Genomic DNA, 243,793 nt, shown 5'->3' with positions numbered 1-243,793 from the left:
TCCTTTCATTCTCGAATGTCTCTTCTGAATGCCTCTCCAATTTATCAACATCTTTCCTGAACTGTAGACACCAGAACTAGAGACAGGATTCCAGCTGTGGTTCCATCAGTGCCAAATAAAGAGGTAAAATAATCTTTTAACCTTCTCTTTGATGAAGATTGAGCTCCTTAAGTCTTGCTCTATTGGCCCTGTTCTTCAGGCATCCTTGTAGCTCTTTGCTGAAGCCTCTCCAACTCTGCCTCCAATGATATAGCCAGCTTGTTAACTCCTGCACGCCTGTTATCTTTTTCCCTTCCAAGGCCAATGGAACACCCAAGTTTATTGATTTACACAAACATAACAGCTACCATGGGGAATACAAATGAAGACATTCCATTTGAGAAACAGACTTTTCTACCTCTTGGGCTGAACTTCATCCGTACTCACGAGTTTTAGTAGCAGAATGCATTATTATTGTTACCTCTTTGTGTTGTGGTTGCATCTGGGAGTCCCTGTCATGGACTGCAACTCCATTGTGCTAGGTGCTGTACAGACATGGAACAAAAAGTCTGTCTTGTTCTCTTCCACTGAGTCAGGAAATTACATTAAGATGGAAAGAAACAGGCTGCGATAATAAAATCACTGGATGAATTTTGCAAAAATGAGTTTATTGCTTCACAATCATACCCGCAAGTTTATTTGTTTTTATTGACAATCAGAATAAAGTCTTTTTCCTCATTAAATACCCTAGAGGACACAGAAAGTCATGAGGGCTACAGTTATGGCCCTGTGAGGAATTCCTAGCTCAGATGGCAGCGAGTCCACTCCAGGGAGGGAAGATGCTTCATCAGCCAGGATTTTGTTTAGACGTCACTAGAAGACAAAAACAGGAGAAGAGTTAATGAGCCTCCTTCAGGACTGGGAAGATGTCTCAGTAAGATTCCTTTGCAATTAATTCATAGATTTTAAGGCCAGAGGGGACCATTAGGTCATCTAGTCAGCACGAGCCAGAGAATTTCAACCACTCTTTCCTGCAATGTAGAAAGAACTACACTAGGGTGCAATGTAAGGGGATGCTTTCACGATCAGTAGCTTGTGACTGGACTGCAGCGTATCTTTTAGATGGCTAGTCCATTGAGATATAAAGACTAGCAAGTGATGGAGAATCTACCTCACCCCTGGGTCAGATGCTCCAATGGTTAATTATTTTCTCTCTGGAAAAAGTTGCATCTTATTTCTGATCTGAACCTTTCTAACACCATCTTCCAGACACTGGGACCTGCTCTGCCTTTGTCTGCTAGATTAAGAAGCCCTCTGCAATCAGAAATCTCCTCCCCATGGAGGTATCTATAGGCCATCATAGAAAGATCAGAGGAAAGGGCAGCATCTGCAGAGCCACTCACCACCCGGAGAAGTCTCTGGCCTTCCAGGCATCGATAACCTCAGTGATGTTCCCCGCGACCCCCCCACTGGGCAGCTGCAGGTCGTCGGAGACGTCACCGTTGAAGTTCCCGCAGGATGCGCATAGCTTGTTAGCCAGGCTCTCGCTGACTATCACTGTCACTTCCCCACTGGGGCTGAACAGAACCTGCACCCCCACGGCCTGGACCACGGCCACGCCGCCCTGAGACTCACGCACAGACACAGCATCAGAGATCTTCACTGGGAGCGGCACTGGGCGCCCGTTCACCTGGAACACACAGACGTAGATCAGAGGAGAACTGGGAAACGTGGGGATGAATGGCAGGACCTGATCTACAGTCCACAGGCCCATTACATGGCAACAAGATCTAGAGTCTTGGGGCCACAGTAACTGGCAATAGACTTAGACTGAGAGGTGCAGAAAACACTATGACTGATGGAGGAGCCAATCAATAAGCAGTGCTCTGGAGAGCAAATTGTTCCATTTCTCTCAATACCCAATGAAGGTGCAGTAATTTGCATAGGCAACTTGACTGGCAAACGTCCCTCCTGCCTTCAGCGTTATTGACCTGTGAGCAATCGTGTCTCTTAGTGGGAAAAGTCAAGAACTCTGGAGACTTTATGAAAATGATTTAATTCCCTCCTTTGAATATTTGGTGAATTCGCTTATTTGAATAAATGACCGCAGCCAATCAAGAGAGAGAAAAGGTGGGTGAGGTGATATCTTTTATTGCACCAACTACTCTTGGTGGAAGGGACAAGCTTTCAAACTACACAGAGTTCTTCTTCACGAGGGTGTAGCTTGCAAGCTTGTTTCTTCCACCAACAGATGTTGGTCCAATACAAATTATCACCTCATCCACCTTGTCTCTCTAATATCCTGGGACCAACACACCTATAACAACACTGCAAACAACTGTTCAGGTTACCGAGTTCTGAATGTGACATCATAACACTGCCTCTGATTCCTCCCTCAATCCCCTGGGGGCAATCTCCCCCAATGGAGAGGGTCCCCCAGGATGGGGTGGTCTTTCCCCCAATGATCAGGTACCCCAATGAAAGGCGGGATCTCTCCCAGGGACCCTACTGAGTCACAGAGACCCTTCCTAAAACAGTTCCCTGCCTCTCCTCCAACATCAGAGGTGGGACACAGAAGGGGTGAGGAGTGGCTGGGAGTCAGGACTCCTGGACTGCAGCCCCACCTCTGGGAGGGGAGTGGGCTCTAGTGGTTTAGAACAGGAGGAAGTCAGGACTCCTGGGTTCTAATTCAGTCTTTGCTATTGAATAATTGTTAATCCATAACTCACATCATCCCCTACAGCCTCTATCATAGAATCATAGAATATCAGGATTGGAAGGGACCTCAGAAGGTCATCTAGTCCAACCCCCGGCTCAAATCAGGACCAATTCCCAACTAAATCATCCCAGCCAGGGCTTTGTCAAGCTGAGTCTTAAAAACCTCTAAGGAAGGAGATTCCACCACCTCCCTAGGTAACCCATTGCAGTGCTTCACCACCCTCCTAGTGAAAAAGTTTTTCCTAATATCCAACCTAAATCTCCCCACTGAAACTTGAGACCATTACTCCTTGTTCTGTCATCAGGTACCACTGAGAACAATCTAGATCCATCCTCTTTGGAACCCCCTTTCAGGTAGTTGAAAGCAGCTATTAAATCCCCGCTCATTCTTCTCTTCTGCAGACTAAACAATCCCAGTTCCCTCAGCCTCTCCTCATCAGTCATGTGCTCCAGCCTCCTAATCATTTTTGTTGCCCTCCGCTGGACTCTTTCCAGTTTTTCCACATCCTTCTTGTAGTGTGGGGCCCAAAACTGGACACACTACTCCAGATGAGGACTCACCAATGTCGAATAGAGGGGAATGATCATGTCCCTCGATCTGCTGGCAATGCCCCTACTTATACAGCCCAAAATGCCATTAGCCTTCTTGGCAACAAGGGCAGACTGTTGACTCACATCCAGCTTCTCATCCACTGTAACTCCTAGGTCCTTTTCTGCAGAACTGCTTCCTAGCCATTCGGTCTCTAGTCTGTAACAGATTCTTCCATCCTAAGTGCACTTGTCCTTGTTGAACCTCATCAGGTTTCTTTTGGCCCAGTCCTCTAATTTGTCTAGGTCCTCTGTATCCTATCCCTACCCTCCAGCGTATCTACCACTCCTCTCAGTTTAGTGTCATCTGCAAACTTGCTGAGAGTGCAGTCCACGCCATCCTCCAGATCATTAATGAAGATATTGAACAAAACTGGCCCCAGGACCACGTCCTGTCAACACAGGGGGATCATGAAGCTGAATTAATTGATCTTTGAAATGCCCAGGTCAGCCTTTGACTCAGGCTGTTCTAATGTGGCCCCCTCTTACCCAGGTCTCCTTGTTCCTTTTCACAGCTATGAAAGCATCTTGGAAGAAAATGTAGGCGGTTGTCCCAGCCATCAGTGCCCGAACGCCACATGCCCTGATGTCCACCACCACCCTGAACCAGGAGGAGGCGCTGTCATTGCAGAGAGAGGCCAGCTCGTAAGCTCCACTGCGGAGATCTCCTCCAGAGGCGCCATCGAAGGAGGTGAGCTGGGCTCCGGGGAGCAGTGTGCACCGGCCTTCCTGTTTCACACACCCACGCACTCCATTCTGGAGCGCACAGATCTCTTTGTTGGGGCAGCTGTGTGGCTCACAGACAAGCCTGCCTGAGGCCTGGCAGGTGCACTTCTCAGAGCAAGCACCGGAGATGATGCTCTCCCCAGCCTGCAGGAAAATTCCCAAACAACTTTGTTACAGAAAAGCAGCAGGAGAAAATTCCCAGGATGGGATCAACTCAAAGCTCCCTTTGATTATTTAAATTACAGTAGCCTGCCAAGGACAGGGTCCCATTGCGCTGGGTGCTGTACAAATAAATAGTGAGAGACAGTCCCTGCCCCAAAAGGTATGTCTACTGCAGAGTTATCTCGAGAGATCTTTCTTTCTCTGGGGTAGGAATGAGACCAGGAGGAATGGGAGTGAGCAACCTGACTGGTCTGAAGATGGAGCATGATAAGTTTAGGAAATTCCTAGACAGGAAAGGACCTGTCCCATTCCCCATCCTCCAAGCCAGCCACTTACCCTAACTGGGGATCAGGATTAGACCTGCAGCCCCCTAGAGGGGAAAGGCAACATGTCCCTTTCCCTACCCCCCTAAGCCAGCCAGTGTCTCATTCTGGGCTGGATCAGACCCAGCGCCCTCTAGTGGGGAAAGGCTCCATATCCCATTTTCCATCCAATGCCATGGTTTTCCTGTGATGAATTCCTAGCGCATGGCATAGTTTCATTTCCACATGCAAGGATCACACACGGTAGGTGTTTGGATGCTCATCTAACCCAATGTCACTGACAGTAGTGGAAGTCACATGGGTAACTGAAGGCAGGACATAGCTGTAGGTTTTATGTGTTGCTGCACTGAAGGGCACAGACACCCAGTCACTGTAACTCCCAGTGGGAAGCTGGTACAATCCCACACCTACAAGGGCATCCAATGCCAAATGACAGCATCGAGTATGACAGCCGACTCATATCCCAGCACCCACCTTGATGTAGCGTCCGTCACGCACGCAGCCGCATCTGTCCGTGGACGTGCACGTTTCCCCATTGAATGCGTAGCCCGCATCACACTGGCAGCCTTCAAAGCATTTTGCAGTGCATTGGGCAGGGGTGGACAAACCAGCACAGGTGAAATCACAGGATCTAGTGCACAGCTCATAGTGGCTATTGGTTGGGCAGGTGAAAGCTGGAGAGACAGAAGTAAATGATAATGAGGGATGAAAAACTGATTCCACCACGGACATAATTCTTAGAGAATAACAGAGCTAGGCAAAATGTTTAGGTGAGACAGAATTTTTGCTGAAAAATGCATTTTTCATTTGGGTCAAATTCAATGAATATTTTCAGCTGGAAAAAGCATATTGGGTTTTTCTAATAAATAGTTAACATGGGTTGGTTTTTTTTCAACTTTTCATTTCAAAATTGAATTTTGTCTCTAAATTTGGCCAATTAAAAACAAAATCACACACACACACACACACACACACACACACACACACACACACACACACACACACACACACACACACACACACACACACACACACACAAGCCATACCAAAATGGTGGAGTTGAAACAAAAAATTTGGCCAAAAAATTGTTTCAAGTCAACCCAAAATGTTTCAGTCAATTCAAAATTATTCACTTTCATCAAGTTTTCCAGTTAAAAGAAAACATTAGAAAAAAATGGTTTCAGTTCCAGGCAACCCAGGTTTTTGAGAGGGATTGTCCAGCTCAGGCGTTGAACAAAAGAATCTGTGAGTTGCTGCCTTGTGGTGATTGTTTGTTCTCTGGCTGAGTTGAAATAGAAACAGAAGGATTTTTATTTAATTTTCATTTTCAGGGTACTTTAAAGAAATCAGATTAAAATTCTAAAAGTTGTTTCAAATAAAAAAAAAATCAGATAGTTTCAGTTTTTCCAGATTTTTTTTTCAACCAAAAGAATTCAGCAAATTTGACAGAAATTCTCCAAACCTTTCAGTCAATCTAAATATGCATTTTTGGTGGAAAAAGAAGATTTATGTGAAAAATGTGATCGCGATGTGATAGTTTATATTTTCTGGTTTAGATCTCATTTCACCACTGGTAGAGTCATTTTTCTGAGTGCACACTGGAGGCTGGGTTTATATACTGTCTGGTACGCTGTCCATCACCCCTAATGGCACAGCCCCTCTAGCCCAGCGAGGGAGTACTGGGGCAAGCATTGGCTCACATGGTGGTGTGCTTTCTGTTAAATCATCCGCACGGCAGCACTTCCTAGCACTGCTCTAGGGCACTGGGGTCAGCACAGGCTCGAGAGGAGACTGTCTAGTACTGAGGCTATGTCTGCACTAGAGCAGCTACAGCGGCACAGCTACAGCCCTGCAGCTATACTCCATCCCACCTCCTGCAGCCTGCAACCAACCAGCTACCAACCCCTCATAACTGGTTTAGCTTGGAGATCTGACAAGCAGAGAGATTGTGATCAGGGCCGGCTTTAGGCCTATCCCACCAATTCCCCCAAATCAGGCCCCGCGTCTAAGAGGGCCCCGCGCCCAGTGAGAATCTCTTCCTTGGCTAGAGCCGCTTTTTTAATTTTTACTCAGCCAGCGGCACTCCGGGTCTTCAGCGGCATTTCGACAGTGGGTCCTTCAGTGCCACCGAAGACCTGGAGCAAGTGAAGGACCTGCCGCCGAAGTGGCGCTGAAGACTCGGAGCACTGCCTGGTGAGTACAAGCCCCATGTGGTTTTTTACATAGGTTTTGGGTTTTTTTAAGTCATCCCTGCCGAGGCCTCGCTGAAACTATTCGAATTGGGCTCCGCACTTCCTAAAGCCGGCCCTGATTGTGATACCACATCACTAGCTGCAAATACAGCTGAAGATAAGAGCAGGCTGTACATTGTTCTGTAAACTTACGGCAGAAGGAGGCTGTTCTCCAGGCACTGACTGTGGCTCCAGCTGCCTGGCACGCGGCAGTGTAGGCCTGGACACTCTGGCAGAGGATTTCTCTTGCTCCATTGGCAGCACACATGTCATAGAGACAATGGTTGAAATACTCGGTAGGGCTGACCAGCGAGTGACAGTATTTAAAGGGACCTGATGTCGCTCTGATCAACCCACAGGAGCTATCGACCTTGTATGGCGCTGTTTTAGCTGCATCACAGACCGGGCATCTTTCCCCACAGCCATTGGAGCATGTGGCACCATCAATGGGCACCTTCCAGGAGGCCCCAAACTCATCCGCGTTTTGGGCGCTCCTCCCACTGGGCAGCAGGAAGTCGTCGTTCTTGTCACCGTTGAAGTTGCCGCACAAGCCGCACACGTGTCCCTTGTAGGAGCTGGGGATGGAGACTAGGACATAATAGGAGGTGTCGTAAAGGACTTTGAGGCCAGAGGCAGACTGGACAATGATGTTGTTCCCCTCCTGGTTGATCTGAAGTTTCCCATCGTGCATAGCCAGTGGGAGAGTGTAGAGCTCCTCGTCCACCTGTGCCAATGAGAGGGAAATTCACCTGTCACTTGTGCGGACTCAGCAGCTGTGTCCTGGTTACTTACTTACTTACTTATACACACACACACACACACACACACACACACACACACACACACACACATACACCACTCTAGGCTACAATGAGAATAATCTCAAACGGGGACTTACCGTGACTTTCCACTTCCTTCCCCTCTCCATGGTGATGGTGTAACCATGAACGGAGACCACCACCAGCCGTGCCACTGACACTTGCCCATTACCGTAGCTCTCATTTTCTACCACCACGGAGAAGTTTGCCAGCCCAGCGTCACTGCTGCAGACTCTGGCTAAGCTGTAAGTGCAAGTGCCTTGGAAATCAAAGGCCCGTCCGTCAAAGGTCAGATAATGAGGGTCACCAGACGCTACACATTTGCCCCAGCCCACGGCGTGGCAGCCTAGGATTCCATTCTCCACCCTGCACTGCTCATTGGCTCTGCAAGAGGCCTCCCGGCACTTGATGACCCCGTTGTCTTGGCAACGGCACCGTTCCTGGCAGGAGGCACTGGTGTAGAACTCCTCTCCCTTCCTGTAGTACCTGCCCTGGTGCACACAGCCGCACTGCGCGATGGGGACGCACCGGTCTCCACTCAGGAGGAATCCGGCGTCGCAGAAACAACCTTCAGCACAGGGAGCGTCACAGCCATCCGGTGCTGAGAGGCCATGGCAAGTGGCAGGACAGCCGCTCCCACAAAGCTCGTAGTGGGAGTTACGGGGGCAGGTGGGGCCTGCAGGAGAAGATCAGAGAGAACATGCAAATAGGGATGAGAGAAGAAGAAATGCAAAGGTAAGCTGAAAGAAATCTCTCTCTATTCATATCACTTACAATAGGATTGTTCTGGGGGGTTCGGAGCCAGGAGTCCTGGGTTCTATTCCTAGCTCTGGGAGGAGGGCTGGGGGCTAGGAGTCAGGACTCCTGGGCTGTATCCCAGATGTGGAAGGGCAGTCAGGTCTAGAGGGTTAAAGCAGTGCAGACAAGGGCCAGAGTTCCTGAGTTTTCTTTCTGACACTTCGCAGGGCGTTTGGTCTAGTGGTATGAGCTGCAGACAAAGGGACGTGTTCAAGTTGCATTCCAAATTCTGGCAGTGGGCTGCTGTGTATTGTTTAGTGATGGAGGACTGGGAGCCAATACGCCTGGGTTCTGCCACTGGATTCTCATGCGACTCTGAGCAAATCACTTTAGTTCTCTCTGCCTCCGTTTTCCTGCACCCTGATAGGAAGGATGAACTGTGTTTGCAAAGTGTTTCCAACCCCCTGGGAGAAAGCTGCTGGCAAGGGGACAGGATTACGTTACTACAGAATAAAGTTAAAGCAGAGACCAGGAGGTGACCCTTACTATCAGTGACACTGGAGGAAAACTACTGCAAGATGATAGCTCTATAGGGCCAGTGATACATGATGGCTGAGCCATTCTGAGCCCACCCTCTAGAAAGCGCTGCACATGCACACTATGCACACAAAGAGAAGTCAATTAGCAGTACTTACTGCAGAATAAGGCTGATCTCCACTGCCCTATCTGGATGCCCCTGGCTTGGCAGGCTGTCACGTAGGCACTGATCGCGCTGCAGAGAGCATCACGGTGACCCTTGTACTGGCATGCGTCAAAGACACAGTCGTCGAAGAAGGAGGCTGGGTTGATGATCTCATGGCACTCTCTGAATGGCCCGTCCCCTCTGGTGATGACCCCACAGTACCGATCTCCCTTGTAGGGTTGTCTCTGAGCCTCACTGCAGACTGGGCAGTCCGTGGTGCAACTGGGCAAGCATCCAGGGACTTCCCCCACCTTCCAGCTCTCTGCGAACTGGACGGCGTTCGCTGCCCGGCTCCCATTCCTCATGGTCAGGTCGTCACTGGCAGTTTGGTTGTTGTCACCACACAGTCCGCAGAGGGCGCTGGCGTAGGTGTTGGGCACAGTGACCCGGACCAGGCTGCTCCCGTCGAAGGTCACCGTCAGAGCGAAGGCGGTCTTGATGAGGACTTGGGCTCCACTGACATAGGCCTGTAGTTTCTCCTCATGGTAGAAAGGCAGGTCCATGAAGACTTCATCCACCTGGAACAGATGTGGCAAGACCAGGGCTTAATTTTGAATGAACACTGCCAGGAGGAGGCAGAGCACGGGGACACAGGACTTGTGGATTCTATACCCAGCTCTGAGATAGTAATGATGTCTACAGGGGTAGAAGAGGGAGGGCTGGGAATCAGGACTCCTATGTTCTATTCGTGGTTCTTCAAGGGCAGTGAAATAGGTGAGATCAAGGGGGCTGGGAGTCAGGACTCTTGGGTTATACTCCTAGTTCTGGGAGGCGAGATGAATCTAGTGCTGAGAGCAGTGTAGGACAGGTCCACAAAGATGCTATCCATCTGGATCAGATGTGTCAGCGATGGTCAAGGTCTGAATTCCCAGTTACACTAAGACACTTTCACACCCCTTGACGGAGTAAATGCAATTTACTCCAACTCTACACTGTCAGAGCAGTGTAAAAGGCGTTAGTGCAACAGAATTCGGGGTCAAAGATCTTAGTGGAGGAAGCTTTTAGGGATGTTATTTAACAGGGCCAGCTGGTGTCAATCAAACATTGAAGTTAATGAGGCCAGATCCCCAGCTAAATGAATGAGTCAGCTGAATGTGCAGCAGTTACACTGGCATAATGGCACTTACTGGGGAGAGAAAATCCTGCCGTATATATTCACAAAGAGGCACTTAGTTACTTCCCACACACCCACCACCAGCTCAGTGTACAATGGATGCAGATCTCATTTCTGAAAGGGGGAGAGAAATCAGGGGCAATGTATCCACAGCAAGAGTTCAGAGTAGCAGCCGTGTTAGTCTGTATCCACAAAAGAACAAGAGTACATTGGCCAAACCGGACAGACTCTATGCAAAGGAATAAATGGACACAAATCTGACATCAGGAATCATAACATTCAAAAACCAGTAGGAGAACACTTCAACCTCTCTGGTCACTCAGTAACAGACTGAAAGGTGGCAATTTTGCAATAGAAAAGCTTTAAAAACAGACTCCAATGAGAAACTGCTGGACTTAAATTAGTATGCAAATTAGATACCATCAATTTAGACTTAAATAGAGACTGGGAATGCCTGAGCAATTACACATATTGAATCTATTTCCCCATGTTAAGTATCATCACACCTTCTTGTCAAACTGTCTGAAATGGACTATCTTGATTATCACTACAAAATTTTTTCTCTTAATTAATTACCCTCTTAGAGTTGGTAGGGCAACTCCCACCTTTTCATGTTCTCTGTATGTGTATATATATTTTGTTACTATATGTTCCATTCTATGCATCTGATGAAGTGGGCTGTAGCCCACAAAATCTTATGCTCAAATAAATTTGTTAGTCTCCAAGGTGCCACAAGTACTCCTGTTCTTTATCAACAGGAAGAGTTCCTGCTCACAGCTCCCTGAGTAGTCCTGTGGCTCTCCATCCCTACCTTGATCTTGCGGGGATATTGCTGGCTGACAGTGATGTTTCTGCCGTACACCTCCAAGGTCACCGCTTTGGTGTAGGACACGGCCTTGCTGCCACGGTTGTTATTCTCCACCTTGATATTGAACGGAGTGAGTGTAGGGTCCTCGGAGCAGACCCCAGCCAGCTGGTAGATGCAGGTGCCCATGAAATCGTACTTTTTCCCATCAAAGGTGGTGTAATGAGGGTCCCCGGAGGCCGTGCAGGTGGAGTAGCTAATTGGGTAGCAGTCACGGACCCCGTTGATCACGGCACATCTCTCGCTAGCCTTGCAGCTGGTCTCCTGGCAAACCACCAGGCCAAGGCTGGGGTCACACCTGCACCGAGAGCGGCAGTTCTCATCGGCCCAGAAATTCTCACTGGGTTTGTAGTAGCGGTCGTTGTAGTCACAGCCACAGCTCCCCAAGGGGACACACTGGCCGGCACTCAGGATGTAACCGTTGTCACACTGGCAGGTCTCCACGCAGGGCTCCTGGCAGGAGGAGTTGGCAATTTGGTCGGAGCAGCTGGCTGGGCAGGCGTTCCCACAGGCATCATAGTGGCTGTTCTCAGGGCAGATTGGGACTGGGAGGGAGTCAAAGGGGGGGGATTTAACAACACAGGAAATGAACTACAAACACCTGCTTAGATGCAGCAAGAGACAGAGACAAACTCTAATGTGCAATCAGCGTCCTCTATATCACAGGCCCGATGTACAAGCAGCCACACTAAGGCCACTTCTGGAGCACAGCACGGGGAACAACCCAGTTAGGGAAGGGTGTTTGCTAGCTGGGAGAGCAGGGAAATGCTCTCTTCTTATAGAAAATCAAAGAAGTTCTGCAAAGTGTATGCAGAGCAGACTAGCCCTCACTTGTCAAGGCCTCCTCTGGAAGCCCCACCCACGCCAGATGGCCTAGGTCTCAGCACAGGCACCCTGGAAGTGGAAAGGCTAAGGAGATCCTACTGGCGTGTGCACCTATATTTCCAGGTAGTATTTCAGATGGGTCTCATCTTTCCATCGCTTTCTGATTCATCCCTCTCCTCCATCCTGTCCACCCACCAAAGCCATCCCTCTCTTCCGATCATCAGTTACATCCCTCTTACACAATGTTGACCACCCCTTATTTGAAGTGAGGAAGTGAGATTTTCTTTACGTTAGATTGTAATTAAATTTTCATTGCCTCCATCTAATTGATGTGTACATCCAGGAGTATCTATAGCTGTCTAATCTATAACCTAATCCATTTAATTATCCACCCATCTCAGCATCTAATCTACCAATCTTTACCTCTAATTGACTTTATCTTCCCATGCACCTAATCCATCTACCCATCCATTAAAGCTCTTTCTCTCTCTATCCATTTTATTCACTTATCCTCAATTGAATCTATTTAATCTCCCAATGCATCTAATCCATCCTCTTAACAATATATAGAGTCTCTCTCTTTTTCTAATCTAATCTAGGAAAGCCATGTGTCCATCTACTCTCAATCTAGCTAGTCTATTATAGGGATTCCTCAGGCCCATATCTCCATGGCGTCTGGTTGCCAAGGTGCAGTACAGAGGCTTGATGTCTGTCCTGATGCTCAGCCCACTGGCCATCTCCCCAAGCAGCAGAGTAAGTCTCGTCTAACTGCTGCTTTTGTCAATAAAGAAACCAAAGCACAGAGCTCACCACAGCCGGATGGTGTCCTCCAGTCATAGACGGTGATGCCCTGTTTCTTGCAGATGGCTGCGTAGGCCTCCAGTGCCTGGCACAGGATGTTCTTGGCTCCTCCGTTCAGACACACATCATAGATGCAGCTGTCAAAAATGTCCTTAGGTTTCACTTTGGAGTGACACTCTCTGAAGGGCCCTCCTGGTGCTTTGCTGATCAAACCACAGTATTCGTCGCCCCCATAGATCTTCTGCTTGCTCTCATCACATGTTGGGCAATTCCCTTTGCAAACATCCCAACAGAAGGGGTCCTGGTCTTTGACTTTCCAGCTCCTGGCCCATTCCACAATGGAGGAGACTCTGGTACCGTTGGGTGACGTCATGTCATCTCCACGGTTTTGGTTGAAGTTCCCACATAGGCCGCCCATGGCCCCATAATAGCTGCTGGGGAGGGTGATGATCAGGTGCCAATTCCAGTCATACGACACCTGCAGACCAAAGTCTGTCTGCAGGATAGCATTGAGACCACTCTGGTAGAGCTTGATTTTACCGTCTTCAAGGGTCACCGGCAAGCTGGTGGTCACGTCATTGATCTAGAGATAGGAGGAAAACACCAATGGTTATTTCTCTTTTCATCTCACCTATTACAAGAGTTCTGCTCCTCTGGGACAATAAAGATTAGAAAGCCCAGAATTAAGCACTTGAGTCCTCAGGGATAAAATGTTCTTTGTCCAGGGATCTGGCTGTGGAATGAATTCCCAGTGCAGATTAGATAAATTCAGAGTCTCACCAACCTTAGGAAATGCTGGAAGACCCTCCCCTTTAATAAAGCTTCTCCACCATAACGACAATGATACTCACAGATTGAAACTCGCCTAATTCACCACAAAATCCTACATCAAGCAGAGATTTCTCTACCCCCAAAAAAAGAGAAAAGACAGAAGCGCCATGGATTTGAGCAGGGACTTTACTCTTGCCAAAATATGTTATGTAGAGGATGGTTGGATAGTATGGCAGTACAAAACCAAAGAGAGAGAGACAGATTAGATAGATAGATAGATAGATATCTATGGGGATGGGTGGATGGATAGATGGAGAAAATGCAGATGTGTCCGGTGATAGATTGAGAAATGGATTGATGTGTATGGGGTGGATGGAGAGAAAGAGAGATGTGTGTGGGGACAAACAGAGGGAGGGATAGATGTGTATCCTGACAGATGGATAGACAGATTTGTCATGGGATTGATGCATATGTATGGGGATAGATAGATAGATAGATAGATAAATGTGTATGGGCATGGGAGTAGTGATAGGGAGATATTTTTATTCTAAATGTAACCTTTCTGATCATTTTTGCACTTTTTACTCACTCTGATTTTCCCAACTTCCCTCTTGTGGATGGAGATGTTGTACCCGTAGACGGAGATGTTGGTCAGGCGCACGTAGGAGACAGCCTGGTTGCCACCCCTGTTGTCGTTCTTCTCATCGATGGTGAAGGGCACCAGGGTGGGGTCGGTCCCGCAGTACTTGGCCAAGGTGTAGGTGCAGGTGCCCTGGAAGTTGAAGCTCAGCCCGTCGAAAGTGTGATAGTGCGGGTCCCCCCAGCCCCAGCAGGTTCCAATGAAGTTGGGAACACACATTGCACGGCCGTTCTCGATCTTGCACGTCTCCTTGGCCCGACATGTCAGGTCTTTGCAGGGATCTGAAAGGAGACAAATCCCAGCAGTCCATGAGTGAGGGCTAGGGGGCAGGGGAGCTCAGTTCAGCACAGGCCCAGTTACCCACCAGAACCCGCTGACCCACCAAAGCCATTCGGAAGATGGGCCATCCAGAGAGGAGTCAATGAGAGACAATTTCCTACAGGCCAGAGACCAAGTCCACATATCTCGGCTCACTGGATGATGAAGAAGAAATTTCTTCGGCTTCCGTAGAAGCTCTGCCCGAGTGAGATTAAGTAGCTAGTGTAAGGACCTCAACATTTGACCAAAGTGGCAGGCCTGGAGGATACTTTTCTTTACCTCTTGACGGTGACGCGCCTTGTCCAAAGCCCAGGAGAGAATCAATGACTTGATTTGACATATCCTGCCTCCCAGCCCATCAGCTCCAACCCAGAGAACCTACTATGTAACCTGGGAGGAGCAGGGGTAGAGCAGTGAATAGAACCCAGGTGTTCTGGATCACAGACCCCTGCTCTAACCACTAGACTCCACTCTCTTCCTAGATCTAAGGATGGAAACTCTACTCTGTGCCCGCTCCTCAACTGTTCTGACTCCATTGAGTCTGCTCTAGTGACTCTGTCTCTACGTTCACCTCTCCTCTTGTTTAACTTTTGCACTCTCTTTCACCTATGTTGATGCATTGCATGACTCCATCTCTAATCTGACAGGTTTCATCACTGGAGCAGCTGTGAGCTTCACAGGTCATCCCTTGGGCAGGAGTGCAGGTGCAGTTTTGCTGGCACTTGTTGGTCAGAACCATCTCATTAGGCTGTTTGACAAAAGAGAAAATAACACAATGTAGCCTGGGGAAATGTAGTTTTTCAGTGCAGAGATGTTCAGTTACGTGGAGGCCATATCTGGAACTAGAATGGAGCATCTTATCTCCCAGCCCACGCCTGCTCTACTCCACTCGGCACCACTGCCTTCCCAGAGCTGGGGAGAGACCAGAGGAGTCGTGACTCCCAGCTCCCTGCTCTAACCACTAGACTCCACTGCCCTTCCAGACACATGGGTCATGGAACCAGCCTTGCGCCATTAGTGCCTTCTGCCTTTCTACAGAGATTCATCCATTGCCATTGGTAAGAGACAACGGTCTGATCCAACATGGCCGATGAGAGCAGGGCGTGGAGGAAGCGAACGAATAGGAGTTAATACCCCAGCAGGGGGCGGTACCTTGTAATATAGCCCCATGTTGAAGCACCCACAGCTCTGCAGAGGCACGCAGCCCTGGCCGTCGAAGAGGAAGCCATCGTCGCACTGGCAGCCTTCGGCGCAGGTGTCTGGGCACTTCCTGGCGTCGGTGATCCTGGCACATGTAGTGGTACAGAGGTCGGCGCACAGCTCGTAGTGACCGTTGTCCGGGCAGCGCAGAGCTAAAGCAGAGAGAGAAGTAATTGATGGCTGGAGGGATCTCACCCCACAGCTTAGAGGGACAGACATGAAGGAGAGGAGAATCTAACTGGGACGAGAGGAGCAGGTCTCCTTTATAACGGAACAAGAAGTTGTTGGTTCCCACCCAAAGGAGTCTCTGAAGAAGCCCAGAGGCCTGGTATGAGATACCTAGAATTGCTGTCCCCGCCCCCCCAAGGGAGGCGGAGCGACTGGGACAGGCCCTTGTGCTACACTAGCATCATGGCACTTACGGCAGAAGGAGGCGCTCCTCCAGGGCTGGATGGTGACCCGGGCCTCTTGGCAGGCTGTCACGTAGCTGTAGATGCTCTGGCACAGGACCTGGGAATCTCCGTTGCCCAGGCACAGATCATACAGGCAGTTGTTGAAATACACAGTGGGGCTGACCGTGCTGTGGCAGGCAGCAAAAGGGCCATCTGGGGCCGTGAGCAGACCACAGTACTTGCGCTGTTTGAAGAAGTCCCTCTTTCTCTCCTTGCAGACCGGGCAGCTGTTCCCGGCGCATCCGTCCTCACAGGCCGCTCCCGGGATTGGGACTTTCCAGGCGGAACCGAACGCTGCCACATTAGGGGCCGCCCTGCCATCGGGGAGCAGGAACTCATCGTCCCGACGCCCGTTGTAGTTCCCACACAGGCCGCATGTCTGGCCCTGGTAGTTCCCTGGGACGGTGACTCTGGCGTGGTAAAGCAGGTCGTAGCTGACGGTGAGGCCAAAGTCCGTTTGCACCAGCACGTTCCCGCCGTGCTGATATGCTTGGAGCTGCCCATCGGCCACGACCACAGGGAGGTTGTGAGACACCCCGTCCACCTGGAAGAGACAGAGCATTCCCTGTGAGCCGCGGGAGTGGATGCTGTAGGGGTGGCCCATGGGCACAAGACAAGGTTTCAGTGACACCTGGGCAAATCTGTAGTGACTCCACTGAACTCAATTAAGTTATGGCCATTTCTGCTCTCACTGAGCCCAAGGCAAATCCAGGGTCACCTCGTTCAGTGCAATGGCATCAGGGCCCGATTCTGATCTCAGTTCCCTGGGCTTACTCTGCAATCACCCTCTGAGCACAATGAGCTGAGGGCTGGATTCCGATCTCACTTGTCCCATAGAAAACCCAGAGCGATTCTGCTTTCTTCAGCGGGACGCCTGTGGATTGGCACTGGTGCCAATAAGGTCAGGATCAGATCCTGGGTATTTGACCCCTCCTGCCTACATGCTCCTAATGAGTGACCCAGGAGACAAGTGCCCCTTGGATTGGCACGTCGGTGGGGCTGCCCCTTTGCAGGGTTCAGCCCCTCGGGATCATCTTGAGCAGGACTTACCATGACGAGCCCCTTCCTGTTCTGCAGCAGGGTGAGCGTGAGCCCGTAGACCTCCACAGACACCAGCTTGGTGACAGACACCTTGCCGTTGCCCCAGGGCTTGTTCTCCACCTTCACGGAGAAGGACGTCAGGTTCCCGGCATCAGCGCAGGTCTTGGCCAGGATGTAGGTGCAGGTGCCTTGGAAATCGAAGGCGACTCCATCGAAGGAGAGGTAGTGGGGGTCCCCGGCAGCAGAACACGTTGCCGATACGACAGGGTGGCATTTCCGGACGCCATCCACCACTTTGCACTGCTCATTCGCTGCACACGAGGTCTCCCAACACTGCACCCCCCCATTGTCTTTGCACTGGCACTTCTCCCGGCAGGAAGCCTTGGTGTAGAACACCTCTCCCTTCCTGTAGTACCTGCCCTGGTGCACACAGCCGCACTGCGCAACGGGGACGCACCGGTCTCCGCTCAGGAGGAACCCGGCATTGCAGAAACACCCTTCAGAACAGGGGGCGTTGCAGCCGTCCGGCGCCGAGAGGCTGTGGCAGGTGGCAGGGCAGCCATTCCCACAGAGCTCGTAGTGGGAGTTACTGGGGCAGGTGGTGCCTGCAGGAGAAGATAAGAGGGAACATACAGATGGGGGTGAGAGAAAGCTTCTTAAATTAAGGTACAACCAGAAGAAAAGGTGCAGGTATCACTTACAAGATAGTGTTGTTCGGGGGAATTGGGAGCCTAAACTCCTGCTTCTAGTCATGGTTCAGGGTGGGAAGTGGGGTCTACTAGGTTAGAGTGGGGAGGGCTGGGAGCCAGGACTGCTGGGCTCTATCATTGGCTCTGGGGTGTGAAAGTGGCATCTAGTGGTTAAAAGCAGGGGAGACTGGAACTCAGGACTGATGAGCTCCAGTCCTTTCTGTGAGCAGCCAAAGGGATCTAGCCAATCAGAGCTGGAGGTCTTGCAATCAGGTTTCCTCAGTGCATTGCCAGCTCTGGGAAGGGATTAGGATCTAGCAGCTTAGCCACAGAAGGGCTGGGAGCCAGGACTCTGGGGTTTTCTTTCTGACTCTTGGAGGGACGTTTGGTCTAGTGGTTACAGCTGCAGACAAGGGGTCGCGTTTCAAATTGAGTCCCAAATTCTGGAGTGGGCTGCTGTGTAGTGTTTAGTGATGGAGGACTGGGAGTCAGGATAGCTGGGTTCTGCCATTGGCTTCCCCTGTGACTCTGAGAAACCTGCTTTAGTTCTTTCTGTGTCCGTTTTCCTGACCCTGATGGGAAGGACGACTAGTGTTTGCAAAGTATTTCCAACCCCTGGGAGGCAGGTGCCAGCAAGGGGACGGAATTACATTGCTACAGCATGAAGTTGAAGCAAAGCTCAGTAGGTGATCTTCATGGTTGGCTACACTGCTGCAAGATGATAGGTGTATAAGGCCAGAGACACACAGCAGAGCCGTTCTGAGCCCCCTGCAGAGGGTGCAGCAAAGGCAGACTAGCCAGTCCTTAAAGTAGATTCTAGAGGTGACACTTACTGCAGAATGAGGTTGACCTCCACTGCCTTATCTGGATGCCCTTGGCCTGGCAGGCCGTCACGTAGGCGCTGATCGCGCTGCAGAGAGCATCCCGGTGACCCTTGTACTGGCAGGTATCAAAGACGCAGTCGTCGAAGAAGGGAGCTGGGTCGATGACCTCATGGCACTCTCGGAATGGCCCGTTCCCTCTAGTGATGACCCCACAGTACCGCTCTCCCTTATAGGGTTGTCTCTGAGCCTCACTGCAGACTGGGCAGTCCTTGGTGCAACTGGGCAAGCATCCAGGGACCTCCCCCACCTTCCAGCTCTCAGCGAACTGGACGGCGTTCGCCGCACGGCTCCCATTCCTCATGGTCAGGTCGTCACTGGCAGTTTGGTTGTTGTCACCACACAGTCCGCAGAGGGCGTTGGCGTAGGTGCTGGGCACAGTGACCCGGACCAGGCTGCTCCCGTCGAAGGTCACCGTCAGAGCGAAGGCGGTCTTGATGCGGACTTGGGCTCCACTGACATAAGCCTGTAGCTTGTCCTCATGATAGAAAGGCAGGGCCACAAATACACCGTCCACCTGGAACAGACACGGCAGGGCCCAGGGTTAATTTTGAATGAATACTGCAGGCAGAAGGTGGGGACCCAGGACTCCTGGATTCTGTCCCTGGCTCGGAGAGAGGAGCGGAAGGGAGGGAAAGGGAAAGAAGGGGGTGGGACCTAACATCTTAGAGCAGGGGAGGCTGGGAGCCAGGACTCCTGGGTTCTAGCCTCAGTTCTGTGAGAGGAGTGGGGTCTGGAGGCTTAGAGTAGTGGGGGATGGGAATCAGGATTTCTGGGTCCTATCCTCAACTCTGGGACGGCAGTGGTTGGAGCACGGGGGCTGGGAGCCAAGACTCCTGAGGTCTATCCCCAGCTCTAATTGGGGAGTGGGGCCTAGCAATGAGAGTAGCTTTGCAAGACATGTTCACAAAGATTGTGTACATCTGGTTGGGATGGTCTGAATTGCCAGTTACACTAAGGCCTGTCTGCACTAGTAAATTAAGTCAGTATCACTATCGCTCCGGGCTGTGGAAACTCCACCCCTCTGACCGATGCAGTTAAACTGACCTAACTCCTGGTGTAGACATTGCTAGCTCAACGAGAGAATTCTCCTGTCAACCTAGCTAGTGCCTCTTGTGGGGGTGGCTTGCCTACATCAATGGGAGAACTCCTGCCACTGGCATTGGTAGCATCTTCACTGAAGCACTACAGTGCTGCAGCTACCACAGTTCTGTTGTGCCATATTAGTGGTTGATTTGTGAGCAGCCCTAAGACTCTCTCACATCCCTTGGGCAGTGTAAATACAATTGACTCCAACTCTCTGCTGTCAGATACCTGGAAAAAGCCTTTGTGCAACAGAAGTCAGGGTCAAGTACTTTGGTGGAGGAAGCTTTTAGGGCTGTTGATTCCTTTGGAGTCAATGGGCCAGATTCCCAGCTGGTGTGAATTATTCGATTCCCTGGGGAGGGACTCGGACCCGATCCCCAGCTAAACGAGTGAGGCTACTGAATGCACAGCAGTTACACTGGCATAACGGCACTTATCGGGAGGAGAAAATCCTGCTGTCCATATTCACAAAGGGGCACTTAGTTACTCCCCCTACACCCACCGCCAGCTCAGTGTACAATGGACGCAGGTCTCATTTCTGCAAGGGGGAGAGAAATCAGGGGCAATGTGTAAACAGGAAGAGTTCCTGCTCACAGCTCCCTGAGTAGTCCTGTGGCTCTCCGTCCCTACCTTGATCTTGCGGGGATATTGCTGGCTGACAGTGATGTTTCTGCCGTACACCTCCAAGGTCACCGCTTTGGTGTAGGACACGGCCTTGCTGCCACGGTTGTTATTCTCCACCTTGACGTTGAACGGGGTGAGCGTGGGGTCCTCGGAGCAGACCCCAGCCAACTGGTAGATGCAGGTGCCCATGAAATCGTACTTTTTCCCATCAAAGGTGGTGTAGTGAGGGTCCCCGGACGCCGTGCAGGTGGAGTAGCTAATTGGGTGGCAGTCACGGACCCCGTTGATCACGGCACATCTCTCGCTAGCCTTGCAGCTGGTCTCCTGGCAAACCACCAGGTTGAGGCTGGGGTCACACCTGCACCGAGAGTGGCAGTTCTCATCGGCCCAGAACTCCTCACTGGGTTTGTAGTAGCGGCCATTGTAGTCACAGCCACAGCTCCCCACGGAGACACACTGGCCGGCACTCAGGACGTAACCGTTGTCACACTGGCAGGTCTCCACGCAGGGCTCCTGGCAGGAGGAGTTGGCAATTTGGTCGGAGCAGCTGGCTGGGCAGGCGTTCCCACAGGCCTCGTAGTGGCTGTTCTCAGGGCAGATTGGGACTGGGAGGGAGTCAAAGAGGGGGGATTTAACAACACAGGAAATGAACTACAAACACCTGCTTAGATGCAGCAAGAGACAGAGACAAACTCTAATGTGCAATCAGCGTCCTCTATATCACAGGCCCGATGTACAAGCAGCCACACTAAGGCCACTTCTGGAGCACAGCACGGGGAACAACCCAGTTAGGGAAGGGTGTTTGCTAGCTGGGAGAGCAGGGAAATGCTCTCTTCTTATAGAAAATCAAAGAAGATCTGCAAAGTGTATGCAGAGCAGACTAGCCCTCACTTGTCAAGGCCTCCTCTGGAAGCCCCACCCACGCCAGATGGCCTAGGTCTCAGCACAGGCACCCTGGAAGTGGAAAGGCTAAGGAGATCCTACTGGCGTGTGCACCTATATTTCCAGGTAGTATTTCAGATGGGTCTCATCTTTCCATCGCTTTCTGATTCATCCCTCTCTTCCATCCAGTCCACCCACCAAAGCCATCCCTCTCTTCCGATCATCAGTTACATCCCTCTTACACAATGTTGACCACCCCTTATTTGAAGTGAGGAAGTGAGATTTTCTTTACTTTAGATTGTAATTAAATTTTCATTGCCTCCATCTAATTGATGTGTATATCCAGGAGTATCTATAGCTGTCTAATCTATAACCTAATCCATTTAATTATCCACCCATCTCAGCATCTAATCTACCAGTCTTTACCTCTAATTGACTTTATCTCTCCATGCACCTAATCCATCTACCCATCCATTAAAGCTCTTTCTCTCTCTATCCATTTTATTCACTTATCCTCAATTGAATCTATTTAATTTCCCAATGCATCTAATCCATCCTCTTAACAATATATTGAGTCTCTCTCTTTTTCTAATCTAATCTAGGAAAGCCATGTGTCCATCCACTCTCAATCTAGCTAGTCTATTATAGGGATTCCCCAGGCCCATATCTCCATGGCGTCTGGTTGCCAAGGTGCAGTACAGAGGCCTGATGTCCGTCCTGATGCTCAGCCCACTGGCCATCTCCCCAAGCAGCTGAGTAAGTCTCGTCTAACTGCTGCTTTTGTCAATAAAGAAACCAAAGCACAGAGCTCACCACAGCCGGATGGCGTCCTCCAGTCATAGACAGTGATGCCCTGTTTCTTGCAGATGGCTGCGTAGGCCTCCAGCACCTGGCACAGGATGTTCTTGGCTCCTCCGTTCAGACACACATCATAGATGCAGCTGTCAAAAATGTCCTCAGGGTTCACTTTGGAGTGACACTCTCTGAAGGGCCCTCCTGGTGCTTTGCTGATCAAACCACAGTATTCGTCGCCCCTATAGATCATCTGCTTGCTCTCATCACACGTTGGGCAATTCCCTTTGCAAACATCCCAACAGAAGGGGTCCTGGTCTTTGACTTTCCAGCTCCTGGCCCATTCCACAATGGAGGAGACTCTGGTACCATTGGGTGATGTCATGTCATCTCCACGGTTTTGGTTGAAGTTCCCACATAGGCCGCCCATGGCCCCATAATAGCTGCTGGGGAGGGTGATGATCAGGTGCCAATTCCAGTCATACGACACCTGCAGACCAAAGTCTGTCTGCAGGATAGCATTGAGACCGCTCTGGTAGAGCTTGATTTTACCGTCTTCAAGGGTCACTGGCAAGCTGGTGGTCACGTCATTGATCTAGAGATAGGAGGAAAACACCAATGGTTATTTCTCTTTTCATCTCACCTATTACAAGAGTTCTGCTTCTCTGGGACAATAAAGATTAGAAAGCCCAGAATTAAGCACTTGAGTCCTCAGGGATAAAATGTTCTTTGTCCAGGGATCTGGCTGTGGAATGAATTCCCAGTGCAGATTAGATCAATCCAAAGTCTCACCAACCTTAGGAAAAGCTGGAAGACCCTCCCCTTTAATAAAGGTTCTCCACCATAACGACAATGATACTCACAGATTGAAACTCGCCTAATTCACCACAAAATCCTACATCAAGCAGCGATTTCTCTACCCCCAAAAGAGAAGAAAAGACAGAAGCGCCATGGATTTGAGCAGGGACTTTACTCTTGCCAAAATATGTTATGTAGAGGATGGTTGGATACTATGGTGATGGGCGGCAGTACAAAACCAAAGAGAGAGAGACAGATTAGATAAATAGATAGATATCTATGGGGATGGGTGGATGGATAGATGGAGAAAATGCAGATGTGTCTGGTGATAGATTGAGAAACGGATTGATGTGTATGGGGTGGATGGAGAGAAAGAGAGATGTGTGTGGGGACAAACACAGGGAGGGATAGATGTGTATCCTGACAGATGGATAGGCAGATTGGTCTTGGGATTGATGCATATGTATGGAGAAGGAAAGATAGATAGATAGATAGATAGATGTATATGGGCATGGGAGTAGAGATAGGGAGATATTTTTATTCTAAATGTAACCTTTCTGATCATTTTTGCACTTTTTACTCACTCTGATTTTCCCAACTTCCCTCTTGTGGATGGAGATGTTGTACCCGTAGACGGAGATGTTGGTCAGGCGCACGTAGGAGACAGCCTGGTTGCCACCCCTGTTGTCGTTCTTCTCATCGATGGTGAAGGGCACCAGGGTGGGGTCGGTCCCGCAGTACTTGGCCAAGGTGTAGGTGCAGGTGCCCTGGAAGTTGAAGCTCAGCCCGTCGAAAGTGTGATAGTGCGGGTCCCCCCAGCCCCAGCAGGTTCCAATGAAGTTGGGAACACACATTGCACGGCCGTTCTCGATCTTGCACGTCTCCTTGGCCCGACATGTCAGGTCCTTGCAGGGATCTGAAAGGAGACAAATCCCAGCAGTCCATGAGTGAGGGCTAGGGGGCAGGGGAGCTCAGTTCAGCACAGGCCCAGTTACCCACCAGAACCCGCTGACCCACCAAAGCCATTCGGAAGATGGGCCATCCAGAGAGGAGTCAATGAGAGACAATTTCCTACAGGCCAGAGACCAAGTCCACATATCTCGGCTCACTGGATGATGAAGAAGAAATTTCTTCGGCTTCCGTAGAAGCTCTGCCCGAGTGAGATTAAGTAGCTAGTGTAAGGACCTCAACATTTGACCAAAGTGGCAGGCCTGGAGGATACTTTTCTTTACCTCTTGACGGTGACGCGCCTTGTCCAAAGCCCAGGAGAGAATCAATGACTTGATTTGACATATCCTGCCTCCCAGCCCATCAGCTCCAACCCAGAGAACCTACTATGTAACCTGGGAGGAGCAGGGGTAGAGCAGTGAATAGAACCCAGGTGTTCTGGATCACAGACCCCTGCTCTAACCACTAGACTCCACTCTCTTCCTAGATCTAAGGATGGAAACTCTACTCTGTGCCCGCTCCTCAACTGTTCTGACTCCATTGAGTCTGCTCTAGTGACTCTGTCTCTACGTTCACCTCTCCTCTTGTTTAACTTTTGCACTCTCTTTCACCTATGTTGATGCATTGCATGACTCCATCTCTAATCTGACAGGTTTCATCACTGGAGCAGCTGTGAGCTTCACAGGTCATCCCTTGGGCAGGAGTGCAGGTGCAGTTTTGCTGGCACTTGTTGGTCAGAACCATCTCATTAGGCTGTTTGACAAAAGAGAAAATAACACAATGTAGCCTGGGGAAATGTAGTTTTTCAGTGCAGAGATGTTCAGTTACGTGGAGGCCATATCTGGAACTAGAATGGAGCATCTTATCTCCCAGCCCACGCCTGCTCTACTCCACTCGGCACCACTGCCTTCCCAGAGCTGGGGAGAGACCAGAGGAGTCGTGACTCCCAGCTCCCTGCTCTAACCACTAGACTCCACTGCCCTTCCAGACACATGGGTCATGGAACCAGCCTTGCGCCATTAGTGCCTTTTGCCTTTCTACAGAGATTCATCCATTGCCATTGGTAAGAGACAACGGTCTGATCCAACATGGCCGATGAGAGCAGGGCGTGGAGGAAGCGAACGAATAAGAGTTAATACCCCAGCAGGGGGCGGTACCTTGTAATATAGCCCCATGTTGAAGCACCCACAGCTCTGCAGAGGCACGCAGCCCTGGCCGTCGAAGAGGAAGCCATCGTCGCACTGGCAGCCTTCGGCGCAGGTGTCTGGGCACTTCCTGGCGTCGGTGATCCTGGCACATGTAGTGGTACAGAGGTCGGCGCACAGCTCGTAGTGACCGTTGTCCGGGCAGCGCAGAGCTAAAGCAGAGAGAGAAGTAATTGATGGCTGGAGGGATCTCACCCCACAGCTTAGAGGGACAGACATGAAGGAGAGGAGAATCTAACTGGGACGAGAGGAGCAGGTCTCCTTTATAACGGAACAAGAAGTTGTTGGTTCCCACCCAAAGGAGTCTCTGAAGAAGCCCAGAGGCCTGGTATGAGATACCTAGAATTGCTGTCCCCGCCCCCCCAAGGGAGGCGGAGTGACTGGGACAGGCCCTTGTGCTACACTAGCATCATGGCACTTACGGCAGAAGGAGGCGCTCCTCCAGGGCTGGATGGTGACCCGGGCCTCTTGGCAGGCTGTCACGTAGCTGTAGATGCTCTGGCACAGGACCTGGGAATCTCCGTTGCCCAGGCACAGATCATACAGGCAGTTGTTGAAATACACAGTGGGGCTGACCGTGCTGTGGCATGCAGCAAAAGGGCCATCTGGGGCCGTGAGCAGACCACAGTACTTGCGCTGTTTGAAGAAGTCCCTCTTTCTCTCCTTGCAGACCGGGCAGCTGTTCCCGGCGCATCCGTCCTCACAGGCCGCTCCCGGGATTGGGACTTTCCAGGCGGAACCGAACGCTGCCACATTAGGGGCCGCCCTGCCATCGGGGAGCAGGAACTCATCGTCCCGACGCCCGTTGTAGTTCCCACACAGGCCGCATGTCTGGCCCTGGTAGTTCCCTGGGACGGTGACTCTGGCGTGGTAAAGCAGGTCGTAGCTGACGGTGAGGCCAAAGTCCGTTTGCACCAGCACGTTCCCGCCGTGCTGATATGCTTGGAGCTGCCCATCGGCCACGACCACAGGGAGGTTGTGAGACACCCCGTCCACCTGGAAGAGACAGAGCATTCCCTGTGAGCCGCGGGAGTGGATGCTGTAGGGGTGGCCCATGGGCACAAGACAAGGTTTCAGTGACACCTGGGCAAATCTGTAGTGACTCCACTGAACTCAATTAAGTTATGGCCATTTCTGCTCTCACTGAGCCCAAGGCAAATCCAGGGTCACCTCGTTCAGTGCAATGGCATCAGGGCCCGATTCTGATCTCAGTTCCCTGGGCTTACTCTGCAATCACCCACTGAGCACAATGAGCTGAGGGCTGGATTCCGATCTCACTTGTCCCATAGAAAACCCAGAGCGATTCTGCTTTCTTCAGCGGGACGCCTGTGGATTGGCACTGGTGCCAATAAGGTCAGGATCAGATCCTGGGTATTTGACCCCTCCTGCCTACATGCTCCTAATGAGTGACCCAGGAGACAAGTGCCCCTTGGATTGGCACGTCGGTGGGGCTGCCCCTTTGCAGGGTTCAGCCCCTCGGGATCATCTTGAGCAGGACTTACCATGACGAGCCCCTTCCTGTTCTGCAGCAGGGTGAGCGTGAGCCCGTAGACCTCCACAGACACCAGCTTGGTGACAGACACCTTGCCGTTGCCCCAGGGCTTGTTCTCCACCTTCACGGAGAAGGACGTCAGGTTCCCGGCATCAGCGCAGGTCTTGGCCAGGATGTAGGTGCAGGTGCCTTGGAAATCGAAGGCGACTCCATCGAAGGAGAGGTAGTGGGGGTCCCCGGCAGCAGAACACGTTGCCGATACGACAGGGTGGCATTTCCGGACGCCATCCACCACTTTGCACTGCTCATTCGCTGCACACGAGGTCTCCCAACACTGCACCCCCCCATTGTCTTTGCACTGGCACTTCTCCCGGCAGGAAGCCTTGGTGTAGAACACCTCTCCCTTCCTGTAGTACCTGCCCTGGTGCACACAGCCGCACTGCGCAACGGGGACGCACCGGTCTCCGCTCAGGAGGAACCCGGCATTGCAGAAACACCCTTCAGAACAGGGGGCGTTGCAGCCGTCCGGCGCCGAGAGGCTGTGGCAGGTGGCAGGGCAGCCATTCCCACAGAGCTCGTAGTGGGAGTTACTGGGGCAGGTGGTGCCTGCAGGAGAAGATAAGAGGGAACATACAGATGGGGGTGAGAGAAAGCTTCTTAAATTAAGGTACAACCAGAAGAAAAGGTGCAGGTATCACTTACAAGATAGTGTTGTTCGGGGGAATTGGGAGCCTAAACTCCTGCTTCTAGTCATGGTTCAGGGTGGGAAGTGGGGTCTACTAGGTTAGAGTGGGGAGGGCTGGGAGCCAGGACTGCTGGGCTCTATCATTGGCTCTGGGGTGTGAAAGTGGCATCTAGTGGTTAAAAGCAGGGGAGACTGGAACTCAGGACTGATGAGCTCCAGTCCTTTCTGTGAGCAGCCAAAGGGATCTAGCCAATCAGAGCTGGAGGTCTTGCAATCAGGTTTCCTCAGTGCATTGCCAGCTCTGGGAAGGGATTAGGATCTAGCAGCTTAGCCACAGAAGGGCTGGGAGCCAGGACTCTGGGGTTTTCTTTCTGACTCTTGGAGGGACGTTTGGTCTAGTGGTTACAGCTGCAGACAAGGGGTCGCGTTTCAAATTGAGTCCCAAATTCTGGAGTGGGCTGCTGTGTAGTGTTTAGTGATGGAGGACTGGGAGTCAGGATAGCTGGGTTCTGCCATTGGCTTCCCCTGTGACTCTGAGAAACCTGCTTTAGTTCTTTCTGTGTCCGTTTTCCTGACCCTGATGGGAAGGACGACTAGTGTTTGCAAAGTATTTCCAACCCCTGGGAGGCAGGTGCCAGCAAGGGGACGGAATTACATTGCTACAGCATGAAGTTGAAGCAAAGCTCAGTAGGTGATCTTCATGGTTGGCTACACTGCTGCAAGATGATAGGTGTATAAGGCCAGAGACACACAGCAGAGCCGTTCTGAGCCCCCTGCAGAGGGTGCAGCAAAGGCAGACTAGCCAGTCCTTAAAGTAGATTCTAGAGGTGACACTTACTGCAGAATGAGGTTGACCTCCACTGCCTTATCTGGATGCCCTTGGCCTGGCAGGCCGTCACGTAGGCGCTGATCGCGCTGCAGAGAGCATCCCGGTGACCCTTGTACTGGCAGGTATCAAAGACACAGTCGTCGAAGAAGGGAGCTGGGTCGATGACCTCATGGCACTCTCGGAATGGCCCGTTCCCTCTAGTGATGACCCCACAGTACCGCTCTCCCTTATAGGGTTGTCTCTGAGCCTCACTGCAGACTGGGCAGTCCTTGGTGCAACTGGGCAAGCATCCAGGGACCTCCCCCACCTTCCAGCTCTCAGCGAACTGGACGGCGTTCGCCGCACGGCTCCCATTCCTCATGGTCAGGTCGTCACTGGCAGTTTGGTTGTTGTCACCACACAGTCCGCAGAGGGCGTTGGTGTAGGTGCTGGGCACAGTGACCCGGACCAGGCTGCTCCCGTCGAAGGTCACCGTCAGAGCGAAGGCGGTCTTGATGCGGACTTGGGCTCCACTGACATAAGCCTGTAGCTTGTCCTCATGATAGAAAGGCAGGGCCACAAATACACCGTCCACCTGGAACAGACACGGCAGGGCCCAGGGTTAATTTTGAATGAATACTGCAGGCAGAAGGTGGGGACCCAGGACTCCTGGATTCTGTCCCTGGCTCGGAGAGAGGAGCGGAAGGGAGGGAAAGGGAAAGAAGGGGGTGGGACCTAACATCTTAGAGCAGGGGAGGCTGGGAGCCAGGACTCCTGGGTTCTAGCCTCAGTTCTGTGAGAGGAGTGGGGTCTGGAGGCTTAGAGTAGTGGGGGATGGGAATCAGGATTTCTGGGTCCTATCCTCAACTCTGAGACGGCAGTGGTTGGAGCACGGGGGCTGGGAGCCAAGACTCCTGAGGTCTATCCCCAGCTCTAATTGGGGAGTGGGGCCTAGCAATGAGAGTAGCTTTGCAAGACATGTTCACAAAGATTGTGTACATCTGGTTGGGATGGTCTGAATTGCCAGTTACACTAAGGCCTGTCTGCACTAGTAAATTAAGTCAGTATCACTATCGCTCCGGGCTGTGGAAACTCCACCCCTCTGACCGATGCAGTTAAACTGACCTAACTCCTGGTGTAGACATTGCTAGCTCAACGAGAGAATTCTCCTGTCAACCTAGCTAGTGCCTCTTGTGGGGGTGGCTTGCCTACATCAATGGGAGAACTCCTGCCACTGGCATTGGTAGCATCTTCACTGAAGCACTACAGTGCTGCAGCTACCACAGTTCTGTTGTGCCATATTAGTGGTTGATTTGTGAGCAGCCCTAAGACTCTCTCACATCCCTTGGGCAGTGTAAATACAATTGACTCCAACTCTCTGCTGTCAGATACCTGGAAAAAGCCTTTGTGCAACAGAAGTCAGGGTCAAGTACTTTGGTGGAGGAAGCTTTTAGGGCTGTTGATTCCTTTGGAGTCAATGGGCCAGATTCCCAGCTGGTGTGAATTATTCGATTCCCTGGGGAGGGACTCGGACCCGATCCCCAGCTAAACGAGTGAGGCTACTGAATGCACAGCAGTTACACTGGCATAACGGCACTTATCGGGAGGAGAAAATCCTGCTGTCCATATTCACAAAGGGGCACTTAGTTACTCCCCCTACACCCACCGCCAGCTCAGTGTACAATGGACGCAGGTCTCATTTCTGCAAGGGGGAGAGAAATCAGGGGCAATGTGTAAACAGGAAGAGTTCCTGCTCACAGCTCCCTGAGTAGTCCTGTGGCTCTCCGTCCCTACCTTGATCTTGCGGGGATATTGCTGGCTGACAGTGATGTTTCTGCCGTACACCTCCAAGGTCACCGCTTTGGTGTAGGACACGGCCTTGCTGCCACGGTTGTTATTCTCCACCTTGACGTTGAACGGGGTGAGCGTGGGGTCCTCGGAGCAGACCCCAGCCAACTGGTAGATGCAGGTGCCCATGAAATCGTACTTTTTTCCCATCAAAGGTGGTGTAGTGAGGGTCCCCGGACGCCGTGCAGGTGGAGTAGCTAATTGGGTGGCAGTCACGGACCCCGTTGATCACGGCACATCTCTCGCTAGCCTTGCAGCTGGTCTCCTGGCAAACCACCAGGTTGAGGCTGGGGTCACACCTGCACCGAGAGTGGCAGTTCTCATCGGCCCAGAACTCCTCACTGGGTTTGTAGTAGCGGCCATTGTAGTCACAGCCACAGCTCCCCACGGAGACACACTGGCCGGCACTCAGGACGTAACCGTTGTCACACTGGCAGGTCTCCACGCAGGGCTCCTGGCAGGAGGAGTTGGCAATTTGGTCGGAGCAGCTGGCTGGGCAGGCGTTCCCACAGGCCTCGTAGTGGCTGTTCTCAGGGCAGATTGGGACTGGGAGGGAGTCAAAGAGGGGGGGATTTAACAACACAGGAAATGAACTACAAACACCTGCTTAGATGCAGCAAGAGACAGAGACAAACTCTAATGTGCAATCAGCGTCCTCTATATCACAGGCCCGATGTACAAGCAGCCACACTAAGGCCACTTCTGGAGCACAGCACGGGGAACAACCCAGTTAGGGAAGGGTGTTTGCTAGCTGGGAGAGCAGGGAAATGCTCTCTTCTTATAGAAAATCAAAGAAGATCTGCAAAGTGTATGCAGAGCAGACTAGCCCTCACTTGTCAAGGCCTCCTCTGGAAGCCCCACCCACGCCAGATGGCCTAGGTCTCAGCACAGGCACCCTGGAAGTGGAAAGGCTAAGGAGATCCTACTGGCGTGTGCACCTATATTTCCAGGTAGTATTTCAGATGGGTCTCATCTTTCCATCGCTTTCTGATTCATCCCTCTCTTCCATCCAGTCCACCCACCAAAGCCATCCCTCTCTTCCGATCATCAGTTACATCCCTCTTACACAATGTTGACCACCCCTTATTTGAAGTGAGGAAGTGAGATTTTCTTTACTTTAGATTGTAATTAAATTTTCATTGCCTCCATCTAATTGATGTGTATATCCAGGAGTATCTATAGCTGTCTAATCTATAACCTAATCCATTTAATTATCCACCCATCTCAGCATCTAATCTACCAGTCTTTACCTCTAATTGACTTTATCTCTCCATGCACCTAATCCATCTACCCATCCATTAAAGCTCTTTCTCTCTCTATCCATTTTATTCACTTATCCTCAATTGAATCTATTTAATTTCCCAATGCATCTAATCCATCCTCTTAACAATATATTGAGTCTCTCTCTTTTTCTAATCTAATCTAGGAAAGCCATGTGTCCATCCACTCTCAATCTAGCTAGTCTATTATAGGGATTCCCCAGGCCCATATCTCCATGGCGTCTGGTTGCCAAGGTGCAGTACAGAGGCCTGATGTCCGTCCTGATGCTCAGCCCACTGGCCATCTCCCCAAGCAGCTGAGTAAGTCTCGTCTAACTGCTGCTTTTGTCAATAAAGAAACCAAAGCACAGAGCTCACCACAGCCGGATGGCGTCCTCCAGTCATAGACAGTGATGCCCTGTTTCTTGCAGATGGCTGCGTAGGCCTCCAGCAGCCTGGCACAGGATGTTCTTGGCTCCTCCGTTCAGACACACATCATAGATGCAGCTGTCAAAAATGTCCTCAGGGTTCACTTTGGAGTGACACTCTCTGAAGGGCCCTCCTGGTGCTTTGCTGATCAAACCACAGTATTCGTCGCCCCTATAGATCATCTGCTTGCTCTCATCACACGTTGGGCAATTCCCTTTGCAAACATCCCAACAGAAGGGGTCCTGGTCTTTGACTTTCCAGCTCCTGGCCCATTCCACAATGGAGGAGACTCTGGTACCATTGGGTGATGTCATGTCATCTCCACGGTTTTGGTTGAAGTTCCCACATAGGCCGCCCATGGCCCCATAATAGCTGCTGGGGAGGGTGATGATCAGGTGCCAATTCCAGTCATACGACACCTGCAGACCAAAGTCTGTCTGCAGGATAGCATTGAGACCGCTCTGGTAGAGCTTGATTTTACCGTCTTCAAGGGTCACTGGCAAGCTGGTGGTCACGTCATTGATCTAGAGATAGGAGGAAAACACCAATGGTTATTTCTCTTTTCATCTCACCTATTACAAGAGTTCTGCTTCTCTGGGACAATAAAGATTAGAAAGCCCAGAATTAAGCACTTGAGTCCTCAGGGATAAAATGTTCTTTGTCCAGGGATCTGGCTGTGGAATGAATTCCCAGTGCAGATTAGATCAATCCAAAGTCTCACCAACCTTAGGAAAAGCTGGAAGACCCTCCCCTTTAATAAAGGTTCTCCACCATAACGACAATGATACTCACAGATTGAAACTCGCCTAATTCACCACAAAATCCTACATCAAGCAGCGATTTCTCTACCCCCAAAAGAGAAGAAAAGACAGAAGCGCCATGGATTTGAGCAGGGACTTTACTCTTGCCAAAATATGTTATGTAGAGGATGGTTGGATACTATGGTGATGGGCGGCAGTACAAAACCAAAGAGAGAGAGACAGATTAGATAAATAGATAGATATCTATGGGGATGGGTGGATGGATAGATGGAGAAAATGCAGATGTGTCTGGTGATAGATTGAGAAACGGATTGATGTGTATGGGGTGGATGGAGAGAAAGAGACATGTGTGTGGGGACAAACACAGGGAGGGATAGATGTGTATCCTGACAGATGGATAGGCAGATTGGTCTTGGGATTGATGCATATGTATGGAGAAGGAAAGATAGATAGATAGATAGATAGATGTATATGGGCATGGGAGTAGAGATAGGGAGATATTTTTATTCTAAATGTAACCTTTCTGATCATTTTTGCACTTTTTACTCACTCTGATTTTCCCAACTTCCCTCTTGTGGATGGAGATGTTGTACCCGTAGACGGAGATGTTGGTCAGGCGCACGTAGGAGACAGCCTGGTTGCCACCCCTGTTGTCGTTCTTCTCATCGATGGTGAAGGGCACCAGGGTGGGGTCGGTCCCGCAGTACTTGGCCAAGGTGTAGGTGCAGGTGCCCTGGAAGTTGAAGCTCAGCCCGTCGAAAGTGTGATAGTGCGGGTCCCCCCAGCCCCAGCAGGTTCCAATGAAGTTGGGAACACACATTGCACGGCCGTTCTCGATCTTGCACGTCTCCTTGGCCCGACATGTCAGGTCCTTGCAGGGATCTGAAAGGAGACAAATCCCAGCAGTCCATGAGTGAGGGCTAGGGGGCAGGGGAGCTCAGTTCAGCACAGGCCCAGTTACCCACCAGAACCCGCTGACCCACCAAAGCCATTCGGAAGATGGGCCATCCAGAGAGGAGTCAATGAGAGACAATTTCCTACAGGCCAGAGACCAAGTCCACATATCTCGGCTCACTGGATGATGAAGAAGAAATTTCTTCGGCTTCCGTAGAAGCTCTGCCCGAGTGAGATTAAGTAGCTAGTGTAAGGACCTCAACATTTGACCAAAGTGGCAGGCCTGGAGGATACTTTTCTTTACCTCTTGACGGTGACGCGCCTTGTCCAAAGCCCAGGAGAGAATCAATGACTTGATTTGACATATCCTGCCTCCCAGCCCATCAGCTCCAACCCAGAGAACCTACTATGTAACCTGGGAGGAGCAGGGGTAGAGCAGTGAATAGAACCCAGGTGTTCTGGATCACAGACCCCTGCTCTAACCACTAGACTCCACTCTCTTCCTAGATCTAAGGATGGAAACTCTACTCTGTGCCCGCTCCTCAACTGTTCTGACTCCATTGAGTCTGCTCTAGTGACTCTGTCTCTACGTTCACCTCTCCTCTTGTTTAACTTTTGCACTCTCTTTCACCTATGTTGATGCATTGCATGACTCCATCTCTAATCTGACAGGTTTCATCACTGGAGCAGCTGTGAGCTTCACAGGTCATCCCTTGGGCAGGAGTGCAGGTGCAGTTTTGCTGGCACTTGTTGGTCAGAACCATCTCATTAGGCTGTTTGACAAAAGAGAAAATAACACAATGTAGCCTGGGGAAATGTAGTTTTTCAGTGCAGAGATGTTCAGTTACGTGGAGGCCATATCTGGAACTAGAATGGAGCATCTTATCTCCCAGCCCACGCCTGCTCTACTCCACTCGGCACCACTGCCTTCCCAGAGCTGGGGAGAGACCAGAGGAGTCGTGACTCCCAGCTCCCTGCTCTAACCACTAGACTCCACTGCCCTTCCAGACACATGGGTCATGGAACCAGCCTTGCGCCATTAGTGCCTTTTGCCTTTCTACAGAGATTCATCCATTGCCATTGGTAAGAGACAACGGTCTGATCCAACATGGCCGATGAGAGCAGGGCGTGGAGGAAGCGAACGAATAAGAGTTAATACCCCAGCAGGGGGCGGTACCTTGTAATATAGCCCCATGTTGAAGCACCCACAGCTCTGCAGAGGCACGCAGCCCTGGCCGTCGAAGAGGAAGCCATCGTCGCACTGGCAGCCTTCGGCGCAGGTGTCTGGGCACTTCCTGGCGTCGGTGATCCTGGCACATGTAGTGGTACAGAGGTCGGCGCACAGCTCGTAGTGACCGTTGTCCGGGCAGCGCAGAGCTAAAGCAGAGAGAGAAGTAATTGATGGCTGGAGGGATCTCACCCCACAGCTTAGAGGGACAGACATGAAGGAGAGGAGAATCTAACTGGGACGAGAGGAGCAGGTCTCCTTTATAACGGAACAAGAAGTTGTTGGTTCCCACCCAAAGGAGTCTCTGAAGAAGCCCAGAGGCCTGGTATGAGATACCTAGAATTGCTGTCCCCGCCCCCCCAAGGGAGGCGGAGTGACTGGGACAGGCCCTTGTGCTACACTAGCATCATGGCACTTACGGCAGAAGGAGGCGCTCCTCCAGGGCTGGATGGTGACCCGGGCCTCTTGGCAGGCTGTCACGTAGCTGTAGATGCTCTGGCACAGGACCTGGGAATCTCCGTTGCCCAGGCACAGATCATACAGGCAGTTGTTGAAATACACAGTGGGGCTGACCGTGCTGTGGCATGCAGCAAAAGGGCCATCTGGGGCCGTGAGCAGACCACAGTACTTGCGCTGTTTGAAGAAGTCCCTCTTTCTCTCCTTGCAGACCGGGCAGCTGTTCCCGGCGCATCCGTCCTCACAGGCCGCTCCCGGGATTGGGACTTTCCAGGCGGAACCGAACGCTGCCACATTAGGGGCCGCCCTGCCATCGGGGAGCAGGAACTCATCGTCCCGACGCCCGTTGTAGTTCCCACACAGGCCGCATGTCTGGCCCTGGTAGTTCCCTGGGACGGTGACTCTGGCGTGGTAAAGCAGGTCGTAGCTGACGGTGAGGCCAAAGTCCGTTTGCACCAGCACGTTCCCGCCGTGCTGATATGCTTGGAGCTGCCCATCGGCCACGACCACAGGGAGGTTGTGAGACACCCCGTCCACCTGGAAGAGACAGAGCATTCCCTGTGAGCCGCGGGAGTGGATGCTGTAGGGGTGGCCCATGGGCACAAGACAAGGTTTCAGTGACACCTGGGCAAATCTGTAGTGACTCCACTGAACTCAATTAAGTTATGGCCATTTCTGCTCTCACTGAGCCCAAGGCAAATCCAGGGTCACCTCGTTCAGTGCAATGGCATCAGGGCCCGATTCTGATCTCAGTTCCCTGGGCTTACTCTGCAATCACCCACTGAGCACAATGAGCTGAGGGCTGGATTCCGATCTCACTTGTCCCATAGAAAACCCAGAGCGATTCTGCTTTCTTCAGCGGGACGCCTGTGGATTGGCACTGGTGCCAATAAGGTCAGGATCAGATCCTGGGTATTTGACCCCTCCTGCCTACATGCTCCTAATGAGTGACCCAGGAGACAAGTGCCCCTTGGATTGGCACGTCGGTGGGGCTGCCCCTTTGCAGGGTTCAGCCCCTCGGGATCATCTTGAGCAGGACTTACCATGACGAGCCCCTTCCTGTTCTGCAGCAGGGTGAGCGTGAGCCCGTAGACCTCCACAGACACCAGCTTGGTGACAGACACCTTGCCGTTGCCCCAGGGCTTGTTCTCCACCTTCACGGAGAAGGACGTCAGGTTCCCGGCATCAGCGCAGGTCTTGGCCAGGATGTAGGTGCAGGTGCCTTGGAAATCGAAGGCGACTCCATCGAAGGAGAGGTAGTGGGGGTCCCCGGCAGCAGAACACGTTGCCGATACGACAGGGTGGCATTTCCGGACGCCATCCACCACTTTGCACTGCTCATTCGCTGCACACGAGGTCTCCCAACACTGCACCCCCCCATTGTCTTTGCACTGGCACTTCTCCCGGCAGGAAGCCTTGGTGTAGAACACCTCTCCCTTCCTGTAGTACCTGCCCTGGTGCACACAGCCGCACTGCGCAACGGGGACGCACCGGTCTCCGCTCAGGAGGAACCCGGCATTGCAGAAACACCCTTCAGAACAGGGGGCGTTGCAGCCGTCCGGCGCCGAGAGGCTGTGGCAGGTGGCAGGGCAGCCATTCCCACAGAGCTCGTAGTGGGAGTTACTGGGGCAGGTGGTGCCTGCAGGAGAAGATAAGAGGGAACATACAGATGGGGGTGAGAGAAAGCTTCTTAAATTAAGGTACAACCAGAAGAAAAGGTGCAGGTATCACTTACAAGATAGTGTTGTTCGGGGGAATTGGGAGCCTAAACTCCTGCTTCTAGTCATGGTTCAGGGTGGGAAGTGGGGTCTACTAGGTTAGAGTGGGGAGGGCTGGGAGCCAGGACTGCTGGGCTCTATCATTGGCTCTGGGGTGTGAAAGTGGCATCTAGTGGTTAAAAGCAGGGGAGACTGGAACTCAGGACTGATGAGCTCCAGTCCTTTCTGTGAGCAGCCAAAGGGATCTAGCCAATCAGAGCTGGAGGTCTTGCAATCAGGTTTCCTCAGTGCATTGCCAGCTCTGGGAAGGGATTAGGATCTAGCAGCTTAGCCACAGAAGGGCTGGGAGCCAGGACTCTGGGGTTTTCTTTCTGACTCTTGGAGGGACGTTTGGTCTAGTGGTTACAGCTGCAGACAAGGGGTCGCGTTTCAAATTGAGTCCCAAATTCTGGAGTGGGCTGCTGTGTATTGTTTAGTGATGGAGGACTGGGAGTCAGGATAGCTGGGTTCTGCCATTGGCTTCCCCTGTGACTCTGAGAAACCTGCTTTAGTTCTTTCTGTGTCCGTTTTCCTGACCCTGATGGGAAGGACGACTAGTGTTTGCAAAGTATTTCCAACCCCTGGGAGGCAGGTGCCAGCAAGGGGACGGAATTACATTGCTACAGCATGAAGTTGAAGCAAAGCTCAGTAGGTGATCTTCATGGTTGGCTACACTGCTGCAAGATGATAGGTGTATAAGGCCAGAGACACACAGCAGAGCCGTTCTGAGCCCCCTGCAGAGGGTGCAGCAAAGGCAGACTAGCCAGTCCTTAAAGTAGATTCTAGAGGTGACACTTACTGCAGAATGAGGTTGACCTCCACTGCCTTATCTGGATGCCCTTGGCCTGGCAGGCCGTCACGTAGGCGCTGATCGCGCTGCAGAGAGCATCCCGGTGACCCTTGTACTGGCAGGTATCAAAGACGCAGTCGTCGAAGAAGGGAGCTGGGTCGATGACCTCATGGCACTCTCGGAATGGCCCGTTCCCTCTAGTGATGACCCCACAGTACCGCTCTCCCTTATAGGGTTGTCTCTGAGCCTCACTGCAGACTGGGCAGTCCTTGGTGCAACTGGGCAAGCATCCAGGGACCTCCCCCACCTTCCAGCTCTCAGCGAACTGGACGGCGTTCGCCGCACGGCTCCCATTCCTCATGGTCAGGTCGTCACTGGCAGTTTGGTTGTTGTCACCACACAGTCCGCAGAGGGCGTTGGCGTAGGTGCTGGGCACAGTGACCCGGACCAGGCTGCTCCCGTCGAAGGTCACCGTCAGAGCGAAGGCGGTCTTGATGCGGACTTGGGCTCCACTGACATAAGCCTGTAGCTTGTCCTCATGATAGAAAGGCAGGGACCACAAATACACCGTCCACCTGGAACAGACACGGCAGGGCCCAGGGTTAATTTTGAATGAATACTGCAGGCAGAAGGTGGGGACCCAGGACTCCTGGATTCTGTCCCTGGCTCGGAGAGAGGAGCGGAAGGGAGGGAAAGGGAAAGAAGGGGGTGGGACCTAACATCTTAGAGCAGGGGAGGCTGGGAGCCAGGACTCCTGGGTTCTAGCCTCAGTTCTGTGAGAGGAGTGGGGTCTGGAGGCTTAGAGTAGTGGGGGATGGGAATCAGGATTTCTGGGTCCTATCCTCAACTCTGGGACAGCAGTGGTTGGAGCACGGGGGCTGGGAGCCAAGACTCCTGAGGTCTATCCCCAGCTCTAATTGGGGAGTGGGGCCTAGCAATGAGAGTAGCTTTGCAAGACATGTTCACAAAGATTGTGTACATCTGGTTGGGATGGTCTGAATTGCCAGTTACACTAAGGCCTGTCTGCACTAGTAAATTAAGTCAGTATCACTATCGCTCCGGGCTGTGGAAACTCCACCCCTCTGACTGATGCAGTTAAACTGACCTAACTCCTGGTGTAGACATTGCTAGCTCAACGAGAGAATTCTCCTGTCAACCTAGCTACTGCCTCTTGTGGGGGTGGCTTGCCTACATCAATGGGAGAACTCCTGCCACTGGCATTGGGAGCATCTTCACTGAAGCACTACAGTGCTGCAGCTACCACAGTTCTGTTGTGCCATATTAGTGGTTGATTTGTGAGCAGCCCTAAGACTCTCTCACATCCCTTGGGCAGTGTAAATACAATTGACTCCAACTCTCTGCTGTCAGATACCTGGAAAAAGCCTTTGTGCAACAGAAGTCAGGGTCAAGTACTTTGGTGGAGGAAGCTTTTAGGGCTGTTGATTCCTTTGGAGTCAATGGGCCAGATTCCCAGCTGGTGTGAATTATTCGATTCCCTGGGGAGGGACTCGGACCCGATCCCCAGCTAAACGAGTGAGGCTACTGAATGCACAGCAGTTACACTGGCATAACGGCACTTATCGGGAGGAGAAAATCCTGCTGTCCATATTCACAAAGGGGCACTTAGTTACTCCCCCTACACCCACCGCCAGCTCAGTGTACAATGGACGCAGGTCTCATTTCTGCAAGGGGGAGAGAAATCAGGGGCAATGTGTAAACAGGAAGAGTTCCTGCTCACAGCTCCCTGAGTAGTCCTGTGGCTCTCCGTCCCTACCTTGATCTTGCGGGGATATTGCTGGCTGACAGTGATGTTTCTGCCGTACACCTCCAAGGTCACCGCTTTGGTGTAGGACACGGCCTTGCTGCCACGGTTGTTATTCTCCACCTTGACGTTGAACGGGGTGAGCGTGGGGTCCTCGGAGCAGACCCCAGCCAACTGGTAGATGCAGGTGCCCATGAAATCGTACTTTTTCCCATCAAAGGTGGTGTAGTGAGGGTCCCCGGACGCCGTGCAGGTGGAGTAGCTAATTGGGTGGCAGTCACGGACCCCGTTGATCACGGCACATCTCTCGCTAGCCTTGCAGCTGGTCTCCTGGCAAACCACCAGGTTGAGGCTGGGGTCACACCTGCACCGAGAGTGGCAGTTCTCATCGGCCCAGAACTCCTCACTGGGTTTGTAGTAGCGGCCATTGTAGTCACAGCCACAGCTCCCCACGGAGACACACTGGCCGGCACTCAGGACGTAACCGTTGTCACACTGGCAGGTCTCCACGCAGGGCTCCTGGCAGGAGGAGTTGGCAATTTGGTCGGAGCAGCTGGCTGGGCAGGCGTTCCCACAGGCCTCGTAGTGGCTGTTCTCAGGGCAGATTGGGACTGGGAGGGAGTCAAAGAGGGGGGGATTTAACAACACAGGAAATGAACTACAAACACCTGCTTAGATGCAGCAAGAGACAGAGACAAACTCTAATGTGCAATCAGCGTCCTCTATATCACAGGCCCGATGTACAAGCAGCCACACTAAGGCCACTTCTGGAGCACAGCACGGGGAACAACCCAGTTAGGGAAGGGTGTTTGCTAGCTGGGAGAGCAGGGAAATGCTCTCTTCTTATAGAAAATCAAAGAAGATCTGCAAAGTGTATGCAGAGCAGACTAGCCCTCACTTGTCAAGGCCTCCTCTGGAAGCCCCACCCACGCCAGATGGCCTAGGTCTCAGCACAGGCACCCTGGAAGTGGAAAGGCTAAGGAGATCCTACTGGCGTGTGCACCTATATTTCCAGGTAGTATTTCAGATGGGTCTCATCTTTCCATCGCTTTCTGATTCATCCCTCTCTTCCATCCAGTCCACCCACCAAAGCCATCCCTCTCTTCCGATCATCAGTTACATCCCTCTTACACAATGTTGACCACCCCTTATTTGAAGTGAGGAAGTGAGATTTTCTTTACTTTAGATTGTAATTAAATTTTCATTGCCTCCATCTAATTGATGTGTATATCCAGGAGTATCTATAGCTGTCTAATCTATAACCTAATCCATTTAATTATCCACCCATCTCAGCATCTAATCTACCAGTCTTTACCTCTAATTGACTTTATCTCTCCATGCACCTAATCCATCTACCCATCCATTAAAGCTCTTTCTCTCTCTATCCATTTTATTCACTTATCCTCAATTGAATCTATTTAATTTCCCAATGCATCTAATCCATCCTCTTAACAATATATTGAGTCTCTCTCTTTTTCTAATCTAATCTAGGAAAGCCATGTGTCCATCCACTCTCAATCTAGCTAGTCTATTATAGGGATTCCCCAGGCCCATATCTCCATGGCGTCTGGTTGCCAAGGTGCAGTACAGAGGCCTGATGTCCGTCCTGATGCTCAGCCCACTGGCCATCTCCCCAAGCAGCTGAGTAAGTCTCGTCTAACTGCTGCTTTTGTCAATAAAGAAACCAAAGCACAGAGCTCACCACAGCCGGATGGCGTCCTCCAGTCATAGACAGTGATGCCCTGTTTCTTGCAGATGGCTGCGTAGGCCTCCAGCGCCTGGCACAGGATGTTCTTGGCTCCTCCGTTCAGACACACATCATAGATGCAGCTGTCAAAAATGTCCTCAGGGTTCACTTTGGAGTGACACTCTCTGAAGGGCCCTCCTGGTGCTTTGCTGATCAAACCACAGTATTCGTCGCCCCTATAGATCATCTGCTTGCTCTCATCACACGTTGGGCAATTCCCTTTGCAAACATCCCAACAGAAGGGGTCCTGGTCTTTGACTTTCCAGCTCCTGGCCCATTCCACAATGGAGGAGACTCTGGTACCATTGGGTGATGTCATGTCATCTCCACGGTTTTGGTTGAAGTTCCCACATAGGCCGCCCATGGCCCCATAATAGCTGCTGGGGAGGGTGATGATCAGGTGCCAATTCCAGTCATACGACACCTGCAGACCAAAGTCTGTCTGCAGGATAGCATTGAGACCGCTCTGGTAGAGCTTGATTTTACCGTCTTCAAGGATCACTGGCAAGCTGGTGGTCACGTCATTGATCTAGAGATAGGAGGAAAACACCAATGGTTATTTCTCTTTTCATCTCACCTATTACAAGAGTTCTGCTTCTCTGGGACAATAAAGATTAGAAAGCCCAGAATTAAGCACTTGAGTCCTCAGGGATAAAATGTTCTTTGTCCAGGGATCTGGCTGTGGAATGAATTCCCAGTGCAGATTAGATCAATCCAAAGTCTCAGCAACCTTAGGAAAAGCTGGAAGACCCTCCCCTTTAATAAAGGTTCTCCACCATAACGACAATGATACTCACAGATTGAAACTCGCCTAATTCACCACAAAATCCTACATCAAGCAGCGATTTCTCTACCCCCAAAAGAGAAGAAAAGACAGAAGCGCCATGGATTTGAGCAGGGACTTTACTCTTGCCAAAATATGTTATGTAGAGGATGGTTGGATACTATGGTGATGGGCGGCAGTACAAAACCAAAGAGAGAGAGACAGATTAGATAAATAGATAGATATCTATGGGGATGGGTGGATGGATAGATGGAGAAAATGCAGATGTGTCTGGTGATAGATTGAGAAACGGATTGATGTGTATGGGGTGGATGGAGAGAAAGAGAGATGTGTGTGGGGACAAACACAGGGAGGGATAGATGTGTATCCTGACAGATGGATAGGCAGATTGGTCTTGGGATTGATGCATATGTATGGAGAAGGAAAGATAGATAGATAGATAGATAGATGTATATGGGCATGGGAGTAGAGATAGGGAGATATTTTTATTCTAAATGTAACCTTTCTGATCATTTTTGCACTTTTTACTCACTCTGATTTTCCCAACTTCCCTCTTGTGGATGGAGATGTTGTACCCGTAGACGGAGATGTTGGTCAGGCGCACGTAGGAGACAGCCTGGTTGCCACCCCTGTTGTCGTTCTTCTCATCGATGGTGAAGGGCACCAGGGTGGGGTCGGTCCCGCAGTACTTGGCCAAGGTGTAGGTGCAGGTGCCCTGGAAGTTGAAGCTCAGCCCGTCGAAAGTGTGATAGTGCGGGTCCCCCCAGCCCCAGCAGGTTCCAATGAAGTTGGGAACACACATTGCACGGCCGTTCTCGATCTTGCACGTCTCCTTGGCCCGACATGTCAGGTCTTTGCAGGGATCTGAAAGGAGACAAATCCCAGCAGTCCATGAGTGAGGGCTAGGGGGCAGGGGAGCTCAGTTCAGCACAGGCCCAGTTACCCACCAGAACCCGCTGACCCACCAAAGCCATTCGGAAGATGGGCCATCCAGAGAGGAGTCAATGAGAGACAATTTCCTACAGGCCAGAGACCAAGTCCACATATCTCGGCTCACTGGATGATGAAGAAGAAATTTCTTCGGCTTCCGTAGAAGCTCTGCCCGAGTGAGATTAAGTAGCTAGTGTAAGGACCTCAACATTTGACCAAAGTGGCAGGCCTGGAGGATACTTTTCTTTACCTCTTGACGGTGACGCGCCTTGTCCAAAGCCCAGGAGAGAATCAATGACTTGATTTGACATATCCTGCCTCCCAGCCCATCAGCTCCAACCCAGAGAACCTACTATGTAACCTGGGAGGAGCAGGGGTAGAGCAGTGAATAGAACCCAGGTGTTCTGGATCACAGACCCGTGCTCTAACCACTAGACTCCACTCTCTTCCTAGATCTAAGGATGGAAACTCTACTCTGTGCCCGCTCCTCAACTGTTCTGACTCCATTGAGTCTGCTCTAGTGACTCTGTCTCTACGTTCACCTCTCCTCTTGTTTAACTTTTGCACTCTCTTTCACCTATGTTGATGCATTGCATGACTCCATCTCTAATCTGACAGGTTTCATCACTGGAGCAGCTGTGAGCTTCACAGGTCATCCCTTGGGCAGGAGTGCAGGTGCAGTTTTGCTGGCACTTGTTGGTCAGAACCATCTCATTAGGCTGTTTGACAAAAGAGAAAATAACACAATGTAGCCTGGGGAAATGTAGTTTTTCAGTGCAGAGATGTTCAGTTACGTGGAGGCCATATCTGGAACTAGAATGGAGCATCTTATCTCCCAGCCCACGCCTGCTCTACTCCACTCGGCACCACTGCCTTCCCAGAGCTGGGGAGAGACCAGAGGAGTCGTGACTCCCAGCTCCCTGCTCTAACCACTAGACTCCACTGCCCTTCCAGACACATGGGTCATGGAACCAGCCTTGCGCCATTAGTGCCTTTTGCCTTTCTACAGAGATTCATCCATTGCCATTGGTAAGAGACAACGGTCTGATCCAACATGGCCGATGAGAGCAGGGCGTGGAGGAAGCGAACGAATAAGAGTTAATACCCCAGCAGGGGGCGGTACCTTGTAATATAGCCCCATGTTGAAGCACCCACAGCTCTGCAGAGGCACGCAGCCCTGGCCGTCGAAGAGGAAGCCATCGTCGCACTGGCAGCCTTCGGCGCAGGTGTCTGGGCACTTCCTGGCGTCGGTGATCCTGGCACATGTAGTGGTACAGAGGTCGGCGCACAGCTCGTAGTGACCGTTGTCCGGGCAGCGCAGAGCTAAAGCAGAGAGAGAAGTAATTGATGGCTGGAGGGATCTCACCCCACAGCTTAGAGGGACAGACATGAAGGAGAGGAGAATCTAACTGGGACGAGAGGAGCAGGTCTCCTTTATAACGGAACAATGAAGTTGTTGGTTCCCACCCAAAGGAGTCTCTGAAGAAGCCCAGAGGCCTGGTATGAGATACCTAGAATTGCTGTCCCCGCCCCCCCAAGGGAGGCGGAGTGACTGGGACAGGCCCTTGTGCTACACTAGCATCATGGCACTTACGGCAGAAGGAGGCGCTCCTCCAGGGCTGGATGGTGACCCGGGCCTCTTGGCAGGCTGTCACGTAGCTGTAGATGCTCTGGCACAGGACCTGGGAATCTCCGTTGCCCAGGCACAGATCATACAGGCAGTTGTTGAAATACACAGTGGGGCTGACCGTGCTGTGGCATGCAGCAAAAGGGCCATCTGGGGCCGTGAGCAGACCACAGTACTTGCGCTGTTTGAAGAAGTCCCTCTTTCTCTCCTTGCAGACCGGGCAGCTGTTCCCGGCGCATCCGTCCTCACAGGCCGCTCCCGGGATTGGGACTTTCCAGGCGGAACCGAACGCTGCCACATTAGGGGCCGCCCTGCCATCGGGGAGCAGGAACTCATCGTCCCGACGCCCGTTGTAGTTCCCACACAGGCCGCATGTCTGGCCCTGGTAGTTCCCTGGGACGGTGACTCTGGCGTGGTAAAGCAGGTCGTAGCTGACGGTGAGGCCAAAGTCCGTTTGCACCAGCACGTTCCCGCCGTGCTGATATGCTTGGAGCTGCCCATCGGCCACGACCACAGGGAGGTTGTGAGACACCCCGTCCACCTGGAAGAGACAGAGCATTCCCTGTGAGCCGCGGGAGTGGATGCTGTAGGGGTGGCCCATGGGCACAAGACAAGGTTTCAGTGACACCTGGGCAAATCTGTAGTGACTCCACTGAACTCAATTAAGTTATGGCCATTTCTGCTCTCACTGAGCCCAAGGCAAATCCAGGGTCACCTCGTTCAGTGCAATGGCATCAGGGCCCGATTCTGATCTCAGTTCCCTGGGCTTACTCTGCAATCACCCACTGAGCACAATGAGCTGAGGGCTGGATTCCGATCTCACTTGTCCCATAGAAAACCCAGAGCGATTCTGCTTTCTTCAGCGGGACGCCTGTGGATTGGCACTGGTGCCAATAAGGTCAGGATCAGATCCTGGGTATTTGACCCCTCCTGCCTACATGCTCCTAATGAGTGACCCAGGAGACAAGTGCCCCTTGGATTGGCACGTCGGTGGGGCTGCCCCTTTGCAGGGTTCAGCCCCTCGGGATCATCTTGAGCAGGACTTACCATGACGAGCCCCTTCCTGTTCTGCAGCAGGGTGAGCGTGAGCCCGTAGACCTCCACAGACACCAGCTTGGTGACAGACACCTTGCCGTTGCCCCAGGGCTTGTTCTCCACCTTCACGGAGAAGGACGTCAGGTTCCCGGCATCAGCGCAGGTCTTGGCCAGGATGTAGGTGCAGGTGCCTTGGAAATCGAAGGCGACTCCATCGAAGGAGAGGTAGTGGGGGTCCCCGGCAGCAGAACACGTTGCCGATACGACAGGGTGGCATTTCCGGACGCCATCCACCACTTTGCACTGCTCATTCGCTGCACACGAGGTCTCCCAACACTGCACCCCCCCATTGTCTTTGCACTGGCACTTCTCCCGGCAGGAAGCCTTGGTGTAGAACACCTCTCCCTTCCTGTAGTACCTGCCCTGGTGCACACAGCCGCACTGCGCAACGGGGACGCACCGGTCTCCGCTCAGGAGGAACCCGGCATTGCAGAAACACCCTTCAGAACAGGGGGCGTTGCAGCCGTCCGGCGCCGAGAGGCTGTGGCAGGTGGCAGGGCAGCCATTCCCACAGAGCTCGTAGTGGGAGTTACTGGGGCAGGTGGTGCCTGCAGGAGAAGATAAGAGGGAACATACAGATGGGGGTGAGAGAAAGCTTCTTAAATTAAGGTACAACCAGAAGAAAAGGTGCAGGTATCACTTACAAGATAGTGTTGTTCGGGGGAATTGGGAGCCTAAACTCCTGCTTCTAGTCATGGTTCAGGGTGGGAAGTGGGGTCTACTAGGTTAGAGTGGGGAGGGCTGGGAGCCAGGACTGCTGGGCTCTATCATGGGCTTTGGGGAGGGAAAGTGGCATCTAGTGGTTAAAAGCAGGGGAGACTGGAACTCAGGACTGATGAGCTCCAGTCCTTTCTGTGAGCAGCCAAAGGGATCTAGCCAATCAGAGCTGGAGGTCTTGCAATCAGGTTTCCTCAGTGCATTGCCAGCTCTGGGAAGGGATTAGGATCTAGCAGCTTAGCCACAGAAGGGCTGGGAGCCAGGACTCTGGGGTTTTCTTTCTGACTCTTGGAGGGACGTTTGGTCTAGTGGTTACAGCTGCAGACAAGGGGTCGCGTTTCAAATTGAGTCCCAAATTCTGGAGTGGGCTGCTGTGTATTGTTTAGTGATGGAGGACTGGGAGTCAGGATAGCTGGGTTCTGCCATTGGCTTCCCCTGTGACTCTGAGAAACCTGCTTTAGTTCTTTCTGTGTCCGTTTTCCTGACCCTGATGGGAAGGACGACTAGTGTTTGCAAAGTATTTCCAACCCCTGGGAGGCAGGTGCCAGCAAGGGGACGGAATTACATTGCTACAGCATGAAGTTGAAGCAAAGCTCAGTAGGTGATCTTCATGGTTGGCTACACTGCTGCAAGATGATAGGTGTATAAGGCCAGAGACACACAGCAGAGCCGTTCTGAGCCCCCTGCAGAGGGTGCAGCAAAGGCAGACTAGCCAGTCCTTAAAGTAGATTCTAGAGGTGACACTTACTGCAGAATGAGGTTGACCTCCACTGCCTTATCTGGATGCCCTTGGCCTGGCAGGCCGTCACGTAGGCGCTGATCGCGCTGCAGAGAGCATCCCGGTGACCCTTGTACTGGCAGGTATCAAAGACGCAGTCGTCGAAGAAGGGAGCTGGGTCGATGACCTCATGGCACTCTCGGAATGGCCCGTTCCCTCTAGTGATGACCCCACAGTACCGCTCTCCCTTATAGGGTTGTCTCTGAGCCTCACTGCAGACTGGGCAGTCCTTGGTGCAACTGGGCAAGCATCCAGGGACCTCCCCCACCTTCCAGCTCTCAGCGAACTGGACGGCGTTCGCCGCACGGCTCCCATTCCTCATGGTCAGGTCGTCACTGGCAGTTTGGTTGTTGTCACCACACAGTCCGCAGAGGGCGTTGGCGTAGGTGCTGGGCACAGTGACCCGGACCAGGCTGCTCCCGTCGAAGGTCACCGTCAGAGCGAAGGCGGTCTTGATGCGGACTTGGGCTCCACTGACATAAGCCTGTAGCTTGTCCTCATGATAGAAAGGCAGGACCACAAATACACCGTCCACCTGGAACAGACACGGCAGGGCCCAGGGTTAATTTTGAATGAATACTGCAGGCAGAAGGTGTGGACCCAGGACTCCTGGATTCTGTCCCTGGCTCGGAGAGAGGAGCGGAAGGGAGGGAAAGGGAAAGAAGGGGGTGGGACCTAACATCTTAGAGCAGGGGAGGCTGGGAGCCAGGACTCCTGGGTTCTAGCCTCAGTTCTGTGAGAGGAGTGGGGTCTGGAGGCTTAGAGTAGTGGGGGATGGGAATCAGGATTTCTGGGTCCTATCCTCAACTCTGGGACAGCAGTGGTTGGAGCACGGGGGCTGGGAGCCAAGACTCCTGAGGTCTATCCCCAGCTCTAATTGGGGAGTGGGGCCTAGCAATGAGAGTAACTTTGCAAGACATGTTCACAAAGATTATGTACATCTGGTTGGGATGGTCTGAATTGCCAGTTACACTAAGGCCTGTCTGCACTAGTAAATTAAGTCAGTATCACTATCGCTCCGGGCTGTGGAAACTCCACCCCTCTGACCGATGCAGTTAAACTGACCTAACTCCTGGTGTAGACATTGCTAGCTCAACGAGAGAATTCTCCTGTCAACCTAGCTACTGCCTCTTGTGGGGGTGGCTTGCCTACATCAATGGGAGAACTCCTGCCACTGGCATTGGGAGCATCTTCACTGAAGCACTACAGTGCTGCAGCTACCACAGTTCTGTTGTGCCGTATTAGTGGTTGATTTGTGAGCAGCCCTAAGACTCTCTCACATCCCTTGGGCAGTGTAAATACAATTGACTCCAACTCTCTGCTGTCAGATACCTGGAAAAAGCCTTTGTGCAACAGAAGTCAGGGTCAAGTACTTTGGTGGAGGAAGCTTTTAGGGCTGTTGATTCCTTTGGAGTCAATGGGCCAGATTCCCAGCTGGTGTGAATTATTCGATTCCCTGGGGAGGGACTCGGACCCGATCCCCAGCTAAACGAGTGAGGCTACTGAATGCACAGCAGTTACACTGGCATAACGGCACTTATCGGGAGGAGAAAATCCTGCTGTCCATATTCACAAAGGGGCACTTAGTTACTCCCCCTACACCCACCGCCAGCTCAGTGTACAATGGACGCAGGTCTCATTTCTGCAAGGGGGAGAGAAATCAGGGGCAATGTGTAAACAGGAAGAGTTCCTGCTCACAGCTCCCTGAGTAGTCCTGTGGCTCTCCGTCCCTACCTTGATCTTGCGGGGATATTGCTGGCTGACAGTGATGTTTCTGCCGTACACCTCCAAGGTCACCGCTTTGGTGTAGGACACGGCCTTGCTGCCACGGTTGTTATTCTCCACCTTGACGTTGAACGGGGTGAGCGTGGGGTCCTCGGAGCAGACCCCAGCCAACTGGTAGATGCAGGTGCCCATGAAATCGTACTTTTTCCCATCAAAGGTGGTGTAGTGAGGGTCCCCGGACGCCGTGCAGGTGGAGTAGCTAATTGGGTAGCAGTCACGGACCCCGTTGATCACGGCACATCTCTCGCTAGCCTTGCAGCTGGTCTCCTGGCAAACCACCAGGTTGAGGCTGGGGTCACACCTGCACCGAGAGTGGCAGTTCTCATCGGCCCAGAACTCCTCACTGGGTTTGTAGTAGCGGCCATTGTAGTCACAGCCACAGCTCCCCACGGAGACACACTGGCCGGCACTCAGGACGTAACCGTTGTCACACTGGCAGGTCTCCACGCAGGGCTCCTGGCAGGAGGAGTTGGCAATTTGGTCGGAGCAGCTGGCTGGGCAGGCGTTCCCACAGGCCTCGTAGTGGCTGTTCTCAGGGCAGATTGGGACTGGGAGGGAGTCAAAGAGGGGGGGATTTAACAACACAGGAAATGAACTACAAACACCTGCTTAGATGCAGCAAGAGACAGAGACAAACTCTAATGTGCAATCAGCGTCCTCTATATCACAGGCCCGATGTACAAGCAGCCACACTAAGGCCACTTCTGGAGCACAGCACGGGGAACAACCCAGTTAGGGAAGGGTGTTTGCTAGCTGGGAGAGCAGGGAAATGCTCTCTTCTTATAGAAAATCAAAGAAGATCTGCAAAGTGTATGCAGAGCAGACTAGCCCTCACTTGTCAAGGCCTCCTCTGGAAGCCCCACCCACGCCAGATGGCCTAGGTCTCAGCACAGGCACCCTGGAAGTGGAAAGGCTAAGGAGATCCTACTGGCGTGTGCACCTATATTTCCAGGTAGTATTTCAGATGGGTCTCATCTTTCCATCGCTTTCTGATTCATCCCTCTCTTCCATCCAGTCCACCCACCAAAGCCATCCCTCTCTTCCGATCATCAGTTACATCCCTCTTACACAATGTTGACCACCCCTTATTTGAAGTGAGGAAGTGAGATTTTCTTTACTTTAGATTGTAATTAAATTTTCATTGCCTCCATCTAATTGATGTGTATATCCAGGAGTATCTATAGCTGTCTAATCTATAACCTAATCCATTTAATTATCCACCCATCTCAGCATCTAATCTACCAGTCTTTACCTCTAATTGACTTTATCTCCCCATGCACCTAATCCATCTACCCATCCATTAAAGCTCTTTCTCTCTCTATCCATTTTATTCACTTATCCTCAATTGAATCTATTTAATTTCCCAATGCATCTAATCCATCCTCTTAACAATATATTGAGTCTCTCTCTTTTTCTAATCTAATCTAGGAAAGCCATGTGTCCATCCACTCTCAATCTAGCTAGTCTATTATAGGGATTCCCCAGGCCCATATCTCCATGGCGTCTGGTTGCCAAGGTGCAGTACAGAGGCCTGATGTCCGTCCTGATGCTCAGCCCACTGGCCATCTCCCCAAGCAGCTGAGTAAGTCTCGTCTAACTGCTGCTTTTGTCAATAAAGAAACCAAAGCACAGAGCTCACCACAGCCGGATGGCGTCCTCCAGTCATAGACAGTGATGCCCTGTTTCTTGCAGATGGCTGCGTAGGCCTCCAGCGCCTGGCACAGGATGTTCTTGGCTCCTCCGTTCAGACACACATCATAGATGCAGCTGTCAAAAATGTCCTCAGGGTTCACTTTGGAGTGACACTCTCTGAAGGGCCCTCCTGGTGCTTTGCTGATCAAACCACAGTATTCGTCGCCCCTATAGATCATCTGCTTGCTCTCATCACACGTTGGGCAATTCCCTTTGCAAACATCCCAACAGAAGGGGTCCTGGTCTTTGACTTTCCAGCTCCTGGCCCATTCCACAATGGAGGAGACTCTGGTACCGTTGGGTGATGTCATGTCATCTCCACGGTTTTGGTTGAAGTTCCCACATAGGCCGCCCATGGCCCCATAATAGCTGCTGGGGAGGGTGATGATCAGGTGCCAATTCCAGTCATACGACACCTGCAGACCAAAGTCTGTCTGCAGGATAGCATTGAGACCGCTCTGGTAGAGCTTGATTTTACCGTCTTCAAGGGTCACTGGCAAGCTGGTGGTCACGTCATTGATCTAGAGATAGGAGGAAAACACCAATGGTTATTTCTCTTTTCATCTCACCTATTACAAGAGTTCTGCTCCTCTGGGACAATAAAGATTAGAAAGCCCAGAATTAAGCACTTGAGTCCTCAGGGATAAAATGTTCTTTGTCCAGGAATCTGGCTGTGGAATGAATTCCCAGTGCAGATTAGATCAATCCAGAGTCTCACCAACCTTAGGAAATGCTGGAAGACCCTCCCCTTTAATAAAGCTTCTGCACCATAACGACAATGATACTCACAGCTTGAAACTCGCCTAATTCACCACAAAATCCTACATCAAGCAGCGATTTCTCTACCCCCAAAAGAGAAGAAAAGACAGAAGCGCCATGGATTTGAGCAGGGACTTTACTCTTGCCAAAATATGTTATGTAGAGGATGGTTGGATACTATGGTGATGGGCGGCAGTACAAAACCAAAGAGAGAGAGACAGATTAGATAGATAGATAGATATCTATGGGGATGGGTGGATGGATAGATGGAGAAAATGCAGATGTGTCTGGTGATAGATTGAGAAACGGATTGATGTGTATGGGGTGGATGGAGAGAAAGAGACATGTGTGTGGGGACAAACACAGGGAGGGATAGATGTGTATCCTGACAGATGGATAGGCAGATTGGTCTTGGGATTGATGCATATGTATGGGGAAGGATAGATAGATAGATAGATAGATAGATAGATAGATAGATAGATAGATAGATAGATAGATAGATGTATATGGGCATGGGAGTAGAGATAGGGAGATATTTTTATTCTAAATGTAACCTTTCTGATCATTTTTGCACTTTTTACTCACTCTGATTTTCCCAACTTCCCTCTTGTGGATGGAGATGTTGTACCCGTAGACGGAGATGTTGGTTAGGCGCACGTAGGAGACAGCCTGATTGCCACCCCTGTTGTCGTTCTTCTCATCGATGGTGAAGGGCACCAGGGTGGGGTCGGTCCCGCAATACTTGGCCAAGGTGTAGGTGCAGGTGCCCTGGAAGTTGAAGCTCAGCCCGTCGAAAGTGTGATAGTGCGGGTCCCCCCAGCCCCAGCAGGTTCCAATGAAGTTGGGAACACACATTGCACGGCCGTTCTCGATCTTGCACGTCTCCTTGGCCCGACATGTCAGGTCTTTGCAGGGATCTGAAAGGAGACAAATCCCAGAAGTCCATGAGTGAGGGCTAGGGGGCAGGGGAGCTCAGTTCAGCACAGGCCCAGTTACCCACCAGAACCCGCTGACCCACCAAAGCCATTCGGAAGATGGGCCATCCAGAGAGGAGTCAATGAGAGACAATTTCCTACAGGCCAGAGACCAAGTCCACATATCTCGGCTCACTGGATGATGAAGAAGAAATTTCTTCGGCTTCCGTAGAAGCTCTGCCCGAGTGAGATTAAGTAAATAGCTAGTGTAAGGACCTCAACATTTGACCAAAGTGGCAGGCCTGGAGGATACTTTTCTTTACCTCTTGACGGTGACGCGCCTTGTCCAAAGCCCAGGAGAGAATCAATGACTTGATTTGACATATCCTGCCTCCCAGCCCATCAGCTCCAACCCAGAGAACCTACTATGTAACCTGGGAGGGGCAGGGGTAGAGCAGTGAATAGAACCCAGGTGTTCTGGATCACAGACCCCTGCTCTAACCACTAGACTCCACTCTCTTCCTAGATCTAAGGACGGAAACTCTACTCTGTGCCTGCTCCTCAACTGTTCTGACTCCATTGAGTCTGCTCTAATTACTCTCTGTCTCTGCATTCACTTCTCCTCTTGTTTAACCCTTGCACTCTCTTTCACCTATGTTGATGCATTGCATGACTCCATCTCTGATCTGACAGGTTTCATCACTGGCACAGCTGTGAGCTTCACAGGTCACCCCTTGGGCAGGAATGCAGGTGCAGTTTTGCTGGCACTTGTTGGTCAGAACCATCTCATTAGGCTGTTTGACAAAAGAGAAAATAACACAATGTAGCCTGGGGAAATGTAGTTTTTCAGTGCAGAGATGTTCAGTTACGTGGAGGCCATATCTGGAACTAGAATGGAGCGTCTTATCTCCCAGCCCGCGCCTGCTCTACTCCACTAGGCACCACTGCCTTCCCAGAGCTGGGGAAAGACCAGAGGAGTCGTGACTCCCAGCTCCCTGCTCTAACCACTAGACTCCACTGCCCTTCCAGACACACGGGTCATGGAACCAGCCTTGCGCCTTTAGTGCCTTTCGCCTTTCTACAGAGATTCATCTATTGCCATTGGCAAGTGAGAACAGTCTGATCCAACATGGCCGATGAGAGCAGGGTGTGGTGGAAGCGAACGAATAGGAGTTAATACCCCAGCAGGGGGTGGTACCTTATAATATAGCCCCTTGTTGAAGCACCCACAGCTCTGCAGAGGCACGCAGCCCCGGCCGTCGAAGAGGAAGCCATCGTCGCACTGGCAGCCTTCGGCGCAGGTGTCTGGGCACTTCCTGGTGTCAGTGATCCTGGCACAGGTGGTGGTGCAGAGGTCCGCGCACAGCTCGTAGTGACCATTGGCTGGGCAGCGCAGAGCTAAAGCAGAGAGAGAAGTAATTGATGGCTGGAGGGATCTCACCCCACAGCTTAGAGGGACAGACATGAAGGAGAGGAGAATCTAACTGGGACGAGAGGAGCAGGTCACCTTTATAACGGAACAAGAAGTTGTTGGTTCCCACCCAAAGGAGTCTCTGAAGAAGCCCAGAGGCCTGGTATGAGATACCTAGAATTGCTGTCCCCACCCCCCCAAGGGAGGCGGAACGACTGGGACAGGCCCTTGTGCTACACTAGCATCATGGCACTTACGGCAGAAGGAGGCGCTCCTCCAGGGCTGGATGGTGACCTTGCCCTCTTGGCAGGCTGTCACATAGCTGTAGATGCTCTGGCACAGGACCTGAGAGTCTCCGTTGCCCAAGCACAGATCATACAGGCAGTTGTTGAAATACACAGTGGGGCTGACCGTGCTGTGGCAGGCGGCGAAGGGGCCATCTGGGGCCGTGAGCAGACCACAGTAGATGCGCTGTTTGAAGAAGTCCCTCTTTGTCTCCTTGCAGACTGGGCAGCTGTTTCCGGCGCAACCGTCCTCACAGGCCGCTCCCGGGATTGGGACTTTCCAGGCGGAACCGAACGCTGCCACGTTAAGGGCTGCCCTGCCATCGGGGAGCAGGAATTCGTCGTCCCGACGCCTGTTGTAGTTCCCGCACAGGCCGCATGTCTGGCCCTGGTAGTTCCCTGGGACGGTGACTCTGGCATGGTAAAGCAGGTCGTAGCTGACGGTGAGGCCAAAGTCCGTTTGCACCAGCACGTTCCCGCCGTGCTGATATGCTTGGAGCTGCCCATCGGCCACGACCACAGGGAGGTTGTGAGACACCCCGTCCACCTGGAAGAGACAGACCATTGCCTGTGAGCCGCGGGATTGGATGCTTTAGGGGTGGCCCATGGGCACAAGACAGGGTTTCAGTGACACCTGGGCAAATCTGTAGTGACTCCACTGAACTCAATTAAGTTATGGCCATTTCTGCTCTCACTGAGCCCAAGGCAAATCCAGGGTCACCTCGTTCAGTGCAATGGCATCAGGGCCCTATTCTGATCTCTGTTCCCTGGGCTTACTCTGCAATCACCCTCTGAGCACAATGAGCTGAGGGCTGGATTCCGATCTCACTTGTCCCATAGAAAACCCAGAGCAATTCTGCTTTCTTCTGCGGGACGCCTGTGGATTGGCACTGGTGCCAATAAGGTCAGGATCAGATCCTGGGTATTTGACCCCTCCTGCCTACATGCTCCTTATGAGTGACCCAGGAGGCAAGTGCCCCTTGGATTGGCACATCGGTGGGGCTGCCCCGTTGCAGGGTTCAGCCCCATGGGAACATGTTGAGTAGGACTTACCATGACGAGCCCCTTCCTGTTTTGCAGCAGGGTGAGCGTGAGCCCGTAGACCTCCACAGACACCAGCTTGGTGACAGACACCTTGCCGTTGCCCCAGGGCTTGTTTTCCACCTTCACGGCAAATGATGTCAGGTTCCCGGTGTTGGTGCAGCTCTTGGCCAGGATGTAGGTGCAGGTGCCTTGGAAATCGAAGGCGACCCCATCGAAGGAGAGGTAGTGGGGGTCCCCGGCAGCAGAACATGTTGCGGATCCGACAGGCTGACATTTCCGGATGCCATTCACCAGCTTGCACTCCTCATTAGGGCGGCAGGACAACCCCTTACACAACACGTCTCCACTGGCCTGGCACACACATTGCTCCTGACACGTTGGGTAGAAAGTCTCCCCAGCCTTATAATAAAATCCCAGGTAGACACATCCACATTGGGATATAGGGACGCACTCATCACCGCTGAGCACAAAGCCCTCATCACACACGCAGCCTTCCCAGCGCTGGGCCGAGCACTGAACTGGTGCGTAGAGGCTGCTGCAGGTCAACTGGCAGCCCCGGGCACAGACCTCGTAGTGGCTGTTTTGGGCACAGGAGGGACCTGCCATTTAAACAACAAGACGTTAGCATCCCATAAAAGAAAACTAGATGGATTCTGAACTATGTAACAATGTAAGGGCTGGAGAAGGGAGCCTGATGACAGCCCTGGAGAATGGAGTCTCTTAGGTGCAGTATAGAAAGCCGCCAGGAAAACTTCCGTCATATTGTGCCTTGCCAGTACGTCATTGTTGGACCCCTTTTCAGAGAGTTCAGTCTCCATGGTCTGTTCACCTCTTGACCCCTTCTGACATTGGCAACTCAGGAGTATTTAGTTCCAGTTATTACCATGAGCTCTGTGACAGGCTCATTTGTCCAGTAAGGACCTGCATGAGATTCACATGCTCATGAAATACAGGCCCTATATCCCATTCCCTGGACAACCCACACTGAGTCAACTTCTCCCCCCCCCAGGCAGTGGGAATTTGCATCCTTCAAGTGACAGGCCCTGAATTCCAATTCCCTGCCCCTGAGCCAGTCAGTTCCCATCTTGGTGTCAGATTAGAGCTTGTGCCCCCTAGGGGAAAATCCCCATATCCTCTCACATGCCCACCCTGAGCTGGCCAGTCCTCCAACTCTAGGGCTGGATCAGAGCCCGCACCCCCTAGGGCAGAAACATCTTATATCCCCTTCCCTGAACACCAACCAACTTGTCTTTCCCTTGAGCAAACACCCTCTTTTCTTTCCCTCGTGCATTAACTTTCATCCCAGAAGCTGGTCCCAAGCTGCTTCCACTTACTGCAGAAGGAGTTGGTCCTCCAGGCATAGATAGTCACCCCAGCAGCATGGCAGGCTGTGGCATAGCTGGTGATAAGCTGGCATATCACAGCTTGTTGGCCTTTGAAGAAGCAATAGTCGTACACGCAGTCTTGGAAGTAGCCCTCGGGGTCGACTTTGCTGTGACACTCTCGGAAGGGGCCGCTCTTGTCTAGGAGGATCCCACACTCCCCATTCATTCCTCTTTGGCGTCTCTCAACAGCCTCTAGATCTGAGCACTCGTCCTTGGTAATCTCCACGCAGCCGGGGATATCTTTCACCTTCCAGCTCTGCCCAAAGACTGTTGGGTTTGGGGCCAATGTGCCGCCCCTCGTGGTCAACTCATCACTCTTGTCCCCATTGAAGTTCCCACAGAGACCGCACACGGCCCCAGCATAGGTGCTTGGAGCAGTGACAGTGATCCGGCCCTGCCAGTCAAAGGCGACGGTGAGACCGAAGTCAGTCTGGACCACTGCTGCCTGCCCCCTCCGGTATATAGAGATCTTGCTGTTGTTGGTGCTATATGGTAGGTTGATCAGCACGCTGTTCACCTGGGATCAATGCCAAGGGATCAGTGAGAATGGTCTGACACTGAGCAAGCAACTCTGAACCTGCAGAACCCTGTCCCTAAATAACTTTACAGGTAGAGCTGGTTGAAATCAAAACCCAAATGGTGAATTTTGATTTCATTTTCATTCTCTTCATTTTTTATTTTCCTTTTTAAAAAACATTTTTAAACTATTTTTCAGTTTCCCATTTGCAGGTTAAGTAGTTTTTGAAAATGAATTTTTATTGATTCCAAAACCAAACATTTTCAATTTGGGAACGTTTTTGAGTCATAAAAAAATCCTACCCATTTTTTTGTTCATGGTGACTCATTAAAATTGCCGATACAAACCTCCCAAATGAACCCAATGCACAATGACTGATGACTGGAGACAGACTGCAGAGAGAGGGGTACAAAGACAAAATGCCAAAGAAAGAAAGAAAATTATAGCAACTAAACACAAAAGGAAAAAAATACATAAGAAGAGTGACAAATGAACACAAAAAAGGAAGAAAGCTAATGAATCTGAGGAGAAATAACTTGCATTTAGAGCTAGTTGGGATTCTCCATCAGAATGATTTCTGCAGCAGAAAATGCAGTTTTTCTGAACATTTGAAATTTACTACCAGAGAAATTTGATTTTGCTGGAAATTTTCTATTTTCCTGACAGGAAAATTAAAATGAAATATTCACTTTGGGTCAATTCAACCTGAACTGGAATATTTCATTTTTTAACTGCACCACAATGTTTCATTTTCAGTCAGTTAAAAAGAAATAAAGCCTCTTTTCCCTATGGCACATTGCTTTATGGGAGTTGTAGTTCCAGTCCCCATTGTCACCAACGGGCTGGGCAGCTCCCTGTAAAAAATTTCTAAAACTTGGAGCATCATGGGTATCACATGACTCTGGTTGTATTATGGGAGATATAGTTCCCCAGGAGAAAATGGTGTCAGGAACTACAGCTCCCATCAGGCAATAGGGAAATGTGATTTAATCTTGCAATGTGGGTAAAGAAGCTGGATCGGAACATTCCTGGTTGAGTTGCTTGAAATATTTCATTCACTTGAACATATTAAAATGTAATATTTTGACATTTCAACTTTTTACCCCATTTTGGGATGAAAACAAAATTTGGAAAGATCTAAACTTCCTGTGAGGTTCACAGTCCACATTTCACTCAGCTCCACTTGCCATGTGGACATACACGGAGAAGCCTTATTTGTATAGCAACAATGTGGAAAGTAAGATTCGGCTGATTATCTACATAAAATTACATCTGAGTTGGAGGAACTGAGAAAGAGGCACAAGCAAATGTGGATGCAATTCCAGGCAGTTCCAAAGTAGAGGTTGCTGAATAATGGGTTTTTCGGATCGCTGGCATGTCTGTGTGTACACACATATATATTGAGTGAAACTAGACTTGTCATCTGACCCAAAACAAAATGTTTTGGTTGAATTTTTAGCATTTTTTGTGTTTTGGATAGTTTTGAAAATAAAGCAAATTTTCAATTAAAAGTCATTTCAAACTGATTTTTTTTAAATGTCAAAATAGAACATTTGATTCTTTTGGATTTTTTTTAAGGGTTTCATTCAAATTGAAACAATGTGATGAAACGAACACAAATTTTCCACATATTTTGGTGTCGCTGAACCTGCATTATTTTTTAACCAAAAAAGGTTTTGTGTGAAAACTGTCAGCCAGCTAAAGTCCAGTTTTGCATCAGAATTTTCAGCATATTAAGAGAACTGCCTAAGTGTGCTGAAAAGGTGGTTCAATTAAACATCTAGGCACAGAGTCCTGGAGAAAGGAAAGGAAAAAGAAAAGAAAAGGTAAAATGAGCGAGCTCAGGAGAGAGGAAAAGAATGATGATTGACCACAGGAAAGAAAGAAAGGTTCGGTGGCTAAACATGGCAAAGGAAGACAGATCTGTTGACTGACCAGGAAAGGGCAGAAAGGTTTGATAAACTCACCATGACTCTGCCGGGGTTTTCCCTGCTGATCACAACGTCAACCTCATAGACTTTGACCTGCACAACTTTGGTGAAGGACACGACTTGGCTGCCCCGATGGTCGTTCTGAACTAGGACCTGGAAATCCACCAGGTCCTGGCTTTTGATGCACAGCCCGGCGAACTGATACAGGCAGGTTCCCTGGAAGTCAAACTTCTTCCCATCAAAGCTGATGTAGTGAGGATCCCCCGAAGCTGAGCAGGTTCCGTAGCTGCTGGGATAGCAGTTCTGGATGCCATTCTCTACCCGGCACTGCTCCCCAGTCCTGCACCCTGAGGCCTGGCAGCTCACTTGCCTGGTTTGGGGGTCACAGAGGCACCGTCTGGTGCAGGTTCTGTCCCCCCAGAATTGCTCTCCAAGAGCATATAGATGCCCGTTGAACTTGCACCCACAGCTGGCTTTGGGGATGCATTTTCCAGCATCCAGCACGAAGCCCTCATTGCACTGGCAGGTCTCCACGCAGGGTAAGGAGCAGTTGTTAGGGGCCACTTGGTCATTGCAGGTGGCAGGACACGCGGGGCCACAGAGCTGGTACCGGCTATTCTCCGGGCAGGGCAGAGCTGTCAGAAGAACAGGACACTGGAAATATTGCTCCTCTGTAGCATTAAACAGTTTGGCACAGGTCTAAGGAAGCCCAGCTGGAAATTCTGCATAATAGCAGCCCCTAATGATACTCCTGAACCTACAGTGAGCTGTGACCCATAAAACTAGAGATATTGCAGCCCCCATCACCTTCAGTCCATGGCTTTGTCAGTCTAGCTTTAAATGACTGAAGCAATGAGGCTCCCACCCGTCCTAAGTCAGTAGGCTGATAGACCTCACCATTAGGACATTTTTTCCGTGCTCCATCTTGTCCCATTACTGATAGATATACCCACTGGTACTACCATGAACTGGGACTAACATAAACATTTTCCTTACCCACTTCCTCACCTCAGATCAACTTAGAGGGTTGTCTCGTCCACCACTTATGCCTAGTCCACATGAGAAAGGGTATGATGGAATAGTAATACCGCAAACTCCCCTAGTGGGGATACAACTTATACCAGCAAAAGAGTCCTTATGCTGACAGAGCTCACACCATTTCCCCAGGTGAATTAAACTATGATGGGAAAAGGACTTTGCTGGGTCCTGTGTTCAGCTTTGGTCACCCATGTTGAAGAAAGATCAAATCAGAGTGGGGTAGATGCAGAGAAGGGCTAGTAGGATGCTATAGGGAATGGAGGGCTATTTTAAGAGAGTAGACTAAAAGAGCTTCACTTATTTAACCTAGCAAAGAAGGGGATGTGATTTCTCTCCATAAATACATTGAGAGGAATATCAAGGAGGGAAAAGAGATGTTTAAACGAAAGGAAAACATTGGCACAAGAACAAAGGAAGCTAAACTGACCATGAGTCATGAAACAGGTTTGCAATAGGAGCAGTTGAGGAAAGAACTTCATGATTTGAGGAGAGAGCCTGATAAAATTCTGAACGGGATTGTATGACAGGATGCATACTGGAGGGACTGGATGCAGTGACCCAGGAGGTCCCTTCCAGTACTGTGTTCTTATGTTTGCCAGTATAATTGTGTCAACACTAGGGTTGTTTGCTGGTATAAAACTGTCACACAGAATCACAGCCCTAACTGCCATTCTTATGATGGCAAATGTTTCTAGCCTAGAGATGGCTTGAGTCATCAGTTAGCTAAGCTATGCACAATGTTTCCTTCTTAGTCAGTCCCCCCATCTCTTTAATTATTTGCATTGGCCATTTTTCAAATTCCCCCAACAGCCAAGGTTGAGGCGGGAACCTCTGCTGAAGTCAAAGAAGTCATGCCAAGTTCCACCAGAGATGGAACTGTCTCATTATTGTTAGTTATAGGTGCCTAACAAGTGTTAAAAGAAGACAGAGCTATTCAACAGAAGCCAACGGGGGACCACTGAGGTGTGATACAGAGAGATCAATTCTCATTATGATGTTCCAAAGGCACTTAAACATTTATCTGTGCAGTCCTACCACATCTATGATATCTCAGAGCCTCCATAATGCTTACATTCAGTTCTACAAATCTCTTTAGGCCTCTTGAGGACCTGTTCCCATTCACATTTCACCGTTAACTTCAAACTCTGATACTAAAACCTGCTGCCTTTAGTATAAGCCAGCATTTGCCTGGGATGATTAGGGGTGAACTAGATGACCTCCTGAGGTTTCTTCTAACCCTAATCTTCTATGATTCTATGATCTCTTTGTCACCCTGAGTATACTCACAGCACCCTGTGGGTGTCCTCCAGTCGGAGATGGCCACCCCGTCTCTCCGGCAGGCATCAGCGTAGCTTGCCAGTGCCTGGCACAGCATCTCCTTGAGGCCGTTGTTCATGCACAGATCGTACACACAGTTGTCCAGGTAGATTTTGGGGTCAATCATGGAGTGGCATCGGCTGAAGAGGCCACCCGCCTCTTTGGTGATCCAACCACAGAAGGGCTCAGCTTTGTACCTGCCAACCAGCTCTGGGGAGCAGCTCTTACACTCCCCGTGGCAGTCGTCCCAGCAGAACCTGTCCCCGTCCTCCACCTTCCAGCTCCTCCCGAACTCCACGGGGCTAGCAGCCAGCGTCCCGGCTGGGGTGGCAAAGTCATCTCTGGCATCCCCATTGTAGTTGCCACATAGGCCGCACACACTCTCCCAGAAGCTGCTGGAGATCTTCACCACCAGGGAGCTGCCCCAGTTGTAGGAGACCCTCAGGGAGAAGTCAGTATCAATGACCACAGAGCCCCCACTCTGATACACCCTCAGCTTCCCCTCGAGCACAGAGATGGGGAGGCGGGAGCGCTGGTCATTCACCTAGAAATTGAGCCACAAGAAACTGTCGTTGTTTTGGATGCATTACCCAGAGGAATCTGGCACAGTGAGGGACAGAGGCTGCTATGTGCCACTGATAAATAATAAATAATGATAAGTTGAGATTTGCAAGGTTAGCTAGGGGATTTAGCCACACAACTCCTACTAATTGCAGCGTAGTTATATACCCAAATCAGCCTTGGAAATCTCAGCCACAGATTTTTCTATACAAAGCCACCATTAGCTTGACATGCTCTGCTGAAGACAGAGGTAGAGAGTTACATGAGCAACTTGGGGTGTGGGGGGGAGGATTCCAGAGCTGGGATAGTAGAGCTATGTGTATGTGGGGACTGGACGGGGCAGCCTAGGGCTCGGATAGTTGTGGGGAGATGGTGGGTCTTGACTGATGGTCACCAGCAGATCTATAAAAGCAGCAAAGAATCCTGTGGCACCTTATAGACTAACAAACGTTTTGGAGCATGAGCTTTTGTGGGTGAATACCCACTTTGTCGGATACATGCATCCCTCTGATACTTAGCAGATCTACGTGTATGTGGGGAGCCCTGGGCTGGACTTGCAAGGGAACTGTCAGACTGAGAGGAACTGGCAGAGCTGGGTGTGAGGTGATCCCAGGTCAGGATTAAGGGGCATTGGCAGAGGTGAGGGGGAAGGGGGGAGCCCAGGGCTGGAATAGCAGGGGGCTGTGGGTTAGGATTAAGGGGCATTGGCAGAGGTGAGGTGAAAGGGGGGAGCCCAGGGCTGGAATAGCAGGGGGCTGTGGGTTAGGATTAAGGGGCATTGGCAGAGGTGAGGTGAAAGGGGGGAGCCCAGGGCTGGAATAGCAGGGGGCTGTGGGTTAGGATTAAGGGTCACTGACAGAGTTGAAGGAAGAGGAGGAACCCAGGGCTGGAATAGCAAGCGAGCTGTTGTTCAAATCTGAAGTAAAACTCTGTCGTAAAACTTTCCAGCAGCTGCCATATGTGACTTTATGTTAGTATCAGCAAATCTACCCTTAAAACATAAGCAGAAAACAAAGTATCAGAATTTATTCACATTGCGCTCTTACCCTCACAAACCCAGTCTCATATCTGACCACTGAGACAGTGACATTATAGACTTCAACCGTCACATAACCAACATAGGAAACACGCGTGTTGCCCCTGTTGTCGTTCTTGGCCTTGACACTGAATGACGGGAGAGTTGAGTCTGAGCCACAGGTCTTGGCGATGGTGTAGGTGCAGGTGCCCATGAAGTCGAAATTCCGCCCATCGAAGGTGTGATAATGTGGGTCTCCCTGAGCCCAGCAGGTGGATTCTGACTCAGCCACACACTCCGGGCGGCCATCTACAATCTGACACGTCTCTTTCTTCCTGCACTGAACAGTGCTGCAGGACAGGGTCGGGTTACCTAGAAAGATTCAACCGGCCAGTTATACAAGAACTCACTTATACCATGTGGCAGGCATTGAAACAATCTGTTTGTTTGCTGTGCATTTTTCAGCCACTAGCAGTCTCAGTGCAGGATGAGGGGGGCGGTAAACAAAGGTGACAAAGCTTGATTTCAAGCTGTGTGCAGTCTCTTTGTGTATATATGTTGCCATATCCCATTCTGTGGAGGATTGGGGGAGGGAGGATGGCTTTTATTTACACCCAAAATTAACTTACTCTGTGCACAAACGCCTGATGAGCCATATCCACTGTGATCGTTCCCTCCAAAGCTCAGCAGACCAAAGGGAGAGGTTGGGTGCTGTATGGAAAGGGCACTAATCCCTGTGCCGAAGCTGTACTCTCCCCAAGAATACTCCGTGCCGGGGATCTGCCTCCACTGGACATTTCCTATGGCTCTCTGATCAGAGATGATCCTGCCGGACTCTGAGCTCTTGACTACAATCAGCACATGGTTCTCAAACTCCTTCACTCCGTCAATGTGGTAGGATTGGCAGTAGTTTGTGACGGGTGGGATGTTGATGAGGAACGGGTCATACGTGGATTTCCCATTTTTAGCACCAGTGAAGAAGAGAAGAACCTGGATGCCAGCGCTAGCAGAGATGTAAAGTGGGTGAGAGACTCGGACTTCAAATTCAAAAACCTGCCCAGCCAATATGTTGCGGGAAGCTCGTGTGGGCCCTGACTGATAGTCAATGCGAGTGTTTTGGGAGGCGACGATGTACGCAATGTCATACTTGTTCTGGAAGGACAGAGGAGGGATGATGTATGTGCTGCCCCAGCTGGAGACAGGCAGGAGCTGCTCGACAGCATGATCACAAGCGGTGTTTTTTTCAGCACAGCTGTGCCCAGTCAAGACGGCCACATGTTCCCGAGACTCGATCTTGGTGCCAGATAAATCCACAGAGCTTTGCAGTTGCAAGGCTTGGTAGGGAGCGAGGGTAACAGTGAGTTTACGCCCAGCACCATAGATCGACCTTTTGAAAATTACAGCCCCTTTCAAATAAATATTAACTGTAGTGGGAGCCTGCCCTGCTACGACAGCAAACTCTTTGTAGCTTCCTAAATGGAAACCAGGTGGACTTACAATGTAATATACAGTACCCAACTTCTCAGTGGGATACACTACAGTGGTAGCAATGGAATTGGGCTTTGAGTTAACAGACAGGACAGAAATGTCTTTGTCAGCCTGAATCAGGACGGTGTTATCAAACATTTTGCTCCCAAACATCTCTACCGAGGCTGGGATCTGCACGGTCACCGTCTGTCCTTCTCCAACAGGCATCACTCTTCGTAACATACCCTTGTTCACCGTCACAGTAACCGTAGTGGAGGCATGGTAACCAGTGATGAACAGCTTGCAATCTGCTCTGATGCTTTCGACATGGTTTTGCATGAAGACCGTAATGAATTCTTTCCCACGGAAACTTGCTCTGCAAAGACCTGAAAGTAACAGATTGTGGGTTAAGAAAGAGGATCAGAAACCCCACACCAAATCACAGCTGGGAAAAGAACCCAAGTGTCCCAACTTCCAGATTCACTGCTCTAACCAAGAGCTACTAGTCACCCACCCATGTAGGGAATAGAATGCTGGAGTCCTGACTCCTAAGCTGTCTTAGTTCAACCCAAAACCCCACTTTCCTTCCGGACTTAAAAATAGAAACCAGGAGTCCTGACTTCCAGACCCCACTGCTCTAACCGTTAGACTGGCATTGTCCTCCCGGAGAAGGGAGAACATGCAAAAGAAGACCTATCATGAAGAAACCAAATATGAGGAAGAATGACTTAATAACAGTAGGAAATAAGGTATGAAGAAGAAGCTTAAATGCGAAAAAGACCAGACATGAAGAAAGCAAATCAACCGTCGCAGAGATCTCTGAACTTGAAAAACAAGGACAACTTCATATGAATACAAAGAAAAAGACTACACACAAAGAAGTGCCACCAAACACAGGGACAAGGAAGTCCAAAGGTGAGGAAGACGGAAAACAGAGAAGATGAGAACCAACATGAAGAACAGTAACTCCGCACTTAACGTTGTAGTTATGTTCCTGAAAAATGCAACTTTAAGTGAATCGATGTTAAACGAATCCAATTTTCCCATAAATTGGGGGGTTAGGTTCCAAGCAAATTTTTGAGGGACAGACAAAAGGCATTGTATACTGTACAGTACTGTACTGTGGTGGGGAGGTGCTCCTATCTTACCCCTGGGGCTCAGGGCTGGGGGTGCAGGGTCTGGCAGGGAGTTAGGGTGCGGGAGGGTGCTCAGGGTGGAGTGTAGGGTCTGGGAGGGAGTTAGGGTGTGGGAGGGCACTCGGGGTGGGATGCAGGGACTGGGCGGGAGTTAGGGTGCGGGAAGGTGCTCAGGGTGGGGTGCAGGGTCTGGGAGGGAGTTAGGGAGCGGGAGGGCACTCAGGGTGGGGTGCAGGGTCTGGGAGCGAGTTAGGGTGCAGGAGGGTGCTCAGGGTGGGGTGCAGGGTCTGGGAGGGAGTTAGGGTGCGGGAGGGTGCTCAGGGTGGGGTACAGGGTCTGGGAGGGAGTTAGGGTGCGGGAGGGCGCTCAGGGTGGGGTGCAGGGTCTAGGAGGGAGTTAGGGTGCGGGAGGGCGCTCAGGGTGGGGTGCAGGGTCTGGGAGCGAGTTAGGATGCAGGAGGGTGCTCAGGGTGGGGTGCAGGGTCTGGGAGGGAGTTAGGGTGTGGGAGGGCGCTCAGGGTGGAGTGAAGGGTCTGGAAGGGAGTTAGGGTGCGGGAGGGCGCTCAGGGTGGAGTGCAGGGGCTGGCAGGGAGTTAGAGTGCGGGAGGGCGCTCAGGGTGGGGTGCAGGGTCTGGGAGGGAGTTAGGGAGCGGGAGGGCACTCAGGGTGGGGTGCAGGGTCTGGGAGCGAGTTAGGGTGCAGGAGGGTGCTCAGGGTGGGGTGCAGGGTCTGGGAGGGAGTTAGGGTGCGGGAGGGCGCTCAGGGTGTGGTGCAGGGCCTGGCAGGGAGTTAGGGTGCGGGAGGGCGCTAAGGGTGGGGGTGCAGAAGAAGGTTCAGGACTGGGGCAGGCAGGAGGTGCAGAGCACTTACCTGGGGCAGCTCCTGTTTGGTGCAGGGGGTGTGCAGGTGGCTCTGCACAGCGCGGCACTATCCCCATGGCCATGATTCTGGGAGCTGCGATTCTGGGAGCTGCTTCTCCGCCCCTCGGCAGGCAGGGCCCCCTGAATGCAGGCGCTTTCGGGGCTGCAGGGCCGTGGGCTAAGGGATCCCTGGGGCCCTGGCCTGCAGCTCTAAAGCCCCTTTCGGAATGCGGCCCTGCGAGCACAGGCCAGAGGACTCAGGAGGAAGAAGGGCAGCCGCGCAGCCAGTGGCCACAGAGAAGCAGCTCTTTCCCTTTCAAAGCCGGCCAGAGAGAAGCCCCTGCTCCTCCTGAGTCCTCTTGCCCGTGCTCGCAGGGCCACATTCTGAAAGGGGCTTTAGAGCTGCAGGCCAGGGCCTCAGGGCCCCCTTAGCCCAGGGCCCTGCAGCCCCTAAAGCCCCTGCGTTCTGGATGGCCCTGCCTGCCGGTGGGGGAAAGGGGGCAGGGCTCGGAGGCAGCTTCCCAGCTTGCTCCCTCCCTCCCAAAAAATCCTAAATACCACCAAACAGCTGGGGGAAGCGCTAGGAGGGAGGGAGGAAGGGAGGAGGCGGAGAAGAGGAACTTGTGCAGTGCTCCCTTGTAAAGTCAGCCAAAAACACATTATAAGGGAGCGTTAGACAACTTTAAATGAGTATGTTCCCTAATGGAGCAGCGACGTCACTTTGAAACAACGTTAAGCGAGAGGATGGTAACTGAGGAGTTACTGAAACTTGAAAATGACGGAGAAGAATGACTGAGCACAAGTGAGAGAAAAGATTGAACAAAAAGAAGCCAGAACAAGATGAAGAGTGAGTATAAAGAAATCCAGATGTGTAGAAGATTGAGCATGAAGAGGCCAGAACAAGAAGAATGAGCATGAAGAAATGCAGACTTGAAGATTGGCCATGACGACAATTGAACACGAAGAATGAGCATGAAGAAATACAAATTTGTAGAATATTCAGTACAAAGAACAAGAGAGAAAAAGACTGAGTATGAAGACAGAACAAGATGAAGAATGAGTATGAAAAAATCCAGACTTGAAGATTGAGAAAGAACAAAAAAGCATTAAGAATTCCAAACAAAGAAGAAAGTCTAATTAAAATAGAATGAATGAAGAAGACCAAACAGAGAGATAACTGAGCACAAAGAAAGCTAAAAAAAATAAGATGAAAAAAATCAAAGAAAAAAATGAAAAACCAACAGGTTGTTTACAGTTTCTGTTTAAATTTTTCAAAATCCAAAATTTTCAAGGCGGGGGGAAAATCCATCAGTTTCACAAAAGTTATTTTAAAAAGGCCATTTAAAATGAGAATTCTTTCCATTTAAAAAACCTGAAACCAGCTTGACTGTTAAACCTTCTGAAGACACCTGTACAGCTTTGACTGCTACTCAGGGGCAGTATAGTATAGTGGCTAAAGCTGACACTTGGTCCCATAAGACATGGGTTCTGTTCACAGGTCTGACACTGGTTTGCTGGGTGACTGTAGGCAAAGCATTTCCCCTTTTGTCATAAACAGATAGTTAAGGGTTAATAGAACAGGAATACTTCATGTCTCTTTTGACTGTAAAGGGTTAACAAGTTCAGTGAGCCGGGCTGTCACCTGACCAGAGGACCAATCAGGAGACAGGATACTTTCAAAACTTGAGGGAGAGAAGTTTTTGTGTGTGCTGTTAATTTTTGGTTGTTGTTCTCTCTGTGCTCTGAGTGACCAGACGTGCAACCAGGTTTCTCTCCAATCTCTCCGATACAGGCTCTTATGTGCTCAGAATAGTGAGTACTAGGTAGATAAAGCGAGTTAGGCTTATGTTTGTTTTCTTTATTTGCAAATGTGTATCTGGCTGGAAGGAGTTCAAATTTGTATTTTGCTGAAAGGATTTTAATTTGTACTTGTATACTTAGGCTGGGAGGGTATTCCCAGTGCCTATAGCTGAAAGACCCTGTAACATATTCCATCTTAAATTTACAAAGATAATTTTTACTGTTTTTTCTTTCTTTAATTCAAAGCTTTTCTTGTTTAAGAACCTGATTTTTTTTTATTCTAGTGAGACCCCATGGGGACTGGGTCTGGATCCACCAGGGAATTGGTGGGGAGAAAGGAGGGAAGGAGGAGGGAAAGGTTAAATTTCTCTCTGTGTTAGGATTACTTTCTCTCTCAGGGACAGTCTGGGAGGGGGAAAGAGAAGGAAGGGGGGAAGGTGAATTTTCCTCTCTGTTTTAAGATTCAAGGAGTTTGAATCACACAGTGATCTTCCAGGGTAACCCAGGTAGGGGAAGTCTGGGAGAGGCAATGGTGAGGGAAAAGGTTTACTTTCCTTGTGTTAAGACCGAGAGGGACTGGGTCTTGGGGGTCCCCGGGCGAGGTTTTGGGGGGATCAGAGTGTACCAGGCAATGGAATTCCTGGTTGGTGGCAGCGCTACAAGTCCAAAGCTGGTAATTGAGCATAGAGGAATTCATGCTGGTACCCCGTCTTTTGGACGCTAAGGTTCAACGTGGAGAATTATACCATGACACCTTTCTATGCCTTAATTTCTCCATCTGTAAAATGGGGATAATGACCTGCTTTGTACAGCAGTTTGACATCTACTGATGATAAGGCCTGGGTAGGAAATGATATTCTTCCCATGAGAATTTTCAATATTTCTAAATTTTTTCCCATTCCAGATTTGAATTAAAAGTGGAAATGCTGAAAATTTTTGTAAACTGAAACACTGACTTTCTTTCCGTTTGGATTAATTGAAATGTTTTGATTTGATAATTTCAAAATACTTTGTTCCAATTTTGATCTCTTTTTTTACATAGTTTTAGAATAAATTAATTTACATTTCAAAACAAAAAGTCATTTTGAAATGAAAGAAACAGATTTTTTGTTGTGAAATTGTTGAAACAGGATGTGGAGTGGCAGATGTGGGGCTAGCGGTGGGGTACGGCATTTGGTAATGGGCATTTTGATGGGTCAGGGATACCCTGTGAGCTCAGCAAAGTCTGGTGGCACTTTGCACAGACCTGAGCACTTTGCTTTCAGTCAGGGTCTTTAGCAAGAGATTCTGCAGTATAAAGATAAGGCCTTTCTCTGCAACCATAATGTAAGGCCTAAAGCCTACGGCTTTCATCTGCAGCCAGATTAAAAGAGCAGCCAAGCAGCATCCATTAGCTAAGGAGCAGGAAGTCACCTCCTCACATTCCATCTAAATTACATTAAAGAAATGTAGTATCAGGCTGTTAAGAAGGAGGCCCCATCCTAATGGCACCCACTGTCACCAGGTAAAAAACAGATCTTAAGATGGCTAAAGAAAAGTTAGTTTGATAGTGTCACAACCCAGTGGCCCCCTCCCTCGGGGTCCCCTAGGGAGGCAGATCAGCACTGTATGTTGCTAACACTGTTGCAAGCATTGCAAGGCCTTTTTGGGAAGCGTTAAAGGGTTAAAGGTATGAATGCAGAACAAAAAGTTTCTTTACAGGTGACAAAAGGCCGGAGGGGGAGGAAAGGAGAAAAGAACAGGGTTAACTTGATGTTCCAGCTACACCCAAAGATAAGGCACTGACTCCAGTCCAAGGCCATTGCACACTCTCTGTTACCTGCCAAGGAAGGAAGGGGGGGAGTCCACTCCCCACCCCCACCCCCTGACCAGCCGGAAGAAATGAGAGTGGCTGAACAAATTGCAGGGGCCGCAAAAAAAGTAAAACAACAAGGGAAAAATAACCATCTCACAGCTGCCGGTGTGTTTTCGCTGAGAAGGCCACAGAAAGCCAGTTTGGACTGGTACAAAGAGCACCAGGAACAGAGGACCCTGAACAAAAACACCTCCAAAAGAACCCAGGACTTAAAAACCCTCCTGAGAGCCAAAGCAAATCGGACATCATAGTGGACCCCAAACAACCTGGGCCAAGGACAAGAACTCCCATCCACCCTTCCCCCCACCCCTTTCTTCTTATGTTACACCCAGTCTTGGCCAGCCTTGGGTAGTGCGGGTGTGAGTATGAAAGTGGGTTAGGGCTTGCGGCACTAACGCTTTCTTCCTTCCTCTGAGTGACGTGTGGAACACACACACCCCAGCATTCTCCGCTGTTATCTTATTAATAATGCTTTAAAACTTAGACACTTGGTATGTTTCGTCATCTCCTCCCCCGAGAATTGCGAAGCGGGGGAGCCCTGCGAAGTGCACCAACTGTTTTGCCCTTGGTATTTCATGTTGGCTCTGACACTATTGATTTTACATGTTAAAAATTGTATAATTAAAGGTAAGCCCCACCCTCAGTTGTAGCATGACTGAGAACCAGAGGGGGGTTAGCATTTCTCTCTCCACCCTGGTCAGCGAGGGTAGGGTGCAGGTGGGTCTACCCCTAGTCGTAGCAGTGGAAGGAGAACTTAGAAATTCTCACATACACGCTCAGTTGTAGTGTAACTAAGTATAAAAAAAGAACTTAAAGTTTCTCGCTCTGCCCAGGACGGGTTTTAAATTTGGTATATGGACCATGGTGGTAGAGAAGACCGAGTAATACGGAGGAAACCTAAGTGTCTCTCCCTTTGGCCCAGGGAGGTGAGCATTGTACGCTCTGGTGCCGTTCGGTGTGGGCAGTGTAAAATCTCAAGTAATTAAAAGACCTTCAAAGACACACACCCCTTCTTACATTACACCCAGGCTTGGCCAGCCTCGGGTAATGTGGGTATGAGTATAAAAATGGGTTAGGGATTGAGACACTAACACTTTCTTCCTTCCTCTGAGTGATGTGGGGAACACACAGACCCCAGCATTCTCCACTGTTATTTTACTAATAAAGCTTTAAAACTTAGACACTTGGTATGTTTTGTCATCTCCTCCCCCCAACAATTCTGTGGCCTCAGCCTGATCACCTAACACCTTGGCCAGATTGGTAACAGAAATCTGTCACGATAGCATCCTGTCTGTCAAGAAATCACTTATCAATAGCTGTGGTTGTGAAATCTTCATTTCTTTATTGTTTTGTCATTATGGTCCCCACTTCCCTATTGTTTATCTGTATGGTCTCTGTCTGGTTTTTTAATTGTTTCTGTCTGTTACATAATTGATTTTGCTAGGTGTAAATTAATTAAGGTGGTGGGATAGGATTGATTAGAGAATTTTGTTACGCTATGTTAGGAGTGTTTAGTACAATTTTAGTATCATGTTTGGTTAAGGTACAGCTAAAAAGGACTCAAGTTTCACTATATAAACTTGGGTCCAAAAGGAAGTTATTTGGGAACCAACTCCAGGACACAACCCCAAAGATCAGAGCTGCCAGACCGCAACACTCTGCCACTGACACCGGGCAGAAACTCGAGTCCCCCAGATGGACCTGATTCTGACAGGCCTTGAAGAAAAGTTCATCTGTCTTATTGGGAGTTGTGTGTAGTGTGTACGTTCTGGTTTTGGTGATTGTTAATAAATAGAGGTTGTGTAGGATATTACTGTGTGAGGCTCTTTCACTGGTTAAAGACCCCATAAACCTGCTAAAAATTAAGCCCTGAGTCCAAAGAGAAAGGGTGTTTGCTCTGAGTTCACAAAGAAAGGGTGTTTGCTCTGAGCCCATGGAGGAGTAGAGTCCAGAGCCCATGGAGTGGTAAAGTTAGGTGTTTTTTGCCAGGAGCCCTAGGAACTGGGAAAGGGTGGGGGGTGCCTAAATTAAGAGAGTTACGTCTTCAGCCCTAGGAACTGGGTAAAAGTGGGTGCCCTTGAGTGTGTGGGTAACAACAGGAGGGACCAAAACCTCCTAAGTCACGATACATCTATGAGAGCCAGTCGCATTGTTAGTGTCTCTCAAAACCGAAAAAACAGTCCAAAACACACACTATCGTCTTAATTTAAAAAAAAAACCCATGATTTGGGGGCTCATGAGCAGGGGGTTGGACTAGCTGACCTCCTGAGGTCCCTTCCAATCCTAATCTTCTATGATCCTAACCCTCTCTTTGTTAAACTAAATAAATTGAGCTCCGTGAGTCTATCACTAGGAAAGAAGCTTTCCAATCCTTTAATCATTCTTGTGGGTCTTCTCTGAACCTTCTCCAGCTGGTCAACATCCTTCTTGAATTGTGGACTCTAGACCTGGACATGGCAGCAGTCATACCAGAGCCAAATGCAGAGGTAATATAACCTCCCTACTCCTATTGGATAGTCTCCTGTTTAAAGTATGTGACTACATGGATATAATGAAGAGACTTGAATCAGATCACTCTAGAGTTGCTGGGACCAACACCCTGTTCTGTTGCAGCCTACTATGACATTCTGCCAACTAGACCATACCATATGGCAGGCCCTGCAGCTGCACCAGCTCATTAGTCCGGACTCCCTAATAAGTGAGCAAGGCTGTCAGATGGCCCACCCTGCCTGGCTGGCTGAGGAAGCTAGCAGCCCCCTGGCTGCTCCCAGTGCACATGCCCGTGGACTCTCTGCCTCACTGTGCTTGTCTCTTTCCAAGCCCTACTCCTGCTTTGCTCCTCCATGGCTCCAGCCCAGATCCTGCTCTGCACCCAGTCTTGATGCAGTTCTGTCTCAGCCTCGCTCCTGCCTTTCCTGGTAATCTGGTTCCGATCTTCAGTTCTTATTCCTGAATCTGACTTTGTCTCAACCCTTGGCTCTGACATTTGGGCTCTGACTGCAGTTCTGACCTTTTGCTCTGATTCTGTCTTGACCCTTGGTTCTAGCATGCAGACTCTGTCTCTGGTTCTGACATTGGTCCTGATTCTGTGTCTTGACTCTTGGTTCTGGCATTGGGATTCTGACCTCGGTTTTGACCTTCAGCCCTGGTTCTGGCTCCCTCGACCACTGGTTCTCACACTCAGACTCGGACCACTAGGCCTGACTGCCTATGATCTGGTCTTCTGACACCACACCACCTGACCTTCATTCTATTGGCATATTGTCTGACCACTAAGTGGCAGTAAAGCTGAAGTACTAGACTGTAAATTCTTGTTCTGAGTACAGTGTAATGGATATATAGACCAGATATGCCTGGAATGATTAATAACTAATGATTCCTTCTGGCCCTCAACCATTAGAAAACCTCTTCACCTCTGTTATCCCAAAATAGGATCCATCCATGAAGACAGTAAGAAAATGCTTCACATCATGTGAGACACTTTGTCTAAGAACCCACGGATCAGCCAAGGTTGAGCATTCCCTTCCCCAGCTATAGAAATTAAATTTGGCAGAGGGATAGCTCAGTGGTTTGAGTATTGGCCTGCTAATTGGCCAAGATAGTGAATTCAGTCCTTGAGGGGGCCATTTAGGGATCTGGGGCCAAAATTGGTACTTGGTCCTGCAAGTGAAGGCAGAGGGCTGGACTCGATGACTTTTCGGGGTCCCTTCCAGTTCTATGAGCTAGGATAGGTATATCTCCATATATTAAAATGGCTGAATTAGAATATTGTTAATCACCTAGGCAAGAATCTCTTATAATTTGCATAAGTATAAACCTCTGTCTCCCTCCCAACCTAGCTAAAAAACTCTAAGTTATTAAAGAAGAGTCAGACCCTGATTTCCTGCGCAAAGTGGCCCATTGCACATTGAGAGGATCAAGAAGAGGTGGGTGGAGAAGCTGCAAGTTAAACAAACTAGAAATGTGGCTTAAGGCTGAAAGGTCCAATTGAGTGAACTGTTACCCCAAGAAATCCAAGCCACGTGTTTTCACCCCAAATTATAACCTATACATTGTTTTCTTCTAAACCAAATATATTGTGAATAATCTGTTTTTCACCCTAAATTAGAATCTGCACGTTTGTTTGCTTTGTGAATCAGACCTGCATCCTGCTATATGTGGAACACACATCTCATGTTCTGTTGTAAGTCCTAATGCCCAGTATAATCAAAGACTGTGTGGAGTGTGTTCTCCAAATCGAGAAGATTATAAGGATTTTGTTGGTTTCCATTGTAAGTAACTGTTGCACGCTGGAAGTAATAGGAATTGTCTGGCACAAAGACAATGGTAAAATATAAACCAGGGTATAACTGTGGTATATTAACAGAGATTGCTTGAAAGGAGAGGATCCCAACTGATTGAAGGGGACAATTATGAAATACCATCATTGAAATGAATCAAACTTAAAAAGCCTCCAATCAGAAAAGGATTGAAGACATTTGCTGTTCACTATCGCCATTTATGGGATACCAATGGAAGCCAGAGGGAAAGAGCTGCACCCACATGGCACCTGTCCAATAGGACTTAGAGGGTGGCCTCCTCCAATGAGCCCTGAAACAACGTTCTATAAACTGGGGTCACCAGGTGTTCAGGAGGGTGAGTTACTGAACCCAACACAAGAAGCTCCAGAATTTTAAGTGCGACCTACGCCTGGACCAGCTATGTGGAAAGGACACTCCCCCATCCCAGGGCTAAGAGGATAACAAGTAGCAGTGAGATTTCATTTCATAGATTGTATTTCCCCTTCTATTCTTTAATATAAATAACTGTAGGTTATCTCAGGGCCGCCCCGGGGAGTAAGTGGGGGAGCAAGTGGGGCAATATCCCCGAGGCCCTGGGCCCCACAGGGGCCCCTACATGAATATAGTATTCTATAGTATTGCGACTTTTTTGATGGAAGGGGCCCCTGAAATTGCTTTGCCCCAGGCCCCCTGAATCCTCTGGGTGGCCCTGGATTATCTTGCTGAGTCTGCACTCTCTCATGAGACCTCAGTAACCGTATTTTAGATTTTTAACTTCTTTATAAGTCCAAGCAAATTGCCCCAAGAGAGAATTGCTTTAAGAAATTGCTTTTAATATTCTAAACTTGTCCTTTTTGCACCAATGTAGGCAAAGAGAAGTGATCACACTCTTCAAAGTGCTTTGGAGACAAGGGAGCCCTGGGCAGTGTGATAAATGTGTTAGGCACTAAAGAATTGAGAACTGTTGATCATAAGTAAATGGAATCAGAAATCTTGGTCATTTGCATTGTTCTTTGCTATAACTGCTGAGCCTCAACTCCAGATAATTGCCTGCAAGACTGTATTGTGTGTGTAATATGTACAATTGGTTGTGTCTACGTTGGAGTAGTGAATGATTATATCAATGTGGCTCTGGGTGTATTAATAAACAGTTGGTTAAAAATAATTAACTAATTAGGGAAATACGGTCCTGATTTGAGAAATCAGGATTTGAGTAACTCTGTTCAAGTTAAAAGTTGACCTGAAAAGAACCCAGCATTAAACTAGTAATCTAATGCTCCCTAGATCAGTGTTTTTCAAACAGTGGGTCTGTGGTGCACCCCAGCTGCATCCTTACCAGGAGCTGCCGGAGGTAAGGCCATGCCCCAACCCCACACCCTAATCCCTGGCCCTAGCCCTGAGCCCCCCCCAAAACCCAGAGCCCCTCCTGTACTCCAAACCCCTCATCCCCAGTCCCAGCCCAGAGTCCTGACCCCCTCCCGCACCCCAACTGTCTGCCCCAGCCCGGAGTCCCTCCAAACCTGGAACCCCTTCCTGCACCCCAAACTCCTCATCCTGGCCCCAGCCCAGAGCCCTGATCCCCTCCTGCACCCCAACCTCCTGCCTCAGCCCAGAGCCTCCTCCCACATCCTGAACCCCTCATTCCTGGCCCCACCCCACAGCCCTCACCCCAACCCTCTGCCCCAGCCCAGAGCCCCTCCCACACCCAAACTCCTCATCCCCAGCTCTGTTGGGTCGCAGGCATCAACAATTTTCTTCGACTAGGTTCCCAGAAAAAAAGTTTGAAAACCACCGCCCTAGACTCAATAGAAAGGGTTTATCCTATTGGATCCTGTTATAGATTGGCAAACCTACTTTGTTCGATATCAGCTTTAAAATCTAACTGGCACCCTGGCAAATTCATCAGTTCAACCCCTTTCACACCTACAATGGCCATGGCTCTATCCACCCCTCTTGTATTATTAATATTTATCATTTTGCTACTGATGTAAAACCCACAGACATATCTCCACTGCCACAATGATCAACACCCCCCATAACACACATTTCAAGATCCATGGATTCTACACATGCCTGTTTCAACATGTGGGGTACTCCATCCAGTGCACTAAATGCCCCAGTAACAACTCTGTGGATGAAACCAGACAATCACTACATTCTTGAATGAACTCGTACAGGAAAATGGTCAAAGACAAAAACAACTTTACCTGTGGGTGAACCCTTTTCACAAAGCGATCACTCTGTATGTGACCTATCAGTCCTCATCCTGAAAGGAAACCTGCACAGTGCATTCAAAAGACCAGCCTGCAAGCTTAAATTCATAACCCTGCTAGACACTAAAAATCATGGCCTAAACAGAGACACTGGATTTCAACAATCTGTAACCCACTTTAACCCAGTGGTTCTCAAACTTTTGTACTGGCGACCCCTCTCAGGGTATGGCAACACTTGAAACTTCAAAGCGCTATGTGATTAGGCGAGTGGGCGGGCAGTGGCGGGGGGGGGGACAGGTGAGCTGGCAGTGGGGGAAGGGGTCTGAGGAGGCGAGCTGTGAGTCGGTGGCTGACCTGTTCTACTGATCTGGTCTGGCTCCCATCCCCTCGCCAAGGGGTGCAGCTGTCTGGAGGTGCTGCCTTCCACCCCTTCCTCAGTCACACCTCATTCATTCAGCAGGGGGGAAGATCTTATTCTACTTCTAACAAAAAGACATTTTTCTTTTACCTTAATTATACCACCTTCGGGGCACACTATAACATATTACCAAGGTTAAATACCGCTGTTTTGGCGGGGCAGCACTGGGGAAGGAAGGTTTGTTTCCACGGGATGGGTGGTGCTGGGGGAGAGGGTATTTCAGGGGGGCTGGGCAGCACTGGGGGGGGAGTTTTTCAGGGGGGCTTGGTGGTGCTGGGGGGGTGTTGTGTTTTGGGGGGGCTTGGTGGCGCTGGGGAGCATCGGTGGGGTCGGGGGGGTTCAGCCCTCAGCTGTTTTCTTTGGAGTAATATGGCCCTCGTCGCTTTACGAGTTGTGCAGGCCTGATCTATGAGGCTGGGAGCACCTTTCCGAGATCTGAAGGAGAGCTCTGTGTGGCTCAAAAGCTTGTGTCTCTCCCACCAGCAGAATTTGGTCCAATAAAAGATATTATCTCCCCTACCTTATCTCGCTAATGTCCTGGGACCAACAAGGCTACAACAGCCCTCCCTTACATCTGTTCAGTTATCAGTTAACCCATCTCCCACTGATGTCAACATGCCAAATGGCTGAGTGCTCAATACCCCTGATTTCAGCTCATGCTTTAGCTACAAGGAGCCCAAACCCAGAGGCTCCTTGAGTTCAATAGGAATGTGTCCAAATCAGATCGTTGAGTGGGTCAAGAGACAGAAGTTACTGCTGTGCTGAAAGCAGAGTCTATTGTTAGGCTGGGAAGGGTTATCTTTTATTGGTAAATGTCCTTGTCACCATACACGCAACACTGCCAAAAACAGTCATTCCTACGTGACTAATCAAAATGCTGCTTGAGAACTTTACTAGCGTTTGATTGCACTCTATTTACTTCGTATATTTTGACGTGTGAAGTAGACAATTGGAGTTTTAACCATTATACAGCTTTCACACTTTGAATCTGAACCTCTACTGTCATTCATAATTAGTGTCTGAGCCCCCACGCAATGTTAGACATTCCCCATGATTACCTGCAACTGTGAAAATAAAAGTGAAAAAATGCTTAAAAATCAATATTAATATTACCTCCCTACCATGCTGACCACAACTGTTTCCTTTTTCTCCCCTGTCTGTCTGATCCCCTCTGTTCTCTTATACTCAGGCTGTCAGCTCTTTGGGGTGGGGACCATCTCTTTGCTCTGTTGTTTGTACAGCATCTGGTGCTGTGGAGTCATGGTCTAGGACTGGGGCACCACGGTGCTACCGTAACACCTCATAAAGATCAATAATAATTTATCAGGAGTTGGGACAAAATTTTCAAATCTGCATACCTAAAGTTAGACCCCTAAATAGAACTGGTCCAAACTTAGAAATTTCATTCCATGGGTAATTCTGAGATTTCAAGATTTCCTTTTGTCCCAAATCAGACAGAAACACTGATTTTTTTCCCCTGAAAATGAAATTTCATCTTGAGTCAACTGAAACATTTTGATAAAACTGAAATGTTTCATTTTGATTTTGAATGCTTTTATTTTGTGAAAAAGTATAATAGACAATAAAATACATTTTGCAGTGAAAAACTGTTTTGAAATGAAAAATGAGAAACATTTCATTCTGAAAACATGCACCTGTTCCATTTTGACATCATCGAAATCACAGAGTCACAGACTTTAAGGCCAGAAGGGGGCACCAAATTACTTAGCTGGCCTCCTGAACGTCACAGGACACCAAAACTATTAAGAAGCCTCACACCAAACCCAACAACCAGAATGAGACCCAAGAATAGTGTGGAAGAAAAAGGTCCAGGTAGAGACCGTTGAATCGCAGAAGTCAACGAATGGCTATGCAGGTGGTGGAGAGAAGTCTTTGGATTCTTCGACCATGGGATGGTGTTCCAAGACAGAGGAGTGCTAGGCAGAGATGGGCTCCACCTAATGAAGAGAGAGAAGCGCATCTTCGCAAGCAGACTGGCTAACCTAGGGAGGAGGGCTTTAAACTAGGTTCACCGGGGGAAGGAGACCAAAGCCCTGAGGTAGGTGGAGGAAATGGGATACCAGGAGGAAGCACGAGAAGGAGAGTGCAAAAGGGGAGGACTCCTGCCTCATAGTGAGAAAGCAGGACTATTAGCAAGTTATCTTAAATGCCTATTGTGACAGACCCAAACCAGTGGGGTACAGGAGTCTGGTAGAGGGCAAATATACTGGTCACTGGATGAGTAGTTTTCTGTTCCCTGAGTGACCAGAGCAGGGGCTGCACTAGAGTAATCAGGAACCTGCTGGAACCAATTAAGGCAGACAGGCTGATTAGAACACCTGCAGCCAATCAAGGCAGACTAATCAGGGCACCTGGGTTTAAACAGGAGTTCACTCCAGTCGGGCTAGCAGCGGGGGAGGGAGCCAGAGGAGAGGACGTGCGTGTGAGGAGCTGGGAGCAAGAGGCACAAGGAGCTGAGAGAGAGAGTGTGCTGCTGGAGGGCTACGGCGTACAAGTGTTATCAGACACCAGGAGGAAGGTCCTGTGGTGAGGATAAAGAAGGTGTTTGGAAGAGGCCATGGGGAAGTAGCCCAGGGAGTTGTAGCTGTCATGCAGCTGTTACAGGAGGCACTCTAGACAGCTGCAGTGCACAGGGCCCTGGGCTGGAACCCGGAATAGAGGGCGGGCCTGGGCTCCCCCCAAACCTCCCAACTCCTGATCAGACACAGGAGGAGTCAACCCAGACTGTGAGGAAGATCAATGAGGTGAGCAAATCTGCCAATAAGCGCAGGACCCACCAAGGTAGAGGAGGAACTTTGTCACACTATATACAAATGCAAGAAGCCTGGGGAACAAGCAGGGAGAACTGGAAGTCCTGGCACAGTCAAGGAATTATGATGTAATTGGAATAACAGAGACTTGGTGGGATAACTCACCTGACTGGAGTACTATCATGGATGGATATAAACTGTTCAGAAAGGACAGGCAGGGCAGAAAAGGTGGAGGAGTTGCATTTTATGTAAGAGAACACTATGACTGCTCAGAGTATGAAACTGCAGAAAAAGCTGAGAGTCTATGGATTAAGTTTAGAAGTGTGAGCGATTTTGACTTCCTCAGGGAAGTGATGGGCAGGATCCACTGAGAGAATAACATGAGGGGGAGAGGAGTCCAGGAGAGCTGGCTGTATTTTAGAGAATCCTTATTAAGGTTTCAGGAACAAACCATCCCGATGTGTAGAACAAATAGTAAATATGGCAGGCAACCAGCTTGGCTTAACAGCGAAATCCTTGCTGATCTTAGACACAAAAAAGAAGCTTACAAGAAGTGGATGCTTGGACAAATGACCAGGAAGGAGTATAAAAATATTGCTCAGGCACACAGGAGTGAAATCAGGAAGGTCAAATCACACTTGGAGTTGCAGCTAGCAAGGGATGTTAAGAGTAACAAGAAGGGTACTTTAGCAACAAGGTGGTCAAGGAAAGAGTGGGCCCCTTACTGAATGAGGGAGGCAACCTAGTGACAGAGGATGTGGAAAAAGCTAATGTACTCAATGATTTTTTTGCCTGTCTTCACGAACAAGGTCAGCTCCCAGACTGCTGCACTGGGCAGCACAGCATGGGGAGGAGGTGACAAGCCCTCTGTGGAGAAAGAAGTGGTTCGGGACTATTTAGAAAAGCTGGACTAGCACAAGTCCATGGGGCCGGATGCGCTGCATCCAAGGGTGCTAAAGGAGTTGGTGAATGTGATTGCAGAGTCATTGGCCATTATCTTTGAAAACTCATGGGGATCGGGGGAGGTCTTGGATGACTGGAAGAAGGCTAATGTAGAGCCCATCTTTTAAAAAGGGAAGGAGGATCCAGGGAACTACAGACCAGTCAGCCTCACCTCAGTCCCTGGAAAAATCATGGAGCAGGTCCTCAAGAAATCAATTCTGAAGCACTTAGAGGAGAGGAAAGTGATCAGGAACAGTCAGCATGGATTCAGCAAGGGCAAGTCATGCCTAACTAACCTAATTGCCTTCTGTGAGGAGATAACTGGCTTTGTGGATGAGGGGAAAGCAGTGGATGTGTTGTTATTCCTTGACTTTAGCAAAGCTTTTGATACGGTCTCCCACAGTATTCTTGCCAGCAAGTTAAAGAAGTATGGGCTGGATGAATGGACTATAAGGTGGATAGAAAGCTGGGTAGATCGTCGGGCTCAACAGGCAGTGATCAATGACACCATGTCTAGTTGGCAGCCGGTATCAAGCGGAGTGCCACAAGGGTCGGTCCTGGAGCCAGTTTTGTTCAATAGCTTCATTAATGATCTGAAGGATGACATGGACTGCACCCTCAGCAAGTTTGCAGATGACACTAAACTGACAGGAATGGTAGATACGCTGGAGGGTAGGGATAGGATACAGAGGGGCCTAGACAAATTAGAGGACTGGGCCAAAAGAAACCTGATGAGGTTCAACAAGGACAAGTGCAGAGTCCTGTACTTAGGATGGAAAATCCCATGCACTGCTACAGACTAGGGACTGAGTGGCTAGGCAGCAGTTCTGCAGAAAAGGATCTAGGGGTTATAGTGGACGAGAAGCTGGATATGAGTCCACAGTGTGCCCTTGTTGCCAAGAAGGCTAACAGCATTTTGGGCTGTATAAGTAGGAGCATTGCCAGCAGATGGAGGGATGTGATCATTCCCCTCTATTCAACATTGGTGAGGCCTCATCTGGAGTACTGTGTCCAGTTTTGAGCCTCACACTACAAGAAGGATGTGGAAAAATTGGAAAGAGACTAATGGAGGGCAACAAAAATGATTAGGGGGCTAGAGCACATGACTTATGAGGAGATGCTGAGAGAACTGGGATTGTTTAGTCTGCAGAAGAGAAGAATGGTTTTTAAGGCCCGGCTTGACAAAGTCCTAGCTGGGAACATTTAGTTGGGGATTGGTCCTGCTTAAAGCAGAGGGTTGGACTAGATGACCTCCTGAGGTCACTTCCAACCCTGATATTCTATGATTCTATTGCAACCCACAGGAGAATAAACTATTATCTGCCACAGGCAGAGGAGAGGAGGGACTGAGGACCACCAGGCCCAAGGCTCCTGCAATGGCAGGGAAATTATTAAATTAATATATGCAGGTAATCCCGGCAAGTGACCTGCACACACACGCTGCAGAGGAAGGTGAAAACCCTCCAATGTTCCTGCCAAACTGATGTGGGGAGGGGAAAATTCCCTCTCACAGTGCCTGTGGCCATGGGAGGTGGCTGAATCACGGGCTCAGGGAGGCTAGCCCCTGGCCCAGCTCACCCCTTCCACCTGAGGCCTGGCCCCTGCCAAAGCCCAGAGGCCTGTGCTCCTCTGCGGCTGCCAGGCCCACACCTCAGCCCTGGGCTGCCCAAGCACCTCCAGCCCTGGAGCACAGAGTGATGCATGGCCTCCTGCTCCAGTCCCAGAGCACACACCACTCCCCCAGCGCCAGGCAGACCCAGCCACCCCAAGTCCCAGCTGCCCTAGCTCCAGCCCCAGCTCAGCAGGCTTCCCGGAAGAGGAGGTGCCCAGGTTGAAACTCTGAACATGAGACTCGGGAACACAAAACATAAATGAAAACTGAGCCCCTTCCCCCCATCTTTATGAACAACCCTGGTGCAGAATCCCACTCATAAATCTCTGCAGCTCTCTCTGAAAACTCACAGCTTCATTTCAATTTTTTCTGAAACAATTATATTGAAATTGACACATTCCTGCAGAAAATTCCACAAAGCTGCATTTTCTGACAGAAAATGTTCAATGGGGAAATTACTGAGTAGCTCTATTCTTAGTTCCATATTTAGGCATTTAGGGAGGAATGTTCAACAGCGTCTAAGTGATTAAGGAGCGCCAGTCCCCCAAGCTTAACCAGCGTAAGTATCCCACCCCAGATGCATAACTTCAGACACCCAGGGTTCAAAACTTTGCCGTGGTATTTTGATCCTTACCGCACAGAAGCACCAGCCAGGCGCAGAGCAGCAGCGTCCCCTTCTTTGCCATTGCTGGAAAACGAGGGGAAATGTGTCAGATTAATGCAGAAAGAAGGCAGGGCTATCAGTGTCTGAGGACACTAGTGGGGATCAGCTGCCAAATTTACCACCTCCTTCACCTGAGAAATGGGGACAGAATGGCCTACCTGGGAGGCAGGTATATATTCTCTCTATGGGGAAAGTGAGGCACAGAGAGTTGAAGTGACATGAACAAAGTTGCAGAGTTAGTGATACAACTGGGGATAGAACCCAGGACTCCTGACTCCCTGTCCCCTCCTGCCCTCACCACTAGACCCCACTCCCCTCCCAAAACTGGAGATAGAACCAAGAGTCCTCACTCCTAACCATTCCTGCTCTAAACCCCACACCCCTCCTGAGTTAATGCAAGAGAAAAATTGGAAACAAAGAAACATTAGATGTATTGCGTCCAAAATCCAGCTCTCACACAAAGCAAAGAACCACATATGACAGGTAACCATCCATTTATCTATCTGAGAGAAACAAGTTGGGTGAGGTAATATCTCTTATTAGAACAACTTCTGTCGGTGAAAGAGTCAAGCTTCCCAGCTACACAACCTGAAGAAGGGCTCTGTGGAGGACTTGTCCCTTCCGCCAACAGGTGTTGGTCAAATAAAAGACCCACCTTGTCTCTCTAATATCCTGGGACCAACATGCCTACAACAACCCTGTAAACAATATCTATCTAATCTATCTATCTATCTATCCCCATACAAATTGTCTATCTATCCATCCCTGTTTGCATCCCTCTGTCTAACTAGTTAGCTATCCCACCCCATCTATCCAGCTATAGCATTTTTAATGTTCCTATCGCTCTGTGATCTAAGCAGTTTTGCCTCAATAGGGAAAGGACAAGATTGTGCTCACCTGCCCCATGCACCTGGCTAGCCCAGTGCCTGAGCATACTGGTGCTATATAGCCGGGAACGCCTTGGGGAAGTAGCCAATGTTCCACAGTGACACCCATGGGTGGGGTGGGGGCAAGCAGTAAGTGTCAGATTTAATCACAACTTCCTGAATGAGAAACTTGTTCATACATTATACAAGCCTATAATGCTGATCTATATTTACCTATCTATCCCCATACACACCCATATCATTGTACTGGAAAGAATAACAGCTACCTCGCTGTGTGCCATAGGCTCTTCACTACTACATCTAATGGTGATTCTCCAACATGAGTTAAGGTATTAGGAACATGAACAAGAGAAGTAAATGGTGCAGCCATCCGAAGACCTCAAGGAGGCACCTGCATCCTTGGCTGCGTTGTTCAACGCTGTTGAATGCATGTGATGTTGTGCTACAAATTCCTGCCATTTGATCATGTTAGACCTTTCTCTGCTAGGCTGAAGAGGCCATTACTAAATATTTGCTTCCCTTGTAGATACTCATAGACTAATCAAGTCACCCCTTAACCCTGTCTTTGTTAAGCTAAATAGAGTGATCTCCTTGGGTCCGTCACTATAAGGCAAGGTTTCTAATCCTTTAACCCTTCTCATGGCTATTCTCTGAACTCTCTCCAATGAACGTCCTTCTGGAATTGTGGGCACCAGATCTGGACACAGGCATGCAGCAGCAGTCACACTGGTGCCAAATACAGAGGTAAAATAACCTCTCTGTTCCTACTCGAGATTGCCCAGTTTTGCATCGCAGGATCACAATAAGTGATTTATTCTGTAATTCTTATTTCCTGTAACCTAAACCATGTGGTCCTTTCCTCAAGGAGAAGGTGGGCGGAGTGAGAACTAGATCTATTGCTGTATCTCAATATACCCCATCTATCTAGCTATAGAATCATAGAATACCAGGGTTGGAAGAGACCTCAGGAGGTATCTAGTCCAACCCCCTGATCAAAGCAGGACCAACACCGACTAAATCATCCCAGCCAGGGCTTTGTCAAGCTGGGCCTTAAAAACCTCTAAGGATGGAGATTCCACCACCTCCCTAGGTAACCCATTTCAGTGCTTCACTACCCTCCTAGTGAAAAAGTTTTTCCTAATTTCCAACCTAAACCTCCCCCATTGCAACTTGAGACCATTACTCCTTGTTCTGTCATTTCCAACCACTGAGAACAGCCGAGCTCCATCCTCTATGGAACCTCCCTTCAGGTAGTTGAAAGCTGCTATCAAATCCCACCTCTCTTCTCTTCTGCAGACTAAACAAGTCCAGTTCCATCAGCCTCTCCTCACAACTCATGTGCTCCATCCCCCTAATTATTTTTGTTGTCCTCCGCTGGACTCTCCCCAATTTGTCCACATCCTTTCTGTAGTGTGGGGCCCAAAACTGGACACAGTACTCCAGATGAAGCCTATCTATCTAATCTATCTTCCTATCTATTGTGCCAATTTCCGTAGTGCTTGACAAAGAGTTTATTCTACATAATTATTCAATTTTCCTGTTAATGGAGACAGGTTTCAGAGTGGTAGCTGTGTTAGTCTGTATCAGCAAAAAGAATGAGGCGTACTTATGGCACCTTAGAGACTAATAAATTTATTTGGGCATAAGCTTTCATGGGCTAGAAGTGCGTTTTAGCCCACAAAAGCTTATACCAAAATACATTTGTTAGTTTCTAAGGTGCCACAAGTTCTCCTCATTTTTTCCTGTTAATGGAGTTAGTCCTGATTTGCACTTGGGCCTGATCAGAACCAATCCCATTTTCTGACTTTTTATAAGGGTTATATGGCATTCCTTTTCAAATCAGAACCAGAGTATCTCTGTGTACTGATGCTGTGTCTACAGAACCTCTGAGCCAACCCAGCCCCATGGCAGTAAAAGCCCATGTATGCCAAGCAATCTGAAATGATTGCTAATTGGGGCCATAAACAAAGTGAGGTGTGGCCAGCTCTTCACATGCAAAGGCTGTAGGTGATGGAGCATCTCATCTGGAAATCCCTTCCAGTAGCTTTCTGCCTGCTAGCTGGGCAAACAAGAGGGGAATTTTAACAAGGCAGCTGGGCTGGGGTTACAAGGCAACAGGGGAATGGGTCATCTGAGAGCTTGTACTAGCGATGACTCATGTACACTGCTGGGGCATAGGTGTCAGCACTGGCTCCGAGGGGAACATGCCCCCTGCCTTGTTCCCCGCAGCAAAGAGTCTCCTAGTCCCAAGCTGGGGCATTAGAATCAGCACGGATTAGAAGGGGAATGCACCCCCTTCTAAGTCACCATCTCACTTCCTACAACACAGAACCCCTTGATGCCATGCTGGGGCATTGGGGTGAACACCTGCTCTGTCGGGAGAGCATCCATCCTATGTTCCCTACAGCTCAGTGCACCCTAAAGCCAGGCTGTGATCAGTCAGATAGAAGACAATCATAGTTTGTGTCCACTCCAGCATGTCTTACCCCAGCTGATTGCTCGTGGAGGTTTATGATCCATTCCACTAATCAGTGTAGTGCTGGCAGACCAGGTACCCGTTCATGCCAAGGACTCCATGCCTCACTTGACCACTCAGAGCAAGTCTACACTTAAAACCCTGCTCTGATGCAGCTGCACCGCTGTAGCTCTTTAATGAAAATGAACACATAGAGCTCTCCCATTGACGCGGTTAGTCCACCTCCCCGAGAAGCGGTAGCTATGTTGGCGGAAGAAGCTCTCTCGCCGACATAGCACTATCTACACACAGGGAGGGGGTTAGGTCACTATAACTATGGCACTGCAGCTTACATCGACCTAACCATGTAAGTGTCTACACCAAAATTTCACTCCAGCCGATGTAACTCACCCACTGTGCCAACTTAATAACTCCAACTCCATGAGAGGCATTGAGTTCAGGTTGACATAGTTAGGTCAATCCAGTGTCAATGCAGACACTGTGTTACTTACATCGACTTTAGTGGCCTCCAGGAGATGTCCCACAATGCCCCACCTTGACCACCTTGGTCACAGTTTTGAACTCTGCTGCCCAGAGGCCAGGTACACAGATACATGCCCCTCCCCTTTAAAGCCCTGTGAATTTTTGAGATTCAGTTCCTGGTTGCCCAGTGTGGAGAGCGCATGTAACAACTCTTGAGCACATGTAACAACTCCTACGGTTGGAGCGCAGCTGGGACTGCACAGCTTCCTCCCCCCAAACACTGATGAGGTCCAGCAACTCGCCATTGCTCCATGCTGGGGCTCGTTTGGCGCGTGGAGGCATGGTCGTCTGGAAAGATTCACTGATTGCACTCCACACCTGGCTGAGCAAACAGGAAGGGGATTTTTAAAATTCCCGGGGCATTTAAAGGGCGGGTCACCTGAGGCCAGGGCAATAGAGTTCAAACTGATGAGCAGAGTGGCTGAACAGGCATTCTGGGATACCTCCGAATACCTCTGGAGGCCAATAACAGCGCTTTTGATGGCCACACTGGTGGAGCAGCACTGCATCACCAGTGCTGCAGTCATTATTCTGCAGGCCGAGGTGGAGTACAGCCAGCGCTGTAGCCAGGGAGATACAGCGCTGTATGTGCCTTGCAAGTGTGGACGGTGAGTGAGTTACAGCGCTGTAAGGCCACCACCAGTGCTGCAACTCTCCAGTGTAGCCAAGCCCTGATGCAAAGAATTCATTCAGCTTCTCTGCCTTGTCTTCCTTGAGTGCTCCTTTAGTATCTCAATCATTCAATGGCCCCCACGGATTGTTTGGCAGGCTTCCTGCTTCTGATGTACTTAACAATTTTTGGCAGTTAGTTTTTGGGTCGTTTGTTAGCTGTTCTTCAAATTCTTTTTTGGCCTGGCTAATTATAGTTTTACACTTGACTTGCCAGAGTTTACGCTCCTTTCTATTTTTCCTCAGTAGGATTTGACTTCCAATTTTTAAAGGGTGTCTTTTTGCCTCTAACATTCTGTTGTTTAGCCATAGTGGCATTTTTTGGTCCTCTTACTATTTCTTTTTTAATTGGAGGGATACATTGACTTTGAGCCTCCATTATGGAGTTTTAAAAAAAACATCCATGCAGCTTGCAGGCATTTCACTCTTGTGACTGTTCCTTTTAATTTCCATTTATAGCTTCCTCATTTTTGTGTAGTTCTCCTTTTTGAAGTTAAATGCTACTGTGGTGGCTTTCTTTGGTATTGTTCTCCCCACAAGGATGTTAAATTTAATTATATTATGGTTGCTATTACTGAGCAGTTCACCTATATTCACCACTTGGACCAGATCCTGTGTGCTACTGAAAACTAAATCAAGAATTGCCTTTTCCCTTGTGGGTTCCAGGCCTAGCTGCTTCAAGAAGCAGCCATTAATAGTTAATTTGTGCTTTGTGGCTTTTAACTTTCAGCTATTAGAGCTCATTCTGCCTTTGTTTGCTAGATCCAAGAGCCCTCTATTCTCTGCTTCCTACTTAGAACAGAGCTGGGTGAAACTTTTCCGATAAAGCTTTTTTCAGTGAAAAATTCAGATTTGGCAACACTGCCATGTTTTGCAAATTTGTGTGGTTTCGCTGAATTGTTCATGTTGGAAAAAAAGAAAAACCTCCCAACATCTCAACATTTTGTGTTCACAATTTCTAAATGAAACATTCTGATCTTTTGGGTTAAAAATGACTTTTTAGTTCAAAATATCCTTGAAATGTAGATATATTTTTAAAAAATAAACAATGTTAAGAAACTCAATTTTTTTTTAATTTCTCATAATTTACAGCAAAAATGAAAAAAAAAATTGCTCTGCTCTAGTTTACAGCTGCTAGTCAAGACATTTCTTAGATTCATAGATTCCAAGGCGTCAAGGACCATTGTGACAATGAAGTCTGACCTCCTCTAACAGAGCCCAAGGATCTTCCCCAAAATAATTCCTGGAGCAGATCTGTTAGAAAAACATCCAATCTTGATTTAAAAATTGCCAGTGATGGAAAATCCACTGTGACCCTTGATAAATTGTTCCAATGGCTAATTACTCTCACTATTAAAACTTATTTCCAGTATAAAATTGTCTAGCTTCAGCTTCATGGTATTGGATGGTGTTGGACCTTTCTCTGCTAGATCGAAGAGCCCATTATTTAACATTTGTTCCCCATGTAGGTACTGTGACAAAGTTCCTCCTCTGCCTTGGTGGGTCCTGCGCTTATTGGCAGATTTGCTCACCTCAGAGATCTTCCCCTCTGGTGGAACCCACAGTCTGGGTCAACTTCTCCTGTGTCTGATCAGGAGTTGGGAGGTTTGGGGGGAGCCCAGGCCCGCCCTCTACTCCGGGTTCCAGCCCAGGGCCCTGTGGATTGCAGCTGTCTACAGTGCCTCCTGTAACAGCTGCATGATAGCTATAACTCCCTGGGTTACTCCCCCCATAGCCTCCTCCAAACACCTTCTTTATCCTCACCACAGGACCTTCCTCCTGGTGTCTGATAACGCTTTTACTCCTTAGTTCTCCAGCAGCACACCCTCTCACTCTCAGCTCCTTGCACCCCTTGCTCCCAGCTCCTCACATGCACATTAAAAACTGAAGTGAGCTCCTTTTTAAACCCAGGTGCCCTGATAAGCCTGCCTTGATTGGCTGCAGGTGTTCTAATCAGCCTGTCTGCCTTAATTGGTTCCAGCAGGTTCCTGATTACTCTAGTACAGCCCCTGCTCTGGTCACTCAGGGAGCAGAAAACTACTCATCCAGTGACCAGTATATTTGCCCTCTACCAGACTCCTGTACTCCACTGGTCCAGGTCTGTCACAGTACTTTTAGACTTGGATCAAATCACCCTTTAATCTTCTCTTTGTTCTACTAAATAGACAGCTGCTGGAATCTCTCATTATAAAAGCGTGTTTTCTATTCCTTTCATTCTCAAATGTCTCTTCTGAACGCCTCTCCAATTTATCAACATCCTTCTTGAACTGTAGACACCAGAACTGGAGACAGGATTCCAGCTGTGGTTCCATCAGTGCCACATAAAGAGGTAAAATAATCTCTTAACATTTTTTATGAAGACTGAGCTCCTTAAATCTTGCTTTATTGGCCCTGTTCTTCAGGCATCCTTGTATCTTTTTGCTGAAGCCTCTCCAACTCTGCCCCCAATGATGTAGCCAGCTTGTTGACTCCCGCACACCTGTTATCTTTTTCCCCCCAAAGCCAATGTAACACAAACACAGACACAGCAGCTACCGTGGGGAATACAACTCAGGACCGTCTATTCGAGAGACACGGACTTCTCTAACTCGTGGGATAAAGCTTCATCCTTACTAACAAGTTTTAGTAGCAGGATGCACTATTATTATTGTTAACTATTTGTATGGTGATTTCACTCTATTGTGCTCAGCACTGTACAGACACGGAACCAAAAGACTGTCGTGTTCTCTTCCTCTGAGTCAGGAAATTACCTTAAGATAGAAAGAAACAGGCTGCTATAATAAAATCATTGGATGACATTTGCAAAAATGAGTTTATTGCTTCACAATCATATCTGCAGGTTTATTTGTTTTTACTGACAATCAGAACAAAGTCTTTTTCCTCATTAAATATCCTAGAGGACACAGAAAGTCACGAGGGCTACAGTTATGGCCCTATGAGCAATTCCTAGCTAAAATGGCAGCGGGGTTCACTCCAGGGAGGGAAGATACTTCAGCAGCCAGGATTTTGTTTAGACGTCACTAAAAGACAAAAACAGGAGAGGAGTTAGTCAGCCTCCTTCAGGACTAGGAAGATGTCTCAGTAAGATTCCTTTGCAATTGAGTCATAGATTTTAAGGCCAGAAGGGACCAGATCATCTAGTCAGCACAAGCTAGGGAATTTCAACCACTTTCCTCCCCAGGGAGGTACCTATAGACCATTATAGAAAGATCATGGAAAGGGCAGCATCTGCAGAGCCACTCACCACCCAGAGAAGTCTCTTGCCTTCCAGTAATCGATAACCTCAGCAATGTTTCCTGCGACCTTCCCGCTGGGCAACTGCAGATCATCGGAGACATCGCCATTGAAGTTCCCGCAAGACGCGCACAGCTTGTTAGCCAGGCTCTTGCTGACTCTCACCGTCACCCCCCCACTGGGGCTAAACAGAACCTGCATTCCCGAGGCCTGGACCACGGCCACGCCGCCCTGAGACCTGCTCACAGACACGGCTTCAGAGACGTTCGCCGGCAGCTGCAGCAGGCGCCCGTTCACCTGGAACACACAGTCATAAGTCACAGGAGAACTGGGGAATGTGGAGGTGAATGAAATAGAAGGCCAGGAGCTGAAATAGAGTCCATAGGCCACATTATATGGCAACAGGATCTAGACTCTATAGAACCCATCATAAGGCTATGAGTCCATGGGCCCCAGTACCAGGTAATGGGATCTAGAGTCTATGAGTCACAATAAAAAGCAATGCGGTCTAGTGACCATGGGCCCCATTATATGGCAATGGGGACTAGAGCGTATGGGGCACGACAAAAGCCAATAGTCTTAGACTGAGAGGTGCAGAAAACACTATGACTTACTGAGAAGCCAATCAATAAACAGTGCTCTGGAGAGCAAATTGTTCCAATCTGTCAATACCCAATCAAGGTGCACTGATTTGCATAGGCAACTTGATTGGCTAAAGTCCTGATTTCAGTGTTATTGATCTCTGAGCAACAGTGTTTCTTAGTGCAAAAAGAACTGTAGAGATTTTATGCAATTGTTTAATACCTTAATTTACATATTTGATTAATGATACCTGCACTTATTTGCATCAATGACTGCAGGCAATCAAGAGAGAGACAAGGTGGGTGAGCTCATATCTTTTATGGGATCAACTTCTGTTGGTAGCAGCACAAGCTTTCAAGCTACACAGAACTCTTCTTCAGGCGTGTACAGCTTGCAAGCTCCTTCCTTCCACCGACAGATGTTGGTACAACACAAGATATCTCACCTCACCAATGGACAGGCCCCCCCATGAAGAGGGGGGTCTTTTCCCCAATGGACAGGTGCCCCAGTGAAAGGAGAGATCTCTCCCAGGGAACCTAGTGGGTCAGAGAGACCCTTCCTAGAGCAGTTCCCTGCCTCTCCTCCAACTTTCAAGGTGGGACACAGCAGGGGTGAGGGAGGCTGGGAGTCAGGACTCCTGGATTGCAGCCCCAGCTCTGGGAAGGGAGTGGGCTCTAGTGGGTTAGAACAGGGGGAAGTCAGGACTCCTGGGTTCTAGTTCAGTCTTTGCTACTGAATAATTGTTCATCAATAACTCATGTCATCCCCCCGCCCCAGCCTGTACACCATGTCCTGTCAACACCGGGGGTTCATGTGGCTGAATGAATTGAGCTTTGAGATGCCCAGATCAGCCCTAGTGAAGAGGATCAACATCACTGTAATTTCTAGTCTTTTCATCATTTCAGTGGCAGCTGAATGAACTTTCTGCCCCTTCGACTCAGGCTGTTCTAACGTGGCCCCCTCTTACCCAGGTCTCCTTGTTCCTTTTCACAGCTATGAAAGCATCTCGGAAGAAAATGTAGACGGTTGTCCCAGCCATTGTTGCCCCGTCACTGCATGCCCTGATGTCCACCACCACCCTAAACCAGGAGGGGGCGCTGTTGTTGCAGAGAGAGACCAGCTCGTAAGCTCCACTGTGGAGATCTCCTCCAGAGGCGCCGTCGAAGGAGGTGAGCTGGGCTCCGGGGAGCAGTGTGCACCGGCCTTCCTGCTTCACACAGCCACGCACTCCATCCTGGAGCGCACAGATTTCTTCGTTGGAGCAGCTGTGTGGCTCACAGACAAGCCCGCCTGAGGCCTGGCAGGTGCACTTCTCGGAGCAAGCACCGGAGATGATGCTCTCCCCAGCCTACAGGGAAATTCCCAAACAACTTTGTTACGGAAAAGCAGCAGGAGAAAATTCCCAGGATGGGATCAACTCAAAGCTCCCTTTGATTATTTAAATTACAGTAGCCTGCCAAGGTCAGGGTCCCATTGCGCTGGGTGCTGTATGTATAAATAGTGAGAGAAAGTCCCTGCCCCAAAAGGTATGTCTTTACTGCAGAGTTATCTCAAGAGATATTTCTTTCTCTGGGGTAGCCTAGCCCAGGTCTGAGCAGTCACACCGCAAACCCCTACCCCAATTACTCTGTCCCCCTTGGTGTTGAGCTCCACCGTGTGTGCTGCTGGGACTTCTGGGGGCATATCCCGTGGTGCTTTCTGCTGCAATAAATGTGGGAATTTTGGTAATATTTTATCAGGTCTGTGTGCACCTCACTTTCCTCGGCGCTTTGTACTGTATAAAGGGAAGGAGTGAGGTGTTGGTCTCATGCAACCACCTGGTTGGAGGCCAGAGTCATTAACAAATGGAATAAAGTCTAGGCTCGTGAAAGGAGGGTCTGGAAGAGACAATGGGAACCCAATGGAAACCTGCACTGACCAACTACCAAAGACGGGAATTTAGCTGCAAGGAAGCAGAGCAAAGGCCCTGAGCTGGAGAATGAAGGGGAAAGGTGCCAGGTGGCTGAGTGAAGAGCTTAGCTCACAGGGGCTCTCTCCTGGGATGGAGACAAAAGGACAGAGCCAAAGAAAGGAAGTGACATGGTTCCTCCGGCAGCATGACTGAAGGGAGCCCAGCCGTTAGCCAGTCTGAACTCTGCTGTGACCTTTGCTTCTCTGTGCTAACCCAAGGTAGGAACAAAACTCCCACAGGAGTCCGGGCTTGGCTGGACTCGTTGCAGGGAGCCATGGAGAGACAAAGGATCACTGGTGCCCAAAGGGCCAGTTGTGGACTCACGGGGCCATAGACCTGCCCCTGTGGAGCTGTGTGGGTCCTTGGGGCCCGGCACACTAAAAGGGTCACCCCAAGGGACTAGTTACAAGCTGGCACATAGACCAGTCCCTCTGAGTCCATGACATTGGAATTCTTCCCCAGTGAATTGTGGCACAGGAGGGCTATCAGTGATTTAGCCTGTGTCTTCATGGCAAAGTGCCTGTTACTACCCTGAGAGTGAACAGCACCCAAGGTCCAACCACACCCCCACTCCACTCCCACCCCACCCCCACCCCGGATGGGCTGGCCAACCTGGGCTGAAAGAACCACTGAACTCGAGTGAGAACATCAGAATGGCCATAGTGGGTCAGACCAATGTCCATCTAGCCCAATATTCTGTCTCTGGCAGTGACCAGTGCCAGATTCTGGAGAGAGAATGAACAGAACAGGGCAATGAGTCCGTGATCCATCCCCTGTCATCCACTCCCAGCTTCTGGCAGTCAGAAGGTTGGAGACAACCCGGAGCATGGGGTTAAAACCCTGAAAATCTTGGCAAATAGCTGTTGGTGGCCCTATCCTCCTTGAATTTATCTAATTCTCTGTTGAACTCAGGTATAGTTTTGGCCTTCACAACATCTTCTGGCAATGACTTCAACAGGTTGCCTGTGTGTGGTGTGAAGTGCTTCCTGACTGGGTTCAAGATGGAGCATGATAAGTTTAGGAAATTCCTAGACAGGAAAGGACCTGTCCCTTCCCCATCCTCCAAGCCAGCCACTTACCCTAACCGGGGTCAGGGTTAGACCTGCAGCCCCCTAGAGGGGAAAGGCAACATGTCCCTTTCCCTACCCCCCTAAGCCAGCCTGTGTCTCGTTCTGGGCTGGATCAACCCAGCGCCCTCTAGTGAGGAAAGGCTCCATATCCCATTTTCCACCCAGTCCCCTGGTTTTCCTGTGATGAATCCCTAGCGCATGGCAGTTTCATTTCCACATGCAAGGATCACACAGGGCAGGTGTTTGGATGTTCACCTAACCCACTGCCACAGACTGCAGCGGAAGTCACATGGGTGACTGAAGGCAGGACCTAGCTGTAGGTTTTATGTGTCTCTGCACTGAAGGGCACAGACACCCAGTCGCTGTAACTCCCAGTGGGAAGCTGGGACAGTCCCACACCTACAAGTACATGCGATGCAGGATGACAGCTGATTCCTATCCCAGCACCCACCTTGATGTAGCGTCCGTCACGCACGCAGCCGCATCCTTCCATGGACGTGCACGTTTCCCCATTGAATGCGTAGCCGGCGTCACACTGGCAGCCTTCAAAGCATTTTTCAGTGCATTGGGCAGGGGAGAACAAGCCAGCACATGTGAAATCGCAGGATCTAGTGCACAGCTCGTAGTGGCTGTTAGCCGGGCAGGTGAAAGCTGGAGAGACAGAAGTGAATGAGAAACAGATGAAAAACGGAGGCTGTGTCTGCACTACAGCAGCTACAGCGGCACAGCTACAGCACTGCAGCTATTCTGCTGTAGCACCCTGGTGTAAATGCTTCCTACATCAGCTGAAGGGGCTCTCCCATCCATGTAGTTAATCTACCTCTTTGAGATACGATAGCTGGGTCAATGGAAGAATTCTTCCATCAACACAGCTGTGTTTACAGTGGAGTTAGGTCAACCTAGCTATGTCACACAGGGTGTGTAATTTTCACAGCCCTGAGCGATGTGGCTAGGTCAATCTAATTTTTAGGTGTAGTGTAGACTAGGCCTACCTCAGCCATCCCACCCCCTGCAGCATGCTCCCAACCAGCTACTCACTTCTCCCAAAGGTATCTGACAAGAAGAGAGATTGTGATACCACATCACTAGCTGCAAATACAGCTGAAGATAAGAGCAGGCTGTAGATTGTTCTGTAAACTTACGGCAGAAGGAGGCTGTTCTCCAGGCACTGACTGTGGCTCCAGCTGCCTGGCACGCGGCAGTGTAGGCCTGGACACTCTGGCAGAGGATTTCTCTTGCTCCATTGGCAGCACACATGTCATAGAGACAATGGTTGAAATACTCGGTAGGGCTGACCAGTGAGTGACAGTATTTAAAGGGACCTGATGTCGCTCTGATCAACCCACAGGAGCTATCGACCTTGTATGGCGCTGTTTTAGCTGCATCACAGACCGGGCATCTTTCCCCACAGCCATTGGAGCATGTGGCACCATCAATGGGCACCTTCCAGGAGGCCCCAAACTCATCCACGTTCTGGGCGCTCTTTCCACTGGGCAGCAGGAAGTCGTCGTTCTTGTCACCGTTGAAGTTGCCGCACAAGCCGCACACGTGTCCCTTGTAGGAGCTAGGGATGGAGACTAGGACATAATAGGAGGTGTCGTAAAGGACTTTGAGGCCAGAGGCAGACTGGACAATGATGTTGTTCCCCTCCTGGTTGATCTGAAGTTTCCCGTCGTTCATAGCCAGCGGGAGAGTGTAGAGCTCCCCGTCCACCTGTGCCAATGAGAGGGAAATTCATCTATCACTAGTGGGGACTCAGCAGCTGCGTCCTGGTTACAACACACAGTGTTAGTCCCTCTAGGCTAGTGGTTCTCAACCAGGGGTACGGAGAGGTCTTCCACCGGGTACATTAACTTATCTAGATATTCGCCTAGTTTTACAACAGCCTAGATAAAAAAGCACTAGTGAAGTCAGTATAACCTACAACTTCAGACAGACAATGACTTGTTTATATTGCTCTCTATACTATACACTGAAATGTACAGATGATATTTACATTCCAAATTATTTATTTTATAATTTTACGGTAAAAATGGGAGAGATTTTTCAGTACTAGTGTGTCCGTGACATTTTTGTATTTTTATGTCTGAGTTTGCACGCTAGTAGTTCTTAAGTGAGTGAAACCTGGGGGTACACAAGACAAATCAGACTCCTGAAAGTGGTACAGTAGTCTGGAAAGGCTGGGAGCCACTGCTCTAGGCTACAATGAGAATAATGTCAAACAGGGACTTACCATGACTTTCCACTTCCTTCCCCTCTCCATGGTGATGGTGTAACAATGAACGGAGACCACCACCAGCCGTGCCACTGACACTTGCCCATTACCATAGCTCTCATTTTCTACCATCACAGAGAAATTTGCCAGCCCAGCGTCACTGCTGCAGACTCTGGCTAAGCTGTAAGTGCAAGTGCCCTGGAAATCAAAGGCCCGTCCGTCAAAGGTCAGATAATGAGGGTCACCAGACGCTACACATTTGCCGCAGCCCACGGCGTGGCAGCCTAGGATTCCATTCTTCACCCTGCACTGCTCGTTGGCTCTGCAGGAGGCCTCCCGGCACTCGACGACCCCGTTGTCTTGGCACCGGCACCGTTCCTGGCAGGAGGTGCTGGTGTAGAACTCCTCTCCCTTCCTGTAGTACCTGCCCTGGTGCACACAGCCGCACTGCGCGATGGGGACGCACCGGTCTCCACTCAGGAGGAACCCGGCATCACAGAAACAACCTTCAGCACAGGGAGTGTCGCACCCATTTGGCGCCGAGAGGCTGTGGCAGGTGGCAGGGCAGCCGCTCCCACAGAGCTCGTAGTGGGAGTTACGAGGGCAGGTGGCACCTGCAGGAGAATATCAGAGCGAACGTGCAGATAGGGATGAGAGAAAGAAGAAATGCAAAGGTAAGTTGAAGGAAATCTCTCTCAATTCACATCACTTAGAATAGGATTGTTCTGGTGGGGTTGGGAGCCAGGACTCCTGGGTTCTATTCCTAGCTCTGGGAGGGGAGTGGGGTCTAGTAGTTAGAGCAGGGAGGCTGGGAGTCAGGTCTCCTGGGTTGTATCCTAGATGTGAAAGGGCGGTCAAGGCTAGAGGGTTAAAGCAGTGTGGACTGGGAGTCAGGTCTCCTAGGTTGTATCCCAGATGTGAAAGGGTGGTCAGGTCTAGAGGGTTAAAGCAGTGTGGGCTTGGAGTCAGGACACATGGCTGGGCCATTCTGAGCCCACCCTGTAGAGGGTGCTGCACATGCACACATAAAACAAAGTCAATTAGCAACACTCACTGCAGAATGAGGCCGATCTCCACTGCCCTGTCTGGATGCCCCTGGCCTGGCAGGCTGTCACATAGGCACTGATTGCACTGCAGAGAGCATCACGGTGACCCTTGTACTGGCAGGTATCAAAGACACAGTCGTCGAAGAAGGGGGCTGGGTCGATGACTTCATGGCACTCTCTGAACGGCCCGTCCCCTCTGGTGATGACCCCACAGTACCCATCTCCCGTGTAGGGTTGTCTCTGAGCCTCACTGCAGACTGAGCAGTCCTTGGTACAACTGGGCAAGCATCCAGGGACCTCCCCCACCTTCCAGCTCTCTGCGAACTGGACGGCGTTCGCCGCCCGGCTCCCATCCCTCATGGTCAGGTCGTCACTGGCAGTTTGGTTGTTGTTGCCGCAGAGGCCGCAGAGGGCGTTGTTGTAGGTGTTGGGCACAGTGACCCGGACCAGGCTGCTCCCGTCGAAGGTCACTCTCAGGTCAAAGGCGGTCTTGATGACAATGTGGGATCCACTGACATAGGCCTGTAGCTTCTCCTCATGGTAGAATGGCAGGTTCATGAAGACTCCATCCACCTGGAACAGATGTGGCAGGACCGGGGCTTAATTTTGAATGAACACTGCAAGCAGACAGTGGGGATCCAGAACTCCTGGGTTCTATTCCTGGATCTGCAAGGGGTGTGGGGTCTAGTCTTGAGAGAATATAGAAGGATAAAATCATAGGAAGGGACCTCAGGAGGTATGTAGTCCAACCCCCTGCTCAAAGCAGAACCAATCCGCAGATAGATTTTTGCCCCAGATCCCTAAATGGCCCCCTCAAGGACTGAACTCTCAACCCTGAGCTATCACTCCCCCAGTCCACAAAGATGCTATCCATGTAGAAAAGACGTGTCAGGAGTGGTCAAGGTCTGAATTCCCAGTTACACTAAGTCCCTTTCACACCTCTTGGGCAGTATAAGTGCAATTTATTTCAACTTTGGCTGGCAGAGCAGCGTAAAGGACCTTAGCACAACAGAAATCAGTGTCAAGCATCTTAGCAGAGGAAGTTTTTAGGGCTGTTGATTCCCCTGGAGTCAATGGGGCCAGATAGCAAAGTGGCATGAATCGGCCATAGCTCCACCGGAGTCAATTGGGCCCAATCCCCAGCTAAATGAGTAAGTTGCTTGAGTGCAGAGGAGTTACAATGGCATAACTGCACTTACAGGGAGGAGAAAATGATCCATTATATATTCACAAAGGAGCATTCAGTTACTTCCCATACACTCACCAGTTCAGTGTACAATGGACACAAGACGTGGTTCTACAGTGGTGACTGAAATCAGGGGCAACTTATCAACAGGAAGAGTTCCTGCTCACAGCTCCCTGAGTAGTCCTGTGGCTCTCTGTTCCTACCTTGATCTTGCGGGGATATTGCTGGCTGACAGTGATGTTTCTGCCATACACCTCCAAGGTCACCGTTTTGGTGTAGGACACGGCCTTGCTGCCACGGTTGTTATTCTCCACCTTGATGTTGAACGGGGTGAGCGTGGGGTCCTTGGAGCAGACCCCAGCCAGCTGGTAGATGCAGGTGCCCATGAAATCATACTTTTTCCCATCAAAGGTGGTGTAGTGAGGGTCCCCGGAGGCCATGCACGTGGAGTAGCTGATTGCGTGGCAGTCACGGACCCCGTTGATCACGGCGCATCTCTCGCTGGCCTTGCAGCTGGTCTCCTGGCAAACCACCATGCCCAGGCTGGGATCACACCTGCACCGAGAGCGGCAATTCTCATCGGCCCAGAACTCCTCACTGGGTTTGTAGTAGCGGCCATTGTAGTCACAGCCACAGCTCCCCACGGGGACACATTGGCCGGCACTCAGGACGTAACCGTTGTCACACTGGCAGGTCTCCACGCAGGGCTCCCGGCAGGAGGAAGGAGCAGTTCGGTCAGAGCAACTGGCTGGGCAGGCGTTCCCACAGGCCTCGTAGTGGCTGTTCTCTGGGCAGGGCAGGACTGGGAGGAGGTCAAAGAGGGGGAGATTTAACATCATAGGAAATGAACTGAAAACACCTTCTTAGATGCAGCAAGAGCCAGAGATAAATTCTAATGTGCAATCAGCGTCCTCTATATCACAGGCCCGATGTACAAGCAGCCACACTAAGGCCACCTCAGAAGCCCAGCACAGGGATCAGCCCAGTTAGGGAAGGGTGTTTGCTAGCTGGAAGAGCAGGGAAATATTCTCTGCTTATAGAAAACCCAAGAAGATCTGCAATGTGCACCCAGAGCAGATAAGATCTCACTTGTCAAGGCCTCATCTGGAAGCCCCACCCATGCCAGATGGCCTAGGACCCAGCACCTGTGCCACTGAAGTCGAGCGGTTAAGTAGATCCTGTATTTCCAGGTAGTATTTGGATGGATCTCACCTTTCCATCTCTTTCTGATTCATCCCCCTCTTCCATCCAATCCACCCACCAAATCCATCCCTCTCTTCTCTTCCTCAGTTACGTCCCTCTCACACAATATTGACGACCCCTTATTTGATGTCATTCATTTTCATAACCTCCTTACATTTACTGGTAAGAGGAAAAAATATATTGATGAATACAATGATCCAGCTACATAACTGGAATGTGGATGTGTTTCCAAAGGTTGGCCAAGCATACTTGACCTTGAAGCGTTAGGCTGCACAGGGAGAGGAGAAAGTGAGATTGTCTTTACTTTTGATTGTAATAAAATGCTCAATGCCTCCCAACACCCCTTAATTGTCTTTTGCGACTTCTGCTGAGGGATAGGGGGGTGTCGTTACTCATTGGTTGAGGAACACTTCTCTAAAGCATTCAATCCATCCATTAAAATAAATCCATTTACCTAACCCAGCCATATAATCCAATAAATCAGTAAATCCACTGCATCAGAGACTATCTGCCTATCTTAGGTAATTATATAGCACACATTGCTATACTCTCTGAGCAGCTCACGATATGTAATATATTTACCCTCCCTCCGCCTTGTGAGAGAGAGCGGTACTGTTATCTCCATTGTACACACGGAAACAGAAGTGACTTGTCAAAAGTCACACAGGAAGCAGCTGGAAGAACAGGGATTGGAATCATGGTCTTCTAAGCACAGGCTACAGTTACAAAGTCTAATACCAGAAGGCACCATTGTGATCATCTACAGGCTAGAGAACATTCCCCAAATAAACCCAACAGCAAATCTGTTAAAAAAAATCCAACCTTGATTTAAAAATTGTCAGTGATGGTGCATCCACCATGCACCTTATCAAATTGTTCCAATGGTCAATTACTCTCACTGTTAAAAATTTACTCCTTATTTCCGGTCTGAATTTGTCTAGCTTCACCTTCCAGCTATCAGGGTGTGTTATAACTTCATCTCCTAGACTGAAGTGCCCATTATTAAATATTAGTTCCCCATTTAGATACTTATAGACTGTAAAAGATGGCTACTCACCTTTGTAACTGTTGTTCTTCAAGATGTGTTGCTCATATCCATTCCAGTTAGGTGTGCGCGCGCACCGCGTGCACGTTCGTCGGAGATTTTTACCCTAGCAACACTCGGTGGGCTGGCAGGGCGCCCCCTGGAGTGGGGCCGCTATGGTGCCGGATATATACCCCAGCCGGCCCCTCAGCTCCTCAGTTCCTTCTTGCCGGCTACTCCGACAGTGGGGAAGGAGGGCGGGTTTGGAATGGATATGAGCAACACATCTCGAAGAACAACAGTTACAAAGGTGAGTAACCGTCTTTTCTTCTTCGAGTGCTTGCTCATATCTATTCCAGTTAGGTGATTCCGAAGCCTTACCTAGGCGGTGGGGTCGGAGCGAGACATTGCGGAATGTAAGACCACTGAGGCAAAGGCGGCATCATCTCTGGACTGCTGGACCAATGCGTAGTGTGATACAAAGGTGTGGATGGAAAACCACGTAGCCGCACGACATATTTCCTGGATGGGAACATGGGCCAGGAAAGCGGCAGATGAGGCTTGAGCCAGAGTAGAGTGGGCGGTGAGATGGCCAATTAGAATGTGGGCCAAGTCGTAGCATGCCCGGATACAGGACATCACCCAAGATGAGATCCGTTGGGAAGAGATTGGCATGCCCTTCACGCGCTCTGCGACCGCTACGAATAGCTGAGGTGAACGTCTGAAAGGTTTGGTCCTCTGGATGTAAAAGGCGAGGGCCCGGCGGACATCCAGGGTATGCAGCTGTTGTTCCCGGTGCGATGAGTGCGGCTTCGGGAAAAAGACTGGTAGAAAGATGTCTTGATTAATGTGGAAAGCAGAGACCACCTTAGGGAGGAATGCCGGGTGCGGTCGCAGCTGTACCTTGTCCTTGTGGAATACCGTATACAGAGGATCCACCATCAAAGCGCAAAGTTCCGATACTCGTCTAGCCGAGGTGATAGCGACGAGGAATGCTGTCTTCCAGGAGAGGTACAGCAGTGAGCATGTGGCTAAAGGCTCAAAGGGGGGGCTCATGAGCCTAGCTAATATGAGGTTGAGATCCCATGTAGGGGATGGGCGCTTGATCTGAGGGTAGAGCCGCTCCAAGCCCTTGAGGAATCTGGAAACTATGGGGTGAGAGAAGATTGAACTGCCAGTTTCCCCAGGATAGAAGGTGGAAATAGCTGCAAGATGCACCCTTATAAAAGAGATCGTCAGGCCCTGCTCCTTGAGGGACCATAAGTAGTCCAAGATAATGGGGACTGATACACCTTCGGGAATAAAGTCATGCTGGGCGCACCAGTGGGAGAAGCGCTTCCACTTGGCGAGATATATTGCCCGTGTGGAAGGCTTTCTGCTTCCCAGTAGCACCTCTTGCACAGAGGTGGAACAACGTAATTCAGATTGGTTCAACCAGACAGCAGCCATGCTGTCAGATGGAGGGACTGCAGGTCCAGGTGGTGAAGCCTGCTGAAGTCCTGCGTTATGAGGTCCGGGCAGAGTGGCAGAGGTATTGGGTCTGCCAGAGAAAGGTCGAGCAGCAGGGTGTACCAGTGCTGTCTCGGCCATGCCGGAGCGATCAGTATTAGCTGGGCTCTGTCCCTGCGGAGTTTGAGTAGAACTCTGTGGATGAGGGGAAAAGGTGGGAAGGCATAAAATAGGTGACCTTTCCAGGGAATTAGGAACGCGTCCGAGAGGGAGTGTGGGGAGCAACCCTGCAGGACGCAGAACACCTGGCATTTCCTGTTCTCTCGGGAGGCAAAGAGGTCTATCTGGGGAAAGCCCCACTTCCGGAATACAGAATGGAGAATGTCCGGACGGATGGACCACTCGTGGGACAGGAAGGACCTGCTCAGGTGATCCACGAGAGAGTTCCGGACTCCCGGGAGAAAGGAGGCTACCAGGTCTATTGAGTGGGCTATGCAGAAGTCCCACAGTTGCATCGCCTCTTGACAAATACATGGCCATTGTGTTGTCTGTGAACACTGCAACACAACAGCCCTGTAGATGACGCTGGAAGGCTTGGCACACCAGTCGGACCGCTCTTAGTTAGTGGACATTGACGTGAAGCGCCAATTCCCGAGAGGACAAAAGGCCTTGAGTGCGAAGGTGCCCTAGGTGAGCACCCCAGCCGAGAGATGAGGCGTTCATTGTTAGGGACGCGGAGGACTGCAGTGGATGGAACGGTCGACCCGTACACACTAGGGATAGCATCAGCCGCCAGTCGAGGGAGCCAAGAATGCTCGATGGAACTGTGAGTATCATGTCTATGGCGTCCCTGCGCGGACAATAGATTGAGGCGAGCCAAGTTTGAAGAGGACGCATGCACAGTCTGGCGTGCTTTGTGAAGAAAGTGCACACAGCCATGTGACCAAGGAGGCCAAGGCAAGTGCAGGCAGAGGTTGTTGGGAAGCTTTGTAGTCTTTGTACAAGGGAGACTATAGCCTGAAACCGAGGCGGAGGCAAGCTGGCTGTTGCAAGATTGGAGTCCAGCGTGGCCCCTATGAATTCTATTCCCTGCGTAGGCACCAAAGTGGATTTTTCCAAATTGATTATCAGGCCTAGACGGGTGAATAGGTCCTTGATGACGCTCACATGAGCGGTGACCTGTGCCTCGGAGGTCCCTCAAATAAGCCAGTCGTCGATGTATGGAAAGACATGTATTCGACAATGGCGGAGGGAGGCGGCGACTACAGCCATACACTTCATGAATACCTGAGGGGCCGAGGAGAGGCCAAAGGGAAGGACCGTAAACTGGTAATGTTGACGATTCACCACAAAGCGTAGATACCGTCTGTGCGGGGGGTAAATAGCGATGTGGAAATATGCGTCCCTCATGTCGAGAGCGGTGTACCAATCTCCGGGATCCAGGGAAGGGATGATGGTTCCCAGGGATACCACACGGAACTTGAACTTTTTCATGAATTTGTTCAGTCCTCGCAGGTCCAGGATAGGCCGGAGGCCCCCTTTTGCCTTGGGGATTAGGAAATATCTGGAATAGAACCCCTTGCCTCTTAACTCCTCCAGAACCTCCTCTATAGCTCCCATTGCAAGGAGCCTCAAAACCTCTGGCAGAAGGAGTTGCTCGTGAGAGGGATCCCTGAAAAGGGACGAGGAAGAGGGTTGGGAGGGGGGGTTTGAAATAAACTGAAGACGGTATCTAAACTCCACCGTGCGTAGGACCCAACGGTCCGAGGTTAGTTGGGACCACGCAGGGAGAAATGGGGCAAGGCAGTTGTAGAACTGAAAAGGATCCTGGGAGGCCATTGGTACACTGCTCTCGGGGGCACCCTCCAAAGTTTGGTTTTGGTCCCACTGGTGGCTTGGTGGGACCCGAATTGTTACCCCCTTGAGGCCCAGGCAGGGCTGGCGCTACCATTTAGGCAGCCTAGGCAATCGCCTAGGGCGCCAGAATAAATGGTGGGCGCTATTTTGCCGGAGGGGGCGGCAGGCGGCTCCGGTGGAGCTGCCGCAGTGGTGCCTGTGGAGGATCCGGTGCTCCGCGGCTCCGGTGGAGCTGCCACAGTCGTGCCTACGGACGGTCGGCTGCTCGCGCAGCTCCGGTGGACCGCCCGCAGGCATCACTGAGGCAGCTCCACCGAAGCCATGGAGCACCAGACCCTCCGCAGGCACCACTGCGGCAGCTCCAGCGGAGCCGTGGGACCAGCGCGCGGGGCAGCGAAATTGCCGTCCGCCTAGGGCACTCAAACCCCTAGCGCCAGTCCTGGGCCAGACTAACGTCTGCGATTGGTACGACCTCGCCTTCTGGTGAAGTCTTGCCTTGGCCGAAGCGGGGGGTAGAGGCGCTGAGTTTGGGGCCGCAAAGACCGTCTTTGAGTTTGTGGCGTATGCATTCCCAGCGAATGCATAATTACGCAATTGCGTTTTAAACTCTGTAGCCTAGGGTCCATCTTCTGCGAGAACAGGCCCTGGCCATCAAAAGGTAAGTCTTGTATAGTCTGCTGAAGTTCAGGTGGCAAGCCTGACTCTTGCAGCCATGATATATGTCCGCATGGCGATTCCAGAGGCGACCGTTCTAGCTGTCGAATTGGCGGCATCCAGCGAGGCCTGGAGGGAGGTCTGCGCACCTTTCTTCCCTTCCTCCAGGAGTGCTGAGAATTCCTGGCGGGAGTCCTGCGGGACGAGCTCTGTAAACTTCCCTACCACCTCCCAGGTGTTATAGCTGTAGCTACTCAGGAGGGCTTCTTGGTTCGCCACCCTGAGTTGGAGGCCTCCCGCAGAATAGATTTTTCTTCCTAATAGATCCATTCGCCTGGCCTCCCTTGATTTAGGTGCAGGGGCTTGCTGGCCATGGCACTCCCGTTCATGGACAGACCGTACAACCAATGAACAGGGAGGGAGGTGTACATAAAGGTACTCATACCCTTTGGAGGGCACCATGTATTTCCATTCGACCCCTCTGGCTGTGGGAGGTATGGAGGCCGGGGATTGCCAGGTGGTATCCACTCTAGCCTGGATCGAACAAATGAAGGGGAGGGCCACCCTAGTTGGTGTCTCCGCCAACAGTATACTGATTACCGGGTCCTCCACCTCAGGAACTTCCTCTATGGGTAAGTTGATATTAAGGGCGACATGCCGCAAAAGGTCCTTGTGTGACCTGAGGTCGATTGGAGGTGGTCCCGATGTTGACGTCCCCGCCACTGCTTCATCCGGGGAGGAGGAGGATGAAACCCTGGGGACAAGCAGGTTCTGGACTGAACCCTGATCCTGAGGTATGTCTGGAGCCAGTAGATCTTGTGGGTCCGGTATGTGGGCAAGAGAGTCCTCTGTACCAGCTGGGAGAGGTCTGCTAACGGTGGCCTCTGGCGCTCGGGTTTGGAAGGGCCGGAGCGTGATGATATAGGGGGTTCACCCTGGGCTTGGTGATAAGCCCAAGTTGTCCAAAAGGACCACTGATGAGGTCCTTGGTCCCGGCCAAGGGTTCCTTGGGTGAACCTGTTGTGAGTATCCGAATATCCATAGGATGCACTGTCTGCATGGGAGGAGGTAGATGGATGATGAGAAGGCCACGGAGGGGCGGAGACCGTTTGATGCGGGTCCCTGCGTTCACTCGATCTGTCCCCACGCGGTGCCGGAGAACGGTACCGGGAGTGGTATCGGTGCCGGGAATGAGACCGGGACCTGCGACCGGCGCGGTGCCGGGAGGTTGACTGGTGCCTTGAATCGCCGTGCCGAGATCGGCTGCGAGAGGTACGGTGCCGCAAGTGGTGTCGGGACCTAGGGCGGTGCCGAGAGTATCTGGTCGGCGACCGGGACCTCGAACGGTGCCGCGAGTATGACCAGTACTTCGATGGGGAGCGGTACCGGCACTGAGAGCGGCACCGGGACCAGGATCGATGACGGGACCGAGAGTGCCTGTGGGACCTGGATCGGGACCGGCGACATTCAGTGGTACTGGGCGAAGATGGTCTTATGAGGGCCGGCTTGCCTATTGACTGAAGAACCCGCACCGGTGGTGCCGGGGGTTGAGGCAGCTCAGGCTCCGTCAAGGCAATCAAGTCCTGTGCTGTGGAGAACATCTCTGGAATGGAGGGCACGATATGCTCAACCACATCGCGTTCTGGGGAGCTGGTAGGCACCGGACTCGATGGCTCTTGTGAGGCCGGAATCAATGGTGCGGAGGACGTCGGTGCCAAGGCAGTTGTCAGTGCCGGGCGGTCCGACTTAGCTAAGCGCTCAGACTGCGGCGTAGATACAGTAGCCACAGGAGGCTTGTGCTTCTTGCTCCTTGGTGAGAGAGAGCAGTGCCGGGCAGGAGCTTGGGCTGGTAATGGCTGATGTCGAGGAGCCTTCACTGTCGGCGCACGCTCCGGTGCAGAAGAGGCACTTGTTCCCAGTGCCGCAGGCGGTGCCAAAGACGGAGGAGTCAGTGCTGCCTCCATCAAGAGTTGCTTCAGGCGAATGTCCCGCTCTTTTTTAGTCCGGGGCTTGAAAGCCTTACAGATGCGGCACTTGTCCGTGAGATGGGATTCACCCAAACACTTGAGACAGGAGTTGTGAGGGTCTCCTGTGGGCATCGGCCTATGACAGGCCGAGCACGGTTTGAAGCCCGGTGAACCGGGCATGGGTCCTGGTACCGGGTGAGGGGAAGGGGCTAACCCCTGATCCCTCTTAACTATATACAATAAGTACTACAGAACTAATAACTAAACACTAACTATACTTGTAGGAAATCGAACTATATACACAATATAATAGAAACGAGCGAATCGCTAGGGAGGTGGAGGTCAGCTAAGCTGCGCTCCACTGTTCCAACGACCGATATGGCGCCATAGCGGCGCCACTCCAGGGCGTGCCCTGCCGGCCCACCGAGTGTTGCTAGGGTAAAAATCTCTGACGAACGTGCACGCGACGCGCGCACACCTCACTGGAATGGATATGAGCAAGCACTCGAAGAAGAATCAATTCAACCCTTAGCCATTGTTAAGCTTAATCAGTGGCACTCTTTGAGTCTCTCACTATAAAGCACTATAAATGATCTTTTAATCATTCTCCTAGCTCTTCTCTGACCCTCTCCAATTTATCATCTTTCTTGAACTGTGGGCACCAGAACTGGACACAGGAGTCCAGTAGCAATCACACCAATGCCAAATCTAGAGGTGAAATTACTTCTCTGCTCCCACTCACGATTCCCTGCTTTTTGTATCCTGGGGTTGCATTAGTTCTTCTGGTCACAGCGTCACACTGGGAGCTCATGTTCAGCTGATTATCCACTGTGACCCCCAAATCTTTTCGACCGTCACTGCTTCCCAGGATCAAGTACTCCTCCTGTAAGTCTGGCCTACATTTTTTGTTCCTAGATTTACATATTTACATTTAGCTGTATTAAAACTTGTATAATTTGCTTGCACCGAGTTTGCCAAGCAATCCAGATTGCTCTGAATCGGTGACTTGTCCTCTTCTTTATTTACCACTCCCCCAAGTTTTGTGTCATCTGCAAACTTGATCAGTGATGATTTGATGTTTTCTGCTGGGCAGGGGCGTGCATAGGAATTTAGATTCCAGCATTTTTGGAGGGGCAAGTTCTGTGCCCCTGCTGGGGTCCCAGGGACAGAGGAACTGTCAGCTCCTGTCGGGGTTCCAGCACTGGAGGATAGCATGCTCACCCTGCCAGGACCCTATGCCTGGAGGAGCTCGCGTGCTGACCCTGCCAGGGCCCGGAGGCTGGAGGGGCTTGCGCTCTTCCTGCTGTGGCCCCCAAGAATCCAAGGAGCTCTGTGCCCTCTGCCAATTATTGGGGGGCCCATGCCCCTGGTTGCCCTCCCTTTTGCACCCTCCTGCATCTAGGTCATTGATAAAATGGTAATTAGCAATCCCTCTGGAAACACACCTGCTCAGGAGTGTTTCCTCTAATTTTTCCCACCATATGTGGAATGCATCACCTCCACATTGGTGCACACAACAAAATTCATGTTGCGGGGGTGGGCCCGAGGGGTTTGGAGTGTGGGAGGGGCCTCAGAGCTGGGGCAGAGGGTTGGGGTGTGGGGAGTGATAGCTCTGGCTGGGATGAGGGCTCTAGAGTGGGGCTGAGGATGAGGAGATTGGGGTTTGGGAGGGGGCTCAGTGCTGGGGCAGAGGTTTGGGTTGTAGGGGGATGAGGGCTCTGGCTGGGGGTGCAGGCTCTAGGGTGGAGCTGGGATTGAGGGGATTGGGGTACAGGAGGGGGCTCAGGGCTGGGGTTTGGGTGTGGGGGGATGAGGGCTCTGCCTGGGGGTGAGGGCTCTGGAGTGGGGCCAGGGATGAGGGGTTTGGGGTGCAGGCTGCCCCAGGGCTGCAGTGGGGATAGAGGACTTCCCCAAGCCCTCTCTCATTGCAGCAGCTCAGGGTCAAGTTAGAGGCGCCTCTCCCCAGCCATGGCAGCTTCAGTGGGGCTGAGCCAGGCTGGACGGGGGGAGGGGCACCTCTCCCCGCCTGTGTGGCCGTTGCTAGCCTACTTTGCGGCCGTGCGGCTGCGCAGCTTACAGGGAACTTAGCTGCTCAGGGATGATTCCTTAACCATGCTCCAACCAGCTTGTCCATGCTGATTCCTGCCTTGAGTGTGGAGGACCGGACTAGATGACCTCTCAAGGTCCCTTCCAGTTGTATGATTTTATGCAATTATCTAATAGTGCTGGCTGAAAAAGCTTGAAAAAAATTTTTTTCCATCAGACAATGTCAAAATTTAAATTTTCTGTCGGAAATTTAAAAAGAAATGGCAGAATTCTTGTGGTCCATAATGGGGCAGGGAGAGACCATGGTGCATCATGAGAGATGGACAGGGAGCAATGCCCATAAGAGAGAATCAGAGTACAAGGAGTCCAGAACTACAGCTCCCATGTGGTTGCTCAGGCAGGTGCAGAGATTAATGTTGATGTGAAATAAAATGTTTCCTTTCAGAACCCCAGTCTGAAATGTTCAATTTGAGAATATCATAATGTTTGTTTCTCTCTAAATATTTCATTTGGACATTTTTTGATTTAATTTTTTTCAGAACATCAATGTTTTGACATTTTGGACCCATTTGGGGACAAATGGATATATTAAAACATCAGAATTTCCCATGGGATGGAAATTCACCTTACTGATGAGTCAGTCATTTTCTGTCTCTCATGCCTCCATCTAATGTGTATACCTGATGTTTACATCCATGAGTGTGTACACCACACATCTGATGTGTACATCCATGAGTATCTATATCTGTCTCATCTGGAACCTAATCCATTTAATTTATCCATCCATCTGTCTAATGTCTAATCTATCAATCTTTACCTCTAATCGATTTAATCTCCCTGTGCATCAAATCCACCCATCCAGCCATTAAATCAATTTAATCTCCCTAGCCATGCAATCTATCTATTCCTCCCTACAATATACTGAGTCTTTCTCTTTCTCTGATCTAATCTACCAAACCCATGTGTCTATCCATTGTCAATCTATCTAGTCTGTTCTCGGGATTTCTAATGCACTATCCCCATAGTGCCTAGTTGCCAAGGTGCAGTATCTAAGATTATCTGCCTGATGCTAAGCCCCCTCAACATCTCCTCAAGCAGTAGAGTAAGTAGATTGGCTTGTCTTATTGCTGCTTTTGTCAGTAAAGAAACCAAAGCACAGAGCTCACCACAGCCGGATGGTGTCCTCCAGTCATAGACGGTGATGCCCTGTTTCTTGCAGATGGCTGCGTAGGCCTCCAGCGCCTGGCACAGGATGTTCTTGGCTCCCCCGTTCAGACACACATCATAGATGCAGCTGTCAAAAATGTCCTCCGGGCTCACTTTGGGGTGACACTCTCTGAAGGGCCCTCCTGGTGCTTTGCTGATCAAACCACAATATTCGTTGCCCCCATAGGTCTCCTTCTTGCTCTCATCGCACGTTGGGCATTTCCCTTTGCAAACATCCCAGCAGAAAGGGTCCTGGTCTTTGACTTTCCAGCCCTTGGCCCATTCCACGATGGAGGAGACTCTGGTGCCATTGGGTGACATCATGTCATCTCCACTGTTTTGGTTGAAATCCCCACAAAGGCCGCACATGGCCCCATAATAGCTGCTGGGGAGGGTGATGATCAGGTGCCAATTCCAGTCATACGATACCTGCAGACCAAAGTCTGTCTGCAGGATAGCATTGAGACCGCTCTGGTAGAGCTTGATTTTACCATCTTCAAGGGTCACCGGCAAGCTGGTGGTCACGTCATTGATCTAGAGATAGGAGGAAAAAACCAATGGTTATTTCTCTTTTCATCTCACCTATTATAAGAGTTCTGCTCCTCTGGTCCTTTTTGTATGAATGGAACAAAAAAGATTTTGCCATTCTCCAAAATATATTTGGTATCTATCTATCTATATATGCATGAGGATGGAGAGAAAAAGAGATGTCTGTGGGGGATAGACAGAGTGATGGATAGATGTGTATGGGGATGGATAGATAACGAGCTTTGTACAGAGATGGAAGGGAGGATGGATACACAGGTATGAGAATAGATAGATAGATATGTAGGAGGATGGAAGGGGAGATAGATTCAAAGATAGATATATTTGGGGGTGTGGATCAGGAGATGTGTTTATTCCAATCATTTTTGCATTTTCTACTCACTCTGATTTTCCCAACTTCGTTCTTGTAGATAGCAATGTTGTACCCGTAGACGTAGATGTTGGTCAGGCGCACGTAGGAGACAGCCTGATTACCCCCCCTGTTGTCATTCTTCTCATTGATGGTGAAGGGCACCAGGGTGGGGTCAGTCCCACAGTACTTGGCAATGGTGTAGGTGCAGGTGCCCTGGAAGTCAAAGTTCAGCCCATCAAAGGTGTGATAGTGCGGGTCCCCCCAGCCCCAGCAGGTTCCAGTGTAGCTGGGAACACACGTTGCACGGCCGTTCTCAATCTTGCATGTCTCCTTGGTCCGGCACTTCAGAACTTTGCAAGGATCTGAAAGGGAAGAAATCCCAGGAGTCCATGAGTGAGAGCTAGATGCCAGGCAAGCTTGGTTCAGCATAGGCTCAGTTATTGTCTGGAACCAACTGGCCCACCAAAGTCATTCAGAAGAGGGGCCAACCAGAGAACAGTCAATGACAGACAGTTTGCTACAGATGAGAGACCTAGACTATATGTCCCTGCTCAGTGATTGATGAGGAAGAAATTCCCTTGGCTTCTGTAGAATCATGGAATCAGATGGTTAGAAGGGACTGAAAGGGTCATGTAGTCTAACCTCCTGCTAAGATGCAGGATTGAAGCTCTGCCTGAGTAGGATTAAGTAAATAGATAGAGAAAGGACCTCAACATTGGACCTAAAAGGCAGGAACAGAGGAGACTTTTATTTACCTCTTGACTGTCAAGTCCCTGATCCAAAAGCCAAGGATAAAATCCATTACTTGATTTCACATCTCTTGCCTCCCAGCCCCCCATCTCCTACCCTTATAACTCATTAGATCCCACTCCCCTCCTAGAACTAGGGATAAAGCCCAGGAGAATTGGCTCCTAGCCCCCCTGCTCTAACCACTTGACCCCACTCCCCTCCTAGATCTAAGGATAGAAACTCTACTCTGGGCGAGACCCTCAGCTGTTGTGACTCGACTGAGTCTGCTCCAATGTCCAGTTCTACAATCATCTCTCTTCTTCTTTCACTCACTCTCTTTTACCTTTGTTGATACATTGCATGACTCCATCTCTGATCTCACAGGTTTCATCACTGGCACAGCTGTGGGCCTCGCAGGTGAATCCTTGGGCAGGAATGCAGGTGCAGCTTTGCTGGCACTTCTTCTTCAGGACCGTGTTGTTGGGCTGTTTGAAAAAGGGAGAACTAATACAATGTAACCCAGACAAACATAGTTTTACAGTGAGGAAGTTTTCAGTTATATGTAGCCCATGTATGGGTACAGAAATCGCATCTCTTGTCTCCCAGCCTCCCTAACTCACTAGATCTCACTCTTCTCCTAGAGCCAGGAACAGAACCCAGGAGTCCTGGCTCCCCACCCCCCCATTGCTCTTTTCTTTACCTCTTGACTGTCAAGTCCCTGATCCAAATGCCAATGATAAAATCCCTGACTTGATTCGACAGAAACCCCATTCTCCTTGAGAGCTGGCTATAGAACCCAGGAGTCCGGGGTCCCTGCCCCCTTTTGCTCTAAACTACTAGGCCCTACTCTCCTCCCAGAGTAAGGGATAGAAGCTATTAGTTATCATTCCCAGCCACCCTGCTCTAATCCACTAGACCCAACTCCACTTTCAGAGCCAGGGATCATGGAAAGAGAATTGTACCATTAGTGTCGTTTGCCTTTCTATAGAGATTTATGTATTGGCCATTAGCAATTGACAACGGTCTGATCCAACATGGCCAATAAGAGCAGGGCGTGGAGGAAGCGAACAGATAGGAGTTAATACCCCAGCAGGGGGCGGTACCTTGTAATATAGCCCCATGTTGAAGCACCCACAGCTCTGCAGAGGCACACAGCCCTGGCCGTCGAAGAGGAAGCCATCGTCGCACTGGCAGCCTTCGGCGCAGGTGTCTGGGCACTTCCTGGCGTCGGTGATCCTGGCACAGGTAGTGGTGCAGAGGTCCGCGCACAGCTCGTAGTGACCGTTGGCCGGGCAGCGCAGAGCTAAAGCAGAGAGAGAAGTAATTGATGGCTGGAGGGATCTCACCCCACAGCTTAGAGGGACAGACATGAAGGAGAGGAGAATCTAACTGGGACGAGAGGAGCAGGTCTCCTTTGTAACGGAACAAGAAGTTGTTGGTCCCACCTAAAGGAGTCTCTGAAGAAGCCCAGAGGCCTGGAATGAGATACCTAGAATTGCTGTCCCCGCCCCCCCAAGGGAGGCGGAGCGACTGGGACAGGCCCTTGTGCTACACTAGCATCATGGCACTTACGGCAGAAGGAGGCGCTCCTCCAGGGCTGGATGGTGACCCGGGCCTCTTGGCAGGCTGTCACGTAGCTGTGGATGCTCTGGCACAGGACCTGGGAGTCTCCGTTGCCCAGGCACAGATCATACAGGCAGTTGTTGAAATACACAGTGGGGCTGACCGCGCTGTGGCAGGCGGCGAAGGGGCCATCGGAGGCCGTGAGCAGACCACAGTACTTGCGCTGTTTGAAGAAGTCCCTCTTTCTCTCCTTGCAGACCGGGCAGCTGTTCCCGGCGCAACCGTCCTCACAAGCCACCCCCGGGATCGGGACTTTCCAGGCAGAACCGAATGCTGCCATGTTAGGGGCCGCCCTGCCATCAGGGAGCAGGAACTCATCGTCCCGACGCCCGTTGTAGTTTCCGCACAGGCCGCACATCTGGCCCTGGTAGTTCCCTGGGATGGTGACTCTGGCATGGTAAACCAGGTCAAAGCTCACGGTGAGGCCGAAGTCCGTTTGCACCAGCACGTTCCCGCCATGCTGATATGCTTGGAGCTGCCCATCGGCCACAACCACAGGAAGGTTGTGGGACACCCCGTCTACCTGGAAGAGACAGAGCATTCCCTGTGAGCCAGGAGAGTGGATGCTGTAGGGGTGGGTTATGGGCACAAGACAGGGTCTCGGTAACACCTGGGCAAATCTGTAGTGACTCCACTGAACTCAGTTAAGTTAGGGCCAGATTCTCATTTCACTGATCCCAAGGTAAAACCACAGTCACTTCTTTCAGTGTAACAGGGGCAGGTCTGGATCCTGATCTCAGTTCCCTGAGGTTAATCTGCAATCATCCACTCACTGCAATGGGGTGAGGACTGGATTCTGGTGTCACTTGTACCATTCAAAATCCATAGTCCACTTTTTTCAGTGTGAGGCTTCTGGATGTACACTGGTGTCAATGAGGTCAGGATCACACACTCAGTCTTTGACCCCAGTTGGGGTCTCCCCAGAGAGTTAATTCTAATGACTGACCTGTGAGACAAGTGTCTCTTGCATTGCCACATCACTGGGGCTGCCCCTTGGCTGGTTTCAAACCCATGGGATCACCATGAGCAGGACTTACCATGACAAGCCCCTTCTTGTTCTGCAACAGGGTGAGTGTGAGCCCATAGACCTCCACGGATACCAGCTTAGTGACAGACACCTTGCCATTGCCCCAGGGCACATTCTCCACCTTCACGGCAAAGGACGTCAGGTTCCCGGTGTTGGTGCAGGTCTTGGCCAGGATGTAGGTGCAGGTGCCTTGGAAATCGAAGGCAACTCCATCGAAGGAGAGGTAGTGGGGGTCTCCGGCTGCGGAGCATGTTGCAGATCCGACAGGCTGGCATTTCCGGACACCATTCATCAACTTGCACTCCTCATTAGGGCGGCAGGACAACCCCTTACACAACACGTCTCCGCTGGCCTGGCACACACATTGCTCCTGGCACGTTGGGTGGAAAGTCTCCCCAGCCTTATAATAAAATCCCAGGTAGCCACATCCACATTGGGATATAGGGACGCACTCATCACCGCTGAGCACAAAGCCCTCATCACACACGCAGCCTTCCCAGCACTGGGACGAGCACTGAACTGGGGTGTAGAGGCTGCTGCAGGTCGACTGGCAGCCCCGGGCACAGACCTCGTAGTGGCTGTTTTGGGCACAGGAGAGACCTGCCATTGAAACAACAAGACGTTAGCATCCCATGAAAGAGAACTAGATGGATTCTGAACTATGTAACAATGTAAGGGCTGGAGAAGGGCACCTGATGACAGCCCTGGACAACGGAGTCTGTTGCATGCAGTATGGGAAGCTGCTGGGCAAACTTCCATCATATTATGCCTTGCCAGTATGTTGTTGTTGGACCCCTTGTCAGAGGAGAGTTCAGTATCCATGGTCCATTCAGCTTTTGACCTCTTCTGACACTGGCAACTCAGGGGTATTTAGTTCCAGTTATTACCGTGAGCTCTGTGACAGACTCATTTGTCCAATAAGGACCTGCATGAGATTCACATGCTCATGAAATACAGGCCCCATATCCCATTCCCTGGACAACCCACACTGGGTCAACTTCTCACCCCCAGGCAGGGCCTGGAATTTGAATTTGCACCCTCCAGGCGACAGGCCCTGAATTCCAATTCCCTGCGCCTGAGCCAGTTATTTCCCGTGTCTTGGGGTCAGATCAGAGCTGGTGCCCCCTAGAGGGGAAAAGCCCCATATCATCTCCCATGCTCACCCTGAGCTGGCCAGTCCCCCAACCCTGGGGCTGGATCAGAGCCCGCACCCCCTAGGGCAGAAACATCTTATATCCCCTTCCCTGAACACCAACCAACTTGTCTTTCCCTTGAGCAAACACCCTCTTTTCTTTCCCTCGTGCATTAACTTTCATCCCAGAAGCTGGTCCCAAGCTGCTTCCACTTACTGCAGAAGGAGTTGGTCCTCCAGGCATAGATAGTCACCCCAGCAGCATGGCAGGCTGTGGCATAGCTGGTGATAAGCTGGCATATCACAGCTTGTTGGCCTTTGAAGAAGCAATAGTCGTACACGCAGTCTTGGAAGTAGCCGTCGGGGTCGACTTTGCTGTGACACTCTCGGAAGGGGCCGCTCTTGTCTAGGAGGATCCCACACTCCCCATTCATTCCTCTTTGGCGTCTCTCAACAGCCTCTAGATCTGAGCACTCATCCTTGGCAACCTCCACGCAGCCGGGGATATCTTTCACCTTCCAGCTCTGCCCAAAGACCGTTGGGTTTGGGGCCAATGTGCCGCCCCTCATGGTCAACTCATCACCCTTGTCCCCGTTGAAGTTCCCACAGAGACCGCACACGGCCCCCGCGTAGGTGCTTGGAGCAGTGACAGTGATCCGGCCCTGCCAGTCAAAGGCGACGGTGAGACCGAAGTCAGTCTGGACCACTGCTTCCTGTCCCCTCCGGTATATGGAGATCTTGCTGTTGTTGGTGCTATATGGTAGGTTGATCAGCACGCTGTTCACCTGGGATCAATGCCATGGGATCAGTGAGAACGGTTTGACACTAAGCAAGCAACTCTGAACCTGCAGAACCCTGTCCCTAAATAACTTTACAGGTAGAGCTGGTTGAAAACAAAACCCAAATGGTGAATTTTGATTTCATTTTCATTCTCTTCATTTTTTATTTTCCTTTTTTAAAAAACTCTTTTTAACCATGTTTTTAACTATGTTTCCTTTTGGAGGTTAAGTAGGTTTTGAAAATGAAATTTTATTGATTCCAGAACCAAACATTTTCAATTTGGGAACGTTTTTGACTTCTAAAAAATTCCCACCATTTTGTCATCAGAGTGACTGATTAAAATTGCCAATACAAACCTCCTCCCAAACGAAGCGCAATGCACAATCACCAATGACTGGAGACAGAAGAAGAGATAGAGGTACAATGACAAAATGCCAAAGAAAGAAAGTTATGGCAACTAAACACAAAAAGAGAAGAAACAGAGAAAGGCTGACAAACATAGAAAAGGAAGAAAGCTAATGAATCTGAGGACAAATAACTTGCAAAAGCTGGTCAGAATTCTCCATCAGAATGATTTTTGCAGCAGAAAATGCCGTCAGAAAATTTTGATTTCCTGAAAAAAAAATCTATTTTCCTGACAAGAAAACCAAAATGAAATATTCATTTTGGGTCAATTCGATCTGAACTGGAATATTTCATTTTTAACTGCCTCACAATGTTTCATTTTGAGTCAGTTAAAAAAAAATTAAGCTCCTTTTTCCCATGGCACATTGCCTTATGGGAGCTGTAGTTCTAGTTCCCATTCTCTCCTATAGGCTGGACTCCCTGGAGGACAACAGCTCCCTGTGATAGATTTCCACTGTTTGGAGCATCATGGATATCACATGACTCTGGTTGTATTATGGGAGATATAGTCCCCCAGGAGAAAATGGTGTCAAGAATTAGAGCTCCCATAAGGCAATAGGGAAGTATGATTTAGTCTTGAAATGTTGCTGAAATAGCTGGATCAGAACATTCCTGTTTGAGTTGCTTGAAGTGTTTCATTCACTTGAACATATTAAAATGTAATATTTTGACATTTCAACTTTTTACCCCATTTTGGGATGAAAACACAATTTGGAAAGATCTAAGTTTCCTGTGAAGTTCACAGTCCACATTTCACTCAGCTCCGCTTGCCATGCGGACATACATGGAGAAGCCTTATTAATATAGCAGCAATGCGGAAAGTAAGGTTCAGCTGATTATCTACATGAAATTACATCTGAGCTGGGGAAACTGAGCAGGATTGCCAAATGTCCCATTTTCAACCGGATAGTCCAGTCGAAAAGTGGACATGCCGGCCACCTGTGGGAGCAGTGTGGAGCCAGGGCAGGCAGGAGGCCTGCCTTAGCCTTGCTGGGCCACCAACCTGGAGCCACCTGAGGTAAGCGCCTCCTGGCTGGAAAGCACATCCTGAACCCCCTGCCCCAGGTCTGAACCCCCTCCTGCACCCTAACTCCCTCCCAGACCCTGCACACCAACCACCTGCCCCAGGTCAGAACCCTCTCCCACACCCAAACACCCTCCTAGAGCCCGCACCTCCTCCTACCCACTAATGCCCTACCCCAGCCCTGAGCCCCATCCTGCATTCCAAACCCCTCATCCCCAGCCCCACCCCACAGCCAACACCCCCAACCGGAGCCCTCAGCCCCTCCCGCACCCCAATCCCCTGCCTCAACCCAGAGCCCACTCCTGCACCCTGAACCCCTCATTTCTGGTCCTACCCCAGAACCCTCACCCCTAGCTGGAGCCCTCGCCCCTTCCCGCACCCCTACCCCCTGCCCCAGCCCAGTGAAAGTGAGTGAGGGTAGGGGAGAGCAAGTGATGGAGGGAGGGGGGCTGCAGTGATTGGGGGCAGGGCCTCAGAGAAGGGGCAAGGCAGGTCTCAGGGAAGGAGCAGGACAGGGGGCGGGCAAGGGTGTTCAGTTTTTTGCAATTACAAAATTGGTAGCCCAATTGGAAGGGCTCGAGTGGACAAGGAAGGGGGCTGCTGGGCAGGCAGCGCAGAGGGAGGTGGAAGGCTGCCGTGCAGGAGGGCTGCCTCCTAGTTCATTGGGGCTGCTCCTGGGTGGCTACAGTGCTCTTCTGACCTGGACTACCAGGCAGCTCGCTGGGGGTGGGATTGCAAGTCCGCTGGGGCTGCTCACCCTAGAGTTCAAGGGGGAGAGCAGTGAGTGATGCGGGAGCGGGGAAAGAGGAGCGAATCGGGGACGGGGCCTTGGGGGGAAGAGATGGGGAAGAGCGTCCAGTTTTCAGAAATAAGAAGATTGGCAACCCTAGAACTGAGAGAGAAACAGATGTGGGTCATGTCCTAGCTGGATGCAGCTCCAGACAACTCCAAATTATAGCTGGGAGAATAACAGGTTTTTCAGTTTGCTGGCAATTCCAAAACCAAAAAACAAACAAACAAACAAACAAACAAAAATCACATCGAACCAAAATGAAAGGTTCCAAAATTTTCAGTGAATGAAATATTTGGGGGAGGGGAACTAAACTTTCCATTTGACTCAAAAGAAAATATTTTGGTTGAATTTCAAGCACGTCTTGTGTTTAATTTTATTTCTAAAACTGTCATAAAGGAAAATTTGAAATTAAGAGTAATTTTGAACTGAATTTTTGTTTTAAAATGTCAGAATGGAACATTTGATTGGGTTTTTTGTTAAGGTTCTTTCCAATTGAAACAATTTGGTGAAACTGACACAATCTCAAAGTGTTTTCGTTTCGCCAAACCTGCACTTTTTACCAAAAAAGTTTTGGTATGAAAACCGTTAGCCACCTCAAGTCCAAAATATACATCGGAAATTTCAGTGTATGTTGAAAATGTGGTTGAATTAAACATCTAATCACAGTGTCCTGGGTAAAAGAAAACGTAAATTGAGTGAACTCAGGAAAGAAGAAAAGAATGACGACTGACCACAGGAAAAAAAGAAAGGTTCGTGGCTAAACATGGCAAAGGAAGACAGGTCTGATGACTGACCAGGAAAGGGCAGAAAGGTTTGATAAACTCACCACGACTCTGCCGGGATTTTCCCTGCTGATAACAATGTCAACCTCATAGACTTTGACCTGCACAACTTTGGTGAAGGACACGACTTGGCTGCCCCGATGGTCGTTCTGAACTAGGACCTGGAAATCCACCAGGTCCTGGCTTTTGATGCACAGCCCGGCGAACTGATACAGGCAGGTGCCCTGGAAATCAAACTTCTTCCCGTCAAAGCTGATGTAGTGAGGATCCCCCGAAGCTGAGCAGGTTCCGTAGCTGCTGGGATAGCAGTTCTGGATGCCATTCTCTACCTGGCACTGCTCCCCAGTCCTGCACCCTGAGGCCTGGCAGCTCACTTGCCTGGTTTGGGGGTCACAGAGGCACCGTCTGGTGCAGGTGCAGTCCCCCCAGAATTGCTCTCCAAGATCATACAGATGCCCCTGGAACTTGCACCCACATCCAGCCTTGGGAATGCATTTCCCAGCGTCCAACACGAAGCCCTCGTTGCACTGGCAGGTCTCCACGCAGGGTGAGGAGCAGTTGTTAGGGGCTGCTTGGTCATTGCAGGTGGCAGGACATGCAGAGCCACAAGCCTTATACTGGCTATTCTCCGGGCAGGGCAGAGCTGTCAAAGGAACAGGACACTGAGATCTCTGGGAATATTGCTCCCCTGTAGCATTAAACAGTTTGGCACTGGTCTGAGGAGCCCAGCTGGAAATTCTGCATCATAGCAGCCTCTAATGATACTCCTGAACCTACAGTGAGCTCTGACCCATAGAACTAGAGATGTCATAGCCTCTATCACCTTCAGTCCATGGCTTTGTCCAGTTTACCTTTAAAAGAATGAAGTAATGGGGCTCCCACCCATCCACTAGAGAAGATAATTCTATAGGCTGATAGACTTCATCGTTTTCCCTTTGCTCCATCTTGTCCCATTACTGTTAGATATACCCACTGGGAGTATTTCCCCTAACCACTTCCTCCCTCCTCACATCCTCTGATCAGGTTGTCTCATCCACTGCTTATACCTAGTCTACATGAGAAAGGGTATGCTAGTATACCTATACTAGCAGACTCCCCTAGTCGGGATACTGCTTATACCAGCAAAAGAGTTTTTATGCTGATATAGCTCATACCATTTCCCCAAATGAATTAAGCTATAATGGCAAAAGGTCTTTGCTGGGTCCTGTGTCCAGCTGTGGTCACCCATGTTGAAGAAAGATCTAATCAGACTGGGGTAGATGCAGAGAAGGGCTAGTAGGATGCTATGGGGAATGGAGGACCTGTTTTAAGAGAGTAGACTAAAAGAGCTTCGCTTATTTAACATAGCAAAGGAGAGGATTAGGTGCTGACTCCGTGGGTGCTCCAGGGCTGGAGTATCCAGGGGAAAAAAACAGTGGGTGCTCAGCACCCACTGGCAGCCCCATCGATCAGCTCCTGCCCCTCCACTCAGTGCCTCCCACCCGCCGGTGATCAGCTCTTCAGATGCATGCAGGAGGTGCTGTGGAGGAGGGGGAGAAACAGGGCAGACAGAGGCAGGGCAGGGTGGAGGTTTGGGGGAAGGGGTGGAGTGGGGGCAGGGTCTGGGGTAGAGAGGGGGTTCAAGAACCCCCGGAGAACTCAGAAAGTCGATGCCTATGATGTGATTGCTCTCCATAAATACATCGAGGGAGAAAAGGTATTTTAACGAAAGGACAACATTGACACAAGAACAAAGGAGACTAAACTGGCCATGAGTCAGTTTACACTTGAAATTAGAAGGTTTCTTAACATCAGAGCAGAGTGAAGTTCTGGAACAGATTTTCAATAGGAGCAATTGGGTAAAGGACCTACCTAATTTGAAGTTGGAGCTTGATAAAATCATGAATGGGATTGTATGATGGGATGGCTGCAACAGGAGGGACTGAAAGCAATGATCCAGTCCTACGTTTGCCAGTATAATTGCGTCGACACTTGGTTTTTTTGCCACTATAAAAATGTCACAAAGAATCACAGTCCTAACTGCCATTATTATACTGGCAAATGTTTCAGGCATAGACCTGGCCTAAGTCATCAGTTAGCCAAGCTATGCACAGGCACACCTTTGACTGTTTCCTTTTTATTCAGTCCCCCCACTTCTTTACATTATTTGCATTAGCCATTTTTCACATTCCCCCAACAGCCAAGGGTGAGGCCAGAACCTCTGCTGAAATCAAAGAAATCATGCCGATTTCCACCAGGGAAGGAACTGTCTCATTATCATTAGTTTATAGGTACCTAACAAACAGCACAAGTATTAAAAGAAGACAGAGATTCAAAAGAAGCCAACTGGGGACCACTGAGGTTTGATACAGAGAGATCAATTCTCATTTTGATTTTCCAAAGCCACTTAAACATCTATCTGTGCAGTCCTACCATATCCATGATATCTCAGAGTCTCTATGATATTTACACTCAGTTTTACGAATCACTTTAGATCTCTTGGGGGACCTGTTCCCATTTTGCCATTGTCTTCAAACTCTGCTACTAAAACCTCCTGCCTTAAGGTCATGCTGGGTATACTCACAGCACCCTGTGGGTGTCCTCCAATCAGAGATGGCAACCCCCTCTCTCCGGCAGGCATCGGCGTAGCTCATCAGTGCCTGGCACAGCATCTCCTTCAGGCCGTCGTTCATGCACAAGTCATAGACGCAGTTGTCCAGGTAGATTTTGGGATCAATCACGGAGTGGCACTGGCTGAAGGGGCCACTCGCTTCTCTGGTGATCCAGCCGCAGAAGGGCTCAGCTTTGTACCTGCCGACCAGCTCTGGGGAGCAGCTCTTGCACGCCCCATGGCAGTCGTCCCAGCAGAACCTGTCCCCATCCTCCACCTTCCAGCTCTTCCCGAACTCCACGGGGCTAGCAGCCAGCGCCCCCGTGGGGGTGGCAAAGTCATCGCCAGGTTCCCCATTGTAGTTGCCACACAGGCCACACATGCTCTCAGAGAAGCTGCTGGAGATCTTCACCACCAGGTAGCTGTTCCAGTCATAGGAGACCCTCAGGGAGAAGTCAGTCTCAATGACCACAGAACCTCCACTCTGATACACCTTCAGCTTCCCCTCAAGCAGGGAGATGGGAAGGCGGGAGCGCTGGGCGTTCACCTGGGAAGGGAACCACAAGATGCAGACATTGTTTTGGGTGCATTACCCAAAGGAATCTGGCACAATGAAGTACTTTCTGGCCCTGCACTGAGGCTGCTATGTGCCACTGCAGTACAAATAATAAATAATAATAGGTTGAGATTTGCAAGCTTAGCTAGGGGATTTAGCCACGCAACTCCCATTAATTGCAATGTGGTTACATACCCAAGTCACACAGATTTTTCAATATAAAGCCACCATGTAGCTTGTCATGCTCTGCTGAAGACAGAGGTAGAGAGTTACATGAGCAGAATTGTGAGAGGGAGGGGATCCCAGAGCTGGAATAGTAAAGCCTGCCTTGTGCAGGAGGTCAGACTAGATGATCATATTGGTCTCTTCTGACCTATGGGTCTATGAGTCTATGTGCGGCTGTGGGGGTAGCCTAGGGCTGGGATAGTGGGGTGGGGGTGGAGAGACTGTGGGGCTGGATTGATGATCACCAGCAGATCTGTGTGTATATAGGGAGCCTAGAGCTGGAGTTGCTGGGGAACTGTGAGTTGAGATAAAGAGGCACTGGCACTGCTTTGTGTGAGGAGAGCCCAGAGCTGGATTAGCAGCGGGCTGTGGGTCAGGACTGAGGGGCATTGGCACAGATGAAGGGGAAGGAGGGGAAGGGGAAGTAGAGATGAAGGGGAAGGGAGGCTGGAATAGCAGTGAGTCGTTGTTCAGATCTGAAGTAGAAATGTGAATCTCTGTAGTAAAACTTTCCAGCAGCTGCCTCTAGCAAATGCGATTTTATGCTAGCATCACCAAATCTACCCTTAAAACATAAGCAGAAAACAAAGTATCAGAATTTATTCACATTGCGCTCTTACCCTCACAAACCCAGTCTCATATCTGGCCACTGAGACAGTGACATTATAGACTTCAACCGTCACATAACCAACATAGGAAACACGCGTGTTGCCCCTGTTGTCGTTCTTGGCCTTGACACTGAATGACGGGAGAGTTGAGTCTGAGCCACAGGCCTTGGCGATGGTGTAGGTGCAGGTGCCCATGAAGTCGAAATTCCGCCCATCGAAGGTGTGATAATGTGGGTCTCCCTGAGCCCAGCAGGTGGATTCTGACTCAGCCACACACTCCAGGCGGCCATCTACAATCTGACACGTCTCTTTCTTCCTGCATTGAACAGTGCTGCAGGACAGGGTTGGGTTACCTAGAAAGAGTCAACTGGCCAGTTATACAAGAACTCACTTATGCCATGTAGTGGCAGGCACTGAAACAATCTGTTTGTTTGCTGTGCATTTTTCAGCCACTAGCAGTCTCAGTGCAGGATGAGGGGGGCGGTAAACAAAGGTGACAAAGCTTGATTTCAAGCTGTGTGCAGTCTCTTTGTGTATATGTGTTGCCATATCCCATTCTATGGAGGATTGGGGGAGGGAGGGTGGCTTTTACTTACACCCAAAATTGACTTACTGTGTGCACAAACGCCTGATGAGCCATATCCACCGTGATCGTTCCCTCCAAAGCTCAGCAGACCGAAGGGAGAGGTCGGGTGCTGTATGGAAAGGGCACTAATCCCTATGCCGAAGCTGTACTCTCCCCAAGAATACTCCGTGCCGGGGATCTGCCTCCACTGGACATTTTCTATGGCTCTCTGATCAGAGATGATCCTGCCTGACTCTGAGCTCTTGACTACGATCACCACATGGCTCTCAAAATTCTTCACTCCATCAATGTGGTAGGATTGGCAGTAGTTTGTGACGGGTGGGATGTTGATGAGGAACGGGTCATATGTGGATTTCCCATTTTTAGCACCAGTGAAGAAGAGAAGAACCTGGATGCCAGCGCTAGCAGAGATGTAAAGTGGTTGAGAGACTCGGACTTCAAGCTGAACAACCCGCCCAGCCAATATGTTGCGGGAAGCTCGTGTGGGCCCTGACTGATAGTCAATGCGAGTGTTTTGGGAGGCGACGATGTACGCAATGTCATACTTGTTCTGGAAGGACAGAGGAGGGATGATGTATGTGCTGCCCCAGCTGGAGACAGGCAGGAGCTGCTCGACAGCCTGATCACAAGCGGTGTTTTGGACAGCACAGCTGTGCCCAGTCAAGACGGCCACATGTTCCCGAGACTTGATCTTGGTGCCAGATAAATCTGCAGAGCTTTGCAGTTGCAAGGCTTGGTAGGGGGCGAGGGTAACAGTGAGTTTACGCCCAGAACCATAGATCCGCCGTTGGAAAATTACAGCCCCTTTCAAATAAATATCAACTGTAGTGGGAGCCTGCCCTGCTACGACAGCAAACTCTTTGTAGGTGCCTCCATATATGCCAGGGGGAGTTACAACATAATATGCAGTACCCAGCTTCTCAATGGGATACACTAGAGTGGTAGCAATGGAATTGGGCTTTGAGTTAACAGACAGGACAGAGATGTCTTTGTCAGCCTGAATCAGGATGGTTCTATCAAACATTTTGCTCCCAAACATCTCTACCGAGGCTGGGATCTGCACGGTCACCGTCTGTCCTTCTCCAACAGGCGTCACTCGTTGGAACATACCCTTGTTCACCGTCACAGTAACCGTAGTGGAGGCATGGTAACCAGTGATGAACAGTTTGCAATCTGTGCTGACACTTTTGACATGGTTTTGCATGAAGACCGTAATGAATTCTTTCCCACGGAAACTTGCTCTGCAAAGACCTGAAAGTAACAGATTGTGGGTTAAGAAAGAGGATCAGAAACCCCACACCAAATCACAGCTGGGAAAAGAACCCCAGTGTCCCAACTTCCAGATTCACTGCTCTAACCAAGAGCTACTAGTCACCCACCCACGTAGGGAATAGAACGCTGGAGTCCTGATTCCTAGGCCCTCTTAGTTCATCCCTGAACCCAACTTTCCTTCCATGATTTAAAAATAGATATGAGAAGTCCTGATTCCCAGACACTTCTGCTTTAACCATTAGACTATCACTCTCCTGCTGGAGAACAGAGAACATGCAGAAGAAGACTATCATGAAGAAGAGCAAATACAAGGACCTAATAAAAGTGAAGAAAAATAAGAAGGTTAAATGTGAAAAATATGAAGAAAGCAAATCAACCACTGCAGAGATGCCTGAATTTGAAAAACAAGAAACACTGAATATGAACACAACGAAGAAGACTACGGAGAAGTTCCAGAAAACCAAGAAGATGAGAACCAAACATGAAGAAACTCAAAGCTGATGGAGAAGAATGACTGAGCGTTAATGAGAGAAAAGATTGAGCAAGAAGAAGCTAGAACAAGATGAAAAGTGAGTGTAATGCTGACAGACATTGGTGGGTGGGGATCAAATGCGGACCTCTAGAGGTTAGTGCATGAGCCTCTAAAGCATAAGCTAAAAGCCAACTGGCTGTTAGCTAAGGCTGCAGAGCACTCATTTTATCTCTCTCTCTAAAGGGTCTCAGTGCCACTAGATGGGACAGAACATCGCACCCAGGAGGTGTGTGGGTTACATGAGCACAAAGAAATCCCAAAGTGAAGAAAACTTGAGCATGAAGACAGAACAGGAATGAGCGTGAAGAAATCTCAATTTGAAGAAGAATGCTGAACACAAAGACAGAAGAAGAATGAGCATGAAGAAATCCAGACTTAAATAATACTGAAGAAAAGAACACAGCAGAAGAAGATTGAACATCAAGAAGATGGAACAGTATGAAGGAGAAACATGAAGAAAACCAAACTTGAAGAAAAAGACTGAGAATAAAGGGGACAGAAGAAGAATGAGCATGAAAAAATCCAAACTTGAAGAAGATTGAGAAAGGGGAACAAAAAGTATTAAGAATTTGAATCAAAGAAGAAAACCAAATAAAAAAGCAATGAATTACCATCAATAAGAAGAGGAAGAACAAGACCAAACATAGACATGACTGAGCACAAGAAGGCTAAAAAGGGAGATGAAAAATAATCAAAAAAGAAAAAAATAGAAAAACCAACAGGCCCCATTTTTGTTTATTGTTTCTATTTACATTTTTCAATAAACAAAAAAGTCAACCCATCAGTTTTGCAAAAGTTATTTTTAAAAGGCCATTTTTAATAAGAATCCTTTTAATTTAAAAAACCTTAAGCCAGCTTGACTATTTAACCGTCTGAAGATGCCTGTGCAGCTTTGCCTGGTGCTTAGGGGCAGTGTAGTATTGTGGCTAAAACTGGGCACTGGGATTCATAAGATATGGGTCCTGTTCACAGGTCTGACCTTGGCTTGCTTGGTGACTGTAAGCAAAGTACTTCCCCTTTCTGTGCCTTAATTTCCACAAGTGTAAAATGGGAATCATGATAATGACCTGCTTTGTAAAGCACTTTGATGATGAGGACTGGATAGGAAGTGATTTTCCCACTGAGAATTTTCAATATTTCTAAATTTTTTCCCATTCGAAATGGGAATGAAATGTGGAATGCTGAAAATTTTTGCAAACCAAAACTCTGAATGTTTTCTCCGTTTGAATCAACTGAAACATTTTGAAATGATAATTTCAAAACACTTCGTTCCAATTTTGATCTTTTTTTCACATAGTTTTAGAATAAGTAAATTTACAGGTCAAAAGAAAGATTTTTTTTGTTGTGAAATTGTCAAAACAGGATGTGGGTTGGCAGAGGTGGGGCAAGCGGAGCAGTACAACGTTTGGTAATGGGCATTTTGAGGGGTCAGGGAGAATCTGTGAGCTCAGTACAGTCTGGCAGAACTTTATATAGATCTGAGCGCTTTGCTTTCAGTCGGGGTCTTTAGCAAGAGGTTCTGCAGCAGGGTCAAAACCCCGTATGTCATTGTACATCTATGAGAACCAGCAGCATTAGCAGTGTCTCTCACATACACACAGAGAGTGAGGGGTTCAAAAATGAAAAGACAGTCCAAAGCACACTCTATTATCTTCGTTTTAAAAAAATCTCATTTTTGGGATTCCCTCCGAGACCTTTTCTACTTGGCTTATCCAGAACACCTTGTCCAGTTCTTCAGAACACGTCATCCAGTTCTCTGGGATACAAAGCACTCAGTTTGATTCTGGATTTCGTTACTCAAGTTCCTTTATTTGGCAAAACTATCCTGAGTTGATCAGACTCAAGTTGTACGGGATGGGTATAGAGGATACCACAGATGAGAAACTTACTTACCTGTGCAGTAACTGAGGTTCTTCCAGATGCACGTTCCTATGGGTACTCCACTGTGGTAGCACCTCCTGCACCTAGGATCAGAGATGTTCAGTAGCAGTGCCCGTTGGGCCGCACATGCGCTCCTCCCCATCTTGTGCTGTGAGTGGTGTCTATATAACACTGTGCTGTTCTCAGTTCCGTCTGTATCACAGCATCCATATTTGAACTATGAAGCAGCGGGGAGGAGGGCAGGTAATGAAGCACCCAAAGGGACACACATCTTGAAGAACTTCAGTTACTGCACGGGGTGAATAACTTTCTTTTCTTCTTTGAGTGGCGTCCCTATGGGTACTTGTAATGGTGTGATCACCCGGCTCCTCCCCTGAAGGGCTTAAAACAGCCCTGGAAAGGGCTGCGGCTGGGGAGAAGCTAGGCTGATTGGGGGAAGCAGTCACAGGTGAGGCCATGCCCCAATCAGGCCATGGCTGGCTCTATAAGAGGTCTGAGGGCCAGAGACTAGGAGAGTCTCTCTCTAGCTGTCTGAGAGAGAAGGACCTGGCTGCCTGGGACCTGAGGTGGAGCAGTGCTGGGGAAGGGCAGAGGGACCTGGGGAGCTCCAGCCAGGAAAATCCCCAGCCTGCAAGCCTTGTTAAAAGGGCTAAATAGGTGCTGGGGCTGCAGAGGGGCAGTCCAGAGATAAGCAGAGGCAGCTCGTCCAACCCTGCTTGCCGATGATGAGTCATTAACAGACTGCCATCTGCCCTAGTGAGCAGGGGCTAAATGGAGACTGGCAATAGCCATTGAGGCAAGGTGGGGATAGGGGGTTGAGGGTTTCCCTGGGAGGGGAGACTCAGAGTGAGGGGGTACTGCAGTGGGCAGAAACCCTGATGTAACGGGCATCAGGGTCTGGGAGGGACACAGCAGCCAATGGCAGGCAAGGCATTAGCCAGCAGAGGGCGCTCCAGAGCTGGAAAAGAGCTAGTTCCCTGGACAACCAGCAGGAGGCACCATGCCGGTAAGTCTTTGCCCTGCCACAGTGCTTTACTCTAGGTGACTTTGTGACCAGGACTGCTAAGGGAGTTTTGCAAGGGAGTTCTCCAGGTGAAAGAGGAACAAATAAAGCCCCCTTGGGATAAGTGGCTGTCTATAGTGTGTGTTTGTGTTTGGGGGTTACTTGCTGTGTTCTGAGCTTGTGTTTGGCTGTCTGTTTGTTTGGTTGTTTGAAGAACCCTGTGCTGTGGCTGGCAGCTGGAAGCTGTGAGCTTCAAAGTAAGGTTTGAAAGCTAGAAGCCTCTGTTAACTGGCTGAGCCTTAGCCAGTGAGCGGGGCTATCACAAAGGCCAGGGCTTTATAAAGTAGTGAGCAAGTGACCAGGGGCTACTAACAGGAAGTTTCGCGAGGGAAGGGAAGTGGGAAGGGGGCACTTGCTATTCTTTAAAACCTGTAAACTAAACTACATTCAAAACATCTTGGTTTAAACAAAACCCTTTCATTAACTAGGTAGTGCAGAAGACAATGCAGGCAGAAGCCCAGCAGCAAAATGGGGGCTATCCAGTTCATTGCACTGAGTGCAGCATGTATGATTACCTGCCCTCTGGGCGGGTGGCATATGTGTGCATTCGGTGCAAGGAGCTCCTGGCCCTCAGAGACCGCGTATGGGCTTTGGAGGCCAGGGTGGCGGATAGGTTAGATAAATGTCTATCAGGGATGGTCTAGACAGTATTTGGTCCTGCCATGAGGGCAGGGGACTGGACTCGATGACCTCTCGAGGTCCCTTCCAGTCCTAGAGTCTATGAGTCTATGAGTCTATAACTGGAGGAGCTAAGGGAGGCAGAGAGGTATGTTAATGAGGCTTTCCGGGACACTGTAGAATTGTCCCACCTCTGCTCAGACAGCCCCTGCGCTGTTGAGGAGGATGAAAGGCCCAGGGAAGCAGAGCAGTCAATGGGAGCAGAGGGAAACCTTCCCATAGTTGGGACCCTCCTTCCAGATGGTGCTGGGGTTGCCTCTTGCACTGAGGTTACCTCTCCGGGGGAGGGAACTCTAGTCACTAAGAAAAGGCAAGTGTTAGTAATGGGAGACTCGATCATTAGAAATATAGATACCTGGGTTTGTGATGACTGGGAGAACCGTATGGTGACTTGCCTGCTTGGTGTGATGGTTGCGGATCTCTCGAGGCATCTGGACAGACTTACGTGTAGTGCTGGGGAGGAGCTTGTGGTCATGGTACATATAGGTACCAATGACATAGGGAAGGGCAGGACAGATGTCCTGGAGGCCAAATTTAGGCTGCTAGGGAAGACACTGAAATCCAGAACCTCTATGGTGGCATTCTCAGAAATGCTCCCAGTTCCACGCGCAGGGCCAGGCAGGCAGGCAGAGCTTCAGAGTCTCAATGTGTGGATGAGACGATGGTGTAGAGAGGAGGGGTTTAGATTCTTTAGGAACTGGGGAAACTTTTGGGATGGGGGGAGCCTATACAGGAGAGATGGGCTCCACCTAAACCAAAGTGGAACCAGACTTCTGGCACTAAACATTAAAAAGGCTGTAGAGCAGTTTTTAAACTAGGAGATGGGGGAAAGCCGACTGCTGCAGAGGAGCACGTGGCTCGGAAAGAGACTTCTCTTAGAGGAGAGTCTATTGATAGAGATTCTCTAGGTTATAGTCATAAGCAGAGCATGGAAGAGGATCATGTAAGGGCCAGATCAAACGAGAAACTTTCACAGAAAGAATCGGACATATCAGAAAAGGGCAGACAAATAAACAGGGACAAGTTTTTAAAGTGCTTGTACACAAATGCTAGAAGTCTAAGTAATAAGATGGGTGAACTAGAGTGCCTTGTGATAGAGAAGGCTATTGATATAATAGACATCACAGAAACCTGGTGGACTGAGGACAATCAATGGAACACAATCATTCCAGGGTACAAAATATATTGGAAGGACAGAACAGGTCGCGCGGGAGGGAGTGGCACTATATGTCAAAGAAAATGTAGATTCAAATGAAGTAAAAATCTTAAGTGATTCCACATGTTCCATGGAATCTCTATGGATAGTAATTCCATGCTCTAATAAGAATATAACATTTGGGATCTATTATCGACCACCTGACCGGGACAGTGATAGTGACGCTGAAATGCTATGGGAAATTAGAGAGGCTATCAAAATAAAGAACTCAATAATAGTGGGGGATTTCAATTATCCCCATATTGACTGGGAACATGTCACCTCAGGACAAAATGCAGAGACAAAATTTCTCGATACTTTAAATGACTGCCTCCTGGAGTAGCTGGTACAGGAACCCACAGGGGGAGAGGCAGCTTTCAATTTAGTTCTGAGTGGAGTGCAGGATCTGGTCCAAGAGGTAACTATAACAGGACCGCTTGGAAATAGTGACCATAATATAACATTTAACATCTCTCTGGTGGGAAGAACATCTCAACAGCCCAACACTGTGGCATTTAATTTAAAAAAGGGGAGCTGTGCAAAAATGAGGGGGTTAGGTAAACAGAAATTAAAAGGTACAGTGACTAGAGTGAAATCCCTGCAAGCTGCATGGGCGCTTTTTAAAGACTCCATAATAGATGCCTAACTTAAATGTATACCCCAAATTAAGAAACACAGTAGAAGAGCTAAAAAAGAGCCACTGTGGCTTAACAACCATGTAAAAGAAGCAGTGAGAGATAAAAAGGCATCTTTTAAAAAGTGGACATCAAATCCTAGTGAGGTAAATAGAAAAGAGCATAAACACTACCAAATTAAGTGTAAAAATGTAATAAGAAATGCCAAAAAGGAGTTTGAAGAACAGTTAGCCAAAAACTCCAAAGGTAATAACACAGTGTTTTTTAAGTCTATCAGAAGCAGGAAGCCTGCTAAACAACCAGTGGGGCCCCTGGATGATCGAGATACAAAAGGAGCACTTAAAGACGATGAAGTCGTTGCGGAGAAACTAAATGAATTCTTTGCTTCAGTCTTCCCGGCTGAGGATGTTAGGGAGATTCTCAGACCTGAGCTGTCCTTTGTAGGTGACAAATCTGAGGGACTGTCACAGATTGAAGTGTCACTAGAGGAGGTTTTGGAATTAATTGATAAACTTAACATTGACAAGACACCGGGACCAGATGGCATTCACCCAAGGGTTCTGAAAGAACTCAAAGGTGAAGTTGTGGAACTATTAACTAGGGTTTGTAGCCTGTCTGTAGACGTGCGCTTCATCGCTCGTGGTACTAATTAGCTGAAGACCACTCTTTCAAATACCAGTGCCCTTTTATTTCCTGTCTTTTCCCACCACCACCTTATTCAGCTATATACCGTTCAGTATCAGTCAGGTATCCCTTGGGGAACAGCGTGCTCTTCCAGCTAGCTGGGAGCAACAGGCCCTCTCTCCTCACTTTCCTGTTCCTCCCCTCCTACTTCCTTCCTGCTAGCTTTATAGGCCTTTCCCCATCACGCTCACAGGTGTCTCTCCTTCAGGGCTTTAATCAGCCACAGCCCGTCAGCTCCAACTCTTCCCCTTACTGGGAGCTGACCTAGCAGGCTCTGCGCTAATAGGGGCTGAGTCAGTGCCTTTTGGCCAGCACCCTGTTACACACACACACCCGTTAAGAACGGCAACCCCGGACCACCTTCGGCCTCTCGGTCCCTCGGCCCTTCCGCCACTCCCCCAAGAGAGAGTACTCCGGGTGGGGCTCTCCCCAGCCATTACCTCGGGCGGTCTCTTCATCCCCCTCGTACAGAAGGAGCACATATCAGGGAGAGGTGGGTCCCTCATCTCTGCCTCTGCTCGTAGGTTGTCACACCAGTCGCATTGTGGCAGGCCCCCTATCCCCAGCTCCCCCTGTGTGTCTGGCTGGGGTTCGGGGGTTATTTCGGCTTCTGGTGGGACCTCCCGCTACTCAGTTTCCCCTGGTTCTCCTTGTGGCTTGGGGCCTTCCTGCCCCACTGATGGGGTCAGCGTGCCTCCCACCTCAGGGTGGGACCTCCTGTGCCTCAGTTTCCCCCATTCATCCCAGTATATCTGGGGCTTTCTCCGCAGAGAGCGGGATCAAGGGGTGTTCCCCTGTGCACCTTCCTTCTCCAGGGGCGTCCAGACCGACTAGCTCCCCCATATATGCTTCCTGCGGGTCTCACCACTCTGGGCTTTGCAGTCTAGGAGTTTTTTCTCCGTTCCCAGGACTAGGCCCATCCTCCTACCCTGGGGTTCTCATTCTCTGGGGATCCACCCCTCTTCTTGGGGTACCCCACTGTTTCGTGCCTGGTAGTGGGGCCCAGTCCCGGCCTAACACTACCGGACATAGTAGTTTCTCCAGGACCCCTACCCACTTCCATCTGAAGTAGCCCTTTGCTTCTAGGGGTACCTTGGCTACCAGGCAGGACTTCTTGTTCCCATGTATGCATCTGAGGGCCATCCTTGCCCCTGGAATGAGCCAATGTGGTTTGACCAGTGCCTTTTGCACCAGCATGCAATTCGAAATGGTGTCGACCACGCTGTTTGAGGTTTCCGCCCCACCTTCACGGGCACAGTGGACACCCCCAACCCCCGCTTCCGTCCCACCTGTTCAGTCCAAGCACAAAAGTCCGCCAAGCCACACTCCTTGTCCAGGCAGTCTTGCTTATTGTGCCCCGGCTTCCCACAACGCCAGCACGTTAGGCAGGCGGGCCTCTTGGGTGTGCCTTGGGGCTCCCCTTTCTTCTCCTTGCCTCTCCCGGGGAAAGAATCCCCAGGCTTCTGCCCCAGTTCTCTGTCTTTCCGTTGCCGATCTTCCCTCCAGTGTCCCTCGGCCTCTATATACTCCTCGGTTATACTGCCTCTTTGACGGTGCCTGGCTGGTGTCTTCTCACCCAGGTGTGCACCGTCTCCGGGAGGCTTTGCAAAAACTGCTCCAGTATCAGGGAGTCCTTTATCTCCTCCAGGGTACGCGTGTCAGGCCTCAACCAGCGTGTGGCCCAGTCCCTTAACCTCTGGGTGAATGCCGGTGGTCGCACAGCAGACGTCCACTGGGCCGACCGGAGCTTCTGCCTGTACCTTTCTGCCGATAAGCCTACCCAGTCCAAAATGGATGCTCTCACGGCCTCATAGTTCTGGGCAGCTTCCTCCCCGAAAGCCATATAGGGCCGCTTGCGCCTCACCAGTCAAATAAGGGGCTAGTCGGAGGGCCCAGGTTGCCCTGTCCCATCCGGACCCCGCAGCTTCTCTCTCAAAAGTTCCCAGGAAGGAGTCCGGGTCATCTGCCGGGCTCATTTTACAAAGTCCCCAGCCCAGCAGCCGGGCACCCTCCCCTGTCCCAGGACTCACCAGCCGTTGCAGGAGCTACCCATGGACATTGCTTTGCTCCTGGATGAAGTCCTGAAGGCTTTTCTGTTGCTTGGCCTCCCAGACCCAAGCGGCGTGTCTTTCTGCTTGGTGTGCCTGCTGGAAAATCTGCAGGGCTTGCTGGGTCTGTTTCTGCTGCTCTACGAGGTATTTCAGGGTCTCCTCCATCGCCAGGCCACCAACCATGCTCCTTGGCTTCAGATCCCGGACAAGCCCCCACGTGTAGATGTATGCTTCATCACTCGTAGTACAAATGAGCTGGAGACCACTCTTTCAAACACCAGTGCCCTTTTATTTCCTGTCTTTTCCCACCACCACCTTATACAGCTATATACTGTTCAGTATCAGTCAGGTAGCCCCTTGGGAAACAGCTTGCTCTTCCAGCTCGCTGGGAGCAACAGGCCCTCGCTCCTCACTTTCCTGTTCCTCCCCTCCTGCTTCCTTCCTGCTAGCTTTATAGGCCTTCCCCCATCACGCTCACAGGTGTCTCTCCTTCAGGGCTTTAATCAGCCACAGCCCGTCAGCTCCAACCTCTTCCCCTTACTGGGAGCTGACCTAGCAGGCTCTGCACTAATAGGGGCTGAGTCAGTGCCTTTTGGCCAGCACCCTGTTACACTGTCCTTTAAATTGGCTTCTGTACCCAATGACTGGAAGATAGCTAAAGTAACGCCTCTAGAGGTGATCCTGGCAATTACAGACTGGTAAGTCTAATGTCAGTACTGGGCAAATTAGTTGAAACAATAATAAAGAATAAAATCATCAGACACATAGAAGAACATAAATTGTTGGGCAAAAGTCAACATGGTTTCTGTAAAGGGAAATCATGTCTTACTAATCTATTAGAGTTCTTTGTAGGGGTCAACAAACATGTGGTCAAGGGGGATCCAGTGGACATAGTGTACTTGGATTTCCAGAAAGCCTTTGACAAGGTCCCTCATCAAAGGCTCTTACATAAATTAAGCTGTCATGGGATAAGAGGGAAGGTCCTTTCATGGATTGAGAACTGGTTAAAAGATTGGGAACAAAGGGTAGGAATAAATGGTAAATTTTCAGAATGGAGAAGGGTAACTAGTGGTGTTCCCCAAGGGTCAGTCCTTGGACCAGTCCTATTCAACTTATTCATAAATGATCTGGAGAAAGAGGTAAACAGTGAGGTGGCAAAGTTTGCAGACAATACTAAACTGCTCAAGATAGTTAAGACCAAAGCAGACTGTGAGATCTCACAAAAAGATCTCACAAAACTAAGTGACTGGACAACAAAATGGCAAATGAAATTTAATGTAGATAAATGTAAAGTAATGCACATTGGAAAAAATAACCCCAACTATACATACAATATGATGGGGACTAATTTAGCTACAATAAATCAGGAAAAAGATCTTGGAGTCATTGTGGATAGTTCTCTGAAGACGTCCACACAGTGCGCAGAGGCAGTCAAAAAAGCAAACAGGATGTTAGGAATCATTAAAAAGGGGATAGAGAATAAGACAGAAAATTTATTATTTCCCTTATATAAATCGATGAGACGCCCACATCTTGAATACTGTGTACAGGTGTGGTCTGCTCATCTCAAAAAAGATATACTGGCACTAGAAAAGGTTCAGAGAAGGGCAACTAAAATGGTTAGGAGTTTGGAACGGGTCCCATATGAAGAGAGATTAAAGAGGCTAGGACTTTTCAGCTTGGAAAAGAGGAGCCTAACGGGGGATATGATAGAGGTATATAAAACCATGAGTGATTGGAGAAAGTGGATAAGGAAAAGTTATTTACTTATTCCCATAATACAAGAACTAGGGGTCACCAAATGAAATTAATAGGCAGCAGGTTTAAAACAAATAAAAGGAAGAAGTTCTTCATGCAGCGCACAGTCAATCTGTGGAACTCCTTGCCTGAGGAGGTTGTGAAGGCTAGGACTATACAGGGTTTAAAAGAGAACTAGATAAATTCATGGACGTTAAATCCATTAACGGCTATTACCCAGGATGGTAAGGAATGGTGTCGCTAGCCTCAGAGGGTGGAGGTGGATGGCAGGAGAGAGATCACTTGATCATTGCCTGTTAGGTTCACTCCCTCTGGGGCACCTGGCACTGGCCACTGTCGGTAGATAGGATACTGGGCTAGATGGACCTTTGGTCTGACCCAGTACGGCTGTTCTTATGTTCTTAGTAGTGCCCTTAGATTGAAGGCTATGGCTTCATGGTGACATCTACTAAGGCAGATAGGACAGTGTGTCCTAGCCAGGCATCTGATGCCACATCATGGGTAATTGCATAGTGTTGGCTAAAAGTATCCGAGCATGCCCAAGTGGCCACTTGGCAAATGTCAGTAATCGGCATGTTGTTCAGAAAGGTGATCAAACTGGAGAGAGAGTGAATAGAATGCGTTCGAGTTCCAGGTGGGGGTGACAGCTTACATCATCGGTATATTGGTGGTAAAGATTGGTGCACTCTGGGATCATTTTAGAGAGAGATTATTTGGATATGACTGATCCTTTTGATCTTTCTGCAACAGAGAGGAATAAGTGTGGTGATTGTCTGAAAGATTTCGCCCTGTGAATGTAAAAGGCTAATGCTCATCTGACATCCTACATGTGCACCGTGACTTCATGTTGGTTGCCATGTGGCTTGAGGAAGAAAGAAGGAAGGTGGATAGGTTGGTTTAGGTGCCTCTTGGGTAAGGATTTTGTCTGTGGTGGTAACATGACCTTGTCTATATAAAAGATTGTGTGTGGAGAGTATGTCATGAGAGCACCTGTCTCTTCTACCCGTCGGGCAGATGGGATTGCTATGAGGAACGCTATGTTCATGGATAGGTGGATGTAGGAGTATGTTGCTATGGGCTCAAATGGAGGGTCTATGGGACAGCACAGAGCTAGGCTGGGATCCCAAGGTAGGATAGGGTTCTGTATTTGAGGGCAAAGGTTTTGAAGGTCCTTAAGGAACCTTTTTTTGTCATTGGGTGGGTAAATATCTTGGGATGGAATGCAATGATGGCGGTGAGGTGTACACATATGGAAATGATGGATAGTCCTGATTTTTAAGTTCTAGGATGCAATTTAGAATAAATGGTAAAGGAACGTTCGTTGCCAAGACACGTTTGCCATCGTACCAAGTCTGAAATCTTTTCCATTTATAGAGGTAAGTATGATGAGTTGCCTCACGGCTGCTATTTAAAAAAATCTCTATCGCCTCTCCTGAACCATGAGGGGGCCATGCTTTCAGATGGAGAAGTTCCAGACTGGGGTGGAGGATTTGGCCTGAGTCCTGTGAGAGGAGGTATGGTGTCAAGTGTAGAGTGATTGGTGGACAGAGCCAGCTTGCCCGGAGACGGTGCTGTACACAGAGGCACCGGGGCCTTGGCATGTAGCTGAGGGGATGCCAATGCCGTCATGGCAATAAGGTCCCTCACTGCCGCAAAGGTGTCCGGCGTAGATGGCAGCTGGACTTCTATCATGCTGCGGGTTGGGCAGTCCAGCGGTGCCAGACTCAATGGCTCAACTCTCAGGGTCAGAGTCAGTGGTGCCAGGGCCATAGCCTTTGCTCCTGGGCACACCCCTCTGGGACGTGCCCCCATGGGCAGCTCCAAGAAAGCTGATCTCTGCGAAGGCGAGCTGCCCATTTCTGGCTTCCAGTGCCACTTCTGACCAGGAGAGCAAGAGTGGTGCCGGGCCGATGTCACCGGTTGTGGTGCTGGGGAGTGTCAGTCCCATGTTTCTTGGTCAGAGTCCCAACACAGTGCAGCCCTGGCTGCTGCCGCCAGGGCACTGCACACCAAGGTGCTCAGTGCTGGGTCTTGCCGTGCCGCAGGAGGCTGAGGGCTAAGACCTCCCTCCCTGAGGAGCTGCTTTAATAGAAAGTCCTGCTTCTTTTTAGTCCGAGTACGAAATCCTTTGCAGATCCTACATATCTCAGCTTGATGAGCCTCCCCCAGACACTTCAGGCAAGAGTCATGGAGATCCCCCGTTGGCATGGGCTTAGAGCAGAAACTGAAGGGCTTGAATCCCGGAGCTTTGGGCATGAACCCGAGAAGAAGAATCGGGGTGGAGAGGAAAGACTCCCCAACCTAACTAACACTAAGTAAAAACCAAACTAAGAACTATAACTAACTAACTAACTATTAACTATAATGCTAGGGAGAGTGGCGAGCAAGTGAAGCAAGACTCCGCAGTTCCAACGACCATCACGGGCGGTAAGAAGGAACTGAGGAAGAGCCGGGTCAGCTGGGGTATATATCAAGTGCCATGAAGGCGCCACTCCAGGGGGCTCCACAGATGACCCGTCAGGCGTTGCTAGGGTGAAAATTTCCGATGGTCATGAACACGCGCACACCCTAATTGGAATCGATATGAGCAAGCACTCGAAGAAGAAGTAAGGATACCAAATCTGTCATGGCCATGTTGGGGCTATGAGAATGACTCTGGGTTGATCCACCTGTATCTTGTGAAGTATTTTGAACAATGGGGAAATTGTTGAAAAGCATTTTGTAGGGGTGCCTTCCATGTGATGAGAAAGGCCTCCCCTCAAGATCTGTGGCCTAATCCCACTCTTGAGCAGAACTGTGGACATTTGACGTTGTTGGGTGTGGCAAAGAGATCTATGTTCGGGACCCCCTGCAGTGGAATATATATTGTAGGGCTGTTGTGTCTAATTCCCACTCATGGTCTTGTGAGTATCTCATGCTCAATGTGTCTGCTGTGGTCTTCTGATGTCCAGGTAGGTACATGGCCAAGATGTTGATGTCATGTTGGATACACTAGTTCCACAATTTCAGCGCTTCTGAGCACAGGGATTGTGACCTGGCTCCTCTTTGTCTGTTGATGTAGAACATGCCAGTGATGTCCATAATTATTCTTACAGTTGTTTGATCAGTGATAGGAAGTGTCAGCACACATTGCAGACTGCATGCAGCTCTAAAACGTTGATGTGCAACATGGACTCTGAGTGGTCATCAAACTGATGGTCCACTGAAGATGGTTGGAGCATCTGGATCAGATGTAGGCATCTCAGGACCTTGACCAAAACTTCAAAACTGTGGTTTGGAGGTGGATGTATGAGGCACAGCAGGTTGTGTTGGTGTCTGTCTGTGCTTGGGAGGGGACCTCTGTCATCGATGTTGCGGGTCATACTGCCACTGAGGTGTGAAGTGTGGAGGTTAGGACCTAGGGTACACTGGTATCTACCCTGTCTTTTCTTCAGCACTGGTGAGTGAGTGGAGCGTCGCTCTAGAATCTTTTAAGGTATGCAGGGATTCAGCTGTGCACTTGACAAAGAGTGTAGGCCCTTCAAAGGGGAGATTCTCAACAGTGGTCTGCACCTCTTTGGGAAACCTGGAGAGGAGAAGCCATGATGCTCATCTCATAACCACTGATGTTGCAATGGAGTGGACAGCCGTGTCTGTGGAGTCCAAAGAGGCTTGCAGTGCTGTACGGACTAGGAGTTCTCCCTCCATGATCAGTGCCTGGAACTGTTCCCTTTTGTCCTCTGGGTGGTGTTGACAAAAGTCTTGGCATTTCCAATAGTTTATATGATTATATTTTGGCCTCATAATTATCAGTGTGGAACTGGAGTATAGCTGGCAAGTAGGCTTTCCAACCTAAGAGGTTGAGGCTTTTCCAGTCGCTGTCATAAGGGGATATTATAGAGTGGTGTTGCCACCACCTCTCTTGTCCCACATTGACCACCAGGGAGTCTGGAGTAGGATGGGAGAAAAAAAACTCCATGTCTTTAGTGGGGACATAGTATTTCTCGTTCGCTTGCTTGCAGGTGGATGATATTGAGGCTATAGTCTGCCAGATTACCAAGGTCTCATTGACTGACAGTGCTATTTTGGCAGATGTAGAGGCTTGCAGGATATCGGGCAACTTGTGTTGTTGCTCTCTGACTTCCTCCACAGGGATCTAGAGAGACTTCACCATCCTACAGAACAGTTCTTGAAAATGTCTGCAGATGTTGGAGGTGGTGGCATGATGGCCTCATCAGAGGAAGATGAGGAGAAGTGGGTTGGTGCTGTCACATATTCCTCAGTTTCTTCCTCCTGTTCCACTATCATTTCTTGTTCCATATCAGACAGTCTAGAGACTGATGAGGATGGAGATCATCTTTGTGTCTGCCTCTGCTCCATGGTTAGTTTGGGAAAATGTGACCCACTGTACTCCAAAGCAATACCCTGGTACCCCCATATTTACCCTAGTGATATGATTATGATATGCTTTGTACAAAGTATGCCTTGTGAGGCATCATTCTAAAAGTCAACATTAATATCTTGTTGGATTGTACATGCTCTCATTGTATGTGAAGTTATGAAGTTTTGCTCTGTGTGTGTTACTGAAATATGTTGTGAAGTTGGAAACACCCATAACCAGGCTTTCAGGTACAATGGAGAAGCCAGACAGCACTGATGGCCCATTAAGGGGAGTCCACACGACCAAGGACTATCACGGGATCTATATACAATGAAGACTTCTCAGAGGGAGCACATAGACAATGGACCCTGCTTGACTCATGTCATAGCAAAAGATTTATAAAAGAGAGGAAGCAACATCATCATTTGTCCTCACTCCCATCACAACTGAACCCCTGGAAACACATCTGGAGAACAAAGACTGAACTGGGGAGGTGGTCCCAGACTGGAAAGGAGAATCCCAGCTTGCGTATGAAGGAACTACACCATCAGGGTGAGACACTGCTTGATTTAAATCCTGTCTAGTTTATAGAACGCAGATTGTGATTCTACTTTTATTTCTGCTCAGGACTCAGTCCCAGACTAAAGGTGGTTGAGACGGAACTGAGGGCGGTTGGACCGCACAATGCTATACAGACACCGCTAACAGCGCGGAGTGCATGTGTGGCCCAACAGGCACTGCTACTGTCCAATCCCAGGTGCAGGAGGCACTACTGCACCTACAGTGGTGCACTCATAGGGGTCACTACCTGAAGAAGAACCAAAGTTACATAGCAAACCTCTTCCTTTATATATATTTACATATTACATTGCATTTGCTATCCATTGCACCACACGTTTTTGGACTGGCTCTGTTACTTTGCAGGAACCAATCCCTGACCGTGTGCTCTGTCCATGTGCTGTTCACATGGATCCTGATCTTCACATTCCAGATTTACTTTATCCATAGTTCCTAGCATCAGGGTGTCACTGATTATTTTAGCTACCACAGACATCCTGATGCCAGCATATTGTTTGAGAAATCCCTATTTACAGCTTAACTTTCCATTCACCTTTCCAATTATGCCCACTAAGAAATGTGGTGAATTACTTATATCAAGCCAAGCCTACACTCATGATTTTGGGGCTAATATAATCATTTGTGAAGTCAGAGTTGACTCATGATTTTTGAACTTTGGGGATTGGAGTTACTGAATATGTCACAGGTCCTCCTGACTCCAGACAATACAGCTGATCAGAAAACAGGATTTCTGTTCTGCAGGAAATTCTGACCTTTTGGGTGGAGTGGGGAGGTGGGGGGAAGTAATTCCAATTAATTTCCTGTGAAATGAAAATTCCAAAACAATTCAGTTTGGGACCATTTTGAAACATTTTGATTTGATAATGTGGAACTATGTCATTTAAATATGGTAAAAATATTTCATTTTGACTTTATCTTTTTTATTTATTTTGTTTTGACTTTCATATTCGTTATTTCTAAGGCCAGACAGGACCACTGATCATCTAGTCTGACCTCTTGCATAAGAGAGGTCATAGAACTTCCCCACAATAATTCCTCTTTGAACTCGAACAGACTTTTTAGAAAGACATCTGATCTTGATCTAAAAATTGCCAGTGATGGAGAATCCACCATTACCCTTCATAAGTTGTTCCAGTAGTTAATTACATTCACTGTTAAACATGTATTCCTGATTTACAGTCTGAATGCGTCTAGTTTCAACTTCCAGTCATTAGATATTGTTAGAGCTTTGCTAGATTGAAGAACCCATTATGAAATATTTCTTCCCCATGTAGGTACTTATAGACCAGGGGTAGCCATACTTACTGATCTTCTGAGTTGCACATGATAATCTTGAGAAGTTCAAGAGCCGGGCTCGCCTGCTAGGGCTTGGGGCTTCTGCCCTGTGCAGGGTGGTGGTGCTAGAGACTAGGGGCTTCAGCCCCATGGGAGGCACCTGCCATGGAGAAGAAGCCCCTAAATACCCCCCCAAAAAACTGAGCAGAAGCCCCTACCCCCACCACCCCACCTCAGGGAAGAATCCCTGAGATTCCCATCCCCCTCAGTCTGGTTGGCAGAGAATGTGAAGGCATGAGGGGCTCCACAAGCCACACTTTGGTTTGGCCACTCCTCTTATATACTATGATCAAGTCACCCCATTTCACTCTCCACCATCCCAGCACTAAGACGGTAAGAAGAAGCAGTGGTCTCAGAGGTTGTGTTTCCCCTTCTATTCTTTAATATAAATAACTGTAGGTTAACTTGCTGAGTCTACACTCTCTCCTGAGTAAGGCTGCGATTTAGTCCAGGAGGTCACAGAACGCATGGCATCCATGACTTCCAAAGACCTCCGTGACTCCTGCCAGTGCCAGCAGGGAACTGCAGGGTGCCCTTCCATCTGTGGAGTCAAGCAGACCACCTGCAGCTCCTGGCCACCATGGACAGCAGTGAGGACCCCCTCAGCTCCCAGCCACCATGGGCTTCCGTGAATTTTTCATTATTGCCCATGAGCTGGCCATGACGTTTACTAAAAATATCTGTGACAAAATCTTAGCCTTACTCATGAGACCTCAAGTAGCCATGATGTTTAGCCACTCTAATGGGAGCCATTTATCCCCATGGAGAATGGGAAATAATCAATTTCCCCTTCCCCATCATGGACCAGCCAATTCTACACACTGGTACAGAACTGTGATTCATCCCACTTCTGCCGTTTGGAACGTTGTCCCAGGGGCAGGACACCTGGCCCTATCCTTCTAGGCAAATTGTTTGCACATGATACCAAAATAGTGGGAAGGCTACATACACACACACACCATACAGCATAGTTACCTCAGGGTCAGTCACAGCACAGGCCTTATGCCTATGTAACCCATTGGTGAGTGTGTTCTAGGAGGATCTCTGAGTTAAGGAGCTTTAGTGCAAGCTGTAGCTGTATCTCCACTCACTTCTAAAGACCAGTGGTTCAGTCCCCTATATGTCAGTTATAGGGGTGTCTATCTCACAATGCTGTCCATGTGCCGAATAATTAAGTACTTCAGGCCCATACTGTAACTATCTAGCCCAGGCCTGTGCTACTTGTAAATTGGTGAGGGCCATATTACACCAAAGAAAACAACTGAGGGCTGGACCCCCCCCCCCCCCCGCACCACCCAGCCCCCTGGAAATACTACCCCCCCAGCACTGCCCGCCCCATGGAAATACTCCCCCCCCAGCGCTGCCCCACCAAAACAGCGGTATTGAACCTTGGTAATATGTTATAGTGGGCCCCTAAGGTAGTATAATTAAGGTAAAAGAAAAATGTCATTTTGCTAGAAGTAGAATAAGATCTTCCCCCAATTGTGTAATCAATTGCCCTGTTGAATGAATGAGGTGTGAATGAGGAAGGTGTGGAAGGCAGCACCTCCAGACAGCTGCACTCCTTGGAGAGGGGATGGGAGCCAGACCTGATCAGCAGAACAGGTCAGCCACCGACTCCTCGCTCGCCTCCTCAGCCATCCACCCCCTCTGGCTCCCCTCCTCATCCCCCACCACTGCCCACCCGCCTTTTCAGCCCCCCTCCCTCACCCACCGCTTGCCTACTCACCCCCGCGGGCCGCACAATGAGCCCACCTACTCACCGCCCGTGGGCTGCACAGTGACCCCACCTACTCACCCCCCGCGGGCCACACAGTGAGCCCACATGGGCCACACGTTATGCAGGCCTGATCTAGCCCAAACCCAGAGGCTCCTAACAGTGAGCTCTTGAGTTCAACAAGAATATTTTCAAATAAGAAGTCTCAGGGTGCAAAAGACATGGGAATAGTTAGGCTACCAGTGTGTTAAAACCAGTCTACAGTTAGGCTTGGGAGGATTATATTTTGATTGGTAAATGTCACTATACATGCACATACTGACAAAAAAAATTCCATTGATAGTAACTAAAATGCACAGATAGCAACATAAGAAAAATGCTGCTTGAGAACTTATTAGAGTTAGATTTCAGGCTATTTATTTTGTATATTTTGACATGGGATGTTGACAATTTGTGTTTCAGCCGTTATAAAGCTTTAGCTGCAACTGTAGTACACCTAATAAACAGCAAAATAATGTACAGCACCTGGCACATTCAGGCCCTGATCTATGACTGGGGTGCTGAGATGCTGCCATAATAGACCTAGTATATAGCCATAATAATGTACGGAGCCTGGCACAGAGAGGTCCTGATCCATGACTGGGGCTCCTAGGTTCTACTGTAATTCACCTAATGAATAGCAGCAATAATTTATCAGGAGCTGGGACAAAAAATTAAAATCTGCATGCCTAAAGTTAGACCCTTAAATAGAACTGGTCCAAACTTGGAAATTTCATTCCATGGGAAATTGTGAGATTTTAAGATTTCTTTTTGTCTCAAATCGGAAAGAAACATTGATTTCCCACCCCCCACCCCCAATGATATTTTATCTTGAGCCAATCAAAACACTTTGATAAAACTGAAATGTTTTATTTTGGTTTTGAATACTTTTATTTTGTGAAAAAGTATAATAGACAAGAAAATACATTTCAAAGTGAAAAGCTGTTTTGAAATGAAATGAAAAATCAAAAACATTTCATTTTGAAAACATGCAAATATTCCATTTTGACATCATCAAAATCATAGAGTCATAGAGTTTAGGGCCAGAAGGGAGCACCAGATTACCTAGCTGGCCTCCTGTACATCAGAGGCCACAAAAATCACCAAGAACTTGCACACTAAACCTGTCAACTGAAATGAGACCAAAGTATTACAACACACAGGAAAATAAACTATTATATGCCAAGGCAGATGAGAGGAGGGACTGAGGACTTCCAGTGCCCAAGGCCCCTGCAATGGCAGGGAAATGATTAAATTAAACTAGGTCTGTCAATTAATCGCAGTTAACTCACGCAATTAACTCAAAAAAATTAATCACAATTTAAAAAATTAACCACAATCGCAGTTTTAAATCGCACTGTTGAATCTGTTGTAAATGTAAACAGACTTGTTTGTCTTAGCAATTGGCTGAGCAAGAAGTAAGACGGAGTGGATCTGTAGGCCCTAAATTTGTACATTGTTTTGTTTTTGAGTGCAGTTATGCAACAACAAAAATCGACATTTGTAAATTGTACTTTCACAATAAAGAGATCACACTACAGTACTTGTGTGAGGTGAATTGAAAAATACTGTTTCTTTTGTTTATCTTTTTACGTTGTAAATATTTGCCTTGTACACTTGTATCCTGTGCTGTAACTGAAATCAATATATTTGAAAAATATCGCAAAATATTTATAATAAATTTCAGTTGGTATTCTATTATTGTTTAACAGTGTGATTAAAACTGTGATTAATCGCAATTAATTTATTTAAACACGTGATTAATTGCAATTAATTTTTTTAATCATTTGTTAGCCCTAACTTAAATATACCCAGATAATCCCAGCAAGTGACCTTCACCACCCACTGCAGAGGAAGGCAGAAACCCTCCAATGTCCATGCCAATCTGATCTGGGAGAAAATTCCTTCCTACTCCATCTATGGTGATCAGTTCAATCCTGAGCCATATGAGTAAGACCTAGCCATCAACTCCCTGGAAGAGAGAATACTTGGTGCCACCTCAGAGCCCTGGCTCACCCTGGCCAATGTCTCATCTACAGTTGTGGCAGTCCCGGATGCTTCAGAGGAACAAGATTAAAAAACCCTCCCAGAATACATAGGAGCAGGAGGTGGGGATGTGGAGGGATTCCCTTCCTGACCACTGATGGCGGCCGGCTGAACCCTGAACATAAGCCTTAAGAACATAAGACAGAAACCGGAAGTTAGCCCCAGGCTTTTAGGCCCTACAACCCATTGTACAATCCCACGCAGACATTTCTCCTACTCTCTCTGAAAACTAATTAACTCGCTGCTTTGCTTCAATTTTTTTTCTGAAACAATTGCATTGAAATTGACACAGAATATTCCACAAAGCCACAGTTTTCGACAGAAAACGTTCAATGGGGAAATTACCGGGTAGCTCTCATCTTAGATCCATATTTAGGCACTTAGGGCGGAATGTTTAACAGTGTCTAAGTGATTAAGGAGCGCCAGCCCCCCGAGCTTAACAAGTGTAAGTATCCCATCCCTAGGTGCATAACTTCAGACACCCAGGGTTGAAAACTTTGCCCTGGTATTTTGATCCTTACTCACCACACAGAAGCACCAGCCAGGTGCAGAGCAACAGTGTCCCCTTCATTGCCACTGCTGGAAAATAAGGAAGCGAAACGTGTCAGATTAATGCAGAAAGAAGGCAGGGCTATCAGTGTCTGAGGACACTAAGGGGGATCAGATGCCAAATTTATCCCCTCCCTCAACTGGGAAATGAGGACAAAGTGTCCTGCCTGGGAGGTAGTTCAATATTATTCTCTCCATGGGGAAAATGAGGCACAGAGAGTTGAAGTGACGTGAACGAAGTTGCAGACTCAATGACACAGCTGGGGATAGAACCTGGGAGTCCCGACACCCTGCTCCCTCCTGCTCTCACCACTAGACCCCACTCCCCTCCCAGAGCTGGGGACAGAACCCAGGAATCCCGACTCCCAGCCGTTCCTGCTCTAAACCCCAAAACCTTCCTGAATAAATACAAGAGAAGAATTTGAAACAAAGCAGCATTAGATGTTTTGCATTCAAAATCACATAAAGCAGAGGACCACATATGGCAGGTATCTGTCCATCTATCTGTCTGAGAGAAACATGCTGAGTGAGGTAATATCCTTTACTTGACCAACTTCTGTGGGTGAGTCAAGCTTTCAAGCTACACAGACCTGAAGAAGAGCTCTGCATAGCTCCAAAGGTTGTCCCTTCCACCAACAGAAGTTGGTCCAATAAAAGTTATTTCTGTACCCATCTTGTCTCTGTAATATCTTGGGACTAACATGCCTACTACAACTCTGTAAACAATATGTATCTTTCTATCCCCAAATACACCCCTCTATCTATCCCTAGTCACATCTCTCCATCTATCTATTTCCATACACGTGCATTGATCTATCCCCATACACACCCCTCTATCTAATCTAATCTATCTGTCTATTCATCCCCATTCACACACCTCTATCTACCTATCTATCCATCCCCGCTGGATCTATCTAGCTATATTTGTAGTGCTCCTATCACTCTGTGATCTAAGCAGCTTTGCCTCAACAGGGAAAGGAGAAGATTGTACTCACCAGCCCCATGCACTTGACTAGCCTACTGCCTGTACACACAGGTGTTATATAGCAGGGAACACCTTGGAGAAGCAGCCAGTGTTCTATGGTGACACCCATACATGGGGGCGGGGGGCGGAAGCAGTAAGTGCCAAATTAGATCAGAGCTTGCTGAATGAAAGAAAATTGTTCACACATTATACATGATTATATATTCCTTATTTATTTTAATTTAATTATATATTAAATATGAGTCAATAGTATAACACTTGCAAAAAAAAAAAGCAAACATCATTCGGGGATGTATTAGCAGGAGTATTGTAAGCAAGACATGAGAGGTAATTCTTGCACTCTACTTGGCACTGATAAGGCCTCAGCTGGAGTATTGTGTCCAGTTCTGGGTACCACATTTCAGGAAAGATGTGGACAAACTGGAGAAAGTCCAGAGGAGAACAACCAAAATGTTTAAAGATCTAGAAAACATGACCTATGAGGAAAGATTGAAAAAAATGAGTTTGTTTAGTCTGGAGAAGAGGAGACTGAGAGGGGACATGATGTAGTATATAAGAGGTTGTTACAAGGAGAAGGGCAGAAAATTGTTCTCCTTAACCACTGAGGATAGGACAAGAAGCAGTCGCCTCAAATTGCAGCAAGGGAGGTTTAGGTTGGACATTAGGAAAAGCTTCCTAACTGTCAGGGTCGTTAAGCACCGGAACAAACTGCCTAGGGAGGCTGTGGAATCTCGATTATTGTAGGTTTTTAAGAGCAGGTTAAACAAACATCTGTCAGGAATGGTCTCGTTATTACATAGTCCTTCCTTGAGTGCAAAGAACTGGAATAGATGACCTACTGAGGCCCCTTCCAGTCCTACACTTCTATGATTATACAATCCTATAATGCTGATCTATATTTATCTGTCTATCCCCATACACGCCGATCTATCTGTACTGAAAAGAATCACAGCTGCCCTGCTGTGTGCCACAAGCTCTACACTGCTAAAGCTAATGGTGATCCTCCAGCATGAGTTAAAGGTATCTGGACCTTGACCACAAGAAGTAAACAGTGCAGCCTTCCAAAGACCTCTAGGAGGCACCTGTATCCTTGGATGTGCTGTTCAATCCATTTCAATGCATGCAATGTTGAGCTTCAACTTCCAGACATTAAATCATGTTAGACCTTTCTCTGCCAGATGAAAGAGCTCATTATTAAATATTTTTCCCCTTGGAGGTACTTATAAACTATAATCAAGTCACCCCATAAGCGTCTCTGTGTTAAGCTAAATAGAGTGAACTCCTTAAATCTATCACTATAAGACAGGTTTTCTAATCCTTCGGTCATTCTTGTGGCTCTTCTCAGAACCCTCTCCAAATTATCAATATCCTTCTGGAATTGCGGGCACCAGAACTGTACACAGTATCCCAACAGCAGTCGCACCAGTGCCAGATACAGAAGTAAAATAACCTTTCTGCTCCTATTCGAGAGTGCCCTGTTTCTGCATTGCAGGATCAAAATAAGTGATTTATTTTGTAATTCTTATTTCCTGTGACCTAAACCATATGGTCCTTTCTTCAAGGGGAAGGTGGACTGAGAACTAGATCGATCTAATCTATCTATCTATCTATCATGCCCATGTACATACTGATCTGACAAAATGTTTATTCTGCAAATGTATTCAATTTTCCTATTATTACTCCTGATTTACACCACAGTGAGTGAGAGGGGAATTGGCCCCATTGACTCCAGTGGACTTACTCCTGATTTACACCAGGGTGAATGAGAGGGAAATGGTGCCATTGACCCCAGTGGAGTTACTCCTGATTTACACTGATGTGAGCAAGGGGGGAATTGGCCCCAGTGACCCCAGCAAAGTTACTCCTAATGTACACCTAGGCCTGATCAGAACCAGGCCCATTTTTTTACTTTTTATAAGGGTTATATGGAATCTCTCTTCAGATATGAACAAGAGTGTCTCTGTGTACTGATGCTGTGTCTACAGAGCCTGTGAGCCAGCTCAGCACTTGAGGCAGTAAACGCCCAGGTAGGCCAAGCAATCTGAAGCAGTTGCTTTCTGTGGAATTGGGGCCATAAATGCATTAGGGTGTAGGCCAGCTTGGCACATGCAAAAGGTCTGAGTGATGGAGCATACTATTTGGAAAGCCCTTCATGTAGCTTACTTCCTTCTAGCTGAGCAAATAAGAGGGAAATGTTAAATCAGTCAGCTGGGCTGTGGTTACTAAATAACAGGAATGTGTGATTTCCTCAGAAACTATGAGTCAGCTAACAGCTTGTGTTAGTGATGACTCACACACACTGCTGGGGTATGGGGCTCTCAGCACAGGCTAGGAGGGGAAGATGCTCGCTGCTGAGTCTCCCCACCTTGCTTTCTGCAGCACAGCACTCCCTAGCCCAGGGATGGGCAACCTTTGGCACGCTGCCCACTAGGGAAAGCCGCTGGTGGGCCGGGACGGTTTGTTTACCTGCAGTGTCCGCAGGTTTGTCCGATCGCAGCTCCCACTGGCTGTGGTTCACCGTCCCAGGCCAATGGGAGCTGCGGGAAGGGGTGGCCAGCACATCCCTCAGCCCATGTCACTTCTCACAGCCCCCCATTGGCCTGGGATGGCAAACTGCAGCCAGTGGAAGCTGTGATCAGCTGAACCTGCAGACGCTTCAGATAAACAAACCGTCCTGGCCCACCAGCAGCTTTCCCTGGTGGGCAGCATGCCAAAGGTTGCCAAACCCTGTCCTAGTCCCAAACTAGGGCATTAAAATCAGCATTGATTTTGAAAGGAATGTGCACCCTACTAATCCCCCAACCCACTTCCTTCAGCACTGTGACCCCGATACTGCACTGGGGTATTAGAGTCAGCAAAAACTGCATGGAGAGAATGCCTTCTACTAAGCCCTCCCCGCGCTCCCCAAAGCACAGCTTCCCCTAATCCCCAAATGGGAAAATAGAGTCAGCATGGATTATGAGGGGAATGCTCCCCCTACTAAACCACCAACATAATTCCTGCAGCACAGCACCCCCACTGCCATGCTGCGTCATTGGGGTCAGCACTTACTCTGTCGGGAGAGCATCCCTCCCATGATCCCTACAGCTCAGTGCACCCTAAAGCCAGGCTGTGATCAGTCAGATAGAAGACAATCACCATTTGTGTCCACTCCAGCACGTCTTGCCCCAGCTGATTGCTCGTGGAGGTTTATGATCCATCCACTAACCAGTGTGGCGCTGGGAGACCAGGTGCCCGCTCATGCCAAGGTCCCCATGCCTCACTTGAACACTGCCAAATACATGGCTGGAATCAGCCTGGCTCACCTGCGCGTGGGTATTAGAGTTATAAAAATGTGCTTAATGTTTAGACTTTATTGAATGCTTCTAAATTGCTGCCTGCTTGTATTCTGGAGAGCAAGGTTTCCTAGGAATAAGCAAGCGATCCCCAGTGCTTAGCCTGGGATAGCCCTAAAGGACATACAGAGCTTGCTTGTTATAGAAGCTTCTATTTCCTTTGGAAATTTAGGACTGTAACTCATTTGCATAGGTATGTTTGCCTGATTTGATCCTGTAAATAACTCTCTTCTTTCCTTTTCTTTTTAAATAAACCTAACCTATTCATAGTTTATTATAGGATTATCTACAAGCATTATCTTTGGTGTGAGATCTGAGGTGTGATTAACCTGGGGTAAATGGTCCTTTGGGAGTGGCAGTAACTGAATATTGCTGTGATTCTTGGTGGAAGAGACCATCTATCACAAAGGTAGGCTCATTGGGGGTGGGGGGTGAAATAGAAGGACTCTCTGTGGCCTGGTCTACACTATGACTTTAGGTCAAATTTAGCAGTGTTACCGCGATTTAAGCCAGGACCCATCCACACGACAAAGCCCTTTTTTTAAAGGGCTCTTTAAATTGTTTTCTTTACTCCACCTATGACGAGGGGATTAGTGCTGAAATCGGCTTTGCCGGGTCGAATTAGGGGTAATGTGGAGGCACTTCAACAGTATTGGCCTGCGGGAGCTATCCCAGAGTGCTCCATTGTCAGTGCTCTGGACAGCGTTCTCAACCCAGATGCACTGGCCAGGTAGACAGGAAAAGGCACACGAACTTTAGAATCTCATTTCCTGTTTGGCCAGCGTGGCAAGATTCAGGTGAGTGCAGATCTCATCAGCCCAGGTAACCATGATGGAGTCCCAGGATCGCAAAAGAGCTCTAGCATGGACCGAATGGGACGTATGGGATCTGCTCACCATATGGGGAGACGAATCCGTGCTTGCTGAACTCCGTTCCAGTAAATGAAATGCCAAAACACTAGAAAAAGTCTCAAAGGACATGAAGGTCAGAGGCCATAACAGGGACGCACAGCAGTGCCAAGTGAAAATTAAGGAGTTAAGGCAAGCCTGGCACAAAACCAAAGAGGCAAACAGATGGTCCGAGGCAGAGCCACAGACATGCTGCTTCTACACTGAGCTGCATGCCATGCTAGGGGGTGCAGCCACCAGTATCTCTACTCTGTGCTTTGATAGAGGGGAGGGATAGCTCAGTGGTTTGAGCATTGGCCTTCTAAATCCAGAGTTGTGAGTTCAATCCTTAAGGGGGCCATTTAAGGAACTGGGGTAAAAAATCTGTTTGGGGATTGGTCTAGCTTTGAGCAGTGGGTTAGTCTAGATGACCTACTGAGGTCCCTTCCAACCCTAATATTCTATGATTACATCAATGGAGAATCACACAAGGAATCAGGGGATGATGACGAAGAGATTGAAGATAGCTCACAGCAAGAAAGCGGAGAAACCAGTTTCCCCAACAGCCCAAGATATATTTCTCACCCTGGATCTGGAGCCAGTAACCCTTGAACCCACCAAAGGCATGCTCCTGGACCCTGTCGGTGGAGAAGGGCCCTCTAGTGAGTGTACCTTTGTAAATATTACACATGGTTTAAAGGCTTGCTGACAGAAGGCAAGAGTCAATGCTCCAACTGCTGGAGCATCAAACTGATATGCTCCCAGCATATGGTTGAGCTGCAGGAAAGGCAGCAAGAGCACAGACCTCTGCTACAACCCCTGTGTAACCAACCGCCCTCCTCCCCAAGTTCCATAGCCTCCTCACCCAAGAACACAGTGGGGAGGCCTCCGGCCATCATTTCCAATTTAACTAATAATTCCCCATGTGGAACCATATCAAATGCCTTACTGAAATCGAGGTAAATTAGATCCACTGTTTCCTTTGTCTAAAAAATCTGTTTCCTTCTCAAAGAAGGAGATCAGGTTGGTTTGGCACAACCTACCTTTTGTAAAACCATGTTGTATTTTGTCCCAATTACCATTGACCTCAATTCTTAACTACTTTCTCCTTCAAAATTTTTTCCAAGACCTTACATACTACAGATGTCAAGCTAACAGGCCTACAGTTACTCGGATCACTCTTTTCCCCTTTCTTAAATATAGGAACTATGTTAGCAATTCTCCAGTCGTACAGTACAACCCCTGAGTTCACTGATTCATTAAAAATTCTTGCTAATGGGCTTGCAATTTCATGTGCCACTTCCTTTAATATTCTTGGATGAAGATCATCTGGGCCCTCTGATTTTGTCCCATTAAAACATTCAAGTTTGGCTTCTACCTCAGATGTGGTAATATCTACCTCCATATCCCCATTCCCATTTGTCATCCTACCATTATCCCTAAGCTCCTCATTAAAGACTGAGGCAAAGTATTTGTTTAGATATTGGGCCATGCCTAGATTATCCTTAACCTCCATTCCATCCTCAGTGTTTAGTGGTCCCACTTCTTCTTTCTTTGTTTTCTTCTTATTTATATGGCTATAGAACCTTTTACTATTGGTTTTAATTCCCTTTGCAAGGTCCAACTCTGTGTGGCTTTTGGCCTTTCTCACTTTATCTCTACATGATCTGACCTCAATAAGGTAGCTTTCTTTGCTAATCCTTCCCATCTTCCACTTCTTGTAGGCTTTCTTCCTTTTCTTAATCACCTCTCTGAGATGCTTGCTCATCCAGCTTGGTCTACAACTCCTGCCTTTGATTTTTTTTCCCCTTTCTTGGGATGCAGACTTCTGATAGTTTCTGCAACTTTGACTTGAAGTAATTCCAGGCCTCCTCTGCCTTTAGATCCACAAGTTCTTCAGTCCAATCCACTTCTCTAACTAATTTCCTTAATTCTTTAAAGTTAGCCCTTTTGAAATAAAAAACTCTAGTCCCAGATCTACTTTTGTTTATCCTTCAATCTAGTTTGAACTGAATTAGCTCATGATCACTCAAACCAAGGTTGTCCTCTACAACCATTTCTTCTATGAGGTCCTGACTACTCATCAAAACCAAATCTAAAATGGCATCCCCTCTTGTTGGTTCTTCAACTACTTGGTGAAGAAATCTGTCAGCTATCACATTCAGAAAAATCTGAGCCCTATTATTATTACTAGCACTTGTCCTCCAGTCTGTATCTGGGAAGTCAAAGTCTCTCATAATCACACAATCCCCATTAGTGTTTACAGATATTGTGGAGCGCACAGCAAGCAGTAATAACAATGGGAATATTGGTTTCGCTGAGGTCTGTCTGAATCAGTAAACTGCGCTAGCACGCTTTTAAACATCCAAATGCACGTTCTACTACCATTCTGCACTTGCTCAGCCTATAGTTGAACAGCTCCTGACCACTGTCCAGGCTACCTGTGTATGGCTTCATGAGCCATGGCACTAAGGGGTAGGCTGGGTCCCCAAGGATAACTATGGGCATTTGAACATCCTCAATGGTTATTTTCTGGTCTGGGAAGAAAGTCCCTTCCTGCAGCTTTTGAAACAGACCAGAGTTCCTGAAGACGCGAGCGTCATGTACCTTTCCCGGCCATCCCACGTTGATGTTGGTGAAACATCCCTTGTGATCCACCAGTGCTTGCAGCAGCATTGAAAAGTACCTCTTTCGGTTTATGTACTTGCTGGATTGGTGCTCCAGTGCCAAGATAGGGATATGGGTTCCATCTATCGCCCCACCACAGTTAAGGAATCCCATTGCAGCAAAGCCACCAACTATGACCTGCACATTTCCCAGAATCACTACCCTTGATATCAGCAGATCTTTTGTTTCATGGGCTGCTTGGATCACAGCAGCCCCCACAGTAGATTTTCCCACTCCAAATTGATGCCTGACTGACCAGTAGCTGTCTGGCATTGCAAGCTTCCACAGGCTATCGCCACTCGCTTCTCAACTGTGAGGGCTGCTCTCATCTTGGTATTCTGGTGCTTCAGGGCAGGAGAAAGCAAGTCACACAGTTCCATGAAAGTGCCCTTACGCATGCGAAAGTTTCGCAGCCACTAGGAATCGTCCCAGACCTGCAACACTATGCGGTCCCACCAGTCGGTGATTGTTTCCCGGGCTCAGAATCGGTGTTCCACAGCATGAACCTGCCCCATTAACACCATGATGTGCACATTGCCTGGCCCGTACTTTGTGAGAAGTCTATGTCCATGTCTATGTCCTCATCAGTCTCGTCAGCGCGCTGCCGTCGCCTCCCCGCCTGGTTTTGCTTTGGCAGGTTCTGGTTCTGCATATGCTCCAGGATATTGTGCGTGGTGTTTACCGTGCTCATAATTGCCGCGGTGATCTGAGTGGGCTCCATGATCCCAGTGCTATGGCGTCTGGGCTGAAAAAAGGATCGAAACGATAGTCTCCTCTGACGGAGGGAGGGGCAACTGACAACATGGCTTACGGGGAATTACAGTCCACAAAGGGGGTGGCTTTGCATCAAGAAGAAACACAAACAACTGTCACACACAGAATGGCCCCCTCAAGGATCAAACTCAAAACCCTGGGTTTAGCAGGCTGTTGATTTCACGGAAGTGGGAGGAAGCAAATGAATACAAACCAAATCAGGTCTATTTCTTGTTTTGATCCACTCCATCTATCTTTTACATCTTTAGGGTGATAGCAGATGGTGCAGTTTGATTGCTAGCCATCGTCAGCTCCTGGGTCCTCGGCAAAAGATACTGCCTTATGACTGCTAGCCATTGTCATCTCCTGGGTTCTCGGCAGAAGGAGTCTGCCCAGGCACTTGACTGACCTCACCAAGGTCGGTTAAAAGAGCACCCAGGAATATGACGAAGATGGCTACCGGTAGTAATGCACCATCTGCTGCCAAAAGGCAAGGAGCTTCTGCTGTGTAGCAATGCAGACCCACCTCTGCCATTTGCCCAGGAGAGTTACGGTGATGGTCAGCTGTGCGGGTTCCATGCTTGCCGTGGTATGGCATCTGCACAGGTAAGCTAGGAAAAAAGGCACAAAACCATTGTCTTCCATTGCTTTCATGGAGGGAGAGAGGGAGAGTGGGGGCTTGATGACATTTACCCAGAACCACCCGTGACACTGTTTTTGCCCCATCAGGCATTAGCATCTGAAGTCAGAATCCCAATGGGAAGTGGAGACTGCGAGAACTGTGGGATAGCTACTCACAGCTACCCACAGTGCAATGCTCCAGAAGTCGATGCTAGCCTCGGTACTGTGGATGCAGTCCGCCAACTTAATGCACTTGGAACATTTTTTGTGGGGACACACACAGCCGACTGTATAAAAATGATTTTTAAAAACTGATTTCTATAAATTCGACCTAATTATGTAGTGTAGATATACCCTGTGACATTATGGTTAGGCTGGTATAGTGCCTGAGGAGTTTACATTAGATAATTGGTTGGTGAAATCTAAGAATGGAATTCACAGCCAATTTGGGGTTTGTGCTGTGCTTCCCAGCAGTCTGCCCTGAGGTTGGTACTCATGCTCTTGAGTCACTTGAGGCAGCTTGACACTGACACAGTTGATAGGATTCACATACCACATCTCTGTGGAGTTTATAGATCATAACCCCAGGGCTGTCAAAGTTTAAACTTGATATGGAGGCTAAAGGTTAAATAATAGATCCAATGAGTGAATCACAGTCAGATGATGATCTTGGGAGAAAAGACCTTGAAGATTTATGTTTGGAGAGGGGAATATCCTTTAAAAGGAAAACCCCAGATCAGAAGCTGAGAGCTCGGCTCATCAGTTTTGACCGGGCATCCAAGGAACCGGTTGCCCTAGCCACTGCAGAGGAGAACACCAGAGTGGAACTGGCCCAATTGCAGCACCTGAGAGCCCAGGAAGAATGCCAGCACTGGAGACTGGTAGCTGAATTGTGGATCAGGGAGACTAAGGCAGCCCAATCTGCAGTCAAGATCAGCAAAGAAGCTAAGTGGAGGGCACGCAGGAGGCAGATGGAAGCTGTAACTTTGCAGATCAGAGTACTGGAGCAGCAAATGGAGCTTCCCCAGCCAAGGGAGTGGGAGAAAGTCTGCCAAATTTATAAAGTGACTGACCAATTAGAGGAGTTCCTGTCCACCTCTGAAAGAGTATGTGAGGTGGACACTATCCCAGTGGATAAACTGATGTCTTGCCTCTTAACCAGATTAACTGGAAAAGCCAGAAAAGTTTTTAATGATATAGAGGCTGGTGATGCTGAGGTGTATATGAAATTTAGAGAAGGTGTACTGGAAAGGTTTGAGATTACCCCTGAGACCTATCAATGGAAGTGTAGAAACCTCAGAATATTTGACAATGTCACTCATGTTGAATATGTGCTTAAAATGTGTAATTTTAGGAGAAAATGGATAATGGGGGTAGGGGACTGCAGGTGATTATAGAAAACTGTTTGATCTGATGGCCCAGGATAAATCATAATGGGCAGTTACTGATGAGGTAAAGGCAGCCACCTGCAACAAAACACATCCACAGTTTTAGAGGCTGCAGAAACTGCAGGTGAATATGTTGACTCAAGGGTCCAACTGGGGGCACAAATCCTCATTTCATCCAGGCTGAGGGAAGAGAGGATTAGAGATAAACCTAACCCCAACTTTGATTTAAAAAAATACCAAGGGAATACAGGGTTTAAAACCCCCTACCAACAGAGAAGGCAGGTAGTTTGCCATCAGTGGTGGGCTCCCAGCCATATAAAACCAAATTGTTCCAAACTTAAGGTAACTCTACTATCCACACACACACCTGCCAGAGTGAATGCCACTACCATCACTCCAGAGCCAGCAGTAGAATAGGAGAAAATTGTTGTGAATTATATTAGAACTGAGCCATAGGAGGGGAGTGAAGAATTTATTGCCAAGGTAAATGGCATAGATTGTAAGCATCCTAAGTCATAGGAGATTAGGGTTGGAAGAACCTCAGGAGGTCATCTAGTCTAACTCCCCTGCTCAAAGCAGGACCAATCCCCAGACAGATTTTTGCCCTAGATTCCTAAATGGCCCCCTTAAGGAATGAACTCACAATCCTGGCTTTAGTAGGTCAACAGTCAAACCACTGAGCTATTCCTCCCTCTGCTTTTCCAGTAACTACAAGACACTGCTAATGAGTATCCAAGCTAACCTATTATACATCCTGGCCCTAGCCGTGCCTTCATGACTTAGGGACCCAGGTTCAATATCCTGCAATGGCAATAGTGTTTGATGGCATGTGGCCAGGAGTAATATGTATTCCCACTCCACCCTGGTAGATGGTAGCAGTCCATATACGCATTCTGTTGGGTGTATTTGATCTCTGGGTGAACTAAGTGTTATCCAAAAGAGCATCTGCTTTCTGTTTGACTAGGTTCTCCTCCGCTTCCTGGAATTATTTGCCCTTCATGGGCAAATCTAGGTGTGGGGTGGGGTCCCATAAATATCATGCTTATCGGGCCACTTTCTCCATGACAAGAAGGTTCTATGGGCTGTTTGGATGACTGAATGTGTATCAGTCCCCGGCCAGATCCTTAGATGGTGTAAAGCAGCACAGTTTCACTGACCCAAAGAAATCTGCTGTGGATCTGGGCCCACTGACTCCAGGAGAGCGATAGCCGATTGACCCTAGCTAAGATCTGGGCCCATTGATAACACTGGAGCTATGGCCAATTGACACCAGCTGGGGTCAGGACCCATTGAACTCCTGCTGAGCAATGACCCACTCACACCACCTGGGAATCTGGCTCTATCAACTCTGATGGAATGACTGTCAATTCCCACAAAAAGGGGTTCTAGCCCATTTAAATACCCATCACTGTCTTTGCAGCCACATTTCTTCCTGTCAACTGCTACCTTTTCCCCAGTGCTGACAGCAGGTTTCCGGCATAGTATTACACTAGTGTGAGGTCCATGGAGGACATAATTGACTTTTCTGTGCTTGATGGAGGGGAGTATGACCAGGCAAAGCTACAGCTGTCCCACAGGAACAAATATGTATGCATCGATTCTAAAGTTAGAAGGTACCCTTAGATCATTTAGTTTGACACTCCTGCTAATACATCCCAGAATGATGTTCACTTTATTTGGAACAGCATCACTTTATTCAGTCATATTTAGTTTGTGATCCACTGTAACCCCCAGATTGCTTTCTGCAGGACTCCTTTCTGGGCAAGTCATTTTCCATTTTGCATTTGTGCAATTGATTATTCCTTCCTAAATGTAGTATGTCGCATCTGTGCTCACTGAATTTCAGCCTATTTATTTCAAACCATATTTCCAATTTATCAAGAGCATTTTAAATTCTAATCTTGTCTTCCCAATCAAGATTTTTTTAAAAATAATAATACATTTTCAGTTACCTCCTGGTATTTGAATTTTTAGACTACACTTGAGTCATGTTTTGCAACCTCCATGTTTTCATGCTTTCCTGCAACCTGGAGGTTTAGAAAACTCCCTTTTTTAAAAAAATGGAAGTTGAGAGAGACTTTGGCAGGAGGGGTTTCAGTGGAGTGGAAAGGATGGATGCCAGATTGGAGCTTGTCTAGGATGGAATTGGAGAAGAGGGTTCAGAGAAGAGCCACAAGGATGATTAAAGGATTAGAAAACATTCCTTATAGCGGCAAAGAATCCTGTGGCACCTTATAGACTAACAGACGTTTTGGAGCATGAGCTTTCGTGGGTGAATACCCACTTCCTCAGATGCATGTAATGGAAATATCCAGGGGCAGGTATATATATGTGTGCTAGCAAGCAAGCTAGAGATAACGAGGTCAGTTCAATCAGGGAGGATGAGGCCCTGTTCTAGCAGTTGAGGTGTGAAAACCAAGAGAGGAGAAACTGGTTCTGTAATTGGCAAGCCATTCACAGTCTTTGTTCAATCCTGAGCTGATGGTATCAAATTTGGCTACTTGGTTTTCACACCTCAACTGCTAGAACAGGGCCTCATCCTCCCTGATTGAACTGACCTCGTTATCTCTAGCTTGCTTGCTAGCACACATATATATACCTGCCCCTGGATATTTCCATTACATGCATCTGAGGAAGTGGGTATTCACCCACGAAAGCTCATGCTCCAAAACGTCTGTTAGTCTATAAGGTGCCACAGGATTCTTTGCTGCTTTTACAGATCCAGACTAACACGGCTACCCTCTGATACTTGATTCCTTATAGCGATAGATTCAAAGAGCTCAAACTATTTAACATAATAAAGAGAAGGTTAAGGAGTGACCTGATCACAGTCTTTAAGTGTCTAAGTGGGGAATAAATATTTAATAACGGGCTCTTCAGTCTAGCAGAGAAAAGTCTAACATGATCCAATGGCTGGAAGTTGAAGCTAGACAAATTCAGATAGAAAATAAGGTATAAATATTTAACAGTGAGAGTAATTAACCATTGGAACAACTTACCAAGGGCTGTGATCGATTCTCCATCACCAGAAATGTTGAAGTCAAGATTGGATGTTTTTCTAAAAAGTCTGCTCCAGTTCAATCATGGCTTGAAGCAGGACTTAATTCACTGATGTTCTGCAGCAATGACATTAGGTTAGACACTAGGAAACACTCTCTAACTATAAGGAATAGGCTTCAAGCGAGGTTGTGTGTAGAAGTGTGCGACCAGGGCTCGACCCTCCCTGAGGGCAGAGGGGAGCCACACCGGCCCGCTACACGTGGTCGGGTCCGGCCCTCTGCCTCAGGGCTACGTGACAATTCACAGTCACTTGGGGGCTCAGGCCTTCTGTCGTAAGGCAGAGCAACAGTATACAGTCAATGGGGAGCTCAGGTCCTCTGCTGCAGGGCTGAGCAGCAATACACAGTTACTTAGGAGCTCAGGCTCTCAGTTTCAGGGCCGAGCAGCAAGTACAGTCAATTGGGAGCTCAGGCCCTCTGTTGCAGGGCTGAGCAGCAATACACAGTTAATGAGGAGCTCAAGCCCTCTGTCTCAGGGCTGGGCAACAATATACAGTCAATTGGGAGCTCAGGCCCTCTGTTGCAGGGCTGAGCAGCAATACACAGTTAAATGAGGGCTCAGGCCCTTTGCCTCAGGGCTGAGCAACAATACAGAGTCAATGGGGGGCTCAGGCCCTTTGCCTCAGGGCTGAGCAACAATACAGAGTCAGTTGGGGGGCTCAGGCCCTTTGCTTCAGGGCGGAGCGACAATACGGAGTCAATTGGCCGGGCAGGGCACCAAACGCAGAGTCACCAAACTCAGACCCTTTTGGCTCAGGGCTGAGCAAGCAAACAGTCAGTAAGCCCAGGCCCTGGGGCAGGGCGGGGCACTAAGTAGCTCAGAGCTCCAGCCCTTCAGCAGGGGCTGAGCAAACAAACAGTCTGTTAGCATGGCCTCCTCCGGCCACCGAGGGGGAGTCTGCCACCCTTGGGAGGGTGGCAGGGGGAACGCAGGCCCTCCCACTCCACTGCGTTCCAGCCCGGAGCCCTAGTAGCGGCTATCACCGCTGACGGTCAGTGGGGATCCTGACCGAAACACACTGACATAGGCTTAGATGAATCTGCAGCTTGACTGGGGTCGGCTGCCCCCGGGCTACTTCCAATTTCCCCCTCTGGGCCTGCCTGGTCCGCGGGAAGTCCAGCAGCATGGGCTCCTCGTGGCCGGGGCTGGGTGGTAGGTCCAGCAGCTCCTCCGGGAAATCCGGCCAGGCTTGCTCCGGGGGTTCCTCGGGGTAACAACAGGGACGGGGAAGCTCCGGCAGCTCCTCCGAATAGCGGGCGCTGGGAAGCTCTGGCGGCTCCTCCCAGTAGCGGGTGTGGGAAAGCTCCGGTCAGTCAGGGCAACTGCCCGGGTCCCAGCAGCTTCCCAGTCCTGAGCTCCCCATGGCAGGTCTGCTCCCGGCAGTGGCTGGGCTCCCACTGAGCTCTGACGGCCGGCTTTTGTGCTTTTGTGCCGCCTGACCCTCTGAGGGGTGGGCTCACTCACCCGCTACATTGTGGAATCCCCATCATGGGATGTTTCTAAGAACAGGTTGGACAAACCTCTGTATGGGAGAGTCTAGGTTTACTTGGTCCTGCCTAAGCAGAGGGGGCTGGATTTGATGACCTTCTGAGGTCCCTTCCAGCCCAACATTTCTACGATTCTATAGTCTGTGTTATGCAAATCAGACTAGATGATCACCAAGTTTCCTTCTAGTCTTCAACATTATGAATTTTCACATATTCACAGCATTGCAGGAGCCAAGAGCTTTACAATAAGTAGCCAATATCTCAAATCTTGCACTAAAATCATGAGAGGTGGCAACACTGCAGATTACAACTGATATAGTCATTTTAGTTCCATTTGCTGAATAGACAAGTCCTAAGAAACAGTCCCTGTCCCTTAAAAGCTGAATCGACAAGACAGACAAGGGTTTATGGATGGAACAGAGTACAGTATCTCCAACGTCAGTTGGTGAAAAAACCATGGATCCACTCCTGAAAAATCATGGGGTTGGCTTGACAATCATGAGATTAAATACTACTACTACTAATAATAATACTAAGTACAATTATTATTATTATTATACGTTTTTTTTTTCTTTGCCTACTGATTTCTGAGGTGGCACTTGGGCCCAACTTTTCAAGCTGTTTCCCTGAGGGCTAGAAACTTACTTATTTCATTTTTTTAAGTGAAAGTGTAGACTCTTGTACATCGTGGTGAATCCAGGAGCTGTGAGCTTTACAAAAAACACCAAGTGTCATGAGAGTTAGTCAAAGCTGAGAATGTACCAACAGGGGGACTAATGGGTTGGATGGCTGGTCAGAGGTTGAGTGGCCAGGGGTTGGATGATCAGGGCAATTGTACTGTATTTCTCACTCTGTAGTCCCACAAGGTCACCCACTCTCAGGATCCGGCTTCCCAGCCATCAGCTCATGTGACCAGAGATGCACATCTCTCTCCCTCCTGACTGGGGTATTTCCAGGCTGCATAGCTCCCTGCCTAAACTGTGAATTCCACAACAAAGTCAGATTGCTTAAGCCTGCTTTGCTTTTCTCATCAGAGATGGTAAACAGTGTAATTGCCACAGTAACATTACCACGCAGCTCTTTCCAAGCAAGCACATTTATTCCTAAGGTAAAAAGAATTACAGAAAGAACATATTACAAACTATAAAAGAACCCACATTCTTGCCAATAAGCTTCCCAGAGATCCCCCCAACTCCAACATGGGCTGGCAGGTTAACAGTCCTTCAAACCCCACCAGGGGTTTTCCTGTGGTTACAAGTTTGTAATGCCTTTTACTCAGAACAAGAACATTCAGCATTATGGGGACTAATGTCTTTCCACCACTTTCCTAAGGCTTTAAGCCTCCGTTGGACAAGAGGCCCTGTCCATTTGCTGGATCAGAAAGCATCAATTTTAACTCAGGTTATTTAACTGCAAGTCCTTTCTTTGTCTGCTGGTCCCTGGAAAATTCAGTTTGAACCAGTCTATACAAGCATCTCTCCAGATGGTAGCTCCCTGGAGACGTAACAACTTGATTGAATTTGCCTAACCACCCCTCACTGTTCTTAGTTCCTGGAGGGCTGTGGTTACCCTCCCCCATACAATTAGGTACAATCCCTGGCTGACAATGACAGGTGGATAGCTAATGTGATGTCAATTTTTAAAAAGGGCTCTGGAGGTGATCCTGGTAATTACAGGCCTGTAAGGCTGACTTCAGTACCAGGAAAACTGGTTGAAACTATAATAAAGAACAAAATTGTCAGACACATGGATGAACATAATTTGTTGGGGAAGAGTCAACATAGTTTTTGTGAAGGGAAATCATGTCTCACCAATCTTCTAGAATTTTTGAGGGGGTCAACAAGCATATGGATCCAGTGGATATAGTGTACCTAGTTTTTCAGAAAGCCTTTGACAAGGTCCCTCACCAAAGGCTCTTAGGCATAGTAAGCTGTCATGGGATAAGAGGGAAGGTCCTCTCATGGATTGTAACTGGTTAAAAAATAAGAAAAAAAGAGTAGGAACAAATGGTCAGTTTTCAGAATGGAGAGAGGTAAATAGTAGTGACCCCCTAGGCCCAGTCCTACATAATATATTCATAAATGAGCTGGAAAAAGGGTAAACACTGAGGTAGTAAAATTTGCAGATGATACAAAACTACTCAAGATAGTTAAGTCCCAGGCAGATTGCGAAGAGCTACAAAAGGATCTCACAAAAGTGGGTGACTGGGCAACAAAATGAAAGATAAAATTCAATGTTAATACCTGCGAAGTAATAGATTCATAGATTCTAGGGTCAGAAGGGACCAATGTGATCATCTAGTCCGACCCCCTGCACAAAGCAGGCCACAGAACCCTACCCATCCACTTCTATAACAAACCCCTAACCTATGCCTGAGTTATTGAAGTCTTCAAATTGTGGTCTGAAGACCTCAAGCTGCAGAGAATCCACCAGCAAGTGACCCATGCCCCACGCTGCAGGGGAAGGCGAAAAACCTCCAGGGCCTCTGCCAATCTGCCCTGGAGGAAAATTCCTTCCCAACCCCAAATATGGCGATCAGCTAAACCCTGAGCATGTGGGCAAGACTCACCAGCCAGCACTCAGGAAAGAATTCTCTGCAGTAACTAAGATCCCATCCCATCCAACATCCCATCACCAACCACCGGGCATACTTATTTGGTGATAATCAAAGATCAATTGCCAAAATTAGGCTCTCCCATCATACCATCCCTTCCATAAACTTATCAAGCTTAATCTTAAAGCCAGATATGTCTTTTGCCCCCACTACTCCCCTTGGAAGGCTGTTCCAGAACTTCACTCCTCTAATGGTTAGAAACCTTCGTCTAATTTCAAGACTAAACTTCCTAGTGTCCAGTTTATACCCATTCATTCTTGTGTCTACATTGGTACTAAGCTTAAATAATTCCTCTCCCTCCCTAATATTAATCCCTCTGATATATTTATAAAGAGCAAGCATATCCCCCCTCAGCCTTCTTTTGGCTAGACTAAACAAGCCAAGCTCTTTGAGTCTCCTTTCATATGACAGGTTTTCCATTCCTCAGATCATCCTAGTAGCCCGTCTCTGAACCTGTTCCAGTTTGAATTCATCCTTCTTAAACATGGGAGACCAGAACGGCACACAGTATTCCGGGTGGGGTCTCACCAGCACCTTATATAACGGTATTAACACCTCCTTATCTTTGCTGGAAATACCTCGCCTGATGCATCCTAAAACCGCATTAGCTTTTTTAACGGCCATATCACATTGGCGGCTCATAGTCATCCTGTGATCTACCAATACCCCAAGGTCCTTCTCCTCCTCTGTTGCTTCCAACTGATGCGTCCCCAATCTATATCTAAAATTCTTGTTATTAATCCCTAAGTGCATGACCTTGCACTTTTCACTATTAAATTTCATCCTATTACTATTACTCCATGTAAAGTAACGTAATGCACATTGGGAAACATAATCCCAACTATACATATTAAATGATGGGGTGTAAATTAGCTGTTGCTAATCGAGAAAGAGAGGTGGATAGAAAACTGGCTAGATCATCGCGCTCAACGGGTAGTGATCGATGGCTCCATGTCTAGTTGGCAGCTGGTATCAAGCGAAGTGCCCCAAGGGTCAGTCCTGGGGCTAGTTTTGTTCAATATCTTCATTAATGATCTGAAGGATGGCATGGATTGCACCATGAGCAAGTTTGCAGATGACACTAAACTGGGAGGAGTGGTAGATATGCTGGAGGGTAGGGATAGGATACAGAAGGACCTAGATAAATTAGAGGATTGGGCCAAAAGAAATCTGATGATGTTCAACAAGGACAAGGGCAGAGTCCTGCACTTAGGATGGAAGAATTCCATGTACTGCTACAGACTAGGGACTGAATGGCTAGGAAGCAGTTCTGCAGAAAAGGACTTAGGAGTTACAGTGGACGAGAAGCTGGACATGAGTTGACAGTGTGTCCTTGTTGCCAAGAAGGCTAACAGCATTTTGGGCTGTATAAGTAGGAGCATTGCCAGCAGATGGAGGGACGTCATCATTCCCCTCTATTTGACATTGGTGAGACCTCATCTGCAGTACTATGTCCAGTTTTGAGCCCCACACTATAAGAAGAATGTGAAAAAATTGGAAAGAGACCAGCGGAGGGCAACAAAAATGATTAGGTGACTGGAACACATGTTTTTTGAGGAGAGGCTGAGGGAACTGGAATTGTTTAGTCTGCAGAAGAGAAGAATGAGGGGGGATTTGATAACTGCTTTCAACTACCTGAAAGGAGGTTCCAAAGAGGATGGATCTAGACCAGGGGTCGGCAACCTTTCAGAAGTGATGTGCCGAGTCTTCATTTATTCACTCTAATTTAAGGTTTCACGTCCCAGTAATAGATTTTAACATTTTTAGATGGTCTCTTTCTACAAGTCTATAATATATAACTAAACTATTATTGTATTTAAAGTAAATACGGTTTTTAAAATGTTTAAGAAACTTCTTTTAAAATTAAATTAAAATGCAGAGCCTCTCGGACTGGTGGCCAGGACCCGGGCAGTGTGAGTTCCACTGAAAATCAGCTTGCGTGCCGCCTTTGGCACGCGTACCATAGGTTGCCTACTCCTGATCTAGACTGTTCTCAGTGGTAGCAGATGCAGAACAAGGAAAATGGTCTCAAGTTGCAGTGGGGGACGTTTAGGTTGGATATTAGGAAACACTTTTTTCACTAGGAGAGTGGTGAAGCACTGGAATGGGTTACCTAGGGAGATGGTGGAATCTCCTTCCTTAGAGGTTTTAAGGTCAGGCTTGACAAAGCCCTGGCTAGGATGATTTAGTTGGGAATTGGTCCTGCTTTGAACAGGGGGTTGGACTAGATGACCTTGTGGGGTCCCTTCCAACCCTGATAATCTATGATTCTATCATTCTATGATCTTGGAGTCATTGTGGATGGTTCTCTGAAAACATCCACTCAATGTGCAGCAGCAATCAAAAAAGAGAACAGAATGTTGGGAATCATTAAGAAAGGGATAGATAATAAGACAGAAAATATCATATTGCCTCTATATAAATCCATGGTACACCCACATCTTGAATACTGCGTGCAGATGTAGTCTCACCATCTCAAAAAAGATATATTAGAATTGGAAATGGTTCAGAAAAGGGCAACAAAAGTGATTAGGGTTATGGAATGACTTCCGTATGAGGAGAGATTAAAAAGACTGAGACTTTTCAGCTTGGGAAAGAGATGACTAAGGGGGCAAATGACACGTCTATAAAATGAAGACGAGTGTGGAGAAAGTAAATACGGAAGTTTTATTTACTCCTTCTGTTAACACAAGAACAATGCACAGTCAGTTTGTGGAACTCGTTGCCAGAGGATGTTGTGGAGGCCAAGACTATAACAGGGTTCAAAAAAGAACTAGATAAGTTCATGGAGGATAGGTCCATCAATGGCTATTAGCCAGGATGGGCAAGGATGGTGTCCCTAGCCTGTTTGCACGAAGCTGGGAATGGGTGACAGGGGATGGATCACTTGATGATTACCTGTTCTGTTCATTCCCTCTGGGGGACCTGGCATTGGCCACTGTGAGTAGACAGGATATTGGGCTAAATGGACCTTTGGTCTGACCCAGTATGGCTACTCTTATGTTCTTATGTTCACAATGATACATAAACTTACTTCAATTAGGTTTACCCAGGATATTGCAGGAAATTGCCCTCTGCCACAATCAATAAATGTACTTATTGAAGAAGTATCAGAGGGGTAGCCGTGTTAGTCTGGATCTGTAAAAGCAGCAAAGAGTCCTGTGGCACCTTATAGACTAACAGACATTTTGGAGCATGAGCTTTCGTGGGTGAATACCACTTCGTCAGATGCATGTAGTGGAAATCTCCAGGGGCAGGTATATATATGCAGGCAAGCTAGAGATAATGAGGTAGTTCAATCAGGGAGGATGAGGCCCTGTTCTAGCAGTTGAGGTGTGAAAACCAAGGGAGGAGAAACTGGTTCTGTAATTGGCAAGCCATTCACAGTCTTTGTTTAATCCTGAGCTGATGGTGTCAAATTTGCAGATGAACTGAAGCTCAGCAGTTTCTCTTTGAAGTCTGGTCCTGAAGTTTTTTTGCTGCAGGATGGCCACTTTAAGGTCTGCTATAGTGTGGCCAGGGAGGTTGAAGTTTTCTCCTACAGGTTTTTGTATATTGCCATTCCTAATATCTGATTTGTGTCCGTTTATCCTTTTCCGTAGCGACTGTCCAGTTTGGCCGATGTACATAGCTGAGGGGCATTGCTGGCATATGATGGCGTATATTACATTGGTGGATGTGCAGGTGAATGAACCGGTGATGATGTGGCTGATCTGGTTAGGTCCTGTGATGGTGTCGCTGGTGTAGATATATGGGCAGAGTTGGCATCGCGGTTTGTGCATGGATTGGTTCCTGAGCTAGAGTTCCTATGGTGCGGTGTGCAGTTACTGGTGAGAATATGATTCAGGTTGGCAGGTTGCCTGTGGGCGAGGACTGGCCTGCAACCCAAGACCTGTGAAAGTGTGGGATCATTGTCCAGGATGGGTTGTAGGTCCCTGATGATGCGTTGGAGAGGTTTTACCTGGGGACTGTGTGTGATGGCCAGTGGAGTCCTGTTGGTTTCTCTCTTGGGTTTGTCTTGCAGTAGGAGGATTCTGGGTACACGTCTGGCTCTGCTGATCTGTTTCCTTATTTCCTCATGCGGGTATTGTAGTTTTGAGAATGCTTGGTGGAGATTTTGTAGGGGTTGGTCTCTGTCTGTGGGGTTAGAGCAGATGCGGTTGTACCTCAGGGCTTGGCTGTAGACAATGGATCGTGTGATGTGCCCGGGATGGAAGCTGGAGGCATGAAGGTAGGCATAGCAGTCAGTAGGTTTTTGGTATAGGGTGGTGGTAATGTGACCATCACTTATTTGCACCGTGGTGTCTAGGAAGTGAACCTCCTGTGTAGATTGGTCCAGGCTCAGGTTGATGGTGGGGTGGAAGCTGTTGAAATTGTGGTGGAATTTTTCCAGAGACTCCTTCCCATGGGTCCAGATGATGAAGATGTCATCAATGTAGCATAGGTAGAGAAGGGGCGTGAGTGGACGAGAGCTGAGAAAGCGTTGTTCCAGGTCAGCCATAAAGATATTGGCATATTGTGGGGCCATGCAGGTGCCCATGACTGTGCCACTGAGCTGGAGATATATATTGTCATCAAATTTGAAATAGTTGTGTGTGAGGATAAAGGCACAGAGCTCAGCAGCCAGTTGTGCTGTAGCATCATCAGGGATACCGTTCCTGACAGCTTGTTTTCCATCTATGTGTGGGATGTTCGTGTGGAGAGCCTCTACATCCATGGTGGCTAGGATGGTGTTTTCTGGAAGGTCACCAATGCATTGTAGTTTCCTCAGGAAATCAGTGGTGTCACGGAGATAGCTGGGATTGCTGGTGGCATAGGGTCTGAGTAGAGAGTCCACATATCCAGACAGTCCTTCAGTCAGAGTGCCAGTGCCCGAGATGATGGGGCATCCAGGATTTCCGGGTTTGTGGATCTTGGGTAGTAGATAGAATAACCCTGGTCGGGGCTCTAAGGGTATGTTGATCTGTTCCAGTGTTAGTGTAAGGAGTGTTCTGAGTAGATGTTGCAGTTTCTTAGTGTATTCCTCAGTGGGATCTGAGGGAAGTGGCCTGTAGAATTTGGTGTTGGAGAGTTGTCTGGCAGCCTCCTTTTGGTAGTCAGACCTGTTCATGATGACAACAGCACCTCCTTTATCAGCCTCTTTGATGATAATGTCTGGGTGGTTTCTGAGGCTGTGGATGGCATTGCGTTCTGCATGACTTAGGTTATGAGGCAAGCAATGTTGTTTTTCCACAATTTCTGCCTGTGCACGTCGGCAGAAGCATTCAGTGTAGAGGTCCAGACTGTCATTTCGACCTTCAGGAGGAGTCCATGTGGAGTTCTTCTTCTTGTGCTGTTGGTGGGAGGGTACCTGTCGATCAGTGTGCAGTTCAGTGTTGTCCTGAAAGTATTCTTTGAGTCGGAGACAGCGGAAGTAGGCTTCCAGATCGCCGCAGAACTGTATCATGTTGGTGGGGGTGGCAGGGCAGAAAGACAGTCCCCAAGATAGGACAGACTTTTCTTCTGGGCTGAGTGTGTAGTTGGATAGATTGACGATATTGCTGGGTGGGTTGGGAGTACCACGGTTGTGGCCTCATGAGGCAGGTAGGAGTTTAGACAGCTTACAGTCCTTTTTCCTTTGTAGAGAGGTGAAGTGAGTAATGTAGATCTCCTGTCTTATTTTAGTGAAGTCCGTTTGTATGGAAATTTGGTTATTAATGAGAGTCTCCAGGTTGGAGAGCTCTTTTTTGATGTTTTCCTGTTTGCTGTATAGGATGCTGATCAGATGGTTCCTTAGTTTCTTTGATAGAGTATGGCATAATCTCTCACTGTGGTCTGTGTAGTATGTAGATAGCAGTGGATTTTTTACCTTTAGTCATTTGGTATGATGTCCATCCGTTTGCATTTGGAAAAGAAGATGATATCTGTCTGTATTTGTGCAAGTTTCTTCATGAGGTTGATAGATTTCCACTCCATACAGCTAAATGCAGTGCCTTGCATGGTGTAAAGTATCAGGGGGTAGCCGTGTTAGTCTGGAACTGTAAAAGCAGCAAAGAGTCCTGTGGCGCCTTATAGACTAACAGACATTTTGGAGCATGAGTTTTATTGAAGAAGAGCTCTGTGAAACTCAGAAGCTTGTCCCTTCCACCAACAAGTAGGTCCAATAAAAGATATCACCTCACCCACCTTGTCTCTCTTGCAGTCAGTAAATCAGGGAGGGGAATGGCCAGAGAAAAAGAGAGTGAAAACATTATGAAGTTCCCTTTGGAGTGGTGGTTTTTGCTGCTGTTGGAGGAGTTTTTGGACAGACTCTCCAATAGTAATTCCTATTTCTCATACAGTGTGGTTTGTTAGTAAATTTCAAAGTGCTTTACAATTATTGATGTGTTTATCCTAATAATAGGAGATATACCTATCTCCTAGAACTGGAAGGGACCTTGAAAGGTCATTGAGTCCAGCCCTCTGCCTTTGCTAGCAGGACTGAGTACTGATTTTTGCCCCAGATCCCTAAGTGGCCCCCTCAATGACTGAGCTCACAACTCTGGGTTTAGCAGGCCCATGCTCAAATCACTGAGCTATCCCTCCCCCCTTCCTGTCAGACAGGGCAGTGCCCTGTTATCCCCACTGGAACAAATGACCTAGCATTTGTGGAATCTCCATGATTGGAGGTTCATAAGAACAGGTTAGACACACATCTATCAGGGATGGTCTAGGTAGTACTTAATCCTGCCGCAGTGTAGGGGACTGGATTAGATTACAAGGGGGAAACTGAGGTGCAGCAAGGGTAAGTGACTTGCCTAAATCATGCAGGAAGTCTCTGACAAAGCAGGGCACTGAACCAGGGTCTCCACCTATCCTTAGCCACTGCCTTAACCACTGGACAATCCTTCCCCTATCCATGCTGTCTCGCAGTTTCTTCTGTCCCAGAGCAAACGGGTCGAATTTCACAGATCCTGGGTGCTCCAGAGTGGTTGGTCAGTTCTAGGGAGAAGGGGAGGGGTAACCCCAGCTGGATCTCCCACTCACCCCCTATGGTCCATCCGTAACCCATTGATGAGTATGTGCTACAGGCCTCAGTCTATGCCACGCTCTAGAGGCTATGAGTCTGTTATAGCCACCCACTACTGAACTCTGACTCTGGAGCTCAAGCTGTTGCAGGTCATGCTTTTCCCTCCTGAGGTCCCCAAGTCAATTTCCAGGAAGTTGGACCATCACACAGCCAGACCTGCTTATCTTATCAGCTACTATTTGAGCAGGGTGTTCCCCTGTTCACAGGAAGTGTTTGCCCAGCCAAATGGCAACTTCTGCCATAAAAAGCATGGCATGTGCAACACCTTGCTATGGGGCACTCTGCTCCAGCAATTGGGTGGATGATTCACTTAGGGGGTGCTATGCAGTGCATTCCCTGCACAAGGAAGGGTGGGTGGCAGCTGCTGTTTTGGGTGTTGCCATCCTGTAATAGGGTTGTCAATTTTCTAATTTCTGAAAACCAGACCCCTCTGCCCCACATCTTCCCCTGAGGCCCCACTCCTTGCCCAGGTGTTACCCCAGGCCCCTCCTGTGCTCTGCCTCTTCTCCTAGGCCCTGCCCCTACTCCACCTCTTCCCTTGAGGCCCCACCCCTGCTCGCTCCTCTCCCTCCCACCATCACTCGCTGCTCTCTCCCCTCAACTCCAGCATGAGCAGCCCCTAAGGGACTTGCAAGCCCCAGCTCCAGCATGCTGCCTCATAGTGCAGGTCAAAAGAGCACTGTGGGTGCACAGGAGCAGCCAGACAGCCCCCCATATGCAGCCCTGTTGACCTGACTGGAGCTTCCTCCCCTCCCCCATATATAGCAGTCAAACTATACCTATGGAGCTAGGATGTGGCCCTCCTGCATGACAGCCTCCCACCTCCCTCTACACTGCCTTCCAGCAACCCCCTTCCCTGCCCACTTGAGCCTTCCCCACCCTAGAGCTGCTTGAGAGCATGGCCGGGGCAAGCACTGGCTGGCGAGGAGAACCTGAGTTCCTTCCCTCCCAGGGAATGTTCCATACCCACTGGGAATGCCATACCCTGCTCAGCACTCTGTCCTCTGTCACAGCCCTGCAAACCGTGCTCCTTAAAAGGGCACTGTGGATGCCCAAGCCAGTACATACATGCTGCTGTGGGAGCCACCTTTTCAGGACTGGGCAACAGGCTGCACTTTCTGCACCACAACCCCATCCCACCCATGATAACTGGACTTTTATATCTGGTCAGTACACCCATCCATCCTTATACAGCCTCTATCCAGCCTTTCCTATACACCGTCTCTATCTATCCAGCCATCCCCATATTCAGTTAAATCCAAAGCTGACTGCAAAGAGTTACAAAGGAATCTCACAAAACCAGGTGAGGGGGCAGTAAAACAGCTGATGACATTCAGTGTTGATGACTGCTAAGTAATGCACTTTAGAAAATGTAATCCCAACTATACGTACAAAATGATGGAATCTAAATTAGCTGATACCACTCAGGAAAGAGATCTTGGAGTCATTGTGGGTAGTTCTCTGAAAACATCTGCTCACATGCAGCAGCAGTCAAAAAAGCTAACAGCATGTTAGGAAGCATTATGAAAGGGATAGATAATAAGACAGTAAATATCATAATACCACTGTATAATTCCATGTTACACCCATACCTTGAATACTGCATGCAGTTCTAGTTGCCCCATCTCAGAAAAGATATATTAGAAACAGAATTGGGAAAAGTACAAAGAATGGCAACAAAAGTGATTAGGAGGATGAACAGCTTCCATATGAGCAGAGATTAAAAAAACTGAGATTGTTTATCTTAGAAAACAGACAGTTAAGGGGGGGTATATGATAGAGGTCTATAAAATTGTGAATGGTGTGGAGAAAGTTGTCATAACTATAAAGGGAAGGATAACAACCCTTCTGTATACAATTCTATAAAATCCCTCCTGACCAGAGGCACCAAAATCCTTTTATCTGCAAAAGGTTAAGAAGCTCAGATAACCTGGCTGGTATCTGACCCAAAGGACCAATAAGGGGACAAGATACTTTCAAATCTTGGGGGTGGCGGATGGGGAAAGGCTTTTGTTTGTGCTCTTTGTTTTGGTGGTGTTTGCTCTTGGGACTAAGAGGGACCGGACATCAATCCATGTTCTCCAAATCTTTCTGCACAAGTCTCTCATATTTCAAACTTGTAAGTAACAGCCAGGCAAGGCATGTTAGTTTATCTTTGTTTTCTCAACTCGTAAATGTTCCTTTTGCTAGAGGGTTTACCTCTGTTTGCTGTAACTTTAAACCTAAGGCAAGAGAGGGTTCCTCTCAGCTCTTTGAATCTGAGTACCTTGTAAAGTTATTTGCATCCTGATTTTACAAAGATAAACCTTACCTTTTCTTTTAATAAAATTCTTCTTTTAAGAACCTGAATGATTTTCTTTTTTTTTTAAGATCCAAGGGTTTTGGATCTGTGTTCCCCAGGACTGATTGGTGAGGGTATACTCTCAAGCCTATCCAGGAAAAGGGGTGTAAGGACTTGGGCGGGGGAGGAATTAGTCTCAAATCTGCCCAGGAAAGGGGGGGTTAGGGACTTGGGAAATAGTTGGGGGAAGGCAGAGTTCCAAGTGGCTCTCCCAAACACACTTGGTGGTGGCAGCTTACTGTTAACCTAAGCTGGTAAATAAGCTTAGGGGGTCTTTCATGCAGGTCTCCACATCAGTACCCTAAAGTTCATAGTGGGGAGGGAACCCTGACATGGTGGTAAAGGTGGGATCATTTTAAACCAAAAGCCAGTAAAAAAAGTTTTCCTCCTTTTTAGCTGCTTGGAAAGCAGAGATCTTATCTCTCTTTGCCTGAAGGCAGAGATGTTAAGTTTTTTTAACAAGGGTCTTTGTTAAAGAAGGTTTCAAGCTGTGAGCAAGCAGCTAGCAAAAGGAATTTACAAGCTGAATTGTTTTTTTTTCCTTTCTAAATCTCGGGTATAGCTAGTTTAGACCCAGAAAGGCTAAACACTAAATGCTGTAAAAGTCTCTGTTAACTAAGCAGCCCGTGAGCTGGGTGCATCCCAGTTTCAGTGAACTGCAGAGGGGGTGTGACCCAGCACAAGAAAGCAGGAAAATAAGTACCAGTGACGCGGCTAATAAACTAGAGCTGGCCAGACTGGAAGCACAAAAGAATGAAAAGAATCATAAGAGACTCCTTGAATTAAAACAACTTGAGAAAGAAACCAACAAAGCTGCCCACAAAAGAGAGATGGAGGAGAGGGAAAGAGAGAAGAAGCATGAACTGGAGTTAGAGAGGGTAAGGGCTATGCAAAATATACCAGACAACTCTAGCAACCCCTCTCCAGGTACCGCTTCCCATCCCAGAAAATTCCCCACCTACAAGGCAGGTGATGATACTGAAGCCTTCTTAGAAAATTTCAAAAGGGCCTGCCTTGGGTCCAGCATCTCTACAGACCAATATATGGTATAGCTGAGGCTGCAGCTCAGTGGATCCTTAGCTGAAATGCCTAAGGAACACATGAACAGCTACAAACTTTTTAAAAATGAGGCCAGAATCAGAATGGGGCTAACGCCCATGCCCGTCGGCGGTTCAGAGCCCTAAAGTGGAAACCGGACATGGCATTTTCCTGGCACACCTACAACATTGAAAAACAATTGGGATGCTTGTATATCAGGAGCAAGCGTTAAATCTCTGGAAGATCTGCCTTTCCTAATAAAAATGGAGCAGTTCTTAGAGGGTGTTCCTGAGGAAATAGAAAGGTACATCATAGATGGGAAGCCCAAAACTGTAATGGAGGCAGGGGAGATTGGAGCCAAATGGGTGGAGGTGGCAAAAAACAAAAACAAAAACAAACTAGTAGCAGTTGAAGCGAATATCAGAAAGGGCAACCCGAAACAAAACCCTATCACCGGGGGCAACCCAAGGCCACACCTACATCCTAAGGAAAGCCCCGGCCACCTTATCGTCCCACCACACCAGTCTCCAGCAACTCACCTCGCCCTAGTGACCAGTCAGCTGGGCAATGTTTGAAATGTAATGAGCTGGGGCATGTGAAGGCCAACTGCCCCAAGAACCCCAATAGATTGCAATTCATTACTCCGGAGTCACACCCAAGGTCCTCAGGCCCAGATGCCTCCCAGGTACCCTCAGAGTGAAGGGAGACTGTGAGTGTGAGAGGGATGACTTATGAGGAGAGGCTGAGGGAACTGGAATTGTTTAGTCTGCAGAAGAGAAGAATGAGGGGGGATTTGATAGCTGCTTTCAACTACCTGAAAGGGGGTTCTAAAGAGGATGGATCTAGACTATTCTCAGTGGTACCTGATGACAGAACAAGGAGTAATGGTCTCAAGTTGCAGTGGGGGAGGTTTAGGTTGAATATTAGGAAAAACTTTTTCACTCAGAGAGTGGTGAAGCACTGGAATGGGTTACCAAGGGAGGTGGTAGAATCTCCTTCCTTAGAGGTTTTTAAGGTCCCTTCCAACCCTGATATTCTATGATTCTACGATTCTATGATGGTTACAGCGTGGAGGGACACTGGCGCACAGATGTCAGCTATCCACCAATCCTTAGTGGATCCCAAATTCATCAACCCAGAGATCCAAGTGATGATTCAACCATTCATGTCAAAATCTTTAAACTTGCCTACAGTGGAGTTGCCTGTCCAGTACAAGGGCTGGTTTGGAATGGGGATTTTTGCAGTCTGTGATGATTATCCCATTCCCATGCTGCTGGGGAAAGATTTGGACAACCCTGTGAAGCTAGCCAAGAGGGTGGGAATGGTCACCCGCAGCCAGGCTAAGCAAGCTTTCACACCTATCTCTGTTCCCGAGCCTTCCACCAGGGCCCCATCTGTGTTACCAGAGACCCAGACAGAGGAGGCGGAACCGGACCCCATGCCAACAACTGCAACAGCCGTAGTGGATCCAGTCCCAGAAACTCAGCCAAAGCCAGTCCCAAAACCAGAACTGGTGAAGCAACCAGCACCAAAACCAAAAACCATTGCCAGCACTGAATCCAGCACTTGCAAACCCATCTACAACTTCAACACCAGAGGGCACCACCGAGCCTGCACTGGCAGCAACAGCAGATAACCCTACACAGGAGGCTCAGCCAGAGCCTAAAATACCACATTGTGCACCAGTGGAAAGCAGTTCACAGTCAACAAAAACAGCCCCATCAGCTGCATCGCTTCCAGAAAGGCCAAGCCCAGGTCCACAATCCAATGAGGAACTAATGTCTCCAGCATCAAGGAAACAGTTCCAGGCCAAACAGGAAGCAGATAAAAGCCTCCAGGAAGCTTGGACAGCAGCATGGAGCAGCCCACCGCCTCTCAGCTTTTCTAATCGATCCCAGTTTGTTGTGAAAAAGGACTTTTATACATGGAAACTCTTTCTGGTGGGCATCAGGAAGATTGGCATCCTCAGAGATAGTTGGTAGTTCCAACTAAGTATCTGGTAAAGTTCTTAAGCTTAGCCCACAATCATCTTAGTGGCCACGCTGGGGTAAACAGGACCAAAAAACATTTGGGGAGGTCATTCCACTGTGAGGAAATGGGCAAGGATGTTTTTACTTATGTCTGGTCTTGTGAAGTGTGCCAAAAAGTTGGAAAACCCTAAGACCAGGTCAAAGCCCCTCAAAGTCAATAAGGAAGTGTTATTTACACGTTCACATAACACAAGAACCAGGGATCACTCAAAAAAAATTAATAGACAACAGGATTAAAACAAACAATGATTTAGTTGGGAATTGGTCCTGCTTTGAGCGGGGGGTTGGACTAGATGACCTCCTCCTGAGGTCCCTTCCAACTCTGATATTCTATGATTCTATTATTCTAAACCTAAGGAAGTACTTTTTCACACAATGCACAATCAACCTGTGGAACTCATTGCCAGGGGATGTTTTGAAGGCCAAAAGTATACCTGGGTTCAAAAAAGAGAGATAAATTAGTGGAGGGTAGATCCATCAATGGCTATTAGACAAGATGGTCAGGGATGCAACCGCGTGCTGTCAGTGTCTCTAAAATTCTGACTGCCAGAAACTGGGAGTAGACAACAGATCGCTTGATAATTGCCCTGTTTGGTTCATTCCCTCTGAAGCATCTAGCACCAGCCTCTTTCAGAAGACAGGATACTGGGCTAGATGAACTATTGGTCTGATCCAGTATGGCCATTCTTATGTTTTTATTTTAAGGGGGGGGAGAGAGGGGGTTACAGGTCGATATACCCCTATGGCAGCTAACCATCAACAGGAGCCTCTATCCGGTGTCCCTCTTCTTTGGCTGTAGGGGGTTTCAGCGGCTTGGGTTCTTAGCTACTAACTGCTTGTGCCTCCACCTGACTGTTTAAAGGGGTCAGGGAGGTACAATAGGGTTCCTATGTGGTTTCAGCTATCCCTGACCCAGCACTTAAATCCATGACTAGCCTGATCCCTCGTAGATATACTCTTTTGACACCTCCATAACCAAAAATCGACATACATTTTATTTACAAGAAGAAATAAAGAGGAAGCATATAAAGGGAAGAGGAAGATGGATTTGCAGTAGGTACATCAGGAACACCAGACAACTCACAAGTAACACAACTCCCAAGGTGGATTTTCCTGGATTCACGAGGCCAGTTTACTCCACACTAAAGGGCTATGTAATATGGAGGAATCCACATACCTTGAAGAAGTATCGCAGGCCTGAAGGCGCTTGAGGGTGGTGAGGTGATGAAGGGGCCGATTCATTACCAGGTGGCCAACTCTCTGCACCAGCTATCAGCATTACTCACACTGGGAAAAGTCCCATGGCGTAGGGAGCCTCCTCAGTATTTCCAAGACCAGTTGCTTTCTCCCACCATAGTTCAGCAAACCCCTTTCAGGGCAAAATAGGGAACATCCCAGGCAGGGGGAGACACTTGTGTCAGTGGGTTACCCACATTCACCTAAGTCAGGGGGAGTGACAGTGTCAGGGGGTCACGTGCACTCCCCTCAGGCCGAAGGAGTGACAGTATCAGGGGGTCGCCCACGCTCCCCTCAGGCAGGGGGAGTGAGAGTGTCAGGGGGTCGTCCATGCTCCCTTCAGGTCGAGAGAGTGACAGTGTCAGGGATTCGCTCATGTTCCCCTCAACCAGGGGGAATGACAGTTTCAAGGGGTTTCCTGTTCTCCCCTCAGGTAGAGAGAGTGACAGTGTCGGGGTCACCTGCACTCCCCTCAGGCCGAGGGAGTGACAGTATCAGGGGGTCGTCCATGCTCCCCTCAGGTCGAGAGAGTGACAGTGTCAGGGGGTCACCTGCACTCCCCTCAGCCAAGGGGAGTGAGTGTCAAGGGGTTGCCTGCACTCCCCTCAGCCCAGAGGAGTGAGTGTCAGGGGGTAGCCCGCGCTCCCCTCAGGCAGGGGGAGTGACAATGTCAGGGGGTCACTCGTGTTCCCCTCAGCCAGGGGGAATGACCATTTCAGGGGGTCACCCAGCCCCCCTTAGCTAGGGGGAGTGACAGTGTCAGGGTGGTTACCCGTTTTCCCCTCAGCCAGGGGGAATGACAGTTTCAAGCGGTTGCCTGTTCTTCCCTGGGGTAGAGGGAGTGACAGTGTGAGGGGGTTGCCTGCGCTCCCCTCAGCCCAGAGGAGTGAGTGTCAGGGGGTAGCCTGCGCTCCCCTCAGGCAGGGGGAGTGACAATGTCAGGGGGTCACTCGTGTTCCCCTCAGCCAGGGGGAGTGACCGTTTCAGGGGGTCACCCAGCCCCCCTTAGCTAGGGGGAGTGACAGTGTCAGGGTGGTTACCCGTTTCCCCTCAGCCAGGGGGAATGACAGTTTCAAGCGGTTGCCTGTTCTTCCCTTGGGTAGAGAAAGTGACAGTGTGAGGGGGTTGCCTGCGTTCCCCGCAGCCAAGGGGAGTGACAGTGTCAGGGGATCGCCCATGCTCCCCACAGCCAAGGAGAGTGAGTGTCAGGGGGTCACCCGCACTCCCGTCAGGCCCGGGAAGTGACAATGTCAGGGGATCGCCCACGCTCCCCGCAGCCAAGGGGAGCGAGTGTCAGAGGGTCGCCCGCACTCCCCTCAGCCAGGGGGAGTCAGTGTCAGGAGGTCACCCGCGCTCCCCTCAGGCCCGGGGAGTGACAGTGTTGGGGGTTTGCCCAGGCTCCCCTCAGGCAGGGGCTGACGGTGTCAGGGGGAGGCTCCCGTTTGCCTCAGGCAGGGGGAGTGACACAGGGAGGCCTGCACTCCCCCAGGCAGAGGGAAGAGTCAGGAGGTTGCCCGTGATTGCCACAGGCTTGGGGGCGGGCATTCTCCTCCAACGGGGGAGAGACAGTGTCACAGAATCACAGGGGTCACCTGGTCTAACCCCCTGCCTCGGGTTGTCAGGTGTCTGGTTTTCAACCCCAGTCTGCGGCGCAGTGGTGCCTGCTATGGCTCCATGCAGCTTCCAGAAGCAGCGGCATGTCCCCCCTCCAGCTCCTAGGCCACTGGGAGCTGCGGGGGCAGTGCCTGCGGACGAGGCAGTGCATGGAGCCATCAGGCCGCACCTCTGCGGTGGGGTGGGGATTTGGGGAAGAGTTTCTTCAGGTATGTTAACAACAAGAAGAAAGTCAAGGATAGTGTGGGTCCCTTACTGAATGAGGGAGGCAACCTAGTGACAGAGGAGGTGGAAAAAGCTAATGTACTCAATGATTTTTTTGCCTCTGTCTTCACAAACAAGATCAGCTCCCAGACTGCTGTACTGGGCAGCACAGTGTGGCAAGAAGGTGACCAGCCCTCTGTGGAGAAAGAAGTGGTTCAGGCCTATTTAGAAAAACTGGATGAGCACAAGTCAATGGGGCCAGATGCACTGTATCCGAGAGTGCTAAAGGAGTTGGCGGATGTGATTGCAGAGCCATTGGCCATTATCTTTGAAAACTCATGGCGAACAGGGGAGGTCCCAGATGACTGGAAAAAGGCTAATGTAGTGCCCATCTTTAAAAAAGGGAAGAAGGAGGATCCGAGGAACTACAGGCCAGTCAGCCTGGAAAAATTATGGATGAGGTCCTCAAGGAATCAATTCTGAAGTACTTAGAGGAGAAGAAAGTGATCAGGAACAGTCAGCATGGATTCAGCAAGGGCAAGTCATGCCTGACTAACCAAACTGCCTTCTATGATGAGATAACTGGCTCTGTGGATGAGGGGAAAGCAGTGGACATGTTATTTCTTGACTTGAGCTAAGCTTTTGATATGGTCTGCCACAGTATTCTTGCCAGGAAGTTAAAGAAGTATGGGCTGGATGAATGGACTATAAGGTGGATAGAAAGCTGGCTAGATCGTCGGGCTCAACGGGTAGTGATCAATGGCTCCATGTCTAGTTGGCAGCCGGTTTCAAGTGGAGTGCCCCAAGGGTCGGTCCTCGGGCTGGTTTTGTTCAATATCTTCATTAATGATCTGGAGGATGGCGTGGACTGCACTCTCAGCAAGTTTGCAGATGACACTAAGCTTGGAAGAGTGTCACTTAGGACAGAAGAATCCCATTCACTGTTACAGATTAGGAACTGAATGGCTAGGAAGCAGTTCTGCAGAAAAAGACCTAAGGGTTACAGTGGACGAGAAGCTGGATATGAGTTAACAGTGTGCCCTGGTTACCAAGAAGGCTAATGGCATTTTGGGCTGTATAAGTAGGGGCATTGCCAGCAGATAGAGGGATGTGATCATTCCCCTCTATTCGACATTGGTGAGGCCTCATCTGGAGTACTGCATCCAGTTTGGGGCCCTATACTACAAGAAGGATGTGGAAAAATTGGAAAGAGTCCAGCAGAGAGCAACAAAAATGATTAGGGGACTGGAGCACATGATTTATGAGGAGAGGCTGAGGGAACTGGGATTGTTTAGTCTGCAGAAGAGAAGAATGAGGCGGAATTTGATAGCTGCTTTCAACTACCTGAAAGGGGGTTCCAAAGAGGATGAATCTAGACTGTTCTCAGTGGTACCCGATGACAGAACAAGGAGTAATGGTCTCAAGTTGCAGTGAGGGAGGTTTAGGTTGGATATTAGGAAAACTTTTTCACTCAAGGAGTGGTGAAACACTGGAATGGGTTACCTAGGGAGGTGGTGGAATCTCCTTCCTTAGAGGTTTTTAAGGTCAGGCTTGACAAAGTCCTGGCTGGGATGATTTACTTGGGAATTGGTCCTGCTTTAAGCAGAGGGTTGGACTAGATGACCTCCTGAGGTCCCTTCCAACCCTGATATTCTATGATTCTATGAAGGGGTTCAGAAGGGGTGGAATTGGTGAGGGGCTGGGGGGCATGAAAAAAAGGCGGGGGTGCAGCTAAAATTTTTCTTGCTTGGGACGGCAAAAATCCTAGAGCCGGCCCTGTCTGCCAGGCAAGATATAGGTCTGGCCCATGCTCCCCTCAGGCAGGGAATGGCAGTTGCTGAGGGAGGCCTTTGCTCCCCTTGGGCAGCAGGAGGAGCGGGCAGGAGGAAGCAGACAGGCCCCTCAGGCAGGGAGGCAGGGGATCACTCACATTTCTCCACGCAGAGCTGTCCTCCTCTCATCCCACCTCCAGCTCGGCTTAGCCAGCCTTCCATTCCCCAGGGTTCGCCTCATCACAAGGCTCAACACCCTTGGCAAGGTGAGCATGCTGCAGTCTTCTTTATCTCTCATCTACCCGACAACAAGCATGGCTCCCTTTTTCCTCAGGCCCGTTAGCCAGGGTTACACTCTGTTACACCCTCTCTATCCATCCATCCCTATACACCCTCTCTAACCATCTATCTCCATCCCTCTACTCCTCTCTACCTAGTTAGCTGTCAGCATGCACCCATTCTCTCAGACATGCATATCATTATCTAAAACTGAAGGTTTTCTTTACAACCTTAGAGCTGGAAAAACTTTTCTGTTTTTTTAAAGAGCTGACACTCTGACGATCCACTGAGAGTCTGGTCTGAGCCCCCAGGCCCACTCCACCCATTGGGAAATGCCAGGTACACATAAACAAAGAAGAACAAAGCAGCAAAACCACTTGCTGAGGTTTGCAGAACAGAGTTTATTTCTTGACGAAGTTGCAGCATCTTTTGTATTGACAATGACAGTGCAGTATCTTACACATTGAATGCATTGGAAGACACTAACTGCACTAGTGCTAAGGAGGAAAACACTCTCTACACAGAAGTGATTAGCTGTCTGGAGAAGTTTGGGGTCGTTCCCGTTAGAAAGGAGATGGAGATGAGGGGACATGATTGAAGTTTGTAAATCCACAACTGGGACTGGGATGGTAGTTCTGGAGCTTCTCTTCTACCAGGCTCATAACACAAGAACAAGAGGATATTCAATTAAATTGATTCTTTCATATACTCTTCTAAATTCTATTGTAGATAAGCTTTAATCTTGAGCTCATTACCATAGTATCTTAGCACCTTCAAGTAGAACATTAAGCAATGTGACCACACATCTGTCAGGTGTTTGTTCCTTCATCCTTTCCTCAGGAGGAGAAGCTTGTGCAACAATGAATGCTTGTGCATCCCATGAAGTGGGCTGTAGCCCACGAAAACTTATTCTCAAATAAATTTGTTAGTCTCTAAGGTGCCACAAGTACTCCTGTTCTCTTTGTGCAACAGAGTATTTGTTTTGGTGGGGATTTTTTAATTTTTTGTTGTTTTAAATGTCCATGTTGCTAGGTACTTATGTAAGATTATTAAGTGGCCTGTCAGAAACTGAAAGAAGGAAATACTTTTTCACTCAACATGTAACAAGACTGTGGAACTCCCTGCCACACGATGTCTTTGAGTACAAGAACTCAGCCAGTTTCAAAGAGGGGCTGGATATTTCTAGGAATAACAAGAATATTCTAGGAATAACAAGAATATCCAGTTTTCCTAGTTAATGCAAAAACATATTTTTGAAGCCATATAAAACCTCATGATTCAGGGCTTAGCACCATCTCTACTAGGTGTTAGGATGAGATCTTCATGGGGGCAGATTATTCCATATCTTCATATGGTGGGGTTTCTTGCACCTTCCTCTGGTACTGGCCACAGACAATACCATGGCCTTTCTGCAGTAACAAGCAGCAGCCATGAGCTAAAAAGCAAGGACTCATGTCCCATCTAAACTGCACCAAAACAATATAATATTGGGTTGTAAAGAAACATTTCTGCCCTAATAGCACAGCAGTGACCAAACAAACAGACAAATCTTAATATGTGTAAAGAACGCTTTGCAAAATAACACTCTGACAAAACCACTTACCAGCAGTTTCAGTTGAAAAGATACCACTGATTACTTTGTTTGTTTTTTAATTTGTAATATTTCCTTTTGTTTACCTATAGTTATCACTGTCTGTTCTTTAATTTGTTTTTGTCACAATTTAAATTAACTCTTAGGTGATGGGCTAAGATTGGTGGAAAATATTGTTTTGTTAAAGTAATTGGTTAAGGTATAGATAAGCAGGACTCAAGTTTCATTATAAAAACAAGGCTCCAAAAGGAAGTTTTTTGGAAACTCACTCCAAACACAGCCCATTCAGAGCTGCCAGACTTCAACACCCTGCCAACCATTTTATGCAGAAGCTGGAGTCCCCAGATGATCTAATCATGACAGGTCATCAAGAAGTTCGTCTGCCTTATTGGGAGTGATGAGCACTGTACGTTTAGCATGCATGTTCTGTTTTGGTAAGTGTTAATAAATAGAGGTTAAGGATATTACTGTGTAAGGCTCTTTCACTGGTAACGATTGGCACTTAAATTGACTGAGTTTTGCCCTGTGCCCAGGACAGGAGAGGGTGGGGTGCCTAATTAACTGAGTTACACCTTGAGCCTGAGGTAGGGTAAAGGTCGGGTGCCCTAGATTCTGCGGTTAATAGATTTTGGACTATATAGATCTCCGCTCTGTTCCAGTCTGGCAATTCCTGCACTCCTTTGTGCGATAGCAGATAAAACTCTCTGTGGTGCCCTTGTGCTAGTCTACAACCTAATACTGCTGGAAATAGCAGCAGGGTTCAGAACAGGAGAAAGACCAGCCAGATAGTCTCTAGACATCACTAAAAGAGAAAAAATGGAAGAAAAGAGTTAGCCAACCTCTTCAGGATGGAAATTCCACGTCTTTGTGCAACATGAACACTTTATAATTCACTTCTAGAGATTGCCAGGCCAGCAGGGGACATTAGACTATCCAGTCGGACCTCCTGAATAACACAGGCCAGAGAATTTTGCCTTATAATTCATGCAGCAGAGAGAATTGTTCTTCCTTTCTACGAAGTTGACCCTACATGGTTGAATTACAGTGTATCTTTTATAAAGACTTTCAGTCTTGATTGACAGTTTCCAAGTGACAGCAAGTCTACCAAGCCCTGTGGGATGCTGTTCCAAAAACTAATTGCCCACGCTGTGAAAAATGCGTGTTATTTAGAATCGGAATTTTTCTAATTTCAGTTTCCAGCCACTGAATTTTGCTCTGCTATAATAAAGAGGCTTTTAGTGGAGTTAGTTGAAAGATGATTCTCCCCCACCCAACATACACACAAATATGTGGTGGAAATTTTTTATTGTCTTTCATCAGAAAATTAAAGTCCCACCACCACCGCCACCACCATTGATTTTTCTTCTTTTTGTTTTTTTCTTTTCAGCAGATTTTAGCAAAAACATTTTCAGCATTTCTCTGCCGAAAATATGCATGGAGGGTTGTTACAATGACATCTCTTCACGTCTATTTCCTGATGTAGTTAGAATTAGGCTCAGCAGAATCTTACTTTTATTTTTATATTTGTTGTGGGGAGGGATAGTTCAGTGGTTTGAGCATTGGTTTGCTAAACCCAGCATTGTAAGTTCAGCCCTTGAGGGGGCCATTTAGGGACTTGCAGAAATAGAAAAGTTGGCAGGAAGTGTCAGGGACAGTACTTGGTCCTGCTAGCAAAGGCAAGGGACTGGAGTCAATGACCTTTCAAGGTCCCTTCCAGTTCTATAAGATAGGTATATCTCCATATTTATTTAGATAATACCCATGTTTATTTTAAGCTTTTTAAAAGTTTTATGCATTTAAATTTTCACAGTTGTGGGAAATTATGGGGGCAGAGTTAGACAACAATTATTTAACACCAGCAGTACATATTTTTAATTTTAGGGACAATTAGTTGGGAATTGGTCCTGCTTTGAGCAGGGGGTTGGACTAGATACCTCCTGAGGTCCCTTCCAACCCTGAGATTCTATGATTCTATGATTTTATACACATTAAGGTGGGACTTTAGTTCTCAAGCAGCACTTTTCTTACTTTGCCTAGTTGTAAATTTTGATTATCATCAATGGAATTGTGTTTTTGTTGAGTGTGTGTGTGTGTGTTTTGAAATCAACATTTACCAATATTTACAGATTAAAAATCTAATCCTTCCAAACCTAAGTATAACACTGTCTCATACCATGGATTTGGAGGGTTAGGGGAAAGGTGCTAACATTTGCCAGCAGAAGGCATCTTCACTCCAAAGGCAGTCAGAGCCTTGTTAAAGCCAGTGGTTCAGCTGAGCAACCTCCATCAGGCTCAACAAAAGGAGCAATCAAACTCCTTTGTGTAGTAAAAACAGCTGCAGAAAATGGTGATAGTCAACTTGGCAGGTCAGAGATAATACCTGTGGATTAATGAGGTTCCCTGAGCTGCAAATGTGAGGGCTAAGAGATCAGCTGCAGACTCTGTGGGATGGAGACAGAGCGCCTACAGAAGAAGTCTGAACATGACTCTGAGAGGAAGCAGAGAGACAGGACTCCTTGGCCACAAAGACTGCTGGAGACGCAGACATGGGGATTTCTGAGCAAGGGAACTACCTGCTTCTGTCCTTCGTTTCTCCAGTGTTCAGGGTGTGCAATTTATTGAAAAGAAACAAGAACAAATCTGACTCTATGGTCTGTTTCTCATACTAATGGAAACATCCAACTAGGCCCTAAATATTGGAAAATCAGTTAGGCTGAAAGGGGCAATGTGATCTTACAGATAGGGGTCAGTGCCTGCATCACAGTGCCCCATAGTGCCCCACTGTGGCACTGGGATCACCACTGACACCGACTCCGAGGGCAGATTGTGATGCAAAGTAATAAATTGCAAATACCGAGCAGGTGGGAGATGGGTCTGTAAACTTACGGCCGAAGGAGGCTGTCTGCCAGGCTTCAATCTTGATTCCATCTGTCTGGCACATGGCTGCATAGGCCTGAAGGCTCTGGCAGAGGGTCTGTGCCACCTCATTCTCAGCACATATGTCTTGGAGACCGTGGCTGAAGTACCCAGTCAGACAGATCCATGACAATTTTGAATAGCCCTGAGGTGGTTGTGATCAGCCCACAGGAACTCTCGGTCTCGTACGGTGCCATCGGAGCTGTATCACAGATGAGGCACGTCTGGCTGCACCACATCAACAGACACTTTCCAGGAGGCCCTGCATTCATCTTCATTCCAGGTGCCACTGAAGTTATTGTGTGCCCCCTCCCAATTCCCTATGGCTGCAGCTTGAGCTGGGGCCAGGGCTGGAGCTGGGGCTGTGACCCACCCTCATGGCACTGGGGTAGGACTTTCAGTCCGCCCCCGCATGGGCCCATGCAGGGTTGCCAACTTTCTAATCGCAGAAAACCGAAAACCCTTGCCCCGCTCCTGCCCTGAAGCCCCACTCCATCTCCCCTCCCTCCATCCCTTGCTCTCCCCCTCCTTCACTCTCTTTCCCTGGGTAGGGGGTTGAAGTGCGAGAGCAGGTGAGGACTCTGTCTTGGGGTTCAGGATCTGGCGTGGAACTGGTGAGGAGGGGTTTAGGGTGCAGGAGGGGGCTCCAGGCTGGGGCCAAGGGGTTCAGAGCGTGGGAGAGGGCTCCAGACTTGGGAATGGGTTTGGGGTGCAGGGGGGAAGGGGAGAGGGCTCTGGCTGGGGGTTTGGGCTATTGGTTGGGGCTGGAGATGAGGGGTTTGGGGTGCAGGAGGGGGGTCTGGGCTGGGGAAGGGGGTTAGGATGTCAGAGGGGGTCAGGGCTGGGGCAGAGGATTGGAGTGTGGGAGGGGGTATGGGATCTGGGCTGGGGGTGTGGGCTCCAGGGTGGAGCCAGAAATGAGGGGTTCAAGGTGCTGGGACAGAGAGTTGGAGTGGGGAGGAGGTGTGGACTCAGGGAGGGAGTTTGGGTATGGCAGGGTGCTCAGGGCTGGGGCAGGAATTTTGGGTGCAGGAGGGGGTTCCAACCTGGGACAGGGAGTTTGGGTGCAGGAGGGGGCTCAGGTGGTTGCGATGTGGGAGGAGGTGTGGGGTGCACGCTCCGGGAGGGAGTTTGGGTGAGAGAGGGGGTTCTGAGCTGGGGTAGGGAGTTGGGATGTAGGAGGAGGTACAAACCCCAGGTGGCACTTACCTCAGGCAGATCCCAGGAAGCAGCTGGCATGTCCCTCCAGCTCAGGAGTAGCGTGATGGCTCCATGTACTGCCCCCCACTGACAGGTGCTGCCTCCGCAGCTCCCATTGGCCATGGCTCCTGCCAATGGGAGCTGCAGTGCTGGCACTTGGGGCAGGGGTAGCGCACAGAGCCCCCGTGGCCACTCCTGAGCTAGAGGGACATGCCGTCCACTTCCTGGGAGCCACATTGTGGACCTGGGCAGGGAGCCTGCCAGCCCCGCTGCGCTGCTACCAGACTTTTTATGGCCTGGACACAGCGGTCTTGGCCGGAGCCATCAGGATCCCTTTTCGACCAGGTATTCCAGTCGAAAACCGGACATCTGGCAACCCTCCAGCTGTCATTCCTTCCCTCCCACCCAACCCTCTCTCTCCCCATCCCACCCGTTATTTTTAGTAAAACTGACAGACAGGTCATGGCTCCCATGAATTTTTGCTTATTCCCCACGACCTGTCCCTGACTTTTGCTAAAAATAACTGTGACAAAATCTTATCCTTAATCATGGTCAAGGCCTGATCTCGGACAGCTGGCCCTGCAGAAGTCCAATAAAACGGGCCAAATTCCCTGCTAGTGTAAAATCATTGACGTCACCAGGGTTATCCCAGCAGAAGTCACCAGGGTTATCCCAGGCATCTCCTTCATCTTCAGGGAACCATGTAATCAGGGCGGCTTTCTGAGGAAGGGGTGGGCAGGTCAGATTTGTGAGCATTACTTCCCAAATTGGATGAGTCTAGGGCATTCGGGTCCTATGGGATGAGGGCAGGTTTGCCAGTGAGTTCTGTGGAATTAAGAATTGGCACCTCGTCCCTATAAAAAGGGTAGGAACTGAAAGAGTAAGGGTATGTCTACACTATGGGATTATTCAATTTTACAGAAACCGTTTTTTTAAAACATTGTCTAAAGTCGAGTGCACGTGGCCACACTAAGCACATTAATTTGGCGGTGTGCGTCCATGTACTGAGGCTAGCATCGATTTCCGGAGCGTTGCACTGTGGGTAGCTATCCCATAGCTATCCCATAGTTCCCGCAGTCTCCCCCACCTATTAGAATTCTGAGTTGAGATCCCAGTGCATGATGGGGCCAAAACAATGTCGCAGGTGATTCTGGGTAAATGTCGTCACTCAATCCTTCCTCCGTGAAAGCAACAGCAGACAATCATTTCGTGCCCTTTTTCCCTGGATTGCCCTGGCAGACTCCATAGCACGGCAACCATGGGGTCCATTTAGCCTTTTGTCACTATCACCGTGTGTGTACTGGATGCTGCTGACAGAGGCGGTACTGCAGTGCTACACAGCAGCATTCATTTACCTTTGCAAGGTAGCAGAGATGGTTATCAGTTCTTTTGCACCATCTGCAATTGGAAATTAGCTATGATGGTTATCAGTCCTTTTGTACCGTCTGCTGCTGTCATAGGTGCTCCCAGTTGGCCTTGCTGAGGTTGACTGGGGCTGCATGGACAAAAATGGGAATCACTCCCCAGGTCATTCCCTTCTTTATGTTTTGTCTAAAAATAGAGTCATTCCTGCCTAGAATATGGGGTAAGTCTACTAGAGAGCCAGAGAGCACAGTTGCTCCGGGTCAGACCCCCAGATATCCCACAGAAATGATGAGCTGCATGCCATTCTAGGGGGTGCCCCTGCAACAACCTCACCCATTGCTTACCTCCTCCCCTACCCCTCCTGGGCTACCATGGTAGTGTCCCCCCATTTGTGTGATGAAGTAATAAAGAATGCAGGAATGAGAAACACTGACTTTTTAGTGAGATAAAATGAGGGGGAGGCAGCCTCCAGCTGCGATGATAGTCCAGGCAGTACAGAATCTTCATTAGACATGAAAGGGTGGGGGCTGCAGGAGCTCAGCCTCCAGCTGCTATGATGAGGATGGTTTTCAAACCTTGGGGGGGGGGAGGAAATACTGCTGTTCAGCGCTGCAGCACCCCATCTACCAGCAGCATGTAGTAGACATATGGTGACATTGAAAAAAGGCGAGAAACAATGTTTTTCCCTTTTCTTTCGGGCGGGGGCGGGGGAAGGGAGTAAATTGATAACATATACCCTGAACCACCCGGGACAATGTTTTTGACCCTTCAGGCATTGGGAGCTCAGCCAAGAATGCAAATGCTTTTCGGAAACTGGGGGGACTGTAGGATAGCTGGAGTCCTCAGTACCCCCTCCCTCCCTCCATGAGCGTCCATTTGATTCTTTGGCTTTCCGTTACACTTGTCATGCAGGACTGTGCTGAGTCCCTGCTGTGGCCTCTGTCTATCATAGCCTGGAGATTTTTTCAAATGCTTTGGCATTTCGTCTTCTGTAATGGAGCTCTGATAGAACAGATTTGTCTCCCCATATAGTGATCAGATCCAGTATCTCCTGTACGGTCCATGCTGGAGCTCTTTTTGGATTCGGGACTGCATGGCTATCCGTGCTGATCAGAACTCCATGCTGGGCAAACAGGAAATTAAATTCAAAAGTTCGCGGGGCTTTTCCTGTCTACCTGGCCAGTGCATCCAAGTTCAGATTGCTTTCCAGAGCGGTCACAATGGTGCACTGTGGGATAGCGCCCGGAGGCCAATACCGTTGAATTGCAGCAGCCACACTAACCTTAATCCGACATGGCAATACCGATTTCAGCACTATCGATATAAAGGGCTTCGTTGTGTGGACAGGTGCATGGTTAATTCGGTTTAACGCTGCTAAATTCGGTATAAACGCATAGTGTAGACCAGGCCTAAGAGACAGAGCAGCCAGATTTTTCTGTGTGCTTCTATCCCTCCATCACAGACGTGGCTCAGAAGCCAGGAGGGGATGAAGGTAAAAGATGCTGCTTTGCACCTTTTAAAATTGCTCCCTAGCATGTCAATAGCTGCTGTTTCTTTAAAGGCTGAAGGAATGTAGGACCTGCTGCACTGGATCAGAACCATGGACCGCCTAGTCCCTGACAGAGACCACCACCAGATGCAGAACTAGCACATGTAGATACTTATCAACTGGGATCAAGTCACCCCTTAACCTTCTTTTTGTTGAGCTAAATAGATTGAGCTCCTTGAGTCTGTTACTATAAGGCAGGTTTTCCAGTCCCTTAATAATTCTCATGGCTCTTCTTTGGCCCCTCTCCAATTTATCAACATCCATTTTGAACTGAAGGCACCAGACATGGACACAGGATTCCAGGAGTGGTCGCACCAGCACAAAATAAAGAGGTAAAATAACCTCTCTGCTCCTATTTGATATGCCCCTGTTTAGACATCATTCAAGGATCACATTAGATCCTTAGGCCACAGCGTCGCTCTGGGAGCCCATGTTCAGCTGCTTATCCACCACAACCCCCAACTCTTTTTCAGGGTGGAAGTTGTTAACTCTGAAATGTTCACAGTTCTGAACAAAAACTTATGGTTGCTCTTTCAAAAGTTCACAGCTGAACACTGACTTAATGCAACTTTGAAACTTTGCTATGCAGAAGAAGAATGCTGGTTTTACCACCTTTGTTTAATTGGAACAAGCACAGAAACTGTTTCCTTACCTTGTCAAATCTTTTTTGTTCACTTTTCCTTTTTTTTTCCAGTAGTTTATGTATAACACAGTACTGTACTGTATTTGGGTTTTTTTGTCTCTGCTGTTGCCTGCTTGCATACTTCCAATTCCAAATGAGGTCTGTGATCAGTTCGTAACTCTGAGGTAGTGGGGTTTTTATCTACGAAAGCTTATGCCCAAATAAATCTGTTAGTCTTTAAAGTGCCACTGTACTCCTTGTTGTTACTGTATAGCTGACATTCTTTGCTCCTAGATATTCGACTTAACATTTCTATACATATTGTCTCTTGCAGGTATCTCAAATGACAGGTGGTGGCTACACACACCAGCCTCAGTGATTTTTTCCCAACCCACAACAATACCACATAAAATGAAAAAAAAGATAAAATTGAAACAAAACACTTTGATTTGCCTTCTTGTACCTTATGCGTGATCGTGAGAGACTTCAGGAGCTCCTTCTGTTTAGTTTTCACAAAGAGAAGGGAAAGGGGTGATTTAATCCCAGTCTAAAAGTGCCTACACGGGGAACAGAAATTTGACACAGAACACGTTTCCGATTCGGATCGAAAACAGATTTTGAAATCCTGGGATTTCCTGCAAAATGTACATTCCAGTTCCCACAGAGCTCTACAAATAAATAATGATACTGACAGTAAATCCTCTGAATAGGCCACTTTACAGTTATTTCCTACCTCCCGGCAATCAGTGGCTGGTTTATATCTTGAAGTCTGAAGGCTCAAATACTTTAGAAATTCTTATCCTACCCACCCTGCATCTTTGGCTGATAATCTGTGTATAAACCTTTTTTCCAGATGTGCCAAGCACTTTGCCTCGGTGATACCCAGTGACAAAGAGCGCCACAGGTGTAAAAATGATGCCGACAGAGGCAGTGTTGCCTAGTGACTAGAGCACTAGCCCAGGACTCCAGAATCCTGCATTCTGTTTTTGGCTCTGCTGCTGGGTGACTTTGGGTATATCACTTTTTCCACTCTGTGCCTCAGTTTCCCCATCTGTGCAATGGGGATAGTGATCCTGACTTCCTTCTAAAGTACTTTGAGATCAACTGATGAAAAGTGCCTTACCAGGGCTAGGTGTTATTTTTATTACCTTACAGGTTTTCAGTTTGATGCCCCTCCATTGCATTGTCCCTCTGAAGGGGGTAGGCTAAACAGGAGTTTCATCTATGATGTTCCATCCTACACAAAGGACCAGATTCTTAGCTGTGTAAATCCACATAACAACATGGATGCCCACCGGAGGTCTACCTCAGCAAATCAGCTGGCCAAGGGAGAGTCAGTTTTTACTCTTAAAGCAGGAGTCATTTCCCTACCCTCTTCTGTTCAGCTTCAGCACTCACCACCCACAAATTTACATCATTAGTGACATTTTCTATTTCAAAGTGGAGGTCAAATGTTCTGTGGCAACAGCACAATTAATGGGAGTCAGGACTCCTGGGTTCTATCCCCAGTTTAGAGAGTGCAATGGGGTGTAGTGGTTAGAGCAGGGGGAAAACGGAGTCATGACTCATAGGTTCTATTCCCATCCTTGAGGCCGAAGTGGGGTCAAGTGGGTTAGAGCCGGGAGGCTTGGAGGGAGGGCTGCTGGGTTGTATTCTCAATTCTGGGAGGGTAGTGGGGTCTAATGATTAGTGCAGGGGGCTTAGAGTCAGGACTTCTGGATTTGCTACCCAGCTTTGAATAAGGATCAGGGTCTAGTGGCGGGCTTGAAGCCTGGACTCACAGGTTCTAAACCCCAGTTTGGGGAGTGTAGTGATGAGAGTGGGGGACTAGGAAAAGTAAGGCCTGCTGGTCTCTTTCCATATATATCCAGGTTTCATTTCCCTGACATGTTCAGGGTAGACTGAACTGTCTGATAGCACTAGCTTTGTTATCTGGGAAAATTCTCACTCTCAAGTCAAACCTTTTGGTCTAACCTGCCGTATTTCAGTGAAAGTCAGTCCTACAACTACCCCCACCATTGTGTGAGCAGAGGGGCTATGGACTGTATGGACCTTTGCACAGAACTAGAGTATGCCCTCTTGGTCCTATCTGGTGTAAACAGAGTCAGAATGGGCTCTACCCTGACACCTGGTGGTAAGCTGTGGAAAAGGACTTCAGGGGCTGATCTGGGTTGCATGGACACACCCACCCTGCCTAGCATGATGGGACTGCCTGCCAAATGGACACTTTGGCTGCTGTGGGACCCCCAGTCTATTTGTTATGGGGGCAGGAGTAATAAAGTGTTGTTATCCTGGTTATGTGAATCAAGGACATTAGAACTGTACTTGGCATTTTATGATGGCGGGACTCACCCTCAACTGAGTAGTGTTTGCTAGGCAAGGGACATGGGTTCCAAAGCACCAGGAATTGAGAGACTGAGGTGGCTAAAAAGTTGAAAACCAGCTTGAAATAAATAAATTTATGTATGTATGTATGTATGTATGTATGTATGTATGTATGTATGTATGTGTGTGTGTGTGTGTGTGTGTGTGTGTGTGTGTGTGATAAAGCTGAATTTGACTTGGTTAGGGGTTTTGTCATATGTTGCAGAGCCATAGTTACTGATGTCTATGTGTTAGCATTAGGTCTACTTTAGGTTGGTGATTCTGAGTGCCCCAGTACTGGGGATACCCTAACAGTGAAGGTATTAAGAGTTAGAATCACTGAGAGCTGTATAGGAAGAGCCTGAAGACATATTTGTGAGTGGCTAACAGAATGGCTGGTGGTGAAGATTGCAGCAGAACCCCACAAAGAGGTGTGGCAATTGGCTCTTGACCCAAGCAGTAGAGCATATAAGGGGCCCCCATACCGCCCCCACTTCTACCCAGGCTGGGAGGTAAACTCTGCAGATGAGCTTCTGAACTGTAGGGGCTGCACTGACCAAGGACAGAAACTGTGTGTGGGGGGTGACTTTTGGGTTGCTGGATTTAAGACCCTGAGGGGAAAAGGACACTGCCAAACTTAGTTGGGGGTGGGTCTTTTGCTCATGGTTTGTGTTATGAATCCTGTTTGTGGTGTTTCCCCACATAATGTTGCATTGTTTCCCTCCCTTATTAAAAGGCATTTGCTACACTCAGACTCTGCTTGCGAGAAGGGAAATATTGCCACTTAGAGTCACCCGGCGGCTGGTATGTAATTGTCCCAGGTCACTGGGTGGGGGCTCGAGCCGGTTTTGCATTGTTATTGAAACATAATCCCTAGATACTGAACCCGGCCCTTGTTGCTGCCAGCTCTGACAGGCAGAGGGTTACATTGCAAGAAGAACTCTTGAGTCCAGCTCAATCATATGCAAATATCTGTGCAAGTAAAGTGTCTCCAGATGGATGGCAATCTATTTTATTGGGGGAGCTGTTCAGGTGTATTGACACAGGCCTTGTAAAACAAAGGCAAAACACAAGGGTTGGGTCTGAGACTGACTCAGAATTCGGGTTTAGATTACAGTTACAGTTCAATTCAGGGTCAGGGTTGGGGTTAGAGTAAAGGAGTCAGGGCTGGCTATACAGACTGAGGTAGTGTCATGATTGGAGTAAATGTTAGCATAAGAGATAAGATTAGAATGAGAGTTAAAGGTCCATGGAGCTGAATCCACTCTCTCATGCACCCTTGTAAACCAGGAATAACTCAATTAGACACCTAAATCCCTTTTGAAATCTGACACTGGTTGTTTTAACCCTTTCCTCTCCAACTCCGATAAATAATGCTTTGTTTTTTTGTTTTTAAACCGTCCACTCTCGCTACATTTTCATACAGATCACAATATCTGAAGGGAAGAGTCCAGCAGGGGCAAACCTAGTTGGACCTGAAGATCACATCTAAAACGGGGCTGAAATGCAGGCCCCCACTCTGAGAGAAGTGCAGGTGCAGGGCCAGGCACTTGGAAGTAGAGTTGGGTGACATTTTTTGACTGAAATTGATTTCCAGTCTAAATTTGTCTGGCTTCAACTTCCAGCTAGACCTTTGTCTGCTAGATTGAAGAGCCCATGTCTGGATATTTGTTCCCCATGTAGATGCTTTTAGACTGTGATCAAGTCACCCCCGAGCTGTCTCTTTGTTAAGCTAATTAGATGGAACTCTTTGAGTCTATCACTATAAAGCACGTTTTCCAATCCCTTAATCATTCTCATGGCTCCTGGCATGTTTCCTGGCTGTGCAGCAGCATCCTGTGCTCCAGGAGGAAGACTCCATAGGAGGAACTGTAGAATCATTCCCCTTGCCCCATCATAGATTCACAGGGACTGTGCTACACCCTGGCCTTTAAACGGTATCCCTTTATTTCACCAGACCTTCAACAGCCCACATTATCCATCCAGGCCAGGCCACGTGGCCTCACTGCTTCCAGGTCTTTGGGCTCAAGCTCCCCTGTCTCTCACTGTGGCTCTCTGCAGCCAGCCTATCATGGTGCCTCAGTGGGTCACAACTGAGAACACCCAATTCAGGACAAGCTGCTGAGAAATAGGGAAGACACACCCCCAAAACCGGTGGTTATTCTTCCATAAGATGTTAGGATATAGATATTCAGGCCTGTCTGCAAAGGCCTATGCTTTAAGAATTTAAGTGGATTCTTATCACTTAGCTAGTTATAGAGGTATAAAAGAAAGATTCAAAAATCACTGTCTGTCTGTATGATGGCCGTCTCTTACTGTGACAGTCTGAGGCCTGGTTCTTCGGCTAAGCAGCAAAGGCAGCCATAAGCTGGGAAGTGTATGGTCACATCCTCACATTCCAAACTAGTCACATTGAAATAAGGTGCTATTGGGCTGTTAGGAGTACAATCCTGTCCTGATATTCCTGACACCTCCAGAGAAAGGGAAGAGCCTAGAAGATGTAAAAGGAAACTTAGTTTGATAGCATCTTGTCTGGCAAGAACTCACTTATCAATAGACACAGCTGGAAAACCCTTATGTCTGTATAGATGTAGTTGTGAAATCTTCACTTCTGTATTGTTTTGTATGTTTATTTGCATGGTCTCTGTCTGGTTCTGTAATTGTTTCTGTCTGCTGTATAATTAATTTTGTTGGGTGTAACCCAATGAAGGTGGTGAAATATAATTGGTTAAATAACCGTGTTACAATATGTTAGGATTGGTTAGTTAAATTTCAGTAAAATGATTGGTTAAGGTATAGTTAAGGAAAACTCAGGTTTTATTATATAGTCTGCAGTCAATCAGGAAGAGGAGGAGGAGGGAAATGGGAACAGGGACTAGGAGCATTGGGATCATGATTTGCTAAAGGGGGAAATGGGAACAGGGGATGGGAACAGGAACAGGAACAGGGACACAGATAAGGCTCTGTAGTGTCAGAGCAGGGAAGGGGGACACTAAGGAAGGAAACTGGAATCATACTTTCTGGAAGTTCACCCCAATAAACATCGAATTGTTTGAGCCTTTGGACTTCGGGTATTGTTTCTCTCTGTTCATGTGAGAAGGACCAGGGAAATGAGAATGTGAAGGAATAAGCCCCCTAACATCTTGGTGCCGGTGACTCGATGCCTGTGAGTCCCCCTCTCCAACAGTCTGCGCAGCTGCTTGGAGGGGGTATAGCGAACTCTCGTAATGGTAGTTGCGGGTTCTGGCAAGCCAGGGTAAAGGATTTTTTGGATATATGGATAAGGAAGAACCAGGGCACATACCAGGTGCAGGGGTCAGCCTGGAATGAGATTAAAAAGGAAATGGAGAAAGTGTTAGGGGACCCAGAGGGATGGGGGGTGGCTGAGGAGCCACCCTCTTCTGATATATGGGTAGTGGAAGAAGGCCCCTGCCCATGGGGACTGGATGCCTTCCAGGAAAAGGAGGCACTTCAGTCCACTTGTGAGAGGTTTGAAGTAAGGGCAGCATTGTGGGAAGCTGCCAGTAATCTTTCAAGTTTGGTGCTGTTTCAGCAGGGGCTGCTGAAGGGTTGTAGATTAGTTAGGGTGGTTAAAGATGATTTGGCACAACAAGGTTTAAAGTCAGAAGTAGAGTTAACAGACCACCCTTAGAGACAGGAGCTGGGATTTGGTCCTGGGGGAGTGGAGGAAAAAAGAAAAGGTTTCAAAGTGAAAAATGGCAGGGTTTGCGGGAGCAGGTAACAACCCCCACTCTTCTCCCAGAGCCAGGATGAGAACCTGGGGGTCAGGGTTCCCAGCGGTTTCAAGCTGGGGAGCCTACTAATGGTTCAGAGCTAACTATATCCTTTTCTTCCTTTCCTCCTTCTTTCTCTCAGTTCACTTAATTTGTTGCTGGTAGCCTGTACTTTAAACTGATCCAACAGGCTTAATTGGTTTCTTTTCACCTCTTCCCCCTCCTCTCCCCCTGCCTTTCCACACCTTTGTTTTTCTGATGTTTGAATGGAGAGTACTTGGAATACTTATGTGAAATGTTTTTGGGTTTTGTTTGTTTGTTTTGTTTTGTTGCGGATAAAGGTTAATAAAGGTCTGATGTATTCCACTGGAATTTTTGGAGTAAAGGATCCATGGGCAACCATGGAGACAAATGTTTTACTGCCTTTCGAACAGTCTCAGGGTAAAGACAGCACAGGTTAAGGCAGCTGTGTGGCAATAATTGTACTTGGTGGCTGAGTTGTTAGAGACAAAGTGCGCTACTGTCATAAACAGATAAGTAAGAGTTAATAGAACAGAAGTACTTCGTATCTCTGTTGCCTGTAAAGAGTTAACAAGTTCAGTAAGCCTGGCTGTCACCTGACCAGAGGATCAATCAGAGGAAAGGATACTTTCAAATCTTGAGAGAGGGAAGTCTGTGTGTGTGCTGTTGGAATTTGGTAGTTGTTCTCTCTGGGTTCTGAGAGTGACCAGACGTGCAACCAGGTTTCTCTCCAGTCTCTCTGATACAGGCTCTTATGTACTCAGAATAGTGAGTACTAGGTAGATAAAGCGAGTTAGGCTTATGTTTGTTTTCTTTATTTGCAAATGCGTATTTGGCTGGAAGGAGTTCAAATTTGTATTTTGCTGAAAGGATTTTAATTTGTACTTGTATACTTAGGCTGGGAGGGTATTCCCAGTGTCTATAGCTGAAAGACCCTGTAACATATTCCATCTTAAATTTACAAAGATAATTTTTACTGTTTTTTCTTTCTTTAATTAAAAGCTTTTCTTGTTTAAGAACCTAATTTTTTTTTATTCTGGTGAGACCCCATGGGGACTGGGTCTGGATTCACCAGGGAATTGGTGGGGAGAAAGGAGGGAAGGGGGAGAGAGAGGCTAATTTTCTCTCTGTGTTAGGATTACTTTCTCTCTCAGGGAAAGTCTGGGAGGAGGAGAGAGAAGGAGGGGGGAAGGTGAATTTTCCTCCCTGTTTTGAGATTCAAGGAGTTTGAATCACAGTGATCTTCCAGGGTAACCCAGGGAGGGGAAGCCTGGGAGAGGCAACAGTGAGGGAAAGGGTTTACTTTCCTTGTGTTAAGATCCAGAGGGACTGGGTCTCAGGGGTCCCTGGGCAAGGTTTTGAGGGGGACCAGAGTGTACCAGGCACTCGAATTCCTGGTTGGTGGCAGCGCTACAAGTACTAAGCTGGTAATTGAGCTTAGAGGAATTCATGCTGGTACCCCATCTTTTGGACGCTAAAGTTCAGAGTGGGGGTTTATACCATGACAGCTACCTTAAAGAATTAAATGTAGGAGCAAGTGATTTAAAGAAGTAAGTTAAAAGTTAAAAATACCTTTTGCAAAAATTGATAATACCGGGTTTGGAGGAAAGTGAACATTTGGGAGTTGTAAAATGGTACAGGTAACAGTTGTGAAGATGTTAAAGGTAACAGTTGTGGTGTTACAAGAAGCAAGATTTTGGTTTAATAATAAAGCGCAGTTATATAAATGTAACTGTATGTGCAACTCTGTGCAGTCAGATTGGATGGAAGCTTGGTAATTAAATTATACCAGGGGGTCAGGTAGCGTGGCTACTACCATTATTATGTTTCTGTCCCCAGAAGCCTTTACAGCAGGGAGAATAGGCCCTTTACCCACAAAAATGGTCTATAAGGGACTTCTGCAGGCAGCAGGCGGAGAAATAATCTTATCAAAAGTATTTACATTACCCAATAGTTAATCAAAATCACTAAAGGAATGTCAGGGGTTTCTATTGGAACCTAACTTGACTGCCCCGGCTGTCTCTGGTTGTACAAGATGGGAATATAATTGGGGTACAGTTGTGTAAAAAGTGCAAGGGATGTTAGACGAAATAGAATTGTGTGTGCATAAGAAAAGGAAAAGGGGAGCAATGATAGAAACACTGAACCTTGGGGTGGCTCTGGGGGAATCGGACTGTCGCTTTGGTGGGGGTTCATGAAAACTCTGTGGGCACACGGAGGCAGTTACACCTTGTGTAAAATTAATATGGTTAATATAATGTTATGGAGGTTAAACTATTTCCCAGGACATGTGCAGTGTATATTGGAGAAGGAGTGGAAGAAATGCAAACAAAACATGCTACTTAATTAAAATCCTGTTAGGGCTCCAAAAGAAGCCATAGTAGATTGTGCTTCTTTTTCAGATCTCTGTGTGTTTTGGAGCAAGAGATGAACGTGAAAAGTAATCAGAACTCTGGTGGAAGTGGAATGTGTCCCTTTTAAAATAGTCTCTGAGCTGCTAATAGCTTTGGATCCAGAGGCAAGCCAAGAAAGCCTCTGTGTGAATGCAAATTACCTAGCTCATGGGGGAAGGAGGAAACTGCCCATAAGTAGCAACACAAAGAGCCTGCAAATAATGAATATATCTGGTCAGCAAACAAGCTACTAGAAGACTCAGATTATGGCCCTCAAGAAAAGGGAGGTGAAAAAACAAGTCAAGCCTGAAAATAAGGGGGACAGGATAACTCTAAGGTGTGTGTGTGTGTGTGTGTATGTATGTATGTATGTGTATAGAATCGCAGGTTTGGAAGGGACCTCAGGAGGTCATCTAATCCAACCCCCTGCTCAAAGCAAGACCAATTCCCAACTAAATTATCTCAGCCAGGGCTTTGTCAAGCCTGACCTTAAAAATCTCTAAGGAAGGAGATTTCACCACCTCCCTAGGTAACCTATTCTAGTGCTTCACCACTCTGAGTCAAAAAGTTTTTCCTAATATCCAACCTAAACCTCCCCCACTGCAACTTGAGACCATTACTCCTTGTTCTGTCATCATGTATCACTGAGAACAATCTAGATCCATCCTATTTAGAACCCCCTTTCAGGTAGTTGAAAGCAGCTATCAAATCCCTCCTCATTCTTCTCTTCTGCAGACTAAACAATCCCAGTTCCCTCAGCCTCTCCTCCTAAATCATGTGCTCTAGTCCCTAATCAAAATCTGAAGCTGTCTCTCAGCTATTACCTGAAAATAAACGTAAAGCTTGGTACAGCAGAGAAACTATTGCAAACCTGGTCTGTTGTACAAGACGAAAAACGGAGGAACATCACCTCATGAATTTCATAAATGACCAGTGAGTGGGGTAATAATTTCTTTGCCTGAATTTATTTACAAACATTTCAAAGACACTAAGAACTTTCCTCTTGAGCATTTTTACAAAGTTCAACTGCTGTTCCCTCGAGCAACTAGAGAGTTAACTTCTCACTCTTCCTTAAATCACTTGCTTGTCTCCCAACAGCCACTTTTATCAACTCAAATCACCATTTCAAGTATTGTCCTGGGTATTTGAAAACCCCATGCTTACACTTACATACTCCTTTCTTCCACTATACCCTCAAAATTTTCCAACCTGTTTTCCAACCTCTCTGTCTGTTGCCTGCCCGCCTGGGCCCAATCCTGCTTTTCTCGCTGAACCGTCCCTTCCATGGGCACCAACTTGTTCCACTACCAGTTTTGCTAGGAGGATGGGCTTCTCAACTAGTCCTCACCCTTCCTGGTCTCTTCCCTTAAACATTCCTACTCACAAGATTACCTGAGTCCTCACTCATGAGGCTTGCCACCTGGACAAAAACACATGGTCCATTGGTGTTTAACTATTCAATTTCCTCTTGATATTCCTTTCTGAACACTGGGTAAAGGCCATTTATTTAACATATAATCCAAAGGACTATCCTTAGAGGGTTTATCCAGAGACCCACCCATCTGATTGCTGACACTCAAACAGAACAGAGAATTACACAGAGAGCAGAGGGAATTACAGTCTAATCCAGGTTTTTCTACTTCTATACACTGACCGCTACAGAGGACGGGACAGAAGGATCTCAATTCGACCTCAGAGCTTCATCGCACGCAATGACTTCCACCTTGAGGAATTACAAACAAGAGGTTCAGTTCCGCCCACACACCTAATGCCCAAATGAACGGAGCAGAAAAACAACAGTAACCGGTTAAAAAGAACAGAACCAGAACCAGATAGCAAACCAGAACTAGATAGTGTTTTCTTATCCTATTAGGGCTCTCCGTATCGGAGCACAAACCCCAGAGGCTGTGGTGAAGTGAGGAAGGGGGGCTAAACACCCCAGTGGCGCCGCTCCTACTTCGCCGCAGCCGTCCGGAGTCCGACGTCCAAGCTAGGAGAGTCCGGTCTGGGGTCGCCAGAGACTGTTACCGAAATATTGGGTCTGCCTAGCTGAGAGTCAACAACAGCCTGCAGAAAAAAGGAGAGCCTTGTGCCTTGGTACAAAAAAAACCTCTATTCAATACAAAAATCAAGAATCTTTTATACACACTCACACACAGGCTTCGGTCGTGCTAGCATTTGATTGGCGGTGAACAAACCCTGCACTTCTACAATCTGCTCAGCAAAAACCAGCTAAGAACCAGCTTCAACTGCCTCAAAACTGATAAGGGGAGACAGTTCAAAAGTTCAGGGTACTGTGTCCGTAAGGCTTCTGCTTCTCCCTACTGGCTGCTTGTAAGCTGTTAGGGGGGCTACCGGTGACTTTCACGGGACTCTCCTAGCTCAGACATCGGACTCCGGACGGCTGCGGCTAACTAGGAGCGGTGCCACTGGGGTGTTTAGTCCCCCCTCCTCACTTCACCGCAGCCCCTGGGGTTCGTGCTCCGATAAGGTGAGCCCTAATAGGATAAGGAAGTGCTATCTGGTTCGCTATCTGGTTCTGGTTCTGTTCGGTTTAACCGGTTACTGTTGTTTTTTTTGCTCTGTTCATTTAGGCTAAGCAAAACTCAGGTTTTACTATATAGTCTGCAGTCAATCAGGAAGTGTGTGTGGGGGGAAATGGGAACAGGGACTGGGGATGGGGGAATTGGGATCCTGTTTTGCTAAAGGGGGGGAATGGGAACAGGGGATGGGAACAGAAACAGGGACACAGGCAAGGCTCTGTGGTGTCAGAGCTGGGGAGGGGGACACTAAGGAAGGAAACTAGAATCATACTTGCTGAAAGTTCATCCCAATACACATTGAATTGTTTGTGCCTTTGGACTTCAGGTATTGTCTCTCTCTGTTCACGCGAGAAGGACCAGGGAAGTGAGAGGGTGAAGGAATAAGTCACCTAACATAAGATATACCAAACCAGCACCAAAAGTAAGCTTCTGTCTCACCACACTGGCTAATAAGAAGTCAGAAATGCAGCCTCCTTAGGTATTCCACTCCTGGATCCCAGACCCTAGACTTAAAGATGAGTGGTTATTTAAAACCAATTTAATCAAACACAGAGTTCTTCTGATCCTAAAGGACTAGCCATATACCCAGATCAATATATAACTCAGATCTTACCCAATAATCATGCTGTTGCCAATCCTTCAGTATCTAATATCTAAAGCAGTGTTTCCCAAACTTGGGACGCTGCTTGTGTAGGGAAAGCCCCTACGGGGCTGGGTCAGTTTGTTTACCTGCCACATCTGCAGGTCTTGCTGATCGCAGCTCCCACTGGCTGCTGTTCGCTGCTCCAGGCCAGTGGGAGCTGCTAGAAGTGGTGGCCAGTACGTCTAGGAATGGCAATATACAAAAACCTGTAGGAGAACACTTCAACCTTCCTGGCCACACAATAGCAGATTTTAAGGTAGCCATCCTGCAGCAAAAAACTTCAGGACCAGACTTCAAAGAGAAACTGCTGAGCTTCAGTTCATCTGCAAATTTGATACCATCAGGTCAGGATTAAACAAAGCCTGTGAATGGCTAGCCAACTACAAAAGCAGTTTCTCCTCCCTTGGTGTTCACACCACAACTGCAGGGCTGGCTCCAGGGGTTTTGCCACCCCAAGCAGCTCCCCCCCCAAAAAAATAAAAGCCATGATCGAGATCTGCGGCAATTCAGCAGGAAGTCCTTCGCTCAGAGTGGGAGTGAGGGACCCTCCGCCGAATTGCCGCCAAATACCTGAAAGTGCAGCCCCACTCCGGAGTGGCCGCCCCAAGCACTTGCTTGATAAGCTGGTGCCTGGAGCCGGCCCTGCTCAACTGCTAGAAGAGGGCCTCATCCTCCCTGATTGAACTAACCTCATTATCTCTAGACTGATTCTGGCCTGCATATTTATACCTGCCTCAGGAAATTTCCATTGCATGAGTCTGACGAAGTGGGTATTCACCCACGAAAGCTTATGCTCCAATACATCGGTTAGTATATAAGGTGCCACAGGACTCTGTTGCTTTTTACAGATCCAGACTAACACGGCTACCCCTCCGATACTGATCTAAAGGTTTATTTAAAAAAAAAGAAAGAAAGAAATAGGTCAGAGTTAAAACTGGTTTAAAGAATCAAATACATACAATAATTGCAAAGTTCTTGGATCAGGCTTGAAGCAGCGATGGCATAAAATGCTGACTGGTTAAGTTTCTCATTGCTCCCAAATAATTGGAAGGTCCTCAGTCCCTAGGTTGGAATGAAGGCTCCCATTAGTATAAGAGGCAAAATGGAGACGTTTCCAAGGCCTTTTATAGTTCCTGCCATGTGAAGAGAAATTCATTGTCTCAGTTTGTGGAAAATTACAGGCACAGGATGGAGTTTGAAGTCACATGAGCAAGTCACATGCTTTGATGAGTCATAGCAGAGGCCATTATCCATACTCTGGTTCAGGGTAGGCAACCTATGGCACACGTGCCGAAGGCAGCATACGAGCTGATTTTCAGTGGCACTCACACTGCCCGGGTCCTGGCCACCAGTCCAAGGGACTCTGTATTTTAATTTAATTTTAAATGAAGCTTCTTAAACATCTTAAAAATCTTATTTACTTTACATACGATAGTTTAGTTATATATTATAGACTTATAGAAAGAGACCTTCTAAAAATGTATGACCAGCACGTGAAACCTTAAGTTAGAGTGAATAAATGAAGACTCGGCACACCGCTTCTGAAAAGTTGCTGACCCCTGCTTTAGTTAGAACTTTCACATAAAAGTCCGTCAGGTGTGGATAGGCTTCTTCCATGGTCCATTGTGTTCGCTGATGAGCCATCAACCTGAATAGTCCATTCACAATATGCTGGCTTGTTACATGTAAGTACCTTGTGGGTGTTACCAGAGAAGCAAACACATTTGAAATACAGGTACATCAATATTAGTAACTTCAGATACAAAAATGACACATGCATACAAAGGATAGTCATATTCAGTAAACCATAACTTTCCCAGTGACACCTTACATGAAATTCTTTGTACAAGATTTGTTTAGATTATATAACAGTGGTAGCAACAATGATAGACATGGTCATATTTAAAATCATATCGTGTCACAGAGTCCAACCGAGGTCAGACGCCTGAGAGAGGTTTTTCCTTCTTAGAGAGCAATGCAGACAGCAAGGGTCAGCTCCAGCGCAGCCTTGTCAAAACAAGGGAGCAAAGCTCAACTGCTTGGAATCTGGTGTCAGAGAATCCTTAGGATAGGGTGACCAGACAGCAAATGTGAAAAATCGGAATGGGGTGGGGGGGTAATAGGAACCTATAAGAAAAAAACCCCAAAATCAGGACTGTCCCTATAATATCAGGACATCTGGTCACTCTACCTTAGGACTGCCTGGGAAAAGGATACTTAAGGCTGGTGGGAGCCAGAGTTCAAGATCCAGGCTCTGCTGAACTCAAACCTCTCTCCATCTCTGGGTGTCCTCTCAAGAGCCATCGGTTCACACCTGTTCTCCTTTTGTTTCCAGCTCCAGTCTTCCCCTCCCTGGAGGAATTGCCTGCTGTCCCGGTTGTCCAGGAACAATTGTTTGCTGTGATGTTCTAGCCCAATTGGTCCCAGGATATGAGCGAGCCGAAGCGGCTGAGGTCATAGCTGTCTCACCCAGTCACTCATTCGGTCACTAGAGCAATGTAGACGTAGCGCATGGGCTTCAGTTTCAACTCTTTCCGTGAGCCCAGGCCGTCATGTCTGCACTGCTATTGTTACCCAGGCTAGCTAGACAGAAGCTAGCTGCTGGGGTGCCTGCCTCTGCGATAGCCACACCTGTGCCTGCAGTGTAGCCATGTCCTCAGTGCCTAGCAGCACAAAGCACACAGAGAAACTGAGGCGCACCTAGGGCTCATCAGAACATGACTACATTCCTCACCTTCATTCTCTGGGCAAGGCGTGGGGAGTTGTCGGCAGCAGCTGGTCTCATTCTTCTAGGTATCTTCTCTCTCAGATCCACAGGGACCAGTCTGTGCCCCAGCCAGGAATCAAGCCCTCAGGAGCATGGCACAGCTCTGAAATTGGGCCTTCAGCACCAGCTAACCCTGTCTGTCTCTGTGTCTCCCTGCAGCCGCACCACACTTCTGTGGGAGGCTTATACTGGATCCCTTCAGGATGCAATATTCTCAGGGAGCACGTGCAGTGACACCAGGGAATCTTTGCAAAACAACTCTTATCCTTCTCTATTAATCTATGCTGAGTTCACATCTTCAGCCTGCCGTTGGTTCCAGCCAGTCATTAACCTGTTCGTTCCACCCCAGCAGGTTTTTAAGCTGCTTTTTAACCCCTTTGCACTCACTGGGCAGCAATGTAAAGTACAAAGGGAAACTGCTCATAAAAGCATTTCAGAGAATTCCAGAGGGATCAGGGAAAAGTTGTGTCAATAATGGATTCTTCACTTTGCTGGCGGGTCTGAAAGATTGAGAAACAGATGACTTGTAAACAAAGTTTATGGGTTTTTTGGCACATTGAAAAGTTGCTAAAAAACTTCTTTTGCGTCAAGCAGAACATTTCATTTTGATTTCAGGCATTTTTAAATATGTTTAAAAACACAAAAGGAAAGGAAATTTCATAACAAAATGTCATAACCCAAAAAGATGAAATATTTGGATTTTTTTCTGATTTTTTTTTACTGAAACAATTTGTGGAAATCAATACTAATCCGTGAAATGTTTTGGTCGTCTCAGATCTGAATTTTGCCTGAAAAAAAGAGTTTTGGCCAAAAAATTTCACCCGGTTTGGCCAGACTTATGCTGCTAGACCGGCTTTCCTGGATAAGGTATCAGTGAATGTCCAGGCAAGCAGCCCTACAATAACGTGTGTGTGTGTCCCAGCACCCCTGTAATGAGAAATCTGTCTGTTAGCAACCCTACAAGAACAAATCTCTGTGTTTGTGGTGTTAGCAACTTTACAATAACATATATATTTGTGTCAGCAACCAAACAATAACAAAGCACTGTGTGAGGGAATAAATTCACATTCGCAAATCTGTGTGCGTGTGTGTGTGTGTGTGTGTGTGTGTGAGAGAGAGAGAGAGAGAGAGAGAGAGAGAGTGAGAGAGAGAGAAACCCTAAAATAACAAATCTCTGCGTTAGCAACTTTACACGTCTGCCAGCAACCCTACAATAACAAACCAAAGTGTGTGTGTCAGCAACCCTACAATAATAACCATGTAGAAGTGTGAGACCGTCCCTCCCCATCAATCTCAGAGTGAGGCCATGACCCCTCGCTCTCATGCCCCTGGCAAGACAAGGATTACTGGGGGATTAGCAATCTCTGAGGCCCTGACCCTCTAAACAGGGCCAGGCAGCACGCAGTACAGGGTTCTGGCCTCAGACAGGTCAGAGCAACAAGTGATCTAACAACCTTAGGCTGAGCAGAGCACCAGCCAGTCTAGGGGCTCAGGACCTCGGGCCGGGTGAAGCATCAATGGTCTAGGGACTTAGGCCTTCAGGCAGAGCAGAGCACAAGACAGTCTGATGTCCTGGTTCTGGCAAACAGCAGACAAATGCAGGCCTCCTGGCCTAAGGTGGGGAGGTTGCCACCCCAGGGATGGGGTTGGCAGCAGGGGGTAGGGGGACCCGTGCCCACCCTACTCCACTGGGTCCCAGCCCAGTGCCCTAACAGCAGCGGATGGTTCTGTTGCCGACACACAAAGTGCCAGAGGCAAGCAACAGCGGTTCGTTGCCCAGAGTGCTTAGCGCCAATGAACACACCAGGGTGGAGAAGCAAAACACAAGTTGATTTGAGATCTCAAAGCGGTGCTGGGAGGCTGATGCCTCAAATCAAGCACAGCTAAAACAAGCAGTCCGTTCCTTTATATCCCATGAGAACTTTTCTTGCTGACTAACAATCCCCCGTTTCCCCTCCCTCTTCTGTCCAGCTGCAGCATTCTCTTCTCACACACTCCTTTGTCTTATCCCTCCCTCTCCCCGTTTCTGCTACAGAGACATGTATGCTGTATCTAAAAGCAGCCTTGAAACTTGCTTCAATTTAGCTCCAGTGTGTTACAGCAGGGAACTGGCTGTTACAATCAGAAAACTAACTGCTGACATTACATTTTACAGCTCTTAACATATCAGGTTACACTAGGTTACACAAAGTGTTTAACACGGAGGAACATTGGTTCATTGAGGCCTACAACAGGAGGGCTTCATTGACACTTGTGGTCTACCACCCTCCCGAGTTACCTAGGGTTATGCCAGAGTGACACCAACAGTTCCCCCACTGGGTCAGCAAGGATCCAGCTGAAACACGCTGATATGGATTCAGGAAACAACCCAACTGGACTATAGTCAGTTGTCCTGAGCTACTTCCTACACTTTCCTTGCTGTGCACCTCTCCATCTCCCTGGGGTATTGTTGCCAGTGGCAATCCCAGCAGCTCTGTGGCTTCCTGGTCAGCCGGCAGCTCTGACCGGTGAGTCCTCAGAACAGTCAAAGTCCTCTTCAGGATCTCACTCTAGCAGCAGGTGGGAGGCATCTATCTCCCTCAGCAACTCCAGCCCAACTGAGCTGAAGGGCCCGCATTTTATACTTCCTGCCCCACTCTTCTTCCTGTGGAGCGGGCTTGGCTGTTCTGGCCCTGCTCACCATGGGGTGGGTGGCATCTCCTTCCCATCAGTCTCGGAGGGAGGCCATGCCCCCTCGCTACAAACCATCATGTGTTTGAGAGTAAATCCTGTGACAAAGTTCCTCCTCTGCCTTGGTGGGTCCTGCACTTATTGGTGGATTTGCTCGCCTCAGAGATCTTCCCCTCTGGTGGAACCCACAGTCCGGGTCAACTCCTCCTGTGTCTGATCAGGAGTTGGGAGATTTGGGGGGAACCCGGGCCCGCCCTCTACTCCAGGTTCCAGCCCAGGGCCCTGTGGATTGCAGCTGTCTAGAGTGCCTCCTGTAACAGCTGCAAGACGGCTACAACTCCCTGGGCTACTTCCCCATGGCCTCCTCTAAACACCTTCTTTATCCTCACCACAGGACCTTCTTCCTGGTGTCTGATAACACTTGTACTCCTTAGTCCTCCAGCAGCACATCCACATCCACATCCACATCCACATCCTCTCACTCTCACTCTCACTCTCAGCTCCTTGAGCCTCTTGCTCCCAGCTCCTCACACATGCACCTCACTGACTAACTGGGAGGCTTTTAACTCGTTTCAGCCAACCCTGGATTGGCTTCAGGTGTCCCAATCAATGTAGCTATCTCCACTGCCTTCTAGAAGGATCTTAATTGGCCCTAGGTGTCTTGATGAACCTGGATCAACTGCCATTTGGTTACCATGGTACCAGGGATTTGTTTAGCCTGGGGCTAACATACCTGTTCCTTACTACTTTACTGTAGCCATCTGGCCTTACCCCATCACACACCCCAGAAAAACAGCGTGTGTATGTGTGAGAGAAACCCACTAATAACAAAGTAATGTGTGCATGTGTGAGCAACACTACAATAACAAACCAGTATTAATAGCTGCATGTGTGTCTGAGTAACCCTACAACAACATACTAGCGTATGTGTGTGCATGAGATGGAGAGAGGTCAACCGTACAATAACAAAGCAATGTGTGTGAGCAACCTTACAATGACAATGGATCTGCATAAGTAACTTCACAAAAACCGACCAATGTTTGTGAGCAGCTCTAAAATAACAAACTCTGTGTGTGTGTATGTGTGTGTGGTCAATGTCCTCAGCACACAGCAGTGTCCATGAACAAACCTCATGCAGCTGAGAGGGGAGGGGGGTGATAGCATAGGCCCATGGGCCACTACCCAGAGGCCCCAGCCAATTTGGAGGCCCTGGAAAAATCTCCCCCATCCACAGCCACAGTGGGGACACAAAGCTTTTCTGGCCTTGGGGCCACAGTGGGTTAGGGCAGAAAGGACTGAGCGGAGGAGGCATAAGAATGGCCATACTGGGTCAGACCAAAGGTCCCTCTAGCCCAGTATCCTGTCTATCCACAGTGGCCATTGCTAGGTGCCCCAAAGGAAATGAACAGCACAGAGAGTCATCAAGTGATCCATCCCCTGTCGCCCATTCCCAGCTTCTGGCAAACAGAGGCTAGGGACCCCATCCTTGCCCATCCTGGCTAATAGCCATTGATGGACCTATCCTCCATTAACTTATCTAGTTCTTTTTTTGAACCCTGTTATAGTCTTGGCCTTCACAACATCCTCTGGCAATGAGTTCCACAGGTTGACTGTGCTTTGTGTGAAGAAATACTTCCTTTTGATTGTTTTAAACCTGCTGCCTATTAATTTCATATGGTGACCCCTAATTCTTGTGTTATGAGAAGGAGTAAATAACACTTCCTTATTTACTTTCTCCACACCAGTTATGATTTTATAGATGTCAGTCATATCCCCCCTTAGTGGTCTCTTTTCCAAGCTGAAAAGTCCCAATCTTATTAATCTCTCCTTATACTGAAGCCGTTCCATACCCCTAAACATTTTTGTTGCCCTTTTCTGAACTTTTTCCAGTTCCAATATATCTTTTTTGAAATGGGGTGACCAGATCTGCATACAGTACTCAAGATGTGGGTGTACCATGGATTTTTATAGATGCAACATGATATTTTCTGTCTTATTATCTACCCCGTTCTTAGTGATTCCCAACATTCTGTTAGGTTTTCTGACTGCCGCTGCACATTGCGTGGATGTTTTCAGAGAACTCTCCACAATGACTCCAAGATCTCTTTCTTGAGTGGCAACAGTTAATTTAAACCGCATCATTTTATATAGTTGGGATTATGTGTTCCAATGTGCATTACTTTGCATTTATCGACACTGAATTTCATCTTCCATTTTGCTGCCCAGTCACTCCGTTTTGAGAGATCCTTTTGCAGCTCTTCGCAGTCTGCCTGGAACTTAACTATCTTGAATAATTTTGTATCATCTGCAAATTTTGCCACCTCACGGTTTACCCCTTTTTTCAGATCATTTATGAATATGTTAAATAGGACTGGTCCCAGTACAGATCCCTGGGGGGACATCACTATTTACCTCTCTCCATCTGAAAACTGACCATTTATTCCTACCCTTTGTTTCCTATCTTTTAACTGATTGACAGTCCATGAGAGGACCTTCTCTCTTATCGTATGACTGCTTACTTTGCTTAAGAGCCTGGTGAGGGACCTTATCAAAGGCTTTCTGAAAGTCCAGGTACACTACAGCCACTGGATCCCCCTTGTCCACATGCTTGTTGACTCCCTCAAAGAATTCTAGTAGATTAGTGAGGCATGATTTCCCTTATAAAAACCATGTTGACTCTTCCCCAACAAAATATGTTCATCTATGTGTCTGACAATCTTGTTGTTTACAATAGTTTCAACCAGTTTGCCCGATACTGAAGTTAGGCTTACCAGCGTGTAATTGCCGTGGTCACCTCTAGAGCCCTTTTTAAAAATTGGCATCACATTAGCTATCCTCCAATCATTTGGTACAGAAGCTGATTTAAATGATAGGTTACAGACTACAGTTTGTAGGCCTGCAATTTCACATCTGAGTTCCTTCAGAACTCTTGTGTGAAATCTGTCTGGTCCTAGTGACTTACTACTGTTTAGTTTATCAATTTGCTCCAAAACCTCCTCTAATGACACCTCAATCTGGGACAATTCCTCAGATTTGTCACTTAAAAGAATGGATCTGGTTTGAGAATCTCCCTCACATCCCCAGCCGTGAAGACTGATGCAAATAATTCATTTAGGCCTGGTCTACATTACAGGGTTAGGTTGAATTTAGCTGCATTAGATCATTTTAAAAATGACTGCAACCACACAACCAACCCCCTTTCCATTGACCTAAAGGCCTCTTAAAATTGACTTCTGTACTTCTCCCCAATGAGAGGAGTAGCATTAAAATCAACCTTACTGGGTAGAATTTGGGGTAGTGCTGTTGCAAATTGATGGTATTGGCCTCCGGGTGCTATCCCAGAGTGCTCCATTGTGACTGCTCTGGACAGCACTTTCAACTCCAATGCACTAGCCAGGCACACAGGAAAAGCCCCAGGAACTTTTGAATTTCATTTCCTGTTTGGTCTGCGTGGTGAACTCAGCAGCACTCAGCAGCTCATGCAGTGGCCATGCAGTCCCACCAGAATCGCAAATGAGCTCCAGCATGAATCAAAAGGAAGACACTCGATCTGATTGCTGTATGGGAGAAGCATCTCTGCAGGCCGAACTCTGATCAAAAAGAAGAAATGCAAATATATTTGTCAAAATCTCACAGGGCATGTTGGAAGGGGCTACAAAAGGGACACACAGCAGTGTCGCATGAATGTTAAGGAACTCAGGCAAGCCTACCAAAAGACAAAGGAGGCAAACAGTCGCTCTGGGTCAGAGCCCCATACATGCTGCTTCTATGATCAGCTGCATGTCATTTTAGGGGGGACCCTACTACTATCCCAACACTGTCCTTGGACACCTGCAAGGGGGGAGTCTCACACAACAGGGAGGAGGATTTTGTGGAGGAGGAAGAGGAGGAGAAGAATGCACAGCAGGCAAGCAATGAATCCATTCTCCCCGGCAGCCAGGACCTTTTCATCACCCTGGAGCCAATACCCTCCCAAGGCGGGATCCCCAACCCTGAAGCCGGAGAAGGCGCCTCTGGTGAGTGCACATTTGTAACTATAGTTCGGGGTTTAAAAGCAATAGTTTTAATGTTTGATTTGTTCTGAAGAATTGGGATGCATTTGCAGCCAGTACAGGTACTGGAAAAGTCTGTTCACATGTCTGGAGATGGAGCAGGAATCCTCCAGGGACATCTCCTTGAAGCTTTCCTGGAGGTACTCTGAAAGCCTTTACAGAAGGTTTCTGGGGAGGGCTGCCTTATTTCGTCCTCCACAGTAGGACACTTTACCACGCCAAGTGAGTAGCAAGTATTCTGGAATCACTGCAGCACAAAGCATGGCAGCGAATGGTCCTGGGTTTTGATCGCATTCCAGCACCATTTGGTCTATATCTTTCTGTGTTAGCCTCAGAAGAGTGATGTCGTTCATGGTCACCTGGTTGAAATAGGGGAATGGTTGTAAGGGAACAGCAAAAGTTCATGCTGGGCTGTTTGCCCTTGGCTAAAAGTGATCATCCCAGAGAATAGCCACATGGCCGGGAGAGGAGAGAAGGGATAATCCCAGAGAATAGTCACACAGTGGGGTTGGGGTAGGTGTGTGCTGCACATCCACCCAAAAACTGCAGCCCCTCCTTTTAAATGTGAAACCCAACCCATTGCTTGTTCTGGGAAAGGAGGATGCTACAGACTGAAAACATTCCCACATGTTATGAAGGCGTAAGAAGCCAACCCCGAATACCAAATGGCTTACCATGGCTGCCTGGAAACCAAATTCTGTTGCCCAGCCGTGTGTGATGTGTCACCATACTGGCAGGCGCGCAATATAAAAGGCAAAATGTACCTTGTACCTAAAGCATATGTGCTGTCTGTTATGAATTGATTGATTCACTGTGAAAGAGTCTCCTTTTTGTTCTCAGAAATGTATCATCTTAAATTTTACTCTCTCTTTTTATCTCCCTCCAGGTGCAAATGTTTCTACGCTCCCCCTAACATCTCCATCCCTGAGATTATCGCAGATCAGAGGGCAAAAAAAACGCACTCGCGATGACATGTTTTGCGAGCTCATGCAGTCCTCCCGCATTGGTAGGGCACAGATTAATGCATGGAGGCATTCCATGGCAGAGGCTAGGAAAGAATTAAGTGAACGCTAAGAGCGGAGCCAGGATGCAATGCTGAGGCTAATGGGGGAGCAAAGGGACATGATGAAGTGTCTGTTGGGGGAGCAAACAGACATGATAAAGCATCCGTTTGGAGCTACAGGAAAGTCAACAAGAGCATAGACCCCCACTGCATCCACTGTATAACCGCATGCCCTCCTCACCAAGTTCCACATCCACTTCATCCCGACACCCAAAAACACTGCGGGAGAGGCTTCAAGCACCCAGTTACTCCACTCCAGCGGATGGCCCAAGCAACAGAAGTCTGTCATTCAAACAGTTTGATTTTTAGTGTGGCTACAATAAACAATTTGGCCTTGTCCTTCCCTCCTCCCCAACCCGACCCGGGCTACCTTATCCGTTATCTCATTTTTTTTTAATTAATAAAGAAAGAATGCATAGTTTCAAAACAATAGTTACTTTATTTTGAAGGGGGAGGTTGGTTGGCTTACAGGGAATTAAAATCAACAAAAGGAGTGGGTTTACATCAAGAAGAAACATGCACAACTGTCACACTGAAGCCTGGCCAGTCATGAAACTGGTTTTTTCAAAGCCACTCTGATGCGCAGCAGGCCTTGCTGTGCTCTTCTAATCACCCTGGTGTCTGGCTGCTCAAAATCAGATGCCAGGCGATTTGCCTCAACCTCCCATCCCGCCATAAACGTCTTCCCCTTACTCTCACAGATATCATGTAGCATAGAGCAAGCAGCAATAACAATGAGAATGCTGGTTCCGCTGAGGTCTGACCTACTCAGCAAACAGCGCCAGCGAGCTTTTAAACAGCCAAAGGCACATTCTACCATCATTCTGCACTTGCTCAGCCTATAGTTGAACTGTTCCTTACTACTGTCCAGACTTCCTGTGTAAGGCTTCACTAGCCATGGGAGCAAGGGGTAGGCTGGGTCCCTAAGGACAACTATAGGCATTTCAACATCTCCAATGGTAATTTTCTGGTCTGGGAAGTAAGTCCCTTCTTACAGATGCTCGAACAGCCCAGAGTTCCTAAATATGTGAGCGTCATGCACCTTTCCTGGCCATTCCATGTTAATGTCGAAGAAACATCTCTTGTGATTCACCAGTGCTTGCAGCACCATTGGGAAGTACCCCTTGCAGTTCACGTACTGGTTGGCAAGCTGGTTCAGTGCCAAGATGGGGATATGCATTCTGTCTATCGTCCCACCACAGATAGGGAATCCCATTGCAACAAAGCCATCCACTATGACCTGCACATTTCCCAGGGTCACTACCTTTGATAGCAACAGCTCAGTGATTGCATTGGCTACTTGCATGACAGCAACCCCCACAGTAGATTTGCCCACTCCAAATTTATTCCTGACTGACCGGTAGCAGTCAGGCGTTGCAAGCTTCCACAGGGCTATCGCCACTCGCTTCTCAACTGTCAGGTCATCTCTCATCTTGGTATTCCTGTGCTTCAGAGTGAGGGAAAGCAACTCACAGAGTTCCAGGAAAGTGGCCTTACGCATGCGAAAGTTTCGCAGCCACTGTGAATCATCCCATACCTGCAACACAATGTGGTCCCACCAGTCTGTGTTTGTTTGCCTGGCTCTGAGTCGGTGTTCCACTGTAACAACCAGCCGCACTGCTACCATGATGTTCCAATTGCCACAGCCCGTACTTTCAGGAACGTCTGTGTCCATGTCCTCGTGCTGGCGTCTCTTAGCTTGGTTCTGCATATACTCCAGGATAATGAGCAAGGTGTTTACAATGCTCACAACAGCAGTGGTGATAGTGAGCTGAGAGGGGTCCATGCTTGCCGTATTATGCCAGTGACTCCTACTGGGTGTGGTGCTGGTGCAAAGACAACAGCATCGTTGAGAGATAGGAGGCCTCCTGTGGGGCCAATGAGCAGTGCAGGATGGAAAGCAGAGTCCTGGGAGGCCAACCTGTGGAATACGGAATGTGCCTAGCATCTGGTGGACTTCACTACATCTCCCTCGACTTCGAGGGCTCCTCCACTTACACCTTAGCCAAGGTCTGCAGCAGCGACCCCCGGCTGGAGGAATTCTCCGTGGTGGTGGAGAGCAAGAGCTCTGGTGGTGGCTGCATGGCTCTGATGAGGATGGTTGTGGTCTCTGTCCATAATTACACGGTCACCTTGGAGAGACAGAAGAAGAGCAAGGTCTTAATAAGTTTAAGATTAGTCTCATTAAAGTCTCATGTGGCACCAGTGCTGTGTGTGTTGTGATAGACACAAGCCAGCTGGGAACAGCAGAGCAGTAGAAGGCAGATATACTGCCCACTGGATAAGCAGTCTTCTGTTCCCTGAGTGAGCAGAGCAGGGGCTGCTCCAGGCTAATGAGAACACCTGACTCCAATTAACCTGCTAAGAGTCAGGTGAGGCTGTTAAGCACCTGACTCTAATTAAGACCCTCTGATGCTATAAAAGGGCTCACTCCAGTCAGGTCAGAGGAAGCCAGGGACCCAGAGGAGAGGAAGTGCGTGCGTGCAAGGAACTGGGAGCAAGAGGCGTGCAAGGAGCTGAGAGTGAGTAGGCACACTGCTGGAGGACTGAGAAGTACAAGCCTTATCAGACATCAGGAGGAAGGTCCAGTAGTGAGGAAGTTGTAGCTGTCACGCAACTGTACCAGGAGGCACTCTAGACAGCTGCAGTTCACAGGGCCTTGGGCTGGAACCCAGAGTAGAGGGCAGGCCTGGATTCCCCTCACACCTCCTAACTCCTGATCAAACACAGGAGGAATTAACCTGGACTGTGGGTCCCACCAGAGGGGAAGGTCTCTGGGCTGTTTCTCGACCCACAGGGTGAATCTACGAGGTGAGCAAATCCACCAATAAGCGCAGGACCCACCAAGGGAGAGGAGGAACTTAGTCACAGTTGCTGAGTCCCCACCAGTGACGGGTGAATTTCCTTCTCATTGGCACAGGTGGAGGGGACGCTCTACTCTCTCCCACTGGCTACGGATGACAGGAAACTTTTAATCAACCAGGAGGGGAACAACATCATGGAGGCCAAAGCCAGACTGCCCAAATTCCTTTACACTGTCTCTTATTTTGTCCTAGTCTCCATCCCCAGCTCCAGTTCCTTAAAGGGCCACGTGAGACCTAGGTGGTAACATCACTGGTAAAAAGGATGATGCCTTCCTGCTCCTTGATGGGAAGAGCACCCAGAATTAAAATGAATGCAGGTCCTCCTGGAAAGCATCTCTTGATGTGGTGCAGCCAGAGGTGCCTCATCTGTGATACAGCTCCGATGGCACCGTACGAGACCGAAAGTTCCTGTGGGCTGATCACAACCATCTTGAGGCCATTCAAAATTGTCATGGATCTGTCCGACTGGGTACTTCAGCCATGGTCTCCAAGACATATGTGCTGACAATGAGATGGCACAGACCCTCAGAGTCTCCAGGCCTATGCGGCCATGTGCCAGATAGATGGAATCAAGATTGGAGTCTGGCGGACAGCCTCCTTTGGCCGTAAGTTTACAGACCCATCTCCCACCTGCTCAGTATTTACAATTTATTACTTTGTGTCACAGTCTGACCTCGGAGTCCGTGTCAGTGCTGATCCCAGTGCCACAGCAGGGCACTATGGGGCACTGTGATGCAGGCATTGACCCCTACCTGTAAGATCATGTTGTCCCTTTCAGCCTAAGTGGTTTCCCAATATTTAGGGCCCAGCTGGGTTGTTTCCAGTAGGATGAGAAATAGACCATATGAGTCAGATTTTTTCTTGTTTCTTTGCAATAAATTGCACACCTTGAACACTGGAGAAAGGAAGGACACAAGCAGGTAGTTCCCTTGCTCAGAAATCCCCATGTCTGTGTCTCCAGCAGACTTTGTGGCCAAGGAGTCCTGTCTCTCTGCTTCCTCTCAGAATCATGTTCAGACTTCTTCTGTAGGGTTTCTACCTCCAACCCACAGAGTCTGCAGCTGATCTCTTAGCCCTTGCATTTGCAACCAGGGAAAGCCCATTAGTCCAAAGGAATTATCTCTTGACTAACACCATTTTCTGCAGCTGTTTTTACGACACAAAGGAGTTTGATTGCTTCTTTTTTTGAGCCTGACAGAGGTTGTTCAGCTGAACCACTGGCTTTATCAAGGCTCTGATTGCCTTTGAGGCTAAGGTGCCTTCTGCTGGCAAAAGCTAGCACCTTTCCCCTAGCCCTCCAAACCCATGCTATGAAAGTGTTATTATTAGGTTTGGAAGGACTAGATTTTTAATCAGTAAATGCTGGTAAACATTGATTTCAACACACACACTCAAATGTAGTAAAATGAGGCCCTGAAACATAAACCCTGGTATCACAGGCCTGGTATTAAGCCTAGAGGCCTGAACTAAAGTAATGGTCAAGACTTTGTTAACATAAAGCAAAGTTAAACTATGAGCAAGAGGCAGGCCCTGCTCATAGTCTGGCAAGGAGAGGGCTAGTGTTGCAAAAACATACATACCTAAAAGTTACTGGACTCTAGAGATATAAACATGCACCAGGATGGTACCAAGAACACTCTGATACCAGTACATTCCACACAGATAACAAGGAACATGCTGACACATCCCAAAGACAGGGGCAAAAAGAGAATATGATGGATAGAGTTGTTTATTTGAACCAACATATACCAGGTGAGAGGCGGCACTCTAACATGTAGAGGGGTTGTATCTCAATACGTCGGGAGTGATGTGTAACTGGTTTGTACCTATGTATGAGAATGTACCTCTGAGGAGGTGTCTTTGTCTGACCTAGGGGGCAGGGGTAAATCCTGCCAGTGACTGAGCCAGTCCATTGTCATGGAGCACATATGTATTAGTAGAACTGTAGACATCTGATCTGGGGACCTAGAGGCTGTGTTTCATTTGGCAATAAACCTGGCCAGGTGCCTTTGTACCCTATCAGAATCTGTGGTCATTGGGTGGTTCGCTGGAGGTCTGGAGGGGAAAGTAGCAAATAATACTGTCACTGAACTGGTAAATTGGATGAAGTTAAAAATGGAATGGCTCAAGAAGCACATGAGGAGACAGGAGCTGCGACTCGATGGCAGGGAAGTAAATAAAGAATTTAAAAGAGAGAAACCAAAATTAAGCAGGTTAACACCTATAGGTTAATACATTAACACATGGAGCTGTATAAAGCTTTTACGGGGTAAACTCATAAATTGTCCACCCTTTATAACTCTGATAGAGAGATATGCACAGCTGTTTGCTCTCCCAGGTATTAATTACTTACTCTGGATTAATTAATAAGCAAAAGTGATTTTATTAAGTATAAAAAGTAGGATTTAAGTGGTTTCCAGTAATAACAGACAGAACAAAGTAAGTTACCAAGCAAAATAAAACAAAACACGCAAGGCTAACTTAATACACTAAGGATCTCGTTACAAATACTAACTTCTCACCCTAGATGTTATCTCAGGAACCATCCTTTTCAGACCAACATTGTTGTTTATGGCCTGGGTGCAGCAATCACTCACACCCCCATTGTTACAGTCCTTTGTTCCAGTTTCTTTCAGGCATCTCTTTAGTCAGCTGAAGACAAAATAGAGAGGCTTCCGGGGCCTTTTATATTCTCTCTCTTGTGGGCAGAAACCTCTTTGTTCTTCTGTGCAAAATCACAGCAACAAGATGGAGTTTGTAGCCACCTGGGCAAGTCACATGTCCATGAATGTCAAGTATCAGAGGGGTAGCCGTGTTAGTCTGGATCTGTAAAAGCAGCAAAGGGTCCTGTGGCATCTTATAGACTAACAGACGTTTTGGAGCATGAGCTTTCGTGGGTGAATACCCACTTCGTCAGATGCATGTATAGTCTGTTAGTCTATAAGGTGCCACAGGACTCTTTGCTGCTTTTTACATGTCCATGAATGATTCAGCTTTTTGCAGGCCAACGCCGTTGTTTATATGTTAGTTTGAATGTTCCCAGGAAAGCTCAGCTGTGGATTGGTGGTTCTCAAGGTCCATTGTTAGTTAAGTTCTCCCAGTACTTGAATCCTCCCTTCACAATATGTTGGTCAAATCTCCCTTATGTGTTTCCTACAGCAAACACTTCAAATACAAACATAGAGCCAACGCTCGTAACTTTTGATATAAAAATGCTACATGCTTACAGATAGGATGAATATATTTAGTAGCTCATAACCTTTGCAGAGATGTGTTACATGGCATCTCTAGCACAAAGCGTATATCAGTTATGTCATATTTACACTCATAAGCATATTTCCATATTTCCATAAACATATCATAGAATATTAGGGTTGGAAGGGACCTCAGGAGGTCATCTAGTCCAATCCCCTTATCAAAGCAGGACCAACACCAACTAAATCATCCCAGCCAGGCCTTTGTCAAGCCTAACCTTAAAAATCTCTAAGGAAGGAGATTTCACCACCTCCCTAGGTAATCTATTCTAGTGCTTCACCACTCTGAGTCAAAAAGTTTTTCCTAATATCCAACCTAAACCTCTCCCACTGCAACTTGAGACCATTGCTCCTTGTTCTATCATCTGCCACCACTGAGAACAGCTGAGCTCCATCCTCTTTGGAACCCCCCCCCTTTCAGGTAGTTAAAGGCAGCTATCAAATCCCCACCCCCCACTCTTCTCTTATGCAAACTAGTTTCCTCACCCTCTCCTCGTAAGTCATGTGTCCCAGCCCCCTGATCATTTTTGTTGTCCTCTGCTGGACTCTCTCCAATTTGTCCACATCTCTTCTGTAGTGGGGGAACCAAAACTGAACACAGTACTCCAAGTGTGGCCTCACCAGTGACAAATACAGGGGAATAATCACTTCTCTCGATCTGCTGGCAATGCTCCTGCTAATACAGCCCAATGCTCCACTGGCCTTCCTGGCAACAAGGGCACACTGCTGACTCATATTCAGTTTAATCCCCAGGTCCTTTTCTGCAGAACTGCTGCTTAGAGTGCAGCGTCACACCCAGGACTTAATCGGAAATCTGGCCCTGCCTCCCCACTCTGCCCGTGGCCTAGGGGGCCTGAGAGCAGTGAGCAGGGCCGGAGCCTCAGCTAGAAGAGGCGGGTGGAAGAGGAGTCTCCCCAATGGTCCATCTCCCTGGCCTCGTGGCTGCAGGTTTATCCTTAGCTCTGATTCAGTCGCATCCTCACAGTGTCACTGGGATTCTCTACTCCTCCACTGGAATCTCTCATTAGGGGACACACACACACACACACACACACACACACACACACACACACACACACACACACACACACACACACACACACACACACACACACACAGAGAGCAGCAGCAGCCATAGCCGGGCTGCTGTCCAGAACCACACAGGGCGGGAGGGACAGATCAGGGGAGGAGGGCACTTCTGTTTCCCAGTCCAGTTGAGCACCAGAAAGTCCAAGCTCTTTTAATAGGGTAACAGGCATCCAGACTCACGATCTGCTCAACCAGATAAAGCAGGAAAATAAAAAATTGGAGACAGCTGTGGAAAACCTGCAAAAAAAGATACCGTCCCCCGTTGCTCAACAGACTTCAAGTGCTGTTACAGTTCCTGGAGTACAGGGATGGAAATGGAAAAAGGTGGCCCTAGCAAAAGAAGCAGAACTTTCGATTAAAGCAGCTCCTCAGGGAGGAAGCTCTTAGCCCTCAGCCTCCTGCGGCACGGCAAGACCTAGCACTGAGCACCTTGGTGCGCAGAGCCCCGGTTGGACTCTGATTCAGAACCACGGCACCGACGCTTCCCGGCAGCACAACCGGTGACATTGGCCCAGCGCTACTCCCGGTCTCCTGGTCAGAAGTGGCACCGGAAGCCAGAAATGGGTGGCTCGCCGTTGCAGAGACCAGCTTCCCTGGAGCCGCCCGTGGGGGCATGTCCTAGAGGGGAGCGCTCAGGAGCAAAGGCTACGGCCCCGGCACCGTTGACTCCGGTCCTGAGAGGGGAGCCGTTGAGTCTGGTACCGCTCTACTCTCCGACCCGCAGTGTGGTAGAAGTCCAGTTGCCATCTACCCTGGACACCTTTGCAGCTGCAAGGGATCTTTTTGCCATGATGGCTTTGTCATCCCCTCAGCTACATGCCAAGGCCCCGGTGCCTCTGCGTACAGCACCGTCTCTGAGCAAGCTGGCCCTGATTCACCCGTCGGCACCGTCTGTTGAGCTACGGCACCGATCCCACTCTTGCCACTGTTCCTACTCCTGCTGCTGCTTGGAGTCCCAGCACTGCTCTCCTTGGTGGCGCTGTTTGTACTCGTGGTATCGCTCCGGCTCCCACTGCCGATCCTGATTGCGGAGCCGCTCTACCCACCGGTCATCATCGCGGAGCAGATCCCGGAGTCGATGCCGTCTCGGCACCATTCAGTGTCTCGGTCCCGTTCCAGGTCCAGACACCGTTCCAGGTCCCAGTACTAGTCCAAGTCCCGGTGCCACTCCCCAGCTTCGCGGCACCGTTCCTTCTCTCCTCGTCGAGGTGAACTGGTGCAGATCTGCTTAGCACCACCATGGCCCTTATGCTCCACTTCTTGCTCTTCAGGATAGGACGTGGGGTTGCGATTTTTGGACCTTCGCCATTCGGACCGTAGCCACCTGGAGACAGAAGCGCAGTATTGGCAAGCACATGGGCAGGGACCCACTCAGTGGCCGTTTTGGATGCCATGGATGTACCACCAGGCTCCAGGTGCTCCGTCTGGGGCTTTCTGATCGGCCTCATCCTAGCCACGAATGCCAGAGGCTACTGCCAGTCAGCCTGCTCCAGGGAACATGGAGGCAGAGGCAGCTACTCTCCTCACTTCAGGATCTCCTCTGACCCTGGTTCCCGGGCCGGCCCCCTAGATCGGTAACACAGAATAGCGGGCCTCAGCAACGCAAGAGACTCTAGACGACCCTCTTCTCCTCGTGGCCTCCTCTTCCTCCTTACCTGACGAGGTGGTAGCAGGTACTGCGGTCTCGGGTCCCCCTCCGATAGACCTCTGTGCCCACCAGGACCTCCTGTGCAGGGTGGCACAAAATATGAACCTGCAGGCAGAGGAGGTGGTGGAGTTGGAGGACTCCGTGATGGACATTTTCACTGCGGAAACCCCATCAAGGATGGCCTTGCCTCTCATTAGGAAAATCCAGACTAACACCACAACAATCTGATAGACCTCTGCGTCCATTCCCTTGATGGCCACGGGGGTGGAATGGAAATACTTTGTCCCCTCAAAGGGGTATGATTACCTGTTCACCCACCCACAGCCCTGTTTGCTCGTGGTTGCGGACGTGAACGTAAAGGAGCAGCACGGCCAGCAGGCCTCAGCATCCAAGTCAAAGGACGCCAAGCGCCTTGATTTGTTTTGATGCAATGTCTATTCTATGGGGGGGGCTTCAACTCAGGATCGTTAATCAGCTGGTTTTCCTGAGTAGTTGCAAGTTTAACTCCTAGAGCTCCCTGCTGAGATTTGAGGAGCTGATGCCTCCTGAGTTCAGAGAGCAGTTTGGGACTTTAGGTGATGAGGGCAAAACAGTTACATAGACTTCTTTGCAGGCCTTGATGGATGCTGCAGACTCAGCCGCGCATACTTTGTCCTCAGGGATTGCGATGAGGCGTACCTCTTGGCTGCAAGCCTCTGGGCTGACCCCAGAGCTTCAGCAGACTGCAGGACCTCCCCTTCGACGGAGAGGGCCTGTTTTAAGAAAAGACAGACTCAAGGCCGCATAGACTCAAGAAGGTGATGCACACCCTGGCTACCCAGGGAAAAACCTTCAAGCCTCAGCAGCCACAGCAATGCTCGTATCCTCCTCGGCCAAGACAGGATTTCTATGGGCTCCTCCCCCCTCTCTCAGGCCATCTTGGCCTTTCACCCAGGCGTGTCTGGCCACTCTGTCTTCTCCAATCCTATGGCTGGTAGTTTCCTCAAGGGCTTAGACTGTCTCTACCCTCAGGTCCGGCAGCCAGTACCCACATGGGACCTTAACCTGGTCCTTTCAAGACTCATGGGGCCCCCGTTCGAGCCACTGGCCACATGCTCCCTCATATATCTCTCTTGGAAGACAGCTTTCCATGTCGCTATCATGTTGGCGAGGTGTGTCTCCGAGCTGAGGACCCTTACCTCGGACCGCCTTACACGGTCTTCCATAGGTATAAGATGCAGCTTCGACCTCATCCGGCCTTTCTTCCCAAGGTGGTGTTGGCCTTCCACACCTGCCGGGATATTTTTCTTCCAGTTTTTTACTCTAAACTTCACGCTGGTCTCTGGGAACAGTGGCTGCACTCCCTCAATATTCTCAGGGCCCTTGCCTTCTACGTCGAGTGCACAAAGCCATTCAGGAAATCGACTCAGCTTTTCGTTGCAGTGGCAGACCGGTTGAAAGGCCTCCTGGTCTCCTCTCAATGGATCTCTTCATGAATCACGACCTGCATCTGCCCTTGTTATGAGCTGGCTGGTGTACCGACCCCAGCTCTCACCGATTACTCCACTAAGACTCAGGCTTCCGCAGCGACATTTCTGGCCCAGGTGCCAGTCCAGGAGATCTGCAGAGCAGTGACTTGGCCCTCGGTGCATACTTTTGCCTCACACTGCCTTCTCTCACAGATGTACAATGACATACGGGGTTTTGACCCTGCTGCAGAACCTCTTGCTAAAGGACGTGATAGAAAGCAAAGTGCTACATCTGTATAAAGTGCTGCCAGACTCTGCTGAGCTCACAGATTCTCCCTGACCACTCAAAATGCCAATTAACTAATGCTGTACTCCTCCTCTGACCCCAGATATGCCACCCCACATCCTGTTTTGACAACTTCACAACAAAAAAATCTGTTTCTTTCATTTCAAAGTGACTTTTTGTTTTGATCTGTAAATTTACTTATTCTAAAACTATGTGAAAAAAAGATCGAAATTGGAACAAAGTGTTTTGAAATTATCAATTCAAAATGTTTCAGTTGATTCAAATGGAGAAAACATTCAGAGTTTTGGTTTGCAAAAATTTTCAGCATTCCCCATTTCATTCCCATTTGGAATGGGAAAAAAATTAGAAATATTGAAAATTCTCAGTGGGAAAATCATTTCCTATCCAGTCCTCCTCATCAAAGTGCTTTACAAAGCAGGTCATTATCATGATTCCCATTTTACACTTGTGGAAATTAAGGCACAGAAAGGGGAAGTGCTTTGCTTACAGTCACCCAGCAAGCCAAGGTCAGACCTGTGAACAGAACCCATGTCTTATGAATCCCCGTGCCTAGTTTTTGCCACAATACTACACTGCCCCTAAGCACCAGGCAAAGCTGCACAGGTGTCTTCAGACGGTTAAATAGTCAAACTGGTTAAAGGTTTTTTAAATTAAAAGGATTCTTATTAAAAATGGCCTTTTTAAAATAACTTTTTCAAAACCGATGGGTTTCCCCACCTCGAAATTTTTTGTTTTTTGAAAAATGGAAATAGAAACAATAAACAAAAATGGGGCCTGTTGGTTTTTCTATTTTTTTTCTATTTTGAATTTTTTTTCATCTCCTTTTTTAGTCTTCTTGTGCTCAGTCATGTCTATGTTTGGTCTTCTTCTTCCTCTTCTGATCTACGGTAATTCATTGCTTTTTTATTTGGTTTTCTTCTTTGATTCAAATTCTTAATACTTTTTGTTCTTCTTTCTCAATCTTCTTCAAGTTTGGATTTTTTCATACTCATTCTTCTTCCATCTATTTTTTTCTCAGTCTTTTTCTTCAAGTTTGGATTTCTTCACTTTTCTTCTTCATACTGTTCCGTCTTCTTGATGTTCAATCTTCTTCTGCTGTGTTCTTTTCTTCAGTATTATTTAAGTCTGGATTTCTTCATGCTCATTCTTCCTCTGTCTTTGTGTTCAGCATTCTTCTTCAAATTGAGATTTCTTCACGCTCATTCTTGTTCTGTCTTCATGCTCAAGTTTTCTTCATTTTGGGATTTCTTTGTGCTCATGTAACCCACACACCTCCTGGGTGCGATGTGCTGTCCCATCTAGTGGCACCGAGACCACTTAGACAGAGATATAAAATAAGTGCTCTGCAGCCATAGCTCACAGTCATTTGGCTTTTAGCTCATGCTGTAGAGCAGTGGTCCCCAATCTTTTCATCCAGTGTGCGCAAGACAAAAGACCGTGGCGGCAGTCGAGCCTCTGCCGAAATGCCGCCGAATTTCAGCGGCATTTCGGCAGCGACGCCTCTCGATAACATCATTTGTCCGCAGCAAGCGGCGTCATTGAGAGGCATCACCACCAAAATGTTGCTGAAATTCAGCAGCATTTTCTCAGATGCTCTACTGCCGGCCAGGATGCAGGCACATTTAGATGCCCCTGCGGGCGCCATGGCTCCCACAGGCACCACATTGGGGACCCCTGTTGTAGAGGCTCATGCCCTAACCTCCAGAGATCCCCAGTTTGACCCCCACCCGCCAACGTCTGTCAGCATTACACTCGCTTTTCATCTTGTTCTAGCTTCTTCTTGCTCAATCTTTTCTCTCATTAATGCTCAGTCATTCTTCACCATCAGTTTTGACTTTCTTCCTGTTTGGTTCTCATCTACTTGGTTTTCTGGTCTTCCTCACATTTGGTCTTCCTTGTGTTTGTTGGCACTTCTTTGCAGTATTTCTCTTTGTGTTCATATTCAGTGCTTCTTGTTTGTCAAATTCAGGCATCTCTGCAATGGTTGATTTGCTTTCTTCACGTTTTTCACATTTAACCTTCTTCATATTTTTCTTCTACTTTCATTAGGTTCTTGTATTTGATCTTCTTCATGATAGGTCTACTTTTGCATGTTCTCCCTTCTCCAGGAGGACAATGCCAGTCTCATGGTTAGAGAAGAAACATCTGGGAATCAAGACTTCTTATTTCTATTTTTAAGTCTAGAAGGAAAGTGGGATTTAGGGTTGAACTAAGAGGGCCTAGAAGTCAGGACTCCAGCGTTCTATTCCCTACGTGGGTGGGTGACTAGTAGCTCTTGGTTAGAGCAATGAATCTGGAAGTTGGGACACTTGGGTTCTTTTCCCAGCTGTGATTTAATGTGGGGTCTCTGACCCTCTTTCTTAACCCACAATCTGTTACTTTCAGGTCTTTGCATAGCAAGTTTCCGTGAGAAAGAATTCATTACAGTCTTCATGCAAAACCACGTCGAAAGAGTCAGCGCAGATTGCAAACTGTTCATCTCTGGTTACCATGCCTCCACTACGGTTACTGTGATGGTGAACAAGGGTACGTTCCGGAGAGTGACGCCTGTTGGAGAAGGACAGACAGTGACCGTGAAGATTCCAGCCTCTGTGGAGATGTTTGGAAGCCAAACATTTGATAGTACCATCCTGATTCAGGCTGACAAAAACATCTCTGTCCTGTCTGTTAACTCAAAGCCCAATTCCATCGATACCACTGTAGTATACCCCACTGAGAAGTTGGGTACTGTATATTACGTTGTAACTCCCCTTAGCAAACATGGAGGCGGCTACAAAAAGTTTGCTGTCATAGCAGGGCAGGCTCCCACTACAGTTGATATTTACTTGAAAGTTGCTGTGAAGTTCAAACAGGAGAACTATGCTGCTCGGAGCAAACTCACTGTTACCCTCGCTCCCGACCAAGCCTTGCAACAGCAAAGCTCTGCGGATTTATCTGGCACCAAAATCGAGTCTCGGGAACACGTGTCCATCTTGACTGGGCACAGCTGTGCTGCCCAAAACATCGCTTGTGATCATACTTTTGAGCAGCTCCTGCCTGTCTCCAGCTGGGGTAGCACATACATCGTCTCTCCTCTGTCTTTCCAGGACAAGTTTGATATTGCGTACATTGTCGCCTCCCAAAACACTCGCATTGACTATCAGTCAGGGCCCACACAAGCTTCCTGCAACATATTAGCTGGGCAAGTTGTTGAATTTGAAGTCCGAGTCTCTCACCCACTTTACATCTCTGCTAGCGCTGGCATCCAGGTTCTTCTCTTCTTCTCTGGTGCTAAAAATGGGAAATCCACGTATGACCCATTCCTCATCAATATCCCCCCGTCACAAACTACTGCCAAACCTACCACAGTGATGTTCTGAAGGATTTTGAGAAGCATGTGCTGATCATAGTCAAGAGCTCAGAGTCCAGCAGGATCACCTTTGATCAGAGAGCCATAGGAAATGTCCAGTGGAGGCGGGTCCCTGGCACGGAGTATTCTTGGGGAGAGTACAGCTTCGGCATAGGGATTAGTGCCCATTCCATAGCGCACCCAAGCTCTCCCTTCAGTCTGCTGAGCTTTGGAGGGAACGATCATGGTGGATATGGCTCATCTGGCCTTTGTGTACACAGTAAGTCAATTTTTGTGTTTCTATAATTCCCAGGCAGTAAGTAATTTTTGTGTGTGTTTAATATCCAGGCAACACTCCACCCCCCAGGAACTGCACAGGATGGGAAATGACAACAAATTTGCTGTAGGGTTTATTTTGGGGATGTTCTCTGGCCTGTAGATGATCACAATGGTGCCTTCTGGTATTAGACTCTAAATGTAGCCAACACTCAGAAGACCACGGTTCCAATTCCTGTTCTTCCAGCTGCTTCCTATGTGACTTTTGACAGGTCACTTCTTCTGTTTTCATGTGTACAATGGGGATAATAGCACCGCTCTCTCTCACAAGGAGGAGGGAGGGTAAATGTATTACAGATTGTGAGCTGCTCAGATAGTATAGCAATGTGTGCTTTATAATTACTTAAGATAGGCAGATAGTCTCTGATGCAGTGAATTTACTAATTTATTGGATTATATGGCTGGATTGTATAAATGGATTTTTTTAATGGATGGATTGAATGCTTTAGAGAAGTGTTCCTCAACCAGGGAGTCACGACACACCCCTGCATCCCCAGCGGAAGTCACGAAAGACAATTAAGGGGTCTTGGGAGGCACTGAGCATTTTATTATAATCAAAAGTAAAGAAAATCTCACTTTCTCCTCTCCCTGTGCATCCTAATGCTTCGAGGTCAATTATTCTCAGTCATCCTTTGGAAACACATCCACATTCCAGTTATGTAGCTGGATCATTGTATTCATCAATATGTTTTTTGCTCTTACCAGTAAATGTAAGGAGGTTGTGAAAACGAATGACTTCAAATAAGGAGTCGTCAATATTGCATAAGAGGGATGTAACTGAGGAAGAGAAGAGAGGTATGGATTTGGTGGGTGGATTGGATGGAAGAGAGGGATGAATCAGGAAGAGATGGAAAGGTGAGATCCATCCAAATACTACCTGGAAATCTACTTAACCACTCGACTTCAGTGGCACAGGTGCTGAGCCCTAGGCCATCTGGCGTGGATGGGGCTTCCAGATGATGAGGCCTGGAAAAGTGAGGCCTAGTCTGCTCTGGGTGCACTTTGCAGATCTCCTTGGGTTTTCTATAGGAAGAGAGCATTTCCCTGCTCTCCCAGCTAGCAAACACCCTTCCCTAACTGGGTTGTTCCCCGTGCTGAGCTCCTGAGGTGGCCTTAGTGTGGCTGCTTGTACATCGGGCCTGTGATATAGAGGACGCTGATTGCACATTAGAATTTGTGCCTCTGGCTCTTGCTGCATCTAAGCAGGTGTTTGTAGTTCATTTCCTGTGTTGTTAAATCTCCTCCTTTCTGACCTCCTCCCAGTCCTGCTCTGCCCTGAGAACAGCCACTATGAGGCCTGTGGGAAGGCCTGCCCAGCCAGCTGCTCTGATCGAACTGTCCCCTCCTCCTGCCGGAAGCCCTGCGTGGAGACCTGCCAGTGTAACAATGGTTATGTCCTGAGTGCCGGCCAGTGCGTCCCCGTGGGGAGCTGTGGCTGTGACTACAATGGCCGCTACTACAAACCCAGTGAGGAGTTCTGGGCCGATGAGAATTGCCGCTCTCGGTGCAGGTGTGACCCCAGCCTTGGCCTGGTGGTTTGCCGGGAGACCAGCTGCAAGGCCAGCGAGAGATGCACCGTGATCAGCGGGGTCCTGATTGCCACGCAATCAGCTACTCCACATGCACGGCCTCCGGGGACCCTCATTACACCACCTTTGATGGGAAAAAGTACGATTTCATGGGCACCAGCATCTACCATCTGGCTGGGGTCTGCTCCGAGGACCCCACGCTCACCCCATTCAACATCAAGGTGGAGAATAACAACCGTGGCAGCAAGGCCGTGTCCTACACCAAAACGGTGACCTTGGAGGTGTACGGCAGAAACATCACTGTCAGCCAGCAATATCCCCGCAAGATCAAGGTAGGGACGGAGAGCCACAGGACTGCTTGGGGAGCTGTGAGCAGGAACTCTTCCTGTTGATAAGTTGCCCCTGATTTCAGTCACCACTGTAGAACCACGTCTTGTGTCCATTGTACACTGAGCTGGTGGGTGTATGGGAAGTAACTGAGTGCCCCTTTGTGAATATATAATGAATGATTTTCTCCTCCCTGTAAGTGCAGTTATGCCATTGTAACTCCTCTGCACTCAAACAACTTACTCATTTAGCTGGGGATTGAGCCCAATTGACTCCAGTGGAGCTATGGCCGATTCATGCCACTTTGATATCTGGCCCCATTGGCTCCAGGGGAATCAACAGCCCTAAAAGCTTCCTCTGCTAAGGTGCTTGACCCTGATTTCTGTTGTGCTAAGGTCCTTTATGCTGCTCTGCCAGCCAAAGCTGAAATAAATTGCACTTATACTGCCCAAGAGATGTGAAAGGGACTTAGTGTAACTAGGAATTCAGACCTTGACCATTTCTGACAAGTCTTTTCTACAGGAATAGCATCCTTGTGGACCTATCCTTCTATGCCGCTCTCAAGACTAGACCTCACGCCCCTCACAGAGCCAGGAATACAATCCGGGAGTCCTGGCTCCCAGCCCCCCTGATCTAACCACTAGCCCTCACTCCCATTGCTTAGCCCCAAATAACATATAGGCATCCTGACTCCCAGACCAACCTGCTTAAATCCACTAGACACCACTCCTCTTCCAGAGCCAGGAATAGAACCCAGGAGTTCTGGATCTCCACTCTCTGCTTGCAGTGTTCATTCAAAATTAAGGCCCGGTCCGGCCGCATCTGTTCCAGGTGGATGGAGTCTTCATGAACCTGCCGTTCTATCATGAGGAGAAGCTACAGGCCTACGTCAGTGGATCCCACATCATCATGAAAACCGCTTTCAACCTGAGTGTGACCTTCGACGCGAGCAGCCTGGTCCGGGTCACCATGCCCGACACCTACACCAATGCCCTCTGCGGCCTCTGTGGCAACAACAACCAAACTGCCAGTGATGACCTGACCATGAGAGATGGGAGCCGGGTGGCCAACGCCATCCAGTTTGCAGAGAGCTGGAAGGTGGGGGAGGTCCCTGGATGCTTGCCCAGTTGCACCAAGGACTGTCCAGTCTGCAGTGAGGCTCAGAGACAAGCCTACAATGGAGATGGGTACTGCGGGGTCATCACCAGAGGGGACGGGCTGTTCAGAGACTGCCATGAGATCATCGACCCAGCCCCCTTCTTCGATGACTATGTCTTTGATACCTGCCAGTACAAGGGTCACCGTGACGCTCTCTGCAGTGCAATGTGACAGCCTGCCAGGCCAGGGGCATCCAGATAAGGCAGTGGAGATCGGCCTCATTCTGCAGTGAGTGTTGCTAATTGACTTCGTTTTATGTGTGCATAGTGTGCATGTGCAGCACCCTCTACAGGGTGGGCTCAGAATGGCTCAGCCATGTGTCAGTGGCCCTACAGAGCTATCATCTTGCAGTAGTTTTCCTCCAGTGTCACAGACAGTAAGGGTCACCTGCTTTAACTTTATTCGGTAGTAACGTAATGTTGTCTGCTTGCTGGCACCAGTCTCCCAGGTGTCAGAAATACTTTACAAACACTAGTCATCCTTCCCATAAGAGTGCAGGAAAATAGAGGCAGAGAGAAATAAAGTGATTTGCTCAGAGTCAATGAGAAGCCAGTGCCAGAACCCAGGAATCCTGACGCCCAGTCCCCCATTGCTAAACAATACACAACAGCCCACTACCAGAATTCGAAACACAACTTAGAACAGAACCCCTTGTCTGCAGCTCTTACCACTAGATCAAACATCAGAAAGAAAACTCAGGAGTCCTGACTCCCAGTCCACACTGCTTTAATCCTCTAGCCTTGACCGCCCTTCCACATCTGGGATACAACCCACGAGACCTGTCTCCCAGCCTCTCTGCTCTAGCCACTAGGCCCCACTCCCCTCCCAGAGCTAGGAATAGAACCTAGGAATCTGGGCTGCTAACCTCACTAGAACAATCCTATTGTAAGTGATGTGAATTGAGAGAGATTTCTTTCAACTTATCTTTGCATTTCTTCTTTCTCTCATCTCTATCTGCACGTTTGCTCTAATCTTCTCCTTCAGGCCCCACCTGTCCCCGTAACTCCCACTATGAGCTCTGTGGGAGTGGCTGCCCTGCCACCTGCCATGGCCTCTCAGCACCGGATGGCTGTAACGCTCCCTGTGCTGAAGGTTGTTTCTGCAATCCCGGGTTCCTCCTGAGTGGAGACCTGTGCGTCTCCATCGCGCAGTGCGGCTGTGTGCACCAGGGCAGGTACTACAGGAAGGGAGAGGAGTTCTACACCAGTGCCTCCTCCCAGGAACAGTGCCGTTGGCGAGACAACGGGGTCGTTGAGTGCTGGGAGGCCTCCTGCAGAGCTAATGAGCAGTGCAGGGTGGAGAATGGAATCCTAGGCTGCCACACCATGGGCTGGGGCAAATGTGTAGTGTCTGGTGATAGTCACTATCTCACCTTTGATGGACGGGCCTTTGATTTCCAGGGCACTTGCACTTACAGCTTAGCCAGAGTCTGCAGCAGTGACGCTGGGCTGGCAAACTTCTCCATGGTGGTAGAAAATGAGAGTTACGGTAATGGGCAAGTGTCAGTGGCACGGTTGGTGGTGATCTCCGTTCATGGTTACACCATCACTAGGAGAGGGGAAGGAAGTGGAAAGTCACGGTAAGTCCTCGTTTGAGATTATTCTCATTGTAGCCTAGAGCAGTGGCCCCCAGCCTTTCCAGACTACTGTATCCCTTTGAGGAGTCTGATTTGTCTTGCGTACCCCCAGGTTTCACTCACTTATAAACTACTTGCCTGCAAACTCAGATATAAAAATACAAAAGTATCATAGACACACTTGCACTGAAAAATTGCTTACTCTCCCATTTTTACCATAAAATTATAAAATAAATCATTTGGAATATACATATTATATATACATTTAAGTGTATAGTACAGAAAGCAATATAAGCAAGTCACTGTCTGAAATTGTAGGTTGTATAGACTTCACTAGTGTTTTTTATATAGGCTGTTGTAAAACTAGGCGAATTTCTAGATGAGTTAATAGACCCCGTGGAAGACCTCTGCTTACCCCTGGTTGAGAACCACTAGCCTAGAGTGACTAACACTGTGTGTTGGAACCAGGACACAGCTGCTGAGTCCCCACTAGTGACAGGTGAATTTCCCTCTCATTGGCACAGGTGGACGGGGAGCTCTACACTCTCCCGCTGGCTATGAACGACGGGAAACTTCAGATCAACCAGGAGGGGAACAATATCATTGTCCAGTCTGCCTCTGGCCTCAAAGTCCTTTACGACACCTCCTATTATGTCCTAGTCTCCATCCCCAGCTCCTACAAGGGACACGTGTGCGGCTTGTGCGGCAACTTCAATGGTGACAAGAACGACGACTTCCTGCTGCCCAGTGGGAAGAGCGCCCAGAATGAGGATGAGTTCGGGGCCTCCTGGAAGGTGCCCGTTGATGGTGCCATGTGCACCAATGGCTGTGAGGAAAGGTGCCCAGTCTGTGATGAAGCTCAGAAAAAGCCGTGCCAGGCTGACAGCTCCTGTGGGTTGATCAAAGCAACATCAGGTCCCTTTAAATACTGTCACTCGCTGGTCAGCCCTACTGAGTATTTCAACCATTGTCTCTATGACATGTGTGCTGCCAATGGAGCAAGAGAAATCCTCTGCCAGAGTATCCAGGCCTACGTGGCCTGGTGCCAAGCAGCTGGAGGCACAATCAGTGCCTGGAGAACAGCCTCCTTCAGCGGTAAGTTTACAGAACAATCTACAGCCTGCTCTTATCTTCAGCTGTATTTGCAGCTAGTGATGTGGTATCACAATCTCTCTGCTTGACAGATACCTTTGTGAGAAGTGAGTAGCTGGTTGGGAGCATGCTGCAGGGGGTGGGATAGCTGAGGCAGGCCTGGTCTACACTACACCTAAAAATCAGATTGACCTCGCCACATCGCTCAGGGCTGTGAAAATTACACACTCTGTGTGACATAGCTAGGTTGACCTAACTCCACTGTAGACACAGCTGTGTTGATGGAAGAATTCTTCCATTGACCCAGCTATCGTGTCTCAAAGAGGTAGATTAACTACATGGATGGGAGAGCCCCTTCAGCTGATGTAGGAAGCATTTACACCAGGGTGCTACAGCAGAATAGCTGCAGTGCTGTAGCTGTGCCGCTGTAGCTGCTGTAGTGCAGACACAGCCTCAGTTTTTCATCCGTTTCTCATTCACTTCTGTCTCTCCAGCTTTCACCTGCCCGGCCCACAGCCACTACGAGCTGTGCACTAGATCCTGCGATTTCACATGTGCTGGCTTGTTCTCCCCTGCCCAATGCACTGCAAAATGCTTTGAAGGCTGCCAGTGTGACGCCGGCTACGCATTCAATGGGGAAACGTGCACGTCCATGGAAGGATGCGGCTGCGTGCGTGACGGACGCTACATCAAGGTGGGTGCTGGGATAGGAATCAGCTGTCATCCTGCATCGCATGTACTTGTAGGTGTGGGACTGTCCCAGCTTCCCACTGGGAGTTACAGCGACTGGGTGTCTGTGCCCTTCAGTGCAGAGACACATAAAACCTACAGCTAGGTCCTGCCTTCAGTCACCCATGTGACTTCCGCTGCAGTCAGTGGCAGTGGGTTAGGTGAACATCCAAACACCTGCCCTGTGTGATCCTTGCTTGTGGAAACGAAACTGCCATGTGCTAGGGATTCATCACAGGCAAACCAGGGGACTGGGTGGAAAATGGGATATGGAGCCTTTCCCCACTAGAGGGCGCTGGGTTGATCCAGCCCAGAACGAGACACTGGCTGGCTTAGGGGGGTAGGGAAAGGGACATGTTGCCTTTCCCCTCTAGGGGGCTGCAGGTCTAACCCTGACCCCAGTTAGGGTAAGTGGCTGGCTTGGAGGATGGGGAAGGGACAGGTCCTTTCCTGTCTAGGAATTTCCTAAACTTATCATGCTCCATCTTCAACCCAGTCAGGAAGCACTTCACACCACACACAGGCAACCTGTTGAAGTCGTTGCCAGAGGATGCTGTGAAGGCCAAAACTATACCTGTGTTCAAAAAAGAATTCAAGCAGGATAGGACCACCAATGGCTATTTGCCAAGATTTTCAGGGCCTCAACCCCATGCTCCAGTTTGTCTCCAACCCTCTGACTGCCAGAAGCTGGGAGTGGATGACAGGGGATGGATCACGCACTAATTGCCCTGTTCTGTTCATTCTCTCTCCAGCATCTGGCACTGGTCACTGCCAGAGACAGAATATTGGGCTAGATGGACATGGTCTGACCCACTATGGCCATTCTGATGTTTTCACTCGAGTTCAGTGTTTTTTTCAGGCCAGGTTGGCCAGCCCATCCGGGGGCGGGGTGGGGTGGAAGTGGAGTGGGGTTGAGGGTGGACCCTGGTTGCTGTTTACTCTCAGGAGGATAACAGGCACTTTGCCATGAAGACACAGGCTAAATGACTGATAGCCCTCCTGTGCCACAATTCATGGAAAGAATTCTAGTGTCATGGACTCAGAGGGACTGGTCTATGCACCAGCCTGTAACTAGAACCTTGGGGCAACCTCTTTAGTGTGCCGGGCCCCAAGGACCCACACAGCTCCACAGGGGCAGGCCCATGGCCCCATGAGTCTGCAACTGGCCCTTTGGGCATCAGTGATCCCTTGTCTCTCCATGGCTCCCTGCAGCGAGTTCAGCCAAGCCCGGACTCCTGTGGGAGTTTTGTTCCTATCTCTTCAGGGTGCAAAGCCCTCAGTGAGAATTTGCAGCGACACCAGACGGCCTTTTCAAGGTAACAGCTTGTTAGTCCCCTGGCTACAGCATCTGAAAGGCCTTGGGTTAGCACAGAGAAGCAAAGGTCACAGCAGAGTTCAGACTGGCTAACGGCTGGGCTCCCTTCAGTCATGCTGCCGGAGGAACCATGTCACTTCCTTTCTTTGGCTCTGTCCTTTTGTCTCCATCCCAGGAGAGAGCCCCTGTGAGCTAAGCTCTTCACCCAGCCATCTGGCACCTTTCCCCTTCATTCTCCAGCTCAGGGCCTTTGCTCTGCTTCCTTGCAGCTAAATTCCCGTCTTTGGTAGTTGGTCAGTGCAGGTTTCCATTGGGTTCCCATTGTCTCTTCCAGACCCTCCTTTCACGAGCCTAGACTTTATTCCATTTGTTAATGACTCTGGCCTCCAACCAGGTGGCTACCTGAGTCCAACACCTCACGCCTTCCCTTTATACAGTACAAAGCGCCGAGGAAACTGAGGTGCACACAGACCTGATAAAATATTACCAAAATTCCCACATTTATTGCAGCAGAAAGCACCATGGCATATGCCCCCAGAAGTCCCAGCGGCACGCATGGTGGAGCTCAGCACCAGGGGGGACAGAGTAATTTGAGTAGGGTTTTGCGGTGTGACTGCTCAGACCTGGGCTAGGCTACCCCAGAGAAAGAAAGATCTCCCAAGATAACTCTGCAATAGACATACCTTTGGGGCCAGGGACGTACAGCACCCAGCGCAATGGGATCCTGACCTAATCAAAGGGAGCTTTGAGTTGATCCCATCCTGGGAATTTTCTCATGCTGCTTTCCTGTAACAAAGTTATTTGGGAATTTCCCTGTAGGCCGGGGAGAGCATCACCTCTGGCGCTTGCTCTGAGAAGTGCACCTGCCAGGCCTCAGGCGAGCTCGTCTGCGAGCCACACAGTTGCCCCAACATAGAGATCTGTGAGCTCCAGGATGGAGTGCATGGCTGCGTGAAGCAGGAAGGCCAGTGCACACTGCTCCCTGGAGCCCAGCTCACCTCCTACGATGGCGCCTCTGGAGGAGATCTCCACAGTGGAGCTTATGAGCTGGCTTCTCTCTGCAATGACAGCGCCCCCTCCCAGTTCAGGCTGGTGGTGGACATCAGGGCATGTGGTGACAGGGCAGCAATGGCTGGGATGACCACCTACATTTTCTTCCGAGATGCTTTCATAGCTATGAAAAGGAACAAGGAGACTGGGGTAAGAGGGGGCCCCGTTAGAACAACCTGAGTCAAAGGGGCAGGAAGTTCATTCAGCTGCCACGGAATGATGAAAAGACTAGAAATTACAGTGATGTTGATCCTCTTCACTGGGGCTGATTGTGGGCATCTCAAAGCTCCATTCATTCAGCCTCATGAAACCCCGGTGTTGACAGGACATGGTGTACAGGCTGGGGCGGGGAGATGACATGAGTTATTGATGAACAATTATTCAGTAGCAAAGACTGAATTAGAACCCAGAAGTCCTGACTTCCCCCTGTTCTAACCCACTAGAGCCCACTCCCTTCCCAGGGCTGGGGCTGCAATCCAGGAGTCCTGACTCCCAGCCCCCTTCACCTCTGCTGTGTCCCACTTCTAAGATTGGAGGAGAGGCAGAGAACTGTTCTAGGAAGGGTCTCTGTGACCCAGTAGGTTCCCTGGGAGAGATCCCTCCTTTCGCTGGGGCACCTGTCCATTGAGGGGACAGAGGGAGGAATCAGAGTCAGTATCACAGTGTCACATTCAGAACTCAGTAAGCTGAACAGCTGTTTGCAGTGTTATTGTAGGCGTGCTGGTCCCGGGATATTAGAGATACAAACTGGGTGAGGTGATACCTTGTGTTGGACCAACGTCTGTCGGTGGAAGGAAGGAGCTTGCGAGCTGTACACGCCTGAAGAAGAGCTCTGTGTAGCTTGAAAGCTTGTGCTGCTACCAACAGAAGCTGATCCCATAAAAGATATTAGCTCACCCACCTTGTCTCTCTCTTGATTGCCTGCTGTCATTTATGCAAATAAGTACAGATATCATTCATCAAATATTTTAATTAGGGCATTGAACATTTGCATAAAATCTCTACAGTTCTTTTCGCACTAAGAAACACTGTTGCTCACAGATCCATAACAGTGAAATCAGGAGGGACTTTAGCCAATCAAGTTGCCTATGCAAATCAGTGCACCTTGCTTGAGTATTGACAGAACTGGAACAATTTGCTCTCCAGAGCACTGTTTATTGATTGGCTTCTCAGTCAGTCATAGTGTTTTCTGCACCTCTCAATCTAAGACTATTGGACCCCATTGCCTTCTCATATGGCCCATAAACTCTAGACCCCTATTGTGACTCATAGACTCTCGATCCCATTACCTGGTATTGGGGCCCATGGACTCTAGATCCCATAGCCTTATGGTGGGGCCTATAGAGTCTAGATCCTGATGCCATGTAACATGGCCTATGGACTCTAGCTCAGCTCCTGACCTATTTAATTCACCTCCACATTCTCCAGCTCTCCTCTGACCTATGACTGTGTGTTCCAGGTGAATGGGCGCCTGGTGCAGCTGCCGGTGAACGTCTCCGATGCCATGTCTGTGAGCAGGTCTCAGGGGGGCGTGGCCGTGGTCCGGGCCTTGGGGATGCAGGTTCTGTTCAGCCCCAGTGGGGCGGGGGTGACGGTGAGAGTCAGCGAGAGCCTGGCTAACAAATTGGGCAGGTCCTGCGGGGACCTTAAAGGCGACGTCTCCAATGACCTGCAGTTGCCCAGCGGGAAGGTTGCAGGAAACATTGCTGAGGTTATCGATGCCTGGAAGGCCAGAGTGGCTCTGCAGATGCTGCCCTTTCCATGATCTTTCTATGCTGGCCTATAGGTACCTTCCTGGGGAGGAAAGTGGTTGAAATTCCCTGGCTTGTGCTGACTAGATGATCTGGTCCCTTCTGGCCTTAATATCTGTTAATTAATTGCAAAGGAATCTTACTGAGACATCTTCCTAGTCCTGAAGGAGGCTAACTAACTCCTCTCCTGTTTTTGTCTTTTAGTGATGTCTAAACAAAATCCTGGCTGCTGAGGTATCTTCCCTCCCTGGAGTGAACCCTGGTGCCATCTTAGCTAGGAATTGCTCATAGGGCCATAACTGTAGCCCTCGTGACTTTCTGTGTCCTCTAGGGTATTTAATGAGGAAAAAAGACTTTGTTCTGATTGTCAGTAAAAACAAATAAACCTGCAGATATGATTGTGAAGCAATAAACTCACTTTTGCAAACTTCATCCAGTGATTCTATTATAGCAGCCTGTTTCTTTCTATCTTAAGGTAATTTCCTGACTCAGAGGAAGAGAACACGACAGTCTTTTGGTTCCGTGTCTGTACAGCGCCAAGCACAATGGAGTGAAATCGCCATACAAGTAGTTAACAATAATAATAGTGCATCCTGCTACTAAAACTTGTTAGTAAGAGTGAAGCTTTATCCCACGAGTTAGAGAAGTCCGTGTCTCTCGAACGGACGGCCCTCAGTTGTATTCCCCATGGTAGCTGCTGTGTCTGTGTTTGTGTTATATTGGCCTTGGGGGGTGTAGACGTGCAGACTCACCCCTGCGGCGCCTCCTGCTGGGATTAGCTCTTTTTCCAGTCAGGAGCGCCCTCTGCAGGCTGGGGATCTGCCTTGTCCTCTTGGCCCTCATGTCCCTCCCTGGACCCCGGTGCCCTTTTAACTGGGGTGCTGCCCCCTGGCAGTACCCCACCAATCTGAGTCTTCCCTCCCTGGGGTCCTGCTGATGCCTTCTGGGAATTAGCTCTTTTTGAAAGGAATGAAAGGAATAGAAAACACGTTTTTATAATGAGAGACTTCAGCACCTGTCTATTTAGTAGAACAAAGAGAAGATTAAAGGGTCACTTGATCCCAGTCTATAAGTACCTACATGGGGAACAAATGTTAAATAATGGACTCTTTGATCTAACAGAGAAAGGTCCAATACAATCAAATACCAGGAAGTTGAATCTAGACAATTTTATACTGGAAATAAGTTTTAACAGTGAGAGTAATTAGCCATTGGAACAATTTATCAAAGGTCACGGTAGATTTTCCATCACGGGCAATTTGTAAATCAAGATTGGATGTTTTTCTAACAGATCTGCTCCAGGAATTATTTTGGGGAAGATCTTTAGGCTCTGTTATAGAGGAGGTCAGACTTCATTGTCACAATGATCCTTGACACCTTGGAATCTAAGAAATGTCTTGACTAGCAGCTGTTCAATTTTTTTTCATTTTTGCTGTAAATTATGAGAAATTAAAAAAAATGAGTTTCTTAACATTGTTTATTTTTTAAATATATCTACATTTCAAGGATATTTTGAAATGAAAAGTCATTTTTAACCCAAAAAATCAGAATGTTTCATTTAGACATTGTGAACACAAAATGTTGAGATGTTAGGAGGCTTTTCTTTTTTTCCAACACAAACAATTCAGCAAAACCACATGAATTTGCAAAACATGGCAGTGTCACCAAATCTGAATTTTTCACAGAGAAAAGCTTTATCGGAAAAGTTTCACCCAGCTCTCTTCTAAGAAGGACGTGAAAAATAGAGGGTGTTTGGATCCAGCAGACAAAGGCAGAATGAGCTCCAATTGCTGGAAGTGAAAAGCCACAAAGCTCAAATTAACTATTAATGGCTGCTTCTTCAAGCAGCTAGGCCTGCAACCCACAAGGGAAAAGGCAATTCTTAACTTAGCTTTCAGTGGTGCTCAGGATCTGGTCCAAGTGGTGAATATACCTGAACTGCTCAGTAACAGCAACCATAATATACAGTACTCCACTCACAATATGCTGGCTTGTTACGTGTAAGTACCTTCTGGGTGTTACCACAGAAGCAAACACTTTTGAAATACCGGTACATAATATTCATAACTTCAGATACAAAAATGACACATGCATACATAGGATAATCATGTTCACCAAACCATAACATTCCCAGTGACACCTTGCATGAAATTTTTTGTACAAGATTTGTTTAGATTATATAACAGTGGTAGCAACAATGATCAACATGATTATATTTAAAATCATATCATGTCACAGAGTCCAACCGAGGTCAGATGCCTGAGAGAGGCTTTTCCTTCTTAGGGTACATCTTCACTACCGGCCGTATCGGTGGGTAGCAATAGATTTCTCGGGGATCGATATATTGCGTCTCATCTGACAAGATATGTCGATCCCCAAACGCTCTCCTGTCGACTCCGGAACTCCAGCAACACGAACGGCGGTAGCGGAGTTGACAGGGGGAGCCGCAGACGTCAATCCCGTGTCGTGAGAACGGTAGGTAACTCGATCTAAGATACTTCAACTTCAGCTATGTTATTCACGTAGCTGAAGTTGCGTATCTTAGATTGATCCCCTCCCCTAGTGTAGACCAGCCCTTAGAGAGCAATGCAGACAGCAAGGGTCGGCTGTGATCCAGCGCAGCCTTGTCAAAACAAGGGAGCAACACTCAGTCGCTTGGCATCCTGTGTCAAAGAACCCTTAGGACAGCCTGGGAAAAGGATACTTAAGGCTGGTGGGATCCAGAGCTCAAGATCCAGGCTCTACTGAACCCAAACCTCTCTCCATCTCTGGGTGTCCTCTGAAGAGCCATCGGTTGACACCTGTCCTCCTTTTGTTTCCAGCTCCAGTCTTCACCTCCCTGGAGGAAATCGCCTGTCAGCAGCGGCTGGACTCATTCTTCTAGGTATCTTCTCTCTTGGATCCACAGGGGATGATTTGTGCCCCAGCCAGGAATAAAGCCCTCGGGAGCATGGCACAGCTCTGAAATTGGGCCTTCAGCACCAGCTAACTCTGTCTGTCTCCGTGGCTTCCTGCAGTGGCATCACACTCCTGTGGGGGGCTTATACTGGGTCCCTTCAGGATGCAATGTTCTCAGGGAGCACGAGCAGCAACACCAGTTAATCTTAGCAAAACAAAGGAACAATTTATTTGTCACCTACTCTCCCGGATCTGAAAGTCCTGCGGTTAGCACAGAGGCATGGTCAACGCCCTGCAGCCATAGAAATCACGTCTCTCTGTTTCTGTCCCTTTGTCCTTACTGCCAGCTGAGAACTGCTGGATCTCAGCCAACACCCAATTCTTATCCTTCCCTGTTGATCTATGCTGAGTTCACATCTTCCGCCTGCGTTGGTTGCAGTCGGTCATTAAACAACCTGTTCATTCCACGCCAGCAGGTTTTTAAGCTGCTTTTTAACCCCGTTGCACCCACTGGGCAGCAATGCAAAGTACAAATGGAAACTGAGGCACACACAGGCCTCATAAAAGCATTTCAGAGAATTCTGACTTCATCCCAGAAGGATCAGGGAAAAGTTGTGTCAATAATGGATTCTGCACTTTGCTGGCAGATCTGAAAGATTGAAAAACAAATTAATTTCAGATGACTTGTAAACAAAGATTTTGGTGTTTTTGGCCCACTGAAAAGTCACACATTTCATTTTGATTCCAGGCATTTTTAAATATGTTTAAAAACACAAAAGGAAAGGAAATTTCATAACAAAATGTCATATCAACCCAAACAGATGAAATATTTGGAATTTTTTCTGATTTTTTTTTAACCAAAACAATTTGTGGAAATCAATACCCATCTGTGAAATGTTTTGGTCGTCTCAAATCTGAATTTTGCACTGAACAAGAGTTTTGGCCAAAAAATTTCACCCAGTTTGGCCAGACTTATGCTTCTAGACCAGCTTTCCTGGATAAGGTACCAGTGAGTGTCCAGGCAAGCAGCCCTACAATAACGTGTGTGTGTGTCCCAGCTGCGACATTGCACGTTACATGATTTTATGAAAATATGCTAATGCAACTGGAATATGCTTTATGCCAAACGTCTCTTGTAAGGTATTATTACAGAGCTTATAATCTACTGAATGTGATAATCCTATTTGTATAAATGTACCACTCTTGTATTTAAAACTCGAAATATGAAATATTACTTTGAGGGCCTATTGTAATTATGCGAAGTGTGAGCCATTAATGGTGGTTTAAAATCTTAATAACAAACATTAACCCAGGACAATTGACTGCAGATGGCTTTGTTTTGCCCGTTAGTCTTCCTGTGTATGTGTGTGCTGGCAAATTTTACAGTGACATGTGAACATGTCACCTGAACTGGAATCCATCTTTAACCTGGTGTCTTTCCATTAAGGGGGAGGGGGCGGGGCGTAGAGGGACAAAGAATTCCCTCCTTATGCAAAATATATATAAATGGGTGGAATAGAACAAAAAGGGGTAGCCATTATGAGGAATTCCCTAGCTACCACCAGAGCGGGAACAAGGGCTGCACCAGGGGAAAGGACTCTGCCCAGACCAGGAAGGCGTCCAGTCTGTGAAAAAAACTTATTAAAATGTCTCTCAGGGTGAGATTTTATCTGTACTCAATTGTATTACTGTTTTAGACTTAGATTTGTGTGTTTTATTTTATTTTGCATGGTAATTCACTTTGTTCTGTCTGTTACTACTTGGAACCACTGAAATCCTTCTTTCTGCAGTTAATAAAATCACTTTTTACTTATTAATTAACCCAAAGTATTTGTTAATACCTGGGGGGGCAAACAGCTGTGCATATCTCTCTGTCAGTGTTATAGAGGGCAAACAATTTCTGAGTTTACCTTGTATAAGCTTTATACAGAGTAAAATGGATTTATTTAGGTTTAAACCTCATTGGGAGTTGGGCATCTGAGTGTTAAAGACAAGCACACTTCTATGAGCTGCTTTCAGGTAAACCTGCAGCTTTGGGGCAAGTAATTCAGACCCTGGGTCTGTGTTGGAGCAGACTGGCGTGTCTGGCTCAGCAAGACAAGGTGCTGGAGTCCTGAGCTGGCAGGGAAAGCAGGGGCAGAAGTAGTCTTGACATGTCAGGTGGCAGCTCCCAAGGCGGTTTCTGTGATATAACCCATCACACCAGCACCCCTGTAATAACAAATCTACCTGTTAGCAGCCCTACAAGAACAAATCTCTCTATGTGTGGTATTAGCAACTTTACAATAACATATATATTTGTGTCAGCAACCAAACAATAACAAAGCACTGTGTGTGGGAGTAAATTCACACTAGCAAACCAGTGTGTGCCTGTGTCTGTGTGTGAGTGTTTGTGAGAGAGAGAAACCCTATAATAACAAATCTCTCTGTTAGTAACTTTACACACTTGTCTGCCAGCAACCCTACAATAACAAACGAAAGTGTGTGTGTGTCAGCAGCCCTACAATAATAACCACGTAGAAGTGCGAGACCATCTGTCCTTGTCAGTCTCAGAGTGAGGCCATGACCCCTAGCTCTCATGCCCCTGGCAAGACAAGGATTACTGGGGGATTAGCAATCACTGAGGCCCTGACCCTCTAAACAGGGCCAGGCAGCACATAGTACAGGGTTTTGGCCTCAGACAGGTCAGAACAACAAGTGATCTAACAACCTTAGGCTAAGCAGAGCACCAGCCAGTCTAGGGGCTCAGGACCTCGGGCTGGGTGAAGCACCAATGGTCTAGGGACTTAGGCCTTCAGGCAGGGCAGAGCACAAGACAGTCTGATGTCCTGGCTCTGGCAAACAGCAGACAAATGCAGGCCTCCTGGCCTAAGGTGGGGAGGTTGCCACCCCAGGGATGGGGTTGGCAGCAGGGGATAGGGGGACCCGTGCCCACCCTACTCCACTGGATCCCAGCCCGGTGCCCTAACAGCAGTGGATGGTTCCACTGCTGGGTCAGCAGGGATCCAGCTGAGACGCGCTGACCTGGATTCAGGCAACAACCCAACCAGACTATAGTCAGTTGTCCCTGAGCTACTTCCTACATTCTCCTCGCTGTGCACCTCTGTCTCAGGGTTGTGGGGTAGGGCAGAAAGGACTGAGCAGAGGAGGCATAAGAATGGCCATACTGGGTCCGACCAAAGGTCCCTCTAGCCCAGTATCCTGTCTACGCATAGTGGCCAATGCCAGCTGCCCCAAGGGAATGAACAGAACAGGTAATGATCAAGTGATCCATCCTCTGTCGCCCATTCCCAGCTTCTGACAAACAGAGGCTAGGGACACCATCCTTGCCCATCCTGGCTAATAGCCATTGATGGACCTATCCTCCATGAACTTATCTAGTTCTTTTCTGA

At 48.6% G+C, this 243,793-nt stretch overlaps 3 protein-coding genes across 3 annotated transcripts; all 3 read right to left on the bottom strand.

The window, feature by feature from the left end:
* Window positions 1-842: 842 nt before the first annotated feature.
* Window positions 843-38,933, bottom strand: LOC127038387 (IgGFc-binding protein-like). Its single transcript, XM_050930966.1, is given in 34 exon segments — window positions 843-852; window positions 1,383-1,669; window positions 3,775-4,155; window positions 4,971-5,170; window positions 6,881-7,451; window positions 7,626-8,221; window positions 8,979-9,543; window positions 10,951-11,549; window positions 12,640-13,213; window positions 13,991-14,322; window positions 15,005-15,107; window positions 15,512-15,711; window positions 15,982-16,555; window positions 17,062-17,657; window positions 18,575-19,139; window positions 20,339-20,937; window positions 22,028-22,601; window positions 23,389-23,720; window positions 24,403-24,505; window positions 24,910-25,109; window positions 25,380-25,953; window positions 26,460-27,055; window positions 27,973-28,537; window positions 29,737-29,937; window positions 29,939-30,336; window positions 31,428-31,500; window positions 31,502-32,002; window positions 32,790-33,121; window positions 33,804-33,906; window positions 34,311-34,510; window positions 34,781-35,354; window positions 35,861-36,456; window positions 37,374-37,939; window positions 38,926-38,933. Coding segments are annotated over 34 exon segments (13,248 nt in total).
* Window positions 38,934-39,040: 107 nt separating this feature from the next.
* Window positions 39,041-124,680, bottom strand: LOC127038386 (IgGFc-binding protein-like). Its single transcript, XM_050930965.1, has 42 exons — window positions 123,504-124,680; window positions 122,903-123,243; window positions 121,475-122,048; window positions 118,956-119,554; window positions 115,345-115,912; window positions 114,002-114,595; window positions 112,918-113,487; window positions 112,449-112,648; window positions 111,689-111,830; window positions 110,647-110,978; window positions 109,679-110,252; window positions 98,516-99,114; window positions 97,135-97,699; window positions 96,099-96,694; window positions 95,008-95,578; window positions 94,317-94,516; window positions 91,812-92,192; window positions 90,273-90,559; window positions 89,884-89,921; window positions 82,445-82,498; window positions 63,972-64,310; window positions 63,087-63,791; window positions 62,489-62,829; window positions 60,852-61,425; window positions 58,563-59,161; window positions 56,028-56,595; window positions 54,703-55,292; window positions 53,623-54,196; window positions 53,153-53,352; window positions 52,607-52,748; window positions 51,626-51,957; window positions 50,229-50,802; window positions 48,539-49,137; window positions 46,775-47,339; window positions 45,268-45,857; window positions 44,182-44,755; window positions 43,711-43,910; window positions 43,204-43,306; window positions 42,190-42,521; window positions 40,829-41,402; window positions 39,139-39,737; window positions 39,041-39,046 (listed from the first exon to the last, which is right to left on the bottom strand). Exons 1-42 carry the CDS (start codon window positions 124,678-124,680, stop codon window positions 39,041-39,043), a joined length of 18,642 nt encoding a protein of 6,213 aa, XP_050786922.1.
* Window positions 124,681-213,514: 88,834 nt separating this feature from the next.
* On the bottom strand, window positions 213,515-219,391 carry LOC127038146 (uncharacterized). The gene is made up of 2 exons (XM_050930593.1): window positions 219,307-219,391; window positions 213,515-214,834 (listed from the first exon to the last, which is right to left on the bottom strand). Exon 2 carries the CDS (start codon window positions 214,648-214,650, stop codon window positions 213,694-213,696), a length of 957 nt encoding a protein of 318 aa, XP_050786550.1. The 5' UTR covers window positions 214,651-214,834; window positions 219,307-219,391; the 3' UTR covers window positions 213,515-213,693.
* Between the last annotated feature and the right edge of the window lie 24,402 nt (window positions 219,392-243,793).

Source organism: Gopherus flavomarginatus, chromosome 20 (assembly GCF_025201925.1).
Source record: "Gopherus flavomarginatus isolate rGopFla2 chromosome 20, rGopFla2.mat.asm, whole genome shotgun sequence".
In the NCBI taxonomy this organism is placed as follows: Eukaryota; Metazoa; Chordata; order Testudines; family Testudinidae; genus Gopherus; species Gopherus flavomarginatus.
This window is presented reverse-complemented; position numbering and strand designations above follow the sequence as displayed.

Coding starts and splice junctions, on each gene's coding strand:
- LOC127038146 (XM_050930593.1), bottom strand. CDS start 214,650: ATGCTAGGCACATTCCGTATTCCACAGGTTGGCCTCCCAGGACTCTGC.
- LOC127038386 (XM_050930965.1), bottom strand. CDS start 124,680: ATGCAAAACCATGTCAAAAGTGTCAGCACAGATTGCAAACTGTTCATC. Junction 92,193..94,316: donor GTGACGGACGCTACATCAAG/GTGGGTGCTGGG, acceptor ATTTCCCTGTAG/GCTGGGGAGAGCATCATCTC. Junction 54,197..54,702: donor ACAGGAAGGGGCTCGTCATG/GTAAGTCCTACT, acceptor TGTCTCTTCCAG/GTGGACGGGGTGTCTCACAA.